This window comes from Chlorocebus sabaeus, chromosome 15 (assembly GCF_047675955.1).
Source record: "Chlorocebus sabaeus isolate Y175 chromosome 15, mChlSab1.0.hap1, whole genome shotgun sequence".
In the NCBI taxonomy this organism is placed as follows: Eukaryota; Metazoa; Chordata; class Mammalia; order Primates; family Cercopithecidae; genus Chlorocebus; species Chlorocebus sabaeus.
This window is the reverse complement of record NC_132918.1, coordinates 19566650-19834366: the sequence shown is the minus strand read 5'-3', so window position 1 is coordinate 19834366 and position 267717 is coordinate 19566650. Positions and strand designations below refer to the sequence as shown.

General features: G+C 39.8%; 4 protein-coding genes, 3 non-coding genes and 2 pseudogenes across 19 annotated transcripts; 7 read left to right on the top strand and 2 right to left on the bottom strand.

Annotated features, from left to right (window-relative positions):
- Positions 1–4037: 4037 nt before the first annotated feature.
- On the bottom strand, positions 4038–7277 carry FHL1 (four and a half LIM domains 1). Its single transcript, XM_073023471.1, is given in 2 exon segments — positions 4038–6198; positions 6201–7277. Coding segments are annotated over 2 exon segments (834 nt in total). The 5' UTR covers positions 6538–7277; the 3' UTR covers positions 4038–5701.
- An 18514-nt stretch (positions 7278–25791) lies between these two features.
- On the top strand, positions 25792–54869 carry SEC62 (SEC62 homolog, preprotein translocation factor). The gene is made up of 8 exons (XM_007972134.3): positions 25792–26037; positions 35301–35409; positions 36605–36710; positions 41819–42023; positions 42589–42681; positions 45939–45999; positions 48360–48479; positions 53016–54869. Exons 1-8 carry the CDS (start codon positions 26002–26004, stop codon positions 53483–53485), a joined length of 1200 nt encoding a protein of 399 aa, XP_007970325.2. The 5' UTR covers positions 25792–26001; the 3' UTR covers positions 53486–54869.
- A 49844-nt stretch (positions 54870–104713) lies between these two features.
- GPR160 (G protein-coupled receptor 160) lies at positions 104714–153515 on the top strand. 5 transcript variants are annotated; one of them, XM_073023468.1, is made up of 6 exons: positions 104714–104981; positions 105728–105856; positions 144578–144810; positions 147875–147998; positions 150749–150887; positions 152005–153515. In XM_073023468.1, the coding sequence occupies exon 6, from the start codon at positions 152077–152079 to the stop codon at positions 153091–153093; it is 1017 nt and encodes a 338-aa protein (XP_072879569.1). In that variant the 5' UTR covers positions 104714–104981; positions 105728–105856; positions 144578–144810; positions 147875–147998; positions 150749–150887; positions 152005–152076; the 3' UTR covers positions 153094–153515. The 5 variants fall into 5 exon arrangements, with proteins under 5 accessions (XP_072879569.1, XP_072879570.1, XP_072879571.1 ...); XM_007972131.3 differs by lacking the exon at positions 144578–144810 and having other exon boundaries at positions 104715–104981; positions 150745–150887; XM_073023467.1 differs by lacking the exon at positions 144578–144810 and having other exon boundaries at positions 104716–104981.
- LOC119620747 (U4 spliceosomal RNA) lies at positions 125568–125696 on the top strand (annotated as a pseudogene).
- Positions 130779–132226, top strand: LOC103221269 (N-lysine methyltransferase KMT5A pseudogene; annotated as a pseudogene).
- A 2020-nt stretch (positions 153516–155535) lies between the features above and the next one.
- Positions 155536–249373, bottom strand: PHC3 (polyhomeotic homolog 3). Of its 9 annotated transcripts, XR_492928.3 has the most exons (17): positions 249294–249373; positions 246345–246510; positions 240130–240285; positions 238944–239021; positions 217605–217763; positions 213988–214086; positions 204333–204579; positions 196561–197429; positions 196222–196269; positions 190487–190640; positions 185126–185376; positions 181343–181502; positions 174756–174870; positions 170745–170877; positions 170422–170653; positions 170120–170248; positions 165218–165324 (listed from the first exon to the last, which is right to left on the bottom strand). XR_492928.3 is itself a non-coding variant. In XM_007972121.3 (16 exons), exons 1-16 carry the CDS (start codon positions 249305–249307, stop codon positions 165170–165172), a joined length of 3036 nt encoding a protein of 1011 aa, XP_007970312.2. In that variant the 5' UTR covers positions 249308–249373; the 3' UTR covers positions 155536–165169. The 9 variants fall into 9 exon arrangements, 8 of the variants coding, with proteins under 8 accessions (XP_007970312.2, XP_007970313.2, XP_007970314.2 ...); XM_007972121.3 differs by lacking the exon at positions 170120–170248 and having other exon boundaries at positions 155536–165324; XM_007972122.3 differs by lacking the exon at positions 170120–170248 and having other exon boundaries at positions 155536–165324; positions 249279–249323.
- On the top strand, positions 211507–211577 carry TRNAG-GCC (transfer RNA glycine (anticodon GCC)). Its single transcript has one exon. It is a non-coding gene; the product is annotated as a tRNA-Gly (tRNA).
- Positions 218352–218458, top strand: LOC119620758 (U6 spliceosomal RNA). The gene has a single exon (XR_005237310.1). It is a non-coding gene; the product is annotated as a U6 spliceosomal RNA (small nuclear RNA).
- On the top strand, positions 228855–228916 carry LOC119620765 (U7 small nuclear RNA). The gene has a single exon (XR_005237316.1). It is a non-coding gene; the product is annotated as a U7 small nuclear RNA (small nuclear RNA).
- Positions 249374–267717: the final 18344 nt, after the last annotated feature.

Genomic DNA, 267717 nt, shown 5'->3' with positions numbered 1-267717 from the left:
CTCCCATATTTCAAAAATATGTCTTTTTTTTATAAGTTATTTAAGATGGCAATAAGCCAATGAATAATGAGTGGCAAGATTTTTACTAAAAATAACTTGAAAAATGCTTCACTTCCTCTTTCCCTCTTTTTATTCATCTGATCCTCAGTGTACCGAAGAACTGGTCATGTGACATTTCACCTGCTATACTACCCAGCATACAGAAGTTTCACAAAATGCCAGGTGTGAGTTACAGATGCTGTGGTGAGGAATAAAAAGAAATGCTTAGTATTTTTAGTGGCAAAGTGATAATGAGGTTCAATCACTATGATGACTTTTGAGTTTCATATTCCTGCTAAATAAGTCCACTGAGTTTGTAATTGATTGATTTGCACAGATATGTCTCAATGTTGCTCTAAGGAAAATGTTCTGATATGCCATCTTGGCATGTACTATCACCAGAAAAAACCACTGTGCTTAATTTTAGAACCATGCATTTAAAAAAGAACCAGAAGAACACATGCAAAGGAGGCCCTCCCCAGCTCTCGGTACTCTTCATTGGAAGAAAATAAAACTGAAATTGCTTGTCCCTACCAAGACTGCCTTCTTCCCAGATTAAAGACTCCTGGGTACCTTTTAACAAAAGGGACACTTTACAACAGATTATTTTGGAGGGTGAGGATTTTTATTTACATTATCATGTAGAAATAGTTTTTAACTTTTTCTCAAATGCCACTTTAGGCTTGAAGCGTACTCTGTACTCTTTATGAATAAGAAAGAAACAACAACAAAAACTTCTCTCATTGGAAAACCATCACAATAAAATTATGTTTGACAAATAGGGTACTATGACTTACAAAATATATTTAGACTGATTGAGTAAATATCCATACAATGGAGTACTATGCAGCTATTTCCTTTAGGGAAGTATTATAGCTATTAAGGAGAAATAATGGAATTTGAATATCACCATTATGCACCCCTAAAATGTAAGTAATCTAGGCAATAATCATAAATGACTGCTAACATCTCGAAAAGAGAAATAACCAGATATGTGCCATTTGATGGAAATCCATGAAACCCCATATGAATGAAAGTCTTACCAAAAAAAATTAACCTGAGTCTAAATAAACCTCTAGATCCAAAAACCAATTTACAGGAAATACAGGGAACAAAGGAACATGTTAAACATCACTGCAGTTATAAAAATAGTACAACTCCAAATTGTGGGAAACTATAGTAGAAATGACCTGATTTTCTCCAACAAATAAATGCAAGGACAAACAGAATGGGAAAAGGAAAACCTGTAGATTAAAAGAAAGATACTTGGCCAGCCACGGTGGCTCACGCCTGTAATCCCAGCACTTTGGGAGGCCAAGGTGGGCGCATCACAAGGTCAGGAGATCGAGACCGTCCTGGCTAGCACAGTGAAACCCTGTTTCTACTAAAAATACAAAAAAAAAAAAAAATTAGCCGAGCATGGTGGAGGGCGCTTGTAGTCCCAGCTGCTTGGGAGGCTGAGGCAGGAGAATGGCATGAGCCTGGGAGGTGGAGATTGCAGTGAGCCGAGATCTCGCCACTGCACTCTAGCCTGGGCGACACAGTGACACTCCGTCTCAAAACAAAAAATAAACTTAAGATTCAAATCATCCAGATGTAAAAGTTTTGGAAATAGTGGTGATGGTTGTACAAAATTTTGAATATAATTAATACCACCAACTTGTATGTTAAAATTACAAATTTTAAATACATTTTACTAAAATAAAATTTTTTGAATTCAAATCACCCAATATAATCATGAAACTTATTTAAATCCTTTTTCAAATACACTGTCACAAATGAAACAGGGAAATCTGAACACAATTTGGGATATTCAATGATATTAAAAATTACTGTTGTTTAAAATATAGTATTGTGGGCTTTTTAAAAAGACTTCTTATTTTTTAAAAATATATACTGAAATATGATAGTATTGTGGGCTTTTTTAAAAGACTTCTTATTTTTAAAAAATATATACTGAAATTTGTTGTGTCTGGGATTAGATTTGATTCTGCCTCCAACCTAATAAATTAGCCTGTTATTATTTTATGGAGACTGGCAAAACACATGAGCCTCTTGGGTCAGAGACAAAGAACTTTATTACTTGTGACACAGTAGGAGCATGAACATCAGCATAAGTGTATTGGTTCCTTTTGCCCCCAGGTGCTACATGAGCAATACAGAGGGACCCAGAGGCTACCTGCCCATACACTGGGTTTGTTGCACAGCTGAGGAACACAACTTGGGGAAACCACAAATTTTATAGCAAGCAATAAGCAAGCCTGCTCTTTGTTTGGGGGTGATGATGGGTGTGGAAGGAAGGATTATCTATTTTTTAAGGTTACCAGCTGCATAATCAACCTTGAGAAATGGTTCTGGTAAAAGAATAGTTAGGGCCTTGCAGTCTCTTGGTCCACCCAGCAAAATGTGTAGAAACAAAAAAGTCCCAAGAAAGAGTGTTTCTCCCAGTAATATCATGACAAGGATTTGCTTCCAAAAATCCATTGAGCAGGTAGGGTGTAGGTAGATCATTGGGACTATGGGTGAAATAAGTTCAGTCATAAGTTGATACTTATTGAAGCTGGGTTTTGACTACATGAGTTTCACTATTCTGTTCACTCTACTTTTGTATGTATTTGAGGTTTTCCATAATAAAAATTTTTAAAAATCTGTTTACTAAACAGCCAACGTATAGCTATAAGAGTTATAGAGTAAGTGTGGATACCAATGTTTAAAAAACAGTATAGGGCTGGGCACGGTGGCTCATGTCTGTAATCCCAGCTACTCAGGAGGCTGAGGCAGGAGAATAACTTGAACCTGGGAGGCAGAGGTTGCAGTGAGCCAAGATCATGCCACTGCACCCCAGACTGGGCAACACAGCAAGACTCTGTCTCAAAAACAAAACAAAACAAAACAACAGTATATTTTTAAATACATGAATTTTTTTAATTCCATTAAATTATTTCCATTAGTTATTTAAAATATATGGAATATTTTACTCTGCCCACTAATACTAAAAATGTATTATAGTTCAAGCAAATGCAGTTTCTCATTATGGTAAATATGTACACTGTTATTTTACTACAGATATATGAAAGATCTGTTTTATAGAGAGTTGCAGTCAATTTGCTGTACGTATCCAGCCTATCCTCTGGAAAGGGAATCCTCTACATAACACAAGGTCCAAGGTCTCCGATATGTCTGATAATAGCCACAGGATGTCATTGTGCAGGTGTGAGAAACTCATCTCCCTAATAAAGGAAATGGTTTACTTGACCATCATTGAATGCCATTTTGAAAAAATGTGAATGCTTTTAGATTTTTAAACTATATATACATTTTAAACTACGTTTCTAAAATAGTTCACCTTCCTCTTTGGCTCATTTCCTAATAGGTGACTTTATTTTGCTAGCTGGGGTTACAAAGTTTACTAAACTGATTGTTGAATTAAATAGCTATTTGTTTCATAGCACTAGAAGTTATTCTCATCAAGCAAAACAAAAGCATTAAACACCTGGTTACTGTAAAAAAAAAAAAAAATTTCTTCCCCTTTTTAATATACAGGCATACCTCACAGATATTTGAGGTTCAGTTCCAGACCACTGCAATCAAGGAATTTTCTGGTTTCCCAGTGCATATAACAGTTACGTTTATACTATACTGTAGTTTAAGTGTGCAATAGCATTATCTCTTTTAAAGTATACATACCTTAATTTTTAAATATTGCTAAAAACATGCTAACAAAGTGAGCATATGATATTGGGAAAATGGTGCCAATAGATTTACTCAACTCAGGGTTCCCACAAACCCTCCATTTGTAAGACATGCCATATCTGCAAAGCACAGTAAAATGAGGTATATCGATATGTTAGCTCTCAGTCCGTGGTAAGAGAGGAGAGACGCACACTATAATTCATAAGTCTTCTAATCATTTTCAAACTATTTTGGGGAAACATCATGGGGATACTAACTTTTTTACAGTATAAAAGTAAGTTAATCATTCTGTAGTTCCTAGACTCTTTTTTTAAATTCATGTGCTGCTTTATTTCCATAAGGATACACTGAAACATTAAACGATAATAGCTAATGACAGAATGTAGAAATGAGGCATCAGCTTCTCTAACCACTCCTACAAGAATGTTAGTACACATTGTCGTTACATGCTTACTTTTGATATTGTCTCATTATACTACATCGTAAAATAATGTAGAGTACAGTAAGTAGGTGATCCTGTATTTCAGGTAAGTGGCAGGGGGAAATCCGCATTTCTTCTTGAGGAAATTTCCTAGGAATCGCAATAGAAGGGACTTTGTGGTCCTCATCAACACATGAACAAAGAGCAGACAACTGCGTTACAAGGGATTCAACTCGCCACTGCTCTGTAATGTCATATCCGTGTTGATGAGAGCCCTGGCACCTGCTCAACTCCGCCTGTAGAGTTTCGCAGTACTTCCGTAGGATGAATTTCAACACTACAGGAACATCTGAAAGGGCTAAAATATTTTCATGCAGGCCAGGCACGGTGGCTCATACCTGTAATCCCAATATTTTGGGAGGCCTAGGTGGATGGATCACCTGAGGTCAGGAGTTCAAGACCAGCCTGACCAATATGTTGAAACCCCATCTCTATTAAAAATTCAAAAATTAGCCAGGTGTGGTGGCACGGCCCTGTAGTCCCAGCTACTCAGGAGGCTGAGACAGGAGAATTGCTTGAACCTGGGAGGTGAAGGTTGCAGTGAGCTGAGAATGTGCCACTGTACTGCAGCCTGGGCGACAGAGTGAGGCTCCATCTCAAAAAATAAAAATAAAAATAAAATAAAATAAACAGAATATTTTCATGGAAGTTTCCAAACCTATAAACTATTTTGCTATCAATTAAAACAAAAATATTCCTAATTAAAAACAATAAAAAGGACGGCAGGGTTAGTTTTGTTAAGTTTCCAGAAGTATTTGCTGTGACAATGTTCCTCTGAAACAGGTTCGTTTTCTCAGATCTGCCTACACTTCCCAAATCACCTGCATGTTCCATGCTTTATGGTAGGAACGCTCAGAAAACACGCCTCATGGGGAAATCAAACATTTGTACAGGGAAAGGTCAGTTTAGAATTACAGCTAAGTTCAAATGTTAATTTTCTGGAAGTGTATATTAGTCATTTGAAAGCACAAAAGAACAGAAGGAAGGTTAGAGTTTTGATGAGGAAGTTAAACCATGCACGTCAGTCAGTTCTTTTCCTGTTCACAGAAGAGGATGAGCAGCGAGATGATGCAGCCACTACAACTCTTGCATGTCGCATGACTACACGGTATGTCCCAGCTGAGTCGCAAGAGGCATCTCAGTGGGGGCTTTGTTTCATATGCTTCTTGCTTACATCACTAAGTGGCGAAATGACTAGCACTTTTCTGCTCTGTGAGAAACATGCAGAAGAGTCAGTCTGCCTACGTTTTCGGTTTTTAGTTGCAGCTGGACAGAAATTCACTTTGCTGCAGGGTTGGTTTTTGCTAAATCCTAATATGATCACTGTGTGCCCTTATTTGAGTAATACCGTCAAATGAGAGAAAAGACAGAAGGAGACCTTTAAGGAGGGGAAAGCCCACTCTTCCCCACTGATGGTATAGGGCAGAGAGTAAGGACACAAAGAACAAAATTCAAATTCCATTTTACAGGGCAGGAGCCCCTGTCAGTTTACAACTCTTTGGCACAGTCAGGGCAATATACTTGCTCCTTGTGGAAAACAAAGTGCTTGTTGGCCAGATTCATGGAGCATTTTTTGCAGTGGAAGCAGCAGTAGTGCCAGGATGGTCCTTCATAGGCCACCACACTGGAGCCTTTACCAAACCCAGTGATGGAGTGCTTGAATCCAGCCCACTTCTTGGCCACAAAGTTCTTGTAGCAATGCACGCAGTGTTACTGGTCCTCCACAGCAGTGAAACGCTGCCCAGCCGGCTTCTTAGAGCAGGTAACACACACAAAGCACTCAGCATGCCGGGGCTCATCCTGGTAAGTGACTCCCCGAGATGCGATGATGGCCTTGTTGCACTTCACGCAATACTTAGCAAACTTGGTCTCATGGCAAGTCACACAATAGAAGTCCTTCCCTTTAGGGAAGAAGCTTCCAGTCCCCATGACTTGCCTGCAGTTGCTACAGTCTTTGTGCAAGATGGTCCCCTTGTACTCCATTTTTGATCTCCTGCCACAAAGGGCTTGAAGCATCCCTTACACTTGGGAGAGTCCTCCTGAGTGGCGAACTTGTTGCACAGGATCTTGTTGTCCTTGGCCACAAAGGTCTCATTGGCCAAGGGGTGAAGGCATTTGGCACAGTGGAAGCTGGGGTCATGCCAGAAGCAGTTTTTATAGTGCACCTCCTTGGAGTCCACACAGATGGGCTTGCAGTATTCCATGCAGATGTTGGCACAGAACTTGTCAAAGCATTTCAGGCAGCAGTGGTAGTCACCCTTGTGCACATACTTTTTCCTCTGCAAAGGGTCCCTGCAGTAGAGACCGTCAAACTTCTCCACCATGGTGCCCACCTTATAGCTGAAGGGACCTCACATTGGATGTGTGACAAATAGGATGTATTTGGCAAGGGCTGGATATGGTTGAAAACAACTTCCAACGAGCTGCCTGGGGATGCTCACCAGCATAGCTGGCGGTGGCGGAGGTGGCAGTGGCTGCAGACTGCCTCCTCTTTTAATATATGCATTGTATTCATTCTCTTTTGAAGTATTCCACAGATTATCAGAATCAGTTCTTCAGTACGAGCTGTTCAACAATTCATTCACTCAGTAGATATTTACTAAGAATCTATGTGCCAGGCCTGGTGCTACAGGCTAAGGATAAAAGGAGAACACCACAGGCCCTACCTTTGCAGAGCTTATGATCCAGTAAATTTTGTTGATTAGAGCATTTATCATAAGCAGCAATATTCATGTGTGTGTGTGTGTGCGTGTGTGCATTCAGCTAACTCAAGTTTGAGGAAAAAAGGGTAAATACTAGATGACGCTCAAGGCTTTTATCAGCCCGTTCCCTGTAAGTCCCTTCTCAACATTCTAAGTTCTTTGTCATCTAAAAAGTATTCAGCAATCTCAGAGGTCCTTTTTGTGCTCCTTTTTTGGGAATAGCTAGGTTTCCACACAATTTTTCCCCCACAGGCGTACATAGAGAAATATCCTATTTCACTGCAGAAAGGGTGAGAAAGTTCCAGAAAAGGTAATAAAGCAGCTGTTAACAGAACCTAAAAACCCTACTTCTTAACTGTATATCTTTCTATCTGCCTCCTAAGAGTATGCCTTTGGAAACACAAAAAGAGAGTATGTCTCCCTTCTGGGGATCAGCAACGGATGTTCCAGCACTGGAGGCCTCCCTGCTCATAACCATATACGTCCTGCCATTGAACTGTTCTTAGAGAAAGTGCTCTTCACTGGGTACATGAAACCAATGTCAAAACCTAGCCTGTGCCACTAATGTGTGACACTGGGGGCTGTGGGCTACAAGGGACCCGTGCATCTGTGTCAGGAGAGAGAGGCCCCAAGCAAAGAAAAATGTGTAATGAAGTCTGTTTAACACAAAAGCTACCCAGGAAAATTCTCTCTAGAGCAAATGCCCAAAATTCCATCTGTAGCCTGACTAAAAGTACCTAGGAGAGAGAGTTGTGAAAGAGGAAGGAGAACAAAGAAGGAGAATCAAGGGAGCTGTGACCCTAACTTATGGTCCAGCTTCTATCACCTGTGACAACAAAGCTAGGAAAACCATGCTACCTACGGCCCTAAGACATCCATCTTTTAAACTGAGTCCAGTCACCAAAATGAAAAGCAATACTGACTCACCCCTCCACCCATGTCGTCCATTCTGGACCAGACCTTCTATCTCGGCTCACAGGAAAAGAGGGAAGCATTGATGTGTGTCAGGTGGAGGAGAAGGGACCATGCTTTGGACTCCCTCTTTCTAGTCACACCACAAGGGAAGATGCGTACCCTCAGGAGAGCACCTGGCAGATAGTCACCCACTTGGCTCCTGGTCCCTCCCCCTTTCCAGGCACTTTCTCCTGCTGAACCCATCTTGCAGTTTGCCTAAATTAGGGCTCTGAGTTCTGTCTTTCCCACACAAGCAAACTCACCCCAAAGAGTTTCGTCCAGTGGGACCATCATTCAACTCTTGGAAGTCTCACCAATCTCACTCTGTGGAAGGATATTTCTCCCTGTCGTAATGACCAGCTTGACAGCGGATGTATCTTCATCCCACGTCCTGCTTCTTGACTCCGAATCCCTTAGGCCATCACATTCTAAATTCAGAGTACCTCACTTCCTAAGCATTTCCTGTAACAGTAAGATATCCATACGTTAAGTTATTCAATTTTCCTACAATGATCATCTCAACCAATCTCCTACTCACTGCCCCAAGGTCTCTAGGAATTTATGCAAATGACATTGGCGGACAAGGTCATAATCTCCCCTTTCCTCAAGGGCACAGGCCTCTTCAGACACACACTAGGATATGCTGTCTGTGAGCTATATTTATAATATGGCATTGACATAGCCTTTCTCTTGCATCTGCACTCCATCCTGCTGCTTCTCTGGACTTATCTCAATCCTCAAATTCTCTGTTTTAAGCCTAAGTCTTGACTTCACACTGTTGCAAAGCTATTTCATTAATGTAACTGGACACATCACACAATATCTACAAGGCAATGTTTAGCCTTGTGTTATAAATCAGAAGCCTGTTTATGTTCTAAGGTAGACTCTGTCATTAGCTGCTTTGGATCATAGGCTAAAAACAACATTCAACTGCTCTCTGAACCCTGCAAAGTGTAAAAACTATATAGGCCAGGTTGATCACTTGCTAAAATGTCAACCTGTTCTTTGACATTTGTGTGAGTAATCCAACAGGTTCTATGCAGGAAGCACAGTATTTGCTAGAGTTATTTCAAATACAGTACAGCACTTTGCTTTGATAATAGAACTCAGCTTCAGTCTTCTTTCACCTGCAAAAACAGAGATTACAAGTGTTTACAGAAAGCACTAGCACAATTTGACAAATAACAAATGAGAACAGTTTCCTGATATTTTCAGGACTTCAATCACCATCCTGTAGTACAGCAATATTTTCTTTTCAGACATATATTTAGGTCCCCAAACACTGAATAAATAGAAATAGCTTCCTTCCAAACAGCAGAAAGAACATATGTGTGGTTTTTGTTTTTGTTTTTGTTTTTTTAGACAGGGTCTCACTCTATCACCCAGGCTGGAGTGCAGTGGCGCTCACTGCAACCTCCACCTCCTAGGCTCAAGCAATCCTCCCACCTCCCACCTCAGCCTCAAAAGTAGCTGGGACCACAGGCATGCACCACCATGGCCCAGGTAATTTTTGCATTTTTTGTGGAGGAGTCTCTCCATGTTACCCAGGCTGGTCTTGAACCCCTGGGCTCAAGCAATCCTCTTGCCTTGGTCTCCCAAATTTCTGGGATTATAGGGATGAGCAACTGCCCCCAGTCAAGAACTTTTATTTATGGTAGTTTTTTTCTTATGAATTAGGTGATGATTGAGTGGTTAATTGTGAATGAGATTGGAGTTACTGCCATAGCCTAACAATAGACTTAGAATCCTTTAATGTTGAGCTTTTCCTAAATGATCAGCTTAGCTGTTTGTGTTAACACCAGTGGTTTGTCACCAAAACCATTCATTTAATTGAGAAAGCAAATAAATAAATAAATATTCACAGCACAGGGATCTGAATGCATCAGCCAACATCTGATTGTATAAGTCATACAGACATAAGAGGGTTTATCAGCAAATCCGAAAGACAATTCTAAACAGGACTAAAAGGCAACATTCTTAGCCCTGGTAGTATATGGGGAAAAAAGTCTTTATTCCAGGATTTATGACAACTTTCATGCCAGAGGTATTTAAAAAAACATTATTTACCAGCCTTTATTTATACTGACCAACTCTTCAGGCAAATGACATCCATAATAAGTATTCTAAGTACTGCTTCCCTTACAGATAATTTTGCAAAGTGAATGGTCTAATCGGGTTACTTCTTATGATTACTGTCACTGAAATACTCAAATCGTAAATTAGGACTTTGTTTTTAAGAATTAGGATAAAGGATAAGAATAAGAGCTTTTTTCTGCTTAGCAGTCTAGAGAAAAAACACAAATATTTTTTAAGAAAAAAAGAATAAGAGCTTTTTTTAAAAAACCCTACATGTGTTAGTATATGAAAAAAAGTGACTAAATCTGGATGGATGCTATGAAATGCAATAATTTGTGTGAAAATTCACTTTCCATGAACATTAAAATCTTTTCTTTAAAAACAGTAGTTTGTTTTCGTTATCTTGGTTTCCTTGGACGGTGTATTAATTAGGATGTTCTAGAATGCAAATGACAAAATCCAATTCAAACTGACTTAAACCATAAAGGAAACATACTGGGTCTAGTAATTAAAAAGTCTAGATGTCTGGCTTCAGGCAAGAGTTAATCTAGAGATTCAAATGCTCTCACCAAGGATCCAGTTTTCTTTGTGCTGCCTTCCTTTGACTTCATCTTCAGGTTCTGTAGAAGTGGCTTTCGAGCAGCTTGAGATCCTTCTCTCAGGGTGCCAAAATGCCTGGTGCAGTCCAGACCTAACATTCTCAAAGCACACAGTAGAAAGGAAGAACATATGTCTCTTCTAATAGATTCAAAGTCCTGGGAATCACTCTGTCTCATTGACTCCTTTGGCTCTTGTGCCCGGTAACTGTGGCCAGGAGAGCTGAATACATGGATTGGTCCACCCGTGAAGCCTGAATTTTTAAGATCTTTTTACCCCGTAATCTTATTTTTCATTTATAATATCTCATTGTACCCTTTTTGGTTGTTATCCCCCTGAGATGAGCAACTATAACTTCTAAATTCCTTGCACTATTTCAAAGTGCTCAAAACAATGAATGCTCAATAAGTGGGACTGAGTGATTTAATAATTTAAGGTAATCACTCTGTTGTAATGATCATTATAGTCATTTCTTTATCAACTGTTTTTTAGTATACCAGGGTACTTTGTAAAAAATAAACGGTCACGCACCACTTAATGATATTTTAGTCAATGACAGACTGCATATGCGACGTTAGTCCCATAAAACTATAATACTGTACTTTTACTGTCCCTTTTCTATGTTTAGATGTGTTTAGATATACAAATACTGCTGTGTTACAACTGTCTACAGTACTTAGTTCAGTAACATAATATACAGGTTTGTGACCTGGGAGCAACAGGCTGTGGCACGTAGCCTAGGTGTGTAATAGGCCACACCTTCTAGGTCTGTGTCAGTATACTATGGTGTGCACCAATGACGTGTCACCCAAGAAGGCATTTCTCAGAACACATCCCTGTTGTTAAGCAATGCATGACTGTATTAGAATCACAGGATGATGAATGTTCTCCGTGGCCCCTCCAGATCCTCTCTTCACCCTCTCCATCATGCTCTGTGTCCAAGAGGCTAATTTCAATAGACTGTTCAAATGGCCTCCCTTCTCTCTAACTTCCACTCAAGTCAGCCAGTGGAACCACCAAGAGGAGTTTGAGGAGTGGGAGGAAACAGGGGAGGGAGTGTTGATTTCTTGGTCCCCTTCCTGCTTTCCCAGGCTGCTTTGCTCATGGAGGCCACAGTTCCTGTCAGGTAGCCCTCTCCTGAAGCTACAGCCACATCTCTTCCCAAGTTTTAGATGCTGGGAAACCAGTTTTTCCCTTTGTCCTTTCAGGCCTAGGGATGAGAAGGCTCCCTGATATTTGTAGTTCTCATGGGTTTCTCTTAATCCCTGTATCTGTGTGTGGTCCTTCACTATCTCCTCAGTTACGTCATTAAGTGTGCCATTTGTGTACTGCCAGGATCCTGACTTACATACATACACACTATTACAAAACCCAATTCAAACTGGCCTAAATCATAAGTGGAATTTATTGAATGATGTAACCAAAAAATACAGACATCTGATTTCAGGCCTCCCAAGGATCTAATCATCTTCCAAAGGTCCCACCTTTGAATATCATCCACTTGGGGGTTAAGTTTCAACTTTTGAATTTTGAAGGGACAAATATATTTAAATCTTAATGTGTCTTAGTCAATTTTTTAAATTAAAAATAAGTTTTTTAATTCTTTTTTTTTTTTTTGAAACAGAGTCTCGCTCTGTCACCTAGGTTGGAGTGCAGTGGCGTGATCTTGGCTCACTGCAAGCTCCACCTCCCGGGTTCATGCCATTCTCCTGCCTCAGCCTCCTGAGTAGCTGGGACTACAGGTGCCCGCCACCATGCTCGGCTAATTTTTTGTATTTTTTGTAGAGATGGAGTTTCACCGTGTTAGCCAGGATGGTCTCGATCTCCTGACCTGGTGATTCGCCCGCCTCGGCCTCCCAAAGTGCTGGGATTACAGGTGTGAGCCACCGTGCCCGGCCAAGTTTTTTAAATTCTAAAAGCAATGAATGTTCATTATACAGAATGTAGACATTTAAGATTAACCAAAAAAAAAAAAGGAGATGGGAAAGTGTAGCCTTTAATTCCACTGTGGTTAATATTTTGGTGTATATTCAATGCTCGCTCATTCCTCTCTCACCCCCTCTGGGATCTTATTGTAAATATTCTTTTAAGTATATTTGCACCTCAGAACGTAACACAGGTTCTACATGCATGAGTAAATGATATTCAGGAAAAAGATGAATGCTTGAATGTCCAAAACAGCTCTTTTGTCACATGCTACTAGAGATAATACAGCAACTGCTACACCATTCCGTTCCCTTGTGCCTGCCAAAGGAACACCATGTCAAGGACTTGTCTGAACCATCAAGAAACCATAATACTGTACTAAGTTCAAGGGAACACTCCTTAAAAGGAGAGGGACTTTACAAGCCCATTGGCAGGGCTTCACAAGTGAAGGAGCCCTTCACTAGGATCTAGAAAATCTAGATTTAAATTCCAACTGGGTCATTCTACTCATTTTACTTGTTTAATCCTCCATTTTCTAATATCTGAAATGAAGACATCAACTTATGATCTATAAGATCCCTAGCAGTTAATAGTCTATGACATATATCTCTATCTATCCAAACACAAACATATGTGTGTGTGTGTATGTGTATGTGTATGTGTGCGTATGTGGTGTATGTGAGTGTGTGTAGTAATGAAAAGAGGCAAGAACTATGCCTTAGGTGCTAGTATGACAAAATCTGAGTTTGTTTCCTTGTTTTCTAAAAAGCGAAAGTCTTATAGGAAATCCAGCCAATATATTTTTCATGCCTACACTTCCTGTGGCTAAGTTAGAAAAACTGAAAGCAGGAAACTCAACAAAGTACAAAAAAAAAAAAAAAAGATTTAAAAACACTCGTCTATGTGTGTGGCTTTTTTTAGCTCTCAGTGAGATTCTCAAATGATTGTTGTAATTCTATCTGAAGTTCCCTTTCTTGTTTCACGGCCTAATGCTCTGTTGTGTCATTTCCGAAACACTCCCCCATTTCCAAGGTTATGAGCAGAGAACAGCTCTTCACTCACTTGCGAACAAGTACTGTAAGAGAACTTAACAAATGAAGCAAAAGAAATCGTAATATCAAACCAGGTTGAGAAAGGAAAATGATAAGTGTCTGGAGGAAAGGGAGCATGAACTATCACCGCCTACCTTCCTTCCATCAAGCTCAGAGACGTTTTTAAACCTCACACCAATTCCTTGACAGCTTGTAAGAAATGAGATGTTTCCATTGTGATCTGAGTTATGCTGAGGTGCCTCTTCACTCTGCCTAAGCGGAAGGTAGGTTAAGCTTGGTAGAGGTGAACCACAGGGAGCCATGCTGGGAAAACTCTGCTCTGGGAAGTTTATCCATTCAAGTGCACCAAAGCTTTAGAACTCCCTACCCCTAGAATGTCTGCTTTTTCCAAATATTCAGAACACATTTGTTCATTCCCAATACAGGTGATGTGTACCCAATTCTTACCCATTTCCTCTGGCTTGGGACATGTTGCCCCTATGCAAGTGCCAGGCCTGGCTGCAAGTGTTGCCTTTGACTCTGCAGGTCCAGAGCAGTCCTGCTGTCTGAGCTTTCAATGTTGTGGCCACCAAATGGGTGTGTGGCCCTCCTGTTCCTGCAGTCAGTGGGGACTGGGGAGTAATTTCTGCTTCCACCTTGGCTGGCACAGGAGTCCTCTCATCTTCAGCCACTGTGGCTGCTGCTGTTGCATCGGGGTTTTTGTGTTTTTATTTTTTAATTTAAATTTTGTAGTTAAAAAAATTAGGGCATATGGTTACATGCATGGCTCAAGAAGGTATACAGTGAAAAACCTCTGTTCTGACTTTGTCCTCCTGCCACTAAATCCCTTTCTGTAACAAGCAAAAATGTACATATATTATTTTTAACCTCTTTTTTTATTGCAAATGTTAACATACTACATTGGAAATTTTTCACCTAAAATATCTGGAGATTATTTCACAACAGTACTTATAGGGCTTCCTCACTGTTTTAAAATGTTGTATGACACTCCATTATATGTACCTATCATGATTTATTTAACCAGTCTCATTTAGCCAGCTGACAGACTTTTTCAGACTCTTTCCAATCTCTCTATCATGTAAGGTGTATACAATTTCATTATGGGTACAGGCATATCTGTAGGACACATTCTTGCAAGTGGAATTTTGGGCCAATGGGCTTATGTAATTAAAATTTTCACAGATGTTGCAAAATTGCATTTTCTGGAGATTGCACCCATTTACACTCTTCCAGCAATATGAGTGCCTCACACTCATACTGGGCTTCAGTTTACTTACATAGGAACTTAACCTGCTTGAAGCCACTCCAGCCTAATGGTCTCCCAATTTAAAATTGTTTAACATAATATTAATATCTAAGCCTCAATAGTACCCTCCCTCCTACTTGCTTAACTGTATGTAAGAGATCCATTTTTTTTTAAATTATAATGAACAGAAATTTATTGGTTCACAGTTCTGGAGGCTGGGAAGTCCAAGGCCAAAGGGCTGTCATCTGGCAAGGGCCTTTTTTTTTGAGAGATCCAATGTTTAATAGTGTCCCTATTTCTGAAAATTTGCTAAAAACTTCAGGGATATTACATGTGCCTATGAGCCAGTCATTGTCATTATTTCCCATTCTGGTGAGCTGAACTAGGACTCCACAGCCTCTGCAGCAGGTGGTTCCATAGAAGTATCACTCAGCACTGAAACAACTCCTGAGCCCATGGCTATCCCCTGTCTACTGGTGGAGTGGAAACTCAACAATGCCTAGAGCTACATCTAGTGTCAATGAGCTACAGTCCTGCAGCTGTACTGGTAAAGCTGGAACTGAAATGTCCTTGAGGCTACAGACCCAAACAGTTGACCTTACAAAATGAAAAGGACAATACCCCATCTAGATTACACTCAGGTACAGCAGTACAGGGTCCTACAGTAAGGTTGTGTGGATCTAATGTATCAGACCATTTACTCTCACAGTTCCTTTAATTAATACGCTAAATGACTTTTGCCAAGGGTAATACTTACTGCTAGAAGTCTGTGTTGAGGTAAATTCTATAGCAACAACCTAGAATCTCCTTGCTGAGATTTTAGAGTCTGAAGCCCTTGCTCTATTTCTGGGTCTAACTTGCCAGGCTGGGGTCCTTCTTCTCTTACAGAGTGCTCCTTCCTCTTATGTCCCACACCGTTCTTTCCAAAACTCTTGCCCGCATGAGGACCACACTAGTCCATCAGACCATGTTTTATATGCTTTCACAGAATTCAAAGTATTTTTCTTGGAAAGCTGTTCACCCCTGGTATAAATCATTGGATGCCAACAGAACCATAGTAGATGGATGTTCCTTAGGTTCTCTCCACAAAACTACACAAGCTCTTTTCCAGACACTGCACCCCTATCCCATCCCTCACCCCCAAAATCATCTAGCTGCACAGTTATCACAAAAGGGAGCAGGTTTCATGGGGTGAGCTGGAAAGTGCAGTACACAAAAGTCACCATGTTGACTCTCACTCACAAACCACTTCTGATAGTCTCTAGAGGATCAGGCCAAATTGATAATTTAATAAGTAAATGAGTAAATAAACTCTTCCATACAGTAGTATCTCAATAAATGTAGAAGGAATGACAGAAATAGAAAATCACAATTTGGTAAACACCACAGTAATAATTATGTCAGGCACAGATAATTAATGAATGTTAAAATTAATAGACAAAAGTATAATGAAAAACAGAATATTTACATAGTTTCAAAGTATCCCCTCATAAGATGCATATTAATTTCAAAGGAAAGACAGTAACTTTACAGTAGTGAAACCTGCCAGATGCCATCTTAACTCAGTGATCGAAGTGCCTCATTACCAATGATGAGACACATCGACCACATTCCTCCTGACAAGACACACCAAGAAGGGTACAATGTCGCTTCTATGATATTCTTGACAAAATGTATAACCTGAATTAAATCATCAGGAAATATCAAACATAAATCAAAGAACATTCTGCAAAATAACTGGCCAGTACTCTTCAAAGAGTCAAAGTTATGAAAGAGAAAAACTAAGGAATTGTCTCTGATTAAAGCAGACCAAGGAACCATGAAAACGAAATGCAACTGGTGAGCTTGGACTGGATCCTGAACAGAAAAAGTCTACTAATGGGACAACTAACAAAATCCAAATAAGGTCTATAGATTACTTACTAAGTTCATTTCCTGTTTAAAAAATGGTACTATAGTTATATAATATAACATTTGTAGAAGCTAGGTAAAGAGTATGTGAAACTCCTTCATATTAGTTTTTGCAACTTTCTCAATAAGTCTGAAAGCATTTCAAAAGGACAAGTTGGGAAAAATAAAAATAAATTTTAAAAACTATGACAGCAAAATTCACTCATTACAATATTGGTTTGTAAAGAGTGTGAAAATACATATTAATTACAAAAATTATATTCATGCTTGAATTTAAAACTGGACAAGTAAACTTATTCTTTGATTAGTCAAATGTAGGCTTATTCAGGCATTTCTTAAAAGCACACTCTAAAATTTCAGCATTTATTTTATTATCAGAAGTTGAAGGTCAGTATAACAATTGTACATGAAAATATTTCAGTAATCCTGGTTTGCCCTTGCAATAATCTGAAGAGATCTCTGCTGGGGACTACTTCATTATGACAATCGAGCACCAAATACAGTGACCTTCAGATTGTCAATTCCTGGGTGAAAATGGATAGAAGGTTTTCTACTTGGCAGATGAAAAATCAAGACCCCCCAAATCCCTTTCCTTAAGAGGTATAGCTTAGTTAAGGAACCTATTATTATTTTATTATTATTATTATTTTTTTGCTGTTTGCCCTAAAATATACCAATATACCACTTTAAATATAGTGATTTCATTTACCAGGGGAAGGAAAAAACTTGTATAACCTAGAGGCAATATGTAGAATAAAAACAAAAAAAAAATGATAGAATAACTGGAGCCACAGGAAGCGGAACATCTTATATGTCACAGAATATTACAAAATGTTACAGTTTAGTAGTTTCTTATATAAATACTCAAGGAAAAATAACTGAATAACTAGTAGCCTTAATTTAGGGGTAGACTTATAATTACTACTTATAATAGCCTCTGCCAAATTATTTAAATATTTACCTGAAAGTTAAAATATCCAGGTTATAAGGTTTCCTGGCCTATTGTTCTTTTCATTTCAGACACATTCACATTATCAAACACCAGCTGAACAACAGCACACGAGCACAAGAGTTGTCAGAAAATCATCTGAGGCCAGTGTAAGAAGGAATAGGTTTGAGGACTTTTCTCCCAATCGGCAAGTGAGGTCCAGGTCTGGAAGTCCTGGTTTCCTTGGCCCTCATAACTTCTGTTCCCTGGATTCTGTGCTGAATCTTCCTTCTTGACCTTTGCCATCCCACTCCCCTTTCCATCTTCTGTTTTTGTTTTCAAGACAGGATCTCGCTATCATCCAGGCTGGAGTGCACTGGCACTATCATAGCTTGAACTCCTAGGCTCAACCAAGATTCTCCCACTTCAACCTCCCAAGAAGCTGGGATTACAAGCATGAGCCATCATGCCTGTCCATCTTAATAGATGGGCTTGCACAGAAACAAAGTCTGGGTATACTAACAACTTATGAGGTTTAGCTGCCTTTACTTGCCCAAGAGGTTTTCGTTTTGGAGATTTAGCTTTGCCAAATCATATACTTCCTCTCAAATAGCTGGATTGGAGATAGGTTGAGAGGTGGATGCTTACATGTCTCTGTTCTGAGATAAGTCTACACTTACAAGAAACTAGGCAAATGACTAATTCACAGAATCTCTCTTCTTTCACAGGGAAGGGCTTCCTCAACCAAATCTAGGGGAGCCTCTTGTCAAATTGGTTGTCTCTAAATTCCACAGAAGACTATATAGAAAATAGAGCCTTTGGGATATGATGAAGACTTCCCAGTAGAATTTTGTCTGCCTTATAAATACGTTTCCCTCACTTACTGAAGCTCCAGAGGATTAAGATTATGCCATTTTCATCATGTATTATTCACTCCATCAACATTTATTCACTCTGAGCCAGACCCTGGACTAGACATTGAGAACAGAAAACTAAAACATAGTACCTGCCCTTGAAAGGCTCACAGTCTGGCAGAAAGAAAAACAACAACTTATGATGTTAATTATATGTACTATAGCAGTGATTTTTACAAAATGTTGTAGGAGCCCAGAAAAAGGGTCAATTGAGTTTGCTGAAGAAATAAGTCAGAGAAGCTTCCATTGTGGGGGTAACATGTTAACCTGACCCTTGAAGGATAGGCCAGGTGGGAAGGAGAAGCAAAAAAAAAGAAAAAAAGAAAGAAGGAAAAGAAAAAAGAAAACAACGTAGGTGTGGAAGCATACATGGTGAGGTAGGGTAGTGACAGGAGAAGAGTGGTCTCACAGTGGTTCTTTAGGAAGGCGAAAAGGTAGGAGTGAAGTGGTTACCCTAAGAAAGAAGACAGTGATATTAGATATGGTCAACTGGCACACAGCAAAAAATGGAAAGCTAGTCTTCATTTCCCAGACTCCCTCAACTAGAGTTCCAGTTCTAATTAGATGCACTGGTAGAATATCAGGAGGACAAATGTGAAGAGGAGACCATCTTCCTGCTGCTGCTGCCCAGCAAGATCATGGAGATGGTTTTTCCACAGCATCACTCTAGCGTGCAGTCTTGATCTTTGTGAGAGCAGGAGGCAATGGCAGCAGTGCTGGCAAGAACTTTCTGATCCTGGCTTCCTGGCAATTGGATCACAGCTCTCCTAGGAGTCTACTGAACTCAGTGTTGTCATGGTGGCCTCCTGGCTCTCCAAAGGTAGAGATTCCCCCAGCAGGTTAGTCCTGTAGGGTCTGGCAGTTATTCAGGCAGGCCCAACATGGCACATGGTCCTTCACACTACCTTTTCTGTTCAAAATGACAAAATAATTACCATTTTAATTAAGAAGATGAAGTGACTGTTTTTATATATTCTTAGTCTAATATTAGCAAGTTAAAATTTGTTACACTTTTTCAAAACAGTGTTTGTGTTTATTTTTCAATGGTATATATAGTCTTATTTATGCCATTTATTTTTTTTCTTAAGAGACAAAGTTTTGCTTTGTCCCCCAGGCTGGAGTGCAGTGACACAAACACAGCTCACTGCAGCCTCGAACTCCTGGGGTCAAGCAATCCTCCCACCTCAGCCTCCCTGTAGCTGGGACTACAGGCACATGCCACCATGCCTGGCTAAATTTACGCCATTTCTTGAAAATATCAACTTATTTTAAAATATTAATTTACCTCTTAAATATTAGACTCATTGCATTTTATATTAGATCTATTTTAAATTTATTTTTTCTTTGTGATAACATTAAATCACTAACATTAACTACATATTCTAAAATGCTTTTATACAAACGACATCCAAAAAACATCTGTCCGTTATTTGCTCTAGTTCCCCAGAATTTTCCCTTTGATTTTGTCACATATATATGTTTAAAATGGACCCAGAGAAAGTATTATTTAGAACAAAAAAACTAAACCTATCAGCTCCCAGCTTGCATAAGTCTGATCAGTAGGAATACATTTCTATATTATCCCCTTCCATTTACTGAGATGGAAGTTCCCAGGAAACTGAATTTTTCAAGTTCCTACCTATTCATCAGTCCTCCAGAGAGAGATCTAGATTGGAGAATGCTTTGTTGAGTACAACATGGCAATGAATCTCTTTAATTTACAAAAACATGTCCAAAGGAATCCAATAGAGCGTAAAGAGCCCAATTTGTCTACTGTATAAAGCAAGGAAAGTTCTGAATTTCAGAGGCAACCCTAGGGAGTAGTAACAGCCCAGGGGCAAAGAGAAGAGATTCAGAAGGGTGGGCAGTATTCTAGAGTGAGTGAAGAAAAGTAGGCAGGTAGTCAGAAGCAGTGAGAAAGGACATGAGGAGGGCCTACAGGGATGGCCAAGGAACTCCTAAATATCAATACCTAATATTCCTTATTTAAGTTGTGGGCTCTATGTTATGGATTAAAGCATATAAATAGATAGGAAAGCTATCAGCATTCTAACATTAGAAGGAAGAGTAGAAGAGAAGAACCCAGCAAGAAAGATTGAGAAGAAAGGATTAGAGAGGTGGGATGAAAAGCAAAAGCCTGTGAGATGTTCTGGAGGGTGGGGAGAAGCAAGTGATCCCTCAGGTTCTTGGACTTAAATACCATCTATGCACTGATAACTGTAGGGGAAGAAAAACATTTCCCTATCCTGTTAGGTTCTACACCTGAGGCCTATGAATTAAACTGACAAAAGACAGATTAACAGAAGAAAAGCATACCAATTTTACTTGATGTTAATATTTTTACCATTCATGAAGGCTTCATGGAAAATAAGTGAAAAATCAAAGAAGTGGTTAGACTTTGGGGCTTACATGCCATCTTAACGAAGGATGATAAATTGAGGAGAAGTAACTAAAGAAAGAAAAGGCGGTTTGGGCTTATAGAGGTGGTAAACTGTGAGAAGGTAAAAATATAGGGGAAACTAATGGTAGATAAGGATTATAGTAAGGTTTCTTTGTGCAGACTCATCTTGGTGCTGTCTCCATTTCTGGTGATAAGGGGTGTTTTCCTTGTCTTGGTATGGGAGAAGAATGGGGACACCTTTGTGAGAATTTATGCTCTTTTAGGCAGATAAGGACAGAGAGCTCTTACTGTGTCTGATTTTCTCAATTGCCTTCAGATCAAAATTATCCTTATGCCAAAGTGGCATATTTGGGGGTGACATATTCTGATTCCATTCAACTCCCAAATTTATACCTCCAGCCAAGACTTCTCCCTGAACTCTACTTCTCATATAGTTGGCTGTGCAATCCACATTTCCTCTTGGATGTCCATTAGGCTTGTTCACATTAACACACCAAAAACCAAATTTCTATATTCTCATGCCAAACTTCTTTCACTCTTATGTTTCTCATTTTAGTAAGTTACAATTCCATTCTTCTGGTTGGTAAAACCAAAAATCTTGGAGTTATCCTTGATTCCTCTCTTTCCCTCATATTCAGAATCTCATTGCCTCTACCTTCAAAATATAACCATAATCTAAGACGTCCCACTGCCTCTACAGCAAACACCCAAGTCTAAGCCACCATCATCTCTCATCTGTTTGCCGCAATAACCTACTAAATCCCCACTTCTATCCCTGTATCTCCTCTCACAGTCTATTCACAACACAGCAATCAGGATCCTTTCCAAATAGAAGTCATTTTAAGTCATTCTTCTAACCCTAATCCATCGTGACACACCCTCTGAAGCCCTCATTTTATGGCCTACAAAACCCTATACAATCTAGCTCCATTTCCCTCTGATCTTATCCCCTACTCCCCTTCCTCTATTGAATCTGCTTCAGCTACTGACCTCCATACTATTTATTCCTCAAACACACCTGCACTCTCCCACCTCTGGACTTTTGTAAATGCCCTTCACTCCACTTTAAGTACGGTTTCCTAGGATACCCACTGGACTTGCTCCCTCTTCTTCTTCATGCCTTTTTTGGTCAAAGTGAATCTCCTCAAAAAGGACTGCCCTGACCATTTAAGTTACAATTACACCCTCCTTCCCACTGCAAGCAGTCCCTTTACCCTGCTTTGTTTCTCTCCTAAGGCTTTTAACATATAGTGGGCCCTCCCTATCCGAGGGTCCACATCTGCTAATTCAACCAACTGAAAATACTTGGGGAAAAAAACTAACAGAAAATAATAATACCACAATAAAACTAATACAAATTTTAAAGTTATATAGTATAAAAACTATTTACATAGCATTTACATTGTATTAGGTACTATAAATAATCTAGAGATGACCTAAAGTATACGGGAGAATGTGCATAGGTTATATGCAAATACTGTATCATTTTAGATGAAGAACTTAAGCATCTGCAGATTTAAGCATCAAAAATCTAGAACTAATCCTGATTTACTCACTGTCATTCACTGTTCCAGGTTTTTGACAGGGGTCCTGTAAGTAATCCCCAGCCGATACTGATGGATGACTGTACCATATAATCTGCTTTCTTGTGTTTTACAGTCTGTTCTCTTCTTCCCAAAGTATAAGCTCCACAAGGGCAGGATGTTTGCCTCCTGAACACTAGTATATCCTCAGTGTCTAGAACATGGACTGGCACATAATAAGCCCTCAAAAAACATTTGTTTAATAAATGAATAAATATAACTTATTTCCTCAAAAACCTCCAGTAAAGTCTCTTGTAACTAATAGTTTTGCTTTGGCAAAAGAAAACAGGGGCCAAGTGTGGTGGCTCGTGCCTGTAGTCACAGCACTTTGAGAGGCTGAGGCAGGCAGACCGCTTGAGCCCAGGAGTTAGAAACCAGCCTGGGCAACATGGAGAAACCTGTCTTTACAAAAAATTTAAAAATTTAGGTGGCCGTGTTGGCACGACTTGTGGTCCCAGCTATTCAGGAGGCTGAGGTGGGAGAATCCCTTGAACCCGGGAGGCGGAGGTTGCAGTGAGCCAAAATCACACCACTGCACTCCTACCTAGGCGACAGAGCAAGAAACTGTCTTCAGCAACAACAACAACAACAACAAAATACTCCTCGTTTGGGAGAGAAATAACAGTCAAATAATAAGAGTAAAATTGCAAATTCAAAACCAAGTTGGAACTAGAAGTGGCTAGGAGAAACTCCTTACTACCACCACCAATGATACAGATGGTGTGCTGGGAAGATGATTTGAGCTATTTTTATATAAATATTAAATGGAAAGGAGACCGAAAATTTGACCCAGAAATCTGAGGTTATATGTGTGAACATTAGCCATCCTTCATGCTGCTATACACAATGAGGAGTCATGGAAGGATTTTTAACAAGGGAATAGAAGGTCTGGAGTGTAAAGAGCATAGAAGTGAGGAGAACAATTAGGAGGCCACTGCAATACTAGTTCACATAGGTAATGATGAAGATTTGAACAAGGCAATGGCATTGAGAATGATGAGGGAGGGAAAATTTCCAAACATCTCAGCTGTAGAATCAACAGGATTGGTGACTGACTGGCAGAAAGGCATGGTTGGGATACATCCAAGGTTTCTAGCATTAGTATTTGAGTGAACAACAATGCAGTTATTTGGGTTTTATAATAAAAGAGGCAGGTTTTGCTGGGGAAATGGTGATTTTTAGTTGGACATCCAGTGGAAATATCCAGAAGAAATCTGGAATTAAACATGAATGCAATATTCTGGAATTAATCTGTAAACAGAATGCACAAATAGAAGAGACAAGAGGAAGGTGAACATATAAAAACGGTGGCCAGGAACATTTGAGAATTGGGTAAAAGGAGAGAAGCCAACGAGAAATCAGAAAGTTGATATACATGCCAAAGAAGGAAAAGAAGTAAAGAAGAACAGTCAACATTGTCAAATACTGAGTAAGATGCTAGCTGAGAGAAGGTAAAATAATTCTTACTGGATGGTGGAGGTAGAAACCAAATTGTTGTAGTCTTAAGGAGTGAATGACAGTGAGAACAAGAGGTCACTAAATTAAAGCTCTGCTGAAGAAAATAGTAAGGCAGTAACTTGAAGGTGAGTCATTGTCCATAAAGGATTTTTATTTCCCACCATAGTCCTAACCTAACGTTTGACATCTATCTAGTAGGCACTCAATACCTACCGAATGCAATAATATTTTCATTTATAGACCAGGTCTCCTATAAAATGGTCCAGTGTTCTCCACATAAAACAGCACAAAACAGATTGATCATTCTAGGTGGGTAGAGGGATTGAAGGAAATAAAGACATTTCATATTCTATATTATGTTTTGGGTTAATTGGCAAGAATAATTACTTCTTTCTCACCCCATCTCTGACTATACACACACCCAAATTATAGATTATAGAGGAGAAAGGAATTAAATGACTCCCTTGAGACCAGAACTGCATAGTCCAAAAGAAAAACATTTCAGCAATCTTACTTTATTAAAAAATTAGGCATCAAGATGCTGCAATTTGCCTTACTTACACATTTAATTGCTCTTAGGTTAGATATATAATATGGGAAACCTGGAAAAAATGTTTAATGGTATAATAAACGTTTACAACCTAACATTAAATGAAAAAAGCAGCTGCCATATTGCATATTATCTCAATTTGGGAAACACGAAAAAATATAAATACAAACACACATGCACACACACACAAAGTCGGAATAAATACTATAAGAAAATAAACTGAACGGTCACAGTGGCTCACGCCTATAGGAATCCAGTTACTCAGGAGACAGAGACAGGTGGATCGTTTGAGCCCAGGAGTTCAAGACCGGCCTGGTAAACATAAGGAAACTCCGTCTCCACAAAAAAAGGAAAAATTAGCCAGGTGTGGTGGTGCATGCCTGTAGTCCCAGCTACTCAGGAGGCTGAAGAGGGAGATCAGTTGAGAAGAGGAGTTTGGTGATGCAGTGAGCCGAGATTGAGCCACTGCACTCCAGCTTGGGCAATATAGAGCGAGACTCAGTCTCAAAAAAAAAAAAAAAAAAAAAAAAAAGACAAGAAAGAAAGAACATCTTTCTTTTCTGAATTTTCCCAATTTTCTACAATTAAAAACGCTTTAAAGATTTCCATAAAGTCAGTCATGGGAATTTCTATCTAAGCAGTTACCAGCAATTTAAGCTCCTTGTCTTTTGATCTAGGTGGCTCCAAAATAACAATAAAGGCTACAGTGATCGAAATTCACCAGACCTGAAATAGATTGCAGCCTTCTTCCTTCCCACCTTCTTAGAATCTTTGTCCTATTCATCTTCCTTACGCTTCCCTGGGTTCTCTTACTTCTGGATTCTAACGGTGAATTGTGAGAAGCAACGCGGAAAACGGAATGGAGACTCCAGCTTGTTTTAAACGAGCTGTATTACCCCGCATAGTGCAGGGGAAAAGATAATTGGCTCAGGTCTTGGCTCTGCCATCTACCACCTGTGGAGCCTTAGACAAGTCAGTTCATATTTCTGCCACTCAACGGTCTCGGTCGTGTCATCTTTTACCTGGAATGTCATGAAATATACAGTACACTGCAAGAACTGCCTCAGGTAAAGACTTCTAGGATTCGGTAAGTCTCAGTCGATCCCTCTGAGAAAGGCCGCACCCTAAACGCACAGACTCTGACTCTGAGGGGGTGGGGTCGGGGAATCTGTATTTTAATAGCTTCTCAGGTGATTCAGATGCTCAGTCAGGTTTGAGAAACCAGGTCTCTTCCCAGCCCTCCTGTTCTCTGATCCACTTCTCTGCTTCCCCCAGGTCCTAACGATTCTCCAGTTCCCGCACAACAGGAGCGGAGGGAAGAGTGCAGAGAAGGTACAGCCAAAGACCGCAGGCCCAGCCGGCCGGCCGACCTCCTCATTCCCCGGGCACCAGCCGGCGGGTTACATAACGGGCCTCGGGGCGCGCTCTCGCGAGGTTTCCACCGCCCCCTCCTCGTTCCACGTCAGAGGGAACCGGGCGGAGCGGCCAACATGGCGGAACGCAGGAGACACAAGAAGCGGATCCAGGTAGCAAAGCGGAGCTCTGGGCAGGGGGCTTCAGCACGATGGAAAGTGGAAGGAACGTGGAAAGCCCCCTAAAAGGGCGAGCGAAAGCAAGGGCGAGGTGGGGTGGGGTGGAGTTCCGCTGCGAGGCAGCTGGCTGCAGGCTGCGTCGTTGTGAGGGGCCTGGGGCGGGGGGGGGGGCGGTGTTGGCGACGGCGGAGACAGAGACAGAGGTGGTGGTGGAGCAGCAGGGTAAGGAGGGAGGCGCCGCGCTCGGAATCCGGCTGCGGGGGCGCGGCTGTGGGCTCGGAGTTCCTGTGGTCGCGCCGTCCCGGGCCTGACCTGGGAGGTCAGCCTCGTCCGGGGCGCAGACGTTGACCCTTCCCGGGGCTCCTCCCCTCCCTTCACCCCATCCTCTGGCCTTAGCTGTCCTGAAATTAAGGCCACGGTAATTGGGGTAGCAGGAGGCGGCGGACTGACCTAAAGCAGCTGGTCCTTTGTGCGCATAGATCGTAAGGGAGAATGATCTGGACTTGGTCAGCTGCCTCGGGGCCTAGGCAGCGATCTGCTCATCCAGATGTTAAGTTGCGTTGCCCTTCTTTCCCCTCAATATTCTTAACTTAATAGTCCACTTGAAGCTTGCCGGCTTTTTTCCAGGCGACATGGTGTAAACAACCACAACCTCGTTCGTGCTGCAACGAGCTGGTGGCGCCCAGAAACCCTTCACATGCCAGTGTGTCATCCTCGTAGTAACCTACATAACATCCCTGCCTCACTCCACATGCATGTCATTTGTGCATTTCTTCCTTGCGATTTTCCCTGGTTCTTGTTCTTTGCCAAGAGGATTAATTATGTAGAACATCTTGGACTCAGGATATTTATTAGTCGTCTCATCAGCTGATGTGCTGAGAAACCTTCATAAGGCCTCATAAATTGATCACATGTAGTAAATTGTTACTATAATCATAAATTGTTACACTCATCATTGCCTTTCTGTTCCTTACTATTTCATTGCTTAGAATGATTTTTTCTTTCTTCCATTTTATCCTGTCTTTTTTTTTTTTTTTCAAGTTTATCGATTTATTGGCCTACACTACAGGTGTTTTGAGCTATACAAGTTAAAATTCTTCTGGAAACTTTTTAAATGCTGTGAAAAAGACACACGTGATCAATAAATTTGGAATTTTGGAATTTGGCAGAAATAAAGTAGTTCTGAACAGGGTACGGAAGGGAATTAGAAAGAGGCAGATTTCAAGTTCAGACAGATCAGACTAGGTCTTAAGATCAGTAGAAGTTTCTAATTATACTGTTCTTAATCTTTCAAGAGTTAGTGTTATTCCTCTGACGTGGGCATACAATATTTTATTAGATTGTGTATTGAAATTGTCTGTCAGATTTGTACTTACAGAACTACTTAGATTTACACTTGACAGTACAATTTTATGCCCTTCAATACACATTGTTTTACAATTCCAGTTGCTTTTTAATATTGTTGTAAGGGTTATATAATTCACCTTTTGAATAGCTGCTCTTATTTTAGTTGTGATCTTATATTAAACAGAGGCTGTGGAGTATTGTGACAGTGGCAGAGAGCTCAAACTTGAGCCAGACTGCCTGTTTGTACCCCAGCTCCACCAATTATTGGCTGAGTAACTTTGAGCAAGTTAATTTTTACCTCACTTTCTGCATGTGTAAGAAGGGATATTTACCTCAAAAAAAAAAAAAAAAAGAAAAACTTTAAGGTTGCTGTGAAAATAATAGGTGAGTCAACTTATTTATTAAAAGTTATTAAAAGTATTCGGCACATAACCCCTTCCTTCTATTCTACTCCTTACCCAGGATGAAGGATTTAGATTGGATTGTTATTTTGTTTTTTGGTAAGTACTCTTTGATATACTGAAGAAAGATTAGCAACCCCCATTCAGTAAATAAACTGTTAGGTTGGGAGTTATGTAGAGTATAGCTATTTACTTTGTATTATTTGAGGATTAGTTATTAAAAACCTACTTGGCATACACAAAATTAAGTGACATTTATTTTTCTGTCCTTGAAATTTTCTACATGGCTGTGTAAAATGTTTGTGAGAGATCTTAGAGTACTGCTTTTATGCAGCCTAACACACTTGTCAAAATATACTAGCCTAGAAAATACCTCAGTTTTATCATTCCAGATAATCAGAAGCTCTGTAATCACTTGTGATAAAAAGATCAAATGTAATGAAAAGTTTAGAGTTTAACTTACAAAAAAGATCCTGTTGTGGAATTTTTAGGCAAAAAAGTCTATAATACCAGCTGAGTTTCTGTCATTTGTTGCTTGGCGTTTTATGTTCAGAAAGATGTTTACGTTTAGTGATTCAGTGATCTTTAATTGTAGTTTGCACATTGGGGAGAAATGTTTGATACAAACAGATAAGTTCAGGGTTAAAAAAAAAAAGTAGCTAATTTGCTTTTTCTGTGTAATTCAGTGTAATTTCAGAGTCTCGTGTCCCACTGAAGTTTCTAGCAAGAGGACTGTTGTCACATTTCCTTCTTGGACTCACATTACTGGTCACTGAAAACCAGAAGTGAGCTACATGTACTCATACAGTAACTACATATAGATGAACAATGTGCTGCTGCATACCAGTAGTTGATTTACAATCCTGGTATCAAGAAATTTTAGAGTTTAAAAGGATCTAGTAGGATTTGTTGGGAAGCCTTTTTCATGAATTCAGTCTTACATGAAAGCAGAGTGGTGATCCTACAGCTTACTGATCTTACCCAACACCCTCGTTTTTCAGATGAACTGAGGTCCAGTGAGGTTTTGTGACTTAATCCAGGATCATCAATCAAGATAGTAAAACCAGATTTAGACCAGGTCTTCTGATTCCCAACTGAATACTCTTTCCATGTCACAATAGATAAAAAATAAGTTGCTCTGAAATACTTTAATCCTGACTTCTTTATTATTGAACTGTACAACGTAAAGACTTAACATGACTTGTCCTTGCTAAAGAGAATCGTCCCATTCAGTATTCTGCTTATATGTAAAATATCCAGTTGAGTTTTGAGACATAAATGGCTAATTCTTAGAACTTTTATAACCCTCCATTAGTTATTTTTGTTGCACCCATCTATCTTCCTGGCAAGCAATAAAACCTTGACATATTATGGGCTTATGTGCTTAATTTCAGGACAGGGAAGAAAAGAGAAAATTTAGGACTATTATAGCCAGCTATACAGGTCTGATGTCTGACTCCGAATATTCTGAAGAGAAGGAACTCAGGAAGCCAATCCTAAATCAGAAAACTCCCCCCAAAGACTTAATGGAGTGTTTTGCAGTTTAGCAAACCCATTGCTAAGGAAAGAATACAATAGAAGGGAGTTGGAGCTATTACAGAAGGGTACTGCTGTTGTCTAGATACTCTTGTACAGCTTTATTTGTATAGCACACTGTGTTACTAATGATTAAGGTCCCCTCCAGCTTTCAGATTTTATTGTTAAACTACTATTTGCATTTTTCACAAATATTTTATGCTGCTTGAACCAAGCCTTTTTCTTTTTTGCTCAGTTTGTGGTTGACAGATCAGCTAAGCTAATTTTTTTTTTGAGATGGAATCTCACTATGTTGCCCAGGCTGGAGTGCAGTGGCCGGATCTCGGCTCACTGCAAGCTCCGCCTCCTGGGTTTACGCCATTCTCCTGCCTCAGCCTCCCGAGTTGCTGGGACTACAGGCGCCCGCCACCTCGCCTGGCTAGTTTTTTTGTATTTTTTTAGTAGAGACGGGGTTTACCGTGTTCACCAGGATGGTCTCGATCTCCTGACCTCGTGATCCACCCGTCTCGGCTTCCCAAAGTGCTGGGATTACAGGCTTGAGCCACCGCGCCTGGCCTGGGTGTAGTAACTTTTAAAAGTTCCTCTGTATCACAAATTCTGTAAGATTGATGCCCGTGGCATATTTACTCTTGATCTATTATTTTTTTCTCAAAAAGGTTAAATATTGACTAAAATAACTTAGAAATGGCAAACTCTATTTTATCATAGTATTTTAGTGTTGCTGTATTTTAAAGTAAAACATAGTATTTATTAAAGAATTTTATAAGAGTGTTCTAACCAAACTTCCAATTTAAATAATTTTGGATTTTAAGTTACAACACCTAATGTATTGGTATTGGGTGCAAAGAAGGGAAAAGCAGTCCAGCCTAAATTTATTGACTCTTAGCTTCCTCATTTTAAGACAGTTGTGTTCATTCATTGAACTAAGAAGTTCTCTCCATTCATTTGAAGATTGATGGGTTGGTTTCTCTTTATTAGCGGGTGCTACCATTCCCAAAAGGCCTTCACTTTGTTAGAAGCCTTCTAGGAAAGTTACAAAAATATTCTGTTTACATCAAAAGAAAAAGAGGGGAGGTACTGTGGTCCAACGTATAGACAGAAAGAAGGTAAAACTTTTGTACTCCCTTATGCTATATCAGGAGAACAGTGAAAGTGAAGACTCCATGCATGTTGGATGTGGTGGCTTGTGCTTGTAATCTCAACTATCTGTTCATGTTCTCATGGTACTCTTTTATCTTTTCTTTTCTTTTCTTTCTTTTTTTTTTTTTTTTTTTTAAAGAGACAAGGTCTCACTCTGGTACCCAGGCTGAAATGCAGTGATGGCATCATAGCTCACTAGAGACTCAAACTCCTGGGCTCAATGATCCTCTGGCTGCAGCCTCCCAACTAGCTGGGGCTACAGGTGTGCACCACCTCACCTAGCTAATTTTTTTAAAGTTTTTGTAGAGATGGAGTATCACTTTGTTACCCAGGCTGGTCTTTTTTTTTTTTTTTTTTTTTTTTTTTTTTTTTTTTTTTTGAAACAGAGTCTGGCTCTGTCGCCCAGGCTGGAGTGCAGTGGCCGGATCTCGGCTCACTGCAAGCTCCGCCTCCCAGGTTTACGCCATTCTCCTGCCTCAGCCTCCCCAGTAGCTGGGACTACAGGCACCCGCCAGGCTGGTCTTAAACTCCTGGTCTCAGGCAGCCCACCTCGGCTTCCCAAAGTGGTGGGGATTACAGGGATGAGCCGCTGAGCCCTGCCTCTCATGGTACTCTTCTACAGCAATTGGTCTTTCTGGCTTCAAAGCCCAAGCAATGGCACAAACTATATTGTTGCATTGAAGGCAGTCTACAATATGGATAAGTTGTTATAAGTTAATAAATTGCAATACTTTAAGAAAGTATCAATAAACAAGTTAATTCTGTGTCTAGCTGGGAGAGATTATCTAAGTCCGTGTTTTCTCTTCCTTTCATTGCCACTTGGTAGTGCCTTTACAAAGGACAGGATGCAGTTTTGGAAGAGTTTGGTGAACTTGAAATTAATTGTTAAAATGAGATTTTTAAATTTTGTGCATACATATCAGATTCCCTGTTGCGTAATATGTAATTCTCAATTTTTATGTATCCTAATATTTAATCAGATTTTACATGTGATGCCTCTATCAGCAGTAAGTAGATTAGTATATTTATGTCTATATTCAGGAATAGTATTATTGAGTGTTAGTATGAGTATATATGTATCATGCCTGAATTTGATATGGTCTTTCTCTACAATTACCTTCCTCCCCAATTTCCTCTGTTGATAAAGTTAGAAATCTGACATCTTTACCTAGCCATTTTATTTATCCTTTATCATTGAGTTCTATCTGTTCTACATTTGAAATGTTTCAAATATCTAAATTTCTTTCCCACTTATAATCTGGTATCACACCACAATTTACTTGGATATTACAGTCGTCTTCCATCCGTTTCCCTGCCTTATGCATTTTTTTCCAGTTCATCCTACACACAGCCACCAAATCATGTCTAAATCATTTTTCTAATTATGTCCTATTCAGAAACTACTAGTGGTCTTTCTCCTGCTTACAGAATAAAGTAGAAATTTCCCCACCTACCTTGATGACTCTTTATTCTACTTTTACACACTTAATCTCCCAATACTTCCTAGCTTTTCTCTACTACAGCCAATTTTGTGTCATTCTCAGCCACAATATTTATGGCTTTTCAATCAATTTACCCAAAACTGGTTCATCTTTCAAAATTTAGCTTCCTCTTCCAGTGTTCCTGTCCACATTGATAATCTCACTCCTACTTTGTGTGCTTTTACTTTGTTGCCAAGGCTGGAGTGCAGTGGCATGATCTTGGTTCACTGCAGCCTCAACCTCCCAGGGCTCAGATGGTCTTCCTACCTCAGCCTCCTGAGTAGCTGGAACGACACATGTGCACCACCTTTTTCTTTTTGTCTTTTCTTTTCTTTTCTTTTCTTTTTTTTTTTTTTTTTTTAGTAGGAAAGGAGTTTCACCATGTTGCCCAGGCTGGTCTCAAGCCTGGTCTTCTGGGCTCAAGCAGTCTGCCTGCCTCAGCCTCCCAAAGTACTGGGATTACAGGCATGAGCCACCCGACCCATCCTACTTTGTGTATTTCAAAAATATTTTTTCTGCCTCTCTTTTTGTGAAATAATAATTACTGCTTCTAATAGTTATGTAATGGAGTGTACATATCATGTCTTGCAAATCTTTGCTGTTAACTGTAGCATCCAAAGATGATAGGGTAAGTACTCTGTAAGTCTGAAAGAACAGGTCACGTTTATTCAGACTTCTCCCCCACAATTTTTAATCAAGCACCTCCCAGTAACAAATTATTTAATTAGATCAGCTTTAAGTTGACAACAGATGTATCAGATGAGGAAAAAAGTGAGCATGTGTGGTGTGATTATATAATAGAATTGGTTTTTATAAACCATTTATAGTATTATTTTCAACTTTTATGGTATTACTTTTTCAGATGTATGGATATATAGAATATTATTTACTAATTGAGGCTCTGCGAAGTGTAGTGTATTTTACAAACATAATTAAATATTACCATTTAATATACCTGATACCAACATATATTAATATATTTTAGTATGGTTTCAAAAATTTTAATGAGGAATTTTTGCCTTTTATTATATCAGAAAGTATATTTTGTAGTCCGACCTCAAATAAATCATTATGAATCTTGTAGATGTTCCTGAACTTGGAGTGTTAAATTTTTAATTTGCCATTTTTTAAGATTCTACTTTTTGGCTGGGTGTGGTGGCTCATGCCTGTAATCGTGGCACTTTGGGAGGCTGAGGCATGCAGATCACCTAGGTCAGGAATTCGAGACCAGCCTAGCCAACATGGTAAAATCCCATCTCTACAAAACATACAAAAAATTAGCCGGATATGGTGGTGGGCACCTGTAATCCCAGCTACTCAGGAGGCTGAGGCACGAGAATCACTTGAACCCAGGAGGTGGAAGTTGCAGTGAGCTGAGATAGCACCATTGTACTCCAGCCTGGGCGACACAGCAAGACTGTGTCTCAAAAAAAACCAAACAAACAAAAAAAAAGATTCTACTTTTTGTGATACATATTTTCATATATAAAAGTTTTAATTTCATAAATACTTGATTTTTACAGTAGTCTTCTTTTGGGTTGAGTGTTTTGGGCTTTTAATTTTTATTTCCACAAATAGCCCACAGCTGGTAGTTGCAGACTGTAGAAATTGTACACTGGTATGATCTTACACAGGTAATTGGCTACTGGAAGTAGAGGACTTGAGAAATACAAAGGAAGAAATGAGAGATGTAGCTGCCAGGAGACTCAGTAACCAAAACACAAACCTCCACTTCATCTAACACATTATTCCCTTTTGGGATAAAATTAAAGGTTTGTTGATTGTTCTTTATTTTCCTCAAACATAACTGAATTCAGACTTATCTTAACTTTGGAAAAACCTGACATAGATAAGTTGGATAGATTCTTTTTTCTATTTTGCATCATTAGATTTTTTTCGCTTGAAACAACTGTGTTTAGCATTAATTCTTGGCTTCTTAGATTCTTGCCAGATAATTTTTTACTATTATTTGGCATTTTATTCTTTAAAGAAGCAGACCTTCCTGAAATCATTCACATTTAGATTATATCTTGCTGGAAATATTGAATGTTCTGTGTATTGTGCTTAAGTGTGTAATTAAAGACAGTAATTAAGAACAGTGCATTTGTTTCAGTAGCTTACAGCAATAAGACAACTTTTGAAAGTTTATACATAAGATGTATACAAAGATAGACAGCCTTCATCGTCTTCAGTACGTGAGCAGGGAAAATAAGTTCACAGGAGGAATTGTCAAAGAATTTCAGAATGAAAGGGAATACAGGGACGATAGGGAATGAGAAACAATAAAGAAAATAATAGAAAATTTGGGAAAAGGTATAGAAGAAAGAAAGCAGAGAAAGACTAAAACGGCCTTTCCAAAACGACTCTTTGTCAGTGTACTTCTGTTAATCACTTCTTCAAATGAGATAGTAATATCTCTTTTTGCATTTTTTATTTTTGCTTCATCCGTACTGGAGAAGAGAATATGAGAAAGACAGTCCCAGGAGCGTCTAGTATCTGCAACCACAGTGGGAAAGCAAAGAGAATACAAATTGTCATTGTCTCAGTAGTTCTTATGGCTACCACACTGGGGCAGCTGTCATTGATTAATTTGAGAACTCCTCCTGCGATCTGTTGTCGGGGTACCTATCTTTGGCCGTTATTGTAACATTTATTTATGACATTTGTTTCTACTTACTTTGACATTTGGGTACTCACTGCTAGCAACTCTTATCTTTTTAATTACTGCCTTGTGGCTTATAAAAAGAGACTAGGCCAGCAGCAGTGGCTCATGCCTGTAATCCCAGCACTTTGGGACACCAAGGCCAGCAGATCACTTGAGGTCAGAAGTTCAAGACCACCCTGGCCAACATGGCGAAACCCTGTCACTACTAAAACTACAAAAATTAGCTGAGCATGGTGGCAGGCACCTGTAATCCCAGCTACTCAGGAGGCTGAGGCAGGAGAATCGCTTGAACTCAGGAGGCAGCGGTTGCAGTGAGCTTAGATTGCACCACTACACTCCAGCCTGGGTGACAGAGTGAGACTCCATCTCAAAAAAAAAAAAAAAAAAAGAATGAAAGTGAGCTGGTAAAAAGTAGTTACCATTGTGGAAAAAACAACTCAAATGCCTCATAGTCGAAGCCAAGAAGCAGAAAGGCTTTGCCTCTATCAACTTATATTTGAAAAATGTAGTTTCTTTAAATCTCCAGTTTGTGTTTTGAACACATTATCAGTTCTCCTCCAGGGAAAGCTTGAAAGCAAAGCCTGTGCTCCACTTGAAAAGATTCATAAAATAGATTTGTAAATTATTCTTCAGCGCATGGATTTCTCAAGTAAATGATTATACTAAATTCATATTCATATGTTGCAGGAAGTTGGTGAACCGTCTAAAGAAGAGAAGGCTGTGGCCAAGTATCTTCGATTCAACTGTCCAACAAAGTCCACCAATATGATGGGTCACCGGGTTGATTATTTTATTGGTAGGATTATATCAGTAAAATCGTATTAGTGTACATATCTTGTGAAGTTAACCTACGTTTGGGATATGTAGAAGTTTTAAAAGTGCTTTCCAAATGTGATTGTTCTGGTGATGGGCATATGGCAGTTGATTATTCTGTTCTTCCCTTTTATGATTGAAAATGTCTGTAATTAAAAAATAACGTTTTCTAATAGTTGTTGGAAATTTTTTTAAATAGGATTTATTTTCAGTGTTTTAAAATACTACCTTTTGTTTAGATAGTATGTGTACTTGGAACTAAGAGCTTTGGCTTTTTTCCCCCGAACAATGTCATTATAAGCTGATGTCATTTATAACACCAGAGCTTATAAGTAGGGGTTGAGTTTGCCTTTCTCATCAATTAAAAGTGAATTGCAGCTGGGTGTCGTGGCTCACACCTATAGTCCCAACACTTTGGGAAGCCAAGGCAAGAGACCAGCCTATGCAACACCGTGAGATCCTATCTCTACAAAAAAAATTAGATGAGTATGATGGCATGTGCCTCTGAAGTGAGAGGATGGCTTGAGCCCAGGAGTTAGAGGCTGCAGTTAACTATGATCCCACCACTGTACTCCAGCCTGGGTGACAGAGCAAGAACCTGTCTCTTAGAAGAAAAAAAAAACTAAATTGCCAGTAGAGAGGAAAATTCCTTTATCGTCTCTCTCTTTAGTGTTATTAATGATTTGACATTCATTACAACTTTAAAAAAGTAGATGTGCTAATCTCTTCAGATAGTATGTTTAGCTGTTTCTTGTGACAGCAGTAGATCGTTGACAGAGCTTCTTCCTCAGTGTATTAGAGTAAAACTTGACAATTTTTATTACTTGCAGGGAGCAGAGAATATTTTGGTTTATCTACATATGCCTGTGATTAATAAGAGTGATAGTTACATACAGATATTTTAAATTTTTTAATATTTCCCCATTAATTTATCTTGCTTTAGTTGGTATTTCTGAATGCCATTATTTCCCAACATTACTTCTAAAAGATACTTAATATATTTCACAAGTTGAGGTTTTGGGGAACTATTAATCATGGTCATGTTAGATTTAATTTTCTGTTGAGTTTGGTTTTCTTTTTTGTTGCCAGAGTGTTGAAATTTCACTTTGTAAAATATTATTTAGATAGACATAAATTCCCATGTATACTAAATTTAAAATAATGAATTTTTTCTTCAGCTTCAAAAGCAGTGGATTGTCTTTTGGATTCAAAGTGGGCAAAGGCCAAGAAAGGAGAGGAAGCTTTATTTACAACCAGGGAGTCTGTGGTTGACTACTGTAACAGGTACTGTTTATTTCTTAGTGAAGAGTAACATAATAATTTTAAATTTTCTTCGTAGTCCTGAAGCTCCTTACATCATTAAATGTAGTGATACTACAACATAACTCAAATACAGTTTTCACATGTAACCTGATTTCTTTGGTACCTCTGGAAATGTGTTTGGTATTACACTATTATACTTTTAACTGTATATAATTTTTATTTATGTTTTATTACTTTTATATATTTGTGAGCCCTACTGAAGGGTCAGCAACAAAAATCATATGCCAGTGCCTTCAGTAGAAAAGGAAGTTCGTTCTTTTGTAGAGCAAATTGGTTGGGGAGTCTTTTTTTCAAAACTTGCAGGAATTCCTATTAGCTGTGTTACCGCAATTTTTTTAGTGCCTGCACTCTGAGCCATAAGCCGCATACCCTTTCCTATTTGGTTCAGTGTTTGCTAATGTAGTATTTCTTCTAAAATCAAGGCAGCTGCAACATCTACCTTGTCTTTTTCTGAGAATTTCAAGATGAAATACAGCTAATTCAGTAATGTACATGTATTTTTCGTAATAGACTTTTTTCTGTTCCGAAAAAGCTTTTGATGGTGAGTGGTTTGCCTAAAAGATAAAGTCACCTTCCTTTTGGAAAGAAGTATGCTAGTTTTTCTTTCCATTTTTTTCTTTTTTTCTTGGTTTACTTAATACTAAACATTTTCTTAATATATGTTAACTAAATTTTGTTTTCAAAACACTAAAGCTTATCTTTGGGGATTTTAGATTATTTTATATGTACTAATATTTTATTTAATGGCACCTAAAGTATCAGCCACCTAAGAACCCTCTTAAAAACCACTATTTCACCACCTGGTTTCTTAAGCTGTCAAGTCAAAGAATTATTGAATATTTCTTAAAATTCTTAGTTGCCAAAGACTAGAGGTTACTAACCGACCTTTTAGAAACAATAGGTTTCGGCCGGGCGCAGTAGCTCACGCCTGTAATCCTAGCACTTTGGGAGACTGAGGCAGGCGGATCACAAGGTCAGGAGATGGAGACCATCCTGGCTAACACGGTGAAACCCTGTCTCTACTAAAAATACAAATACTGTCTCCTCCAACAAAATGAAGATGCATTTAATGGAGCTATTAGATCTGTAAGCCCAAATCTCTGAGTAGAGTGGCCAGTGTGATTCCACATTTTTTGGCTTTTTAGGAGCCTTGGTACCTTGTTATTTGAAAAGCTCAAAAGACCTGAGTACAGAGAGTGCCCAAAGATACTCGATTTTCATTGTATATGCTCTTCCCACTGACGTCAGATTGAGTCCTTTCTGCACTAAAATAAATGAGAGTAGCATAACTTTAAGGTCTCCAGAGCCACTTCTAATACAACCGTAGAGTCTTGTTGGCCAGTCCTCATGAGTTGCTGCCCAGTAGCAGACAAAATCACAAAGGGACTCTTGTCCAGTTTCTTTTTTTCTCTTTTTGGCATCCTCCAATACTGTCAGTTTTTCTGAAGCAGCTAAGTGGCATGAGGGAGTCTGAGGAAGAACAAAATAGGAAAATGTAGGATGATAAAACAATCTTTTCTAATGTGATCTATACCTTTTTATGGGCTATATCATGAATGAACTCATACATATTAGGTTAAGTCTCCACAAGACTTTGTATCGCTGACCCCCAATCCAGTTATGTCGTCCTCGGTCTTGTGCACATGCCACACTCATCTTCTCTTCTGGTCTTTCTCCTATCATAACTTGCCACTTTGCCTAAATGGTTCTCTTTCCTCTGTCCCATGTGCCTCTCAAAATCACAAACAAATTCCTCAAGTCCTTCCTCTACCATGTACTCTTCCCCCGGCCCTCCAGCCTTCATCAGCCTTTGTGTCTAAAGGTCTGAGTTTATCACATTAGTACCTCCCAGTTTGGCCCTTAACTATTTTAGAATTGCTACATATGTGTTATTTTTTTTTTTAAATCTCCTCCCAGCTAAATCTGAAAACAATTGTAAGACTGTTTTATACTTTATTGTAACTCCATAACAATTACCACAGTGTGAGCACTTAATAAAAACCCACCTTTGCCACATTGGTGAAAGTCCCCAACATGTCTGGCATTTAATAAATGTTTGTTAAATCTGAAAAAAGATGGAGGTGAGGGAAAAAAAATACAGAAGCAATTTTTAAAACTTTTTAGAGCTGTTTTAAAACCACTTAACAAATATTCTAGGCTCCAGGAATACAATCATGACTGTGACTTGGTCCCTACATCAGAACATACTCTGATCTGTTAGGGAAGATTTATAACTAATTACAATGCGGTGTGTTCTATAAGGAAGAGAGAGATGGTGAAACTACAAAGAATGAAATCACACAGAAAATGTTTTAAGTAAATTTTGAAACATAAATAGGTGATTACCCAACAAACAAGAGAATAAAGGAAATTCATTCCAAGCAAAGGGCATAGAACACACCGAGATAGGAAAGTTTGAGTAGTTCTGTAAAAATGTCAGAGAGCTTTATGTTAGTAATGTGTTCTGTACCATGTGTTTAAAGCCAAACGGAGGCTCTGATATTACACAAATGTTAATGTCAGTCTCACCTTTTGACCTAATTGTGAAATTATTTTCAACATAATTTAATTGAAAGTTAATAGTCTACTTTTCTTTCATGGGGGTGGGCAGCAGTGCGGGAAAGTTGACAGAAGCAGATGATCCTGCTGTTTCTGTTGCCTTCTGTATCTACTCATCAGGGAAAAGGCTTTTTTCTTTTTCTTTTTTTGAGACAGAGTCTTGCTCCGTCACCAGGCTGGAGTGCAGTGGCGCGATCTCGGCTCACTGCAAGCTCCGCCACCCAGGTTCACACCATTCTCCTGCTTCAGCCTCCTGAGTAGCTGGGACTACAGGCACCCACCACCACGCCCAGCCAATTTTTGTGTTTTTAGTAGAAATGGAGTTTCACCGTGTTAGCCAGGATGGGCTCGATCTCCTGACCTTGTGATCCACCCGCCTCAGCCTCCCAAAGTGCTGGGATTACAGGCGTGAGCCACCACGCCTGGCGGAAAAGGCTTTTTTCTACTAAAGTTGCATTGTTTGTTTTTAAAATTATTTCTTTATTAAGAATAATTTTTTTCCAATAAAGTAAATTTAAGAAAATGGGAAATGTTGCAAATGATTTAGAAGAAAATCCAAATTACTAATAATGTTGCTTCATAGATAGCCACATTACCATTTGAGAATATATACTTCAGGTACCTGTATGTGTACGCATGTACTCTTAATATATGGACATGTATATGAGCTGCATTATAAAATGCTGGTTTTTCAATTAACATATGATAAACAGGATGTATTTTTATTTTCATCTGTAGTGGTAATAAATGTTCCTGATAGGAAATCTGGAAATCACATAAGTGCACAAAGAAAAGTAGAATATATTTTCATTACAGATTTTTTGGTAAGACATTCTGAAGAAGAGTAAAAACTACAAGACTGCACTTCATTTTCAGATATCCCACTACTATTCTTAAATCCCACTTTGTACTCCTAAGTAGTTAATCATTAAGGTCTCATTTCAGATTCTTGTTTGTTTATATATGTATATGTATTCATAGCAGATATGATTAGTATTTTAGGGGGCACTTTGAACATTTGCACAATGATATTTGCAGAATTAAAAAATAGGTCTTCTGAATAAGTAGTATGGGTCAAATGAGGAAACCCAGAAATTAGCTTTGTGGAAGTGCTCATAGGCTGGACCTAATTGGGGAGCAGATGCAAGCCCATCCAGGCAGGTAAAACACAGGTGCTTCAGGGGACTGAACACAGTGACAAAAAGAAGTGGTTATCTGGGCAGGAAGAAAGCATCTAGTTAACAAGTGCTGCGATGTGCTGGAGCAGGCACCAGTGAGGTGTAAGTAGAAAGGTAGCTAGATAGTCACCATTAGCAGGCACCAGTGGTGGTGGTGAGACCTAGCTTCTAGATCGTATTGTGGTAGTTGTACATTATCAAAGCAGGAATGAAGAAACCAGTCAGGAATTCTGAAACTAGAACATGAGATTTGAAAAAGTGACTTTTAGATGACAAAAATAAGGGCAACCCAATTTCTTGAGTAGGATTATAAGGTTAAAGAGAAACTACCAAGCAAGGTTACCTTAGTTTGGGGTAAGATAAAAAATGAATAAAGCAAGGATCTCTCTCTCTCTTAAGAAGTTTACCGTCTAGTGAAGGAGCAAACAACTATAACAAATTACATAGTGAGTTAGAAGATAAGTGCTATGGATAGGGTAACAGGAAACGAGAGAATGGGAAGGTGGGCTTAGGTTTTAAACAGAGTAGTTGTGGTTGAGGGAAAATGAAGAAAGTGAGGGAATGAAACAAAAGGACATGCTTATTTGGGGGAAGAACATTCTAAGGAAAGGGAACAGCTAGTGTGAAGGCCCTAAGGTGAGAATATGAAATATAATAATAACTGCTAAAAAGAGAGAAGAACAATCTATTTAGAGAGAAAGTAGTGATATCAGGAATGCATCATGTTTTGCCAAATATATTGCACATTTTTCAATTTGATGCTGTGCAAGTCCTTTTCAGAGTCCAAAAATCTCATCTTAGTATATTTAATCATTACTTAATTGAAGATAATCATTACAGTGGCAGACTGAATTGTGAAGTACTTGGAGAAAAAAGAACACGAAGAGAGCTGAAAAGACATTATTTGGATCAATCAAATCATCACTTTTAATCTGTTAACATTTCTTAAACTGTTTATTTTCTCCATTCTTTATTATGTCAGCTCTTGCATTTGAGACTTAACATAAAGTGAAGCTGAGACTTGATTACTCTAAATGAACCCAGAAAGAGTCTTTATACGGATAATTTCAAATCTATAATCTCTTATAATTAAGTTACATCATTAAAAGTGAAAATTATATTGAATATCACTGAGTTTTGATAACTTTTATATAATTGTGAAGTTTTTTGATTTAGTGGTAGCGTTGACAACTTTTTCACGGGCATACTAGTTGTAATTTCTCTTATGTTTGCTAATTTATGTCTTCCTTTGCTTATTTTATTCAGGTCTTGATATTTTTGCTTTTTAGTCTATATATGGGGAGTGTAATGCCATACCTGTTTTTCCCAAAGGCTTTTAAAGAAGCAGTTTTTTCACCGGGCCCTAAAAGTAATGAAAATGAAATATGATAAAGACATAAAGAAAGAAAAAGATAAAGGAAAAGCTGAAAGTGGAAAAGAAGAGGATAAAAAGAGCAAGAAAGAAAATATAAAGGATGAGAAGACAAAAAAAGAAAAAGAGAAAAAAAAAGATGGTGAAAAGGAAGAACCCAAAAAGGTGAGTTAATCCAAAATTAAGTAAAAATTTAGGGCCGGGCGCGGTGGCTCAAGCCTGTAATCCCAGCACTTTGGGAGGCCGAGACGGGCGGATCATGAGGTCAGGAGATCGAGACCTTTCACCGGGGGCTAACCCGGTGAAACCCCGTCTCTACTAAAAAATACAAAAAACTAGCTGGGCGAGGTGGCGGGCGTCTGTAGTCCCAGCTACTCGGGAGGCTGAGGCAGGAGAATGGCATAAACCCGGGAGGCGGAGCTTGCAGTGAGCCGAGATCCGGCCACAGCACTCCAGCCTGGGCGACAGAGTGAGACTCCGTCTCAAAAAAAAAAAAAAAAAAAAAATTTAAAAATCATTATGTGCACATGATTACTACTGGCCTATGAACATATTTAAATATTATGCAATACCCACCTGAGATAACTATATTAGAGTTATTATAAATTCCATGGTTGAGAATTCTTATTTCTGTGTTACAAATAGTCAGTGAAAATTTTTTGACTGTATGAACGTCATTTCTTGCTTGCTTGTAAGTGTTATTTCTTCTATTCAACTTGTGTTTTCATAGGAAGAAACTCCAGGAACTCCTAAAAAGAAGGAAACTAAGAAAAAATTCAAACTTGAGCCACATGATGATCAAGTTTTTCTGGATGGAAATGAGGTGAGAGTAAGCCTATAACTAGAAGTTCAGTTTTCTATAGGAGTTTTTAGAAACATGTTTGATGCCTTCACTAATAAAAGGAAAAATTTTGAGAAATCTTATCATGTATTTAAATATATAAAAGCTACTCTATTTTTAAAAGTCAATAACTTCTCTGATTTAGATTTTTAAAAGTCAGATTTTACTGTGAGTGACAGGAAACCTGAAATAAAAGCATCTTTCTCTTTTTTTTTTTCTTTTTTTGAGACGGAGTCCCGCTCTGTCGCCCAGGCTGGAGTGCAGTGGCGCGATCTCGGCTCACTGCAAGCTCCGCCTCCCGGGTTCACACCATTCTCCTGCCTCAGCCTCCCGAGCAGCTGGGACTACAGGCGCCCGCCACCACGCCTGGCTAATTTTTTTTGTATTTTTAGTAGAGACGGGGTTTCACTGTATTAGCCAGGGTGGTCTCCTTCTCCTGACCTGGTGATCCGCCCACGTCAGCCTCCCAAAGTGCTGGGATTACAGGCGTGAGCCACCACGCCTGGCCGAAACCTGAAAGAGAAGCATCTTAATACAAAATAGATGCATATTTCTTTCTCATCAGTGAAATCTATAGGTAAGCTGTACAGATACGTCAGCTCCATGGTGGATCCCAGCTCTTCTTTTCTCCTCTGTCTGAGGCTTCTAGCTAAGGTTACCTCATGGTCCAAACTGCCAACCTTATATCTACATTGAAAAGAGGAAAGGAGGGTGAAGAATATGTCTCCTCTTTAAGGAGACCACTTTAAGTACACTGTCCAGAAAGCTGGCAATTTCATTTCTGCTTGAATTCCACTGACCAGAACATAGTCACATGGTCATGCATACGAGAAGTAAAATCTTGGAAATGCACTTTTTATACAGGGTGATTATTTGCCTAGCTAAAATGTACGGTTTCCATTATTATCAAAGAAAAAAAGAGCAGAATAGGAGATACGTACAAGTCTCTATCTCTTACAGAATGTAAGTCAGACACATCACTTGAGGGGCTTAAAATTTTTAACATTACTTGATGCTTTGTGCTTATCATTTGTAATGGAAGATTTGTATGGTGGTAGCCTTCCATAAAGACTGCTTAATTCAGTCACTTCACCAGTACATAAACATGAGTTATATACTGGGCATTTAACTGTTATGAATTTTAGGATATCCCTTCCTGCTATACCTATACAAAAGTAACATCTATAAAGTCGTGGCTCCTAGGGCTGTGTGTTTGAAATTCTTACTTGCATGAGACTATCTAGAGTGGGATTGTGGGGGAGGATTATATATTTATAATAAACTGTCCTCAGGTGACTCTGATGTGAAGAATCATTGTAATAGAAAACTGTAGGTCTTTCTTGGCCGGGCGTGGTGGCTCACGCCTGTAATCCCAGCACTCTGGGAGGCTGAGTCGGGCGGATCACGAGGTCAGGAGATTGAGACCATCCTGGCTCACACGGTGAAACCCCGTCTTTACTAAAAAATACAAAAAATTAGCCGGGTGTGGTGGCAGGCGCCTGTAGTCCCAGCTACTCAGGAGGCTGAGGCAGGAGAATGGCGTGAACCCAGGAGGTGGAGCTTGCAGTGAGCTGAGATTGCGCCACTGCACTCCGGCCTGGGCGACAGTGCGAGACTCCGTCTCAGGGGGAAAAAAAAAAAAAGAAAACCTTTGGTCTTTCTTAATGTGAAGGCTCAAATGCCCTCAGTTAAACATTGAGCATCAGCTATGTGCTAAACATTTTTATAGGCATTGGGAATAGCTTGATAAATAGGATAAAATCTCTTATGATCTAGCAAAGATACAGGCACTTAAACATGTCAGTATAGTACAGTGTGGTAAGCATGAATGGTGTGAGAGCACAAATTAGGAATAGTTAATTTAGTCAGGAAGGATAAGAAGGGTCTAAAGGACACTTGAGCTTAGATGACTGGCAGATTGCCAGGTGTACCAGGAAGGAGTTTAGGTCTATTGGGGAAGGAAGCAGCCTGAGCAAAAGCATGGGTGCTTGCTATCCTGAAAAGCCTAGATTTTATTCTGTAGAAAGTAGCATGCACTCCAAAACTTTTAAAGTTGTGAAATACCTTTTTTTAAAAAACACGTTTTTTTTAGAATGGAAACTGGCAGAAGTAATGTCTGTGGATGTGATTCCCAAGGAAGTGGGCAGAGTAAAATAAGAGGTTAAAGTGGAACCTCTGGTGTTACAGATCGAAGAACCAAGTTGGAAAGACAATAAAGAGTTCTGGTCAATATAGAAATAAGAGGGAAGAGTACTGTTATTTATAGAAACTAAGAAATAAAACTGAGTTTTGTGGATGAATGATCAAACGAGTTCCGATCTGAATGAAGTAAATTTCTGTTGTATAAAGTAATAGCCTGATAAAAGGAAGGAACCACTACGTCATAAGCTTTGAAGTAGTGGTTTCCAGCTTATGGGCCCTCCATGGAAGAGTGGGCAATGAAATTATTACAGTCATAGAAACTATGTTCACCAAGCATGATCTTTAATAATTGTTCTTTGTGTCTTATCAGGAGAGAAAAGGGTGGAGTTGAGAGATACTGGATCTGTGATAGGGCCTGGCTGGAATCTATCTTAACTGTGCTTTTATCCCAAACTGGTTCATCATTACATTAGGGACAAATTAAGGTTGACAGTTGCTGGTGTTTTGTTTGAATAAATAATGATTTGCACACATTAACAATTTTTTTCCCCCCAAGACAGAGTCTTGCTGTGTCGCCCAGGCTGGAGTGCAGTAGTGTGATCTCAGCTCACTGCAACCTCTGACTCCCGGGTTCAAGCAATTCTCCTGCCTCAGCCTCCCGAGTGGCTGGGATTACAAGCGTCCACCACCACACCTGGCTAATTTTTGTATTTTTAGTAGAGACAGGGTTTCACCATGTTGGCCAGGCTGGTCTCGAACTCCTGACCTCCAGTGATCCACCTGCCTTGGCCTCCATAGTGCTGGGATTATAGGCGTGAGCTACCAAGCCCGGCCAAACAAATTTTTAAATGTATGTAAGAACATACAAATTTACTTAAGTGCTTTATAGAATTTATAGTTTTCCTATAATCATTTTCTAGTGCCAGAAGAACCACTACTGCTGAAGGAAAGATCTTTGAAATGTATTACCTTAGAAAGTACTTCTCATACGTTAAGAGGTTGATGACTGCTTTAGGGGACCTAAAATGTAGAATTAAGCATTACTTTCTAATGTGACATTAGAACTTTTAAGCACTGAGGTTTCTTGATTCTTCTAGGTGTATGTATGGATCTATGACCCAGTTCACTTTAAAACATTTGTCATGGGATTAATTCTTGGTAAGTAGTGAGATGTTAGTAGCTTTAAAGTGCAATCTAAAATTTAGAAAATAATATGCAGATACTATAAAAGAAAATGTTCCTAAATTTAACATAAAATAGTTGTCATTTTAAAAATACTTTAAAGTCAGAAGGTAAATAATAAAGGAAAATATTTGAAACACATTAAAACAAAGATCTTTAAAAACTGATAGAAAAATGGTTAATAGTTAACAGATAAATACAGTGACCAGTCATCATGAGTGATACTTAATCACACTCATAATATATGCAAATTAAAGCTGTAGTGATTAAGAGGCTTGCAAACCTTGACTTTAAAGGTCTTAGAAAAAAATCATCACTCTCAGTTGATAGGTATGTCTATTGTTTTAGTTTTTGTGAAGGACAGTTTGTCAGTATCTCTGAAATTTTATATGTGTCTGCAATGACCCAGCAATTCTAGGAATTTATTCCATGGCTGTTCCCATACAGTTGCACGAAGTGTGTGCATTGACACATTATCTGTTTTTTTCCAAATCCTTTAGACTATACCTGAGTATAATCTAGCAAATATCTTTCAAATTTGAAATGCTGATACCATTTGACCTAATAAATTCCACTTTAAGGAATTTACCCTATGCCGTAATCACAGTTGCACAAATGTACATGTGCAAGGGTATTATACCTAGAATAGATAAAAAAAAGAAAGTTACAGAAGAGTAAGAATAATATAAGCTCATTTACTTATTTAGAAAAAAAAGTCTCTGTAACTAGTTAATTATATATAGGTAGTCCCTGGGAATACAGGTAAGCTTAATAGTACTTAACCTCTGGGAAGTGGAATAAGAATTAGATGAAGACTTAATTTTCTCTATACTTTTTGATTTGTTTGTTTGTGACAGGGTCTCATTCCTGTCACCCAGGCTGGAATGCAATGGCACAATCATGGCTCACTTCAGCCGGACTTGCTGGGGTCAAGTGATCCTCCCACATCAGTCTACTGAATAACTGGAACTATAGACACACTCCACCACACCCAGCTAATTTTTGTATTGTTTTTATAGAGATGGGGTTTCAACATGTTGTCCAGGCTGGTCTCGAACTCCTGGGCACTTGCCTCGTTGTCTCAGAGTGCTGGGATTACAGTTGATTTGTTTTTTTAACGGTGTATATTCCAGGAGGTTTTGTGGGGAAAGAATGATTTAACAAATAGAAAAAAAAAAGTAGGTAGTAGTTAAAATAAGCTTAGTCAATATGATATCATAGGATCCCATTCAAAATAACTCTTTTAGGCTGGGCTCAGTGGCTCACACCTGTAATCCTAACACTTTAGGAGGCCAAGGCAGGGAGATGGCTTGAATCCAAGAGTTTGAAACCAGCCTGGGCAACATGGCGAAACCTCGTTTCTACAAAAAATTAGCCAGGCGTGGTGGTTCACACCTGTAGTCCCAACTACTTAGAAGGCTGAGGTGAGAGGATCACCTAAGCTTGGGAGATCGAGGCTGTGGTGAACCAAGATCATGCCACTGTACTCCAGCCTGGGTGGCAGAGTAAGACCCTGTTTCAAAAAGCAAAATAACTCTTTTATACTAGAGTACTAGTCACTTTGCTAAATATTTTGCATACAATATATCATTTCATCCTCAACAACCTTTGAAAAATAGGAACAGACACTTATTAAATATAAGGTAACTTAGTCTCAAAGAGTTAAGTAACTTGCCCAAGGTTACATAGCTTATTAGTGATGGAGCTAGAATTTTAATCCTGGTCTTACTCTAAAGACCTAATAACCAGGCTTCTGATTTCTTATACTTACTTCTTGTGTCCTCACTTTACTTGCAAAAAAACTGGAGACACTTGTAAACAGTTTCCTTGAGTACCAAAAAACATCTGTAGCGGAATCACTTGGGGAATCTTTTTCAGTCTGTGGATGTCAGAGCTCCACCCCAGAAGCAGAATCTCCAGAGAGGGGTCTTGGGAATCATTTTTTGTTGCGTTTGTTGTTGTTTTGTTTCTTTTAGCTCCCTTACTCAGCAGGCAGATATCTTAATATTTTTTAAATAAGGTAGATATAGCTTGAAAATGGGAACAGTTGATAAATTAAGGAGGTAACAGTTTTGAATTTCTACATAGCACTTTTTTTCTAATTATATGTAATTTACACTAATAAAAACTCCTAGTTTAAGAACAGTATAAAATGTTAGGTTGAACAATATGAAATTCCTCATAATTGACCACTTTTTAACCTATAAAAATGGCAATTTTGTATTTCAATGTGTTTATGTTTCTCAGTTTTTCCCCCAGGGATATGTTTCTGTTATTGCAGCCATACCATTTAAGTTTTTATTCTAAAAGTTTAACTTTGTCATTTCTTGTTCCAGTGATTGCAGTAATAGCAGCCACCCTCTTTCCCCTTTGGCCAGCAGAAATGAGAGTAGGTGTTTATTACCTCAGTGTGGGTGCAGGCTGTTTTGTAGCCAGTATTCTTCTCCTTGCTGTTGGTAAGTATTGTTATCATAAAATTGACCTCAAGAAGGTTACTATTGAGCAGTTGGACTATAATTTGGAACTTCGGTAAAGCTTAAGAAAAATTAATGGAGGTAAATCAAGAAGTATATAGTCCTACATTCTGAGTCAAATCTCAAAACTCAGGCTTGATAAGATTTGTTCTGTCTGCAGAAAAAGGATTTAATACATCTTTAAATTTTTTTTTTAATTATTAAGATTTTTTATTGACAAATCATAATTTGCATTTATGGGGTACAATGTGATGTTTTGGTGTATGTATACAATGTGGAATGTTTAAATTCAAGCTAATATAACTAGCATATCTGTCACCTTTCTTGCCTATCATTTATTATGACACATTTGAAATTTACTTAGTTATTTTGAAATATACCATACATTATTATATCTTAATCTGCAAATAGATGTGCTTTAAAAATTAGTTATGGCAAAGGCTTTTAATATTTTTGCAATGGTAGATCTTTTATTAGACATAATACTTTCAGTAAAACATTTTTAAATTTTGACTTAGAACAAACGAAACACCCAAATAATCTATGCATATATTTAATAAATTATTCTAAACAATTGATTTACCATTTGGGGAAAAATCATTAATTCTCACCCAGGTACCAAAATATTAGATGCGATAAGGAGTTAATGTTTTAAAAATCAAATAGGAAAACCTAAGTAAATGAATTTTCCACAATTCTGGATGATTGGGGTCTTTCATAGTTGATTCGTTTAGAGGCAGTGTCTTGCTCTGTCACCCAGACTGAAGTGTGTTGATGAGATCATAGCTCACTGCAGCCTTGAATTCCTGGGCTCAAGCAATCCTCCTGCCTCAGCCTCCCAAGTAGCTAGGACTACTGGTGCATGCCATCATCCCTGGCTTTTTGTGGGGGAGATAGGGTATCACTCTGCCCAGGCTGGTCTCAAACTCCTGACTTCAACTGATCCTACAGCATTGGCCCCCCAAAGTGCTGGGATCATAAGATTATCACCACACCCAGCCATCTTTCATAGTTAAAAAGCAATATAGGGCTGGGCATGGTGGCTCACGCCTGTAATCCCAGCACTTTGGGAGGCCGAGGCAGGCGGATCACAAGGTCAGGAAATCGAGGCCATCCTGGCCAACATGGTGAAACCCCATCTCTACTAAAAATACAAAAATTAGCTGGGTTTGGTGGCATGAGCCTGTAATCCCAGTTACTTCGGAGGCTGAGGCAGGAGAATGGCTTGAACCCGGGAGGCGGAGATTGTAGTGAGCTGAGATACCACCACATCTGGCTAATTTTTTGTATTTTTAGTAGAGATGGGGTTTTACCATGTTGGCTAGGCTAGTCTCGAATTCCTGACCTCAGGTGATCTGCCCGTCTTGGCCTCCCAAAGTGTTGGGATTACAGGTGTGAGCCACTGTGCCCAGCGGCTTAGTAACCTCTAGCAGCAGAAAAATCCCCTCCTGCTTTTGCATGGAACACGGACACATTTGTAGGCCAAGAAATAATATCTAAGCCTGTTTGAATTTAGTGTCAGTGTAATACCTGCATCAAGAAGGAAAAGTCATAAACTTTGATCTGACATTAGACATAATAAAATTGGTGCTTTTTGCCTTTCAAATTCCTGAAATTTAGAAACTCCTTGGAAATTTTTAGCAAAGGTTTAGCTCCACTGAAAAGAACTACTCTACTTGCTTATTTTTAAATTAAACCAGTATTCACAATAATTTATGGTTATTATATAGTTTTGCTGTTTAAAATATTGTTTCTTCAGTAGTCTCTTTAAATAAATTTTCATTGTAAATATGCTATGGATTTAAATATTCATTATGAACCAAATAGTGTTCTGAATTATACCAGGAAACAAAACAACCTTTTATGTTGATTCTCTTAGAAAATGCAATTCCAAATATACTTTCAAATAATTAGATATTTCTTTTATATTATCTTTGAATATATATTATATATATATTTTATATATATTTTATTAATATATATTTATATCTATATTTATATATATGTTCATTTTTTGGAGACAGGGTCTTGCTCTGTTGCCCAGCGTAAAGTACCATGACAGAATCATAGCTCACTGTACCCTCAAACTCCTGGGCTCAAGCAGCCCTCCCACCTCAGCTTCCTGAGTAGCTGGGGCTGTAGGAGCATGTTGCCATGCCTAGCTGATTTTTTTTTTTAAGAGTCAGGGTCTTGAAATATTATGTATTGGTCACAATTTTATTTGGCGTTTCTTTGAATATGCATTGTTAATAATGCCATTTGAAATAAGACCTTTGACAGTTTTCTAAAATCTGTCACTTTTAGTGTAGGAATGTTATTATAGTACATGTCACAACTTCCCCATAATTCTTCCCTTTTCACTCTTGGTAATGTAGTGCCACATAGCGAAAAACTGTAAAACATGAGCATTCTGCCGTACCATTTGTATGTGATAATAAATTAGGTTTTATTTGTGCCATTTCTGTATTGCTTTTTCTTTGGTTTGATACAAGATTTCATATTATGAACCATCTGCCTTACAATCCTATAAAACCTATCATTGCATCATAATTGGAGAAAAAAATGTACAGCCTCCTTAAATTCATTATCTCTGTTTATCAGTGGAATTTATTCTTAAATCATAATTTTAAGCATATTTACCTTTTCCGTTTATACCACGAAAGATTCTAATATGTACAGGAGTCTTTCAGAATACTTATATTCTTGTGAAAATAAAAATAGCTATTTTTAAAAGTCAAGACAATTATAACAATTTTCTTCCATTTAATACAAAGCAAAATATGGAAGACACATAGATTAGCTTATTTCAGGCTTTATATGAAAATAGCGACAGAATTGTCTGAAGAAAACAAAAACCAAAAATCCTGTCATAATTGATTAGTCTGTAACAGTCACATAATCATCATGACCTTTTAAAAAACAGGAAAAATCACTTAGCTCTACATAATTGGTAAATTCAGAGAAAACTAAATATTGGGGTTTGTAATAACTCATTAGTGAAAATTTTAAAATTCAAATTCCATTTTTCTACAGTTTTTTCAAAATACAGTGTTATAAAATAAAAGAATAAACCTTATGTGTTTAAGTGATCTTGCTTTCTTTAACATTGTATTTTTCTTAATACTGAGAGGATTGGTCTTTAAGCAAAAATTAAATAATTTACCTAATCAATAAAACAAAAAGGTCAGGTTCAGTGGCTCACAACTGTGATCCCAACTACTCGGGAGGCTAAGGTGAGAGGATCACTTAAAGCCAGGAGTTCAAGACTGGCCTGGACAACGTATCAAGAACCTGTCTATGAAAGTAGATAGGTAGGTAGAGAGAGAGAGAGGGAGAAAAGACAGATGAGAGAGAGAAAGAGATTAGATAAATAGATGATAGGTACATACCTGTAATCCCAGCACTTTGGGAGTTTGAGTCCAGGAGTTCAAGACCAGACTGTGCAACATGGCAAGACCCCATCTCTACAGAAAATACAAAAATTAGCGGAGCCATGGTGGCATGTACCTGCTACTTGGAGGCTGAGGTGGGAGGATTGCTTGAGCCCAGGAGGTTGAGACTGCAGCGAGTCATGATTGCACCACTGCACTCCAGCCTGGGTGACAGGGCAAGACCTTGTCCTCATTAAATAAATAAGACAACAAGGATTAAAAGATGGAAACTTTTTAATACTGGGATTCCTTATCCAGGGCTAATTCATCCTTTAGGCATAGTAAACACATGCCTTGGACCAAGATTACATATGGGGTCCACAGAAATATTTTCATTTTTATTTCTTTTAAATCAGAAGTAGTAATGTATATACATGTATGTACTAGCAAACCTATATGGTATTTTATTCATGTTTATACAAATGTATAGAAAATAGTCATAAATGTATAGAAAATATAATTTTAATTTTTTTTGTGGAGTAAGTTTCTTACAAAGGCAAAAAGGCCTAGAGACTTGGAAAGTAGGATGTAGCCCTGCTTTTCCTTCTTAAAGGCTTCCTTCCTAAACACCTTTTCATCTCTTTATTTTATTCTTTTCCTACACCATGATCTTATGAATACTTAAATTCCCAACTGATTGCTATGTGTATTGAAGCATAATATCACAAAGTGCATAAATCAGAAGTGTATATCCAGGAAACAACACCCAGATGGAAAAAAGAAGTAATTTTTTTCGGAGTGACGTTATTGCATTGTGACCTCAAGTTCAGAGCAACATGCTGTGCCCCTAGAATACTGTGATAGCTGCTAAACTAGTCAGGAATTTTTTTGTTTTGTTTTCAAGCATGCAGTGGTGTAATTTGTAGCTCACTGCAGCCTCAAGCTGCTGGGCGCAAGTAATCCTCCCAAGTAGCTGGGATTAGAGGTTTAGCCACCATGCTCAGCACTAATCAGGATTTAAATATTCATATTTAAGGTGTATGAAATGTGCAGGTAATAAAACTGTTTTCCCAGCTTTTTATTAACAAATACTCCCTTCTGAGGCTACGTTTGAATTACTTAATTAGAGAAATTTTTCTCCCCACAGCTCGATGCATTCTATTTCTCATCATTTGGCTCATAACTGGAGGAAGGCACCACTTTTGGTTCTTGCCAAATCTGACTGCTGATGTGGGTTTCATTGACTCCTTCCGGCCTCTGTACACACATGAATACAAAGGACCAAAAGCAGACTTAAAGAAAGATGAAAAGTCTGAAACCAAAAAGCAACAGAAGTCCGACAGTGAGGAAAAGTCAGACAGTGAGAAAAAGGAAGATGAGGAGGGGAAAGTAGGACCAGGAAATCATGGAACAGAAGGCTCAGGGGGAGAACGGCATTCAGACACGGACAGTGACAGGAGGGAAGATGATCGATCCCAACACAGTAGTGGAAATGGAAATGATTTTGAAATGATAACAAAAGAGGAACTGGAACAGCAAACAGATGGGGATTGTGAAGAGGAGGAGGAAGAGGAAAATGATGGAGAAACACCTAAATCTTCACATGAAAAATCATAATCTGACTAATTTTGGGACTGAATGAATAAGTACAAAAGGTTGGATTTTCTATGTTGGCTGATTACCATATTGAACACATGGCATTTGTAGCATTCTTTAAATCTATTTACTGAAATATATTTGACATTCAAGCAGTTATATTCAGTCCTTCATTTTATAGAATATTGCCACTATTATTGGTACAGTTTAAAGCCATTAATATGTTTTATCCATTTGATAATTTTACAGTAAGTAAATCTCATTCATTTTGACAGTTATCAAAGATGTACTTTCCACAGTTAAATTTACATTAATGGCAATTTTTGATAATTTTATGGCTTTTTACTGTTAGACTAATCAAAAATAACTTTAAAAGGAACAAAGAAACTCCAACATTTCACATTATGCATAGTTATGTAGCCATTTCACAGTTTCTTTAAGATGCGTAAACTCATTGTTCTTGATAGTTCTTTTATTTTTCATTATAAAGTTACACCAGATTTAAGATTCTGAGTTAGCAGAATTCAAAACTATTTTGTGGAAACAAGCCAACTAGTAACAATGCAGCAACACTTCTGGTTTAGCTAAATTCTTTTTCCAATGTAGGAAATCCACACTGATTTGTACGTCTGACTCAGAGAAAGATGGTCGTCTCCAACAGAGAAAGTGAACAGCATTTGTTGGAAAGTGATGGCTCTCCCTCTTCCCTCCCCATTTCATTGTCGTAACGTAAAGTGTATTCTGTACATAATTTGCAAATAAAACATTTTATTTTAATTGTTACTTATTATTTAGATATTTCTCAACACTTAAATTCATAAAATTAAGACCATGTAAGGGTATGTTTTTAGAGAAATGGAAGTTTCAGTAACCCACAGAACATCTGTGATCTTTCTACAGCAGCTTTAGTTTTGTGCCAACATTCCATGTATTTTGAATATGAGCAAAAACTGATCTTTATTAAATAAGAGCAGACTTAAAGTAGCTTTGTACGCCTTAATGTTCATTTTGATTTATTTTAAATCTTTACATTCAGAAATGAGATACTGTATTATCAGACCAGGAGGCATTGCTGTGAAAGATAATTTCCTATTCTAAAATATCAAATTTAAAATAAAGATAATAAAACGTAAGAGAACTATTGGACTCTAGTTGCTTTAACTAGTTTTGCAGTTTGACTTTACGTCTTATACATCTTAGTTACAAGTCTTTGAAAACTCTTGTTTACTTATGAGCATAATCATTCCTTGGAGTTATACTTTTATAAACTAATAATGAATATTAAATGATTTTCCTTCAGTCACAGTGAGAGCATTTTGCTTTGTGGTTGAAATAGGTAGTGTATGTCAGTCTTTGCTTTAGTCTGTTTCTCATCTAAGTGTTTGAATTAAAGATGTTAAATTTTTCTAATTGTGGAAAATACGTTTTATGTATCATTGACACATTTTATTAAACATGGCTTGATTGCTTCTTTATAGTAGTCCCTGTAAGTGGACAGAAATGTGGCTATTTGATGTTAATGCAACTATGTCAAGGCTGCAATCACTTTAAGAGTTTTTTTTAGCAAATGTTCATTGATGAAGTGCCTGGGTATTTTCCCCTCCCATTTGCAGAGCTCTACTACTTCATTTCCACAGTAAGCATATTATATATATAATGTTCGCTTCTGGGTTTCTTTATCACCAGTAACATTGATACCTATTTTGGGATATAAACATGGTGTTTTTCAGAAATAAAAATTATTTCATTAACCTTTTCTATTACTGTGATAATACCCAGGCACTCAATGTTTATCCTGAAATTTTTTATAATACATGTACTTTGTCTAGTCTTAAAGACATTTGGAGCATGGCCAACAGGAAAGTCAGCTTCTTACTGATGTGTGTGGATTCTTACAGAATGTTAGTACAAATTTTTATAAATATTTGGTGATCCCTGGGGGGAAATACCATCCTTACTATGGTTAGAAAGTGAATTAGAAATTTCAGCTCAGTTTCTATTTTACTATTCAAGTTGTATACTTTAAACAAATACAAAAATCAAAAGGCTGCCTCTATTACAATCCTCAGTGGAATAGATGGCTATCTTTCTTGGCTAATATTAAATATTCTTGTATCAGAGCATGGAAAATTGTTTATAATTGTTAATAGAATGGTGGGGGTTTTTTTGGTTTTTTTTAAGAACTTCAGATTCGCTATGCTGCTGTAAGTAGAAGCATGAAGCTTTTTGATCATGTAGGGCTTATTGTAGAGGGTATCAATTGGCCTAACTAAGCAGGATTGGATTTACCAGAGGCTAAGTTCAGATAGTAAGAATAATGCATATGTGATTGTTCTTAAAGTCAATGTATTAAATAAGGTATTTTTCCTTTTCCCTCTTACTGGATTTTTAAATTTTCAAACCATATGGCCTAGATAATTTTAATTGAAATAATATAGATTTAGTTGAATACTATTCAGGAAGTAATACATTTTAATATATCACGTGGAAATTATGGAGCGGTGATGAATTTTGGTGTTTCCCCCCTCTTTCTGGTTTTACATCATGAGGATCAATTAGCTGCTGACAAGAAAAATCATCTTGTGTCTTTTGTAAATTGAATTTTTTTTTAATCTTTATTAGGAACTGGAAAACAGCAAGTATGGTTGATTCTCATTATTCAAGGTAGTTACGTTCTATAAAGTCACTGCGAACACTGAATTAGCAAATACAGAACCTAGGGGAAATACAAGGCTAGATTTCTGCAAACCACTGGTCACATTTTCATCAAGCAGTCAACATGTAAATGTCTGTTTAAAGACACCTTATTTAATATAGTCAATTCATTAACCTTGAAGTCATGACCAACAACACTGTAACTCATGCCTGAATGAAGCTTATCTGACACATAAGCTTCATAAGACACACAACAGCCTTTTTGCCCTTAGGAACAGCTTTTTGCCCTTAGCACTAGGCTTGGGGGCCGTTTTAAACAGTGAAATCAAAAAAAAGAACAGAAATGCAAAAACCATGGCATTAGAGTAAAAAGGACACATTTATAGTATGAAAGCTGGAACATGGCCTTGTTCAACCTCAGCTGAGGATATATGTACAGCAAGTTTTTGCTGTACCACAAAATTTTAGGTTAGGCAAATTCACAAATACGGAATCCACGAATAACAAGGATCAACTCTACTTAACTATATTTTAAAGCTGTGACATTTATCTACCTGGTTTATGTAATAGAATTTATTGCTGAATCATGCTCCAGTATTTGAGTGATGTTTTAAATATCCTATGTCTGAAAATAATTCCTCCTAATTGTGTAGTAATTTGCTTTTACTGTTTCAGCAGTATTTCAGGTCTTTGTTCATTCACTCGGTAATACTGAGCACTTACCATGTACCAGAATTTTACTAGGCACAACCATGAATAAAAATACAATTCTACCCTCTTGCACCATTAAATAGTGTGTTAAGTGCTATGGCAGCAAATTGCTACATATGCTGCATATCTCTTGTTTTCCCCTCCCGCTCCACTCTACTCTTGCCCCCAAAGCTGACCCGAATGGACCACAGCAGTGGGCTCCTATGCCTCCTGGCTTCTGAGTGGGTGTGGCCAAGGAGTGTCCTGGCCAGAGATCAGAGGATGGTAGGGTGCCTATTCTCAACTCTTCTCCTGGGGTTGGGGGGCTGCCTTAGCAGCCAAAGGTCACTTCTCCCAAACCCTTTCCCTGCTTTCCAGGTTGCCAGTCCCTGCACTCTTCCTTTCTGGCCAAGGATGATGTCTGTTCTGCTGCTACTAGCCTGGAGTTGCAGAAACTACTGTGCTTCCTCTATGGGTAGCCTATACCTATACTTTTGTAGTATCTCTTCATAATAATGTAAAGAACCATCTGTTTCTTACTGGAATCAAGACCCAATACCAAGGAGAAATTCCTAGGGAACAAAAATTCTAATGAGGAATTTACCTCTTTGTCAGATCCTTATCACCAAACATTAGAAAAGATCTCGTAACTTTATACAGCGTGTTGTAAGAGTGTTGATAACTAAAATCCTGTTCTAGTGGATGTCATGCAGATAACTACACAAGGAGATGATTTTAAATTTGCCTTCTTTGGCAAGCCCTTAAACCAATGGCTAAAGCAGTTAATTGTGTTTCTGAGTAGGTCCCAATGCATTTATTTCATTTGTCCAATTGAGCAGACAGACCCTTTGAGACTTTAATTTCATGGCTTTTCCAATCAGACAATATTTCAGTTTGAGAGAGGACATATTTTCTGAGGTTTATAGTTTTAGGATTGTCCAAAAGGCCTATGATCTCTTCTGTTTTTTTTTTGTTTTTTTTTTTTGTTTTTTTTTTTTTTTGAGACAGAGTCTCGCTCTGTCGCCCAGGCTGGAGTGCAGTGGCCGGATCTCTGCTCACTGCAAGCTCCGCCTCCCGGGTTCACGCCATTCTCCTGCCTCAGCCTCCCAAGTAGCTAACATGACAGAAAGAGGGAAAGATAAGTTAAATTTCAAGGGAGTCAGATCATCATACTTACTTCATTTTCAGTGATTTCCCAGATGACTTTAATTTTTTGTGTCATGACTCCTCAGAATAATGGGTTTTTTTGTTTTTGTTGTTATTGTCTTTTTGGTTTTTTTTTTTTCTTTCTTTTGAGATGGAGTCTCACTCACTGTGTCGCCCAGGCTAGAGTGCAGCGGCAAAATCTCGGCTCACTGCAACTTCCGCCTCCTGACGTTTAAGTGATCCTCCTGCCTCAGCCTCCCAAGTAGCTGGGATTATAGGCCCATGCCACCATACCCTGCTAATTTTTGTATTTTTAGTAGAGACAGGGTTTCGCCATGTTGGCCAGGCTGGTCTTGAACTCCTGACATCAGGTGATCCACCTGCCTCGACCTCCCAAAGTTCTGGGATTACAGGCATGAGCCACCATGCCCAGCCAGAATAATGTTTTTAATTGCAGAAAAGGAAATGCATGGGGTTACAAAGGAAACCAATTACATTGAAGTGTAAGCTACCAAAATAAGTTAATTTGTTATGTGGTAGTTATAGGTGTACGGTTAATAGCCCGATCTACGAGTGGATGTAATAACTGCTATGATGTTGAAGTAGCATAAAACACAGATCTCTGCACCAACTGTGATGTAACATGGAAATACCTGATTCCTGTTGACAAAGTCAGTTACTGCTAGTACAACTGTGGATTGCTGTCTGCACTTGTCATTGAAGGAAGAACTAAATTTTAGTTTTAGGCTAGTGAAATTAAAGTTAATTTTTCCCATCCAAGTTCATGTATCTTCTGAATTATATCCGTGAATCCCTTAGAGGTCTGTGGATTGTAGGTTAAGAACCCCTGCCCTAGCTAATCAGATCCACCAACGTTTCAAAAAGGACTATAACATATTCAAAGGCCAATGATACTTAGCATAATTCAATTTTAATATTATTCGCATTTCATGTCACAAATTTAGTAACTTACATGTGTTATGTGATGTTTTGTTTGGATAGATTATGTCTTACTCCTAAATAAAAAGTCAAGATTTTTGTAGCAACTTCTATTTATTTTATGTATTATTTTGAGATGGGGGTCTCCTCTGTCACTCAGGCTGGAGTACAGTGGTACGATCACGGCTCACTGCAGCCTTGACCTCCAGGGCTCAAGCGATCCTCCCACCTCAGCCTCCCAAGCAGCTGGGACTACAATTGCACACTACCATATCCAGTTAATTTTTATAATTTTCATAAAGATGGGGTCTCCCTATGTTGCCCATGTTGGCTTTGAACTCCTGGGCTCAAGTGATCCTCTTGCCTTGGCCTCCCAAAGTTGTGGATTATAGATGTGAACCGCCACATCCATCCTGAAGCATCTTTTAAATGGGAGAAGCAAAATAGGGTTGTAACAGCACAAATATTATCTTTCAGTCATTCAACAAACATTTGTGGAGTGATTACTATGTGCTAAGCATTGTGCAATCACAAAACTCAAAAAGCTAGTTTAGTAAGAGAGACAAGTATTCATGCAAATGGTGGCAATGGTGTTGTGTAATGTCAAGAGTATCTGTGACATGCTTATGAGATCACATACGTGAATACCCAGCCCAGATTAGGAAGGTCAGGAAAGGCAACCCATAGAAGTATCATGAGCTAGATCTTGAAGAATGAGTGGGTATTAGCCAAGTGAAGAATAGGAGAATTCTGGGCCAGTGCAGCAAGATATGCAAAATAAGACAACAGAGTGAGCATGGCATCCCCTGAAACTGAAACTAGTTAAGGTGCAGCTGGGAAAGAGAAGAGTCTAGAGAGGGATACAGGTGGCAAGTCATGTTTGACCAGAATCCCTTCCTTTAAGAAATACTCCTTTCCCTTCTGTGGTGCTCCTCATTCCATTCCACGGTGACTGGCCTCAAGGATGAGCACCCAGGTCACACCAGGCCAATTGAAGTCTTCTCATTTCCTCAGGGATCTTGAATTCTAAGGACCATGTGTACCTGAAGAAACCAATGGCTATGTTGCCTTCACATGAGTGGAGCCTGTCTAGAAATAGAACCAACATGAAAAAAACAGAACCAAGGGGTGGATCAGGAAGACAAGGCCTTAATGCCATCTTTGAACTCCTAGATCTAGCCTGACCTAAAGCCATTCCTGGGCTTTTCAGTTGCATGAGCCAACAGATTCCTCATTTTTTCTCAGTTATTTTGAAGGAGATTTCTGTCACTGGGAACTGAAAGATGACTGGATTGCACACAGTAAGTATGAACAGTGACACTAAAATACTTTTGGAGCAGATTGACTCAAAGCAGGAGAGTAACACATTCAGATTTGCATCTTAGACTACACTAATCACATAGAAAATGGCATGGCAAGCAGCAAGGCTTAGATATTCTCTGGATACTTCCAGTATTTCTCAGATTTACACATTCTAACCACAACTCCCCTCTTGTTAAAAACAATTTGTTTTTTTATTACAGAAAAATCGGAAACTTATAAGCAAAAATAACCAGAAAACTCACAAACCTACTATCTTAGTCCATTTTGTGTAGCTATAACAGAATACCACAGACTGAGTAATTTATAAAGAAAATAAACTGACCTGGCATGGTGGCTTATGCCTGTAATCCCACCACTTTAGGAGGTTGAGGCGGGCGGATCACCTGAGGTCAGGAGTTCGAGACCAGACTGGCTAACATGGCAAAACCCCATCTCTACTGAAAATACAAAAATTAGCTGGGTGTGGTGGTGTGCACCTGTAGTCCTAATTACTCAGGAGGCTGAGGCAGGAGAATTGCTTGAATCCAGGAGGCAGAGGTTGCAGTGAGCTGAGATCATGCCACTGCACTCCAGCCTGGGCAACAGAGTGAGATTCTGTCTCAACAAAGAAAAAAGCAGCAGCAGCAGCAGCTTATTTGACTTATGAGTTTGGAGGCTGAGAAGTCCAAGAGCATGGCACTGGGATCTAGTGAGGGCTTTCGTGCTGCATCCCATGGTGGAAGGCAGAATGGCAAGAGAAGATGAAAGCCAGTGAGCAAGAAGGGGCTGAACTGGCTTTTATAACAAGCCTACTCTCATGATAATAACAATGAATCTGTGAAGGCAGAGACCTTATGGCCTAATCACCTCTTAAAGGTGCCACCTCTTAATACCATCACAATGGCAATTAAATTTCAGCATGAGTTTTGAGGGGGACATCGAAACCATAGCACCTACCTCCAGAGACAACTACTGTTAAAACTCATATATACCCTTCTATAGCTCTTATATGTGTAACATGTATGTCTATGTTCACTGAGGTGAGGAGATAGTAAATAAATGAGATCATACCGTGTATACTTTATATTAAGAGTATTCAGAAATAAACGATCTGGAAAAAGAACATGTTGTGTGAAACCAAAGACACCATTTTTTCAGAAGAACAAATTATTGACCAGCTTATGATTTTAAATTGTATTTTTGCTCACCAACTTAAAGCTTCAGATTGTGATGTTATCCTTAGACTAAGTATATAGTAGGCCAGGTGCAGTGGCTCACACCTGTAATCCCAGCACTTTGGGAGGCCAAAGCGGGTGAATCACGAGGTCAGGAGATCAAGACCATCCTGGCTAACATGGTGAAACCCTGTCTCTAATAAAAATACAAAAAATTAGCCAGGTGTTGTGGTGGGCGCCTGTAGTCCCAGCTACTCAGGAGGCTGAGGCAGGAGAATGGTGGGAACCCGGGAAGCAGAGCTGGCAGTGAGCCAAGATCGTGCCACTGCACTCTAGCATGGCTGACAGGGCAAGACTCTGTCTCAAAAAAAAAAAAAAGACTAAGTATATAGTAAACGCATGCATGTTACAAAGTATTTCACATTACAGTGTTTTTAATGATCAACATTCGAGGGGATTAGAAGGAAGAATTTATTATTAACTTGCCATATCCTCAAATACATACACCTTTTACAATTATGGCACTTTGCACTGCAAAGAAAAAAACAAAGGGCAGTAACAAGTAAATTAGTACACAACAAGGCTCTTGAAAACAAGAGCAGTAACTGCAGAAACTGGTCTGTACTTACAGAGTCTGGACAATATCTGACAGACTGCACAGCTATAAAGAGTGGTTGGTTACAATACAAAGCAAAGCAAGTTCCATCTCTATCTCATCTCTCTAGTTGCATATACTCCACAGGGTTTAATTACAAAATCGAAACCCTATTCTTAATAACTTCTTTTCTCATTGTCCTTTAATAAAAGAACCATCAGAATTCTCCACTTTTCAATCGCATGTGCTGTCTTCTATCTCACCTTCCATCCCATCCCCAACTTAGTCTCCTTCCAAAGTACTGATTGCAAATTTCATTACTTAACAGACAGCATATGCGGCCGGGCGTGGTGGCTCATGCCTATAATCCCAGCACTTTGGGAAGCCAAGGCAAGCGGATCACGAGGTCAGGAGATCAAGACCATCCTGGCCAATATGGTGAAACCCTGTCTCTACTAAAAATACAAAAATTAGGCAGGCATGGAGTGGAGGTGCACACCTGTAGTCTCAGCTAGTCAGGAGGCTGAGGCAGGAGAATTGCTTAAACCCAGGAGGCAGAGGCTGCAGTGAGCCGAGATCATACCACTGCGCTCCAGTCTGGGCAACAGAGCAAGACTCCATCTAAAAATTAATAAAAAAAAAAAAAATGCAATATTCAGATGTCTCGTGCTTCCCTCTGCCTCCACCGAAAGTTTATTATTAACAGCACTGGTGGGAGCATGACATGTTGTTTGAACTGTTCCATCAATGCCAAGCCACGATTATACACGGTTAATATCCCTAGAGAAGGGAACCAACTCCTGGAAAATGAGCTCGAGTGTTCAGCCCCATTGCCACCTCACATTCTTTATTCCCCACTACACAGATTGAGAGGGGTGTGGTGATCAGACAGAGGAATGCCATTTGGACTCCCAGCACAGGCCATAGACTACTTTTCTCAAGAGGCAATGGCAGTTCTCTGTAACACTCAGGAGGCGAGTCATCTGAAGAATCTTAAAACTGGGAGACCTGCTCCACCATCCTTTCCTTATTTCATTCAACCAACATTTACTGAGCCTCGACTATGTGCTGAACAATGAAAATATAATGAGGAACCCATAGTCCCGGCTCAGAATCCAGGGAAGGAGCAAAGAAACCAGCAGCTGCCTGCACACGCACACGTTGCCGGAGGAGAGCCATCTTCTGCCCTAAAAGCTACCATCTCCACCATCTGAAAGTTTCCAGCCTGGTAGGGTTATGATAAGGCAAACAAACAAACAGATGCAAACAAAGTGCTGCAGGCTTTGACAAAGAGGTTTGATGGTGAAGGAGAGATTGCAGAGGCAAAAAGAGGCCAGCAATGAGCGAGCTCTTATCCCACGATGGAGGATTTTGCAGCAGTCATCACTCCTTAGTCTCTGTTTCCTTTTTATCACCACCACAAATGCTTCCCAGAACTGGGAATATTGCCCACCAGGAGTTTACAAATCCAAGTGAAAACTAACCACTAACTGATGGCGTAGAAAGGAAAGGAACAGGCCGCGCGTGGCAGCTCATGCCTGTAATCCCAGCACTTTGGAAGGCTGAGGCAGGCAGTCACCTGCGGTCAGGAGTTTGAGACCAGCCTGGCTAACATGGTGAAATTCCATCTCTACTAAAAATACAAAAATTAGCCGGGCGTGGTGGCAGGCACCTGTAATCCCAGCTATTTGGGAGGCTGAGACAGAAGAATCGCGGAGGCAGAGGTTGCAGTGAGCCGAGATCGTACCATTGCACTCCATCCTGGGCATAGGAGCAAGACTCTGTCTCAAAAAAAAAAAAAAAAAGAAGAAGAAAAGAAAGGAACAAAAGAATAACTCCTTGGGCCTCTGGTATAGAGGCTTCCAGCAGAGTCACAATATGTGGGACAATATCAAATAAGCATTCCATTTGTCACTAAAATATCTTGTGTTTACCATAAAGTGATACCTGCTTAAAATAAAACCCATCAGGATGCTCATTTTGTTCACCCTACCCCCACTTGCCACATTACAAAGAGGAAGCAACAAGACATTGTTCAATGCTGCTGAGAACAATCTCATTTCCTTCCTGTTCACTATCTTTTTTGATACAACGTGTAATTATGGGAATTTTTAAGAATTTTCAGCAAATGTCTTCTGTAAAACTTAGTCCCTTCTGTAGCAACATATGATCCCCCTGCAAATCAAGGTAGCTAGGAATTGTGCAGTGAAAGAGAGTGGTTTGCTTTAATGTTGTGTGCAACTAACTTCCTGTTGCCTTTTAAATGTTCTGCTGCTAGTACAGCATAATTGGATAACTAATAACAAATACACATGGTGCTGATTTTGTTTCATTAAAACATTTACGGAAGTTCATAGTTAAGTATCTGAAATACCTGATTGATTTTTGTTTTTCACCACAATCTTTTTATGGCATAACATATGCACAGCTAATATTTTAAAATAAAATGTAATATACCTAAAGAGAAGTGCACAAATCATAAGTATATGGTTTAATGAATTATCACAAAGTGTACACACCCATGTAACCATTAGACCAAGCAGCAGAACATCAGCTCCTAGAACCCCCCGCTCCCAGAATGGGGGGATCCTCTCAGCCACCTGACTCCTCACCTTCCACTTTTAACACCACGGGTTCGTTTTGCCTGTGTTTGAACTTCATGTAAACGGAATCATACTATGGAGTCTTTTGTGTTTGACTTTTCAATACTGTGAGATCCATAATGTATACAGGAGCAGTTCCTTCAGGATCCTTGTACAGATTATTAATCACATCCCAGATGGGAGAATGACCCACAACTGATGATTACGAGGTTTGCCACAGACTGGGACTCCAAGTACAACTCCATTTCTTCATCTCCCCACTCTAACACTGATGAACAGAGCCTCCGTTGTCTGCTGAGGGCAGGCTACTGGCTAGAAGAATAATTTCCAGAGAACCCCTTCTCACCATTGTAACTCAATCCCTACTAAGAATGTTGCTGTTCTCTTCCCTGTGAATCCACTAGTGAATGCCGAGCACCTCCTGTGCGAATCCTCCTGTGAGTGCCACGGGGAAAACAGTTCAGCCAGGAAGCAGCTCATATAATTCAAGGACACGATCTGATTAAGATGATAAGAGGGGTACGAGTTGCTTTGGGAATTTTAAAGTCAGAGGAAATCGCTTCATTCGAGGGATCAGAAACAGGCCTTTGAGGACCAGTGGGATTGACAGGCTAATCTGTGGGCACACTTCAGGCCAAGGCTACATCCTGAGTAAAAACAAACAAGCAAACCAAAAGAGACAACGGGGCATTGTGCGGAAAACATGAAGGGTCCTGGGTGGCTTAATCCTAGGGAATATTAGGGGTTGAGTCTAGAAACCCAGGTAAGGATCATATTATGGGAGATCTTAAATGTCAAGGGGAGGAAGAAATTTACTCCAGTGACTTTTTTCACTGGTTTCTGCCCTGCTCACCTCCCTTTCCAACAACTAACTTTTGTCCACTTTGCTTCTCTTAGGGGCCTTTCTCTCTCCCTTCGCTCCTTGTTTTTGTTTTAATTATTATTATTATACTTTAAGTTCTAGGGTACATGTGCACAACATGCAGGTTCGTTACATAGGTATACATGTGCCATGTTGGTGTGCTGCACTCATCAACTCATCATTTACATTAGGTATTTCCCCTAATGCTCTCCCTCCCGCAGCCCCCACCCCTGACAGGCCCCGGTGAGTGATATTCCCTGCCCTGTGTCCAAGTGTTCTGATATCACTCCTTGTTTTTTTAAGAATTCTTATTTTCCACTTCAATTTAACCCACTGCAAGCTGGTTCCTATACCCAACTTCTGAAATTACTCCTGCTGAGATCTCTGTACATCTCAGAGTTCTTGGTTGCAAAGAACTGAACCAGCTCTGGCTAGAGGAAGCAGAAATGGGATTTTCTAGGGAAGGGTGCACATGGCTCCCAAGATTGAAAGGAAGGCTGGAAAAGTAAGCTTAGAAAACAGAAAGGAACCAAGAAATATCCGGCAGCCCAGGACCAGTCACCAGAGCAAGCTACTTAGGTCTTCGTTGCTGTTGTATCCTCCCACCGCACCTTTGCCTTGACTGATCTGACTGCCCCAACTCTTTGCATCACTCTTTCAAGAGTCAAAGTCCTCCGTGGGAGCATCCTTCTGGCTGAGCTTGGATCCAGGGGTCTGGCTTCTCACTCAGAAAAAAAAGAAGCATTTACCCTCACCTCTCAAATTCTTAGTGAGAGGCAGAGTGAAATATTTGAATGAGTACAAACTCACCCAACTGCTGAGCCAAATAACCTCTTTTCAGCCTTTATCCCATTTTATCTCTGTATCATTCTTCACTATCAGCATCCAAGCCTTCACCTCTCACCTTCTTAAAATTGTCTCTTCCAAGCTTGGTGCGGTGGATCCCACCCTAATCCCAACACTTTGAGAGGCTGAGGCAGGAGAATTGCCTGGGCAACACAGTGAGACCCCCTCTCTACTAAAAATAATTTAAAAATTAACCTGGCATGGTGGCATACACCTGTAGTCTACTTTGGGAGGCTAAGGCAGAGCATAGCTTGAGTTCAGGAGGTCAAGGCTGCGGTGAGCCAGGATCCCGCCACTGCACTCCAGTCTGAGTGACAAAGGGACACCCTGTCTCAAAATAATAAAATAAAGTAAAATAAAATAAAATTCTTTCTTCTTCAGCATCCAGGACACGGCTTTTTTCCTGGTTCTTTTTTTTTTTTTTTTTTTTTTTTTTACTTCTGGCCACTCCTTCTTCTCTATTTGCTCTTGAAATTTTGAGTCTCCAAAACTCCTTCCTTGGTCCATGCTCGTTTGAAACACTCCCTCGGGTAATTACATTCATTTCCTTGGCTTCAAATGTGATCCTCAATCTTTTGCTCCAAACTTGACTTTCACTATGAGTCTCAGTCCCATGGGCACTTCAATATCAACATGTCCAAATGGAACTTTCATGGAACTTTAATCTCCCTCCCTGCAGGCCTGCTCCCCTTTCTGACCCCAAGTCACAGCTGACCCAGGTAGAAACTCAGTTATCCTGAGTCCCCATGCACATATATTAGTCACCAAATTATCTTCACTCTACCTCGAAATTATCCTTTACTTACTAAAGTATGTTAAAAGTCTCCTGACTCTACCATCTTGCTTCCCAATTAGCTTGGACGTTTATGATCTCAGGAGGAGAGTGGTCGTAGGAGGGGTTTAGATGGGGTGGATGCAGGAATAACTAGGATAAAGGATCCAAAGGTGGATTGTGGAGAGAGAAAGGATAGAGTTTAGGGTGATCCCAGGTTTCTGGCCTGAGCAACTAGATAGACCAAAAGAAAACTGTGAGACTTTAGAAGAGCATCTAGTTTGGTAGTTCAGTGTTGAACATGTTATGTTGAAATGGGACAACCAGATGGAAATGTCCAGCAGGCCATTGATACATATAATAATGTGAAGGTGGGAGAAAGAACAGAATTAGAGCCTCCAGTTGTGGAGTCATCAGATCAACCATCAGCTAGTGGATAGAATCATGAAAGTGGTTGATATTAACACGAAGGCCAAATAGAGAGGGAAGACTCTTGAGTCAAGGTTGGATTGTGGAGACATCATCATCTCAGAGCAGTGATGGAGGAGCCCATCAGGAGGGTGGAGGAAAAACTCCAAGAGGTGAAAGCTAAGCAGGGAAAGCAGTGAGACCAGCCAATGGAGAAAGAGTCAAGGATGAAGTTACTAACCCTGCAGTCAAATGCAGCAGGGATTGCATTGGGCTTTGCATATGGAGGTCAGTTTAGTGCTTGCAAGGGCAGTTTCATGAGAGGCTGGGGAAGAGCCAGATAGCAGCAAGGTCAAGAGTGAGTGAACAGGAAATGGTGAGATGTGAGTGCAATCTTGAAAAATGCCTGGCTGAGAGGGGAAAGAGTAACAACAGAAGTAACTGGAGGGATGGATGGCAGGATTAAAAGAGCCCCTTTCTCAAGGAGAGGAAAGACCTGAACTTGTTCATGGTGAGATTGAGAGCCTGAATGCACACAAGAAAGAGAAGCTGGAGAGAGAATCTGAAGACACATGGAAGAAATGGACTGTGTTTGACTGATGGAATTGAGGCAGACTGAGAAAATCAAGAGTCCTATTTGGGAACTTGCCAGCATCTGCATTTCAGAGGTTTTCAAGAGCTTCTTCTTTTTCTTTTCTTTCTATTTTAAAAGTTTAATTTTTTAAATTATATTCACATGATTCAAAAATAAAAAATTATAAAGGGCAAAACATTTCTTTCTTACCCTACATCTTCCCAGTTTCCCCTCCCACTTCACCCCCTTCCAGAGTTTCTTTTTTTTTTTTTTTTTGAGACGGAGTCTCACTCTGTCACCCAGGCTGGAGTGCAGTGGTGAGATCTCAGCTCACTGCAACCTTTGCCTCTGGGTTCAAGCGATTCTCCTGCCTCAGCCTCCCTAGTGGCTGGGATTATAGGCACCCACGACCATCCCCAGATAATTTTTGTATTTTTATTTATATTTATTTTTTAATTATTTATTTATTTTTATTTATTTATTTTTTGAGACGGAGTCTCGCTCTGTAGCCCAGGCTGGAGTGCAATGGCATGATCTCGGCTCATTGCAAGCTCCGTCTCCTGGGTTCATGCCTTTCTCCTGCCTCAGCCTCCCAAGTAGCTGGGACTACAGACGCCCGCCACCTCGTCTGGCTAATTTTTTGTATTTTTAGTAGAGACGGCGTTTCACCATTTTAGCCAGGATGGTCTTGATCTCCTGACCTCATGATCTGCCCACCTCGGCCTCCCAAAGTGCTGGGATTACAGGCGTGAGCCACCGCACCCAGCCAATTTTTGTATTTTTAATAGAGATGGGGTTTTGACATGTTGGCCAGGCTGGTCTCAAACTTCTAACCTCAGGCGATCCGCCTACCTTGGCCTCCCAAAGTGCTGGGATTACAGACATGAGCCACCATGCCCAGTTCAGAGTTTCTTTATGCATATATATTAAAGTATAAATATAGGTTCTTATTTTTACTCCCTTCCTTTCCCACTCCTCCCTTTTTAATCCAAAGACACATATTATATCCCCTTTCTGTAAGTTACTTTTTGTCACTTAACAGTATGTCTTGGAGAATCTTCCCACATCATTACATGGAGAGCTGCATGCTTACAAGCATTTTTCTAATGCTGGGGTCGTAAGTGCCTGAAGTTTATTACACATGTCTTTTCATTTCACCTGCTTGAATTGCATGCTATTTAACACCACAGTATTCAGGCATTTATTTATTTATTTATTTACTTATTTGAGACAGGGCCGTGTTCTGTCACCCAGGCTGCCATGCAGTGGCACCATGACGGATCACTGCAGCCTCGACCTCTGAGGCTCAAGTGATCCTCCCACCTCAGCCTCCCGAGTAGCTGGGACTACAGGCACAAAACACCATGCCCAGCTAATTATGTTTATTTTTCACAGAGACAGGGTCTCACTGTGTTGCCCAGGCTGGTCTTGTACTCCTGGCTTCAAGAGATCCTCCTACCTCCACCTCCCAAAATGCTCAGATTATAGGGATAAGCCACTGAGCTGGGGCTGGGCATTCCATTTTTGAGTGCAGCAGGGTTGACAATAATTATCTTGAAACACTGACCAGTTCGGGTCTTGTCTGATTCCAAATTAGCTATACGAATAACAAAGATGTAAACAAACATCAAAGATGATCGCTCCACATGAAGGCAGGTGCTGTCACATCTCAGGACAAATGCCCTGTTTGGAGGTAGAATGGAGAAAATGTAAAGGGATCTGTCTTTGGGTTAACAGCAGGAAATTAGCAGAACTTCAAAGCTGATAATAATCAGAAGCTTGGGAACTTGAGGGACTGTTCCCAAGATGGAACAGCAGATTCAGGTTTAGGCAATAGGAAAATGTCACTATCAGCTAAGAGCAACCGGAGAAGTGGACCTGCAGAAGTGGAGAGCTGAGGGAAATCAGAACAAATGTCTCAAATCTCTCTGACTCCCTTTAATTTTCAAAAACTGTAAATCAAAACAATAAGATGACTTGAAGTGATTGCCTGGAAATATAATAAGCAGAAGCATTAGCTGCCTTTACAGAAATGTTTGGGTGGAAAAAAATTAGTTGAATCAAATTTTGTGCTTTGAATAAATTTAAAGGATTATGCATCAATTTTAGCCTTTGTAAAAACAATGCTGAGTAACAAATCACTCACAATTCAGTGGCTTTTTAAAAATCCAAGCTCGGCCGGGCATGGTGGCTCACGCCTGTAATCCCAGCACTTTGGGAGGCCAAGGCAGGCAGATCAGTTGAGGTCAGAAATTCAAGACCAGCCTGGCCAACATGGTGAAAACTCATCTCTACTAAAAATACAAAAATTAGGCAGGCATGGTGGTGCACGCCTGTAATCTCAGCTACTTGGGAGGCTGAGGCAGAAGAATCGCTTGCACCTGGGAAGCAGAGCTTGCAGTGAGCCGAGATCTTGCCACCGCACCCCAGTCTGGACGACAGAGCAAGACTCTGTCTCAAAAATAAAAATAAAAAACTAAAAACTCAACCTAAACCTCCGATTTGGCAGTGAATTTTAGATACAACACCAAAAGCACAACCCACAAAAGGAAAAAATTGTTAAGTTGAACTTCTTTAACAGTAAAAGCTTATAACTAATCTCAGTGGCTCATGCCTATAATCCCAACGCTTGATCTTTCGGAAGCAAGAGAATCACTTGAGACCAGGAGTTCGGCACCAGCCTTGCCAACATAACAAGACCCAATCTCTACCAAAAAGCAAAAACAAACAAACAAAATACCCTTATGCCCTGCAAAAGAGTATGAAAACACAAGCCACAGACCAGGAGAAAATATTTGCTGAGCACCTCTTTGATAAAGGACTTGTATTTAAAATATACAAAGAACTCACAAGATTTAATGATAAGATATGAAACAACTCAATATAAAAATGGGCAAAAGAAATGAACAGATACATCAACAAAGAAGACACGCAGATGACCAAAAAAAAAAAATGAAAAGATGCTCTACATCATATATCATTAAGGAACTGCAAATTAAAACAGTGAGATACCACTACACACCTATTAGAATGGCCGAAATTACCTATGGCCATGCCACCCTGAACACTCCCCATCTTGCCTAGAATGGCCAAAATCCAAAGCACTGACAACACCACATCCTGGAGAGGCTGTGGAACAGCAGGAACTCTTATTTATTGCTAGTGGGGACACAAAATAGTACAGCCACTTTGGAAGACGGTTTGATGGCTTTTTGTTTTGAAAAAGGGTCTCACTGTTACCCAAGCTAAAGTGCAGTGGTGCGATCATGGCTTACTGTAGCCTCAACCTCCCAGGCTCAAGCAATTCTCCCACTCAGCCTCCTGAGTAGCTGGGACCACAGGTGTGCACCATCACACGTGGCTAATTTTTTTTAAGACAGAGTCTTACTCTGTTGTCCAGACTGGAGGGCAGTGGCACGATCTAGGCTCATTGCAACCTCCACCTCCCAGGCTCAAGCTATTCTCCTGCCTCAGCCTCCCGAGTAGCTGGGATTACAGGTGCGCACCACCACGCCTGGCTAATTTTTGTATTTTTAGTAGAGACGGGGTTTCACCATGTTGGCCACGCTGGTCTCAAACTCCTGACCTCTGGGGATCAGTCCACCTCAGCCTCCCAAAGTGCTGGGATTACATGAGTTAGCCACCGCTCCCAGCCACACCTGGCTAATCTTTAAAAAATTTTCTTGTGGAGAGAAGGTCTCCCTATGTTGCCCAGGCTGGTCTCAAACTCCTGGGTTCAAGCAATCCTCCCACCTTTGCTTCACAGAGTGCTAGGATTACAGGCGTGAGCCACCACAGTTTCTTAACAGATGGAAAAATGGATCCACACAAAGGAAAAAAGAGCGTCAAAAATGGCACTGGGGCCAGGTGCCATGGCTCACACCTGTAATCCCAGCACTCTGGGAGGCCAAGGTGGCCTTGGATCACCTGAGGTCAGAAGTTCAAGACCAGCCTGGCCAACACGATGAAACCCTGTCTCTAATAAAAATACAAAAAAATTAGCTAGGTATGGTGGTGCGTACCTATAATCCCAGCTACTCAGGAGGCTGAGGCAGAAGGATCACTTGAAACAGGGAGGCAGAGGTTGCAGTGAGCTGAGATCACACCATTGCACTCAAGTTTGGGCAACAGAGCAAGACTCTGTCTCCAAAGAAAAAAATGGCATCAATTTTCAACTTGTAATAGGGGATTTCCTGGTTCTCCCTTTCCAGAATATCTTTAAGGTTAAAATATTTTCGTAATAATACTGATGTTGCTGCCTTTTCACTCTCAATCTCTCACAAGCGCAAGTGGAGTTTTCCAGTGTGATAATCTGTTCCAATGGGAACAGATTGAATGCGGAGGCAGACATGAAAATCTAGCTCATCTCACAAACACTTTCTTTCTGAAATATAGTTATTTTTCATAAACATGTTATTTCTGTTAATGTGTCCTCTTTTATTGTTTCTAAAAATTTATGTTTTAATCTTTCTTTCTTTTCTTTTGAGACTAGTTCTCACTCTGTTGCTCAGGCTGGAGTACAGTGCATGATCATAGTTCACTCTAACTCGAACACCCGGGCTCGAGGGATTCTCCTGTCTCAGCTTCCTGAGTAGCCGGAACTACAGGCGTGTGCCCCCATGCTCAGTTAATTAAATTCTTCCTAGAAACAGGGTCTCGCTATGTGGCCCAGGCTGGTCTCAAACTCCTGGCCTCAAACAATCCTCCCACCTCAGCTTCCCAGAGCTCTGGGATTACAGTGTGACCCACTGCTCCTCTACCTGGCCTGTTTTAATTTGTTTCTTCTTTTTTTTTTTCTGAGACAGAGTCTTGCTCTGTCGCCCAGGCAGGAGTGCAGTGGCGCAATCTCGGCTCACCAAAACGTCCGCCTCCCTGGCCTAAGCTATTCTCCTGCCTCAGCCTCTCGAGTAGCTGGGATTACAGGCACGTGCCACCACACTAGGTTAAACTTTGTATTTTTAGTAGAGATGGGGTTTCATCATGTTGGTCAGGCTGGTCTCGAACTCTCCTGACCTCATGATCCACCCACCTCGGCCTCCCAAAGTGCTGGGATTACTAGCGTGAGCCACTGCGCTTGGCCGCCTGTTTTAATTTCTAATGCAGCAAATAATCCACACCAACAGGACTCTTTGGCATTCTCGATAATTTTTAATAGTAGTTGAAATGTCCTGAGACAAAAGGTGTGAGAGCTGTTGTTCTAGAGCAGCTGAACATTGAAAGTTCTTTCACGAAGGTGACTGCAAATAAGGAAGATTTGATGACACATAGAACCAGGTGGTAAAAATACAGGATGAGGGAAGGGTTTCAAAACGGAGGCAGAGTAGGATCAGAAAATCTGAGCTGGAGATTAGTACAAAAGGGAGGAGGGGCTAAATCTTTGATTGTCTCTGGGGTGTAGATCATTCACCTGTTCACTGTAGACTCATGCCTGACAAATATAATTGCCTGGCAACCTCGGCGATTAGCTGTTTGAGACACAGATATGATTGTAGATTATGGCTGCATGTAATAATACCTCTGAAATTGCATCTGGCACTTACGGATGCTGTCTAAATCCCTTGTTGCATCATTATTCGTGGTTGTCTTATGTATTCATCTTACTTATAAAGAAATTGCAAACTCATAGAAAAAAGTGTGTGGCTTTGGATTTAGGTAGCCCCGAATTAAAAATCCTGCCTAATGCTGGCTTCATCTGCTGTGTGAGAAGGTAACCCTTTCAAGCCCGCACTGCTGAAGGAAGCACCAGTGTCCTGGCAACACCTCCTGTGTCCTGACTTTGGCTTTGGTTCTCACAGTGTGGTTTCCTTTGTTCCTTCCCACCGTTTAAGCCTGATTCTCCAGCTTTTCCAGTAAGTCTTGGGGCCACTGAAACTTTTACAATAAATTCATTTTCTTTTTACAGCAAAGAATGAGGGTTCCAATTTCTCCACGTCCTCATGAACACGTTATTAACCATCTTTTAAATTATAGTCACACATTGCATAATACCATTTTAGTCAATGATGGACCTCACATATGATGGTGGTCCCACAAGATTATAATGGAGCTGAAAACTTCCTATTGCCTAGTGATGTCATAGCCATCATAATATGGCATAATACTCACGTGTTTGTGGGGATGCTGGTGTAAACAAACCTACTGTGCTCCCAGTCGTATAAAAAAGTGTAACACAGGCTGTGCGCTGTGGCTCACACCTGTAATCCCAGCACTTTGGGAGGCTGAGGCAGGTGGATCACCTGAGGTCAGGAGTTCGAGACCAGCCTGGCCAACATGGCAAAACCCCATCTCTACTAACCTGCAAAAATTAGCCTGGCATGGTGGTGGGCGCCTGTAATCCTAGTTATTCGGGAGGCTGAGGCAAGGAGAACTGCTTGAACCTAGGAGGCAGAGATTGCAGTGAGCCAAGATGGCGCCACTGCACTCCAAACTGGGCAACAGAGCGAGACTCCGTCTCAAAAAAAAAAAAAGTGTAACACATACAATTATGTACAGTACATAACACTTGATAATAAATGACTATGTTTCTGGTTTATGTATTTGCTATCCTATACTTTTTATCATTGTTTTAGACCCTACTCCCGCTACTTATATTTTTTTTAAATTAACTGTAGAACAGCCTCAGGCAGGTCCTGCAGGAGGTATTCCTGAAGAAGGCATTCTGATCATGGAGATGACAACGCCATGGATGTTTTTACCCCTAAAGACCTTCTGGCGGGGAAAGACATGGAGGTGGAAGACAGTGACACTGATGATCCCGGCCCTGGGTAGGCCTAGGCTAATGTGTGTGTTTGTGTCTTCGTTTTTAACAAAAAAACTTAAAAAGTTTAAAGAATTAAAAATAAAAAGAGAAAAAAGCTTACAGAATAAGGAAAATAGGCCGGGCACAGTGGCTCATGCCTGTAATCCCAGCACTTTGGGAAGCCAAGGCGGGCAGATCACAAGGTCAGGAGTTCGAGGCCAGCCTGACCAACACGGTGAAACCCTGTCTGTACTAAAAATACAAAAATTAGCCGGGCGTGGTTGGTGCATGTCTGTAATCCCAGCTACTCGGGAGGCTGAGGCAGGAGAATGGCTTGAACCTGGGAGGCAGAGGTTGTAGTGAACCAAGATCATGCTACCGCAACTCCAGTCTGGGTGACAGAGCAAGACTCCATCTCAAAAAAAAAAAAAAGAAAAAGAAAGAAAGAAATATTTTTGTACAGTAGTACAATGTCTTTGTGTTTTAAGCTCAGTGTTATTACGAGAGTCAAAAACGCTTAAAAATTTTTTAAGTTTATAAAATAAAAGCTACAGTAAGCTAAGGTTAATTCATTATTGAACAAAGAAAGATAGTTTTTTATAAATTTAGTATAGCCTAAATGTACAGTGTTTATAACGTCTACAGCAGTAGTGTACGGTGATGTCCTAGGCCTTCATATTCACTCACCTCTCACTCACTGATACCCACAGCAACTTCCAGTCCTGCAGGCTCCATTCATGGGAAGTGCCCATATAAGTGTACTATTTTTAACCTTTTATACCATATTTTTATTGTATCTCTTCTATGTTTAGATCCACAAATACTGACCATTGTGTTACAATTGCCTATGGTATTCAGTACAGTAACATGAGGTACAGGCTTCTAACCTAAGAGCAATAGGTTCTACCACATCGTGTAAGTGTGTAGTAGGTTACAGTAGGTTTGTGTAAGTGCACTTGATAATGTTCACAAGACAAAAATCACCGAATGACTCATTTCTCTCAATGTATCCCTGTCGTTAAGCGAAGCATCACGGTATAGTCATTCTAGTCAGGGTTGATTTCCACGTTTGCAACTAAGATAAGTGTGGCTAATCTCAAAATTAATTGAATAATAAACATTTCATGGAAAGCCCTCATAGATAATGCTTCAACTTTCAAGTTTAGGGATTACTTTTTACTTACATGAAGACAGAGCAACAAGAAGTCAGTACTGTATAAGCCCAGAAGGCAAGCACATTTGCCCATAAGCCACAGAGAACTTTCCACAGTTTTGGAAAGGATAGCTCCTAAAAATATCTGAGCCCAACTTCCAAGTGCCAACACTTGCAAATCTTTGCCTGAAGGCTCTCTCTGGTTCGGAAATCCTTGCACAAATCAGACCACAAGCTCCAGGGAATCAAATATATCCCAAGAGCATTCTTCAAACCAATGATGGTTAGAAGATGGTGGATAAATACTCCAGCTCCCTCCACCCCCAGGCAGGATAATTTTTAAAAAATATTTTGTCCCTCTTATTTTTATTAAGATATAATTCACATACCATAAACCTCACATTTTTAGGTGTACAATTCAGTGGGTTTTAGTATATTAACTAAAAATAGTTGTGCAACCATCACCACTGTTTAATTTCAGTTCATTTTCATCACTCCAAACAAAAAATTCTGTACTTATTAGCAGGAATTCCCCATTCCACCCTCCCACTACCCCCTAGCAAACGCTAATCTGTTTTCTGTCTCTATGGATTTGCTTATTCTGGAAATTTTATATAAAACATATTGTATGGAGTCATATAATATGTGGGCTTTTATGACTGGCTTCTGTCAATATAGTGTTTTCAAGATTCATTCATGTTGTACCATATATCAATAATCTATTTCTTTTTATAGATGAAATCTATTTCATTGCATGGATATACCACATTTTGTTTAACCACTCATCGGCTGACGGACACTTGGGTTTTTTTCCACCTTTGGCTATTCTGAATATGCTGCTGTGAATATTCATGTACGAGTTTTGTGTGAACATTTTTTTCAATTGTCTTGGGTATGTAATAACTGGGAGTGGAGTTCTGGGTCATAGGATAACTCTATGTTTAACCTTTTAAGAACTGGAAAACTGTTTTCCTAGGCAGCTATGCCAGTTTTCATTCATACCAGCAATGAATGAGAGTTCTAATTCCTTCACATTCTCACTAACATTTGTTATTATTGTCTTTTTAATTGTGGTTATCCTAGTGGGTGTGACATATCTCATTGTGCTTTCGATTTGCGTTTCCCTAATGATGAATGATGTTGAGCATCTTTTCTTTTTTTTTTTTTTTTTTTTTAATTTATTTATTATTATTAAACTTCAAGTTGTAGGGTACATGTGCACAATGTGCAGGTTTGCTACATATGTATACTTGTGCCATGTTGGTGTGCTGCACCCATCAACCCGTCATTTACATCAGGTATAACTCCCAATGCAATCCCTCCCCCCTCCCCCCTCCCCATGATAGGCCCCGGTGTGTGATGTTCCCCTTCCCGAGTCCAAGTGATCTCATTGTTCAGTTCCCACCTACGAGTGAGAACATGCGGTGTTTGGTTTTCTGTTCTTGTGATAGTTTGCTAAGAATGATGGTTTCCAGCTGCATCCATGTCCCTACAAAGGACACAAACTCATCCTTTTTTATGGCTGCATAGTATTCCATGGTGTATATGTGCCACATTTTCTTAATCCAATCTGTCACTGATGGACATTTGGGTTGATTCCAAGTCTTTGCTATTGTGAATAGTGCTGCAATAAACATACGTGTGCATGTGTCTTTATAGCAGCATAATTTATAATCCTTTGGGTATATACCTAGTAATGGGATGGCTGGGTCATATGGTACATCTAGTTCTAGATCCTTGAGGAATCGCCATACTGTTTTCCATAATGGTTGAACTAGTTTACAAACCCACCAACAGTGTAAAAGTGTTCCTATTTCTCCACATCCTCTCCAGCACCTGTTGTTTCCTGACTTTTGAATGATCGCCATTCTAACTGGTGTGAGATGGTATCTCATTGTGGTTTTGATTTGCATTTCTCTGATGGCCAGTGATGATGAGCATTTTTTCATGTGTCTGTTGGCTGTATGAATGTCTTCTTTTGAGAAATGTCTGTTCATCTCCTTTGCCCACTTTTTGATGGGGTTGTTTGTTTTTTTCTTGTAAATTTGTTTGAGTTCTTTGTAGGTTCTGGATATTAGCCCTTTGTCAGATGAGTAGATTGCAAAAATTTTCTCCCATTCTGTAGGTTGCCTGTTCACTCTGATGGTAGTTTCTTTTGCTGTGCAGAAGCTCTTTAGTTTAATGAGATCCCATTTGTCAATTTTGGCTTTTGCTGCCATTGCTTTTGGTGTTTTAGACATGAAGTCTTTGCCCATGCCTATGTCCTGAATGGTACTACCTAGGTTTTCCTCTAGGATTTTTATGGTATTAGGTCTAACATTTAAGTCTCTAATCCATCTTGAATTAATTTTCGTATAAGGAGTAAGGAAAGGATCCAGTTTCAGCTTTCTACTTATGGCTAGCCAATTTTCCCAGCACCATTTATTAAATAGGGAATCCTTTCCCCATTTCTTGTTTCTCTCAGGTTTGTCAAAGATCAGATGGCTGTAGATGTGTGGTATTATTTCTGAGGACTCTGTTCTGTTCCATTGGTCTATATCTCTGTTTTGGTACCAGTACCATGCTGTTTTGGTTACTGTAGCCTTGTAGTATAGTTTGAAGTCAGGTAGCGTGATGCCTCCAGCTTTGTTCTTTTGACTTAGGATTGTCTTGGAGATGCGGGCTCTTTTTTGGTTCCATATGAACTTTAAAGCAGTTTTTTCCAATTCTGTGAAGAAGCTCATTGGTAGCTTGATGGGGATGGCATTGAATCTATAAATTACCTTGGGCAGTATGGCCATTTTCACGATATTGATTCTTCCTATCCATGAGCATGGTATGTTCTTCCATTTGTTTGTGTCCTCTTTGATTTCACTGAGCAGTGGTTTGTAGTTCTCCTTGAAGAGGTCCTTTACATCCCTTGTAAGTTGGATTCCTAGGTATTTTATTCTCTTTGAAGCAATTGTGAATGGAAGTTCATTCCTGATTTGGCTCTCTGTTTGACTGTCACTGGTGTATAAGAATGCTTGTGATTTTTGCACATTAATTTTGTATCCTGAGACTTTGCTGAAGTTGCTTATCAGCTTAAGGAGATTTTGGGCTGAGACAATGGGGTTTTCTAAATATACAATCATGTCGTCTGCAAACAGGGACAATTTGACTTCTTCTTTTCCTAACTGAATCCCCTTGATTTCTTTCTCTTGCCTGATTGCCCTAGCCAGAACTTCCAACACTATGTTGAATAGGAGTGGTGAGAGAGGGCATCCCTGTCTTGTGCCAGTTTTCAAAGGGAATTTTTCCAGTTTTTGCCCATTCAGTATGATATTGGCTGTGGGTTTGTCATAAATAGCTCTTATGATTTTGAGGTACGTTCCATCAATACCGAATTTATTGAGCGTTTTTAGCATGAAGGGCTGTTGAATTTTGTCAAAAGCCTTTTCTGCATCTATTGAGATAATGATGTGGTTCTTGTCTTTGGTTCTGTTTATATGCTGGATTATGTTTATTGATTTGCGAATGTTGAACCAGCCTTGCATCCCAGGGATGAAGCCCACTTGATCATGGTGGATAAGCTTTTTGATGTGCTGCTGAATCCGGTTTGCCAGTATTTTATTGAGGATTTTTGCATCGATGTTCATCAGGGATATTGGTCTAAAATTCTCTTTTTTTGTTGTGTCTCTGCCAGGCTTTGGTATCAGGATGATGTTGGCCTCATAAAATGAGTTAGGGAGGATTCCCTCTTTTTCTATTGATTGGAATAGTTTCAGAAGGAATGGTACCAGCTCCTCCTTGTACCTCTGGTAGAATTTGGCTGTGAATCCATCTGGTCCTGGACTTTTTTTGGTTGGTAGGCTATTAATTATTGCCTCAATTTCAGAGCCTACTATTGGTCTATTCAGGGATTCAACTTCTTCCTGGTTTAGTCTTGGAAGAGTGTAAGTGTCCAGGAAATTATCCATTTCTTCTAGATTTTCCAGTTTATTTGCGTAGAGGTGTTTATAGTATTCTCTGATGGTAGTTTGTATTTCTGTGGGGTCGGTGGTGATATCCCCTTTATCATTTTTAATTGCGTCGATTTGATTCTTCTCTCTTTTCTTCTTTATTAGTCTTGCTAGTGGTCTGTCAATTTTGTTGATCTTTTCAAAAAACCAACTCCTGGATTCATTGATTTTTTAGAGGGTTTTTTGTGTCTCTATCTCCTTCAGTTCTGCTCTGATCTTAGTTATTTCTTGCCTTCTGCTAGCTTTCGAATGTGTTTGCTCTTGCTTCTCTAGTTCTTTTAATTGCGATGTTAGAGTGTCAATTTTAGATCTTTCCTGCTTTCTCTTGTGGGCATTTAGTGCTATAAATTTCCCTCTACACACTGCTTTAAATGTGTCCCAGAGATTCTGGTATGTTGTATCTTTGTTCTCATTGGTTTCAAAGAACATCTTTATTTCTGCCTTCATTTCGTTATGTACCCAGTAGTCATTCAGGAGCAGGTTGTTCAGTTTCCATGTAGTTGAGCGGTTTTGATTGAGTTTCTTAGTCCTGAGTTCTAATTTGATTGCACTGTGGTCTGAGAGACAGTTTGTTATAATTTCTGTTCTTGTACATTTGCTGAGGAGTGCTTTACTTCCAATTACATGGCCAATTTTGGAGTAAGTACGATGTGGTGCTGAGAAGAATGTATATTCTGTTGATTTGGGGTGGAGAGTTCTATAGATGTCTATTAGGTCTGCTTGCTGCAGAGATGAGTTCAATTCCTGGATATCCTTGTTAACTTTCTGTCTCGTTGATCTGTCTAATGTTGACAGTGGAGTGTTGAAGTCTCCCATTATTATTGTATGGGAGTCTAAGTCTCTTTGTAAGTCTCTAAGGACTTGCTTTATGAATCTGGGTGCTCCTGTATTGGGTGCATATATATTTAGGATAGTTAGCTCTTCCTGTTGAATTGATCCCTTTACCATTATGTAATGGCCTTCTTTGTCTCTTTTGATCTTTGATGGTTTAAAGTCTGTTTTATCAGAGACTAGTATTGCAACCCCCGCTTTTTTTTGTTCTCCATTTGCTTGGTAAATCTTCCTCCATCCCTTTATTTTGAGCCTATGTATGTCTCTGCGCGTGAGATGGGTCTCCTGAATACAGCAGACTGATGGGTCTTGACTCTTTATCCAGTTTGCCAGTCTGTGTCTTTTAATTGGAGCATTTAGTCCATTTACATTTAAGGTTAAGATTGTTATGTGTGAACTTGATCCTGCCATTATGATATTAACTGGTTATTTTGCTCGTTAGTTGATGCAGTTTCTTCCTAGCCTTGATGGTCTTTACATTTTGGCATGTTTTTGCAATGGCTGGTACCGGTTGTTCCTTTCCATGTTTAGTGCTTCCTTCAGGGTCTCTTGTAAGGCAGGCCTAGTGGTGACAAAATCCCTAAGCATTTGCTTATCTGTAAAGGATTTTATTTCTCCTTCACTTATGAAACTTAGTTTGGCTGGATATAAAATCCTGGGTTTAAAATTCTTTTCTTTAAGAATGTTGAATATTGGCCCCCACTCTCTTCTGGCTTGAAGAGTTTCTGCCGAGAGATCTGCTGTTAGTCTGATGGGCTTCCCTTTGTGGGTAACCCGACCTTTCTCTCTGGCTGCCCTTAAGATTTTTTCCTTCATTTCAACTTTGGTGAATCTGGCAATTATGTGTCTTGGAGTTGCTCTTCTCGAGGAGTATCTTTGTGGCGTTCTCTGTATTTCCTGGATTTGAATGTTGGCCTGCTCTACTAGGTTGGGGAAGTTCTCCTGGATGATATCCTGAAGAGTGTTTTCCAACTTGCTTCCATTTCCCCCCTCACTTTCAGGCACCCCAATCAGACGTAGATTTGGTCTTTTTACATAATCCCATACTTCTTGCAGGCTTTGTTCATTTCTTTTTCTTCTTTTTTCTTTTGGTTTCTCTTCTCGCTTCATTTCATTCATTTGATCCTCCATCGCTGACATTCTTTCTTCCAGTTGATCGAGTCGGTTACTGAAGCTTGTGCATTTGTCACGTATTTCTCGTGCCATGGTTTTCGTCTCTTTCATTTCGTTTGTGAGCTTCTCTGCATTAATTACTCTAGCCATCAATTCTTCCACTTTTTTTTCAAGATTTTTAGTTTCTTTGCGCTGGGTACGTAATTCCTCCTTTAGCTCTGAGAAATTTGATGGACTGAAGCCTTCTTCTCTCATCTCGTCGAAGTCATTCTCCGTCCAGCTTTGATCCGTTGCTGGCGATGAGCTGCGCTCCTTTGCCGGGGGAGATGCGCTCTTATTTTTTGAATTTCCAGCTTTTCTGCCCTGCTTTTTCCCCATCTTTGTGGTTTTATCTGCCTCTGGTCTTTGATGATGGTGATGTACTGATGGGGTTTTGGTGTAGGTGTCCTTCCTGTTTGATAGCTTTCCTTCTAACAGTCAGGATCCTCAGCTGTAGGTTATAGCTGTAGGAGATTGCTTGAGGTCCACTCCAGACCCTGTTTGCCTGGGTATCAGCAGCAGAGGCTGCAGAAGATAGAATATTTCTGAACAGCGAGTGTACCTGTCTGATTCTTGCTTTGGAAGCTTCCTCTCAGGGGTGTACTCCACCCTGTGAGGTGTGGGGTGTCAGACTGCCCCTAGTGGGGGATGTCTCCCAGTTAGGCTACTCAGGGGTCAGGGACCCACTTGAGCAGGGAGTCTGTCCCTTCTCAGATCTCAACCTCCGTGTTGGGAGATCCACTGCTCTCTTCAAAGCTGTCAGAGTCGTTTGCGTCTGCAGAGCTGCTGCGTTTGTTATTATTTACTGTGCCCTGTCCCCAGAGGTGGAGTCTACAGAGACAGGCAGGTTTCCTTGAGCTGCTGTGAGCTCCACCCAGTTCGAGCTTCCCAGCAGCTTTGTTTACCTACTTAAGCCTCAGCAATGGCGGGCGCCCCTCCCCCAGCCTCGCTGCTGCCTTGCTGGTAGATCACAGACTGCTGTGCTAGCAATGAGGGAGGCTCCGTGGGTGTGGGACCCTCCCGGCCAGGTGTGGGATATGATCTCCTGGTGTGCCGGTTTGCTTAAAGCGCAGTTTTGGGGTGGGAGTTACCCGATTTTCCAGGTGTTGTGTGTCTCAGTTCCCCTGGCTAGGAAAAGGGATTCCCTTCCCCCTTGCGCTTTCCAGGTGAGGCAATGCCTCGCCCTGCTTCAGCTCTCGCTGGTCGGGCTGCAGCAGCTGACCAGCACCGATCGTCTGGCACTCCCCAGTGAGATGAACCCAGTACCTCAGTTGAAAATGCAGAAATCACCGGTCTTCTGTGTCGCTCGCGCTGGGAGTTGGAGACTGGAGCTGTTCCTATTCGGCCATCTTGCTCCACCGAGCATCTTTTCTTGTACTTACTGGCCATCTGTGTATCTTCTTGGGAAAAATATCTATTCAAATCTTTACCCATTACTGTTGGGGTCTGTCTGGCAGGATAATTTTGAGTTGTACATTCTACACTGTCTGCCAGAGTTCTCCAGGGGGATTAGGATCTATTTGCTCACACTGGTGACTTGATTGATAACACATCCTTTATCCATGCTCTCCCTTCCACACTAGTTTGCTAAGACTGCTGTCACAAAGTAAAACAGACTAGGTGGCTTACACCACAGAAAGGTATTGTCTCACAGCTCTGGAAGTTGGAAGTGTGAGATTGAGACATCAGTAGAGTTGGCTTCTTCCGAGGGCTGGGAGGGAAGGAACTGTTCATGTCTCTCATCTAGCTTCTGGTAGCTGTTTTCTGGCAATCTACGTCATTCCTTAGCATAAGTAGGTAGAGTAGGAGGAATGATGTTTGCCAAAATTACATAGGTTGTGTAGGGATGCCATCTAAAATTCTGGATAAAAATTGGCCACTTCACTATTCACCTCCTCCAATGCCCACCACACTTACCTCTGACGAGTTAGAATTTTGGACTTCCCCAAACATTCCAAGCTCTCACATATCCTTATGGCTTTGCCCAGGCTATTTCTGGGCAACCATTCACAAATCTCATTCTTCCTTTAAGTTCCAGCTCAAATGTCACTCCTTATTTAAGTCATTCCCAAATGAGTCTAATCATAGTAAATTCCAGAACCTGTGTGGAAGCTATAAGTCCAGATAGGCTACCGCCACGTGAAGCCTGAGAATGAAGCCAACATGAAGAAGGACAGAGAAGAGAGATAGAGAGAAGCCAAGTTCTGAGGCATCATTTGAATTGAATCTCTGGATTAAACTACACCAACCCCTCCCGATCCCTTGATAGTTCTGTCACGTGCCACAGTATCATATGTCTTGATAGTTCAGTGTCAAGTATAGAGACAACAGGATTGCCTTAGGAACGTATTCTAAACTCATATAGAGTCTGCTTTTTTTTTTTTTTTTTTTTGAGATGGACTCTCGGGCTGGGTGTGGCTCATGCCTGTAATCCCAGCACTTTGGGAGGCCGAGGCAGGCAGATTACCTGAGGCTGGGAGTTCAAGACCAGCCTGACCAACATGGAGAAACCCTGTCTCTACTAAAAATACAAAATTAGCCAGGCATTGTGGTGCATGCCTATGATCCCAGCTACTTGGGAGGCTGAGGAAGGAGAATTACTTGAACCCGGGAGGCGAAGGTTGTGGTGAGCCGAGATCGCGCCATTGCACTCCAGCCTGGGCCACAAGAGCGAAACTCCACGTCAAAAAAAAAAAAAAAGACAAGATTCTCACTCTGTTGCCTAGGCTGGAGTGCAGTGGCACGATCTTGGCTCACCTCAACCTCTGTCTCCCGGGTTCAAGCAATTCTCCTGCCTCAGGCTCCCGAGTAACTGGGATCACAGGCACCTATCACCACGCCCAGTCAATATTTGTATTTTCAGTAGAGACGGGGTTTCACTATGTTGGCCAGACTGGTCTCGAGCTCCTGACCTCAGGCAATCTGCCTGCCTTGATCTCTCAAAGTGCTGGGATTACAGGCATGAGCCACTGCACCTGGCCACTTCCCATAGAGTCTGCTATGCCTTGGTTTGTAATGGCTTCATCATGTATCTAGCAAAAAAAAACTAAGGCAAGATTGTCTAAATTCTCTAGGTCAGTTTCCTATGGCTGCTGTGACAAATTTCTACTTGTGGCTTAAAACAACACAAATTTATCATCTTATAGTTCTGGAGGTCAGAAGGCTAAAATACATCTCACAGGGCTAAAATCAAGGTGTCAGCCAGGTCTATTTCTGGAGGCTCTAGTGGAGAATCTGTTTCCTTTCCTTTTCCAGATGCTAGAGGCTGCCATCTCCTCTGGCTCATGGCCCCCTTCCTCCATCTTCAAAACCAGTACAAGCATCAGTCCAGCTTCTGCTTCCATCCTCACATCTCCTCAGACTCTCCTGCCTCTCTCTTTCACTTATAAGGACTCCCGCCATTACAGTGACCTCATCTGGATAATCCAGGATATCTCCCCATCTCAAGATTCTTCACTTTTTTACATCTGCACAAATCCTTTTGCCAGGTAAGGTAACATATTCATAGGTTCTGGGTATTCAAAAGCATACATCTTTGGGAGGGGAAGCATTATTTGGCCTCTGCCTCTTCATAGATTTTATTTTTCTTGCTGTCTTACTTATTGTCACATTTAACCATTTCTAAAACTCTGGCATTCTTTCAATTAGTTATACCTTCCATCTTTCCTCCCTGCCTTTATTGGACAACCTCATCTGGCACCTACTATGGGCTAAGTGCTATGCAAGGTACTATAGGTATACAATTATGTATCCAGACTCTACCCTCAAGGTATTTACAGTCAGTACATTTCCTTGATGGCCCTGTTACTGGTCTTAATTAAAATGAGCTAACCTTTGGGAAAGGACATTGCAAATACTGCAGGTACAAAAGGTGGGAGAAAGCTAGCAACAAAGAGCGTGGTCCAGGATTTGAAGTCCAAAGTATGGATAGGACTGACTTTCTCTAAGTGGGTACTGACACTGTGAAGACCAGTCATACCCTCACCCAAAGGCTGTCACTGGTGGACTTGACCATCACCTCCAACCTCACTCCCCACCCCTGCAGGAAGTGCAGCTTTCTGCAAAACATTTGAGCCACCTTTTTTTGGCAAATTTCCCACAGATCAGTTTCAGGAAATGCTTGACAAAACACTTGGTCCCTAAAGAGTCTTATCTTTTAGAAGTACATACTGAAATATTTACGGATGAAATGATATGATGTCAGGGATTTGCTTCAGAACAGAATGCGTAGGAGGGAGTGGGTGGGGTATTGATGAAACAAGACTGACCATGAGTTAATAATTGTTGAAGCTGGGTAATGGAACACAGGGGTTTATTATACTATTCTAGTTAGTTTTTTTTTTTTTTTTTCTTGGCATGTTTAAAATTTTCCATAATAAAAAAAAGTTGGCTGGGCACGGTGGCTCACACCTGTAATCCCAACACTTTGGGAGGCCGAGGCGGGTGGATCACCTGAGGTCAGGAGTTCGAGACCAGCCTGACCAACACGGTGAAACCCTATCTCTACTAAAAATACAAAAATAAGCCGGGCATGGTGGCTCATGCCTGTAGTGCCAGCTACTTGGTAGGCTGAGGCACGAGAATCACCTGAACCTGGGAGGTGGAGTTTGCAGTGAGCCGAAATCATGCCACTGCACCCCAACCTGGGCAACAGAGTGAGACTCCATCTCAAAAAAAATAAGTAAATAAAAAATAAAATTAAAAATTTTAAAGTTAAGGAGGAAAATTTCGTCACTACATTTTATCTTAGGTCACTACATTTTACCTATGTAATTGACATAAACTTATCATTTGAATATATTTTACTGTCTAAATATTTGCCTGTATTTTTAAAATAAATAAGTGCAGGAATATAAATATTTGACAAAGCAGTTCTCTTCTACAACCACTTGAATCACAGCAGGGAAGAGAAAGTGCTAGATATCTTGCCTGTGGCTAGCCTTGGAACAATAATAGTCCTGTCCTCAAAGAAGAACACATGAAACTCTCAAACTTCATTCCAGTAATTGGACTTAAAGGGTTAAACATACCATATGAGGAAAGATAGTTTAACTTGATTAAGAGATAACTGTGGCTCTTTATGATGGAAATGGTGAATTGGCTTGACCCATCTCAGATTTTCATGTATTAACTTCCAGGTAGCATATTAGGATTAGCTTGGGATCATGAAACTATGGTTTTCAGCCTCAGTACGAATCTGAGAAAAACAACTGAAATGGATAGAATTTTCTTTGAAACTTCTTTATCTACATTTTCCGTACTTGTGTAGGGGAAAGACAACAAGCATTAGAGCCAAAAATTGGACTTGACTTCCATCTCAGTCCTCAGGCAGGTTCCATAACCTCCCCAAACTCGTTTCCTCATCTATAAAATATAAAATAATATCTACTTTGCATGGATGCTGTGAGGGTTATGGGTAATGTATATAAAATGCCTCTCCCATCACAGACAACTGATGAGAGCTTAGTGTATTTATAATTGCATGTTCCTCTTTTCCGCCCCCCCACATCTCCCAAACAGTGCTTAGCACACAGTAAGAATCCAAAAATGTTTGCTGAATTAAATTAAACCTTAGATGGTAGATAGATGGAGTTAGTGGGAGGAAGTGTTAAGACTATACCAGGCTCAGCCGGGCGCGGTGGCTCATGCCTGTAATCCCAGCACATTGGGAGGCCAAAGCAGATGGATCACCTGAGGTGAGGAGTTCAAGACCAGCCTGGCCAACATAGTGAAACCCCACCTCTACTAAAAATACAAAAATTAGCCGGGCATGGTGCACACCTGTAATCCCAACTATTCAGGAGGCTGAGGCAGGAGAATGAATCACTTGAACCCAGGAGGTGGAGGCTGTAGTGAGCTGAGATTGTGCCACTGCACTCCAGCCTGGGCGACAGAGCAAGACACTGTCTCCAAAAAAAAAAAAAAAAAAAAAAAGGCTATACCAAAATCCGCCCCGTGGCACATCACTTGTTCACATGAGAGCTTCATCTCCCACTTCCTGTCCCTCACATCTAATCACCAAGTTCTATTCAAGCTCCCAGCATCACTAGAATCTACTCACTTCCCTTAGATCCTGCTGCCACCTTAGTTCAAAACTCCATCTTCTCTCTCACCTGGTCTACAGCAAAGGCTGGCCCCTCATAGTCTGTTCTCGCCCCTCTACAGTCCTTTCTCTTCACTGTAGGTGGAGGGATTTTTTTCCTTTTTTTAATTATGAAAAATTTAAAACATTCACAAAAATTGACAATATAATGAATATCCATGTACCCATCACCCAGCTTCATTCAATTATCAATGAATGACCAATTTTGCTTCACATATACCCCACCCACTCTCTCCAGTGTTCTTGGATTATTGGAAGCAAATTCCAGAAGCCATCGCTTTTGGAAGGGGAGTCTTTTCATGGATTCAGAATAAAATTCAAAATCCTTCACATGGCTTGCCAGGTCCTTGATCTCTGCTGACTTCTCCAACTACGGATTCTAGCTTGCTATTCCCCAGACCCAGACCCAGGCAAGCCAGCCTTCCCTCAGTTCCTTCACCATTCATGTTGCTTCTTTCTGTTCCTGCGGCCTTCAGGCTGCTTTCAAAGCCCAGAAAGCCTGTTATCATCTTCTTTCACCCTGTTTGCTGGACTTTAGCTGCTCATGTCTTTGCTATCCCTCTGAATATCACCTTCTCAAGAGGCCCCCGGCTCAGGCTAGGTGTCCCCTTGCTTGCTCTCTTGGCACCTTCTGCTTCTCCTGAAATTATTAATACATAATTTTGTAGTTAGTCATGTAAAGCTGCCGTCCCTGTTAAAAATGAGCTTTATGGCATAGGAACCATGTCTGTTTTGTACCCCGCTGAGGCACCCAGTACACAGCTCCACACCTTCTTTATAGGAGGCACCTAATAAATATTTGTTGAATGACGTCCCCAAGAAAGGTAAATACAAAAGCCACATGCATTTCACATTATAAATTGCTTACATACTGAGACCAGTGTCTTAAACCTTTTATAACCGCAAGAACAATGCCCAGGCCTTTAATTTTAGGTGTATTTTGTTACAGTCAACATGACTTTTTAAAAAGATTCTGAGCTGCATATTATGCTAGACACTGAAGGTTCAAAGATAAATAATACATTGTCAAATGACAAAAATTACAACAAACTTAGTTTAAATATCTCAATTGACTTTATGTGAGATTCTGTAATTGGGCAACACTCCATTCCATAAAATAGAGTAAGTGTTCCGAAGAGCTGAGCAGATGATGTTGGCTTTATAGACAAAGAAAGGTGGAAGAAAGCACAAGCAAAGAATGAAAATTGCATTGATCCTTTCAAAGCCACTTTTCTTGTAAGGTGGGGCAGGAAGCCAGAATAATTCGAAAAATAACTGATTAGTTAATATTAGGTTACTTCAGGCTACTTCTGTTGTACAAAGGTTAAAGCAAAGATTTAACCAGGCCTGTATGAGAAACTGGCTGTTATCTCTCTCTCCTGATTTCTCAGAAGGTCAGACAACAACCTAGTTTGGATTTGGTGATGTGGAACTTTATCAAAGGTAACTCTATTCTGATTTTTAGTCTGGTCTTTTGGAGCCTAGTGCAGAAACTTAGTCCAAAACTATAGCCCCCTGTAATTTTTATTTAACTACACAGATCCTGCCCTCAGGAGTTGCATCTAGAAATAAAGACGGCCATTTAATGATTCGAAAATTGATCATTTCTCATACTATATGTAGAAGGCAGAATATTTCATTAGCTAGGAAATCAATAAAGTGTCAAACAACTAGAAATAAGCAAAAATTTGCCATAAAACAACAGCTAACATTTACTGGGTCCTTCTTTTCGGCCAAGTATAGTGAAAGCATTTTTCACATATGATTTCATTGAATTCTTACAACACCCTTTGAGACTTACCTTATGCTTCCTATTTCACAGATGGAAAAAATCTACCAACATGTCAAAAATGTAGGCAACACTTTCTAAGTTACCCAGGAGTTTAAACCAGGGAGTCTGACCCCGAGGGTATACTCTTACCCTCTATGCTGGGGTTAACAAGCAATCTTCAAGTACTGCTGCAAGAAAAAAATAAAACAAAGGACACTTTTTAATTAATCAGTGCTTCCCACTTCATGACCTGGTTTCATAGTTATGTGTGTACACTTTCATAGGAAAACAGCAGATGTTGTGAAACCTGTTACTGATAAGGCTAGGTTCCTATGGGCCCAAGGCACTACCCATTGAATTTGGACTTTGTACCAAATATTTCCTATAGAGAGAAATAAGCTAGAAATTCTCAAGGTGTGAAGCTACTGCCTACCTTGAACCTAGCCTGTCTTCTTGGCCAAACTGAAAGCTCTGCATTGTTTTCTTCTTGTGCAGTACACCTTGTCGGCTTACCTCCTACAGATGGGATCTAGCCAAGAGGAAATTCGTTATATTTTAAAACAGATAAATTGTTCAGATGAGTTACATGCTTGGAACTTAAACCATGACAAAAAAATTCTGTATTAATTATGCATATTTGGGAGTTTGTTTTTAACTTTTAATTAAGGGAAATTTCCATCATATGCAAAAATAGACCACGTAGTATAATCAACCCCCATGTACTCTTCAACCTGCTTCACACACACTTTTTTGTGGATCCATATTGCCTCCTCTGTCTTAACTAAGCCATTGCTGGATGAAAAGAAACCCTAGAGCAGCATTGTTTAATGTGAACCAGATATGTAATTTTACCTTTTCTAGTTGCCACATTTGAAAAGTAAGAAGAAACAAGTGAAATCAACTGTAACAGTACATTTTATTTAACCTAATATATTAAAAATATTATTCCAGTACTATCAACATAAAAATTATTATTGAGATATTTTATATTCTTTCTTATGTAATAAGTCTTTTAAATGCAGTGTACATTTTGCGGTTACAGCATATTACAGTCTGGACGGGCTTAATATTTTAAGGGCTTAGTAGCCATATGTGATATAAGTTAAATATACTAGTTTGTGATTAGTGGCTACCATATTGAACAGAACAGCCCTAAAGCGCCTAGGATAAGAGAGAGAGGACTAAACTCTGATGTTTCTCTTGTCCAAATTCCTATCTAAAGGGCTTGGGGAGTCATGCCCTACAAACCATAAATTCTCATCAGATGGGGTTTATTTAACCCTGTATATTGTGACTTACTTTCCAATCTGACTCTGGCATGACAAGGAAGAAAATCAAAATATTTTACCCCAAAACATGTTTCTCTGCCATATCTTGAAATGGCCCTGAAAAGCCATCCCTTATGGGAAAAATCCACATTCTGTAGAGAATCCCCTTTCTCCTTTGTTTTCCTTCTTTGTTTTCCAGATCCAGGAGATAATCAACTAAGAGCCAGGTACCCTTTTAGGTCCAATATGAAACAGTTTACAACCTGCTCTCTCTGTAGTCTGCTAAGTCGGTCTCCACAACCCTTTATCTTAACCTAAGCATTTCTTTTCTATTGATCCCAGGTCTTCAGATAAACTCAACCGTCAACCAGAAAATGTTTCAATTTACCTACAGCCTGGAAGCCCCACCGCTTTGAATTGTCCCAATTTTCCAAACCAAACCAATGTGTTTCTTAAGTGTATTCTATTGATGTTCATACTTCCCTAAAATATATAAAACCAGGCTGTACCCCCACCACCTTAGGCACATGTTCTCAGGACCTCCTGAGACCTGTGTCGCAGGCCACAGCCACTCATATTTGGCTCAGAATAAATCTCTTAGAATATTTTACAGAGTTTGACTCTTTTCATCGATAGGAGTAAACAGCTATTTTGCAATTTACCCGAAAATAATGCTACTAAAGGTTTCTGGCAAAAGTTGAAGTACAGTGCATACATACTGGGCTTCTCCATGAAATCTCCAACAAAAGAAGACCAACAACAATAATTAAAAAGTTAGTCAGGAGGCTGAGGCAGGAGAATTGCTTGAACCCGGGAGGTGGAGGTTGCAGTGAGCCAAGATCGCACCAGTGCACTTCGGCATGGACGACAGAGCGAGACTCCGTCTCAAAAAAAAAAAAAAAAAAAAAAAAAAAAGTTAGACAAGTGCTTCTACAAAAAAGGAAATAACTATTAATGCAACCTCCAAGCCCCAGACTATGATGATATGTGGCTTTCCAGATCTTGAGCAAGGTTATAGTGAGTAGAAAGTATGTTAGCAGTTCCTGAGAGGTTACAATAAGTTGTAAACTCTAGACACAGTGGCTCTAGACACTCAATACCTGGTTCTGCTATTTACAAGCTGTGTGACTTGAGCAAGTTATTCAGTTTCTCTGTGCCTCACGTTCCTCATCTATAAAAATGAGCATCATAAATTCTGGGATAGTTTTCAGGACTGAATGAGAAATACATGTAAAACATGTTAGAACCATGCTTGGCCCATGTTAACCTTTCATAAATGATCACTATTCAAAACAAAAACAAAACAAACCCAACAGCAACAGAATTGTGGGGAGACCCACAGGAAAATGAGAACTGAGGATGAGGAAGGTGGGGCTGATGATACAATTGAATTCATCAGTAATTTTTCTCTGTGCTCTGGATTCTAACTTAACAAAGGTTCTTGGAGACAGGAGTAAGAAGAGAGAAGAAATCAAAACTGGCTTTGCTGGTGCTGACCAACCCATTAAGCAGAGTTAAACATAAAATCCTTAGACAAAACATCTCTCATCTAGGACTTTTTTTTTTTTTTTTTTGCGACAGAGTTTCACTCTTGTTGCACAGGCCGGAGTACAATGGCACGATCTCGGCTCACTGCAACCTCTGCCTCCTAGGTTCAAGCGATTCTCCTGCCTCAGCCTCCCAAGTGGCTGGGATTACAGACATGAGCCATGACGCCCAGCTAATTTTTGTATTTTTTTTTGAGACGGAGTCTCACTCTGTCGCCCACGCTGGAGTGCAGTGGCATGATCTCGGCTCACTGCAAGCTCCGCCTCCTGGGTTCACGCCATCCTCCTGCCTCAGCCTCCCGAGTAGCTGGGACTACAGGCGTCCGCCACCACGCCCGGCTAATTTTTTGTATTTTTAGCAGAGATGGTGTTTCACCGTGTTAGCCAGAATGGTGTTGATCTCCTGACCTTGTGATCCACCTGCCTCGGACTCCCAAAGTGCTAGGATTACAGGCGTGAGCCACCACGCCCAGCCAATTTTTGTATTTTTTAGTAGAAACAGGGTTTCACCATGTTGGTCAAGCTGGTCTCAAACTCCTGACCTCAAGCTATCCACCTGCCTTGGCCTCCCAGAGTGCTGGGATTACAGGCGTGAGCCACCGCACCTGGCCTATTATCTAGGAATCTTTATAGTTGTCTACAACAACATCCTACCTGGGCAGCTTGCTCAACTGGAAAGAAATCGTCCCACTAAAAATAAAAAAGACAACATAACTTGGGGAGAGTGTTCTAAGGCAACATTTTCATTCTGAAGTTGTCAGCTACTCCAGCTCAATAAACTAACCCTCTCCAAACTGTTTTTCAACAAAAGAGCAAAAGAACCAGATACAGGCCGGGCGCGGTGGCTCAAGCCTGTAATCCCAGCACTTTGGGAGGCCGAGACGGGTGGATCACGAGGTCAGGAGATCGAGACCATCCTGGCTAACACGGTGAAACCCCGTCTCTACTAAAAAATACAAAAAAATAGCCGGGCGTGGTGGCGGGCGCCTGTAGTCCCAGCTACTCGGGAGGCTGAGGCAGGAGAATGGCGTAAACCCGGGAGGCGGAGCTTGCTGTGAGCTGAGATCCGGCCACTGCACTCCAGCCTGGGCGACAGAGCAAGACTCCGTCTCAAAAAAAAAAAAAAAAAGAACCAGATACAATTGTTTGCATGTAGATAGGAGTTAAACACAGGAAAAAAATGCAATTTAAGTTGTATGCATAGTACAATTTTAAAAAGTGACAGATACAGAAGAATATTTAAGAAAAAGATTTAACTCTCAAAGAATTTAAAAGAAACCTATAAAATCTTTGCCAAAGGGGCTATGAGCGGTGGCTCACGCTGTAACCCCAACACCTTGGGCGGCTGAGGTGGGTGGATCACTTGAGGTCAGGAGTTCAAAACCAGCCTGGCCAACATGGTGAAACCCTGTCTCTACTAAAAACACACACAAAAAATTATCTGGGTGTGGTGGCACATGCCTGTAATCTCAGCTACTCAGGAGGCTAAGGCAGGAGAATAGCTTGAACCTGGGAGGTGGAGGTTGCAGTGAGCCGAGATCACGTCCCTGCACTCCAGCCTAGGCAACAGAGCAAGACCCTGTCTCAAAAAAAAAAAAAAAAAGATTCCTTGCCAAAGAGCTTCAGGAGGAAATATGAGAGATCAGAGAGGAAGATGAAGTAACTGGCTTCAGTAAGGAAAAAAATGATACATAACATTAAAGTTATTTTGGAAATGAAAAATCACAATAGAAGCAGTAAGAAGCATAGATATGCTGAAAAAAGAATCCATGACATGGAAGATAGGGTTAAGAAAACATAGAGGGCAGAGATAAAAGAAAAGACAGTGGTTATCCATAATATGGAAGAACAATATATTAGATTATAATAGAATAATATATAATATAGATAGATATGAGAAAAACAGTACTCAGGAAATATGGCACTGATCAACCCTTTTTGGAAAAGTTACTTGCAAAATCTAGACAATCAAGAGACAGTCCAAGATAAAGAATTCAAGAATGGAAAAGACTTTGCTTTAATGGATTGTTAGTGATTACTGACTCTATTTAAATATCAAGAAGTTACCGGAAAGGGGTCCTGATCCAGACTCCTAAAGGGTTCCCGGATCTCAGGAAGAAAGAATTTGGGGTTAGTCCACAGAGTAAAGAGAAAGTAAGTTTACTGGAGAAGTAAAGATACAAAATAATGGCTATTCCATAGACAGAGCAGCCCTAAGGGCTGCTGGCTGGCTATTTTTATGGTTATCTCTTGATTATATGCTGAACAAGTGGTGGATTATTCACGAACTTTCCAGGAAAGGGGCAGGCAATTCCCGAAACTGAGGGTCCCTCCCACTTTCAGACCATATGGGGTAGCTTCTGGACATTGCCATGGCATTTGTAAACTGTCATGGCATTGTTGGGAGTGTCTTTTAGCAGGCAAATGTATTATAATTTATGTATAATGAGCAGTGGGGATGATCAAATGTCGCTTTCATCACCATCTTGGTTTTCATGGGTTTTGGCCATCTTCTTTACCGCATCCTGTTATCCTGTTGAGATACAGGTTGTTACTACTTGTATCTTGTGACTTCCTGTCTCATCCTGTGACTATGAATGCCTGATCTTGTGGGAATGCAGCCCAGTGGTCTCAGTCTCATTTTACCCAGCCCCTATTCAAGCTGGAGTTGCTCTAGTTTGAACTCCCCTGACAAAACTGAGGTAAACCATAGCAAGAATTATAAACTGCAGAGCAGAATGAGTTGCACGGTCAACATTGTCAATGTAAACACAATCAGGTAGTCTAGGACGGCATGCCAGGCCTTTGGGCCAACAGTCACTAACAGTGGGGCCTTCACCAGAGCAACCACCAAAGCATGGCTCAACATTGCTCCCCTCTGCAGAGGCAAGCCTGGCTCTCTCTTTCTTCCAGAGATTCTGTGAGCTTCCTTGTTAAAAAGAATTTTTCTGCAGATTCTGTTTTTCTGTGGATACTGTTGTTTGTCATTAAGACTCTGACTGATAAACCACTCAAATGAAATTTAAGAAAGAGGCCAGGCACAGTGGTTCATGCCTGTAAGCCCAGCATTTACGGACGCTGAGGTGGGAGAATTGCTTGAGGCTAGGAGTTTGAGACCAGCCTGGCCAATACAGTGAGATCCCATCTTTAAAAAAAAAATTAAGAAAGATGTATGTGGTCAAAGTATTAAGTGTATGGATGCTTATACACAGTTGGTAGGAATGTTGTCCCAACCTTTGAAAGGGCAATTTCTATCAATTAAAATATTAAACATGAATCTCGGTGACCCAGAAATTCTACTTCTAAAGGAAATTATCTTACATATTTAAAGTCATTTTAATCTGTTCAACAAGTATGTATTAAACACTGTGCTACAGGCTGGATAACCTGCAATAAGCAAAACAAGCAAAAATTCTACCTTCATGAGGCTCACATTCTGGATGGAAGAGTGGAGGGCAGACAGACAGTGAGGAAAGTAAAACATAAGAGACAGTATGTTAGAAGATGAGAAGTGCTATTTGGAAGGGGAAAGCCAGGAAGGGATCTAGGAGGTATGAGGCACTTTTTAATTTGAGATCAGTGGTCAGGGAAGACTCATGGAGGTTGGAGATTAAGTAACATCATATTTGAAAGAAGAGAATTCCAAAAAGAAGAAACAGCAAGTGCAAAGGCCCTAAGGCAAAAGCCTACTGAACATATTAGAACAATTGCCAAGGAAACTAGTGTGGCTGGAGAAGAGTGAAGATTGGAGTATGGAAGGAGATGGTTCAGAGAATAATGGCACTGGGGGTAGACGGTGTAGCTTTGTCAGTCATTATAAGGACTTTGGTTTTTAACTTTGAATGAGTGGGAAGCAATTAATTTTTAATGCTATTGTTGTTTGAGACAGAGTCTCATTCTGTCACCCAGGCTGGAGTGCAGTGACACACTTCATGGCTCACTGCAGCCTCAACCTCCTGGGTTCAAGCAATCCTCCCACCTCAGCTTCCCAAGTAGCTGAGTCTACAGGCATGTACCACTTTGCCCGGCTAATTTTTATATTTTTTGTAGAGACAGGGTTTTGCCATGTGGCTCTTCTTGAACTCCTGGGCTCAAGTGATCCACCCTCCTCAGCCTCCCAAAGTGCTGAGATTACAAGTTTGAGCTACTGAGCCCAGTCACATTGAAAGCCTTTAAGCAGAGAGAAAAGAGAGAAATATTAACATATTAAAATGTGCTGCATTTGCAAATGGGTTGAAGAAAGGCAAGGCGAACACAGAAGGCATTTAGGAGGCTATTCCAGTTATCCAGTCAAGAGATGGATGGTGACTTGGACCGGGGGGGAAAACAGTGGAGTGGGGATAAGTGGCTAGATTACATGAAGAGGCAAAAGTGCAGAGACAAACATGTTCAAGAGATATTGTTTATAATTGAGATAAGCTAGACATAACCTAAATATCCAATAATAGAAGACAGGTTAAATATAGTATGATACATCCATTTTTTTTTATTACTGAAAAGCTTCTGTAGTGATTGAAAGCATGGGTTGACTTTTAAATTAAAAAGCCAAGTGAATAATATTAATTTTTAATGTTACTCAACTTCAGCAAAAGCATGTTTCTGGACCATTAAAATATCTTGTTTGGCAATTAAAAATACAAACCTAGAAGCATTGACATTAAAGTTTCTTATTTCAAAAAGAACTATGAGGGGCCAGGCACAGCAGCTCATACCTGAGGCAGGTGGATCACCTGAGGTGAAGAGTTCAAGACCAGCCTGGCCAACAAGGCGAAACCCCATCTTTACTAAAAATACAAAAAAATTAGCTGGGCATGGCGGCGGGCGCCTGTAATCTCAGCTTATTGGGAAGCTGAGGCAGGAGAATTGCTTGAACCCGGGAAGCAGAGGTTGCAGTGAGCCAAGATCATGCCACTGCACTCCATCCTGGGTGACAAAACGAGACTCCATCTCAAAAAAAAACCAATCAAACCAAACCAAAACAAAACAAAAAAACAAGAGTTATGAGCCAAATAGAAATACGCACCTATACCTCTGAAACTAGCGTACCAGTAATAATTCATTACTAGACATAACAAAGCATGTACTTCTATTCTTTTCCTTTGAAACATTTTTGATAGAGCAGATATAGTTTAGGAAACGCAGAAACAAGATGCGAGTCAAATAGTGGTTTTTAACGAAACTTTTAGATTGAGTTTGCTGTGACGAAGCATCTAATATCTGAATAGGCAAAAAGATTTGGCTAAGAGGTGAAACCAGGACATGAATATGAGATTCAGAACCTACAAATAGGTCAGGGAACAATTTGGTGGAGGCTGGAAACTGGTAGATAAGAATTATCTCAATGATTCTTTATTAATCACTTGCCAAATGCCAGGCTTTATTTCTTGTTTCTACAACGTCTAATTTTAGAATACATACCTTAATTCCACAAACTTGCCCATTAGTCATTGGCTAGTATAAACGGAAGGTCTGAAACTCGAGCTTGAGTTGTCTTATGCCGAAACATACCCTTTTCCTGCTCTAATGCCCTGTATTAAGTAAGGTTGGCTAGATTGACTCTTAAGGTTGTTAACTGAAAAAAAATCACACGATTTATAAATTTAGAAAAGGACTTTTTTTTTTTTTTTTTTTTTTTAAGGATTACAGCCTTCAAGGTGACCATCATGCAGGCTGGGAAGCATGCCTCCTGCCAAGACCAGAGACAGGCACTTTGAAGGAGGGATTAGGGTAGGAGCTTTATGCTGAAAGAGTTGGCTACACAAACATATTCAACAGGTTACAGGAGGAGCTATGAATATTCATGGTAGTCCCGATGCATGCATACTGAACAAACATACATACAACATATGTTCACTCTAGAGCGGAGACTTAACACTTAAATGTATTACAGTTCGGACACACACATCAAAATGTCTTTTCAGGATACAAAAAAGAGCACGACTTCTGTAAACCAGCCAGAACCAGTCCATGGTCAGTGTCTTATCAAGAGAAAGTTACTGAAATCAGTCTCTTGTGCAGTCAAAGTTGTGGTTTTATGCCTGATGGGACAGGAGCTCAGGGTCAATTAGCATCTGAGGGAGCTGCAAATTGTTTTAATATTGCTTATCTCAAGGTCAGTGCTTGTTTAGCTGCTACAGAAAAAGAAAATCCTTATAATTGTGAACCCCAAAAATCTGAGACAGGTCTCAGTTAATTTAGAAAGCTTACTTTGCCAAGACTGAGGATGCGTGCCCATAACATGGACTCAGGAGGTCCTCACCACATGTGCCCTAGGGGGTCAGAGCAGTTTGGTTTTATACTAAGGGAGGTGACCACCCCTCATATTGTCTTATGCCCAATTTCTGCCTCCAAAGAAAGAAGAAGTAAAAACTAAAATGCAGAAATTAAATCCACAGGCAGACAGCTTGGCGCCGTACCCTGGGCCTGGTAGTTAAAGACTGACCCCTGACCCAATTGGTTATGTTATCTATAGATTACAGACATTGTATAGAAATGCACTGTGAAAATCCCTATCCTGTTTTGTTCTGATCTAACTACCAGTGCATGCAGCCCCCAGTCACCTACCCCCTGCTTGCTTAATTGATCACGACCCTCTCACGCGCACCCCCTTAGAGCTGTAAGCCCTTAAAAGGGACAGGTATTACTCACTCAGGGAGCTCGGCTCTTGAGACAGGAGTCTTGCCGATGACCCCGGCCAAAACTCCTTTCTTCTTTAACTCGGTGTCTGAGGAGTTTTGTCTGCAGCTGGTCCTGCTACAATACCTTTTAGGAAGACATGAGACGACGTCAATCAACACATGCAAGATGAACTTTGGTTCGGTCTGGAAAGGTAGGACAACTTGAAGCAGGGAGGAGGCTTCCTGGTCATAGGTAGAGAATAAATAAATGATTGCATTCTTTTGAGTTTCTGATTAGCCTCTGATTAGCCTCTGATTAGCCTCTTCCATTTATACTAGCCAATAACTAATGGGTGACTCTGAATAGAATGGGAGGCAGGTTTGCCCTAAGCAGTTCCCAGCTGGACTTTTCCCTTTAGTTTAGTGATCTGGGGGTCCCAAGATATTTTCCTTTCACATAATATAGTTAGAACATAGGCCTATGTCCTGTTTATAATTTGGTATCTTATTGCCACAAAGAGTCTATTCTGTCAGCCTTATGATCTCTATTTTAACATTAATGCTGGTCAGTTGTGTCTAAACCATAAAAGAGAGGGGTAGAACGAGATGTGGTTGACCTCCCATCTTGTCATGGCCAGGAACTCAGTTTAAGGTTTTTCTGGTCAAGCCTGTAATCCCAGCACTTTGGGAGGCCGAGACGGGCGGATCACGAGGTCAGGAGATCGAGACCATCCTGGCTAACACGGTGAAACCCCGTCTCTACTAAAAATACAAAAAACTAGCCGGGCGAGGTGGCGGGCGCCTGTAGTCCCAGCTACTCCGGAGGCTGAGGCAGGAGAATGGCGTAAACCCGGGAGGCGGAGCTTGCAGTGAGCTGAGATCCGGCCACTGCAGTCCAGCCCGGGCTACAGAGCAAGACTCCGTCTCAAAAAAAAAAAAAAAAAAAGGTTTTTCTGGGGTCCCCTTGGCCAAGAGAGGTTTATTTCAGTCGGTGGGGGGCTTAGGATTTTATTTTTAGTTGACAAGGCTTTTCTTTGGGAAGAATAGTATATCTAGTGGGATAATATTCAATTCCATAGAACAAACCTTGAACTTAAGTAAGGGGGTTGCTTTTCTCAGGTAGTTAGACATCTGGAGCTAGATACAGGGTGGGTGCGGCTCCACCTTTATTGTGGGTTGCCCCAGAGTCTAAGACTACTGCTCCGCCTCCTGCCTCAGGGTAACCTCACAGCAATCTCAAAGCAGGAAGAAAACAGGAGGCTGAGAAAAGGGGTGGTACCTGCAACGGGAAAGCAAAAACCTTCCCAGGACTTGCCAGCTGACGTCCTCCTATAGCTCAATGGCCAGAATTATGTCGTGTGACCATTTCCTCCTACATCTCATTGGCCAGAACCATGTCATGTGATCACCCCTGCGATGACCTCTGCGAAGGTGGGCATCTTAGCTTGGCACATTGCCTCCCTGAACAAAATCTGGGTTCTCTTAGAAGTTAAGAAGGCGAGAATGGATTTGAGGAGGCAGTTAGCAGTGTCCCGTAAAGAACTGATGGATCAGGGATGTTGGGAGAGGAGAAGCCGCCTCAGAAGTACTACTGGACTCTGGATTTCTAGGAAAAAATGCATCCACTGTCGATGCATTTTGCCACAAGGAGGCAGGGAAAGATAGTGTTTGTTCCAAGAAGCTCTGGACTTAGCTCAGTTCTATTACTGTCCCTTAATGGCAGGGATACATTCTGAGAAATGTGTCTTTAGGCAATTTCATTTTGTGGACATAGAGTGTACTTACACAAACTTAGATGGTAGAGCCTACTACACACCTAAGTTGTACGGTATAGCCTATTGCTCCTTGTACAGCCTGTGACTGTACTGAATACTGTAGGCAACTGTACTGAATACTGCAGACAACGGTAAGAATTTACGTCTCTCAACATAGAAAAGGCACAGTAAAAATACAACATAAAAGATTAAAATGCTATACCCGTACAGAGCATCTACTATGAACGGAGCTTGCAGGGCTGGAAGCTGCTGTGGGTGAGTGCATTCAAAGGCCTAGGATATTACTGTCCACTACCGCAGACTTCATAAACACTACATTTAGGCTACACTAAATTTATTTTTTAAGTTCTTTCTTCAATAATAAGTGAATCTGGGCTTACTGTAACTTTTTTACTTTGTAAACTTTACATTTTTAAAAACTTTTTGACTCTCTTGTAATAATAACGCCTTAAAACACAAATACGTTGCAGCTGTACAAAAATATTTTCTTCTATTCTTATTCTATAAGCTTATTTTTCCCATTTTGAAAATGTATTTATTTACCTTTTAAACTTTTTTTCTTAAAAACGAAGATGCAGGCCTACACAGGGTCAGGATCATCAAGATATCACTAGGTGATAGGAATTTCTCAGCTCCATTCTAACCTTGTGAGGCCACTGTTGTAGATGTGGTCCATTGTTAACCAGAACGTCATTGCAGCACATGACTTTATTACAGAAGAAGGAAAGACTGGACAGTGGGGAGCAACCAAGGTCTCTGTCTGCCACACTTCCTCCACCAGCCCTTGAGACAGAGTTCCCCTCAGGAGGAGTCTAGTGTGCGGACCCAAGTACACATCATCTACAGACAGAGGGACTTCAGGGTAGTTGTTGACACGGGCTTAGGAAATGGTGGGAGAGTGGCAGGCACTTGGGGATGTTGAAAGTATTTGAAGATAAATCCAGCCTCCCAGATCTGCCTGGAGAGAGGCATTGACAGGGTAGCCTGGCTGCTCAGAGCTACCTTATCCCAGCCTTGTCACTAGCAAGATATCTCTCCTTCCTGGGTCTCATTTTCCCCTCCTTTTTTTTTCTTTTTTCTTTTTTTTTTTTTTTTTTGAGACAGAATCTCACTCTTGTCGCCCAGACTGGAGTGCAGTGGTGTGATCTCGGTTCACTGCAACCTCCGCCTCTTGGGTTCAAGCGATTTTCTTGCCTCAGCCTCCTGAGTAGCTGGGATTACAGGCACCTGCCACCATGCCTGGCTAATTTTTGTATTTTTAGTAGAGACTGGGTTTTACCATGTTGGCCAGGCTGGCCTTGAACTTCTGACCTCAGGCAGTCCGCCCACCTCAGCCTCCCAAAGTGCTGGGATTACAGGTGTGAGCCACCGCGCCCAGCTCTCATTTTCCTCTTCTATAAAGGAGAGTAATAACCCTACCTTGTAGGGTTGGTGTGAGGCTCATTTGAAGTGATATATGTCCAGCTCCTGTTCTATACTATCCACTCCATAGACGATGGTTATTTTTGTTATGAGTATGATTTGGCCCCCATGCCCTCTGCTCTAACTTAACTCCCATCTTCTCCCTGTCAGGTATACTGACCCACTTGCCATTCCCTTATTAGAACATGCACTCTCTGCCTGGCTTTCCACTTCTCACTTTGCACACGGTGGAATCTTGGCAGAAGCACCTCACATCCTGGTGAACCTGGTAGTCCCCTGTGATTCAGTTGGCCTCTGCACTTCTCCAGGAAATTCTCTCTGTCACTCCAGGCTGGGTGAAGCTGCTCCTCAGTTTCCCTAGCAACCCACAATTATATCAGCGTTCTTATTGCACCCTTAGGCAATTACTGGGTTCCTTCCAAGGCTAGTCCAGACTCTCAGTGTATAAACCACCCTTGACATAATTAATTCTATCTTAGGAAAACCCTCCATTTTATATTTCATAGGCACTTTGCTAACAAGGATAAGATGTTTTGCTTAATGAACAGGTTTTAAACAAGAACACAAACAAGCACACTCATCCACTATCAGTTCTCACCAGAGGACCCTCTGACTGTAAAAGAGCCAAGCCTTCAGCTTGTCTGTCTTCACTAACACCATCTTGCAGTCACTCGTGATAAGAACTCAGAAGTTGCCACCAAAAGCTCTGCCACATCAAAGACTCTTCCTTGCAAGACCACCAGGCCCAGACCAGGACTCCCTATGTCTTCTTCACTCCCTTCGGATTGGTTCATTCACCCTTTCGCCTATCTCTTTTTTCTCTTGATGTTAAATATTACTTTGTTTGTTGTGGAATGTTTAATCTACAACATTCGTATAGTGATTAAGTATACTAGTATGTATGGTTTGCAATATTTACTGACTTATGGAGTGGCTTGAACCTATGTGCTCTGACTACAGAGTGAGCAGGAAGGACTAAGGAGAATTGTCTCCTTGGGAACTCCATCTAGCTTCTGGATTTTGTGATTGAAATAGCATAAAAAAAAAAAAAAAAAGACTGACATTGTGGAGAGATACAAACGTGTATGGACCTGGTCATCTCTAATCTTGAACTGCTATGACACTCAGAGAGTTTGAGAGGCCCAGAACACTCCCCTTGTTCAAGGCTCTGCATGAAGAGAAGGAAGAAATTATGCAATATTTTATTTATTTATTTTTTCAGATGAAGCCTCTCTCTGTTGCCCGGGCTGGAGTGCAATGGCGTGATCTTGCTGCAACCTCTGCCTCCTTTGTTCAAGCCATTCTCCTGCCTCAGCCTCACAAGTAGCTGGGACTACAGGCATGTGCCATCATGCCTGGCTAATTTTTGTATTTTTAGTAGAGATGGGGTTTCACCATGTTGGCCAGGCTGGTCTCGAACTCTTGACCTCAAGTGATCCACCCGCCTCAATCTCCCAAAGTGCTGGGATTACAGGCTTGAGCTACTGAGCCAGCCTAATTGTTCAATATTTTAAATGTTTAAATGACCAGCAAGTCATAGGTGCTCAACAAATACTTGTTGAATGACAACAAATTAGCACTGTTGACACAAAAAGGGCAATGCAATGTATGTGCTATTTAATATTTGCAGATTTTTATTTAAAAATCTGAATTCACAGTACACTGCAGGTGGTTGCTTAGAAGCATACAAGTTTCAAGTTCTGTCACCCTGTGTATACTTTTTTTTTTTTTTTTTGAGACGGAGTCTCGCTCTTGCTGCCCAGGCTGGAGTGCAATGGTGCGGTCTTAGCTCACCTCAACCTCTGCCTCCCGGGTTCAAGCGATTCTCATGCCCCAGGCTCCCGAATAGCTGGGATTACAGGTGCGTGCCACCACTCCCGGCTGATTTTTGTATTTTTAGTAGAGATGGGGACCAACGTGGACCATGTCGGCCAGGCTGGTCTCGAAATCCTGACCTCAAGTGATCCGCCCATCTTGGCCTTCCAAAGTGCTAGGATTATAGGCATGAGCCATCGCCTGGCCACCCTGTGTATCTGGAGACAACTGCCAAGTCTAAATTTGCAGAGGTAAGGGAAGGAGAAGTTTTGACCCAGTGGCCCCCGCTCGCCCTGCCTGCTGGGGAGATGGGGAGCTCCTAGGACAGGAGCTGGGTCCTCAAGACGTGGCACGAGGAAGGGGGTCGCATTAAGCCCCCAGCGGCTCCCGCACTGCGCACCCCTGGGGGTCCCTCTGCCAGCCTCAACCCAGCCCCCTCCTAGCCGGCGGGCGGTGGCAGTCTCCGTGATATCTTTCCGTCCAGCCGGCAGGCGGCGCCCTCCGGCCCTTGTTTCGTCGGGCCCGGACGGGGCGTGCGCGCTCAAAGGTTGCCCGGCTCTGTCGCCCGCATTTCCTGGCCTGGAGCCGGCTGAGCCACAGCGGGGTCGCAGCGGGGTCCCGGGGCCGTGCTCCCCCGCCCCTCCCGGGAGCGCGCGGGGTGGGGCTGGACCAGGCCAGCGCGCTGGGCCCTCGCCCCTCCCTCGGGCAGTCACCTGGGCACGGGCGCCGCAGGTGCCGGGCCCTCAACCTTGCGGAGCCGACACCATCGATCCTCGGGTGAGTGCGGACGCGGGTGGAGGGCGCCCAGCGCTCTCGCAACCGGCGTCCCAGCCGCCGGGCGGCCAACTGTCCCCGCGCCGCTCCCGGCCTCCCTGGCCGGGCGCTCAGGGCGTCTGGGAGGGGAAGGAATTTCCTTTGCAGGAACTCAGGGGTTGGGGGTTCTCTGCTACTTAAGAGATCCAGGAGTAGGGCGCGGACGCCCGAGCCTCCCACCTTCGGGATGGGGATTACAGAGGAGCCTTAGCAACTGAGGTCCGTCGTGGGTTTGAGGGCATGGGGTCCGGGGAATGGGCGTGTCCCACACCCAGAGACTCGCCACCCTCTCTCCAGGGGAGATGCTTTTTGAGCATGACAAACCCAGCAAGGTTACAGAAGTGGGTGTATGCAACTCTTCGCTCTTTCCTGGCGCCCAGAGGTGAATAGTCACACACACACACACACACACACACACACAGTCACACACACAGTCACACACACACACACACACACACACACACGCGCGCGCATTCATTGGGGCCAACTTTGCGTCCCCTCCCCTGGCCTCGGGCGTTGGGGACTGAGCCCCCGCCCGCGCAGGCCACTGGGATTAAGCCCCAGGGCCTTGCCCGGCTGTTTGTTTTTCGAGGCCTTTGCGTCCCGGTAGGTTCCTGGATGACCATCCTGGCTGGCTCAAAATTCCCTCTAGATTACCTGCGTCCACCCCCGAGAACCCAGCGGCTGAAACTCCTTTCTCATCTCCGCAGGTGGCCTCGAGGTGGTGGCAGGGCCGCCCCCTGCAGTCCGGAGGCGAACGCACTTACCCGACCTCCGGAGGCAGGTTCGGCTGGGAGGAACCGCTCCGGCTTCGTCCTACACTTGCGCAAATGTCTCCGGTAAGGGGAAGTGTTGCTTAAATCCCAGAGATAACCCCCGTCGAGAAGCATAGCAAGACATATGAACGAGTGTTTAGCTCTCAGTATTGTTATTGCTTCGAGTGAAATGGTTTCGTGTGTACTTTGTGCATTTATATATAAATATAAACATATATGTATACATTTGACAAGCTCTAAGACCGGCACTTACTTGTGATATCTCCAGAACAGAGTTATTATAGTTATTTGGAAATTGTCAGTGGGAATCAGCCTGGCTGGTATGAGAATTACAGGGAGGAGGACCTTGTGTGCAATTTCAAAACGATTTAAGAGACATTCGGTGGCAATACAAGGTGCGGACGTTGGTTGGATCCTGATTTGATGAATGTTTTTTAAAATGGAGATGATGGCTGAGTGCGGTGGCTCACACCTGTAATCCCAGCACTTTGGGAGGCCGAAGTGGGTGGATCATCTGAGGTCAGGAGTTCGAGACCAGCCTGGCCAACATGGTGAAACCCTTCTCTACTAAAAATACAAAAATTAGCAGGGTGTGGTGGCACGCGCCTGTAATCCCAGCTACTCGGGAAGGCTGAGGTAGGAGAATCACTTCAACGCCGAAGGCAGAGATTGCAGTAAGCCGAGATCGTGCCACTGCACTCCAGCCTGGGAGGCAGAGCGAGACTCCGTCTCAAAATAAATAAATAAACAAGGAGACGATGAAGGAAATTTCTACTGATTATTTAATAGTATCAAGGAAATTATAATAGTTCTGTTTAGTTACTTTTGGTAATGGTATCATGACTAAGGCTTTAAAAATCCCTGTAGAGACACACACTGAAGTTGAAATACTACTTTAGGATTTGCTTCAGAATTATTCAGTTTTAGATGCTAGCAGAGAAGTGAGGGGAACAAGATGAGAGGAGATTGTTCATGGATTGTTAATAGTTGAAGCTGGAGAGAACACATGGACACAGGGAGGGGAACATCATGCCAGGGGGGGAGGGCCTGTTGGAGGATGGGGGCAAAGGAGAGGGAGAGTATTAGGACAAATACCTAATGCATGTAGGGCTTAAAACCTAGATGACGGGTTGATAGGTGCAGCAAACCCCCATGGCACATGTATATGTGTATACCTATTAACAAACCTACACGTTCAGCACATGTATCCCAGAACTTAAAGTAAAACAGAAATAAAAATAGTTGAAGCTGGATGATGGTTATGGAAGTCCTTACACTATTTCAGTATTTGTGTGTGTTTGGCATTTTCCTTTAAACAGAACACCACCACCTGTGGAGCTTTTTTGCATAAGGTAGGTTTGGTATTGCAGCTGAGTTTAGATGCGAGGTCTTCCACAGTCCCTTTTTTGTAAATTGGGTGTCAAGGCCGCTTCTCCAGACTCGGTCATAAAAAGTTTTTTTCTCCCTACTGGAGGTGCTGATTTATTTTGCTCAGAAGGCAGAGGGTGTTTGCTGAGTGTGACAAAGCTGAGCGGATCAAGTTGATGCAGGTGGAGGCTAGGTCAGCTTTTTTTATACAAAGGGCATTAGCAAGCCTGGGGGTTCATTGCCTCCAGTCGGGCGGATTGTATAAAGTGTGTTAGCAGTTTTGCCTAATTGCCCAAATCCCTTCCAAGTTATGCTCATCAAAAAACAGAGTTCAGAGTAGTGAACACACATGTCTGTTTACACTTAGGATTTATGTACACTTCTGGAAGCACTGTATGCATCAATAAAACGTGTACATGATAAAAACAAAGCACAAAATGAGTGGAGGGCTGCTTGTTGCTGTGTTGTGTTGCCTGTTTCATCGTTACCTTGTTTGCTTTAGGGATCATGACATGTAAATATTTAGCAAAGCACTGACTCCTAAAAGTTCTGCATGGCGTTTAACACATTTTTTTCAAGAACCATGCTTGTAGGAGGGTAAGGAAGGAGTAATAGCTATATCTTCATCAGGCTTGCTCTAAATTTTTTTTCTCCAGATTTAGCCTATAATTTCTACTCATTCTGTCATGCTTGGTCAGTAATTTGGAAAAGTGGTGATTCTGACAGGGAGCTGTTGAAGTTAATAGAGGGAGGAAGGGGAGGTATATTCCCGAAAGGCAAATCCACATTTTTTAGTAGCTTCAGTATAACTGAATGGAATGCCTTTGGATTTAAGGATAAAACAAGTCAAAGAGATGAGATCTGGGACAGTTAAAAGTTGAAGTGTTCAGTGAATCTCCTCAGCCTAGACCTTGCTCGTGTAGATTCACTAATCTAAAGGATGTAAAGATGTTTTAAGATTCAGTTGAGGAATGCTGAAGCATGTCCTAATTTCACTGCTGTGATGGGAAAATAATGAGACAACCAACAAAAATCCCCTTATAGTAGGGGGAAATACCACAGTGAATTAATCATGGTACTTAAATGAAGTGAAATTGTTTGGTTTGTGGCTCTGTTTTCTTGGTATGAATAAAAGAAGTGTACAACTGTCACGTAACTTCATTTTATACCTCAGTTTCCTCTCTAGTTCCCTAAAAGAGCATGGAAAGAGAAAAGAAACTTGCCAGGCCCTTTAGTGACCAAACTAATGTTTACTCTCCTCTGTAGGAGGGTGGTAGATTTGGACTCTGGAGAGTTGATTGCTAATAGCTATTTTAAGGACTTACCACAAATGTGACACTATTTCGCCCTGATTCGCATTATTAAGGATATAAATGCATTAGAAAAGCAAATTGCTCCCCTGTTGGGCTAGAAATGATAGGAAAGGGTGTTGGCAATCTAGTCAACGGTATTCTTCTAGATTCATAAGCACTTAGCTTTCATGTACAGCACCTCATCCCATCCTGTGAGGCGGAGCAGTGGTGATAGAGGGTAATTTTGGTTTTTAACAGATGGGAACATTGAAATATAAGGAAGTCAGCCTGGGCAACATAGTGAGACCTTTACTCCACAAAATAAAAATAAATAAATAAAAATTAGCCAGATATGGTGGTACACACCTGTAGTCCCAGTTACTCAGGAGGCTGAGGTGGGAGGATTGTGTGAGTCTGGGAGGTCGAGGCTGCAGTGAGCCGTGATCACACCACTGTACTCCAGCCTGGGTGACAGAGCAAGATATTGCCTCGAAAAAGAAATCTAAAGAAGATTGCTTTAAATCACTTCTTTAGGGAGATAGGGAAGGAAATTTAACGTTGATCAAGAGTTCATTGGCTAAAAAAAAGAGTTCATGGGCTGGGTGTGGTGGCTCACACCTGTAATCCCAGCCCTTTGGGAGGCTGAGGGGAGGAAGGTTTGCTTGTGGCCAAGAGTTCAAGACCAGCCTAGGCAACATAGTGAGACCCCCATCTCTACAAAAAATAATAATAATAATAATAATAAAATTGGCCAGTGTGGTGGCTGAGGTGGGAGGATGGCTTGAGCCCAGCAGTTCCAGGCTGTAATAAGCTATGTTTGCACCATTGCACGCCAGCCTGGACAACAGGGCAAGACTCTCTTAAAAAAAAAAAAAAAAAGAATTCATGGTAGTCTTCACACAGGTTTTTGGTTTTTGTTTTGTTTTAAGACAGAGTTTTCGCTCTGTTGCCCAGGCTGGAGTGCAATGGTATGATCTCGGCTCACTGCCACCTCCACCTCCTGGGTTCAAGCAATTCTCCTGCCTCAGCCTCCCGGGTAGCTGGGATTACAGGTGCCAGCCACCATGCCTGGCTAATTTTTGTATCGTTAGTAGAGACGAGGTTTCACCATGTTGGCCAGGCTGGTCTCGAAGTCTTGACCTCAGGTGATCCACCCACCTCAGTCTCCCAAAGTGCTGGGATTACAGGTATGAGCCACCATGCCCGGCCCACACGTTTTTAATTCTGACAGATGCCTCTAGGTTGGGTATTATCAGCCCATTCTGCAAATGGAAGTTGAGGCTAGAGGTTAATAGTTTTTGCCTGAGGTCTTGTAGCTAGTAAAGGTAGAGCTAAGATGGAAACTCAGCTCCGTCAGATTTGACAGTTTATATTATTTCTGGCAGTTTCACAATACCTTGAGCAGGAAGCAGAGCAACATGCCCAAGAATTGGGTAGTCTAGGCAAACTGTCTTCTTACCACACCCTACTGTCCTGGTGACAGGCGGGAGGCATGGCTCACATCTGACCAACACATGTTCTGTCGGGCCAGCATGGAGCTTAAAAAAATCACTGAGTCAGTGTTGAAAATTGGGAAATGTCAAATATTCTGCCCTAACGATTCCCAAAGGCAATACTAGAGCAGCTGCCTCTTTAAGGAAGTGTAGTACAGACCAGTCCCCTCAGCCCCCAGCAATCCCTAAAGTAGTCCCCAGCCCTGAGATTGCACTTTTTTTTTTTTTATGGTAAGAAATCTTTCTATGTGTGTGTTTCTACCCCAAATGGAATAACAAAATATAGGTTGAGAGGCTCTTGTTGCAAAAAAAAATGGGAAAGACACTTTGGGAGGCCGAGGTGTGGGGATCACCTGAGGTCGGGAGTTCGAGACCAGCCTGACCAACGTGGAGAAACCCCATCTCTACTAAAAATACAAAATTAGCCTGACGTGGTGGCATATGCCACTTGGGAGGCTGAGGCTGGAGAATCACTTGAACTCAGGGAGCGGAGGTTGCAGTCAGCCGAGATTGCGCCATTGCACTCCAGCCTGGGGAACAAGAGTGAAACTCCATCTCAAAAAAAGAAAAGAAAAGAAAAGAAAAATGGGAAAGATCATATTCCCTTGAGGAAATGAGAGTCTTGTATTTAGTTCCAGTGCTTCTCTGTCAGACAAATACAAGTTGTGTTGTCATTTTTCTCCCATGCTGTCTATTTTTCTCACAAGGAACTTGTTTGCTACCCCCTGCGGTTTGACAAGAATGGAGGAGGTGTGGGCAGGCCTCAGTAGGGAAAAGGAATGGCTCCAAACTCCCACACCATTGGGTCTTTGTGAGTAGGCAGGTGGGTCTTGTACACCTTGGGGGTTCCCCAGGGTGTCCTGCCAGGATAGGGCACAAAAAAGCCCTTTAACCCTTCCCCTTTAAACAGCCTGACTCTGGGACCCATGTGGATCCTGAGGTTGTGTGTCAGCTCTCTGTAGCTGCTTTGAACTGGACCCCAGCCACTCTGAGGGGTTCCTAGGACTTGCAAAGGGCCCCTCTCCCCCATCCTTCTCTGCCCACCACTCTCCTGCTGATGACAAGTCCACTTCTACACGCTGCTTAGACACAGCACCCCCAGAAGGCTCTACAGGGATGAGGAGCTGAGGCGCCCGCATAGTGCAGCCTTCAAGGGGTTTCTGTGGCGGAAGTCCAAGGGTGGCTTAATTTCCTTGCCTTCAAACTTTCGGTTAAGGGTCATGGGGCAAACTCTCGCCTCTGTGAATAGCTGGAGTTTCATGACCGTTGAAGTTTCTCTTTAGATCTTTGTTTCCTTCCCCTGAGTTCTGCATTTTCTTCCCCTGTGTGTGTGCTGTGGAGGAGAACGAAAAGAGGAAATGGCACAAGAGTGAACCTTGTTGGGTGGCTTTGAGGAAATCTGAGGTGCTGTTGTGGGCCTTTGTCACTCGAGTTGTCAGTCTAGGTGTGTGTGTAAACGGACACAGAATAAACAAAGGCTCCAAGTGGAACAACTTGTTTTGGCCAAAAGAAGTGAGTTCAGACCGGGCGTGGTGGCTCACACCTGTAATCTCAGCACTTTGGGAGGCTGAGGTGGGTGGATCATGAGGTCAGGAAATGTAGACCATCCTGGCTAACACAGTGAAACCCTGTCTCTACTAAAAATACCAAAAAAAAAAAAAAAAAAAAATTAGCCAGACGTGGTGGCGCTCACCTGTAGTCCCAGCTACTTGGGAGGCTGAAGCAGAAGAATCGCTTGAACGGGGAGGCGGAGGTTGCAGTGAGCTGAGATCATGCCACTGCACTCCAGCCTGGGCGACAGAGCGAGATTCTGTCTCAAAAAAAAAAAAAGAGAGAGAGAGAGAAAGAAAAAGTAAGTTCAGAGGCCCACAAGTTTTATGAATGCCGAACCCGCTGCTTGAGGGGATCCTTTCTGGATAACTCTGGAATCAGGTTTGTCGGTGTGTGTTCCCTCAGGTGACGATGAACCCCCCATGTCAAGGAAGAGTGGGGTAATTGGTTATTAGCCAGAGCCAACAGGGAGAGGCCGAGCAGTCTGAGTATGGACTCAGCCAGATCCCTGGGTTTCATTTCTGGTTCTTCCGCCACCTGTGTGACCTCATTTTTTAAAACCTCTTTGTCCCTCAGTTTCCCCTGTGTAAGCTAGGAGTAATAACAGTACCTACGTCCTAGGGCTGCGAGGATTCACCGGCACGTCAAGTGCTTGTAGCAGTGCCTGGCATGGAGCAGGATGGACTGTGGGTTAGCTATTATTGTTGTTGTTGTTGTTAGAGCCCTGCTTCCTTTACTTTCAGTTTTACTGGGGAGAATTTCCCCCACATAATGTTAGAAGAAAGACCACAGGGAAGAAATGCATCTGAGCTCTGACCTCTGTTCGTGGAGTGAGCCATGGGCTGCGCATCTGGGTTGCCACGTGGCCGTAGGGAAATGTTCTCCATGACGAATGCTAACAGGGTGTTTGGTGCAGCAGCAGCTTTGGAATTGGTGAGAACTGGGCCACAGCTTGTGGCTTTGAACCAAGGCTTTGGCTTTGTTGTTCGGGGATTAAAATCTCCTTTTTTAATCTGTGACTGACTGTGGAAAGGAGTTGGAATCCCCTAGCATTCGCGTGGATACAAACTCCACTCCCTTACGAGAGAGCGGACTGGTGTTAGCTGCGACACAGGAGTCCCAGCCTCGGCTGTGCCACTGCCTGGCAGGGGTTTAAGGCTAGGTCTTCTGGGCAGCCAGTGCCTCTTCTGTCACCTGGGAATAAGCATATCTAATAGGAATGTTGTGAGGGGCTAACAACATTTTATGAAATCCTGACAGAGGAATTCATATTGTACAGTGAAGTACAATGCCTGACTTGCACCTTAGTAGTAAAATCACAGAACGGATACATTCATTGAGAGGCTTACTCTTTAACTTGGAAAAATAATATAGATGCTGTTAACTAGTGTTTATTTAATATTTTGTAGTTCTTAAAAGGACCATCTGGTTTGATCTTTAAACTAGCAATGCAGGTTTCTGTTTGTTTACATTTGTTTCTATTGCCTTTTGGCTGCCTGTCAGGAGAGGTACAGAAGTGAACCCAGGTTCAGGCCAGAAATGAGAACATGGAATGGCCTTCATTTTACTTTATCAGAGAGGTAACATGAGTTCTGATTCTTTATGCCCATAAGTAATTCTGAGGAGGGAGCCCTTTAGAGATTGATAGCTAAGGTGTTCCTGGGAAGCTGAAGGCATCCATGGTGTCCAGAGAAGCTGAATGGAGGGCCAGTGATTCCCCTCCAAGCAGCAGGGCAGAGGTCCCCCCTGTTGATAGCCCTTGCCCAGTCCCCTCCAGCAGGGACAGGTGGGAAGAAGACAGGCAGTAGGCTTTGGATTCTCCCTCCTGCCCCAGGTGCAGACCCAAAGCTTCAGAGTCCATTCTACCTTCACCTAACCCTTCGTCCTTCTCCTGCGCTCCAGCCGGGTGTTCCGGTGAGAAGTATATACCCACTACACCCTCACCGCATCCTCAGTGGATGGGCCCCCAGCCTGCACTCTCCTGCTCAACCCCTGCGAGGTTTTCCCTTCTTCCCATGGCCTCTGCGGCTTTCCATTGCTGCCCTTGCCTCCTGATCCTGCCTGCCTTCAACTTTACTGTATTCTGAAAGGTTTAAAGGGAGGAGTCTTTTATGACCCGCAATCCAAGGATCTGAAGGCATTGATATTTGGGTATATTTCCTTTCTATTTTGTTTTACTTTGGTTTTTTAGAAATTTAAAAAATTTTAACATTTTATAAACAATTCATTTTATGTTAGAATTTTAACATAGTTGCCATACTATGATTACAGTTTATCATTATGATGATATCAAAAAGATACCTGCATGCATATGTTAATCATAGCACAATTCACAATTGCAAAGATATGGAATCAACCTAAGTGTCCATCAACCAATGAGTGGATAAAGAAAATGTGATATATATACACACACATCACATATACACACACACACACCATGGAATACTAGTCAGCTATAAAAAGAACAAAATAATGTCTTTTGCAGCAACTTGGATGGAACTGAAGGCCATTATTCTTTTTTTTTTTTGAGATGGAGTCTTGCTCAGTCACCCAGGTTGGAATGCAGTGGCCCAATGTCGGCTCACTGTAACCTCCACCTCCCAAGCGATTCTCCTGCCTCAGCCTCCCGAGTAGCTGGGATTGCAGGCACCCGCCATCATGTCCAGATAATTTTTGTAGAGCAGGGTTTCACCATGTTGGCCAGGCTGGTCTCGATCTCCTGACCTCAGGTGATCCATCCGCCTCGGCCTCCCAAAGTACTGGGATTACAGGTGTGAGCTACCACGCCCATGAAGGCCATTATTCTAAGTGAAGTAACTCAGGAATCGAAAACGAAATGCCGTATGTTCTCACTTATAAGTAAGTGGAAGCTAAGCTATGGGTACACAGAGGCATACAGAGTGATATAATGCACTATGGAGACTCAGAAGGGGAGGATGGGAAGGGGATGAGGGATGAAAAACAACCTATTAGGTACAATGTACACTACCTGGGTGATGAGTACTCTAAAATCCTAGACTTTACCACTATACAGTTCATCTATGTAACAAACCCACTTGTACACCTAAAGCTATTAAAATTTTTTTTAAATAAAAATATCATTGTATTCCCCTATGTCTGTATAAATATTTTTAATGACTGCATGCTGTTTTAGTCTTTTTTAGCCATTCTCTTAAAATATTAGAGAACTAAGTCGTTGCTCATTTTGTGATGTTGTACATCATTCCAGTTTGAATGCACATAAACCTTGGAGCCCATTTCACATTATTTGAGATGGATTCCTATAAAAATAATTACTGAGTCAAAGGTTTTCAACATGGAAAGTTTTCTTTCTTATCACAAAAGCAACAAATTTGTATTGTGGAAGATACAGGACAGTGTAAAAAGTAAACCTGTACCTCTATTCTCACCAACCAGTTGCTGTTCGTGTAATCGGGTTCTACCCCTCCAGGATACGTGTCCTCTTCAGGCTTGCTCCATCCGTGGCGTGGCCTGTGCGCTGGCAGCATGGCATCACCTGGGAGCTTGTTAGAAATGCAAAATCTCAGGCTCGCCCCAGACATATTGAATCAGAATCTGTCTTTTAACAAGATCCATATTCAAGTTTCAGAAGTCTTAGTCCCCGAGGCCACCACCTTACCAGTTATGGTGGGCTGGCATTAATTACCTCTGATCTGTGAATATACATACAATTTTTCCTATTTCCCTGATATTAGGATGTACCACTGTGTCTATTTCCTACATTTTTCCTATTTCCATACATTTTTCCTATTTCCCTGATATTGGGATGTACCACTGGTTTGCATCCTCGTATCTCCCTTAACGTAAGACCATCTAAGGACAACAGCAGGCTCCCCTCAGTAACACCGGTTCAGGGATCAGCAGTATCCCATCTCATCCCCCTGTGAGAAGCCCTGCTACACACAGCTTTATCTTGCATCTGTCATTTAACATAATACCATCAGCATTTTCCTGTTACTTAGTTTTTCTCTCGATAATAACAAATTTTATCTTTCATGGCTGCAGGTGGTAGTCCATCTTATGACTGTCTCATAATTCATTTGACTCATTCCCTAATGTTAGAAATTAAGTTGTTTTGGTTCTTTTGGAGACAGGGGAGGGTGTACTGTGGGCTATTACAAGTATGCCGAATTTACGCAGTAATTATTTCCTTCAACCCAGATTATTTTCTTATGATGAATTACCAGAGTGCAGACACTGGGTCAAAAGGCATGAACATTTTAAACCCTCCTTAAATGCCCCAGGAGTATAGGAAGTGCCCTGACATTGTGCCCTCCCAGACACTGGGTAGTGTGGTCTGTAGACAGCTCCAGGGAGCAGGGTCATGCCTCATTCGCATCACACCTCCAGGGCTGGTGTAGAGCCAACTCTGAGGGTCACTCTAAGGGGACCTAGGGGAATGGAAAGGAAGTGACAGAAGGATGGGCAAGCTGCCCATGGTGGTGGTGCTCCTTTCCTCCTGGCCTGAGTCCTCTGTCACAGTAGATGTCACGGACCAGGCAGCAGCCTTCCTCAGGGTGTGTCCACAAAGTTTAGCCTTTCCTCCTGGCGCCCATCTTCCAGTGGCTTGGGAGCTGGAGCCGGCGGTGGAGGCCTGAAATGACTACTCGGTGAGTCTGGAACGTGCTGGACCTGATTGCTGCCAAGCTTGTTTTTGCTTCATGAGTCTGAGACTGTTAGGTTCTCTAATACTTCTTTCCTCTCACCAGCAGACCAAGAACCTGATATTAAGTAAACTTTATTCTGAAAGGTACACTCAAGCAATTTCTTTTTTTTTTTTTTTGAGACTGAATTTCACTCTTGTTGACCAGGCTGGAATGCAATGGTGTGTTCTCGGCTCAATGCAACCTCCCACCTCTCAGGTTTAAGTGATTCTCCTGCCTCAGCCTCCCAAGTAGCTGGGATTACAGGTGCCTGCCACCACACCCACCTAATTTTCTTCCTCTTCGTCTTTTTTGTTGTTGTTGTTGTTGTTGAGATGGAGTTTCTCTTGTAGCCAGGCTGGAGTGCAATGGCGCGATCTCAGCTCACCACAACCTTCACCTCCCAGGTTCAAGTGATTCTCCTGCCTTGGCCTCCTGAGTAACTGGGATTACAGGCACCTGCCACCATGCTCGGCTAATTTTTTTTTTTTTTTTTTTTTTTCAAAACGGAGTTTTGCTCTTGTTGCCCAGGCTGGAGTACAATGGCGCGATCTTGTCTCACCATAACCTTCACCTGCCAGGTTCAAGTGATTCTCCTACCTCAGCCTCCCAAGTAGCTGGTATTACAGGCATGCACCACCATGTCCACCTAATTTTTTTGTATTTTTAGTAGAGGTGGGGTTTCTCCATATTGGTCAGGCTGGTCTTGAACTCCCGACCTCAGGCAATCCACCTGCCTCAGCTTCCCAAAGTGCTGGGATTACAGGCGCGAGCCACAGTGCCCGGTTGACAATTAAATTTTTAAAAATTGAAACATCAGTATTGTATATGTGATTAAGTCATAATTTGAACTTTGATGCCTGGAATACATTTTTCATCCTCCTTAAAAGTTTTTGGAGTAAATAAGTGAATTAATATATAATGAGTTTGATTCTGTTGCATTATTTACGTATGTTAAATGTATTTTTGTTTGTATCATGACATAATTAAAACATTTTAAAATGAGTATCAAACTCTTAGCCATTTATATTAACTATTTGACATGGGCAACAGAAACGCACACTGCTGTACCTCCTGAAAATTCATGTGATTAATCGATGCTGAATTTTTCCAGTAGTATGTCTTTTGGGGGCCATTTTTAAGTATTTAAAAATTTTCGAGGTACATACAGTAAAATGCACAGATCTTAAGTGTTTAGTTTTGATAAATGTATGCACCTATGTAAACAACATTCCTGTCAAGACACAGAACATTTTCATGCTTCAGGCAGTTCTCTCATGCTACTTTGCAATCAGTCCAGAGGCACTTGCTGTTCTGATTTCCAGCACCATAAATGAGCATTGTCTGTTCTTCAACTTCATATAAATGGATTGTGATATATAGTAGACAAACAAAAGTGGCTGCTTTTGTTCAACACAATGCTTTTGAGATTTATACATGCGTGACTCTGTAATTCTTTATTGGTAACTAATATTACATTCTTTGAATATACTCTAATTTAGCCATTCTCCTTTGATGATCGCTTGGGTTGTTTCCAGTTTTGGGCTATTGTGAATAAAGCTGCCATGGCTGAGCATGGCAGCTCACACCTGTCATAGCAGCACTTTGGGAAGTCAAGGTGGGAAGATCACTTGAGTCCAGGATTTCGAGACCAGCCTGGGCAACATAGCAAGATTCTGTACCATAAAAAAAAAAAATTGTTATTAGCTGGGTATCATGGCAGGCATCTGTAATCCCAGCTGCTAGGGAGGCTGAGGCATGAGAATTACATGAACCTGGGAGGCAGAGGTTGCAGTAAGCTGAGATCGTGCCACTGCACTCCAGCCTGGGCGAAACAGCGAGACCCTGTCTCAAAAAAAAAAAAAAATTGTTAAAAAAAATAGCTGCTATGAATATTCTTGTATAAGTCTTTTTTAAAAAACAGCTTTATTGAGGTATAATTTATATGCCATAAAACCTACTCATTATGTACAATTCTATGGTTTTTAGTCATTTATAGGTTTGTGCAGCCATCACCATAACCCAGTTTTTGACTTTTTGTCACCCCCAAATTTCTCTCTGCCAGTATACAATCAGTTCCCACCTCTAGCCCCAGACAACCATTGAACTTCTGTCTCTTGCCTTGTCTGGGAAATTTCAAATTTGAGGAATCTTGGATTATATAGTTTTTTGTGTCAGGCATCTCTCACTTAGCACAACATTTTTGAGGTTCATCCGTGTTGCAGCATGGATCAGTAGCTTGCTGCTTTGTATTGTTGAATAGCATACAGTTTTATAAATATACTACATTTTATGTATCCACTCAGCAGTTGATGAACATTTGAATTGTTCCCAGGGCTTGGCTGTTAGGAATAATGATGCTATGAACGAGGTAATGTTGCTATCTACAAGTGTTAATATAGACCTTATTTACATTTCTCTTGAGTAGATTTGTATGGGTATAATTGTGGAGTCATGTGGTAAGTTTATGTTTAACTTTTTAAGAAACTGCCAAACTATTTTCCAAAAGCGGCTGTACAGTGTTAGAGTCCCACTAACAGTGTTTGAGGGTTCTCTACATTCTTGCTGACATTTGAAATTGTTACTCGTCCTTATTATAGATATTCCAAAGGGTATATAATGGTGTCTCATTGCAGTTTTAATTTGCATTTCCCTAATGACTAATGATGTTGAGTTCCTTTTCATGTGCTTATTAGTTACTTGTATGTCTTCTTTTTTATTGGATATTTGATCTATATTGATATTGTTAGAGATATATATCATCTTCGACGACATGTCTAGTTACATCTTTTGCCCCCTTTTTTTTTTGAGATGGAGTCTGGCTCTATGGCCCAGGTTGGAGTGCAGTGGCGCGACCTCAGCTCACTGCAACCTCCGCCTCCTGGACTCACGCCATTCTCCTGCCTTAGCCTCCCGAGCAGCTGGGACTACAGGCGCCCATCACCACGCTCAGCTAGTTTTTTTTGTATTTTTAGTAGAGACGAGGTTTCACCGTGTTCGCCAGGATGGTCTCGATCTCCTGACCTCGTGATCCCCCCGCCTCGGCCTCCCAAAGTGCTGCCCCATTTTTAAATTGGGTTATTTCTCACCACCCTCTTACTGAGGTTCAAGAATTTTAAGATATATATCTAGATGCAAATTCTGTATAAAATATATGGTTTGGGGCTGGGCACAGTGGCTCACACCTGTAATCCCAGCACTTTGGGAGGCCGAGGCCAGCAGATCACCTGAGGTCAGGAGTTCAAGATCAGCCTGGCCAACATGGCGAAACCCCGTCTCTACTAAAAATACAAAAATTAGGTGGGCGTGATGGCATGCGCCTGTAATTGCAGCTACTCTGGAGGCTGAGGCAGAAGAATTGCCTACTCCGGAGGGTGAGGCAGAAGAAGAACCTGGGAGGTGGAGGTTGCAGTGAGCCAGGATCGCACCACTGCACTCCAGCTTGGGAGACAGGGCGAAACTCTGTCTCAAAAAATAAAAAAATGAAAAACAAATATATAGTTTGAAAATATTTTCCCCAAACCCATGACATTTTCCCTAATGGTGCCTTTTAAAGAAAAAAAAAGTTTTAAATTTTGATGAAGCCTAAGTTGTTGATTTCTTTTATGGTTTGTGTTTTTAATCTCATATCTAATAAATACTTGCCGAACCTTATACAAGTCTTGTGGACATGTTTTGTTTTGTTTTTGAGATGGAGTCTCACTCTGTCACCCAGGCTGGAGTGTAATGGCACATTCTCGGCTCACTGCAACCTCCACCTCCCAGGCTCCAGTGAATCCCCTGCCTCAGCCTCCTAAGTAGCTGGGATTACAGGTGCACGCCACCATGCTCGGCTAATTTTTGTATTTTTGGGAGAGACATGGTTTCACAATGTTGACCAGGCTGATCTTGAACTCCTGACCTCAAGTGATCCGCCCACCTTGGCCTCCCAAAGTGTTGGGATTACAGGCGTGAGCCTCTACGCCTGGCCAACATGTTTTAATTACTCCTAGGTAAATATCTAGTAGTAGAAGTACTGGATCATAGGATAAGGGTATGTTGAAATGCCACACTATTTTCCAAGGGGATATACCATTTTACACCTCAAACAGCAGTGTATGAGAGTTCTCGTTACTCTACATCTTTTCCAATATTTGGTATTGTTGGTCTTTCTGATTTTAGTCATTCTGATGAAATTGTATGTCATTGTCATTTTAATTAGCTTTATCCTGATAACTAATGATGTTGAGTACCTTTTTGTGTGCTATTGACCATTTGTACATATTCTTTCTGGAATGTCTTTTCAAGTGTTTTGCCCATTTTTGTTTGAGTAGTTTGACTTTTTGCTATTCATTTGTAGGCACTCTTTATATATGTAGTCTGGTAGTCTGGGCACAAGTCTTTTGTTAGATATATGTGTTGTAAGCATTTTCTCCCAGTCTGTTATTGCCTTTTCATTTTCTTATGATGAACAGAAGAATCTAATTTTAATGACTTAACTTTATCAATTTTTTTTCTTTTATATTTGGTGCTTTTTGTGTTTTGTTTGAGAATTCTTTGCTCCAAGGTTGCAAACATATTCTCCTTTGTTTTCCTTGTAGAGTCTTACATTTTATAGTTAGGCCTGTGATCTCGCCTGAGTTAATTTGTGTTAATGGTCTGAAGTGGGGTTAAGGTCCTTTTTTTTTTTTTCATACGGTTATCCAGTTAGTCCAGCACAATGTTTTGAAAAGACTTTCCTTTCCTGCATTGAATTGCATTGGTACTTTCTTATAAATCAAGTGGACTGGTTTGAACTCTCTTCTGTCAACCTGTTTGTTCTTAAGCTCATTGTCTTGAGTTCTGTAATTTATAAGTCTTGAAATCAGGTAGTGTAAGTTGTCCAACTTTGTTTTTGACTATTCTGACCCTCTTTGTGTTTTCATATACATTTTAGCATCAGCTTGTCAATATCTTTAAAAAAGAAAAAGGCCTGGATTTTGATCAGAACTACATTGAATCAACTAATCTGGGGACGATGACATGTTAATAATATTAATCTTCTTATCCATGAACATGGCATATCTCTATTAAGGTCTTTAGTTTTCTTTGGCAGTGTTGTAGCTTTTAGCATTGACATTTTGTAAAAATTTATAAATTTATAAAAATTTATTCTTATTTTATGTTTTTGAGTCTATTGGAAATGATGTATTTTCCTTCATTTTTCAGTTTTGTTGCTATATATACCAATGTGGTTTTAAAAATTGACCTGTGGTCTTACTAAATTCATTTATTAATTCCAGTAGGTTTTTTGTAAGTACCTTAGGATTATCAATATACATAAATGTCATCTACAAATAGTTTTATCTTATCCTTTCTAATCTGTATGCCTTTCTTTTATCTTCTTGCCTTACTGAATGGGCTAGGCTATCCTAAAATGTTGAGTAGAAGTGGTAAGGGCAGATATCCTTACCTTGTTTCCAATTTTAGGGGTAAAATGGTCAGTCTTTCACACTTAAGTATAATCACAGCTATAGATTTTTCACAGATGTTCCTTATCAGGTTGAGGAAACCATCAGTTTCCTACTTTGCTGAGAGGTTTTTATCATGAATGGTTGTTGAATTTTGTCCAAAGATTTTTCTGCATCTCTCAAGATGGCCATATGCTTGTTTTCTGTATTTGGTAATGTGAATATATTTATTTGTCATCTGTTGGCACTTTCTCCTCACCTCAAATTAGGGAAAAGACCACAGTTACCCATTTTTTTTTTTTTTAAATTACTCAGCTTTAACACTTGAATATCTTGGCATTGTTCATGGAATATAGGTTCAAGAACATGATTTAGACAGTTTGAATCAGGCAATTTCCATAAAATATTTTATAAACTAAAAAGCAACGTGTGTGTGTGTGTGTAGAGTTATTTGGTTTGAGAGCCCTGCCTGCCTAACAAACTTATTTTAAACTCTCATCATTAGTCTCATGCTTAAAAAAAAAAAAAAGTCTCATTTTTTTTTTTTTTTTTTGAGACGGAGTCTCGCTCTGTCACCCAGGCTGGAGTGCAGTGGCCGGATCTCAGCTCACTGCAAGTTCCGCCTCCCGGGTTTACGCCATTCTCCTGCCTCAGCCTCCCGAGTAGCTGGGACTACAGGTGCCCGCCACCTCACCCGGCTAGTTTTTTTGTATTTTTTAGTAGAGACGGGGTTTCACCGTATTAGCCAGGATAGTCTCGATCTCCTGACCTGGTGATCCGCCCGTCTCGGCCTCCCAAAGTGCTGGGATTACAGGCTTGAGCCACCGTGCCCGGCCAAAAAAGTCTCATTTAAGTAGAGACTTGAGGCGGTTGAGGGAGCAAGCTACGTGAGTGTAAGAAAGAAGACCATCCCAGGCAGAATGGCCTTCTGAGACACAAGTTCAAAGGCCCTGAGGTCCCAGAGGTATCCAGAAAACTGTCTCTTCAAAATTGCTTTTGCCCGACATTGAAGCAGACAGCAGGGGCTAAGAAAACATCATCACCTTCTGGCAGAATAGAAGGACTGAGCTGCTCAGGTCAAATCATTGTGGTAAAATACACCTAAAATTTACCATCTTTACCATTTTTAAGTGTACAGGTCAGTGGCATTAAGTTCATTCACATTGTTGTGCAACTGATACTACTATCTATGCATCTTCAGAACTTTTTCATCCTGTGCTGAAAACCTGCACCCATTAAACAGTAACTCCTCATTCTCCCCTTCTCCTAGCTCCTGGCTACTATTTACTTTTCGTCTATGAATTTGATTACTCTGGGTACCTCATATATATGGAATCATATGATATTTATCATTTTCTGTCTACTTATTCACTTAGTATAATGTCTTGGGGTTCATCCACCTTTAGCATGTATCAGAATTTCTTTTTTTTTTTTTTTTTTTGAGATGAAGTCTTGCTCTCTCACCCAGGGTGGAACGCAGTGGTCTGATCTCGGCTCACTGCAACCTCTGCCTCCCAAATTCAAGGGATTCTCCTGCCTCAGCCTCCCTAGTAGCTGGGATTACCGGCATCTGCCACCATGCCCAGCTATTTTTTGTATTTTTAGTAGAGACAGGGTTTTGCCATGTTGGCCAGCTGGTCTCAAACTCCTGACCACAGATGATATGTCCACCTTGGCCTCCCAAAGTGTTGGGATTACAGGCGTGAGCCACCATGCCCGGCCAGGATTTCATTTCCTTTTAAGACTGAATAATATTCTACTGTATGGCTATAAAGTCAATCTTAGGAAATGTGTATGTTATATTTCTGAATCCTGAGAGAATGGAAACAAAACAGGTAGAATGGTAGTGGGGCAAGCTGGCATAGGTCTGGGATACTGTTATCAAAGACTTATAGGAGTACTGGACCCTGGCTGATTGGGCAGGCTACCCCTGACAGTGTGATGGTGAAAAAAGGGTCTCCCTTAGGTGGTTGGTCTGGTTCAGTTTCTCAGCAATGATGAATAACCATGGTTTCAGAAAGCATGAGCAACATGGTTTCAGAAAGCATGAAGAATGTCATAACCTCTCTGGTGGTTGAGTCATACAAGGAGCCACATTCAGAAGCCAGGGATGGAGAGTGGGGTCTCAGGGACTATTGAGCACAGATTTCTGATGGCTACTTTCCAGATCATTGTATGCTTAAGCCCTTTATTTTGCTTAAGAAAGCAAGCTAAAGGACATGATAGTCATTGAGAACCAGGAGGCAATCTCTAGTTCAGATGTTCTTTTAAAAACTCTTTTTAGGCTGGGCACAGTGGCTCACACCTATAATCCCAGCACTTTGGGAGGCCGAGGCAGGCGGATCATGAGGTCAGGAGATCGAGACGATCCTGGCTAACACGGTGAAACCCCGTCTCTCCTAAAAAATACAAAAAAATTAGCCAGGCGTGGTGGTGGGCGCCTGTAGTCCCAGCTACTAGGGAGGCTGAGGCAGGAGAATGGCGTGAACCCGGGAGGCGGAGCTTGCAGTGAGCTGAGATCACACCACTGCACTCCAGCCTGGGTGACAGAGCGAGACTCCATCTCAAAAAGAAAAACAAAAAAAAACAAAAAAGCCCACTATTTTTAAACCTCTTCTGTAAGCATGTTTGCTCAGCAGTCAGCCCATAAGTATCTAAATAACTTCTGTTCTTATAATCCTTTATCGCTCTTATTAATCCCATTCCCATATTTGTTGACTTTTTAGATATATTTCTATTTATTGATATTGTTCTTAAAACTCAGTACCTGGATGAGTAGTACAAGGTATGCAACTCCTTTCTCCTTAATTCTGAACCTTATACTTGTATTAATTATCTGTTTCCATCAAAATGATGACGAGGTGAATATATGTGTAGAATTTGCAGTCAATAAAATACAGTCACATTGTCAGGGAAGGTTATGTGAAAATATGCATCACCAGAATACTAATTTATAAGCAAACATAAGGCATTGAGTAAAAATTCATGGTAGCTTTATAGAAAAATGAATCGTGTCAGTGTAACCTGATTTGTTTTCAAGAACATTTTAAGGATCTGGAGGAAGCAAGAGACATAGTCTTCACTTTCTCATGCTATTGATTTCATTATGAATGACATAATCAACAGCAACCCGGGGAAACAGATCAGCTCACGTGATACCACAGTTAGATGGTGAGAAGGTGACACAGAGACATCATCAAGGACATGGTTCCAGTGCGGGATAAGTCATTTAACCTTTTAGAGGTCAGTCTGGGAACTGTTCTGTTTAATCAGTTTTAATCCATAACTGGTGGCATATTAGTATGTTTGTGAGAAATACTAGAGACAGAAGTCAAAATAACCTATATTAATGGGGTACAGCATTTATGAAATACTGGATAAAATCAAATGAAGGTGAATTAATTTTGTAAGTAAGAGGTTCAAATTGGAGAATGATTGACTTCGTGCCTATTTTTGGCAGAAAAAGCCCATGGGCTGTGGTGAATCACAAGGTGGTTGAACCATCACAGTAACTATAATGTGGGTATATGCAGAATACCACATTTCATACATCAGTGCTCTAGTTAATACTTGTATGAGACTGAAAGCAGGCAAATGATACAGTGAAGTCATTTCGTAACTGGCAATACCAAGACTTCTGAGAACTATGGTTAGCTTGAGTGCATACTATGTGTGTGTGGCATTAAGTACATTCACTATGTAAAGAGGGCCTTACAAAATGTATACAGGAGCTGCAGGAGAGCAAAACAATTATTTAAGTTGAGACATCTGGTCAAGATGGCACAGGGGTTCAGGCTCCAAACACCTAGCAAAGGTAGTTATAATATAAAAAGGGTAACCAAATAAGTATAACTGGGCTAGGGTCATTCTAGTTACCTAGAACGTAAGTTGAAATACAAAGGGGTAAGCAGGCTCAAGCTGCAGGCTTCTCCAGCAGAGGCAACCAGGAACTCAGTATTTTTAGAATAAGGGGATATAGCTTTGTGCAATGGCCATTTCATAGCCAGTGAAGTTTATCTGAGACACTTCCTAATGGAAAACTTTTCTCAGTACCCTGCCATGGTGAAATATGGTTGGCACTGGCAATTTTTGAGACTCTGTGGAGGCTGACCTTAAAACTAAAAACATTAAAAAAAAAGAGAAGATGGGGATGTAAAAGTATCCACATGAGCTGAGACCAAGGAGTTGGAGCCAAGCTCCAGGGAATGTAAATTGGGAGAATAACCAAGTTTCTCCCATACCTCTAAGAAACACTGGCTACACTGAAATCAGAGATCGCAGTGCCCTCCCTCCCAAACCAAAGAAAGAAGGCTGGAAAAGATGGATTACCTGAAAGGAATGGGCTTCTGGAAGTTTCAGAGACAAAGACGCAGCTTCAGAACCAGAAGCTGAGCCATGCTGCTTTCTTGGCCCAGGGCCTGGATCCGCAGTGTCGCTGATACCGCAGCTGAGCAGGAACACCAAGTGGCATTTTGAGACCTGGTTTGGAAGAAGTCCTGAGAGGCCAGGTGGAGGGACTGAAAGCTGTCTGGGAAGAGAGAGAGTGGGGAAAGATACAGCAATCGAAAACTCCTACTCAAAGTAAGCTTGCAAAGCAAAAGTTTAAAATACATGAAGACATAGACGCAGAGTTCAAAATTTGTTCAAGCAAGGCACGAATTTACTAAAAGTGAAATTAGCAGTTGAAATTCCTGGAAATGACAATAAAATAAGTATGTTTAGAATTCTTAAGATGAATGAAGTCTTGCAGTAGATAAAAATTATGAAGTAGAAGCAAGGGGGAGAGATAGGAAAAAGAACCAGTTAGAACAGTTTTGTATTAAGTAAAATGGGCTAAAATGCTTTAAAAAGATCAAAAATGCGATGGGTCAAATCCAGTACGAACTTACTTCTCTTGTGTAGCAGGCCTGGGTGGGTATTTCAGGCCACTAGGTGGCTGTCCCCTCAGGGACCCAGCTGACGGCACCTACATGGGTTTCAGAATTGCTCTGCTTTCCCAGAGGAAGTGGGTGGTGGGGAATAAGCTAGGCCAGAAATGGTCTCCCTCGTGTCTGCACACGCCCCACCGGCCATACCTAATTGCTGGGGAGCCTGGGAAATAGAGGTCAGCCACGTGCCTGGGAAAAAGAAGGGAAGATAAAATGGAGAATAAGTTTCTGCCATACCTCTAAGAAACAGTGATGAGAAACAATAGATTTCTCATCAGCAATAGAACTGAAAACACAAGAGAATATTATCTTCAACTTAGAATTCAATACCAGTTAAACCGTCATTCAAAAATGGTGATCAGCAGTCCCTATGAAAGAAAAATTGGCAATATCTAACAAAATTATATAAGCATTCACCCTTTGACCTAATGGCCCCACTTCTAGTAATTATTCCAGAGGAAACACCTTCACAAAATAACTAAGAATATGTACAGAAGGTTGTTCATCGCTACAATATTTGCAGATAGAACAAATTTGGAAACAACCTATATGTCCACTAATAGAACTCTGGCTGAATAAACTATAGTATATCTACATAATACAGCCATAAAAACAATTTTTGAAAAATTAAAAAGGAAGATAGCGGTTAACAAAGATGAAGTGCTTTCTAGGATGTTTTAAAGGGTAATAAAGAGTCACAAAAAGTATATCTAATGTGCTACCTTGTATTTAAGATGGAAAGGGAAATAACCACACATGTACACACACACACACACACACACACACACACTTATTTTTGTAGAAAGATGCACAGGAACCATAAACCAGAAATAAATGATAGGGGGTGGGTGGATATTGGTGGAGGAAATAAGTATGGAAATGAGACTTTTCTGAGCGTACCTTTTTTATATAGTTTTGATTTTGAACCGTGTAAATATTTTATATATTCAATTATATAAAATTAAAATGAAATAAAAATAATGAAAGCAAAGGAAATCCTGTCATTGAATGTACAAAGATAAACTAATAATCAAAACACTATATCAAATTGATTACATAGATACAAAGAAAAGAATTCAGATAACTTTTTAGCAGAGTACTCAGACTATACAAGCTTAGTGGAATATAGTCAAGGGACAAAAAATATGGAAAAATGTTAGGCTTTATTTACATGGTTAATTGTTGGCAATGCTATCAGTGTAGTAACTCTGAAACTACTTAATATGTATTGTAGTTTGAATCAATATACTAATGTCATTGGGACCAGGTTCTTTTTTGTTGTTAATTTCTTCATTGAAATTCTACATTCAGTCACAGGAGTTGGAGTCGGCTTCCTGCTGGGACCCTTCCTGATCCTTTAAGTTAATCTCTAATTTGCTATTAATGTTGCTTCCTGCCCTTTTATTTTCTTCAGCTTTTAAGTTCAGGGGTACATGTGCAGGATGTGGAGGTTTGTTACACAGGGAAACAAGTGCCATGGTGGTTTGCTGTATAGATCATCCCATCACCTAGGTATTAAGCCCAGCATCCATTAGCTGTTCTTCCTGATGCTTTTCCTCTCTCCACTCCCCACTCTAGCAGGCCCAAGTGTGTGGTGGTCCCCACCATATGTCCATGTGGGAACCAGACGCTTTCAAGTATGTATTTCACTATTTCACAAACACTGAAATAAGGTGAGGAAAATCCTGTGATGGTAGCTTTGCTTTGGAGGTATCAGTGTGCCACCCAGATTCTAGTTTCAAAATACCATATTTTACTAAAAAAACAGGGCTCCATGAAAAAAATGACCCCCAGAAGTACAACGTGCCAAAGCAGTCACGTGCTCAGCAACTGGGAAGGTAAATGATATATATGGGAGCCAGCCTAAAGGAACCCTGCCTGACAAGATGATTTGGAAAATTTTAAGCCTTCAAAAGAAGAATGATGGCAGCGAATTATAACGCATTTAATAAAAATAAATCAGGCCGGGCACAGTGGCTCAAGCCTGTAATCCCAGCACTTTGGGAGGCCGAGACAGGCGGATCACGAGGTCAGGAGATCGAGACCATCCTGGCTAACACGGTGAAACCCCGTCTCTACTAAAAAATACAAAAAACTAGCCGGGCGAGGTGGCGGGTGCCTGTAGTCCCAGCTACACGGGAGGCTGAGGCAGGAGAATGGCGTAAACCCGGGAGGCGGAGCTTGCAGTGAGCTGAGATCCAGCCACTGCACTCCAGCCTGGGCGACAGACCGAGACTCCAAGACTCCGTCTCAAAAAAAAAAAAAAAAATCAATGAATCTATAATGTATTTCTAGAAACAACTGCCAGCTCATGAAAGCCAAATGAATCTTAGAATTAGAAAATTACTATTTTACAACTCCCAGTGTGTGATTAATTAATTCAGGCAAGGATGATAAACGGACGCTAAAACTATCAGGTGAAACTTTGTTATGGAACAGATTAGTCTAATAGTCTCAAAATATTAATTACAAAGGGAAAAGGTCCTCTATAATAGGAAAATGGACGAGGCAAGTTGGCTCATGCCTGTTAATCCCACCACTTTGGGAGGCGTAGGAAGGATAATTGCTTGAGGCTAGGAGTTCAAGACCGGTCTGGGCAACAGCAAGACCCCATCTCTATAAAACAATATTAAAAAAAAAAAATTAACTGGGCATGGTTGTACACACCTCTATAGTCCTAGCTACTCAGCAGGCTGAGGTGGGAAGATCACTTGAGCCCAGGAGTTCCAGGTTACAGTGAGCTATGACTGTACTACTGCACTCCAGCTTCAGCAACACAGTGAGACCCTGTCTCAAAATAATACTAATAAGAAAAAGAAATATGGCAAACACCTCCTTAATCAAGTGACCTAACTTCACATGACCAGTAATGAGATATGACATAATGGGATGTATCATCTAGATAGTTTTCTTGCCAGAAATGTTTAATATTGAGAAAACAATTAGACAAATCGAGATTATGTGATATTTTACAAGATAACTGACCTGGACTCTTCAAAAATATGAGTATTGCTGGGCATGGTGGCTCATGCTTTGTAATCCCAGCACTTTGGGAGGCCCAGGGGGGTGGATTGCTTGAGGTCAGGAGTTCGAGACCAGCCTGACAACATAGTGAAACCCCAACTCTACTAATAATACAAAAATTAGCCAGGCATGGTGGCGGGCACCTGTAATCCCAACTATTGGGAGGCTGAGGCAGGAGAATCGCTTGAACCTGGGAGGCGGAGGTTGCAGTGAGTCTAGATGGCGCCACTGCACTCCAGCCTGGGTGACAGAGTGAGACTCTGTCTCAAAAAAAAAGAAAAAAAAAGTCAGTATCATGAAAGATCATCAACAACAACAACACATTATCCAAAATTAAAAGAGACTAACAAGACATGACAAATATGTGATCCTTGATTGGATTTTGTATTTTAAAAAAAAAACTCTAACAACATTGGGACAGTTTTAATATGGACAGTGTATTAGATACTATACCATTTAATTTAATTTCATTAAATTAATATTTATGGGACAGCTTTTAATTAATGGGACAGTTTTAATATGGACTATGTACTAAATACTATATAATTTCATAGATAAAATGATGATATTATAGTTATAAAAATGGCTATCCAATTATAAGATAAGTCATCATAGGAAAAGTTTGAAAATATAAGAGATAAAGTCTTGTAAGACCACACTAAGATAACCATCGTTAACACTTTGGTATATTTCCATCTAATCTACATATATTTAAACAAAATTGAATTGTACTCTACATGGGTTTTATGTTCCTTCTACTTGTTCCATATTATAATTATTGGCAAGTCTCCATTAAATAGTCCTCAAAGATATTCTTTTAAATGGTTATATACTATCTCTGTCCATTTTCATATTTTTAAATTTCAAGGCCATGTTTGGTGCCTCCTGCCTGGAATCCCAGCACTTTGGGAGGTGGAGGTAGGAGCATCGCTTGAGGCCGGGAGTTTGAGACCAGTCTGGGCAACATACGGAGACATCGTCTCTACGATTTTAGAATAAATAAAAATAAATAAATTCCAATTTTTTATTTTATGAGGTTTAGTTTACGATATTTTATTCAATCAACCTGCCATCCATTTTAAGACATCATTATTTTATGTGTCACTAAAAAGAAAATGATCCTGAGGTGGGTGCGGCAGGAGGGGGACGTCGGCTCCCACTACAGCCCTCCAAACAGCTCTGCGCCGTGAGCGCCCCTCCCCCACATCCCTGGGGTGCCCCTCTCCAGGCAGGAAGATGTCCAAGCCCCATGCGGCAGAGGCAGCAGCGGGGTGACAGTGACGGCCCCGGGCCTGCAGATAGTGGAGCAGAGGGGTCCAGGGAGGTGCTGCACCGACGTTGGGGAGAATGTATGTCGTGGCAATCAAACATCTTTTCCTACGCGAGCCTAACAAATACTCTGGAATGCGTTCCAGCCTTCAAGAGGAGAACTCCGTTACACGTCACAAAGTCAAATGCCAGGGGAAGCCATTAGCTGGAATCCACAGGAAACAAACGCAACATGGAGCACGAAGCCCAAGCACAGAAGATCAAAGACGCCAGGAGAGGACCCCTCACAGCTTTTCCAAACCAAAAATGTGAAGCAGCAGAACTTCCAAACCCTCCGGCATCGTCTTGTGATTCCACCAATGCAGCTGTAGCCAAGCAAGCCTTGAAATAGCCCATCAAGGGTAAACAGGCCCCTGAAAAAAAAGCTCAAGGAAAAACTGCAAACTCACGGATTTCTACCTTGTCTCAAGGAGCTCCAGAAAGAGCAAAGCGGAGCTGCAGTTTGAAGAAAGGGAAAGAATAGATGAATTGATTGAAAGCAGGTAGGAAAGAAGGAGTGAAGACTGACCTCATCGATGACAAAGGCTGAGTGCAAACACCAGAGGCAGCTCTCGCGTGGCGCCTTTGTGGTAGAAAAGCACGGGAGCCTCACGGAGATCACCGACACCACGGGACCCCTCCACGGTGGATCTCCGTGGATCTCTGCAGTAGCTGAGATCACGCCACTGCACTCCATCCTGGGAGGCAGAGCGAGACTCCAGCTCAAATTAAGTAGATGACTGCCTGAATGAATGAATGAACGAATGAATGAATGAATGTTACAGGTTTCCAAGGTGGGCTGAAACAGATGGCTTTATATTACCAAAACTTTTACATTCTAGTTGTTTTTGTGCTTTTTTCTTTTTTCTTTCTTTTTTTTTTTAATACAAGTTGAACGTTTTGTGCTTCCCATGCATGCAGTCAAAAACTCAGCATAGGCCGGGCGCGGTGGCTCACGCCTGTAATCCCAGCACTTTGGGAGGCCGAGGTGGGTGGATCACGAGGTCCGGAGATCGAGACCATCCTGGCGAACACGGTGAAACCCCGTCTCTACTAAAAAAATACAAAAAAATTAGCTGGGCGTGGTGGTGGGCACCTGTAGTCCCAGCTACTCGGGAGGCTGAGGCAGGAGAATGGCATGAACCCGGGAAGCGGAGCTTACAGTGAGCCAAGATCGAGCCACTGCACTCCAGCCTGGGCGACAGAGCGAGACTCTGTCTCAAAAAACAAAAAACAAAAACAAAACAAAACAAAAAAAACTCAGTCCTGTAATCCCAGCACTTTGGGAGGCCAAGGCAGGCGGATCACTTGAGGTCAGGAGATTGAGACCAGCCTGGCCAACATGGTGAAACCCTGTCTCTACTAAAAATACAAAATTAGCCGGGCGTGGTGGTGCATGCCTGTAATCCCAGCTACTGGGGAAGCTGAGGCAGGAGAATTGCTTGAACCCGGGAGGTGGAGGCTGCAGTGAGCTGAGATCCTGCTGTTGCACTCCAGCCTGGGTGACAGAGTGAGACAGTGTCTCAAAAACAAACAACAACAACAACAACAACAACAACAAAAAGCTCAGCACAGGATTACAGCCAAACGTGAACTAGGAAGCCAGGTGAGTCTCCTCTCTCCAGTGGAAGAGCTGGGATGTGTCCCCCACACCCGCGACGAGGTATGAGGAAGACGCTGTCTCCCAAAGGCTTGGACGGGATGGCTCCAAGCTCTTGTTGGAGATGTTAGGATGGCTCCTAACATCTGGACAGGCGCTCTTTGAAGTGTATGAATGTATTTTTAAAAGGTTTGGCAGTAAACTTGTCTTCAGCGTGCTTTCTCGAAAGCTTACTGAGCCCGTGGCCCTGAGCACGGGCCGGCATAGATTTCCTCTTCCACCCACTGCCTCTTTTCTGGGCACCTGGAAGCATCAAGGTGTGAAGTCAAACCAGACCTGTATGAGAGGCTTGCCTTCCCTGCCGGGCAGAATTTCCTGAAACTGGGCTACTTCTTTGTAGAAATGTGAATGCTGAAAATATTAAAAAATAATAATTGAAAAAACCACAGGAAACAACTTGCATGTACATAGGTCTTGAAGTGAGTGAAGTGGCTGTTTTCTCTTTGGGGGTGGGCATTGCTTTTGTTTTTGTAGAAGAGATTGAGATGATACTCTATTCTAATCAAAATTGGAGATTTGTAGTGGGACCAGAAATTACGTACCTAACACTCCTGCCAGTTTTCTCCGCGTCCTGCTGGGTTGAAAGTTCCAGAGCTGCTGTCAAGGCCCCGTGTTTGTCAGACACCCGCGCCTCCTGTGAGATCGCAGCCATGAGCTGGGGGTGAGTCCACAAGCCCACATCCCCCAGCCGGAACTATGCACCCAGGTGTGCGGGCAGTGCCGAGCCCCCCCAGGAATCCAGGATAAGGCCAAGGTTTTCACCAGGATTGTCAAGGCTGGAGTGCGACCCTCCCTACACGGGACCCATTCTTTTTTTGGGGGGGGGGGTTGGGGTTGGGCAGAGTCTTACTCTGTCACCCAGGCTAGTATAGTGGCATAGTCTTGGCTCACTGCAATCTCCACCTCCCAGGTTCAAGCGATTCTTCTGCCTCAGCCTCCTGCTGGGACTACAGGCGCGCGCCGCCATGCCTGGCTAATTTTTTGTATTTTTAGTAGAGACGGGGTTTTACCATGTTGACCAGGCTGGTCTCGAACTCCTGACCTCGTGATCCGCCTGCCTTGGCCTCCCAAAGTGCTGGGATTACAGGCATGAGCCACCGCGCCCAGCTACACAGGACCCATTTTTACTGAATGAGACTTGGGAGTCGTGACCTGGTGTCTCCTGCCCACCCTGGTCCCAGGTAAATCTGAATGGAAGCAGGTATGAGAGTCTGTCCTCACCTTCGATTCCCCCACCCCACCCTGGGCCTCACAACAGTGCTACCTAAGAAAGTCTCTTCCCCCAGTCACCTGCTAACCTGGTGAATGGTCAGCCGAAGAGGATCCGACGGGAGTGTAAATGTGAGATAGTATCTTGGTTGTACCTGTTTGTGGTTTAGCTTTGTATTTAAACAAATAAGGAAATAAACTTGAGAATTATTTGTCATCATAAAGTTGAAACAAAATTATTTAAAAAAATAAAATTTTACTTTAAAATAAAATAGCTAATGAATGTCGTACATTACAATTATATTTCCTTTCTAAACAACTTTTTTGTTTTCCTTTGAATTGTCTGTCTGCTTTGTTTTCTTATCACTAATTCAACCACAGATGCTTCTCTATTGTGTAAATCTTTTGGTATGTTCAAAGATACTTGGAATTTCTGGCCTCCTGGAGAAATTTCTCCCATAGCGATGTGCCCTACTCTAATTTAGATTGTGCACTCTAGATCTGATGCCTAGATAATCTTCACCAACCTCGGAATCCTCGCATTGTACTATACATGGTTTTTCTTCTCTTTTAATGCATCCCATTTCCTGCACTGCATGTATTTCTCTCCTAGTTTATTATTCCTCATTCTGATGACGTATACCTTTCTTTCATTGGCTTCCTCAGAACTTCATGTGAGTAAAATAGTTTTGAGTATGTGGCTTCATTTTATACCTACACTTAATTGACCATTTAGTTTAGCGTAGAATTCTTTGTTGGAAATTTTCTTTCATTAAATATTGAAAAGCTTTTTAAAGTAAACTAAATACTTAAATTGTTTGTATAGTTGAGAATTGTACCAATTTATAGACAACTTGTTTTTTTTCCTTAGTGTGTGTAATTTTTTGAATATTTAATACATTCACATGTTTAGGAGAATGTTCATAGTAGGGAAAAAAAATGTACTGAAGTCTTCATCTCATTCATGACCCCATCTGCAAAGTTCCTACCCCTGTAACCACTGTCTTTAACTTTTTTTTTAAGAGATGGGGTCTTGCCCTGTTGCCCAGACTGTACTCAAACTGCTGGGTTCAAGCAATCCTCCTGCCTCAGCCTCCTGAGTAACTGGCATATAGGCAGGCATACGTGCCCAATGCTAACTTTTTAAGTGTCCTTCCAGGGTTTCTTCATGTATATGTAGAAGATTACTTGACGCTATTTTCTTTTTTTTTTTTTTTTTTTTTTTTGAAACGGAGTCTCGCTTTGTCGCCCAGGCTGGAGTCCAGTGGCGCTATCTTGGCTCACTGCAAGCTCTGCCTCCCGGGTTCAAGCTATTCGCCTGCCTCAGCCTCCCGAGTAGTTGGGACTACAGGCACCCGCCACCACGCCCAGCTAATTTTTTGTATTTTTAGTAGAGACGGGGTTTCACCATGTTAGCCAGGATAGTCTTGATTTCCTGACCTCGTGATCCACCTGCCTCAGCCTCCCAAAATGCTGGGATTACAGGAGTGAACCACTGCGCCTGGCCATTTCCCCCCTTTTAAAATGCAAATTGTAGCGTATTTCTTGCTGTATGCTGTGTCTTGCTTTTCCCCTTAACGATGTATCTTGGAGACATGTCCATATCACTACATGGAGAGTTCTTGATTTTTAAAAGAGAGCTGCATAGTATTGCACTGGATAGATGTGCCATAATCTACTTAATGGTTCCGTATTGATGGACATTTAAGTTTAAATAAGTTGTTTAAGTTATAATGTAGTTTCCAGTCTTTTGTTATTTTAAACAATGCCTCCGTGAATACTCTTATAAACACTTACCTTTTGCACACATGCAGGTAAATCTATAGGATAAATTCTTAGGAGAGGAGTTTTTGGCTCACAGGACATATATGTACGTTTATAATTTTGATAAATATTGCCAGGTTGCCTTTTGCAGGAGTTGCTCCGGTTGTATTCTTCAGCCCCACCAGTGGTTACGATACCTGTTTATTCCAAAGCCTCACTAGAGATACTGTGTGGACAAATTTTGGGGTTTTGCCTATCGTTTATGAGGTAAACAGTGTAGCTTAAATTTCTATTTTTTCTTTTATACTTTTTAATTAATTTTTTGAGAGTCTTCCTCTGTTGCCCAGGCTGGAGTGCAGTGGTGCAATCATACTCACTGCAGCCTCAACATCCTGGGCTCAATAAATCCTCCCGCCTCAGCCTCCCAAGTAGCTGGGACTACAGGTATAGGCCACTATGCCCGGCTAAGTTTTGTGTTTTTAGTAGAGAAGGGGTTTTACCATGTTTCCCAGGCTGTTCTTGAACTCCTGGACTCTGCTTCAGCCTCCCAAAGTGCTGGAATTACAGGTGTGAGCTGTCGTGCCAGGTCTGTTTTTCTGAGTGATGCTGATCCTTCTTTCATATGTTTAACAGCCTGTTTATCTTCTTTTGTGAATTATCTCTTCAAATCCTTTGTTCATTTTACTATTTCAATATTGATATTTTCATCTTTTTCTTGTTTGATTTCCAAGAGCTCTTTCTAAATTAGATTAATATTTTATCATTTTTTTTCCTCTAGTTTTCTTTTGATTTTGCCTATGGTTTTTATGCAAAGTGCTATTTTTATTTAGTTGAATTTATCAGTCCCTTAGAATTGAAGGCATCTCTGGCTTCCAGTGTTTCCAAGAACCCTGACCCTATTCCTATGTCACCACCTCTCAGGTAAAGAGCAGGAACTTGGCTCCAGTACGCCCCTTCCATGTGACCTCTCCAATCACAGTCCCTCGCTTCCCCCAAAATCACTTCACTTTTATAGTAATCAGTCACTTCTTTGCATTTACAAGTTTTACCACCCAAATGCATATCTTTAGAGACTCCAATTAGTCTTACCTTAAAAAAAAGTTTTCTGGGATGTGTTTTTTACTCTCTAGTTTACTTCTCCATTTTTCCCCTTTGTTTTTCTCTTAAAGAACTGGACTCCTTGACCAATAGGGTTTTCCACAGGGTGAGTCTTGCTCATTGCATGCTCATCATTCAGCTCAGTATATCCCTCAATCCTCTATTTCTTGTAAACTGGCAGCTGAATTCAGAGATTTAATGAAACTCAGGTTTGCCATATAGGAGGCACAAAATATCGGGTTGTTTCTCCTGTTAAAATGATGGTAGCTACAGGTGCTAAAATGTCTACGTGGGTGGTGGGTTGGGGAGAAGTTGTTGTAAGATGGTGGAATTCTAAGATCTAAATTTTATTTTTCATTTATAAGTTGAAGCACCCTTTATTTTTATTTATTTATTTTTTGAAACGGAGACTTGCTCCGTCACCTGTCTGGAGTGCAGTGGTGCCATCTTGGCTCACTGCAACCTCAGCCTCCTGAGTAGCTGGTATTACAGGCATGCACCACCATGCCCAGTTAATTATTTTTCTTTTTTGTATTTTTAGTAGAGATTGGATTTTTTCATATTGGCCAGACTGGTCTCGAACTTCCGACCTCAAGTGGTCCACCCACTTTGGCCTCCCAAAGTGCTGGGATTACAGGCTTGAACCACCGTGCTTGGCCCATTAATTGCCTTTTCTTCTTTGAGTTCTTCCCCTCCAGTTTGCTCTCTTTCTGTGATTCCTGTTATTCAGAATTTGCACCTGTTGGATTGGTCCTCCGTGTTTCTTAACTGCTTCTCTTTTTGTTTCACTTTTTCTAGGAAATTTCCTAAACTTTATTTTCCAACTCTCTGTTCACCTTACTACTTCTGCCATCGTATTTTATTTTCCAAGAGCCCTTTTTTGTTTTCTGTTGATTTCTGGCTACATAAATTATACTTCCAATGAACAGTGCCTTCTTTAAACAAATGCTCCTTCTCATAACTCCACTAACATAACAGTAAATTAAGTTTTACCAAATTCTAAAATGAATAAGAAAACCTCATTGTGATACTGAGGAACACTAGAGAACCTAGTGTCTAGTTTTTAAACTGGTAAGTACTGGCCAAGAAGCCTGTCTCCTGCCGTTCCTGTACTAACTGTACCACTTGGTGACAGAATAGTAAATAGCCTCCTCTTCTTGTATGGATGCAATATTTTCTCCCTGAAAACAGTGAGTTTTTAAATAACTTTCTTCTATCTAGCATTGTGCCTGTTTCCTCCAAGTTGTCTTTTTTCTGCTTGTGGATTTGTTCAACTTTTAATACTAGAGATTTTCTTTGAATATCTGAGGATCTTTGGATGTCCAGTCATACTTATAACTAGGGCAATATCTAGGATGTTTCTTCAGGGAGGATTCAATGTAGTATCTTTAGATATTTCTTCCTGGGCCGATGCCTAGAGAGAGCTGTTTGGGTCTTTATATCTTGTAATAATAGTATTCCTGAAATCCAACTGGAAAAAGAAGGCTGGAGAGGTCTCAACTTGCGCTATGTATATTTTTATGCAGTCTCCTGTTTTCAGTATGATGCCCCTCTAATCCTCAACTGTGCCCACCGTCCAAAGATTGTTTTACCTTCCCCAGAGGGGAAAACCTCATTCTTATTCTATAGTTGGAGAGGGAGTCATTTGTTGCACTGAGTCAGGGAAGAGATCTGGGGATCTAACTGCTTATTATTTCATTTGCAATGAATCCATCTGTTTTTATCCCCATCTTTGCATCCCTTTCTGAAGACATCTGGGTCAGCCACTCTTGAGATTTTTGAGGGTCCTGAGGTATAAATTGGATTGCCACTCTGCTTTCTCCACTGCTGGCTTCAGTGTATGTCCAGTATATGTGATTTACCTGAGGATTTTATTAAAACTGCAGATTGGTTCCATAGATCTGAGCTGGAGCCTGAGGGTCTATGTGAATAGTAGTCTCCTAGGTGATGCTTGGAGCACCCTTTGTGTAGGTGGGGCTCAGTCATTTACCATCTGTCTGTTCATTTTTTAGCCTCTGAAATTTTGTCCTTGGAGATTTATACATTTTTTTAAAAGTTACGAAAATTTTCAAACATACGTACAAATAGTTAGAATAACCATTAACCAGTGGTCGATCCTGCCTCATCTACACTTTCATCCACTCGGCCCCCAGCACACCCACTGCATTATGTTGAAGCAAATCCCAGACATATCCCCTAGACAAGCAAATCCCAATCTGTAAATATTTTAGTATTTATTTAAAACAATAGTGACATTTAAATATAAACACACATATTAATTTGTTAGGGCTGCCATAACAAACCACCACAGACTGGGTGGCTGAAACGACAGCTCTGGGGGCTGGAAGTGTGAGATTGAGGTTCCCAGGGGTGGTTTCTCCTGGGGCCTTTTGCAGCCTGTAGATGGCTGTCTTCTCCCCGTGCCCTCCCACAGCCTTTTCTCTGTGCACCAGCATCTCTAGTATCTTGTGTGTGCGTCCAAATTACCTCTTCAAAGGTTCTATCTCCAAATATAGTCACATTCAGAGGTACTGGGAATTAAGGGCTTCAACATATGAATTTGGGGGGATAGAACTCAGCCCATCACACCATAATTTCCCATTGTCTTATATATGTAATTCTTTGTTGCCATGAATTCAGATAAATTCTACATTTGCACTTAGTTGATATATCCTAAGTCTCTTAATTTTTTGGATTGTTGTTGAAACAATTTATTGAAGTAACAAATTGTAATCCTATAGAGCATACCATCATGTGGATTTTCTTTACTGCATCCTGTGGGGTCATTAAACAAGTTCTTTTGTCATCTTTCTTGAAATCAGTAGTTGAATCTACAGGTTTGATCGGGTTCTAATTTTTTGGCAAGCCCACTTTGTAGATAGCAGGGTACTCTTCCGTTTCCAACTTTGGGTATTAGTATTGTTGATGATGTTTGGCTGCCTCCATTTAGTACATCAGAGGTGGCAAACTGGGCAGTTTCCAAATTTTATCATTCCTTATTCACTCATATTAGCTAGAGTACTTCCAAAGAATGTAAACATCCCCTCACTTACTATTCTGTCACCAGGTGGCCCAGTTAGTACAGAAACGGCAGGAGAAAGACTTCTTGGCCAGTGCTTACCAGTTTGAAAACTAGACACTAGGTTCTCTAGCGTTCCTCAGTATCACAATGAGGTTTTCTTACTCATTTTAGAATTCGGTAAAACTTAATTTACTGTTATGTTAGTGGAGTTATGAGAAGGAGCATTTGTTTAAAGAAGGCACTGTTCATTGGAAGTTACAATTTATGTAGCCAATTTCCCACTGTTGGAGATTTACATTAATTCCAGGTTTTTACTTTTATATCTAATTCTGTGAGATGAATATTCTTTAAAAATAAGTTAAAACACTCATTTTTAGTGTATAGTTTGAATTTTGAAAAATGTATATACTTGGACTCCAATCCGAACATAGAACATTTTATCTCTACAGAACGTTGCCTGGTTCACCTTTGCCCCAGCCTGGCTTCAGATTTCTACCGATGGTCTCTCCGGCCATAGGGATTCATTTTTCTGTTTTGAATCCCATGTAATTGGAACCACACACTCTATACCCTTTTTTGCTAGGCTTTATTTTGTTCGGCAGCGATATGGTTTAGATATGTGTCCCCTCCAAGTCTCATGTTAAAATGTGCTCTCCCATGTTGGAGATGGGGCCTGTTAGGACTTTTCTGGCTCATGGGGGCAGATCCCTCATGAACGGCTTGGTGCCGTCCCCTTGGTGGTAAGCGAACTCGCCCTCTGAGTTCACGCAAGAGCTGGTCATTTAAAAGCATGTGGGGCCTCCCCCTTCTCTCTGGCTCCTACTCTCGCCATGTGAGATGCCTGTTCCCCTTTTGCCTTCCGCCATGGTTGTAACTTCCTGAGGCCTCACCAGAAGCCAAGCAGATGCCAGCACCATGCTTCCTGTGTAGCCTGCAGAACTGTGAGCCAATTCAACCTCTTTATAGGTCAGGCACAGTGACTCACGCCTGTAATCCCAGCACTTTGGGAGGCTGAGGTGGGTGGATCACTTGAGGTCAGGAGTTCAAGACCAGCCTGGCCAACATAGCAAAACCCTATCTCTACTAAAAATACAAAAATAATTAGCTGGGTATGGTGGTGCGTGCCTGTGGTCCCAGTTACTCGGGAGGCTGAGGTAGGAGAATCGCACAAATCCAGAAGGCAGAGGTTGCAGTGAGCTGAGATCGCGCCACTGCCCTCCAGCCTGGGCAACAGAGCAAGACTCTGTCTCACAAAAAAAAAATACCGCTTTATAAATTAATTACCCAGCCTCAGGTATTTCCTTATAGCAAGAGCAGAATGGCCTAACATAGCATGTTTTTGAGGCTTTTCCCTGTGTGGAGCATATATTAATTTTTATTGCTGAGAAGTATTCTGTTGTCTAGATATACTACAATTTGTTTATCCATTTTCCTGTGGATGAATATTTGGGATATTTCCACTCTGGGGCCATTGGTGAATAAAGCTCCTACATATATTTGTATACAAGCCTTTTTTTTTTTTTTTTTTTTGAGGTGGGGTCTCACTCTGTCACTCAGGCTGGGGTGCAGTGGCATGATCATGGCTCATTGCAACCTCTGCCTCCCGGGTTCAAGCGATACGCCTTCCTCAGCCTCCCAAGTAGCTGGGACTACAGGTGTCTGCCACCATGCCCAGCTGATTTTTGTATTTTTAGTAGATACGGGGTTTCACCAAGTTGGCCAGGCTGGTCTCGAACTCCTGACCTGAAGTGATCCACCTGTCTCGGCCTTCCAATGTGCTGGGATTCCAGGCATGAACCAGCGTGCCTAGCCTCTACTGACAATTGAATTTCAGACTTCTGGCCTCCTGAATGTGAGAGATTAAATTTCTGTTGTTTTAAGTTGTGTTAGTCTGTTTTGTGTCATTATAAAGGAATACCTGAGACTGGGTAATTTATAAAGAAAAGAGGTTTATTTGGCTCCTGGTTCTGTAGACTGTACAGGAAGCAGGGCACGAGCATTTGTTTCTGTTGAGGCCTCAGGAAGCTTCCAGTCATGGTGGAAGGCAAAGGGGGAGCAGGCGTGTCACATGGTGAGACAGGGAGCAACAGGAAGAGGGGGAAGTCCCAGACTCTTTTTAACCAGTCAGCTCTCTCGTGAACAAATAAGAGTGAGGACTTACTCATTACTGTGGGGAGGGCACCAAGCCATTCATGAGGGATCCACCCCCATAAGCCAAACACCTCCCACTAGGCCCCACCTTCAGCCTTGGAGATCATATTTTAACATGAGATTTGAAGGGGACAGAAGTCCAAATAATATCATGAGCCATTCACTTTAAATTTACCACCAGTCAACTGGGCACGGTAGCTCATGCTTGTAATCCCAGCAATTTAGGAGGCCAAGGCAGGAGGAATGCTTGAAGCCAGGAGTTTGAGACCAACCTGGACAACAAAATGAGACCCCATCTCTACAAATAAAAATTTTTTAAAACAGCCCAGCATGATGGCACGAACCTGTGGTCCCAGCTACTTGGGAGGTGGAGGCAGGAGCATTACTTGAGCCTAGGAGTTCAGGTTTACAGTGAGCTTTGATTGCACCATAGTACTCCAGCCTGGGCAACAGAGAAAGATTCTGTCTCTTAGAAAAAAAATATATATATATTTTTTGCCTATTATAATTTGTTATGGCAGCTCTAGGAAGCTAATATATCTATCCAGGATTGCAAACAATTTCTTCTAGAAATTTTAGTTTTACTTATACATTTAGTCATATGAATCTTTTTTTAGTTTACTGTTGTGTATGGTGTAAGGTAAGAGTGAAAGTTCATTTTCCCCCATATGGATATCCGCTTTCAGCACCATGAGATTGATCTTGGTTTTTCATAGAGACTTCTTATCTAGATGGTTGAGGACGTGTCCTTCTGTTGTTTGTTTTTATCATATTAGATTTTGTTAAATGCTGTATCTGCATCTCTTCAGGTGATCTTATAGTCTTTCTCCTTTATTCTGTTAATGTGGTGAGTTACATTGATTGACTTTCTAATGTTAAAATAAGTTTCCACTGACCATGATGTATTGATGGATTCAAGTTGCTGATAATTTGTTAACAATTTCAGCTTCCTTGTTCATGAGGGATGCTGATCTATATTCGTTTTCTTGAAATGTCTTTGGTATCAAGGTATTTCTACTCCTTGTGAATTGAGCTGGGAGGTACTCTTTAAGTTTGGTATTTTTTCCCTAGATGCTTGATAGAATCCGTCAATGAAGACATCTGAGCCTCTGAGCCTATATTTTCTTTGTGGGTAGGTTTTAAATACATAATCAGTTTCTTTAATAGAGATTTTTTTTGAAGATGGAATCTCACTCTGTCACTTAGGCTGGAGTGCAGTAGCACAATCTCGGCTCACTGCAAGCTCCGCCTCCTGGGTGCAAGCAATTCTCCTGCCTCAGTCTCCGGAGCAGCAGGGTTTACAGGCCGAGCCACTATGCCTGGCTAATTTTTGTATTTTTAGTAGAGACAGGGATTTCACCATATTGGCCAGGCTGTTCTCGAACTCCTGACCTCAGGTGATCTGCTGGCGTCAGCCTCCCAAAATGCTGGGATTACAGGCGTGAGCCACCGCACCCGGCCAGTTTCTTTAATAGAGATATTTAGGGATCTTTTGGATGGAGGTTCAGTAGTATCTTTCCAGAAATTTGTTTGTTTCATCATATAGATTTATTGGAATAAAGATGTTCAAAATAGTTCCTTATCCTTTTAATGTTTCTAGGTATTCACTTTCCTAATTTTGGCAATTTCTTTCTTAATTTGGCTAGAGATTTATTAATTTTATTGGTTCTTTTTTTCCCTAAAGAACCAGTTTTGTATCATTGATTTTCTTTCTGTGGTTTTGGGGTTGTTGTCATTGTTTTGATTGATTTGCTTATTTATTTATTTATTTGAGACAGGGTCTTCCCCTGTCCCCCAGGCTGGAGTGCAGTGGCAGAGTCTCGGCTCACCACAACCTCCACCTCCTGGGCTCAAGCAATCCTCCCACCTCAGCCTCGCAAGTAGCTAGGACCACAGGTGGCCACCACCACACCCAGCTAAGTTTTGTATTTTTTGATAGAGACGAGGTTTTGCCATGTTGCCCAGGCTGTTCTCAAACTCCTGGGATCAAGTGATCCTCCTGCCTCGGCCTCTCAAAGTGCTGGGATTATAGGCATGAGCCACCATGCCCAGCCTTATTTTTTTTCTGTTTTCATTTCATTGATTTCTGCTCTTTTTTTGTATCTTCCCTTTAACCTACTTTGGGTTTAGTTCACTTTTTTAAGTAAACTTAAAAATTTAAGTTTAGGTTATTGAATTGAGCCCTTCTTTTTGAAAACAGGCATATAAGAATATCAGAAGAGGGCCGGGCACAGTGGCTCACACCTGTAATCCCAGCACTTTGGGAGGCCAAGGTGGGCAGATCACTTTAAGTCAGGAGTTTGAGACCAGCCTGGCCAACGTGATGGAAACCCCATCTCTACTAAGAATAACAAAAATCAGCCAGGCATGGTGGTGTGTGCCTGAAATCCCTGCTACTTGGCAGGCTGAAGCAGGAGAAGCACTTGAGCCTAAGAGGCAGAGGTTACAGTGAGGTGGGACTGTGCCATTGCACTCTGGCCTGGCCAACAAAAGCGAAACTCCAACTCAAACAAAACAAAACAAAAAGAATATCAGAAGAAAAAAACTCAAAAGTATAATGACTTTTACAAATATATTACAAATTAAAATTGAATTTTGAGTTTTACCGATATTCTTACATTTGTATTGTGTCTTTTCAAAGGTATTTTTTCTACTGTAGCTTTTTTTTTCTGATAATATAAATAATACATCCTGTTAAAAAAATTTCAAAGGATATAGAGAATAATAAGGTATGGCATTAGTCAGGATAGGCCAAATCCCATTGACTTAATGCAATAAAGGTTTATTTCTTGCTCATACTATACACCCATTGTGAATCGCCAGGGGCTTTGCTTCACACGATCACTCAAGGACCCAGATTGACAGAGGCTCCACCATCTTGTAATGTGCCATCTGGAATGCATTGCCTCCCCCGCTCCCCAGCCCACGACAGGGAAGACAACACTGAAGGGCAACTCATCTGCAATGAAATGTTTTGGCCTGGTAGCCCATTAACTGTAGGGATCAAAGAACAAAAACCCTCCATGGGCAGAAGCAGAGACGAAGCAGGCCTGTGGGTGAGCACTAATTCTACACTGAAGGAGAATAATAAAAATCACCTGTCCCCTACCCTGAGATAACCCCTGCTTGCTGTCTTCTGCCTGGCCTCACTGGCGTTCCTTATCACCAACCTTATGTTTGGGTTGGTGGGAATTACTCCTGCTTCTGGCAGATCACTGATAATTCTTGGTTGTGTTCTACCTTTGTGCCTCTTTTATCAGATTTTATCAGTGTATAAATAAGACAGGAAAAGACAAATCAAGGATCTCTCACTAGTTGTCTTAATAAGGAAATTTCATATTTCTTTTTAAAACTTTGCTTTAGAATATCTCTGGAAATATACACAAATAACTGGTATAGTGGTTGTGTCTAGGGAGGGGAACTGGCTAGACAACGCTGGGCAGAGTGGGGGTGTTGGAGGATTGGGTGGGACAGGTAACTTTCACTGTAATACACATCTGTCACCCAATTTTTGTATCAAGTAAATTATATCACCTATTTTTAAAAATAAGTAAAATAAAAACATTTCTATATTTTCTTACTTACTGAATATAACTGTACTGTGCAAATGAATGAATGCAAAACATTATCAGAGTTGAGTGACATTTTATTTTTTTCCACTGAATTTGGATACATGTCAAGCAAAGACCACATTTCAAATACAAACTCTTCAAAGTTTATATTTACCTTTTGGAGGGACAAAATTTCATTATCCACATGGATAGTCAAGTCACAATCCTATGGATATCAGTAATCAATACAGTTGCTGTTATTTGAATGTTGCTTTTTTATTTTTTATTTTCTTAAATTAGTATTATTTTTTTGAGACAACTCTGTCTCACTCTGTTGCTCAGGCTACAGTGTAGTGATGCAATCTCAGCTCACTGCAACCTCCCCGTCCCGGGTACCCCTGAAAGAGGGAACAATAATGTTAATTACCCACAGATTGTGTTTGCTCCACGCTTTCAGCATTATGTCTATACTGAATAAAAGCAAGCAGCTCCAGCTGTTTGAGGCTGCTTTCTTTTTGGCCATTAGTGCCAGCCAGCCCCCTAGCTGCTGTTACACTGCATGTCTGTGTCTGAGTACTCCTTTCATCCGTTGCTTGGCCAGGGTCTGTGGGACAGACCCAACAGCTGGTGCCCTGTGTGAAGAACGCTGCAATGGATTGTGATGGAACCCTCGAAAACAAAGGTGAAGAGACTGCAGTAAGCAAGTAATTGGAATTGGAGCCCTCTTGGGATTTCCAAGTTCCAGGGAATTTTCAAGCTAAGGTTTCATCATGGGACAACACTTATTTGCTCAACAGAAACAGCATACAAAAGTATTGAAACAACTGCTTAAAGCTAGTGGAGCCTCGGTTTCAGAGGCTCAATTAAGGGACCTAATGCAAACTTGTTTTCCATAACCCATAGTTCCCAGAAGGCACGTTAGACTTAGAGCTCCGGGAGCAAGTGGGAAGAAATCTTAAATGACAATCATGCATAAGGGCAACGGGGTCCCAGTAACATCTTTTAACATTATGGGCCTTAGTTAGGGCTGCTTTGACCCCACTCTACACAGAAGAGCCTAAAAAGGGAAGGGAGGAAGAACCGTCATCTACCCTACTGCCGCCTTCTCCTCACTCAGTCCCACCGTTACCGGGTAAAGGTGCCACGGAGGAGACAGATTTTCCCTGAGCCCCCTTCCCCAATAAATTGGAAAAAGGACAAGGGATATACTACAGTTATGGGACCCTGTCTTAAGCAGCATTAGAAGGGGAGCTCTTGGTCTGCCTGGTAATGCAAGATCAACAAGGCAATCGGGTACATGAACCCATTACTTTCAACACTTATAAAGAGATAAGAAAAACCATTAGAGAAAATGGAGCCACTAGCCCATTTATGAAAGGATTAACTGAGGCCATAGCAGACAACTTCTGTATGACCCCATGGGACTGGTCAGTGCTAGCTAAAACAACTTGAGAGGCCAGTCAATACCTCCTCTAGAGGGCAGAATTTGATGAATTATGTGCCACAAACCCCTTTATGCAAAGCCAGACACAACACGAGCTGTAACTGCTGCGCTTGTCAAACCTGTTGCTGCACACATCTGTACTCTTCAACAAAACCTGATGCAAAAAAACAAAAGGGAGAGATGTAGATCAGTCAGAGTGGTGGGAGAAACTGTAGGGAAAGGAGCAGGCCTTCTGGAAGGTTGGAAGGCTCTGTATAGCTTTGGGGGAGAATAAGCTGAAGGCAGCTGTTTTCTGACCTTGAGGCAGAGGGCAAGGAGTAGGTACAAGGACGTGTAGTGGGATTTATCTTAAATAGGCTTTTTCACTTGTGTGGTCCAGAAACCGACCTTTGCTCATCCACACGCATGACTGCTCCCTGGAAGGGGGAATAATAATGTGAATTACCCACAGATTATGTTTGCTCCAGGTTTTCGGCATTATGTCTGTACTGAATAAAAGCAAGCAGCTCCAGCTGTTCGAGGCTGCTCTCTTCTTTGGCCACTAATGCTGGGCAGCCCCCTAGCTGCTGTTACACTGCATATCTGTGTCTGAGTACTCCTTTCATCTGTTGTTCGGCCAGGGTCTGCACGACAGACCCGGCATAGATGAGAATTCAGCTGTCTGCTATTAAACCAGACATTAAAGCAAGTTGTGAAATGTGAAACAATGTCACTGTGCTCACTAAATTATTGTTTGGTAAAATATAGTAATTTTTTACCATATTATTTAAACAACATTTAAAAAATGTTATTGATGTTAACATGCAACAAGGGTCAAAGGGTCCTGCAACCAAACACTTTGAGGACAGCTGCGTTATCCTGTGGCTGAAAACTATAAAGTAAGATTCCTTTAAGTAAATGTGGTATATGCATCAATCTCTTCATTTTTGATGTGCTTTCAGTACAAGTATCCCCTTTCTTCCTTTTGCAAGAAAGAAACTAAGAATGTAAGCAGTTAGTTACTGGCTTCAGTCCCACAAAAAAAAGCTACAATTTTTCTAAGCAGTGATCTGGAACCACTTTAACTGGACTCTTGCTATTAAGATAGCTCTTAATGTTTCGTTTTCTTTTCTATCTTTCACACAGAGCTTACTCACATAGCATTTTGGTATATCAAAGTGAAATGCAAGGAACCAAAAATAACATAACTGAAGGCAGTAAAAGCAAAATTAAATAGGAAGATCATCAGTCAAAGACGACCCACTGGAGAGTAAGTATGCAAGTTGTTAAGAATTAATTGGGTTACAAAGGGAAAAACAGAGATTGGGTCAGTGAAAGGAAATCATGGTTTGTTTCCCTGAGGCCCTGCTAATACCTCCAAACTGGGCCAGATCGTAAAGCAAGATACCTTGAAAAGGACTTTCGCATTAACTTTTCAGGTTGCATGTGAGTTGATTCACAAGTAGTTTAAAGAATCATGCAGGAAAAGGACCACATCTTGTAAATCTCTGAGTCCCTATATTTACTGTGAACATTTTTCTAGGGAAAATTCAGGTAGCTTATCAAAGGATTTCTGACTTTTCCAGGGAGTTGTTTTAAAAACAAAATATTGGAATTTTGAACACTTATAGTGGTTTATGGGGTAATTGGGGTAGAGTATATAAAATTGGTCTCATCTAAGAAAGCTCTGATTGGTTTCCATGATCGTGGTATTCAGGAACTATTGTAAATTGGCCAAAATCTTGTTTTCCAGTTTCTTCCTTTCGCTTTTTATTGCCTCAAGTTGCCTGTCTTCCCTGCTCTTATTCTTCTTCTAGCTTTATGATTCTCTTACATATTCCATGTCGAACTTGTCTTCTTTATTCCAGTCATCTTCTGAAAAGGTTCTTGGTTCCTGCGTTGGGTGGCTGTAACTGATTCTCTTCCTCCTCGGTGGACCTTCCTTATCCCCTAGGAGACACAAGGGTCCTCCTCCAGGTTCTCCTCCTCCCTGCTTTTGTCATCTTCCAGGTGCCTCCACAGGTCAGAGTCAGTGATGAAACAGGAACTTGGAAATCATCCCTTGGATGTTGCCTACCTAGCTTTTCTTTTCTTTTTGCGACAGTCTCAATCTGGCACCCAGGCTGGAATGTAGTGGCGTGATCTTAGCTCACCACAGCCTCGACCTCCTGGGCTTAGGTGATCCTCCCGCCTCTGCCTCCCAAGTAGCTGGAACTATAGGTCCCACCATCATACCCAACTAATTTTTGTATTTTTTGTAGAGACTAGGTTTCACCATGTTGCCTAGGCTGGTCTTGAACCTCTGAGCTCAAGTGATCTACCCACTTTGGCCTCCCCAAAGTGCTAGGATTACAGGCATGAGCCATGACCCCCAGCCTGACTTGGCTTTCCTTACTTTAGAATAGGAGTTATAAAAGTTAAAATTATGTGAGACAGATGATTCTATTCTTTTATCCTAAAGTTACATTTCTGAAAAATGAGTCTTTATAAATATGAATCCACACGATTTCCTCACCCTCATTTTAAACCAACATTGGTTGTTTAAAACTAAGCCTTTTTTGTTTCCATTTTTGGCACAAGGGGGACTTCCTACGGTCTTACTCATCTTGGCTTCTTTATCCAAGCAACACCACTTACAAGACCAATGGCATTTGTTAAGTCGGCAGCTACGTTTCTCTGCCCTTGTATATCAAATCTGGAATGCAACTTTTTTGGATAGGATCAAATTAAACTGTACTATGTTTAAATACAGGGGAAAAAAACTTGAGTGTGGGAAGTACTTGTTTGATTAGGTCTTTTATAGTTATGAAAATAGATTTTGTATTATAATTGCCTTTACACATACACACGTTTCTATAAGTAGATTCATTATTTGTATACCTTAATAAGTTATCTTATGACCGATTTATGGCCATGAGAGTAATGGTTCAATCTGTCGACAAAACTGTCATCAAAACTCTCTCACAGTGATTTTTTTATTTTTATTTTAGGTTCAGGGGTACAGGTGCAGGTTTGTTTTATAGGTAAACTCATATCATGGTGGTTTTTTGCACAGATTATTTTGTCACCCAGGTACTAAGTCTAGTACCTAATAGTTATTTTTTTCTGCTCCTCTCCCTCCTCCCATTCTCCACCCTGAAGTCGACCCCAGTGTCTGTCGTTCCCTTCTTTGTGTCCATCAGTTCTCATCATTTAGCTCCCACTTGTAAGTGAAAACATGTGGTATTTGGTTTTCTGTTCCTGCGTTAGTTTGCTAAGGATGATGGCCTCCAGCACCATCCATGTTCCTGTGAAAGATATGATCTCCTTTCTTATGCTGCATAGTATTCCATGGTATATATGTACTACATTTTCTTTATCCAATCTGTCACTAATGGGCATTTGGATTGATTCCATGTTTTCACTATTGTCACACTAATTTCTTTACCTTCAGACAAAATTATTTAATCATCAGTGACCTATTTTTAGGCAAATTTAACTTTTTCAGTTTTCAGACTCAGTACTCCATTTTTTTCCTTACAGTTTGGGAAACAAAGTATAACACTACTGTATTGATGACTTGATATGTACCTTTTTAGCCCTTTTCTATGCATGTATAATTTCTTACATGACATGTTGCTGCATAATTTTGTAACCTGCATTTCATTTAACATACTGTGGAAATTTATCATGATGTTTTTTTAACATGTACCAAATTCACAAGGCTTAAAATTTAACAAATGAAGGTAGAGTGAAAACTATGAAAACCAAGTCTTCCTCCTATCCTGAGAAACATTTTTAATGGCTGCATATCATAAAGATGACCATATCCCTGGGTGAGCCTCCCTAATCCAAAATCTGAAATCTGAAATGCTCTAAAATCCAAAACTTTCTGAGCACTGACCTGATGCTCAAATGAAAGTGTGGGTTTCTGGATTAGGGATGCATTCAAAATTCAAAACACTTTTGGTCCTAAGCATTTCTGACAAGGGATAGTCAACCTGTGTTTTGTTTCTTTCTTGTTTTTTTTCTTTGAGACAGGGTCTTGCTCTGTCACCCAGGCTTGGAGTGCAGTGGCACAATTGCGGCTCACTGCAGCCTTGACCTCCCAGGCTCAAGCGATCCTCTCACCTCAGCTTCTCCAGTGGCTGGAACCACAGGTGTGCATCACCATGCCCAGGTAATATATATATATATATTTTGGTAGAGGGAGCTCCGTATATTGCTCAGGTTGGTCTCCAACACCTGGGCTCAAGCCATCTTCCTGTCTTGGCCTCCGAAAATGCTGGGATTTCAGGCAAGAGCCCCACTACACCAGCCAACCTGTGTGGTTTTGAACCCATCTCCAGTTTTTGACATTTGTGGTTGGGTTTGTTGTTCTTGTCATTTTTTTTTTTTTCCTATTTATAAATACTGTGATTGAATAGTATTATAGAAGTAAGTTTGGGTCAACTCTGTTTTTTTTTTTTAAGGATGTGTTTCTTGAATCTCCTTCCTTTCCTTCCAATCCTTTCCTGATTTCTTCTTCTGACTTCTTTCATCATCTCTTTTTCCTGCTTCCAAATGCATGTATTACTGAAGCCTCAACTCCTGTTCCTTTGCCTTTACCTACCGCTTCCTGATGTTCTCATGTATCTATACTCAGTCCCTATTCCTTCCCTCTATTATCTTGTCTCTCCACATGCCATTAACTGAAAGATCACATCCAGAAGATAAACACTTCTCTTTCTTTCCTTTACCTATGTTTCCACTATTTTTAGCTGAAACCACCTGTTTTCAGAGATTCAGGAAAAGATTCAATCTGAAGGATCCTGCAGCTAAAAACTTTGAAAACTGTGTTAAGGGGTCCCATAAGCATAGCTTCTAAACTTCACTGACAAAAGGGACTGGGGTCATGCAGTCTGGAGTCAGAGTGAGGTGGGATTAAAAGCTCTATGTAGTTGTTTTGCATATTGCTATCAAGCTTCTATTTTAGGCATGAGTTTTGGCCCTGGTAGATAAAACCATTTCTCTAAGTTATTAAAACCTGTACTTATATATAGAAGTTAGTAATTTATATTTAACATTTTGGTTTAAAAATCTTTTGGTTTAAAGTTCTGGACCATCTGGGTCTCAAAAAAATGACCAAAGTGTACACATTAATTTTTATGTTCTGTATTATATGACATATAATTCTTATTCATATATTTAATTATTTGGGGAAATGACTGAATTAGGCTTTTAGGAATAGTGGTGCTTGCTTTGTAAAGTTTCAAAATAGGTAACATTAAGGTTTTCTTTTCACTTTTTTTTTGCAGGGACGGAAAATAAAGGAAGCAGTGTTTTATCATGTGTATTTCAGCAGGTCTTCTTGAAATTTAAGTAAAAATATGACTGCCCTCTCTTCAGAGAACTGCTCTTTTCAGTACCAGTTACGTCAAACCAACCAGCCCCTAGATGTTAACTGTCTACTGTTCTTGATCATACTTGGGAAAATATTATTAAATATCTTTACACTAGGAATGAGAAGAAAAAACACCTGTCAAAATTTTATGGAATATTTTTGCATTTCACTAGCATTCATTGATCTTTTACTTTTGGTAAACATTTCCATTATATTGTATTTCAGGGATTTTGTACTTTTAAGCATTAGGTTTACTAAATACCACATCTGCCTATTTACTCAAATTATTTCCTTTACTTATGGCTTTTTGCATTATCCAGTTTTCCTGATAGCTTGTATAGATTATTGCCTCAATTTCTCTAAAACAACCAAGCTTTCATTTAAGTGTCAAAAATTATTTTATTTCTTTACAGTAATTTTGATTTGGATTTCAGTCCTTGCTTATGTTTTGGGAGACCCAGCCATCTACCAAAGCCTGAAGGCACAGAATGCTGCTTCTCACCACTGTCCTTTCTATGTCAGCATTCAGACTTACTGGCTGTCATTTTTCATGGTGATGATTTTATTTGTAGCTTTCATAACCTCTTGGGAAGAAGTTACTACTTTGGTACAGGCTGTCAGGATAACTTCCTATATGAATGAAACTATCTTATATTTTCCTTTTTCATCCCACTCCAGTTATACTGTGAGATCAAAAAAAATATTCTTATCCAAGCTCATTGTCTGTTTTCTCAGTACCTGGTTACCATTTGTACTACTTCAGGTAATCATTCTTTTACTTAAAGTTCAGGTTCCAGCATATATTGAGATGAATATTCCCTGGTTGTACTTTGTCAATAGTTTTCTTATTGCTACAGTGTATTGGTTTAATTGTCACAAGCTTAATTTAAGAGACATTGGATTACCTTTGGATCCATTTGTCAACTGGAAGTGCTGCTTCATTCCACTTACAATTCCTAATCTTGAGCAAATTGAAAAGCCTATATCAATAATGATTTGTTAATGTTAATTAAAAGTTATGACTATAGTAAGATCATAATTTTACAAACAGAAAGAACTCAGGACATATTAAAAAATAAACTGAACTAAAGCTTTTGCCCCTTAACTTTGATACTGTTCACAATGTGTCTTTTGGGGCTATGATACTATTTATTAAATAGTGTTTTATTTTAAAAACAAAATAATTCCAAGAAGTTTTTATAGTTGTTCAGGGACAGTATATTACAAATATTATTTTGTTATTAACACAGAAAGTGAAATGAGTTAACATTTGGCCATACTGATGTTTGTGTTACCCAAAAAAACTACTGGATGCAAACTGTTATGTAAATCTGAGATTTCACTGACAACTTTAAGATACCAACCAAAACATTTTTATTAAATGTTCAAATGAAAGCAAGAAAATAAAAATTGTTCTTAAAATGATTTGGTATAAAGTTCAGTGTAAGAGGAAGATTAGTTTATTTTAAATGTAGCTAATTTTAAAAAGTATCTCTCTGTTCTTAATGCAAATATTCCTGGAAGAAGAGAGTTTTGGTTGCTCACCTTATGGAACTGGAAGTAATGACTAGGTCCCTTTCCATGATTCAGCAGATTCGTTTTCATATTATAACTTGTATGTCACATACTTGCATGTCACATCATAATGACATTAGCAATGTATCACACGTAAAAGCAGAGTTTTTCATCCTCAGCACTCTTGACATTTGGGGTTGGTTAATTTTCTGTTGGGGGGCAGTTTAGCAGCATCCCTGCTCTCTGCCCGCTGATTGGTGGCACCTCCATGCCCAGTAGAAACAATAAAAAATGTCTCTAGACATTGCCAAACCTCCCCCGGTGGATGGGCAGAGTTGCTTCATTGGAGTAAAATATGAGTGGCAGAATAATCTTATGTTACTTTAGGAACTAAGCTACATAGGTATTTTTATCACCCATTTATAAATACTATATTGCATAAATCTAAACTTAGCTTTTCCTGAATTGGTGGCTTTTGATTTTTTTTTTTTATATTTATAGTAAGATATATTTTTTAACATCATGACCCATAGACATGTATGTATTATGTTTACATGTCATAACAATACTTACCCTTACATATCATGCAAATACGTTTTTTAGTGTCATTTTTTAAATGCTGGTTTTGATCCACTAAATTGAGTTCATGATCCACAAATGTATTACTTTCCATTATTTGAAAAAATGTCCTAAAACAAGTGCTATGGAACACTAATAATGGCAAAGAGATTTAAGAAATGTGTCCTGTGTGCCAGGTACCATCTTAAGTGTTTTACATGCAGCAACTGATTTAATCCTCACAGCAACTCTGACAGGAACTATTATCTATCCCCTTCTTACAGATGAGGAAATTTAAACAATGGAAGTAAGAAACTCACTATGATACAACTAGACACTGGGGAAGCTGGGATGCAAACCCAGAATTCTGGTCCAGAGTTCTTGCTCTTTACCACTATATTACACTGCCTTTCATTGGTGCCACTGACTGTTCTCAAAAAGAATGGTTTGTTTCAGAGTCAAATGTGAAGAATGTTGTTTCTTAATTATTTTTCACTTGAAAATGTACAATGCCCATGAACATGTTAAGGCTTTACAGTGCTATAATGAAGAAGAAACCCATTTACTTGAGCACAGAAGTCTCTTTAATTAGCTAATTAATTAACCATCTATAAAGACAAGTTGGGAAATGCTCCTGGGCACTCAGTCAGGAATTCTTTGAGTAGCAGGTAATACAAACTCAACCTGAGCCATTCTAAGAACAAGCTGGATATTGGAAAGACAACTCGGTAAACTACTAGGAGAATCTCTCTTCAGTTGTTGGTTTCCATTTTGTGTCCACAAAGTGGGTGTTCTGGCTGCCAGCAGCTCAGGGCTTTCATAATTCCAACTTAAAGCATCTCCTAACTTCAAATATATAGTCCCAGGGAATGACTGTTCAACCTGACTTCAATCATATGTCCACCTCTCTATGATCAGGTCTGTTAACGGAAGACATGGTAGGGAACAGAAATAACCCCTATAATAGATGCTACAATGTTAAAAAAAAAATAGAGAAAGTAGGAATAAAAATCACATTATTCTATAAAAACCAAATGCATATAGAGAGCCAACTATATCGAAAGTTTAGGACAAATAATCCTATGTTCAAGAGAACATCAGGGTGTGTTTAAACAGTTTAAAACATTAAAACCCGGCCCTCTTTCCTTCTCTGTGTTACTTTTTCCTCTAAATATATTGCCTTCTAGTTGGCCAAATATGGGACTGAAATATGTTTAAATATATTGAAATTAATCAGTAAAGACTTAAACTCTTTGCAGATTTTAAATCAGGAGATTTTAAAACCATTTCAAACCTCACTAAGCTTTTTGTTTAACACAGGATTCCCCATGTCTCACAAGCTTAAAGAAAAAAAATTATTCAATAGACCAGCCAAATGGAAGAGGCTTTTATTTGTAAAGAAATGAACTTACAACTGGTCTACAATATATTATTATAATATAAACAATATAAATAAATGATCCTGTAGGCCCACTAATCTTCCATCCAGACCCACACGAAGCAATGTTACAACAATATTCTATATGAAAATGTGCAGGTAACAAAGGTGCAATTACAAGCAAGTTAAGCAGCAGAGTATAAGGTGCTTTAATTTAATAGTTAATGTTGCCATCAACAAACATTTAAATGCTCAATTTACTTCACTGAATACAGACACAACAAATATGAAAATCTAAATTCATACACATGCTACTTAATATGAAAGTGCTTTCTCTTTTTTAAAAAAATACACCAAATGGACACTTTTTACATAGATCAAATGTGCTCTTACAATGCAAAATTAACCTTCATTTTCAGGTTATACATTTTAAAACTGTAGCTATCAACACCAATCTAGGAACTCTAATGCTAAGAGTGCTAAAAACTTTCATTTCTTGTAAGGAGGACTCTAATACAATATCCAATGTAAAGAATACATCTATATATAATCTTAACATTTGTTTTCTGTAAAGATAAAAAATGTTTTCTTTCCCCTTGGTGATCTTTGTTCATCCTGGGTGGATCATCTTTTGAGGTTTTAATAATACGAAAGTCCTATTTTAGAACAATGGGAGGAACCAAAAGGAGGAATTACAAACTTGGTTAACATGTGCTTGAAGCATCCAAAAAACACCAGTTTATCACAATTGGTCTTTGCTAAAATTAACAACAAAATGTTAATAAGGAAGAAGACAAAAAGTACTAATTTAATAAAAGGCTTGAAATGCCTGCCACCATTGTCAGTATCCATCTATCCAACCTTCATTTACTACAAGCATAATACTACTTTGAGGATAATTTTTGGAACTTATTTGGACTTTTTCCCCTATAGGAAAAACAAAGACCAAGTTTTTGAAGGAGAGGACTGGGAATCTAGTTTAAATGTATACATCCAAAATTATATCATCTTTGCACATTCAGTTGACTTTTTGAAATTTAAGAATACATATACAAAAAGTATTTATGTAATACACATTTTAACAGCATAAAATATTTGAAAAATTAGTTATACTTTAAAAATTAAAACACTTGAAAAGTATTTTTTAAACTAGTACCATGGAATAATTTTTTGAAACCCAGATTATCTGGCTACTTAGATGATAGTCTTCCCGTTTTCAATTAAGTGTTAAAGATTCTAATATAGATTCTAACCCAACATTTTATTTGGATATTTCCTGCTTTAAAAAGCTGCAACAGGCTAGGCGCAGTGGCTCATGCCTATAATCCCAGCACTTTGGGAGGTTGAGACGGGCGGATCACTTGAGGTCAGGGGTTTGAGTCCAGCCTGGCTAACATGGTGAAACCCCATCTCTACTAAAAATACAAAAAACTAGCCAGGTGTAGTGGCGCATGCCTGTAATCCCAGCTACTTGGGAGGCCAAAGTGGGAGAATCGCTTGAACCTGGGAAGGTGGAGGTTGCATTGAGCTGAGATCGCACCACTGCACTCCAGCCTGGGTGACAGAGTGAGACTCTGTCTCAAAACAAACAAACAAAAAGCCACAAGAATGATAAACTATTTTTAATAGATATTTTCATTCTATATCTTTATGGAGAATGTTAGTATCAACTGATGTTGACATGTAAAGCTGTGTCAATAGGAAGTACAATGTGATTCACAGCATCCCAGAGTGACAAGGAAGGGACCTTAACCCAATAAATGATTCTCCCATTCAATGTTTATCCCCCAAATACTTACCAATTCAAGCATGGAACTGTTCCATGTTTACCCGTTCTGCATTTTAAAGGATGCCCTTTGTATGTGCTTTCTAGAATATTACTGCTGCTTATGTATCTTTAAAAGGTGGATATTTGTAATAGCTTAAAATACAGTAACATTTATTTTGCGTCATCTTTCTTAATTTAAAAACAAAAAATAAATGAACAAGTCTGTTCCAGTGATCTCCTTTGAGATATTTCAGTTTTAGAAAGTTGCTACACTGTCAGGCGTGGTGGCTCATGCCTGTAATCCCAGCACTTAGGGAGGCCAAGGTGGGTGGATCACTTGAGGTCAGGAGTTCGAGACCAGCCTGGCCAACATGGTGAAACCCCATCTCTACTAAAAATACAAAAATTAGCCGGGTGTCGTGGCGAGCACCTGTAATCCCAGCTACTCGGAAGGCAGAGGCAAGACAATCGCTTGAATCTGGACGAGGTTGCAGTGAGCTGAGATCATACCACTGCACTCCAGCCTGGGCGACAGAGCGACCCTGTCTCAAAAAAAAAAAAAAAGGTTGCTACACTGTCAATACTGGGTAAAAAGCTCTTATATCAACAACAGCTTTTTTTTGTTCTGCCACATGCCTTGTATAGCAACAACTCTGGAACAGATTCAAGTGTTAAAATAATGCCGTGAAATATGGGCTGTCTCAACCTGTAAGTCCTTAATGTTAAGTCTCCTAAATTTTGTAACTTAATCAGGTATAGGGCCAACTGATGTTTAGTATGTGAAATGTGTTATAAAAATTATGATATGATTCACTCAGACCCCTTAGATGTCATCTAGCCTAACCCTTTACCCAATACATAAAAATACTCCCTCCCAGTTCCAAGTTTATTAAGATTCCCTCTCAGTCAGTTTATTAAGTAGTAATGATTATGTTCATATTTATTTAAGCCACAATGAATTTTGGGGGGAAGATTTTACTTATTACTAGTTCCTCATGTCATGATCACCACACACTGCACATATAAGTGTTCAAATGGTTTGCTAAATGCATATAAGTACATGAATGACAATATTCATATGTGTTCATATATTCAGTGGTTAACCAATAAGGAGCATTTAGGAAAATGTCCTCATTTGCTTGTTACGTATGAATTTTCTATTTTAATCCTTAGGAGAACAAAGACTGTAGGTGACCCAAGAAATGGATGCTAAACCGAACCCCTAAAAAGGGAAAGAGAATGAAGTAGGAGCAACCCCATTACATGGCCTAGAATCATAGTTTTAGAGCTGGGAGGTACCTCAAAGATGAATTAAACCAAAATTAACCTTTGAGTAGTACAGGGACCATATTGCATATCTGGAAGCTGTTAAAAAAGCTGAGTAATTGCCCAACATGTCACACACAGCTAACCCACTGACATAAAACCCCAGTATCCAGACCAGTGTGTTAATCCTCATTCATCATCATCTTAATTCATCTATTATTTACTACTGAAATAGATTATTTACTGATTATTTAATGCTACCCAAAACAAAAAAATACCTTTAAGGGAAGCATTCTAAATAAAGATTTAAATACTAGACTCTTCTGGTTTACTTGAAGCAAGACTAAAAAATTCTTTCTAAAACAGGTTGATGTTTAACTTCACTGATGACTAAACACCCCACCACTCTCATGAACACCAACTTTTTCACCATCGTCAGTTAAAGCTCCACAAATCTTGGATTTAACACTGATAATATTCCATGAAATGTAACTTTTAGGTCAATAAATGATGGTGACTATCAATCCTTAAGATGATTCCTGGAGTAAATTTAAACAGGTGCTCTAAAAGAACTTACTACCTTACTCTTATATTTAATTAAAACCTTGCTATGTTAGTATAACAGTGTTTTTAAATTATATTGGTTTTCTCCAAATTGAAATTCATTACTCTGCTTCTTTTAAACAACATGTTTTGTTTTCTTTCTATGGATTCATACTGAACACCACCAGTATCACTGAGAGGACCAGTACTTGTAAAAAGCAGTAGAAAAAAAATATTTTTCAAAAGTAGAAAGCTAGCTAGAACCTCATTATGTTGTACCTCTTCTCTAACATTTCAGATTAAAATTGTCATCTTTAAATAAGATTAAATGTCAACAAACTGTAAAAGGGAAAAAATAAAACATCTGGAAAACATTTCCCAAATGTTCCCATAAACATGACACTTGGAAGGGGTGTGTGCATGTGTCTGAGTAGAAAAGCTGGTCTTCAGAGCTGAAAAGGAGGGCAGAGATTCCCCTTAATGTATGTTTTCTAAATTGAAAGTTTAGAAAAAGCCATATTCTCTGGAATGTGATGGTAATAATTATATTTGTATTAATGCTTTACAACTTTTTTTTTTTTTTTTTTAAAAAAGCTTTCTCATAGTACAATTTGAAAATGGATTAGGTTCTAAAAACTAATATGTAAAACTTGGAAAATTCTTAAAAATTTAGGAAATTCTTTTTCCAAAGAAGGTAATCTAAACTTTTTTTATTTGAAGAAAGCTTATGTAACTACTGTGAACAAAACTATATAAGGATACATTTTATGAACTTCTAAAAAAAGAGGACCTATCTTCCCAAAGAATTTTTTGTTTTGTTTTGCTTTTTTGAGACGGTGTCTTGCTCTGTCACCCAGGCTGGAGTGCGGGGGTACGATCTCAGCTCACTGCAACCTCTGCCACCTGGGTTCAAGCAATTCTCCTGTCTCAGCCTCCCAAGTAGCTGGGATTACAGGTGCACGCCACCACACCCAGCTAATTTTTGTGTTTTTAGTAGAGATGGGGTTTCATCATATTGGTCAGGCTGGTCTCGAACTCCTGACCTCAGGTGATCTACCCGCCTCAGCCTCCCAACGTGCTGGGATTACAGGTGTGAGCCACCATGCCCAGCCCCAAATAATTTTTTTTTAAGATATACAGCTTAACAAGTTGAAATTTTAGTAAGATTGCATATTTACTTTTCCTAATACTGTATTTGTGCTTATCTAAACTGGATCACAATCTTTGAGATGAAATTAAATGCTCTAAGTAGATTTATAAAATACCAATATTGATGAATGTGGGTAAACAGTTCATTTCATGATCCACACTGCTGTGAACCAAAGCAGCAGAGGTAGGCTTGTGTTTACTGAAATCCAGACTAGGAAAGAGAAACCTATAGCTTTTCTTTTCCCAATTCTTAGACTGAGATACAACCTAACAAATAAAATACTATCTTAAAATGCCTCTTTATAACAATCTACAGAGGTGATTCAACTGTGGTATCTGAAAATGGAAACTCTCTGTAATGCTGGCAACTCAATTACAACAACCTTTGAATTTTTGACAAATATTCTCCAACTATAATAAAAGGTTGTCAAATTTTCGGAAATCAAAAATCACTAACTTATATATCATTGGAACTATTAATATCCATGCTCCTAAGCATGGAGACAGTGGGTATAGAGAGTGAAAGAATGAGTCAGATTACAGGTAAATCTTGACATACAAAAACTATAGCCTACTTATAACTGGCATCTAACAATTAAAATGTATTATTTTGAACTATGGATGTAGGCCATATCTATCCTAAATAACTTCTATCCTCTTGGGTCTGGAATGCTTTGTTCCTCCTACTTGTCGCCTCCTCTACTTCCCTATCCTTCCCCCTAGAAAACCTTCCTTAGGGCCCAGCTAGTTACGTATGTAGTACACAAGAAACAGACTGAGCAATCATTTTGCATAGATGGGCCAGTTTCCGCTGCCCAAAGGTTGCTCTGGAACATGACTGTCAGGTATCAGAAAGTCCTGCCCCAGCTGCCTCCCGCCTCCCTTCATCAAGTTAGCCCCAATACAAAATCCTCGCTAAAGATTTTGAGACAAAGATCTAAGAAATAAGTTTTCATGCAGTTTTCTTTGAGCTAGAGGCCTTAGAGAGGTAGTGAGATGAGGCCCTTTCATGCCATTAGCTAATGCTCAATGCCAGTAGGCTGCATGTGTTCCTGCAATTCATCAAGGTGAGAATCTTTAAACCACAAACTATAACCAGGCTGTTCTGGTTGGAAATATATCTTTAAAACATTTTAACAGTATGTCCAGTCAGTTTCATCCACTGGATATGGCTGTCAGGTCAGCATCACTCACATACATCTATAATAATGTATTCTTTCAAAAATCGTTTATACACATTTAATATAGGCATATAGCCTAAGACTATATTGCCTCCCTACCATACTTGTGCCATTGTGGAACCAAAAGCCTGAAGATGGACATAATGTACTTTAAGACATTTAACTGAACAAGTCAGTGGGAGACAGGGCACTATGTAACACATTTCAATTCAATCTAAGACTTGTAATTGTGAATAGATGTCTCATTATAATTTTATACTTGATATATGAAGATAAGCTATGTCAAAAATTATTTAAAGGCATGATCACAATAATACTTGTTTCACAGTTCTAAGTATTTTGATACACCAGGAAACAAAAATCAACTGGGATCCCTAATGAAAGGAAATTATTTATTCTAAGTAAAACATGAATATTCACTTCAAAAGTGCAGAAATGTACTCAGTGTTGAAGCAGGCTAAGCTAACAAGGATGATGGCCTCCTCCTCTGACCCTTCCCATGCTCAAGCTTCTGCATTACCATTTCTTTCCTCCCATTCCACCTTGTCTACTCCTGGGTGACTGCTCTTACACCACACCTTTTTTAAAAGTTCTGTTTAGAGCATTCAACAGCAAAGTAACAGTACCATCAGGGCAATAATATGCTACTTAAAAAATGACAGGATTTGGAACACTCTATCTCATACTATATTGACTATTCAAAGCTGCATAGCTGTGTCTTACACATGCCTACACAAGGCTTGATGAATATTAATGTCATATAAAAAATAGTTTTCACAAATCAGCTCTCTTAGTTGTTTAACTTCCCTAGGAACACAAGGCTTAAAGCAAAATTTCAAACTTAACGGTTTTGTATCCCAATGGGACAAAGAGTGCAACACTTTAAGGAAGTCAGAAAATGCAAACTTAGGTAGCAAAAGTAGGAAGAACCTTCATGTTCCCTGTTTGTCATTACCTCTCCCCAGTTAAAATCCTAAAACTATTAGTAGTAGTATGAAAGGATATGAAAACAATTATACTCCCCACCTATATCATACTGAAACTGTGCTTTAAAGCTCAGGAGAGAGGTGGATGCTCAGTGTTGTCTATATATCCATTATACATAGATGAAGCTTTGAAATTAAGATGATTAACTCATCTTGGAAGAAACAGCTGTACCAATGTGATAGCAAACAAGCCATTTTTAAATAAAAACTCACTTGAAAAAAGCAAGTGCATCTTCTGGGTATGTTCTGAGTGGGGACAACAGAGATCTATCTGGACTAGATTTAAGATTATAAGGTATTCTCCAATAGAAAACCCTCCTGTAAGCCCCTCCTGAATACTTTTAAGACAGCAGTAGGCACAGGGGCTTTCAATAAGTACAGAATGGCTGCTAGTAGGAAAGCAAATAAATAAAAGGAGAGCCTACAACACAGTTCAAAATTGATACCTTAAAGGCCATAGTAATATAGTTATGGGAGGTAATCATTATTGCTGGAGGAGTCTATCCCCAAATAATAAACTTTGTATTAACTGTGGATAATCTATGAGAAGTTTTAATTCCAGGCAAGATTTTCCATTGCACCTCCCTCCCTCATACTGTGAGCCGTCTCTTACTAATGCTTAGCCTGTATTGTGTTCTGAAATTCCAAGAAGAGGGGAAAAGTCAAGCATATGACAATTCTGTCATGATGATTAACTACTAATAAATGAAAACCGATTATAGAGTACCTAGCTTTCCTTGAAACTTTAATCCAATGATTAAAAATGTGATATAAAGAAATATGTAACATAGACTACAAGCTATTGTAGGTCTGGAACATGAGCCTTATATTATATTACATATTCTAATCCTACATGTAACTATCAGTAAACATCTTTTTTTAAAACATTACTACACAAAGAATTCCACAAAGCATACATTCAAACAAGAGGCATCTAAAGATTAAAAAAATTACCCGCTGTATTTTTGTATAAAAATAATCAACATTCTCTAATGTACACAAAGCCAAAAGATAAATATCTGTGATGTCTTCAGTGACATCTTTAGTCTTCTACTAGCTCAACACAATCTTTTTGAAAAGAGCAGTGAAAATGACTGAAACTCATGGACTCTTTATTTTCCCCTCCTTACTCGACTTCTGCCAAATATCTGTGTATGTTCCTTCAATTACTAAAATATCTCAATCGTGGTAATATAAGAAAAGAGTAAAACAAAACATTCATCATCTCAAATAAAATTTTTGATGTCCAGGACTATAAAGCTTTCAGGGCTTCCACAAACAATTTTGTTTTAGTGTCATAATTCTATAGAACACTGTTCAGTAAAAGGTTTTGCTTTAAATTTTTTTCCTCAAACATGTACATACAAAATTATATCTGGTGATTTAAGAGAAATCACTTGGTAAGTGCTTTGCAGGAAGCATGCAAACGTTTGCTAAAGGAAGTAGGAATGTACATTCTAGCTAGTCCCAGCATGTTCAACATTAGAAAAAAATCCAAAGAGCAACCACATATCTGCTACAAACTATTTTCTTGCCAGAAAAGGCTATGCACTAGTTCATAGGTATAATCATATTATGCCTTCATCATTGCAGAGGAGCACAGAGGTATGAAAGATAATCAGAATGAATTAGTACTTTCTGAGAGTTAAATTATTTGCATGTTAGTCCTTATTTTATAGGACAATTTGTAGATCTTTTTTTCTTTTTCTAGTATGATTAAACTAGAAAAAATTATTCAGCAGAATATGAATGTTATGTGAATAATACTTTCATCATATATATTTAGTATGCTCCATCTTTTAAAAGTATTCCTTTGGGTGAAAACAGTATTTATCACTCCTTCTATATCAGAGTTTCTCAACCTTGGCAGTACCGACATTTTTGAACCGATAATTCTTGATAGTGGAGGGGTGCTGTCCTGTGCATTATAAGATATTTAGAAACATCTCTGGCTTCTACCTACTAGATACCAGTAGCAACCCTCCCCTAAACCCAGCCCCAAGCTGTGACAACCAAAATGTCTCAGCATTGCCAAATGTTCCCTGGCGATCAAAACTGACCTCCACTGAGAACCACTGCTCCAAATAAATGTACAAAAACTGAGAGGAAAACTTTCTCAGTCAAACCAAATTCTTGGTCAAGTTTGGAATAGGAACTAACTCTTCTCACTTCCAGATCAGTATTGTTCATACTAGAACACAATTCCTTTTTTATAGGTAAAGCATATGTCTAAAAGACATATTTTTTAAAATGTACACTGATTTCATATGATTCTGTCACTGGACTACTAAGTTATTCCATAACATACCTCTCATGACAACCTTTAGAAAACTAATAGGGTAGAAAAAAATGTATAAGAAAATCGAATCAAAAGAGGAGAAATGTAAATCATTAAATTACTTTTAAAAGGATTCTTTATATTAATGATAAACATCACCTTTAAAAAAATTATCTAGTGTAACACATTTCTTTGAAAAATATCATGGCCCTCTATAACAAGTCTTTCAATGTTTCATGTAACCTGTAAAATTAATTTTACCAATGTTTGTTAATTATGAAAATGTATGATGAATTATTATACCTGTAGAAGAAATGTCAGTATTTGATGTGGAAATCCCAATGTGCTTGGCTATCCACTACAGTAAGTGTCATATTCTAGACCAAGTTAGGCCTTTACCTTACAAGTTTGTGTGAGAAGAGTAAAACTGCTGTTTTATCAAGGTTTCATGTTCCTGTTAAGATTCCTTCAGAGAGTTGATGCGTGCACAGATCTTCAGGGCTGGGCCTAGCTTGATATTCATTGCACTCATGAGATGGTCTTCTTTTAGCAAGAGAAGGGCCTGTCCATCAATCTCCTGTGCTCTGAATTCATCTGCAATATCCTGGCAGCCTGGAATTTGACCAGAGAACGGAAGTTAGAATTAAATATACAACAATTAGACATTACTCCTAACAGTCACAGTTATGCTCTCACTGGGTCTGAGAATCTGAAATACAGGCTGAGAAACAAATGAAATTTATTTATGGTAGTCTTGAGTTCACTCTTGAAGAATAGAGTATTTGCATTCTGAAAATAAGAATTAATTCAAACTCCAGGTAAAGCAATTTGCTTGGAATTCTTGCTCTAAAATAATGTTATAGAAATAATTCATAAGAGGTAAAAATGTACAAAGTCTAGATATAATACTTCCTTCACAAAAAGGACTATGGTGTTACCTCAAAGCATGCCACATAACAGGTTTAGGTTAACTAGTTATACCTCATGAACTTATCTCTGTATAATACATCCTTCACATACAGGTAAAGAGGAAACAAAAATATAATGTTTTGCCATTTAAATAACAACCTAGAAATATTTTCTTAAGTAAGTACCACTTGTAACCTTCACTTGACAAGTACATTTAAAATATTTTTCTTGTTCACTCAGGACAGATCAAATCTCTCAATATTGTATTACCAATCTATTGCAATGCTGCTGAAATGTATTAGACTGCTTGACTTGTAACTTCAACTGCAAATCTTAGTATCACTGGGCTTGTCTCCACTTTTGTTAAGAAAACAATTCTTATTGAAATTATGAGCTTGCTGGTGAATTTCCTGCCATATAACCAATATTTTAGCTCTCAGTCTAAACCAGGTGCTTTAGCAGGTAACAATGCTAGTATCTACCTGAAACTCACATGTTTTTACTGTCTACCAAATTTTCAATTCTGGATTACTCAACAAACTTACCCATTAAGGGTAAAGAAACCAATAGGAAAGGTAATGAATTAAGCAGCTGAGACCAGAGAGAATACAAAAATATGGAAGCTTTCTTGAGAGACAGTAAAATTTTAAGATGAATTTAAGAATACACATAAAAACTGACAGCTTAAGTTTTTCTATTTTATTCAAATCAGCATTCTAAGGGAAAACACAAAGAAAAAGATAATGAAAAATGAAAATAGTTACATTACACTTTTGGATGCCACAATTTCGCTAGTTCAATTATCCTTTCTACTTGCAAATGTATCATCCTCTTGTTTATGTAAGATTATGTCTTACAACCCAGCACAAAGCACAAAGCATTATAGGTACTGAATACATAATATTTGTCAATAAGGACTGAATTAGTAAATATACAATAAACAAAAATATAATCTGCTACAGAAGAGCTATCTGTAAGAGCAATACAAACATTTTTTCCTGTGTACAGCTGTGTGTCCATTTTTTCTCTTGCTTTTTTCTCATGTCCTGTTAGTTGTATCTTTACCGTTTCCTATATAACAACTAGCTTTTCAATTTCTATTTTAATAATTTCTCAGACTTTGAAAAATTCATTTCAATATCCTCTATAAAATTTTTATGTTTTTGCCCATTTATCTTATAAAAGAAACTATAGTTGAAATGGGATTACTCACCATAGAAAAGCCCCTTTTCTTTTCCCAGAGGTAGCTCAACAAAACTGGGCAGACAAAACTGACTAATCTTGCATCTAGTTGTGACTTCATCCTTCTTTTTATGAAAGAACTAATGTTCTTCTCTCTTCAGTCTTACTTACAAGAACACAGGAAAGAAAAGAAGAGAGAGAAAGATAGGGTGGGACTTACTTAGATTCAGAAAACAGGAGCAATGAGAAGTAATGAGAACTATAAGAGCTACATTTGGGAATAGAAACAAGGAGTTCTCCATGAGGAAAATATGTAGCACATTCCTGTTCCTCCGTATTGTGAGATTCCTCCTCACATATCCTCTTGTAGGTGGACAGTAAATGTATTAGTAAAATAATAAAGAACAAAAAGTGTTTTGGGAATTAGCATGATCAAATAGGAATGCATTTTAGATCACAACTTTCTTAAGCTCACCACAAAAAAAGAGTAGTTACATCAGTATAGAAATAAAAAAATAAAGTGACTTAGAAAAATTGGAAGCAAGTATGCTTCCAGAAACTCATTACAGAAAAATATATTTTAAAAACAATTTTAAGCGCTCAAGGTATACTGAGATAAAGTTCTGAGTTTCTGACATTAACATCTACTTTGGTAAAATGCCTGGATCCCAGGGATGTGTACAAAACAAACACCAACTGACACTGAGCTAGCCAGTCAGCTGAGCTAGCTCCACCTCACCAGAAGCAAGTGCAGTGCAGCTGTCAGCACAGGCAAGGACTTCTGCACATGGGTCCCAACTGACCTTGCAAGGGTCTGGCATCACTTCTCCAGCTAAACTCAAAACAAAACACCCTGCACAAAAACTGACCACAGTAAGGTTGGTGAAAACGTATCACGTGCCACTCAATACTACAGAATAAACAAGTCCCAATACTGATATTACAAAAACCAGTAAATAGTCATGTTTTCAAAAATGATTCCTAGTTTATATGCCTATAGAAAAATCAAATCTACTGTGGATTCACACTTCAATAAATAGAGGACAAACTGATCTCTGCAAAAGGCAGTTCACCATAGCAAGGAAGGGTTAAAGAAGATAACCTGCAGTAAATTGAAAATAAGAATTGTTCCCGTAGATAACTTTTTAATGCAGAAAAAATTAGAAGGCAGTAATTTTTCATTCTGATAACAGCTCTGAGATTCTGGTCTACTGCATACAAGCTCTAACATAGTCTGAACAGGATGGTTAACAAGATGATATACAAAGAGAAGAGAAAACTGGAGGAGTAAATATAAATGCCCTGATTAAAGAGGGAAGGAAGCCTATCTCAACTGGAAAGAAACAAAATACAAAAGAGATTACAAAATTTACAAGTTTGTTCATTCTATGAGAAAAGCTTGGGAGTAGACTACTCAGGGAAAACAAACAGCACTGAATGAGAGCTAAAAAAAAAAAAAAGCTCAAAACGATATTTACAAAGTCCAGAGAAGCAGAAAGAAATGATCATTAAGGCATTTTCTGGTATGAGATTACCTTAAACTATAGGCATTACGCAGAGAAAACTTTGAGAAAGGTGATATAACTAATCACACAAATAAGCTTATTATTTGGCCTGTCAAAGCAGTTTGGAAACACTCCCATTTCGTAAGTAAAGAGAAGAGTCATATTAACCAGACTCTAAAACAGTAATAAGCAATTCTAAATTATATAATAGCTGTGTCCTTTTTATGACATATAATGTTTTCTAAATACCTAGCAACAAAATTAAGTGTCTAGATGAGCTCTGTAAGACAAGCATTTTAGGTTATAAGAAATATTAAGTTTTATGTTTTTTTGTTTAACTCAAATGAAGCAAGAATGAGACAAAGGAATTTGCCTTCATTCTAGTAAAGTAGCCACATGGCAAATGGATGCTGGGGAAAATTAGCTGAAATAAAAAAAAGAAGTGAAAGAAGAATCAGCAGTATCTATTATTTGTTAATTATTTGGGCAACTACTTTCCTCAGGATATAAACCAATTCTCTTCTACAAAGGAAAAGAAAAACTTCCCCCAAATGAAAAATCAGGCTCACAAACAGATCATGTGGCCCACTTGGAAGAGTGAGACTACTTCTGAAGATGACAGAACCAAAGCCCAGCCCCAGGCATCCATATAGATTCCAAAGTTAATTCTCAAGATAGCTATACTGGTCAAAAACTAAAATTGGTTTCCTTAGTTACTAAAACCACAACCAATAAAGACTCAGTATCTTCTAAATACATCCAGTTTAAAACAGATTCTAAATCCACATGGTCAGCAATTAATTCACACCTAAGTTTTTGTGGGCACATACACATTTAAAAATCTTCCCATAGAGTATCTCCACTTTAAACAATTCCATCTTTCTTTAGAAGTGGCCATATTTTTTTTAAACTTAGCATTTCTAAAACAAGCTATTGATAAACTAATTTACCAAAATCTCACAGAATTCTGTATATGAAGTAAAGTGGGTGACAGATTCTTTATCATTTCTAAGTATATTTTCTTGTAGAGCATGTTAGCTCTAAGTATGCTTCTAAGACCTTAGCTGCCATCAGAGAAAGACTAATTAGCAACATAGCTAATTAATTAGCTTATTAAACTGTAAAAAGTTAGTAGACAAGTTCAAACAGAATGTATCCTTCTAGAAAGCTTGTATCAAGAGAAATGATATGATTCATAATAAAACCAAAAGGAAATAAATTTTTTGTTTTAGTCTCCTCATTTTCCATATGCATAAGGCCAAAGTGAATGACAAGATTTACTGATTTAAAAATATATATATATACATATATATATAGTCTTAACATATATAACTAGTGTGGGTCTCATCATGAGCAAAGGTGCAGCTGTCTTTAGTAGCCAGCCCCTTGGAGAAAGTGGGTATAAAAGATTATTGTCGTTTTAAGGAAAAAAGATAGAGACTTAAGGTGATGGAAAGAGTATCAAAATGAGAGAACAGGAAAACATAAATAAGAAAGTTACCCTCAATATTAGAATGAATACAACTGAATTTCAGCTCTCTATTTGAAAAATAAAATTTCAGAAAGGCTCTTGATGTTTATTTATTGAAAAGAAAGAACGTACCTTCTTTTAAAAGAACTAGCTTGATTTTTTTCAAAGAAACCAAATTTTTAACATATTTTAAAAGGTTCTGATTAGCTTTCAAAAATGTAAAAAAAAAAGTCTCTCTTACTTCATTTTTAAAAAGGTTAAATTAGGAAATAAGGAGGAATAGAATAGAAAAATAGAAGAGCAGAAAGGAAGAAGTGTCTGATTCAATCTCTCTACTGACCTCTCGAGAGAAATCAGACTGAAGAGAAGAAAGCACCTTTAATATCTTCACCGGCTGAGGTGTCACAGCAGAAGCAGGACTAGTCAGTTTTTATCGACTTGGGGGGGTATGAGAAAATACCCAGTAGTGCTGAGGGAATAAGCAAGAGGAAACAGATCATATTTCAATAACAAATGCCATTTAATTTATACATACACACAGTACTTCTCTAGCCCTTTTGTGAAAAAGGTGTGGATGTTTCTAACATTGCTGTGTGTGAATGCACAAGAAAAATATTAAGGCCAAAGTGATGAATTACATACCAGGCAAAGAATGTATGAAGGCCCAGACATCATCAACTGTCCATATAGATGGCTCTGTTTGTGCAACTGGTAGCAAGTCACTGTTCTCAGGCATTTTCCGAATTCTCACATCCCGAAGCTCACGTTCTCTTTCCCGCTCACTCTGCCTGCGTAGACGAGTTGTCATAGCAGAGGGCACAGAATCTTCATGAGAAGCCAAGTCTTCTTCTGTAGATGGATAAGTAATTGGAAGCTGGAAAATGTAGTACAAGCAAAATACAGCATTGCACTTTCCTTGCATTTCTGAAAAGGGTATTTTACATTGAAGCAAGGTTTATACAGACCTGCCTAAGCATATGTTCTCTTGCTGCCCCATCAGGGCCACTTGGACGACGGCCACGATGCCCAAGACTTTGATTATCAGGCTTACGATTCCAACGACTAAGTGCAAATTTTTTAGAACAGCTAACATTGTACCTAAGAAATTCAAGTAAGAAAAAATATTTAATGATATATGGGACAATCCATTTAGTATTTAATTGTGACTTTAAAGTGCAACTGTGAATACATCATTAATGAATGTAAGACCTTGTAAAATAACTATACTGTTCAATGGATTTACTTATGCTAAAGGTCAAAAAACAGGCTCTATCATAATATATCTCTCAGTATAATACTGGACAACTACAATAAAGTATTGTGTTTTTTCCTGATTACAGCATGACAGTGGGAAACTTCCTGCAAAACACAGAGGATAATCAATTTTCACAGCAGCAAAAATAAAAAAGGAAGCTTCCAAAAGAAAAAGTTATGTAGTATCTAAATGTTTATTCAAACTGATTTTTCTAAGTAATAACTTCCAAAGAGACATTAATTTTTAAAAGTTTAATATACTAGGGAGAGGATCTCAAGCAGCTAACAAAAGATTTTTCAAATATTATTAAATCAAAGAATGAAAATGTAAAGTGGAGACTTTAAAGTTATACAAGGAATTCATTGCTCTCACTATTCAGAAAATTTCGAAGTACATAACTCTTTAAAGAAAGATTTTCTTTTATCAAAATAGACCGCCTAATATTTTTGAACATAGACCTTTATAAGACATGATGACAGCTTAAAAGAATCCTATGTCTTTTAATGGATCCTAAAGCCCTGGAACGAGGACTGGCAAACTTTTTCTATGAAGGACCAGATAGTAAATATTTTAAGTTTCACGGGCCATACAAGTTTCTGTCACAACTACCCACCTCTGCCATTATAGTGTGAAAGCAGCCATTGAAAATATTGGGCCAGGCACGGTGGCTCACACCTGTAATCCCAGCACTTTGGGAGGCCAAGGTGGGTGGATTACTTGAGCTCCAGAGTTCAAGACCAATAAATGGCAAGACCAGTTTAAGGCCAACACGGTGAAAACCCATCTCTACCAAAAATACAAAAACTAGCCAGGTGTGCCTGCACACACCTGTAGTCCCAGCTACTTAGAAGGCTAAGGTGGGTGGATGGCTTGAGCCCAGGAGGCCAAGGTTGTAGTGACCTGTGATAGCGCCACTGCACCCAGCATAGGTGACAGAGCCAGACCCTAACTCAAAACAACAAAACTAAATTTAAAAAATAAAAAATAAATAGAAAATATTGAACAAGCATGGTTGTGTTCTAGTAAAACTTTCAGTAACAGTAACAATAAAATTTGAATTCCACATAATTTTCATGTATCACAAAATATTATTTTGATTTTTTTTTTCCCAACAAACTAAAAATTTCAAAATCATCCTTAGCTCACGAGTCCATACAAAAAAATGAACAATGGGAAAGACTTGGCCTGGGTGAGTTTGCCAAACTTTCCCCCTAGAAAGAAGAGTGAGAAGAAATGATCTAAGAAACAAATTTCTGAAAAGCTATGCAAAGGCTAGGAAAAATATATGCAGTTTCATTTTTACATATATGAAACTGCCTTTGTAACTTATTTTCAAAAATCTGTTTTGTAGAGATGGGGGTCTCACTATGTTGCCCAGGCTGGTCTCAAACTCCTGGGCTCAAGCAATCTTCCCACCTCAGCCTCCCAAAGTGCTGGGATTACAGGCATGTGGCACCACACCCAGCCTTCAAAATTCTTTTGCTCCAAGAAAGTTACAAGAATAAATCCCAATTAACTTTGCTATTGCTAACTATTCTAGAACCAATATGCTGACACCACAACAAATTCTCCTCACCTACATTTTATAAAGATATCAAGAGGTGGAAATAAAAAGTACTATGATAATGAATATGCTATTTTTCCCATAAAAATATAAGCATCTTGATAGCCAATTCATTTTACCCTAAAACAATTCAAGATCCTGCTGTGTTCATAATGTGCTCATTTGTGGGCTCAGCAATGTAGGTTTCTGATTTCCATTTATATCAACTGACAAAATTTCTTTATCCGTTAAGAAAAGCAGAAAAGAGAGGCTAGCTTTATACTTGATATTTTGTCCCTAAATATTTAGCTTTCTAAGACAGCTAGGCAGACATGTAAATGGCAATGGTTCTTCCCCGACCTAATCTACCCTCTCTCATCCACATTTCCCTATGTTAGGGCCCCTACCTTGCTAAAGAGGTTCATTGAATGGATACTAATGTGACAACTCAGCATTCATCTCTGAGAGAAGACTGATGGCAGCATTAAGTGTCCTCAAATATTTTTAAATAGTTAAGAAGTTTAAAATATTCTGAAAGGGAGTCCTTTCCCCAAGTTTTCAGAGTTTTTAAATCACTCAGAATCAGATAACCATTGTTCTTTCTTGTAGTATATGCAAACTAGAAAATTCAAGTTTAAATATGAGTTACATAATTTGATTATTGGTTTATCAGTAACATCAAAGCATACCTGAAAAACAGACTGACAACCAAAACAATGAACCCAATTTTGGAGGAAAACACTTCTATTATTTAAGTTTTACTAAGTATATTTTGGAAATAACCCATACGAAATAAGATGTTCAAGTAAGAAATTCCCTTGATGTATATAATTATATTAATTTTTACATGAGGTTAAAGTTATTTATTTTTTATGGATGCATAATAGATGTACATAGTTTTAGGGTATGTGTGATAATTTAATACATTCATATAATCAGAAAAATCAAATCAGTGTGCTTGGGATATTCACACCTTAAACATCTGTCTTTTTTTCATGCTAGAACCATTTCAATTCTTCTCTTCTACCTATTTTGAAATACAGTACAAGCTATAGTCATCCTATTGAAGATCTTAAATCCTTTGAGAGAATAATTATCTTTTTGAACACAGAACCAATTTCAAAATAGTGTGCATACACTTCAACTTTAGTGGTAAGTATCTGTATTACTAGGATTTATTATTAGAATTAGGGTGGGGTTCTTTCTTAACATAAACCAAACTTGGGAATTATACGATTAATGAAGAGACTAAACATTTATTTTGTTATTAATACTAATTATCAGCCAGGCGTGGTGGCTCACACATGTAATCCCAGCACTTTGGAAGGCCGAGGCAGGCGGATCACCTGAGGTTAGGAATTTGAGGCCAGCCTGGCGAACATGGTGAAACCCCATCTCTACTAAAAATACAAAAATTAGCTGGGCATGGTGGCAGGTGCCTGTAATCCCAGCTACTCAGGAGGCTGAGCCAGGAGAATCTCTTGAAGCCAGGTGGTGGAGGTTGCAGTGAGCTGAGATTACACCACTGTACTCCAGCCTGGGCCACAGAGTGAGATGCTGTATTTAAAAAAAAAAAAAAAAAAAAAAAAAAAACACTACTTATCTATAATAATGACTATTGAAAATACTAATTCAGAAAAGACAAGTATTTTGCTGTCTGATAATGTTAACAATGTGGGGAATTTACACTATAACTGTCCCATTAGAAATCTAAAATAAATAGAATATGATTCAAACAAATGAAAACATTTTAAAACAACACAAAGTAAATCAAAGTATTTCAATAATGATAAAACAGCTGATAAAACAAATACTGTTTTTGACACACTTTAAGGACTAGTAATATATAATATCCTGATCATTTCATTGGAGGGATTCTCCTAAATATATTCTTACCATCAGGAGATTACTACTTTAATATTAGATTATACTGTACAATTGATTTTAAGTATTATGAATATGCAATTTTTGCAAAGAAAAATCTAATAACTAAATACTAAGTGGCTCCAGATACTGCCTATTTGCATTATTCTTCTATATAATAATATCTAGGTTTCTTCTATGATATTACATATTAAAATATCTACAGTTATCCTTGATAAGCTATTCAAGGGTTTTTTGGTTTTGTTGCAATGGCTATTTATCTGTCCTTTGGGAAATTCAAGAGCACAGAAATACCTTTTGGCACATGACATAGTGCAGAATCGTTTTGACCGCAAAAATTCATTAGCGTATCCCATTTTCCCACAGAATTCACACTTGAGCAACTCACTGTCCATTTCTTCTAATGTCTCTAAAAAAGAAGGAAACAAAGGAAAAAAAGGTTCCAAAAATTTAATTATGCAAATTTTCTTTTAGTCTGTACTTTGGATACTGCTAGGAAACCAATGGCCCTTTAACTTTTCAATCCACAGCCATTCTCGCGGGGCAAAAGCCTTCAAAACACAACCACTGCTACTAATTCCCTCTTGCTTCTGCATAAAAATTATAAGGAATTTCTTTCTATATAAATAAGCATAACATTTTAAAAGGTTCACCTTGCTTACAATCCATCTAAAATGTACAAAAAATTTTATAAACACTGGGAGAGCAATGAAAGTGAATAACATAGGCACTACCCTCCAGAAGGAACACTTTCAAAAAGCTGAGTGTGGGATATGAATTTTGATAAATTGCACTGTGGAGATACATAGCAGGGAACTCTTAATTCTAACTGGAGAGAATAAAGGCGGCTTCAAAAGGTGAAATTTTGATATGTCTGATTTTACAGGAGCATGTAAAATAATTAACTCTCTTGAAGATCTGCAGTATATGATAAAACATATAGAGATGTATATACAGGAGGCTGAGGCAGAAGAATCGTTTGAGACAAGGAGTTTGAGACCAGTGTGGGCAGCAAAGCAAGACCCCATCTCATTCACACATATATACACATACGTAAAATTCTTTAAAAATATGCATATATCTAATTATAAAACAGCTCCTTTTAGTTATATTGCATTAAAATAAAAATAACTAGGCTTAAAAATCACAGTTTCATAATTTCCAATCACTGATGCTTTTTTTCATCATGCTTTTTTTCAACTTAATGGGTGCTCCCTATTAACTTAGAATGTCCTTCTTCCACCCTACATATGTAACCATTTTCAGGCAATAACACAGAGCACAAAGAACCTTCCATCCTAAATTCTGGGGTACTCAGCAGGAGTCACCCATAAGCAAACAACTTAATCTTCATGAACCACAATTTTCTCATCTGTAAAATGGGGTTTATAATACATTTCCCAAAGAATTGAAGTGACAATTATATGTGTGCCCAAAAGGTAGTAGGCATTAAAAGTGATAGTTCCATATCCTAATTTCCACGTAAGAACTAAAAGGGTAGTATGACATGTAATAAGCGCTCAAGAAATACTTTAGTAAAATTTGTTAAATTTTTAAATCAACCACATTTTGCCATTTTCCTGTATCATCATAATTCCTTTGCCAAGTCATATAAAAAATGCAACAAAAGCATTTTACTAAAAGCATTTTACTTTTACTAACCAAACCTTTTAGCTGTGAACTCCATATGTGTGCTCTATGTTACTCATTTAATAAAGACTGAGATAAATACAGGGATTCAGAAATGCAGACATGGGTGGCATGTATTCAGTAGGCTCCGGTACTTACATTATCCCAGTTTTACTGGGGAAGCAGATCGCAAAGTGCTAAATTAAGTGAAGTAGCAAGAACTACTAAAAAACAAACTGTGAATTAATATTTGACATTGGTGGGGCATCCAAATACATTATCCTGAATAATGAAATCATGACTGACAAGTGACCAGTTTAAGGAAATTCTCAGGACTACCTTCACAAGCAAAAGTCATCAATTTAGTAGCAATGAGGAAGAAACAGTCTGAAAACAAGTAAATTAAAAATTGCTCCTTCCAATGACCTTCCAACGGCCCAGTCAGGAAATCCACCAACACATTCCCGAGACCTGACAACGTAATTCCCAGAGGTACTGTTTTTTTTTTGTCATGCTTATAATCTGATCTTATTATAATCTGATCTGATTGAAAAGCCTGTAGGGAGACAGAACTTCTCACTCGACCACCACTGCCATTAGTTCCAGCCCTGAAAGAGTCCATTCCTCAAGGTTATTCCAGGAACAGGATATGCTAGCTAAAAGCTTTGTTTCAAAGATCTTCTGTTAATTAACATACAACACCTGATAATAAATTAGAATACTTAATGAAGGAGGAGAAAATACCAAACAGAAATGGTTTACAGTTAATCCAACAAAAATAAGAGTATCAGTTTTATTTCTCATAAAGAAGTGAGAGACATTAACAGATTCAAAAATTCTTGTTCTAATGTTCAGTCATATTTTTAACAAATTTGGTAATATTACCAAGGTCACTCTTTTACATTTATGAATTTAAAAACTGCCAAAAAATTTTTTAAGAACTGCTGATTTAGCTAATAAAAATGGGAATTCTATGGCAGAGACAACTGGTAATTCTCCAGCATCCACTCTTTGCTTTTCTCCCATAGTAACAAAACCCTACGAACATAGCCACCCAGATTAAAAACAAGTTTCTGCCCTATGTGTGGCTGATTTGTAACCAATGGCATATGACTGTAAATGCTCACAAATTCCAGGTGGTGCTCCTTCCCCCCATCTCATTGGTTAGAATGTGATCATGAAGATCAGTCATCTTGGAAATAAAAGCAACATTCTATGGATGACAGAGACATAAGACCCTGGAGCTTGAGTGCCCAGTACTAAGGAACTATCACATAAGCCCTGGACTGCTGATCTTTGGGTTATGTCAGAGAAAATTAAATTCTTATCTTCTTTAATAATATTATTCTGGATGTCTACTGAAGTGGCCAAACCTGCTTCCTAATCTAGATCCCCCATTTTGTGGCATGAGGGGAAGTTATTTTTTATTTCCCCCAAAGACCTGAAATCACATGAGGACAGCAGCAAAAAGAGGCAATGAGATGGAAATCATAATCAGTGTGATGATATATCAAGGAAGACCATAAGCTACTTTGATGAATCACAATCTACTGGTTGCAGACTCTCGTTATAGAACCAGCCTAAAGAGGACCACAGTTTATCCTTTATATGCTTACCATGAGGTTTTTTATGTTGAAACTATATGTACCACTAAAAGCAAAGCCACTAAATAAGTGACCTCACCATTTTACACTACAGTACTTCCTATAAACACTTAAGTACATAGTAATAGAAACATGAAAATTATAAAATTACCTTGGGAAATTAAATTAGAAAGTATTTAAAATTTTAGCACGTTTTATATAAATATTTCTCCTGTATGAAATATATTATCTCTACATCTTCCTTTCCTTACTCTGATATCATATCCTGCTGAACTACCCACTTGCCTTGAGAACATCAGTCCTTTCCTTCCTCTTCCCACCATGACTATATGTGTCAATTACATGCAAAACTTATACATACATTCTACAGATGGCCAACAAAGTTTCCAAAAACACTCCTTTATTCATATCACCTGCCTAAAAATCTTCAGTAACCATCCGCCCAGCTTCAAACCATCCACCTAACTTCAAACTTGCTTTCTAATATCCAAGGTTCTCCAGAAACTGACTCTGCCAGTCATACTTTCCACTACTCCTCTAATCCAATCCTTTACTCTTCACTGCCCTCTCTTAAAGTTACCTAGCACTTACACATTCTTCATGCACTTACTCTTAGTGTTCTAATCTGAAATGTTCTTGTTGTTTATCTTAAATCTATGCATTAAATCTACGACCCAGCTCACATCTCATTTTTATTGGAAACCCACCACACTGGGAATAATCTTAGCCAGTTTTAAAGTTCTAAATTCTTCCTGTCTATATAATTCAGTGTAAATATACCATCTGTAGCTCCTTCATTACCTTTCTGTATGGAGATCCCCTAGATCCCTAGTTCCAAACTACATGAAAAGCTCATGGAGGGAAAGGGGATTGTATTTTACTTCTTTATGTATGTAAAGAATATATACATACATACATATATCTCTCATGTTCTAGAATAGTCTAACGTGTACTACATGTCCATTATATTATAAACTAAGGATCATACTGCATGTGGTAAAGTTTCCTAAGCAGATTTCCATGTTCTTCCTATTGTGTACACGGGGGGACACATTATAAATACTTTTTAGCCTAGAACTTTCATTTATATACATATTGTAGATATAGGCCAAGAAAAAAAGAATACCTGCACAGTTTTTCATTACTTTTCACTTCACATGAGAAATGTTCTCAGATAAAATAGTATGTGTAATTAAAAGACAGTATTTGAGAATTAAATGAAATTCATAAAAACAAAAGGCACAATACAGACCTTATTTGGATCCTGATTTAACTAAATAACTATAAAAGGACTTAAAAAATTAGGGAAATATGAATATGGGCCAGGTATTATATAACACCAACGAATTATTATTTTGTTATGTGTGATATGGCATTATAAGCAAATGTGTATTATTTTGAGAGATACACACTGATACATGTACCAGTGACTACAATTTTCTTTAAAACAGAAAAGAAAAGAAAAGAGAAGAAAGAGAAAAGAGGCAAGGGGGAAGGGGAAGGAAGAAGAACAGAGAAGAGAGGAGAGGGGAGGGGAGGGGAGAGAAGACAGTGGGGGTTAGGAATGGAGGAAGGAAAACAAAATGAATGATGAAGCTAATGTTGCAAAATAATGTTGAAATTGGGTGATAATGTTGAGTCTGGGTGACTGGGGATTTATTATACAATTCTAATGAATGTTTTAGTTTTCATGGTTAACATTCTTTCAAATTAACACAAATCAAACTGAACTCAAGTAGTAAAAATCAAATTTTAAACTAGTATACTCTTCGCTGTTCAAATAAGAAGTAAAACGGTGATTAATATGTTGCAACAGTTTATAAAGAACCAACAAGGTCAAAGGTGTCATCCTTTAAGTTAGAAAATCTGTGGTCAAAGACATACCTAGTTTGCTTACCAACATGCTATATTGCTTGATTTAGCGAAGTAAAGGCACATAGTATAGGCTCAATAAATATTTGTAAAGTGAATAAATTAATTTTAATGAAATATACTATTACACTGATGATAATTACTTAAGACACAAGTGTTAATTCACTACTACAAGGCCTTGACTATTCTAAATGCTACTGCATTAAATTGAACTCTAACACCTGAAGGGTCATGATCAAAATTAAGAGGAATAGTCTCATGAAGATGCTCCTGTAGAATATGGCAATTCAGAAATCTCACCCCAAAAAACAGTAAAAACTTAGCTGCTTTTAAATAGCAAATTCAAAGTATAAAATATCATTTTCATTTTTTTTGTTTGCTTTCCTTCAGTCATTTTGGATACCACTTGGACTTCTATTCATTTTATTTTATTTTATTTTATTTTATTTATGTTTTGAGACAGAGTCTTGCTCTGTCACCAGACTGGAGTTCAGTGGCACAATTTCAGCTCACTGCAACCTCCGACTCCCTGGTTCAAGCGATTCTCCTGCCTCAGTCTCCAAAGTAGCTGGGATTACAGGCGCACGCCACCACGTCCAGCTAATAAATATATATATTTTTATATATTAAAACATATATATTTATATATCTATATATAAACATATATTTATATATAAATTTTATATATAATAATATATTTATATATATGTTTATATATAGATATATAAACATATATATAAATATATTATTATATATTAAAATATATATTATATAATATATGTTTATATATTACATATTAAAATATATTTTATACATATATATTTTAGTGGAGATGGGGTTTCACCATGTTGGCCAAGATGGTCTTGATCTCCTGACCTTGTGATCCGCCCGCCTCAGCCTCCCAAAGTGCTGGGATTACAGACATGAGCCACCGTGCCTGGCCTATTTTTTTTTTTTTTTTGAGATGGTGTCTTGCTTTGTCACCCAGACTGGAGTGCAGCAGCGCAATCTCAGCTCACTGCAACCTCTGCCGCCGGGATTCAAGCAATCCTCCTGCCTCAGCCTTCCAAGTAGCTGGTATTACAGGTGCATGCCACTACACCTGGCTAATTTTTGTATTTTTAGTAGAGACAGCATTTCACCATGTTGGTCAGGCTGGTCTCAAACTCCTAACCTCAAGTGATCTGCCTGCCTCAGTCTCCCAAAGTGTTGGGATTACAGGCATGAGCCACCGTCCCTGGCCTTATTTCATTCTTTATTAGAATAAAGTCTAAATAAAAAAGGAGTTTCCTCACTGAACAAATGTAATCGCCTCTTGAAATGAAGAGTATATACTTAATATAATTACAATATCCACCTGATGTCAAACATCAGAATGCTCTGAAACAAAACAACCCAGAGGCTCTAAAATTTTAAGCAAACTCAGTAAAATACTCATTTGTTACTTAAGTCTGCTTTAAAAAAGAAAGAAAATTGATTGTATTGATACTAAAATTCTGAGTTGCCTTCTCTCACATATGATGGAACTTTTCCCACCTACACTCCTTCAAAAGTCAAATTGACATTGCAGAAATTAGCACTAATCTTGCTATTTTGGCTATGTGACCATTGAGAGTCTGATTAGCTTTCTCATTATTTTAGTCAAATGGTGCATTATATGAGAATAAAAGTTGAATACTTCCAGTGAAATTCTGTACAGAATAAAAATCTACATCCTGTTTTAAGCAGTAAAAGTCAAAGTTAAATTAAAGGGTGTCTTAAGTGAAACCCACAAACCTTCAGCAATCATATCTTCCATCTCTGTGTCAGATGAATTATCTGCGTGTTTTGTATTATTCTGTAGCTCTGGCTGAACACACACTGAATTTATTGCCTGATTATCCAAAAGAGGCCGTTTTTTCACAGGTTGTTCTATTAGCAAAGATGAACGACTCACCTTTAAAAAAGGAGAAACAAAAAAATGAAACAACCTCTAAAAAGACATTCAGAAATAACTTGGTTTTAAAAACTCTTGAAATGAAACCTATTTATGATAATTTACTAGTTCAACTCATCAGATCCATTTATTAAGTGCTTTATTCCTTGGGAAAAGGTGACGCAGTCTGGATGTGAATGGTTTATTTCTGGTCACCAGCAGTACAGCTGCTTCAAAGTCTCTGTTAAATGGAACCTGCTGTCTGAGTTTAGGCAAGTAGTTTTTGGAAAAAAAAATCTTAAAATTCAGCAATTCCTTATCTTCAGAATTAATACTAATCATCCAGTTATCCTGCACTGTGAATATTTTGGTAGCTCACTCCAACACTGAAAAACAAAGGCAGTAACTGTCAGTATATTTAGGAGTTGGGTTTTTTTTTTTTAAACTTTAAAAAGTCTACTCAAGCAATTCTCTCTCAAGTTCTTTTGGGAGACTAATTTTTTTCTTCATAAATCTAAGCTTTTCTTTTTCTTTCTTTCTTTTTTTTGGAAACAGAGTTTTGCTCTTGTTGCAATGGTGCGATCTTGGCTCACCACAACCTCCACCACCCAGGTTCAAGCGATTCTCCTATCTCGGCCTCCAAAGCAGCTGGGTTTAAAGACATGTGCCACCACCCCTGGCTTATTTTGTATTTTTAGTAGAGACAGGGTTTTTCCATGTTGGTCAGGCTGATCTCAAACTCCCAACCTCAGGTGATCCGCCTGCCTCAGCCTCCCAAAGTGCTGGGATTACAGGCGTGAGCCACCGTGCCCAGCCAATTTTAGTGTTTTCCATATGAATGCAAGACAAAGAAAAGATCATCAGTAAATTTTGATTTGCCAGTATCCTCAACTAATTAAGATTTTTCATGCACAAAGCTTCTAAGAAAACTAAAATTCAAAGTGTTTAGGTGATTTGTTTACAAAAATAGAATGAGGACTAGATTTCAAGTCTTCTGAATCCTAGTTTAGCAACTTAATCCACTATAATCACAAAGGAAATGGAAAATCTTCAAATATTAACAAATTAACATCAAAATATTCACTTATATTCAGTATACTTGGTTAACTCAGGAATACTACTTATTTTAGAAATATTTTCAACAAAAACAACTCAGACCAAATATATTCATTGATTCATTGGTGAGCCCTCAGCTAATTTAAAAAACAGAATGACTAGAACATCTTATTCCTCAAGAATGCTGGTTAAATCTCCAATATCTGCCACATATGGGGAACAACAGCTTACTGGATAGAAATTTTTACATTTAACCTTAGAGTATAATCACTCACAAACTTTTAAAAAATTTTGTTCATGTCAGTTAGATATTTAATGTGCCTCAAGTGAAATTAAAATTCATTAAAGTTATTGCTTAAAGAAAAACTCATATTCAATGCTACTAAGGGCATACACTTCTCACGGATGAATAAATTTAAATCATTTTTCCAAAAAATAATTCAGCAATTCATATCAAGTCTTATGAATATCTATGTAATAACTCTATTTCTAAAAATTCATACTAAGAAACTTATTTAAAATGCCTATGATTTACATACAGATATTCCTTTCAGAACTATTTGAACAGTGAAAAAATGGAAACCTAATGTCCAACATAATGGAAAGATTACATGGATGTTCATAAAGTGAAATTTTATGTAACCTTTCAAAATGTTTCCAATACTATTAATAATATGAGAAAATACTCAAATTTCCTCAGTGAAAGAACTGTATGTACAATAATAATCTTGACTGTATGTATATATAACATCTATACATTATATATACAAACACATATACATTAATACCGCAATACGTATATGTGTATATATACCACATATGTATTGTGGTATATATGTACATATACATACTGTGGTATTAATGTGTACTGTGGTATATATACACATAAACATATTGTGGTATTAATCGGGATCATTTGCCCTGTACATTTCCCAAATTTTCCATTTAGAACATGTATTAGTTTTGTAACGTGAAAAACAAAAGTTATGGCTCTCACTAGTGGTAACAGATAACAATGGCTATGGCTATGAAGTGCCAAGTACCATAGGGAATAATTTATGCACATTTAGTTCTCTCGACAACCATAAGAGCAGAGCACCATTTCCATCTGACGAATAAGCAAACTAAAGATCAGAAAGTTTGAATGACTTAACAAAAGTTACAGAGTCAGTATGGAACAGACGGGAAAAAAGACTGTTCCTCCATCCACTGTATGAGAATTGTTACAGGAAATCCAAGTTTGACCCACACACATACACAGAGGAAACTGAACACAAAAACAACTGACTGGGTAGCTATCTACCATAATGCAAGACTTTCACCCATGAATCTGAAAATCCAGATGACTCAAAATGCCTTCAAAAAATTTTTCATATTTTTTATATCTGCCTGTCTTTGATATATTTTCCAAGGAAAAATGTTTATCTCTAGATATTAGCATACAACTTATATACAGCTTAGCCTCAAGTTGTAAGACCTGTAGTGATAGAGCACCTTCATTCTGAGTGGAACATTTTAAAGCATTTGAAAAATATGATTGAAGGCTAAAATTTAGGAATAAGGAGAAAATATATTGGCTAATTACAAACCATCAATAGGGTAACTTCAGCTGTAACTTCAGATGATTTAAAATAATACACTTTATGGCCAGGTGCAGTGGGTCACGCCTGTAATCCCAGCACTTTGGGAGGCTGAGGCAGTAGATCACTTGAGGCCAGGAGTTTGAGACCAGCCTCGTCAACATGGTGAAAGCCCCTCTTCTGTACCAAAAATACAAAAACTGGCCAGGCATGGTGGTGCATGCCTGTAGTCCCAGCTACTCACGTAGCTAAGGCATGAGAATCACCTGAACCCGGGAGGCGGAGGTTGCAGTGAACTGAGATAGTGCCACTGCACTCCAGCCTGGGTGTCAGAGAGAGACTCTGTCTCAAAAACATAAATAAATAAAAAAAAATAAAAATAGTAGTACACTTCAGCTGTCGTTTCAATTCCCTTAAAAGGAAAAAATAGGCTGAGCGCCACGCCACGGCTCACACCTGTAATCCCAGCATTTTGGGACCTCAGGAGTTCAAAACCAGCCTGGGCAACATAGCAAGACCTTGTCTCTACAAAAAAATACAAAAATTAGTGGGGCACGGTAGAACACACCTGTAGTCTCAGCTACTCAGGTGGCTGAGGTGGAAGAATCAATTGAGACCCAGGGGTCAAGGTAACAGTGAGTCATTATCATACCACTGCACTCTAGCCTAGGCAACAGAGCAAGATCCTGTCTAAAAAAAAAAAAAAAAGAAAGAAAAAATAGAAAAGTTTATTTCACTGGATAAACTTCCAACAACCTTTCTCTAAAAATTATAAAAATGTGTCCTGAAATTTTTTTCCCTTAGTTGATGCATCTAAACTTAGCTGGCATAAAATTCTACATAAACATTTGGAAATAAAGGAAGTAGAAAGAGAGATAAATGCTAGATTAAAATGGACAACTTTCTTGAAATAAAATTACAAGTTTTTTATTAGAGAACAGTAATATATCATTTTTAAAATAATGTTATATAAATTATAAACACACACAAAATATGCTTGCTACTTACAGGAAATGGCTCCAATCCTTCCTGAATCACAAAGCCTTCAATAACATGGGTTAGGATCTGCGGTTTCACAATAGCCTGTGGAGGTTTGTTCTCTATAGTGGGAATGCTACTATGCATAGATGTACTGTTACTCCTTGTGGTGGCAGCTGGAAGTAACAATGGAGGTGGTTGAACAGAAACATGTGAGGGATCTGATGGAGATTTAATTACTGAAGCACTGACTGATGCCACAGCAGGTAATTCCACTTGCTCTGAAAAAAAACAAAAAGTCATTTAAAAATTTTTTTAGCATTTTGCCCAAGCAAATGAAAGAGAATTCAAGAATAAATAATAACAACAATAGTTAATATCTGATACTTTCAAAAACTGTTCTAAGAACCTTAAGACCTCATTTAATCTGTATAATAATCTTCTGAGGTAGAAGCTACTATTATTTCCACTTTATAGAAGAGGGTAACTTGCTCAAAGTTATTCAAACCTTTGTTTAGCAAATTGGGCCAGGCACAATGGCTCACGCTTGTAATGCCAGGACTTTGAGAGGCCGAGGTGGGTGGATCACCTGAGGTCAGGAGTTTGACACTAGCCTGGCCAACATGGTGAAACCCCATTTCTACCCAAAAAAAAAAAAATCAGCAGGGCATGGTAGTGCATGCCTGTAATCCCAGCTACTTGGGAGGCCGAGACAGGAGAATCGCTTGAACCCAGCTGTAATCCCAGTTACTTGGGAGGCGGAGGCTGCAGTGAGCCAAGACTATGCCACTGCACTCCAGCCTAGGCGATAAGAGTTGAAACTCTGTCTCAAAAAAAAAAAAAATTGTTCTCATGAGACATGAAACTGTTTCAAGATATAAACTTACGAATAATTTATACTAAAATGGTTGCTTGGTTTTGTTTTGATGTTTTTTAATTTTAAGCTATTAAATCCCCTATGTTCCTATTTATATATTCCAAAGGGTATAGGTGGGCCAGTGGAGTACTTTGAAAGTATGCTTAAATGAAATGGGGTCATGAAATCCACAGAATAAGTAGATTTATTTATTTGTATTTTTTTGGGAGACTGGCTACATATGGCCCAAGCTAGAGTCCAACAGCATGATCAAGGCTCACTGCAGCCTCAACCTCCCAGGCTCAGGTGATTCTCCTACCTCTTGAGTAGCTGGGACCACAGGTGTGTGCCACCATGCCTGGATAATTTTTTTTTTTCTTTGAGACGGAGTCTCGCTGTATCTGGTGTGCAGTGGCACGATCTCGGCTCACTGCAAGCTCCGCCTCCCGGGTTCACACCATTCTCCTGCCTCAGCCTCCAGAGTAGCTGGGACTACAGGCGCCCGCCACCATGCCTGGCTAATTTTTTGTATTTTCAGTAGAGACGGGGTTTCACCATGTTAGCCAGGATGGTCTCTATCTCCCAGACCTTGTGATCCGCCTGCCTCGGCCTCCCAAAGTGCTGGGATTACAGGCGTGAGCCACTCACTGCACCTTGCTGCCTGGATAATTTTTTTTCAAATGTTTTTTGTAGAGATGGTGTCTCATTTTGTTGCCCAGCTGGTCTGTAACTCCTAGACTCAAGTGATCCTCCTGCCTCAGCCTGTCAAAGTGCTGAGATTACAGGTATAAGCCACCATGCCCAGCCTTCACAGCAGTTATATCCATAAATCAATCTAGTTTCGCCAAATAATCCACCAAAACAAACTGTACTGGAAAACCTGTTTAAAGTCACACAAAGTCACACAATCTATAAAAAGCAAAAGAAAAAAAAAAAAGAAAGAAAAAATCAGCAGAAAATGTTAATTTGCCAATTTCTAGGAACAAATACACAATTGTACAAATGTGTTATCAAACTGAAGAACTTCACAAAAATCCTATCTCATATACCAACTCTTCACATGTACTTCCAGGAGGGGACAAAGGATGAAAGATTAAAAATTCTGAAGTAGGAATGAAAGGTACTTTTCTATAGAATGGAAAAAACAAATCTATGAAGAACTGAAACCTAAACTAAAATTTTAATGTCCCTTACAGATTTAGAGATAAGAGATACTTTACTTCTAAAATATAAAGCTGCATTAAGTATAATTTGGTATGTTCAAGAAATAAAGTTTGCTGTATGTTCTAATTAATATCCAGATTATATGCATAAATGTACCAAACTTACAGTCCTAAATTTTGTTCAAAATAGAGCTGTAAATTATTTTGAAGATAGTAATAGCTATTTACATAAGTTGTAAAAATCGAAAACATGAGAAACATTCATGTATTATAATAGAAAAGAAACACAATTCTTATGTCCTCTAGATTTAAGAGAAGTATGAGAGAAAACCCAAGTTCTAACTGATAAGATTTTGCCACAAATCTGTCTATTCTCAGTATCACTTACTGAACAAGAGATGTGAGATTTTTCTTTTTGTATAGATGCTTTTTACTTTCAAAGCATTTTAAAGATTTATAACAACTGAATCCCAGATGGAAACAAGTCTATTTCTGCAAGTTAGTTTATTTCAAGATTTGGTAACAGTTACTGTAAAAAAATCATCCTGTGCTTTAGTTCACCCTCAAATATTACAGAAGAGTAATAAGTATGAGGTAAATTATAGGAAGATTCAAGTCTACATTGTACTTTGACAATTTAGCCAGAGAGATGTGCTTGTCAGGATCTCAGACTACATTCCTGAGGAAAATATGGAAAGATACTCGTGTTCCAATATTTCAGAAATGTTTAAACTTCCTTCAAGTACTATTAGTAATGCTTATTTTGTAATTAAATCACAACTAAAATGTAAGTTTACTATTCAATAAAACTGACATTTATTTTTTTTAACTCTCATCTCATGACAGATTAGCAATAAAACTTACATCTCTGCCTTTAAATCAAAACTCCAGGAAATCTGCAGCAACATAAAACCGTTTCAGTGTAAATCACAAAGATTTGATACTAAAAACTTTCTTAAGTCTTTTGAGGTATTACTTTGAATAAAAAGGCAATAATAGACCAGGTGCAGTGGCTCATGTCTGTAATCCCAGCACTTTGAGAGGCCAGTGGGTGGATCGCCTGAGGTCGAGAGTTCGAGACCCACCTGGCCAACATGGTGAAACCCTGTGTCTACTAAAATACAAAAATTAGCCAGACGCCTGTAATCCCAGCTACTCGGAACGCTGAGGCAGAAGAATCACTTGAACCCAGGAGGCAGAAGCTGCAGTGAGCCGAGATCGTGCCACTGCACTCCAGCCTGAGCGACAGAGCCAGACTCTGTCTCAAAGAAAAAAAAAAAAAAAGGCAGTAATATAAAACTCACCTTAAATATTTTATATAAGTTTATTGACTAAATGTTTTCTACTTTTCAGGAGGGGGAAAAGTTAAAAGAAAATTAAATTTCCCCTTTTAGGCTCTCTAGAGATTTGCGATAGTAATGAGGGAATAGAAGCTCGAGAGAAAAGAAGGGAAGGGGATATGGCACGCTAAAGAAAGCAGAGGGCAAGGGTTGCCTGGACAGCAGACAGGGACAGTGTCCCATAACAGTTTGTTTCCATGCCTGTTGTAGTAGTCCGTCTTAACTGAAAATGATCATGAGGGCAATGTACGTATTCAATAGAACAGAATACGTACAACAAAGCCAGAACCAAGATCAGTATTATTCAGATCAGGCATCAGCAAACTTTCCATAAACGGTCATATGGTTTCTACAACTACTTAACTTTGTGGTTAGTAAAAAGCAGCCACAATATCTGAACAAATGAGCATGTGGCTATGTTTCACAGAACTCTATTTATGGACAATGAAATCTGAATTTTACATATATTTTCATGACACGAACGATTACTCTTCGTTTGATTATTTTCAACCATTCAGAAATGTAAAAGCCATCATTAGCTTGGACCATACAAAAATAAGCAGCAAGCCACGCATGGTGGAGAGCACCTGTACTACCAGCTATTCAGGACGCTGAGGCAGGATTACATGAGCTCAGCAGTTAAGAGGCCAGTCTGGGCAACAAAGTAAGACCCTGTCTCTTAAAAAAAAAGAGAAAGAAAACAGGCAGCAGAAAAGATCTGAACAGTGAGCAGTGTGCCAACCTCTAATCCTAACATTCATAAATATTAAAAAATAACATGAAACACTTATGTTTAGTAAAATACGTAGGATACACAGTAGCTTTGTGAGGAGGCACATACAGGAGATTTGTTTGAACTCATAAACAGCACTGAAATAGTGAATAAGACTTTGAATGGTTAAGCACAAGAACTTTTTTTTAAGAGACAATTTTTTTTTGTAGCTCCGTTGTACAGGCTGAACTTGAACTCCAGGGCTCAAGTGATGCTCCTACCTCAGCCTCCAACGAAGCTGGGACTCCAGGCATGCACCAACAAGCCCAGGTAAGAATTTTTTTAATTCATGTCTTACAAATTCTTGTAAGAATTTAGTGAGGTTTAAATTAAGTACTATAAATACTAAAGAACACTTTTGAAAGCACTTAGTCTGAATCACAAACAATTGTGAGGAATATCACATACGGCTTAGAATATTTCATGATTTTTGGAAAGTATAATTTAAATCTTTTGAAAGAATTTTTATTTATTCTAATTTTTAGACTAGAAATAGCCTGATACATGAATGTGAATGAGCATATGAAACATGTCTGCACAAACCACTGAAAATATAGAAGCCTGAAATGATAGGTTTTCATTTGGACTGAACAATTTGTAAGTTATTGAGCTTCCCTGCTATTAAAGAATTTTCCAGGCTGGGCATGGTAGCTCACACCTGTAATCCCAGCACTTTGGGAAGCCGAGGCAAGAGGATCACTTGTACCCAGGAGTTTGAGACAAGCCTGGGCAACAGGATGAGATCCTATCTCTACAAAAATTAAAAATTAGCCAAGTGTGCTGGAAGGTTCCTGTAGACCCAGCCATTTGGAAGCTGGGGCAGAAGAATCACTTGAGCCCAGGAGACAGGGGTTGCAGTGAGCTATGCTTGAGCCTGGATGACAGAGTGAGACCCTGTCTCAAAAAAAAAAATCTTAAACTCAAATCTGTATTTTGTTACAATTAACTACCATAACAAATTCGTTTAGTATCACCTCTAGTGAAGAAACAGGCTGGGGGCAATGGCTCGCACCTGTAATCCCGACACTTTGCAAGGCCAAGGCAGGAGAATCGCTAAAGGCCAGTAGTTCAAGACCAGCTTAAGCAACATAGTAAGACCTCATCTCTACAAAAAATAAAAAATGAGCCAGGTGTAATGGTGTGTACCTGTAGTTCCAGCTACAAAAAGAGGGGAAAGGAGGAGAGGGAAAAAAATCAACTTTTCCTATTATTAACATTTATCAAATGGAAAAATTCCCACAAATGTTGGTATTTTCTCACCTAACAAAGGATGTTCAGAAGTCAAATCTTCTCCTCTCCCCACAGTTATAGCCGCTGGAGACAAAGTGGGTGGTGGTGGGGTTCTATCCATCCGGACACATTCATCTGACTCTTCTGGCATTTCTTCCTCACACACATCTTCTACCTGATAAACCTGCAATGACAAACCACACTGCCTTAAAATGTTTCCAAAACTAAATTTAATCAAGTGTTCTTAATTTCAGAAAACTAAATTCTATGTGTATTAAATTTAAAAACAAGGCAAAAATGACTACTGACAGGCTGAAAGGAAAACTTTAAAATTGCTCAAATGAAGTTTTTCATATTTCTTGATAATATTTGACTGAAAGCAAGCTGTGAATCAGTATCTACACCAAGAATCACTAAGGTTTCAAAAAAGGATAGTCAAGTCTGAACATATTTTTAATTTTGATAATTAAAAAATACAAATAAAATAACGATTTTGGGAATTCAACTGTTTTTGTTAGCTTCTAACTGTCATGACTCCAAACAGATACTAACATTTTTCACAGGCACACTAAGTAAATCCCCACAATGACACATTATATTAGGACATGTAGGATTCTATCCCAGGCTCTTCCTTATTATTATGTAATTTAAAGATTAAATCATAAAAAGTAACATCTGAGAATCTACAAAAATGATATGCAATTACATCTCTCCTTTTCCGTTCTACTCAACAATCTAATGACTCTTTATACAGTAATATGCAAACAGAAAATATCTTTCCTTGAAATACACACACATACACACACACACACACAGCCTAAGCTCTTTGACACCTTATTTTTTCACTCTTTTTATAATGTTCCATACTTATGGGAGAAAGTTTTTAAGTCTATAACTTAACCACCTTGTTATCCAATTGTATAAGATTATACTTAAGAAGGAAAATGGAGCCAGGTGCAGTGGCTCATGCCTGCAATCCAGCACTTTGGGAGGCCGAGGTAGGTGGATCACTGGAGGTCAGGAGTTCCACACCAGCCTGGTCAACATGGTGAAACCCTGTGTCTACTAAAAAAAAATACAAAAAGTAGCCAGACATGGTGGCAGGTGCCTGTAGTTCCAGCTACTTGGGAGGCTGAATCAAGAGAATCACTTGAACCTGGGAGACAGAGGTTGCAGTGAGCCAAGATCAGGCCACTGCACTCCAGCCTGGGTGACAGAGTGAGACTCCATCTCAAAAAAAAGAAAAAGGAAAATGGAATTGAAAGCAACCTGAGAAGGAGCTATGTAAGTAGAAATACTTTTTTTTTTTTTGACGGAGTCTCGCCCTGTTGCCAGGCTGGAGCGCAGTGGTGCGAACTCAGCTCACTGCAATCTCTGCCTCACGGGTTCATGTGATTCTCCTGCCTCAGCCACATGCCACCACGCCCAGCTAATTTTTTGTACTTTTTAGTAGAGACGGGGTTTCACCAGGTTGGCCATGATGGTCTTGATCTCTTGACCTCGTGATCTGCCCAGCTTGGCCTCCCAAAATGCTGGGATTACAGGCGTGAGCCACCGCGCCAGGCCAATACCTTATTATTAATGTTTCCATTTCAAAGAATACTTCTAGAGATTGACATGGGTATTTTAATTTATCATTTATTATTTACTTAACCATTATTTATGAAAAATGATTACTAAAAACAAAGCCATGAGTTAATTTCCCTTCTTTTACCTATAAAGTTTATTACTTAAGTTTACAAAAATTACGAGTTTTTAAAATCTTATTTAACCAAACTGACTACTCTTCCCGTTAAAAAAATGTTTTTTGAGAAAGGGTCTCACTCTGCTGCCCAGGCTGGAGAGCAGTGGCTCCATCATGGCTCACTCAGCCTTGACCTCCAGGCTCAGCTTCCTGAATAGCTGGGACCACAGATGTTCACTAACACACCCAGCTAATTGTAAAATGTTTTTTTGTAGAGATGAGGTCTCACCATGTTGCCCAGGCTGGTCTCAAACTCCTGGGCTCAAGTGATCCTCCTGCCTTGGCCTCTCAAAGTGCTGGGATTACAGGCATGAGCCACCGCACACCTAGCCCCATAAATGTTAACAAACAAACAAAAAAACTTTCAACATTCACAAGAAACCTTTCAGTGACATCTAATATTGTGTGCATTTTTAATCAAACAATTTAAAAAGTTTGATGTTTTAAGGTATATAAAATTGTATATAAAAGTGATCAGGATTTCTGAAACCAAAAAACCCATGTGTTGTAAAAGGGACAATCAAGCTTCATCTATAAGGATATAACAATAAGTTATAAAGGTAACAATAGATGACAGTCAAAACTAAACTAAAATAAAATAAATAATCTTTCCAAGGCTCCACTAAGAATAAAACATCTTCTTTTGTCTTTTGTACAACTTTAAAATTCTACTGTTACTGGATAATTTTATATCAAATATAATATTATACCAAATATAAAATTCAGAACCATGATCTGAATCAGCTACAAAGTAGGCAACATTTTTTAAAGTTATTTGCTCACAACCCTGCACCTGGAAACTAAGACAGATTAGATTCTGTGCCTCATGCCTGAATCTCAAAAGTGAAAGCAGTCATTTGTTATTGCTCAGAGCAATAATTATACCTGCTACATCTGTTCATGATGACAACGGTTTTTTAAATGATGATAGCGTCCAATATAGGTAAAATCATTCTAAAAAGCGTCTGGGCATTAAGAAAAAAAATCTAGTCCCCAAGGGTAAGTGCTGTCACAGTGAAAACTTTAATTTGCCTTAGTGTTAGAAATGATTCGGAGATAATTAAACAAATATGGTTTTATCAACCAGCTCAATTTTATCTATGTAGCATTCCTTCAGTATAATAGATAGTACTTTTCTTCCCAAGAACATGATCTTTGCTTAAAATGCTGAAACTCTCCTTAATCCTAATGCAGTTACATGTTATTCAAACATCTGCTAGAGCATCTTTTAAGAAATCAAAGCTTGATCATATATAGAATTCTGATTTTTAAAAACAATAGAAGAATTTAAAGGATGAAAAGAGCCATAACACAAATAGCATATTTTGAAATAATCCACCAAATACTGTAAAATACTTTCCACTCATTATACTTAAAGCTAACTATACGTACTTCCAGAACTCTCATATAAAGACGAAATAAGTGCATGAACAAAAGAAGTAGGCAAAAACAAATCTGTCACAGACATCTGGCACAATCAGCATTAACAAATCTAAATGCAACAACTAAAATGTTGAAAAAAGCAAAGTATAGGTTTTGCTCACTTACAAGATCATTAGGAAACTGCACATCACAATTACTGTTTAGCTCGTAACTATAACTATTCTAAAAATAACAAAGACTGCCAAACTTACCTCAATAAAGTCCAATATTCCCATCTGTTTCCCTTTCCTAAATAAACTGAGGAATATTTGTTTATTAGTTCTAAATTATCTACCCTCAACATATTTATATCCAAATGTCAATAAAAAACTTTAATTCTTTAAAGTATCTTAAAAAACATACTGATTTTACTTTGAAAATTCACCCTGATCTTTCAAATTTCCACATCTCTTAAAAAATACAACTTTCTACCTTTAAGTATTTGAAACAACCAGAAAAATATAAACTGGGAAGAAATGTGTTTTAATGGAAAAAATAACACATTTGGTCAAAGGTAATAAAAAAATAGAAGTTAAATAAATTATTAAAGAGTTATGTTACCCAAAGAAAAAGGTTAAAAAATATTTAGAAAGGTAACCTGGAAATATTCATAGCAAGCATAATAACCATATCAGTGATAGCAGAGAAAGTTATTAATATCATTTTTTAAACTTCCAAAAATGTTTTAAGGTAGAAGTGCAGGAGGCAAGAAAATATTTTTGGCTTTAGTTTTTAAAGTATTATGTTCCAAATATATATATATATTTCTCTTTCTCTCTCTCTTTCTTTTTTTCTGAGACAGAGTCTCACTCTGTCACCCAACCTCGAGTGCAGTGGTAAGATCTCGGCTCACTGAAACCTCTGCCTTGCAGGTTCAAGCCATTCTTGTGCCTCAGTCTCCCAAGCAGCTGGGATTACAGGCATTTGCCACCATGCCCAGCTAATTTTTGTATTTTTGGTAGAGATGGGGTTTCTCTATGTTGGCCAGGCTGGTCTTGAACTCCTGACCTCAGGTGATCCACCTGCCTTGGCCTCCCAAAGTGCTGGGATTACAGGTGTGAGGCACCACACCCAGCCTTATATTTCTATCCCAAATTTGCTCCTCCATAGCTTCCCCTAATATAAAAAATTTAAAAAATACAAGGACTATAAAGAAGTATTTTTTACTTGGTTTTTTTTTTTTTTTTTTTTTTAATTGTATTTTTTTCTTGTCTATTATGCCCTGTCTGGAAACTGCCTTACTTTTTACTGGTTAAAAACCAAATCACTGAACTAGGTAGTGAGAAAGTAATTTAAATTAAAAATTTTTTGAAGGTGCTGTACACTTCCCAAACTCCTGTTTTTGTTACAATATCCATAGTAAACTCCAAAAATCTATTGAAAGAAAATATAGACATGATAACTGAATGACAAACTTTAAAAAAAATTTTCTTTCCCTTTTTTTGAGACAAAGTTTTGCTCAGTTACCCAGGCCACAATCTCAGCCCACTGCAACCTCCACCTCCCAGGTTCAAGTGATTCTCCTGCCTCAGCACCCCGAGTAGCTGGGATTACAGGCATGGCCACCACTCCTGGGTAATTTTTTTATTTTTTTGTGTAGACAGGGTTTCGTCTTGTCGACGGGGTCTCGAAGGCTGGTCTCGAATTCCTGAGCTCAGGTGATCAGCCCACCTCAGCCTCCCAAAGTGCTAGGGTTATAGGCGCGAGCCACCACACCCAGTCAAGTTCTAATTTTAATAAAAATTCACAGAAAGAAGAATTCAATCTCTTTGTGCCTATTAAGATCAGTCAGAATGACAAGAATACAAAAATCTATACATTTGTTTCGTGAGAACCAAAATGCTTTCCATTAAAGAACACTGAGGATAATCCAAGTATGAAAAAGAAAAAACAAGTATTAATAATAAAAAATACTTTGAAACTCCTTTCTGGGCTAGTATTTATTAGCTTTTAGGTGACAAAATCTCTTGGATGAGGTGTAATACAAAACCTCCCTTTAGGAAGATTCTTCTCCTCAGTTACAAATTATGAATCTGACCCTTCTGACTAAACAATTAGAGACCTTATTTTAGTTTTATAAATCTTAAAATGTCTTTTAGAGAATGTTTAAAGAAAAGTATTTTTCAAGATAATTTTCCTTTCTAGGCAACAAGTAATTGTTTTTAGAGGTTATTCTTAAAAATTCCACTACAATCTCAATTATTCAAAACTTTTACTCCTCTAAATGGATTTTTTCATCCTCAGTATTAAATTTATCCACCAAGATTTTTTGAGCTTTTTAAGTGAGAAATATTTTAAGGACATATCTTCTCTCAGTGGAAATAAAAAACCATTAAGTTTAATAATTCTATAAGATGGTCTACAGTTAAATTTTTGGCAAAGCTGGACTCTCTCCTAGAATAAATTTTTTAATAAAATTTCAACTACAAAGGATAGTTTTGCCAAAAAACTACATCATATAAGCATACCTCCAACTTGAAACAAAATCCCGTAAAGGCCCAGGACTTCAGGATGCATAAAACTAAAAGGATTAGGCTAGATAAACCACACGTTTTGAGAACATACAAGCCAACAGAAGGGATCTATGAAGGATAATCACCTTAAGAGAAAAAACTTTGTGCAGATGACACTGGTTCAAATGCATTCCCTTGGGGAAAAAAAATCAACTCTGTAAAGATAGCAGATGGATTTGTTTAAATAGTAATAAAATTAACGAGGGACTTTAATTACCATCACAAATTATAAAGCATGCAACCATACTAAACAAACAATGGCATTTTTTTTGCCCATACAGCATGTTTGTCAGAATACTGACACATGGAAATTTCAAGCTTTTTTAGTTCATAGGCATTTAGATCTTGCAATAAAACATAGTGTGGGAAAAAATCGTTTTTACTTTCAGTTCAGCAAGAAAGTCAAAGAGCTTCCAAGGGCTTACCACTGGAGGATCAACAGGTGCTGGTGGTTGCACTTGTAGGTTTACCGCAACCGTCTGTGGAGGAGGAAGAGTCTGAAATGGCAACTGGACCAAAGCTTCTGCAGCTGGAAGCTCCTCTTCTGACACCAAAGCATTCTGCACCAAAACCTGGCCCTGGGACAGAATTTCAGGCTGCACTTGTAAAGACTGCATAGACTGCAAGGGCAGTGGTGGAATCTGAGCTGGAGGAGATGTCGACATCTGTGGAGGACTTGCAATTGGAATTGGAGAGGACTGCAGGGATGAATATTGCTGGTGTGATGGAGAGACAATCTGCTGGCCTGGGGATACCAAGGCAGACTGCTGAACTGGGCCAATGTGTACAACAGGGGAAGTTGGAAGTGGAAGATGGGATGGAAGATTCAACTGTGCTGTAGGTTGTACCTGATTAGCAGTGGACTGCTGCAAATTTGGCCCTGGCTGGAGAGCTGATGACACAAGAGGGTGTGGCTGAATAAGTGCTTGTGGATGAATAATTATAGTAGGAGACTGACTTGGTGAATGAGGTGGTGGAGGAGACACCACTACAGACTGCTGTGCTGACTGTGACTGATTAGGAGACACTGTTAAAGGAGGCGGATGACTCTGAATCGGTGAACAATGCTGTGACTGGGCATTACTGGGAGCTGGAGGAAGCCCATGGTTCTGGAGTGGTATACAGTGCTGGGATGGGGGTGGGTCTTGAGCTGAATTCTGAAGTGTGATTGGCTGAATTTGCTGCTGCTGCTGTTGTAATATCAGCTGATGATGGGAAACTTTGGAAGGTGGTGAATGAAGAGGAATCTGCTGATGTTTTATTAGAGAATGAGGCTGAATTGGAGAATATGAAGCTGTGAGAGAAAAAAATGACAATTAGTATTGATTTCAAAAATACAGAAATTTGTAAATAACTCTAAAGGAAAAAGTGTTCATATCAGAAGGTCATAATCATCAGAATTCTATTACAAGTTTTCCAGACAAGAGTAATTTGAAAAAAAAAAAAATTTTTTTTTTTTTTTTTGAGACAGAGTCTTGCTATTGTCACCCAGGCTGGGGAGCAGTGGCACAATCTCAGTTCACTGCAACCCTCCACCTCCCTGGTTCAAGCGATTCTCCTGTCTCTGCCTCCCGAGTAGCTGGGATTACAGGCACCCACGACCACGCCCGGTTAACTTCTGTATTTTTAGTAGAGACGGATTTCACCACGTTGGCCAGGATGGTCTTGAAACCTGACCTCAAGTGATCTGCCCAACTCAGCCTCCCAAAGCGCTGGGATTACAAGCGTAAGCCACCACGCCTGGCCTGAATATTTAATGACAAACAGGTTTTCCTTGGAAAACTTTAAAATATCATAAAATATACTGTATTGTGATAAGTTCTAAAAGAAAACTGCCTAACACTTAATAATCTGAATCTGTACATAGTTTGTTCTTATTATATTTTATAGGTCACCTGAATATCTGCATTAACTTTTAGCAAAGTTTATACACTTGAATTTTTTCTTTGCGGGAAAAGAGGAGTATCATCATAGAACAAGTATAACATATATAAAGATAACTTCAAAATCATAAAAAGGCTACAATAAAATTCATAAAATAAAGATCTCATCCTTTCTAATCCATATCTAAACTTGCTTCCAACTAATAGGGTAATTACTTATAAAGCTTTCCAAATGAGTTTCCATTTTTGAGCTGAGATGAGGGTATATCATTTGACCCAGGAAGAGAAAATGTTTTGTATAATAATTTAATATGATTAAGCAAAAGATGTGTAAATCCTGTAGCACAGTTAAATAATCACTATAACTAAGAACTGAAACTCAGGGGCCATTCTAAATCTAGGAAAACACTAGTTTTGCTTGCAGAGAATGAGACAATCAGAAGCCCATGCTACCTAAATAAGGGATTTTGTTAACCTTTTTCCCTCACCAAAAAAACCCTTCAATGACTGATGTGACAGTATGAGGTTTTCTCCACAAAGAAGCCACTCTCAACAGGAATAAATATATGTAAGAATTAGCACAATCAAACGGTAGGGAGCCCCCCATCATTATGCCTTTTCTGCAAACTGGTGACACATGTTTATAGAAAGGGAGATGCTGGTGAAATCCTCCCTAAGAATGGAAACTGAGTTCACAAGAAGATAAATTGAAACAATTGCTTAATGTTAATATCAGGTAAAAATTACACAAATTTAACACAGATTTAAAGACAGGGCAATTTTTTTTCCTAACCTTGGAATATTAGGAGAAAGACTATATTATACCTTACATCTATTTTTGTGTTCAACCACATTTGTAACAACAACTTTATAAAAACTTTCCATAACTTTTTAAAAAACATTTTTATATTTGGTTATTATTTAAAATTTTTGGAATCCTTTAAAGAAATTAACATCTGATTAACATCCAAAAAAGAGGCATTTAGAAAGTCCAATAAATATCCACTAATTGTTTAAATAAAATTAAAAAAAGGAAATCAAATCAACAAAATAATTTTCATATAATATCTAGGGCTAGTACTTTACACTAAGACTGAAAATTTTATGTCAGCCCTTTAAAACTGTGTTGATACAGACTATGCTATACAGTATTCAAAAAGGGTGAATTAACTAAATCTTGGATTTCTATAAAGTGCCCTTCATCCAAGGGACTCAAAGTGCTTTCACATGTCTCTCATTCATACTTACAAAATGCCTGTGGTATAGGTGGGTATTATTATTTCCCTCCTACAGATAAGTAAATAGATTTTTTTGCAAGTGTAAGAGCAAAGGCCCACTTCAATTCAATTTTGTAAGTAAAGTTTTAAGTTAAATTTACCATACTCTTGAAGTACTATGGATATTATATCTACTAGAATAACAATTCTGGCTGGGCACGATGGCTCATGCCCATAATCCCAGCGCTCTGGGAGGCCGAAGCAGGAGGATCACCTGAGGTCAGGAGTTCAAGACCAGACTAGCTAACTTGGTGAAACCCCATCTCTACTAAAAATACAAAAATTAGCCAGGCGTGGTAACACATGCCTGTAAAACCAGCTACTACTCAGGAGGCTGAGGTGGGAGAATTGCTTGAACTCAGGAGGCGAAAGTTGCAGTGAGCAAAGATCGCGCCATTGCAACTCCAGCATGGGCAACAGAGGGAGATGCCGTCCCAAAAAAAAAAAAAAAAGAGTAACAATTCTTTCTATGCTCTGGTAAGTAAGCAATCTTTTTATATCCTAGAGCTGTGACAATCCAATAGATTAGCAATCTATCCTTTCATCTAAATTACATTTTTCTTGGATCAGAAATCAAAGTGTGTTTATATTAGTCCATAAGTCCAACCGATAAGCACATATATTACAGAATAATTATGTGGCTATGTGAAGCAATACCTCTATCAAAGACAACACCTAGTGCTCTGAAAAAAAACTCCTATCATGTTGGTTAATTTCTCTAATTTTAATAAACATCTTATTGTTAGGGTGGCTTTGTAGTCAGAGAATTAATGGCTGACATCATCTCTCACATATATATAATTCTATTATTTAAGTAACATGTACTGGCCAGGCGCAGTGGCTCACGCCTGTAATCCCAGCCCTTTGGGAGGCCAAAGCGGGGGGATCACGAGGTCAGGAGATCAAGACCATGGTGAAACCCTGTTTCTACTAAAAATACAAAAAATTAGCCAGGCACAGTGGCGGGTGCCTGTAGTCCCAGCTACTTGGGAGGCTGAGAGGTAGGAGAATGGCGTGAACCCAGGAGGCCGAGCTTGCAGTGAGCCGAGATTGTGCCACTGCACTCCAGCCTGGGAGACAGTGCTAGACTCCATCTCAAAAAAAAAAAAAAGTAACACATACTATTTCATTCAGTACAGCAATCCCATGAAAGTGACAGGGTACTATAACAATCCAACATATTACAGATGAAGAAACTGTAAGTAGTTAAGTGACTTGCCTGAAATCATCTGGCTATTAAGGACAGCATTAGGTCTAAAAGAACCTATGACCCTAACTGAGTCTAGGGCCCTGTTATGGACTCAGTGTGGGACAAAATTCATATGCTGAAGCCCTAACTCCCATTGTGTATTTGTAGATGGGGCCCCTAAGGAAATAACGAAGGTTAAATGAGGTCATTGGGTGGGGCCCCGACATGACATGGTTTGTGCCCTTTTAAGAAAAGACATCAGAGAGCTTCTGCTCTCTTCACCCACCACACACTCAAGAAAAGGCCAGGTGAGGACATCTGCAAGCCAGGAAGTGAGCCCTCACCAGAAACTGAACATTGCCAGACCTTGATCTTGGGCTTTCCAGCCTCCAGGACTGTAAGAAAATTAATTTCTGCTCTTCAAGCCATGGTCTATAGTATTTTGTTAGGGCAGCTGGAGCAGATTAATTAATACAGGACCTTCTCACTACACAATGAATTAATGTCTACAAAAAACAGTATATATTTTTCCAATTAAACTAGTTTCATAAAATCTCTAAAAACTGTGATTAAAAAAAAACTTCAGCTCTAATACAGTTCATATTTCCAGACATTTAAAGTTTGACCTTATTTTATATATTAAAAATAGAATTTACTAAGTATCAAGTGGAAACTCCACCTTCAAAAAGAAATGATAAAGAAAACCAAGTTACTTTAGCACCCTAAAAATACATATCACAATATCCATGTACACTATGATAATTATTAGACTACACTACATTAGAATACAAGTAGATTGTTTTACATTTAAAATGACTTGAAGGAACATTTTTGTTATTGAGGACAAATAATCAATTTAGAATCTCTCAAAATATCTCAGCTTCAGATTAACTTTTTTTTTTTTTTTTTAAAGACTTGAGTCTCGCTCTGTTGCCAGGCTGGAATGCAGTGGTGCGATCTCGGCTCACTGCAACCTCCGCCTCCTAGGTTCAAGTGATTCTCCTGCCTCAGTCTCCTGAGTAGCTGGAATTACAAGCGCACACCACCATGCCTGGCTAATTTTTGTATTTTTAGTAGAGACATGGTTTCACCATGTTGGCTAGGATGGTCTTGATCTTTTGACCTTGTGATCTGCCCGCCTCAGCCTCCTAAAGTGCTGGGATTATAGGCGTGAGCCACTGCACCAGGCCGATATTAACTTCTTGCCAATAAAAGCAGAAAAACTAAAAATGTGAAAAATATAGCTATAGCCTTAATAGAAGATATGAATGGCTTTGAATAACTGCAGTGTAAGGCTTAAGAAACTTTTAAGTAGTTTAGGATTTTCTGAGTCGTTTTGTTTCCAATCAACAACATCACGGAAAATTGGAGTTTGGGTAATACACGTAAGATCTGAATTTGGAATTAAAAGTGACCTGAGACTCTGGTGGTTTTGGCTTACTGGTTTCCTCCATACTTACACAAGATATTGACCACCAGAGGAACGCAAACTACAAGCATATTATCACACTATTAATGAAAGAGGGAATAAGCTGCAATTCAGAACTAGGTATTGAGAGTTAAGGGGGACTGAAAAATCCAAAACTAGATCTCCTTGCTTGAACTAACCCTGAAACAGTTCCCAGCTTTCTCTGAAAGTAACATTCTCTTTGGAAAGAAATTAACCTACCCTTCATTATAATTTATCAAAACTTCAGGAATCACTAGAAATTGTCCCTGAGCAGTCATTCTAAGCACCATGGGTCACCACTGCTCCACACTGACTGTCAAAACTGGCCGGATGCTGGTTTGAGGCTGAGAATAGTAGTGTAAAAACAGTAGTGTAAAAACCCAGCTTTTATGCCATACAGAGAGCAGCGCCTAGCACACAGAGGTTTAAAAAAAAAAAAAAAGTGTCTAATTATACTATGAATATATTTATTACTTTATACATTATATCAAAGCCTACTTACATAAGATTCACATTTAACAATTCTAAGCATAGTGATACCTAATTAGTACCAATCAGAAAGACTGCAATAATTCCTAAAATACAAGTGGGGAAAAAAAATGAACTATTAATCCAACAAATATGTACCTCCCACCTAATATAGGTAAGTACATACAAGGTACAACTTAGTGCTGTCAAGATACAAAGATGAAAAGGTGAATCTAAAAAGGGATTAAAGAGTTAATGTAAAGTACTAACAGTGCCTCACACATACATAAATGCTCAATATTATTATCCTACCCTCAAGGAGCTTACTATCTAGCAGAGAAGCTAAGATCAGTATACAAATAACTATAAAAGAAAAAGAACCAGAAGGGACCATACAAGTTCAGAGTGAGGAGAAATTTCTAACTAGGGTCATCAGACAATTCCACAGTTTTGAGATTCAGTGATGTAGATAATGCTGGCAACATTAACACAGGAAACATGAGAAGTGAAATAGGTTTAAGTGGAATATTTTACACTTAACACCTAAGTGTAAAACAAGTCTTTAAAAAGTAAAGCAGCGTTATAAAAGGACAGAAAAAAGATGCTTCCCCAATGTGGTTGCCGGAACAAAGGAAGTTTTTTTTTTTTTGAGACAGAGTCTTGCTCTGTCACCTAGGCTGGTATGCAGTGATGCAATCTTGGCTCACTGCAACCTCTGCCTTCTAGGTTCAAGCAACTCTCATACCTCAGCCTCCCAAGTAGCTGGGACTATAGGTGCACACCACCATGCCCCGCTAATTTTTATATTTTTAGTAAAGCTGGGGTTTTTATATTTTTTTATTTTTAGTAAAGATGGGGTTTCACGATGTTGGCCAGGCTGGTCTCAAACTCCTGACCTCAAGTGATCCACCATCTCAGCCTCCCAAAGTGTTGGGATTACAGGCATGAGCCACTGCACCCGGCCAGAATTTTTTTTTTTTTAATGAAACATTTATAAGGTGTCTAGCCCAGTGCAACACACATACACATACACACACACATACTCAAATAAGCTACAGTTATAGTGATTTAGAAAAACATGCAGATACATTAAGAATAAGGGAGACCTAATTATGGTTGAGAAACAAAGGAAACGGTCTAGTATGAGAAGATAAAAGATGCTCTAACAATTAAGTACTAAAGAAGGTTTAAAATAAAAAGGTAGGATCAACAACAGGGGCAAATGGTGCTAAGTTTAAGAATACATGTAACTCTTTATCTTATTAAAAGTAAAGAAAGTTCAATCCTGAGAAATTCTGAGATGAACAGAGAGGCAGCAAGGTCACTCTAAATGGCCCCCACATTTTCAGTATGAGAACCACGAGGCAAGATTATCTGGATAAAGTAAAGGATGCACAGGTTGAATTCAAAGCTTGAGAAGAAAGACAATGACTCAGTTCATTGCCTGAGATGATCCTCTCAGAGATGAAATCAAAGACAGAAAAACCCAACAACATAAGGAAAATAATTATGCATAGTTCTGTGTTTCAAAGTGACAAATTTCTCCCACTGATAACAACTTTAAACAAAATAGTATACTGCTTTTTTATAAGCTTTTAAAAATTATCCCACTGAAGTATATTAAATAAACTACAGGCAAATCTTTTTTTAAAGCTAAAAGGTTTTATCAATATAAGGAGAGACCAGCACTTAAAGATGTTAATCAAATGTTATTTGATTTTTAAAAACCTATTACATTGTTACAATTTATTTTATCTGTTGGGCTTTTTTGTCTCTCTTCAGGCTACACATTAAGATTAAATTTATAAAATTCACATTCTAAAATGTTTTAAAGGTGTCACTCCTGTTCAAGTAATGAACATCCTTTGTTTTGCTCTGTCTGCTAAGAAAATGAATAATACAACTATTTTCAACGAAAGTTTTATCCCACCTGGTGCTATTAACTGGTGAATACTCGATGTCCGGGTGACAGCTGTGCTTCGTGATTCCAGACTTGGGCTTTCTCCTTTCTTATTACTTTCTGGAGAAGGATCTCGTTGGCTGATTTTAGAACTGGTCACTGTTGTTTTGTTATGACAAATTGTCAATGACTGAGTTTGACTAGTGCTTTTTGGTGGACCATTCTGTGAGCTAGATAATACACCCAACTTCTGGCTGCGTAATGTTAAATTCTGAACCTAAGAACCACATAACAGAAAATCAGGATGAAAACAGATGGTTTTAATTGATATGGACATCATTACCATTATGACAATACTGACAACACACTTATATTATGCTCTTCATACAAAAAGCTCCGAGCACTTCAAAGAACTGATTAATCCTTAAGGAAAGAAGAGTTATTATTCTAAATAATCACATCTTAAATATTAAGTGGCAATTTTTTAAAAGACATTAAGAGAAAGGAAAGAGGGGGGAGTAAGGGAGGAAGAGAGGGAAGATGAAAGGGGGAGGGAAGGAGGAGGAGGAGAAGGGAGAGAAGGGAAGGATCATAAAGAACTAGATAAAAGCAGTATGTATATACATATAAACAGTGTGTGTATTATACATGTATGAACTATGAATATGAGGAAATTACTCTGCAACATACTGCATTTAAAAGTTACCAGTTCCAGCTATAGAGATTAAGGGGACATTGACCTTGTAAGAAAATTAATTCATCAAATCATCTGCCCCATTGTGAAAATTATGAAAAGCATTTTCAAGAAACTCTTTTAATTTAGTAAAATTTTGGTGGTGTTGTTATTGAACATTCACTGCCTTTGAAAACTACATCTCATGAACTGAAAAGACTGTGTGCATGATCCTGAAATGGCTTTCTGTGGTGGCTCCTGCTACACTCAGGGCTATTTGAAACATACTGCCAGTCTGGATGGTAGCAAAGATTATTCCAATTACTCTCAGCTGAGATTTATAATTTCCAAACAGCAAGAAGCAAGACAGAAAAATGCTTCTCCAAAAGTTGCTGAACTTCATGTCTATCTAGAATGCATGTACCAAATATATGTAGGCTAGCACTGGCCCTGGGAGAGAAACTGAGATAAAAGAGACTCCAAAGTGACAAAGCAAATGATACACTGCTGCTTTATAAAATGTTCTTCAGTTTCATGTGTTTTCTGTCTCTACATCATTAACTGATGCTCAAAAGCTATACTTTCTTCCAGCACTTTGGGAAGCCAAGGCGGGCAGATCACCTGAGGTAAAGAGTTCAAGACCAGCCTGGCCAACATGGTGAAACCACATCTCTACTAAAAATACAAAATCAGCCAGTAATGGGGGCACACATCTGTAGCCCCAGCTACTCAGAAGGCTGAGGCAGGAAAATCACTTGAACCCAGGAGGCAGAGGTTGCAGTGAGCCAGGTGGCACCACCGCACTCCAGCCTGGGCAACAGAGTGAGACTCTTGTCTCCAAAACAAGTTGTCCTTTCTCAGGCTGGGCGTGGGGCCTCACACCTGTAATCCCAGCATTTTGGGAGGCCGACGTGGGTGGATCACTTCAGGTCAGGAGTTTGAGACCAGCCTCGCCAACACAGGGAACCCGTCTCTACTAAAAATATACAAATTAGCCAGGTAAGGTGGCGCATGCCCGTAATCCCAGCTACTCAGGAGGCTGAGGCATGAACTGCTTGAGCCTGGGAGGTGGAAGTTGCAGTGAGCCAAGATAATGCGCCATTGCCCCCCAAGTCTGGGTGACAGAGCAAGAGACCGTCTCAAAGAAAAAAAAAAAGAAAAAAGAAAGCTATACTTCAGGCCAAAGTTTTCATCAGTTCTATTCTAAGCTACTCAAAGAATTTTTTAACTGAAACCATATGGGCCGGGCGCGGTGGCTCAAGCCTGTAATCCCAGCACATTGGGAGGCCGAGACCGGTGGATCACGAGGTCAGGAGATCGAGACCATCCTGGCTAAAACGGCAAAACCCCGTCTCTACTAAAAATACAAAAAACTAGCCGGGTGAGTTGGCGGGCGCCTGTAATCCCAGCTACTCGGGAGGCTGAGGCAGGAGAATGGCATGAACCCAGGAGGCGGAGCTTGCAGTGAGCTGAGATCTGGCCACTGCACTCCAGCCTGGGCGACAGAGCAAGACTCCGTCTCAAAAAAAAAAAAAAAAAAAAAAAAAAAAAAAAAAGAAACCATATGGAGGGTCTTATCTGATTTTTCTCATATTTCATACCAATGTAAACATAAATGGATAATAACCACTGTATTATTAAAGTTTAATGCAAAAACAAAATATACTGGCTGGGCACAGTGGCTCACGCCTGTAATCCCAGCACTTTGGGAGGCTGAGGCAGGCAGATCACAAGGTCAAGACCAGTCTGGCCTATTTGGTGAAACACCGTCTCTACTAAAAATACAAAAATTAGCCGGGTGTGGTGGCAGGTGCCTGTAGTCCCAGCAACCCAGGAGGCTGAGGCAGGAGAACTGCTTGAAACCCGGAGGCAAGGGTGCAGTGAGCTGAGATCACACCACTGTACTCAAGCCTGGGCAACAGAGTGAGACACTGTCTCAAAAAAAAAAAAAAAAAAGAAGAAATATTAGAATCCAGATTTCTCAGATTGCCACTCAAAGCCCTCCACAACCTAGGCCAAAACCCACTTCAAACCCCCAGTTTCTATTCCTCCAGCCCACAGTTCTCATATTTCACCCAAACTGTTCTGCTCACTATTCTCCAAATAAACCTTCCACTTCCTTCATTTGGCGCTCTTATTTAAGCACCTCCTGCCTAAATGCCATCTTTTCTCAAAGCTGTCTTTTGAAGCCAAACCCATTCTTCTAAGCCCAGTAAAATCCCTCTTACCCTACCTAAGAAACATGCCCAAAGTCCCTGGTTAGAAAAGGTTTCTTCCTCCCTTCTGGAACAACTTTCCCATAGCATTTGGGTCATTACTGGCCTACTGAACTGACAAATATCTAACTTGATTTAGAATTACTAAATGTATGTCTGTGAAATACTGAGACTCGCTAGTAGACTCTCATCTCAACATTCATTTTTATACTCCCTGCAGCTCGGTGCTGCAGACTTAACAGAAACTTCACAAGTCTGAGGTATTCTCCTATGTACGATTTTGAAATACATATTACATGGCTAATTTTTTGGTAAGCACTTAGTTAGTTCTCTTCATCGTGTTCTTATGCTAACATTAAAATCTGTTCATGTTTACCAAAAACATCTCAACAAGTATCTAGAAGAGGCACATTAAAATCTTCCAGGAAGCAAGAGAAAGATAATATAAAATTTAACATTTGCCACAAGTGATCTATAAAGTAGACTGCAGAGTAATGATAACCAAAGGATAATAATCTGAAAAACTGGAAAGCATTCCCTCAAATGAAAAGTATATTCACAGTAAACGAGGATTTGACACAATGAACCCTGAAACCTGCAGCATATCCATTTCTATAGAATAATACACTTTGTGTTTTTAATTTTCCTTATGTTTTCTGGAATTCTAAAAGAAAATGTGTATATACTTACATACACTACGTTGTATATATATTTATGTGAACACATATATTTTAGAATATAGCTAAAATATCTATGATCATTTTGACTTAAATATTGACATGGTTTAAATAAATTCCAAACATGAAAGCTACACTGCCTAAATATATTACAAAGTTAACTTAGCTGCTAGTGGAAAGATCACATACACAGATTTCCTTGACAGAGCTTCCCTTTTGAAAGAAAACCCATCCTTTCTAAGAAGAAGAATATTAGGGCACTCTGATGTCCCACATTCATTTCATCTGAACCTTTCCTTTAATCAAGTTACGAAAACTTTCTGACTTTTTAAAAAGTCTGCATTTTGCATGAGTTATTTTTGCTAATTTCACATCTCACATTGTTATAGAGGACTTCCCTGCCAAAATACCCTCACATCAATTATTTAACTGGAATCTAACAAATACTATGGCAATTATCATAGTATCCCTAAGAGTGAGGGTCACATTGCTGACAGTAGAGCTGAGTTTTTAGCTTTTAAATCCAAAGGGCTGTTTTTTTCCTCAATTCTAAGAGTATTCCCCAGTAAGCCTATCTGGGGAATAAAGAACAGCCCTTCGGATTTACTGGGTCAGATTTATTTTTCTTTTTTCCTTTTTTTTTTTTGAGACAGAGTCTAACTCAGGCTAGAGGGCAGTGGTTCAATCTCAGCTCACTGCAACCTCCACCTCCTGGGTTCAAGCAATTCTCCTGCCTCAGCCTCCTGAGTAGCTAGGACTACAGGCCTGTGCCACCATGTCCGGCTAATTTTTGTATTTTTAGTAGAGATGGGGTTTCGCCATGTTGGCCAGGCTCATCTTGAACTTCTGGCCTCAAGCGATCCACCCGCCTCCGCCTCCCAAAGTGTTGGGATTACATGTGTGAGCCACTCTGCCAGCCTCTGGGTCAGATTTCTTACTCATCTCTTTTTTTTTTTTTTTTTGAGACAGAGGCTTGCTCTGTCACCCACGCAGCAGTGTAGTGGTGCGATCTTGGCTCACTGCAACCTCCACCTCTCAGGTGCAAGCAATTCTCCTGCCTCAGCCTTGTGAGTTAGCCAGGCTGTTTACAGATACCTACCATCACACCTAGCTAATTTTTGTATTTTTAGTAGAGACGTGATTTCACCATGTTGGCCAGGCTAGTCTCACACTCCTGACCTCAAGTGATCTGCCTGCCTTGGCCTCCCAAAGTGCTGGGATTACAGGCGTGAGCCACCATGCCCAGTTCATCTCTTAACACACTCTACCCTATAACACCTTTCCAAAAATCTGTTTTTGTGTCGGTGTGCCAGGTGGAGAGAAGGAATGGAGCATTTAACATAGTAAATAGAAGTGAGATATTCCAAATTCCTCATTTTTTACACTATGGTATAAAAATGTTTAGTACTAAGGACAAATCAACTGTTGAACTGACTTCTATAGCTTAAAGAGTATTAAAATACAACTTCAGATTTGGTATTTCACAACTATAAATAAAATTTTTAACTGCAAATATAATTTTAAAACTCAAGAAAGTTATGCAGAAATTTTCCAAAACTAATAGTCTTGAACTTGAGGAAAGTTATCACTGGAGTGCATAAGTGTGAGCATCACCTACCAATGCCAGCCTCACTCACTGCCATTTAAAAAGTACAGAGAAGAGAAACAATATCCATAGAGAAATTCCTAAAGTTCAATCCATTCCTCCAGCCCCTCAAAAATCTATCCTTGAATTAAGTCCAATCACAGAGGCTCATACCTAGAACACATCAATCTGGACCCCAAAGGCCACTTTTATAAATTATTTTGACTATTCACATTAAACATACCCTTAAATATGAAGTAAGATGTTTTCTTCATGTGTACGAGCAAGACAAATTGTGCTCCTCAGAACACGTTAAAATCAGCTGTGTTTTCCTAAGCAGGTCGTTTGTTTGTTTTACCTTGGAAACTATAAATTCTTTTTTTTTTTTTTTTTTTTTTGAGACAGGGTCTCACTTTATCACCCAGTCTGGAATGCAGTGGCTCGATCTTGGCTCACTGCAGCCTCAACCTCCTGGGCTCAAGCAATCCTTCTACCTCAGTCCCCCAAGTAGCTGGGACTATAGACCTGCACCACCACACCCTGCAAATTTTTTCTATAGATGGGGTTTTGCCATGTTGACCAGGCTGGTCTTGAACTCCTGAGCTCAAGCAATCCGCCGGCCTCTGCCTCCCAAAGAGCTAGGATTACAGGTGTGAGCCACCTTGCCTGGCCTATAAATTCTTTAAGCGGTTGCTTTTCTCCCTTCATTATTAGTTACCTGAAAGTTAAGAACCAACTTTGTGACTCATCTTCAGACAATGCATAACAAAAATAGTAATTAGTAGCTTGTGGTATCTTATTATGTGGCAGGCACTACGTTAAGTACTTTATTGTTTCATTTATTCCTTATAACAACTCTGAGCTGCAAGCAACAGCTCCGAGAGTAGAGCTGAGTTGTTTTAAGGAGTAAATGAAACAATTCAGTAAATGAAACATTTAGTAAATGCTGTCAGACACTTCTATTTTAATTTACTAACATATTTAATCCTCATAGCAACCTTATAAAATACATAATAAATGTTATTTTATTTTATATAATTGAAACTGAGGTGAGAGGTTAAGGACTTGTAACAATAAAATGGTACAGCAAGTATTTGAACCCAGAGATTCTGGCTCCAAAGTTCGTATTATAAACACTATGCTATCCTATGAATCTGGCCAAAACCAATCTGGCTGGCAAACATTGCTGAAGTCAGAATTTGAACCCAAGTCTTCCCATCCCCGACTTCTGCAAAAAAAAAAAAAAGTACTACTTACTGAGTGCCTGTAATGTTCTATACACTAAAGATATATATTACTCATCCTTTTTCCCTACAAATATGAATGAATATTAAAGATGTCTGGCAACTTGTACAAGTCATACGATAAATGACTGAAGTAGGAGCTTAAGTCCATACAGAACTTCATACATGTAAACTGAGCAGCAACTTCACTCCTAGCTCCATGCCACTTTCCTAGTTTTGTGTCTTTTTTCTTACATGGTTCCAATTTACTTTCTAATGTTTTATTGTACGCATCTTATAAATGAATTAAAATCTTAGTTGGAACAAAGTCAAATACAAATGAAAAAATAAAATTTAAAATGTTCTGGAAGTTGACGATGGTCTAGCTCTATTAGGTTTCATAAAACCAAAAGAAAAGAAAAGAAGATCATTATTTCAGGCTGGCACAGTGGCTCATGCCTGTACTCCCAGAAGTCTGGGAGGCTGAGGTAGGCAGATCACTTGAGCTCAGGAGTTCAGGACCAACCTGGGCAATATGGCGAAACCCTGCCTCTACAAAAAAAAATAAAAAGACTAGCCAAGCGTGGGAGCACACCTGTAATCCCAGCTACTCAGGAGGCTGAGGTGGGAGGATGGCTTGAGCCCAGGGAGGTCGAGGCTACAAAGAGCCATGATTGAGCCACTGCACTCCAGCCTGGGTGACAGAGTGAGACCCTATCTCAAAAATTAAATAAATAACTAAATAAATCAATCAGTTAATTTAAAAAGATCATTACTTCAACAAATTCATTCCAGAAACATAAAAGTTTAGAGTTGAAAACCTTATCAGTGCATGGGTAGTTCAGTGGTAGAATTCTCGCCTGCCACGCGGGAGGCCCAGGTTTGATTTCCGGTCCATGCAGCACGCCCTCCCATTTAGACCGGGCACGGTGGCTCAAGCCTGTAATCCCAGCACTTTGGGAGGCCGAGACGGGCAGATCACAAGGTCAGGAGATCGAGACCATCCTGGCTAACACGGTGAAACCCCATCTCTACTAAAAAAATACAAAACTAGCTGGGCGTGGTGGCGGGCGCCTGTAGTCCCAGCTACTTGGGAGGCTGAGGCAGGAGAATGGCGTAAACCCGGGAGGTGGAGCTTGCAGTGAGCTGAGATCCGGCCACTGCACTCCAGCCTGGGCGACAGAGCGAGACTCCGTCTCAAAAAAAAAAAAAAAAAAAAAAACAGAAAAACCTTAACAATATGCAAAAAAAAAGTCCAATAAAGTTAAGAAACTGTAGAGAATCACTGGGCAAGATAGGAGAAACCTGAAATTAACTGACCATCATCTTTATAAATTAATACATGAAAATCAGCCTTTATTTGTAAATGCATATACAGAGGTTTTATCAAAAATACCAAGGAATATTATTATCTCATTTTTTATTTTTTACCATTAGATTGAGAACTATTATATTATAAATAAGAAGCCAATGATGACCCTAAAATATCCATTTCTGCCACATGCAGTCTAAAATATTCATTATGAAGAATACCAGAATACAGCAATATCATGCAAAGTAACATTCTAACTCAAATTGTTTTCATTTAAAATGTATTCATTCTAATTCATTCTTATCAAATTTACTGAGGTGTAACTTACATACAATAAAACAAAACAATGAGTTTTGACATATGTATATACCATATAATTACTACCCCAAGATACAGAACATCCCCTTAACCATGAAAGTTCACTCATGCCCGTTCCCAATCAATCTCCCCCTACTTTTTACCCCAGATACCACTTATCTGATTGTTTTTCACTTTGCCTGTTCTAGAATTTCATATAATGGAATCATAGAGTATGTATTCCTTATACCAAGGTTATTTTGCTAACCATCATGTTTTTAAGATTCATCAGTATTTCTGAGCAGTATTCCACTGTAAGAATATATTGAGGCTGGGCGTGGTGGCTCATGCCTGTAATCCCAGCACTTTGGGAGGCTGAGGCGGGCAAATCACCTGAGGTCAGGAGTTCACGACCAGCCTGGCATGGTGAAACCCTGTTTCTATTTAAAAAAAAAAAAAAGAAAAAAGAAAAAAAAATTAGCCGGGTGTAGTAGCACGCGCCTGTAATCCCAGCTACTTGGGAGACTGAGGCAGGAGAATCACTTGAACCCAGGAGGTGGAGGTTGCAGTGAGCTAAGATCGCGCCACTGCACTCCAGCTTGGTCAACAACAGCAAAATTCTGTCTCAAAAAAAAAAAAAAAAGAATATATCAAAATTTGTTTATCCACTCAGCAGTTAAAGGACATTTGGTTGTTTCCACTTTGGGGCTATTCTGAGTACTGCTGCTATAAATATTCGTTTGCATGTCTTTATATGTTTTCACGTCTCTCAGGGTAAACATAAGGAGTAGAACTGCTGAGTCACATGCTACATGTATGTTTCACTTCATGAGGAACTGCCAAAGTCTTTTCCAACATGTGGCTATACCATTTTACCCTCTCACCAGCAATGTATGAGAATCTGGATGTTCCACATTCTCACCAATATATAGTATTAGCAGTCTTCTTCGTGTCAGCCATTCTTGTGAGTGTATGGTGATACTGTGGTTTTGATTTGCATTTCTGTAATGATGAATCTCACTGTGTCACCCAGACTGGAATCCAGTGGCACTATCATAGTTCCCTGCAGCCTCAATCTCCCAGGCTTGAGCAATTCTCCTGCCTCAGCTTCCTGAAAAGCTGGAATTACAGCTGCACAGCACCACACCTAGCTAAATTTTTTTATTTTTAGTAAAGACCGGGTCTTGCTATTTTGCCCAGGCTGGTCTTTAATGCCTGAGCTCAAGCAATCTTCCTACCTGGGCCTCCAAAAAGTGCTGGGATTAAAGGCATGAGCCACTGCACCCGACCAATTTTTAAAATTTTAAATTTGTCTAGTTTAATTCACTTTCAAACTTAAAATCCTTCTTGACTTAGTTATTACATAAGGAATACCGCAAAGCAATCTAAGCAAAAGAATATATCTCACATGAGAAATAAATCTGCTTTATGATAAAACTAAACATAGAATGTCATTAACAAAAAGTCTCATTAACCTTGACCAACCAACGTCAAATAACCTAAATATCTGTGTTTAATGGTATTATAATTTTAACAGAAAAAACATTTTCTTGAAGTTCTCATTATATTTTATTAAATTTCAATCTGAAATGCATGACAAAGAGCACTGAAACCATCAGAAAGTTAAACACAAAAGGAATGCTTAACTTTAACCTGAAGATCCAGATCTCAAGTAACACATTATGAAGCTAGACAAGCTCACCTGAGTAGCTGCAGACTGACAGGAAGATGACGATGACGACGAGACAACAGGAATGTCAGACTGTACAGCAGCCACAGTGGTAGCGGGTGTGAAAATCAGCTGTACAGACAGAAAACCAAAAAAATACCCTAAGACAAAAGAACATGTCCCACACACAATGTGTAGCAGGCAAGAGAGACTGAAATTTGTGACAGAAAGACAATGCAGTTTAGGATTATCTCCTCAGCAAAAGGTTTTACATGACAAAGAGAAGTTTCTGATAATAAGAAAACTCAAAAAACATCATAAACATTTTTGAAACAGCTCATGATTCTGATGAGTGCAAAAAAAAGCAGTACTCAAAAAAGAAAATATATTTTGGTGATATGAAATTCTCAGACCAAATTGTGTCTCAAATAAGCTATTATAGTTAAATTTTTCCTAGCTCAAAACTACTGTGGCAGGATTCCTAAAATGGAAAGTTAAAGTAAACAACTACAGTCACTATTTTGGAACACAAATTAAATTTCAGTGAGAAACAAAAAGAAATACCAAAAAAGCCTTTTCAGTCCTCTTTATCATAAGGATAACGATGCCACATACTACACTCCAATATTTCACTCTGCTACAAAGGATCTATAGGGCAAATCCAGGTTGCCCTTTCATTTTAAAACTATTTGTAAAGAAACATTCATTCTATGGCCTGGCGCGGTGGCTCACGCCTGTAATCCCAGCACTTTGGAAAGGCCAACGCAGGTGGATCACTGGAGGTCAGGAGTTCAAGACAGCCTGGCCAACACGGTGAAACTCCATCTCTACTAAAAATACAAAAATTAGCCGGGTGTGCCTGTAATCCCAGCTATTCGAGAGGCTGAGGCAGGAGAACCACTTGAACTCAGGAGGTGGAGGTTGCAGTCAGCTGAGATCATACCACTGAACTCCAGCCCGGGTGACAGAGCAAGATCCATCTCAAAAAAAAAAAAAAAAAAAAAAGAAATATTCATTTTAAAAGTAAACGCCACACCTTTCAAAATTCAACAACAAAAGAGCCTGCAAAAAAAGCTTCACATCAAAAAACAAACAGACATTTAATATTTTTACTTATCACCTTCCTTTCTTTTCTTTTTTTTTTTTTTTTTTTTTGGTGAGACGGAGTCCCTGTCACCCAGGCTGGAATGTAGTCATGTGATCTTGGTTCACTGCAACCTCTCCCTCCCGGGTTCAAGCGATTCTCCTGCCTCAGCTTTCCGAGTAGCTGGGATTACAGGCATACACCACAACGCCAGGCTAATTTTTGTACTATTAGTAGAGACGGGGTTTCACCATGGTGGCCAGGCTGGTCTCAAACTCCTGACCTCAAGTGATCCGCCCACCTCAGCCTCCCAAAGTGCTAGGATTACAGGCGTGAGCCACTGTGCCCGGCTCAATTTTTTTCAATATTCAAACAAATGCCATTAATTTCTTTTTTCTTTTTTTTTTTGAGATGGAGTTTTACTCTTGTTGCCCAGACTGGAGTGCAATGGCGCAATCTCGGCTCACCACAACCTCCGCCTTCCAGGTTCAAGTGATTCTCCTGCCTCAGCCTCCCGAGTGACTGGGATTACAGGTATGAGCCACCATGCATGGCTAATTTTTTGTATTTTTAATAGAGACAGGGTTTCTCCACGTTGGTCAGGCTGGTTTCGAACTCCCAATCTTAGTGATCTGCCCGCCTCGGCCTCCCAAAGTGTTGGGATTACAGGCATGAGCCACCACGCCCAGCCAAATGCCATTAATTTCTAAGGCAATACAATCCACTTAGAGATCAATCAATTCAATTTAGTAAATTTGACACTTGTTTCAAAGAACGTGTAAATACTTTATTTAAAAATTGTATAAATTATTCCGTTCCTCTTGCTATCTAAGTTAAAATGTTCAACCAAACAAGGACCAAAAACAATTAGAAAAATTAAATGACCAATTAAGTGACCTTTTAAACTTCAGTTCTTTAGTACACTAAATTTAAGTAAATTCAACGACAAAGTAAAATGAGGCCTCCATATCTATGGAGGGCTCTGTAGTTCGTCATTCAACTGTAGATCAAAGCAATATTCATTAAAAAAAAAAAAAAAGACAGCTGCATCTGTATTGAACATGTAAAAACTTTTCTCTTGCCATTATTCCCTAAACAATGTAAGTTATTTAAATGGTGTTTACATTATACTAAGTATTATACGTAAAGATGATTTAAAGTATATGGGAGGACATGCATGGGTTATATGCAAATACTATGACTTGAGCATCCTCAGATTTGAGTATTTTAGGGGACAGAGAGGGTGGGACCTGGCAACAATCCACCACAGACACCGAGGGACAAATGGCATAACTTCCCTGAACAGGTAATTTCCAGTACCAAGACCCTGAAAGGACTAAACCTAAAAAGAAGATATTCAATTTAGTTTGACCCGTATGAAACCGCTGATTTTAGAGTTCAAAAAGAGTCAAATAGCGACCATCTCAAATGGTTCAACCTAATTTTAAAGCACAGAATTAGTTAAATGATTGGAAACTGCAATTTTAGATAAAAAACTGAAGATCCAAGCCAGGTGTGGTGGTTCACGTCTGTAATCCCAGCACTCTGGGAGGTGAGGCAGGTGGATCACGAGGTCGGCAGTTTGAGACCAGCCTGGCCAAGATGGTGAAACCCCGTCTCTACTAAAAATACAAAAATTAGCAGGGCGCGGTGGCAGGCACCTGTAACCCCAGCTACTCAGGAGGCAGAGGTTGCAGTGAGGAGACATCATGCCACTGCACTCTAGCCTGGGCGACAGAGTGAGACTCTGCCTCAAAAAACAATAACAACAACAAAAAAAAACTGGAGATCCAGGTAAATATTCAGTCCACTGGACAAAAAAGAATATAAATATATTAGGGACAATGCATTTGTCTAGCTTCTTTAAAGACATCAAATAAAATACATGTCAACCAATTTCTACATTCCTTAAAGAAGCTCAACAATTAAATTAGGAAATCAGTAGATACCCAAATACAGAATAACCAAATTAACATTCCTATATTCATAAAAGATCAAAATGAACTCAAGAACACAAATAACCTTGCAGAACTTGAGATGGGAATAACCAAAGTTAAGAATTATCTGGGAAACTATCTGGAACTCCAATATAGAATTCAGAAAATCCTAGGATACAAATTCTAACTTTAACAACGAAGTTTTTTTAACATTTCTATTTCACTAAATCTAAGTTGTCAAAAATAGGCAATGATTTCATGGACCACTGTAAGTACCAAGATGCCATCAGTTATAAAATGCATCCCAATTTCAGAGATGTTAAAATATGAAAAAAAGGTTTCCGATGAATTTGATATTAAAAAATAATCACTCTTATGCTACTGAATCTCTATTAGCTTCGCAACGTGATAATTACTATTTGATACCAAGAAGATTTATTAATTAAAAGTAGAATCTTTCATGACATAATGTACAAGAGCTGATGGCACGCCCGCATGCACACACACACACACACACACAATTAAACATTTCTTAAATATTAAAAATACCTCTTATTGCATCAAATCAAGAAACATTTTGATCTCTCAAGTCCTTAAACACTGAAAAAATTTGGTAGCTCATATCTTACCATTTGAGCTCGGAGATACATTTGAGCTTGGCTTGCCGTTAGGGTAGGGGAAGTACTCCCTAGTAACATAGTCTGTTGGGTAATACTGCCGCTGGTAGAACTGGAAGCCTGGGAACGGCTTATTAACTGTGCAGGTGTAGGAGAAGTGGAGAGGTTGATCTAAGGAAGAAAACATATTAGGTCATAGGCTTCCATTTCTTGCTCCATGTTACTGAATTTCACACCGAGCTGCAGTCAGGCAATCAAACTGTGGCTAAGGAACCCAAAGGAGAAGCCTTTATCTTTGACAGACCCCCTCAACTCTTTGGGCAATTATTTGCACATGTGCAAACAATGGCATGGATTGGTTAGTAATCAGGGCAATTTGTATTTTAGATGGAGTTTCCCTCTTGTTGCCCAGGCTGGAGTGCAATTGTGCGATTTTGGTTCACCACAACCTCCACCTCCGGGGTTCAAGTGATTCTCCTGCCTCAGGCTCCCAAGTAGTTGGGATTGCAGGCATGCGCCAGCCACCATGCCTGGCTAATTTTGTATTTTTACTAGAGACAGGGTTTCTCCATGTTGGTCAGGCTGGTCTCGAACTCCCGACCTCAGGTTATCCACCCGCCTCAGCCTCCCAAAGTGCTAGGATTACAGGCGTGAGCCACCGCACCCAGCTACAATTTTTAAGGATAGCTACAATGTGTTTCAATAAGATTTCTAGCATCTTAAAATATCATTTCCACTACCTCCTAAAAATTAGGGCCAGTGCTCACTTCCGCAGCATAAACACTAAAATTGGAACAACATAGAGAAAATTAGCATGGCTCCTGCCCAAAAATAACATACAAATTCATGAAGCTTTCCATTAGTTTTAATAGAGGATTTTGTATGTTCTCAACACTAAGAAACGATCAATGTTTGAGGCGATGAATATGCCAGTTACTCCGATTTGATCACTATACACGGAATACACCTATTCAAGTATCACCCTGTATCCCATAAATATACATAGTTATTATGTGTCAATTAAAAATAAAAAATAGAGCTAATGTTTCATTTTAATATTCCACATAACTTAAAATATCCTAATCAACAGTTTATTTTGTCACATTCTGAGGAGTTTGTGAACAAAAATTAAAACACAGATAATCCATTCACATATATAAAGACATACATGTAACACATAACTAGTGTAAAGCTGTAACTCAAAAGCAAGCAGAAGAAAATACAATTGCTACTACCTCAAATAGATGGAAAAATCCTGAATATTGGCTACAAAATTAAATTATAAACACTAAAGTTTAAAACCTCTGTTAAAGAATAAACTAGTGCATTATTGGCCAGGCGTGGTGGCTACACCTGTAATCCCAGCACTTTGGGAGGCCAAGGCGGGTGGATCATGAGGTCAGGAGATCGAGACCATCCTGCCTAACAAGGCGAAACCCCGCCTCTACTTAAAAAAAAAATTTTTTTTAATTAGCCAAGCGTGGTGGTGGGCATCTGTAGTCCCAGCTACTCGGGAGGCTGAGGCAGGAGAACGGCGTGAACCCAGGAGGTGGAGCTTGCAGTGAGCTGAGATTGTGCCACGGCACTCCAGCCTGGGTGACAGAGCGATATTCCATCTAAAAAAAAAAAAAAACCAAAAAACCAATGACCTAGTGCATTGTTAACCTCTAGAAGGATACATAAGAAACTGGTAACCAGTTGTATCTATAAAGAGACATTGGGCTGGGGTAGCTAGGGTAACAGGGAAAAGAAAAAGCATACTCTTTTTTTAATCTAACTTTAGACCACATACATATATTACCCATTTTAAAAATAAATAATATTTTTGGCAAGGAGCGGTGGCTCAAGCCTATAATCCCAGCACTTTGGGAGGCTGAAGTGGACAGATCATGAGGTCAGGAGTTTGAGACCAGCCTGACCAATGTGGTGAAATCCCATCTCTACTAAAAATACAAAAATTAGCCAGGCGTGATGGCACGTGCCTGTAACCCCAGCTACTCAGGTGGCTGAGGCAAGAGAATCACTTGAACCCAGGAGGCAGAGGTTGCAGTGACCCAAAATTACATCATTGCACTCCAGCCTGGGCGACAGAGTGAGACTGTCTCAAATAGTAGTAGTAGTAGTAGTAGTAATAATAATAATAATATTTTTAAAGAGAGAATAATATAATACAACCCCAAATCATTTTTGTGGAACAAAGCAGCGAATACAATTAATAATAATAATAATAATAATATTTTTAAAGAGAGAATAATATAATACAACCCCAAATCATTTTTGTGGAACAAAGCAGCGAATACAATTAATAAATATTTTATTCGAAAAAAGAAATTTTATTGGACTTCTTATTCAAGCAACAAGGCAGACTGGACTAATACATCCATGTGACCAAACAGTATCACTGAAATGCTAGATCAACATGAAAAATTAGAATATACAGCTGAACTCCAAAAGGGAGAGAAAAGCTGGGAGAGGGAAATTCTTGGTGACAGAAAGGAAGAAACTCAAAGCCACAGACGTCACCTCAGCTGACACCAAGGCAGTCTATAATAAGGGTATATTGGGCCTATAGAGCCAGAAGATCCACCTTTGTGCTTATTTCAGGGGAGGGCTACAAGTCAAATCCCTATTTTGAGCCAAAATCCTAAAAAGAGCTGCCCAATATGTAAAAAGGAGCTGGAAAAGCTCCATCCATACATTCTGAGAAACAGCAAAGCAGCTTGCATTTGCTCTGCTCCTAGTGGAGGCAGGGAAAGAAGGCTTACACTAGGTAGGGCTATGGAATCCACATCCATATTCCCTGTATGGTTCTATAACCCAGCCCGAGACATTAACATCTGAACTAACCCAGGACACTTGTTAAACTGAATGGTAACTGGAGGAAGCTGAGTGAAGTCTATATAGGAGGACCTCTCTGTACTACTTTTGCAACTTCCTATGATTTATAGGAATTTAATTTATAATTATTTAAAAATAAAAGTTTAAAAAACTATATAGTAGGCACATGAGAGCTGGTTGTCTAAGTCTCTAAATGTATATATATCACATATTATTTTAATACAATATTTAAAGGTATAATTCAATGCATAAATACCACTAATACAATACAGAATTATTCTATAATTTGTTTTGTTTTGTTTCTTGAGACGGAGTCTCGCTCTGTCGCCCAGGCTGGAGTGCACTGGCGCGATTTCGGCTCACTGTAACCTCCACCTCCTGGGTTCACGCCATTCTCCTGCCTCAGTATCCCAAGTAGCTGGGACTACAGGCACCCGCCACCACGCCCGGCTAATTTTTTTTTTTTTTTTTTTTTTTTTTTTTGTATTTTTAGTAGAGACAGGGTTTCACCGTGTTAGGCAGGACGGTCTCAATCTCCTGACCTCATGATCCATCCGCCTCGGCCTTCCAAAGTGCTGGGATTACAAGCGTGAGCTACCGCACCCAGCCTATTTTGTAATTTGGATCCTACTCCTAACACATCACTGAAACCACCTTAACAATAGTCACCAACATCTAACTGACAAATTCAGTGGATTCTTTTCAGACCATTCCCTCTCAGTCTTCTTTACCAGCTCTTCTTTTGGACCCACTCCCAAAATGTTAATGCTCTGTTTTTGACACTTTTCTTCTTTTTTTTTGAGACAGGGTCTCCCTCTGTCACCCAGGCTGGGGTGCAGTGGAGTGATCATGGCTCACTGCAGCCCCAACTTCCTGGACTCAGATGATCCTCCCACCTCAGCCTCCTGAGTAGCTGGGACTACAGGCATGCATCGCAACACCCAGCTAATCTTTGTATTTTTTGTAGAGACAGGGTTTCATCATGTTGCCCAAGCTTGTCTCAAACTCCTGGGCTCAAGGGATACCCCCAACTCAGTCTCCCAAAGTGCTGGGATTACCAGCATGAGCCACCGCACCAGGCCACACTTTTCTTCTTGAATTCCTAGATTATTGTATCTACTTACATGGTTTCAAACAATTCAATCCTGATAACTCTTGATTCTTAACTACAACCCCTTTTTTGAAGTTCCAGATCCAAATACCTACAGAACACATCTTTCTGGGTATCTATTACCAGCTCAAACTTGGCATGCTCAAGCAGCAAACTAATTATTTATTCCTTTTAAAATAGCTTCTCCTCAAATGGCACTGGCATTTTCTAAAATTCTCCAAGACATAGTATCTGAAAGTCATCCTGATGCTTCCCTCTCCTTTACCACACACACAAAATCAGCCCCGTGTCTTGTTTCTAATACACCTTTTTGTCTCCTAATTTCCATTTCGATTTTTCATCACTTAGTTTGAGACTTTGGGCCCATGTCATTTCCGGCTTGATTACTTTAATATCTGCAAACTGATAGCTCTTACTGGAATCTTGTCCCCTTCTACTTGCCAGATAATCTTTCCCTGATTTTATTAATTACCCATTTAAGAATCTTCTGGATAAAGTTAAACCTTCCCTGACAACCTCTCTAGCATCATCTCCTCCCACTCCACACACAACCTTCCCATTACCTGTAGCAAAGTATTTGTAATATCACGATCTCAGTCCTCTATGGCACTGGCGATAATATTCCTGACTAGATTGAGCATCCTTGCCACCCCTATGCCCCAGCCCATCTGCAGCTACATAGTGAACAACTCGTTCTCAAAACTCACCTGCTCTAATAAGCTTTTTCAGGCATTCCCATATCCCAAAGCAGAACTGACTATTCCCCCTCTTTTTTGCCTAATTGTTACCATCCATATATTTTGGCATATATTTCGGCATATATTTCTATCTCATCCTTCTAAATAATAATTTCTTTAAGGGTGGGGGCCATGTGTTATTCATCTTCATATATCCAGTATCTACGAAATGTCTTTATTCAATAAGTTTATTAAGTTAATTAATGTCATGTTGTTTTAAGGCATATTTCATATTTTAAGGCATATTCATGCAATATTTAATTAAGCTTTGCTCCAGAGATTAAATCACCAACAGGGAAAAACTGGACCTAAGTTTTTCTGACTCGTGTATTTTGGCATCTGGGGTACTTCTGCAATATCCTGATAACTCCCTAATTCATCTCTGCAGTAATAATACGCCTTGGAACTTTTTTTTCAGTTGGTGATTCTTTCGAAAAACAGTAAGAAAGAAATGTACTCTTGGTAAGGATATTTACACATTCTTTACAGAAAAATGTAATAAAAGTCTTCTTAAAAAAATAATTGGCTGATAGCTAACAAGCCTGACAGTGCTTTTTAGGGAAGTAGAGCACAAAGTACAAACAGAATGCTTTTATTTTTCTTAAAAAAGAAAAGAGGAAGAAAACTAGCAACCCCCTGACCACCTGTATTCTACTCTAAGTTGTGAGATCAAAGAACAAGTGTTGTGTCTACTTTTAAGTTCCATATAACAAGTAGTATTTCAAAAGCAACTATCTACTAACACCCAGCTCATGAAGGCCAACAGATCAGTAGCCACCTCTGCAAGAAGTCCATCTCCCTAGCTAGCCTAACTAAAAAACTGCCCTTCCTTTCCACAACTAATAAGGCTCTCCTTTTTCCTATGTTGCTCTGCTGACCTAAACCAGATGTCCTTACCAATTTCCATTATTTTCTGTCAGTTCCATCCCAACACTCCTAATTCCCTTTCACTGAAGACCCTTATCAATCCTGTCACTTCATATCTCAAGTCACACTCCACAAAGAAACTCACTCACTGAGTCTGATTACTGCAAGCTGTCTTCCCACTGACACTAATTCTAAGAGTCACCAGAAAAAAACAAGTCTGCCAGAAAAAGCCACTTAACTCCCAACCACCTGTTAGTGTCCTCGAAAGGAGTTTCCAATGAATTACTACCTATAGCCAAAGTCCATTTGAGAGCTGTTTCTACCGTTTGACTGATCAGAATCCATCAGGTATACCTTAAATAGAGACATACGTCACATTAAAAGAATGATGTATCTGTATTCAGTGGCATTAAAAGATTTTTATGTCCACCGCTGAGTAAAAACGCAGCAAAATAACATGTAGAGCATCATTCATATAGTTACATACAAATGTATGTGTGTGTGTATATGTATCACAAACGTGAAAAACATGTTAAGAAAGATGGCCAGGCACAGTGGCTCATGCCTGTAATCCCAGCACTTTGGGAAGCTGAGACAGGTGGATAGCTTGAGCTCAGGAGTTCGAGACCAGCCTGGTCAACATGGTGAAAACCTGTATCTACCAAAAACACAAAAACTTAGCCAGGCATTGTGGCGCACACCTGTAGTCCCAGCTACTCAGGAGGCTGAGCTGGGAGGATCGCCTGAGCCTGGGAGGCAGAGGTTGCAGTGTGCTGAGATTGCAGCACTGCACTCTAGCCTGGGTGACAGAGTGAGACCCTGTCTCAAAAAAAAAAAGTTAAGAAAAATGACTGCATTGGATGTACACACAATAATACATACTCACCACACGATATATGACTAGACTCAATATAGAAACACACACACCCATGCACCACTAACTGTGAGAACAGTCACCAAAATGTCAAAGGTATATAATGCCTTCTAGGAGTAAAATTCAGGATTAATTTTTTTAAAGTTTTTAACTTTTCTAGGTAGGTATTAATTTTAGAATCAGAGAGGAAACGCTATTTTGCTCTTTAATATTTACCTTAGTATATTAATTTGCTTTTATCATGTTAAAGCAGCTTATAAACGGTATTGCCTCATTATTTAGTGGGAACTGCTATGTGGTACTTCAAATATTAGTAGTGTAAAATACTATATGGAAATTTTATTTTTATTTTATTTTTTTAAGAAAAGAGATGGGGTCTATGTAGTTCAGGCTGGTCTCAAACTTCTGGGCTCAAGTGATTCTCCCATCTTGGCCTCCCAAAGTGCTGGGATTACAGGCGTGAGCCACCATACCTGGCCCTGTATGGAATTTTTTTTTTCTTGAGATGGAGTCTTGCTCTGCTGCCCAGACTGGAGTGCAGTGGCACAATCTCGGCTAACTGCAACCTCCGCCTCCTGGGTTCAAGTGCTTCTCCTGCCTCAGCCTCCTGAGTATCTGTGACCACAGCGCCCACCATGACGCGTGGCTAATTTTTGTATTCTTAGTAGAGACGGGGTTTCGCCATGTTGGCCAGGTCTCAAAATCCTGATCTGAAGTGATCGGCCCGCCTCGGCCTCCCAAAGTGTTGGGATTACAGGCCTGAGCTACTGTGCCCGGTCTTTTAAGTAGTAATAGCTGTCCATGAAGAATTTTCTTTTTAAGAGACTACATGTTTTTTTCCTGAGACAGAGTCTTGCTCTGTCGCCCAGGCTGGAGTACAGTGGCGCCATCTTGGCTCACTGCAACCTCCACCTCCCGGGTTCAAGCGATTCTCCTGCCTCAGCCTCCTGAGTAGCTGGGATTACAGGCACTTGCCACCAGGCCCAGCTAATTTTTGTATTTTTAATAGAGACGGGGTTTCACCATGTTGGTCAGGCTGGTCTCGAACTCCTGACTTCGCGATCCCCCCACCTTGGCCTCCCAAAATGCTGGGATTACAGGCGTGAGCCACAGTACCCAGGTGAGACAGCAAGTTTTTAATAAATCAAAGAAATAAAATACCTATCCTATTTATTTTAGAAAAACATTACTTCTACTTTCTGCAATACGAGCTGGTGAAAATAAAACAAACATAAAAAAACCTCAGTCTCCCAATGTTTCCAGATTTTGACATCCTAGAAAGAAAAGTTACAATGTCAAAACAATTAAAATATTCAAAATAATTTAAAATGTCCACCAACAGGGATGGTTATATAAAATAAAATCCATTCACACTGTGCAACCCCACACAGCAGCTTAAGTGAGATTGATCTCTGTCGGCAAACATAAAAAGATCTCAAGACACACTGTTAAGGGAAAAAAACAAAATGCAGAATACCTGTGTTTACAATGTGTAAAAAAGAGCGCTAAATGCATATATGCACACTTCTCTATGACATATATGTCCATAATACATAGGATAAGATCTGGAGGGACATAGAACCAACTAAGAAGATGACTGAAAGGGAAAGGAGGCTTTAGGGAACTTAATATCTTTTTTACTTTTTCTGTACTGTTGGAATATTTTACAAAAATGCAGTAAAGCTGCTTGTGACCATACAAATATTCAGGCTACAGTTTTATCTCACACTAGTATTAGGTTTTGGAAAAGGCTTCTACACCCAACCACTTAAAATTATATTTTAAAGAATCCTTAAAAACAAGGAGTTTTGAAGTCTAAAAAAAAAAAAAACCCTGAAAGAGATAATAAAGGATGAGGACACTAGCAGAACACTGAGAATGACTGATTATAAGCAAATAATTTTCTCTCAGGTAAATTTACATCCCATATATAACATAAATATATCAAATGGATTCTGATATGTGGCTGATGTGATTTGGACATTGTTTGAGAAAACTGAACAGTTTTAAGGTTCTTGATCTAAAAACAATCTCACTGACCCACTGAATATGCCCTTAGGAAATTTTTAAGAAGAAAATAACTAAAAATGTATACAAATATATATAATAAAATAGTCAGTATAGGTTTACTTATATTAGCAAAAACATGGAAAAATTAAAACCACCAGCAAGAGAAAAGTAGTTTTTAAAAATGGTAGAACATTATACACTCATTAAAAATCATATTTACAACCAATAAATAAAGAAGATAATAAAGAAACAAACCATTTGCTTATCCCTCCTACTAAATCCCATTAAAATAGCAATTAATACAGTAAAAAAGGATTGAGGAAACAGACACATCCAGACTATCAGACATTCCATAAGGTAAGTTGACCTGAGCTCTTCAAATGTCACGAAAGAAAAAAAAGACAGGAAGCCTTTTTTATATTAAAAGGAAAAAAGAGTCTTCAATGCAGTATGTGATCCTTTAAAATTAAATACTCAATGGGGGCCAGATATCGTTAGCCTAGATCGCGCCACTGCACTCTAGCCTGGGTGATAGAGGCTCTATCTCAACAAAAAATTGAGGCAGGCGAAACACGAGGTCACAAGTTTGAGACCAGCCTGCCAACATGGTGAAACCCTGTCTCCACCAAAAATACAAAAAATTAGGTGGGCACAGTGGCGGGCGCCTGTAATCCCAGCTACTTGGGAGGCTGAGGCAGGAGAATCGCTTGAACCTGGGTGGCAGAGGTTGCAGTGAGCCAAGACCATGCCACTGCGCTCAAGTCCAGGCGACAGAGTAAGACTCCATCTCAAAAAAAAAGAAAAAAGAAAAAGAAAAAAAAATCTGATAGGCCAGGCACGGTGCCTCACACCTGTAATCCCAGCACTCTGGGAGCCTGAAACAGGTGGATCACTTGAGCTCAGGAGTTTGAGACCCACCTGGGCAACATGGCGACACCTTGACACTACCGAAAATACAAAAATGAGTCAGGTGTGGTGGCGTACGACTAAAATCTCAGCTACTTGAGGGACTAAGCAGGGAGGATCAATTGAGCCTGGGAGGTGGCAGTTGCAATGAGCCATATTAGCACCACTGCACTCCAGCACGGACAACAAAGTGAGAACCTGTCTTGAAAAAAAAAAAAAGAAAAGTGAAAATAAAAGTAAAATAAAATCTGACAAATAGCATAACAGAGATCCAAAGAATTTTATCCATAACAGAAGAACAGAATATTAGTTTGAAAGAACAATGAGAAAACAAGAAAATGCTCTGAGAAATTAGAAATATAGTGGCTGAACTAAAAATTTTTTTTAAAAAGTCAAAGAAAGAGCTAAAAGAAAAAGTTGAGGAAATATCCCACACACACACAAAAAGACAGTAAGTGAAAAGGTAAACAAGATAAAGGATCAATCCAGAAAGGTCAACATTCAACCAAGAGCTCCAGAAAGAGAGAACAGAGAAAACAGAAAATTAATTTCTCATGGATTTGTTTAGTTTCACATATATGATCATTAAAGAACAAAATTAACTTCTTGTAAATTTGTTTAGTTTCACATACATGATCATTAAAAACCTAGTTTCACACTGAGAGGCCCCAACAGGTGTCCTACACAATGACATCTAGACATATTCCCATGAAACTACAAAATAAAAAACTTAAGCAAACAGGCAAATCTCAAAGATTCTGGAAAGGAAGAACAGGCAGTTACCCCAGAAGAATGATAATGAAACTAACAACAGCCTTTTCTTCAGCAATACTAAAATTTTGAAAAAAATAATATTTGCTTTCAAATTTCCTGAGAAAAATTATTTTCAATATAGAATTCATGTAAAGATAATTATAAAAAAGAAGAGGTAATTTTCAGGCCCACAAAGATTTAGTTTTTCTTCCACATAGCCTTTAAAAGAAAGTTATAAGATACTCCAGCAAAACAAAATTCTTATCATACTGTCCTTTGACTATTTACTTGTCTGTATCCTCGTTATACTCTAAAACCTTTGTTCACTTTCAATCCTTGGCACCTGACAAGTAGGCACTCAATAAAAAAGTACTGGCATAGATTGTCCTCAGGAATGTGGAAGACTAACACAGAACCCCACGTAGTAATGAATCTCTGAATCTAACCTCTCCTGTTTCAGGATCATGATCTCACGGTGAGACCTCTTCTCTGCAAACTCTACCTGTTTTAAAAGTTTAGCATTCCTCAGCTACTGTAATACAATCCCCAAAGATCTCTTTTCTGTTAACTCCTATGACATTTATCACTTGATTATATACTATTATATTATGTACTGTTTGATATATCTAAGCATAGTTCTTCAAATGCATACTCCCTGAGGGAAGAAACTTTGACTTACATATACCACCAGAGCAAGTAGCACGATGTTGGACAATAGATATATTTGCTGTAACGGGCAACCAAAGAATCTCATTACAGGGGTCAGGATTAGAAACTCTTCTATAACCCAATCTCAGGCAATTAGAATATATCCTAAAATAATTATCTGCATTGCAATAATCAAGAATTAACATTAGGTCGGCACGGTGGCTCACACCTGTAATCCCAGCACTTTGGGAGGCCAAAACGGGCAGATCACCTGAGGTCAGGAGTTCGAGACCAGCCTGGGCAACATAGTGAAACCCCGTCTCTACTGAAAATACTTAAAAAAACTAGCTGGGTGTGGTGGTGGGTAACCTGTAATCCCAGTTACTCAGGAGGCTGAGGCAGGAAATTGCTTGAACCCAGGAAGCACATGTTCTAGTGAGCCAAGATCATGCCACTGCACTACAGCCTGGGTGACAGAGTGAGAGAGTCTCAAAAAACAAAAAAAGAGTTAACATTAATAGTGTTACAGTGCTTTTAGAATTTATCTAGCAGGCTTTCTGCTTTTTGCTGGAAAGCCCATAAAAAAAAAACATGCAAAAAGAACATTAATATCATTGCATATTCTAGCTGATACTTATTACCTACCATACATCTTTCAACAAGTATTTATTAAGTACCTACTATGTGATGGGCATGTGTATTTTTATAACACATATAAACTAAGAAACCCTCACATAATCCTAGATTAACATCTAAACATGAAAAAGTTCTCAAACTTTTTTCTTATTAATAAACACAGTCTTATTCAGAACCTGAGATTCAAACAGATCACAGAACTGCTCTGGCTGGCTAAAGCTTACATAAGATAAGGCCCAGACCCCAGTCTGTCATGTCAGTCTATGGAGGCTGCCATAATAAAATACCACACACTGGGTCACTTAAACCAGAGGTCCCCAAACTTTTTGGCACCAGGGATTGGTTTCATGGAAGACAATTTTTCCACAGACAGGGTGGGGAAAATGGGTTTTGGGATGAAACTGTTCCATCTCAGATCATCAGGCATTAGATTTTCAAACCTAGATCCCTCACATGTGCAGTTCACAATAGGGTTCACGCTCCTATGAGAATCTAATGCTGCCGCTGATCTGACAGAAGGCGGAGTTCAGGCGATAATACTTGCTCACCCACCACTCACCACCTGCTGTGAGGCCCAGTTCCTGACAGGCCACAAAGTAGTACCGGTCCATGGCCTGACCCCTGACTTAAAACAACAGGAATTTATTTTGCACACTTTCAGAGGCTGGGAAGTCCAAAATTAAGGTGCCCACAGATTGTTTCTGGTGTGGGCTCTCCTCCTGGCTTGCAGACTGCCACCTTCTCACTGTGTTCTCACATAGCAGAGAAATTGCTAATGTCTCTTCTTCTTTTATAAGAAACCAATTCTATCAGATCAGGGCTCCACTTTTATGACTTCCTTTAACTTATATCACATCCCTAAAGGTCCTATCTCTAATACAGTCCGAGTTAGGTTTCAACATATGAATATGGGGGACATAATTCAGTCCACAGCATCATTTCCTGAACTTTCTCTATGATACAGATCCAAGGATATCTGGATAAAAAGACTAAAACCATTTAATTAGACGATTTAATTTTACAGAAAATTGGCAGGCAGGGAGGTTAAATGACTTGGTTAAGTCACATTAACAGTCAGTCACAGAATTTAAGATTAGAACCCAAGTCCCTCATCTCCTCCATTCTACCCAACTTTCTCTCACCACACCATGAACAGTAGTGAAGTCATCAAGTACTCGTGTGACATGAACACTCAAGGAGCTGCATGAGACATCATTAATCATGAAACCTCCCACATGAACTCCAAACTCACATAACCAATGCCTACTCAATACTACAGGTGGGTGTCTAATACACATCATAAACTTAACATGTCCAAAATCAAACTCCTAATTTTCTTCTCCAATATCTCCTTTAGCTCCCAATCTTTCCAGATGCTTCAGCCAAAATACTATGGAGTCACCCTTGACTCCTCATATCTTTTATTCAATGCATCAGCGTATCTTGTGTTAGCTCTCCTTTCAAAACATATCCAAACTTCTATAATTAAATGTTAAAAAAAATTCAAAATCTGGCTAACCACTTTTCACCACCTCTAATATCAACATCATGATCCAAACTGCCAATATCTTTCCATTTGAATTATTACAAGAACATTTAACTCCATGCTTCTATCTTCTGCCCCTAGAACCTACTCTCAAAAACCAATTTGAGATCATGTCACTTCCATACCAGAACAGTTCTCCAATAGTTTCCCAACTCATACTTACTAAAATCCAAAGGTCTTATAATTTCCTCATGATTAGGATTACAATTACCTCTCTGATGTCAACTCTAAACCACACTCCCACTCTCTCACTCCACTCCAGCCACACTGTCCTCCTTTCTGTTCCCTGTGCATATCTGCCCTCCCCACCATCCTTAAAAAGGCCACCTTTATTAACAAGGCTTTCCCTGACCATCCATAATTAAAATGGCATATTCCCTCAGCCCATTCCCCTTCCTTGCTTTATTTTTCTCTTTCACTTACCATCGTCTGACATACTATGTACTTGTTTAATGTTCATCTATCCCTAGCTCCATGAGGAAAGAGATTTGTTTGTTGTGGTACTGTATCCTCAGCACCTAGAAGAGGATTTGGCAAATATTAAATGCTCAGTAAATATCTGATGACTGAATGAGTGAATGCATGAATGAATAAAGTCATAAAACTGGGCTTCAAAAGCTCATCTTGTCTAGCATCATAATTAGAAAGCCATAAATAAAAAAACAATTTTTTTCCCTTTCTGACAGAATAGTACAGTGAGTTGAAGTCAAAATATCAGGGATTAATGTAGTTATAGGGCCAAATGCAACAAGGAAAGAGAATGACATATACATAGCCCTTAAGTCACTCAGAGACTTATGATTGTAGTTTTCAGCCACATAATCCTTTACAGCTGAAAATGACCAAATATTTAGTAAAGTGTGTGTGTGCATGCGCGCACATGTGTCTGATAGCACTGCCCTCACATGAAAACAAACAAAATTAACTATAAGCCTATTTATATTTATGTATAGAAATGCATAGTCAGCTGGGCATGGTGGCTCACACCCGTAATCCCAGAACTTTGGGAGGCTGAAGCAGGCAGATCACCTGAGGTCAGGAGTTCAAGACCAGCCTGGCCAACATGGTGAAACCCTGTCTCTACAAAAAATACAAAAATTAGCCAGGCTTGGTGGCGGGCACCTGTAATCCCAGCTATTCAGGAGGTTGAAGCACAAGAACCTCTTGAATCCAGGAAGTGGAGGTTGCAGTGAGTTGAGATCGTGCCACTGCACTCCAGCCTGGGTGACAGCGCAAGACTCCATCAAAAAAAAAAAAAAAGGGAGGGAGGGAAGGCAGGCAGGCAGGCAGGTATAGCAATAATATAGGAAAGCAGGCCAGGCACAGTGGCTCACACCTACAATCCCAGCATTTTGGGAGGCTGAGGCAGGACTGCTTGAGGCCAGGAGTTCAAGACCAGCCAGAGGAACACGGTGAGATCCCTTCTCTATTAAAAAAACAAACAAAAATAGCTGGGTGTGGAGGCATGCACCCGTAGTCCCAACTACTCAGTAGGCTGAGGCAGGAGAATTGCTTGAGAATTTGAGGCTGCAGTGAGCTACGATCATGCCACTGTACTCCGGCTGGGGCAATAGAGTGAGATAGTATCTCCTAATCAAACAAAAAAAAAAAAAGTAAAAAATAAAACATATAGGAAAGCTTTAAACAAAACTTTGTCAGAGACAATGGGATTACTGAAGGCAGGTAGTCACTTTTACTCTATACATTTGTGTTATCTATTCCTTAGGCAAAAATAGTTTGTTCAATTTTATTTACACAATATAAAAATTAACAAAATAAAGCTCTTCAACCTCCTTCCTCAGAGATGACCACTAATAACAGTTTGTTGTGTACCATTACAGATCTTCTGCTTGCATAATCAAATGAACACATGCAAATAACTTTTAAAAAATAAGTTAAATGACAAGAATTCTGCTTCCAAAAAAATGGAGTAGACATACTTTTCCCTATTCCTCCTGCCAAGAACAACTAAAAACTCTTATGTTACATATAAAATAAACCTAAGAAGACCCCAAAAGGTAGAGGAAAAAATACACAGACTGGCTAGAGACCTCAGGATCGAGTACACAACATGGCAATGAATTCTCTGGGTTTTCATTTTACCTCTTATAACCCACACTTGGAGGGTGGAAATGAAGAAGTCAATAACCCAGAAACACCACAGGCACAAACAAAAATCCCCAACAAAAGCCTGCTTTTTTTAACCAAAGGACCAGGAAAGGGACAGTCTTGCAACACAGAAAAGTTTTAGACAATAATCACTCTACTCCAACCAAACACTACAGAAAAAAACTGTGACCCCACCCATGTCTGCAAAGAACTTGATTTTCCAACTCCCTCAACCCCTCCAACAGGTTCATGTCAGAGAAGGCCATATAGAGAACAGGACTTTCATCCTAGCCAGGTGATAATAAACCACCACCACACCCATGCACCCTGCAGTCTCAGTGGAGACCATGTGGGGAGAGTAAAAGGTACTCTCATTCCTTCTAGCCAGAGAGGCTTCAGTAAAGGCCTAGTGAGGAGCCAGAACTCCCACCCCAGCTTAGCAATTAAGAGGAACATCCCCCCTTCAAGTGTCAATGGAGGCTAACTGGGGAATCTGTACTTGTACCCCCTGTATTTCATGCCATATGGGGACTCACACTTGCACCCTCATACTGCATGAAGAAGGCAGCACACTCTCCCACTGAGAAACAGCCAAAATAAAAAGGTCAAATAGGATCGCTAGTCACATAACATAATACTAAAAACATCCAAGTTTCAATAAAAAATCACTCATCACATCTAGAACCAGGAAAACCTCAAAATGAATGAAAAAGACAATCAATAGAAGCCAATACCTAGATAACAAACATATCAGAATTACATGATGAAGGCTGGGCATAGTGGCTCACACCTGTAATCCCAGCACTTCGGGATGCTGATCACCTGAGGTCAGGAGTTTAAGACTGGCCTGGCCAAAATGGAGAAACCCCGTCTCTACTAAAAATAAAAAAATTAGCCGGGCATGGTGGTAAACGCCTGTAATTCCAGCTACTTGGGAGGGTGAGGCATGAGAACTGCTTGAACCCAGGAGGTGGAGGTTACAGTGAGCCAAGATCATGCCACTGTACTCCAGCCTGAGTGACAGAGTGAGACCTTGTCTCAAAAAAAAAAAAAAAAAAAAAAAAAAAAAAGAATTATATGACAAAGCAGCCATCATAAAAATGCTTCAAAGAAGTCAGGCCCAGTAGCATGCATCTGTAGTTCCAGCTACTTAGGAAGCCAAGACAGGAGGATCACCTGAGCCCAGGTGTTGGAGGCCAGCCTGGATAACATAGTGAGACTCCCATCTCTTAAAAAAAAATAATGGTTCAAATAAGCAACAACGAGCATACCTAAAACAAATTTTAAAAAAAAGGAAAGAAAAAGGTCTCCCTAAAGAAACAGAAGACATAAAGAAGAACCAAATAATAATTTTATATTTTTATTTTTTGAGATGGAATCTCACTCCACCACCCAGGATGGAGTGCAGTGGCGTGATTTCGGCTCATTGCAACCTCTGCCTCCCGGGTTCAAGCGATTCTCTTGCCTCAGCCTCCCAAGTAGCTGGAATTACAGGCACATGCCACCACGGCCGGCTTATTTTTGTATTTTTAATAGAGATAGGGTTTCACACATTGGCCAGGCTGGTCTCGAACTCCTGACCTCAAGTGATCTGCCTGCCTCAGCCTCCCAAAAAGCTGGGATTACAGGCATGAGCCACTGCGCCTGGCCCCAATTAATTTTAGACTGCAAATACAATAACCAAAATAAATAAGTTAAACAAGCTTACACAATGCATTCTTGCTTTTTACACTCAATACATAATGAAAATCCAAGTCTCTCTGTAGACAAATATACAGTACTTTTTAGTAGCTATAGTATTCTACCGTAGGAATTAACTATCATTTATTTAACTAATTCTCAATTAATGGGCATTTATATTATTTATAATTTTTCACTATTATATATCATGCATATGGGCATAATTATCTAGGCCATTTTTAATTATGTCACAAAGTGAGAGTGCTATTATGAAAGGATACGCACAGATTCTTTTGGCTTTTTTTGAAACAGGGTCTCATACTGTTGCCCAGGCTAGAGTGCAGTGGCACAATTATAGCTCACTGTAGCCTCAAACTCCTAGGTTCAAGCAATCCTCCTGCCTCAGTCTCTTGAGCAGCTGGGACTACAGGCACACGCCACCACACCTGGCTAATTTTTTTTTATTAGATGGGGTCTATGTTGCCCAGGCTGGTCTCAAGCTGCTAGACTCAAGTGATCCCCCCACCTCAGCCTCCCAAAGCACTAGGATTACAAGCATTAGCCAACATTCTCAGCAAGGGCATATACGTTTTAAAGTTTAACACACACTGCGAAATAACCCTCCAAAAGAGTTGCACCAAACTATATTCCCACTAATAGTGTATGAGTATACCTACTTTTTCACATTCTTGCCAACAATAGGTATTGTGTAAACGTTTTTCCTTGTTTTCTAGTTTGACAGATGAAAACAGTACTTCATTGTTATTTGTACATATATTTCTATTTTTTTAGACAGGGTTTGCTCTATCACCCAGGCTGAAGTGCAGTGGTGCCATCTCAGCTCACGGCAGCCTTGACTTCCTGGGCTCAAGTAAGCCTCCCACCTCAGCCTCCAAAGCAGCTGGAACTACAGGCGCTTACCACAACATCCAGCTAATTTTATGTTACTGTATTTTGCTTGTGGAGATGGGGTATCATCTGCCTGCCTTGGGCTCCCAAAGTGCTGGGATTACAGGCATAAGCCAACATGCCCAGCCTTTTTACATACATTTATTACTGATATGTTAAATATATTTTCATGTGTTTAGAAGTCAAAACATAGCCGTGCACAGTAGCTCATGCCTGTAATCCCAGCACTTTAGGAGGCCTAGGCGGGCAGATCACTTCAGGTCAGGAGTTCGAGAACAGCCTGGCCAACATGGCAAAACCCCGTCTCTGCTTAAAATACAAAAATTAGCCAGGCACAGTGGCGTATGCCTGTAGTCCCAGCTGCTTGGGAGGCTGAGGCAGAAGAATCGCTTGAACCCAAGAGGAGGAGGTTGCAATGAGCCAAGATTGCACCACTGCACTCCAGCCCGGGAGACAGAGCAACGCTCCATCTCAAAAAAAACAACAACAACAACAACAAAAAAGTCTTTCTTTTAAAAATTACCAACTAAGGTCTTCTGTGAATTCTCACTGTTTATCTTACTAATATAACAGTCTTTGGTATTTTAGAAATATTATCAGCCAGGTGTAGTGGCTCATGCCTATACCACATAATCCCAGCACTTTGTGACCTGTGGTTGGAGGATCACTTGAGCTCAGGAGTTCGAGACTAGTCTGACTGGGGAACACAGCGAGACCTCATCTCTAGTAAAAATTTTAAAACTTAGCCAGGCGTAGTGGTGTACGCCTGTAGTCCCAGCTACTCAGCAGTCTGAGGTAGAAGGATCACTTGAGCCTGGGAGATGGAGGTGGTAGTGAGTTACGATTGTGCCACTGCACTCCAGCCTCAGAGGAAGACTCTGTCTCAAAAAAAGAAAAGAAAAAAACGCTAAAATTCTGTCTTCCTTTTTGAAAAAAAATTAAAGTGAAAAAGAGAAGAAATATTACCCATTTATGCAAACATATTTTCTCCCATTTTGTTTTCACTTTGCTTATGCTGTTTTTTTGGTAGCAGTAAAATTTTTAGTTGGTTTAACTTCCATTTTAAAATTTAACTAAATATTTGCCCCATTGAAGTTGAAATACTTAAGACATAAACCTAAAGGCCCAGTCCAAATTAGTTTCAAAGCCAAACAATCATAAAATCACCCCTCCACTACTGACAATTATTTAGAATTAGTCATGATTCTAATTAAAGAAAAGAATGCAGGTACCCACTAGTTCCCTATACATTCAATTAACAATAGTCTACTCTCCAAACCACATATAGATGGAGTATCTGTTATATGAAATCTTTGGGACCAGAAGTGTTTCGGATTTTCTTTGTTTTGGTTTTTCAGATTTTTGGAAAGATACAAAGTGGTTCAGCATGCCAAAATTAAAAATCCAAAATCCAAAATGTTCCAATGGACACTCCCCCTTTGAGTTATGTTGGTGTGCAAAAATTTCAGATTTTAGAGCATTTCAGGTTTTCACATTAGGAACAGTCGGTAGGTACACAGTTCCCCCAGGTGGTATGATTGGACTTTTGACTTGATTTTTTAAATAATATTCCATTTCCCCATTGGGATCCCAATTCTACTCTAAGCCCCAACTACCCAGTTGGTTATTTGACAGCCCTTTTTTCTTCTGGAGAATGGACCCTTTCCCATGGCTTCACTGTTATCTGGAAACCTAACTCAAAATACCCAAAACTCTGAAAACTACTAGTCTGCTACCTGATGGCTCATTATCATCACCACTTGAGATTTCTACTACCACGCTCCACCCCCTTTTTGGATATTGATCTAAACTTACTAAGTTACCTTGGGCATTATAATTTTTACTGCTAGTCAAATTACGTGAGCAGAAGCTCACAAAGGATACTAAATAAAGCAAATGTAATGTTTTATTCCTTTATTTTACTGGGAATCTGTTCTTCCTACTTATCTTCTCCCACCAGCCATTTACAGCTTTTGGCATACTTCATGGTATAATACTGCTGGTTTATGACAAGTATCATTAACAATGTCATACATATAAGCACAACCACTAGAATTCTAACTTCTGTGAATGTCACATACGTAAAGCCGTAATGAAAGAAAACAGTTTAAAAAGATACCTTTTAATAACATGAAGAAAAAAAAAATCAAAATAACATATCTATACAAATATATCCTATCATTATTCCAGTATTTTGCAGAATAAAGAATTTGTCTATATAATTCCCTTCAGGAGCCCACAAAATGTTTATCACTCCTTTCCCACTACCATTGTATTAATTAAAGACACCTGATGTCAATGACCAAACTACAGTATTAATGCTTAGAGCTAGGCTACATTACTTAACTTTTTCATTTTCTTTAACATCTTCAAGTCATAGGTAACTTTTTAATCTAATCTTGTTCCTACTCCAGGACATTCCCATGAAAAAAAAAAAAAAAAAAAAAACAACTATATGCTGACCACAGCATGTATTTAGCAAAGACCATACACTTAGCTGAAGAAATACAGCACAATTTCGCCTTCAATTCCTTAACAAACTACAAACCATATTGTATGGGAGCCAATTTTATGAAGTATCAAAGTATTACCATTCTGGACCAGGAAAAAGTATCTAGAAAGAACATTACTAGGTTTTCAAGTAAAGGCAATTTGCTCCCCACCAGGAGACACCTTTAGTTGTCACACTAGAGGAAGGAGAAAGACCACAAGCTGCTGGTATCTAGTAGCTAGGGGTGCTGCTAAACATCCTATAATGTACACAATAGCCCCCGAAAACAAAGAATTATCTGGCTCATAATGTCCACAGTGATGAGGTTGGGAAACCTGGGACAAATGATGAAATGTGAATATGAACTACGTTGTATCCATGTTATATTTCCTGAATTTAATAATTTTTCCGTGGCTTCACAGAACAATAGCCTTGTTCTTAGGAAATACACATCAAAGTATTTAGGAATTTGGATTTAGGAATAAAGGAACATGTCTCAACTTACAAATGACTCAGAAAAAAATATGTACACATGTAGTGGGAAAGAATGAATGATAAAGTAATGGGGCAATATGCTAATAATTGATTAATCTGAGTAGAGTATATACAGAAATTTTTTAATTATTCTTGCAGTTTAAAATTATACCAAAATTAAAGCTAAACAAGTATTATCATGCCCATAAATTTATTTTACCTGGGAAACTTTGCACAATTTCCCAATATATTTGTGCAATATAGCAAATCCGCTTTCTTTTACTCCTTTCTCAAAATAAATTCCCCTATCTCGAATGGATACTTGCAAATTGAACCCAAATAACTCACGTAAGCTGAAAGTATAATTTCTAAAATGTGAATGGCACAAAGTTAGAAATGCTTAGATGTCTACCAAGGACATGACATTCTATTGTATATCACAGTAAATTCATGGCCAATATCTCTGCATTGTGTATTTCAGGCTTTCAATACACACTGAAAACTGAAACCACTTAAGATCTGAACATGATCAATGCAAAAAGATATACAAGAAATAATACAAAAGTATTTTTAAGACTCAGATTTTCATAAGTTTAACATTAGTTATGAATTCTTGAATTTTATCATTCCTATTTCTGGGCAATTGTTACTTCAAACAGCATGCAACAAATTATAATAACGGCTTCATAAATAACAAGTTTACTTTTGGAAAACAATTCTTTAAAATTTTAAATTCAGGAAAAAAAAATTTAGGGAACTTACAGACGTTTGGGACATACTTGACTGTTGTGTGACACTTCCTGTGGGAGATGTAGAAGGTCTTCCACTGGACAAACTTGCCTAAAATAGTAAGACTTTTATAATACATCGGTAAAAACCTAAAGTTAAGAACTTTCTGGTACCATGATAACACAAAACCACAACAATAAATGTTAAAAGACCTATGCATGAAACAATTTTACAGTCAACATGGCTTAAGCTTTGGTTAAACAGATTTTTTAAATAAGAAAAAGCTGAATGGTGAAAACAGGGGATCCAAAGACTAGTCTTATTTTTATTAACTACTTTATTGTCAGTTTCACTTTACGTGTCTCTGTCATCTTTAAAGTGGAATCACTACTCCAGAGTTATGAAAAAGAAATTAGAGCTACAGCAAGTGCCAGTGGGTTTCAGTTTCCTAACTTGTATCACGAACATGTTATTTAAAATTACACTACTAAGAAGAAGCAACAGCTGAGAATCTGTTGGTAACAGAAATAAACCTTTTTCAGGTTCAGTCAACTGAGATCCTTCTCCGGTGAGGGCATTTAAGATTAAATCTTAACAGCTTTATTTAAATAGTACAATAGTAACAAAAATATTTTTAAAAAACAAGCATTTAATAATGAAATCCTGTTATCAGTGGAAATAATATGATTGGATTTTAGAAAGATGGATATACATATCTTTGTACAGATAATTTCTGGAGAAGTATGTATTAAATTGTTACAGTGGCCACCTTTGAAGAATGGGAAACAGTGGTAGGCAGGGGAAAAGAACAGTTTTACTTTATCTCTTATAAACAATTTAATATCGTTTGATTTTTTAATGAGTATAATTACCTACATAATTTTTTAAATCTTATTTTTAGTAAAAATACAATTTATGTAAGCCTAAGTACTCACTGTTGTACCTAGAACTATATACATATAACAAAGCCACTAGTAGCAGTTCTCCAGTCTGGATAAAAAGTACTGAGACAAAAGCTAGCAACAGAGTAACATAAAAAACATAGCCCCTTTTTCTCAATAACTTCTATTTGGCAACCTATTAATATATTTCCTTCAGGAAAAATAACCACAGGACATCTGAGAACTCTGAAATAATACCCAATGTATTTATTTTCAGTAACTACTTACAGAAAACAGAAACTTTGGTCTCATAAACTCTTAATTTGTTTTAGTCTTACCTGAACGGCAGCAAGGCTCTGAAGCTGGGAGCTGCTTAAATGCTGCTGCTGAAGAGCTGCAGTATGCAGCATTAAGTGCTGCTGTTGGGCTGCATACATTTGCTGAAGGTACTGAGCAGCTGAGCTGGGAGGCCGATGCAACGCCTGTTGAATTACCTGTGATAAGTCAATTGAACCAATGTCAAACCATAATCTCAACCTTTATCTTAATCAGAAAATGAAAATATAAAAAAGTAGCAGTTTAAAATTTCACTGTTTTAATACATAATATCATCAAGCTTATTAACATATCTCTTTCCTAGTTACATATCACTAGAAACCACTAACTTGTACACATCAAAACTACCCAGTGGGCTGGAAGCAGTGGTGCAAGCCTGTAATTCTAGCACTTTGGGAGGCCGAGGTGGGCGGATCACAAGGTCAGGAGTTCAAGACCATCCTTGCTAACATGGTGAAACCCCTCTCTACCAAAAACACAAAAAATTAGCCAGGCGTAGTGACACACGACTGTAGTCTCAGCTACTCGGGAGGCTGAGGCAGGAGAATTGCTTGAACCCAGGAGGCAAAGGCTGCAGTGAGTGGAGATCATGCAACTGCACTCCAACCTGGGCGACACAGCGAGACTTCGTCTCAAAAAAAAACAACAACAACAACAACAAAACCCAGTGGACAATTCACAAAAGACAGGCCAACTAAGCATTTCAAAAGATTTTCGATCTCACCAGTAGTCAAAAACTTACAAATTAAAACATGATACTATTTTCCAACTTTCAGATGGATAAAGATTTAAAAGACTATTACTACTACCTGGGGAAGCCAATACTCCCATACTGCTAGTAATAATTTAAGTTGGTATAACCTTTTTGGATAAAACTTGGTAGAATTCAGGGCTTGGGTGTGGAGAGAAATACCTTTACCATGCAGTCATTACAAATAGTAATGTAGATCAGTGCTGTCCTATACAGTAGCCACTAGTCACATGTGCCTACTGAGCACTTAAAATGTGGCCAGTGCAACTAAAGAATTGAATTAATTTTAAATTGAATTTTAATTAATTTTAATTTTAATGTAAATGTAACTTGTGGTAACCACCGACCACTATAGTGCACATTGCTGATACTGATCTATATTTACTAACAAACAAAAATCAGTGGGTTACAAAATAGTATATAGAGTAAGATACCATTTTTATATTAAAATATTTGAAAGAATCAGGCCAGGCACAGTGGCTCACACCTGTAATCCAGCACTCTCGGAGGCCGAGGCGGGTGGATCATGAGGTCAGGAGATCAAGACCATCCTGGCTAACATGGTAAAACCCTGTCTCTACTAAAATTACAAAAAATCAGCAGGATGTGGTGGTGGGCGCCTGTAGTCCCAGCTACCCGGGAGGCTGAGGCAGGAGAAAGGCGTGAATCCGGGAGACAGAGCTTGCAGTGAGCCAAGATAGCTCCACTGCACTCCAGCCTGGGCGAAAAAGTGAGATTCCATCTCAAAACTATATATATATTTGAAAGAATCCACAGGAAAACTTTCAAAAACCACTGATGAGTAGCTAGAGGTGATTTTTAGCTTCTAGTTCATACTTTTCTATAAATGTCTGAAAATCTTACAATGAGTAGGTATTATTAATAATCATATAAGATTACAAAGCAGCTGGGCACGTTGGTTCGTGCCTGTAATCTCACCACTTGGGGAGGCCAAGGCACGCTGATCACCTAAGGTCAAGAGTTCAAGACTTGCCTGGCCAACACAGCGAAACCCTGTCTCTACTAAAAATACAAAAATTGGCCAGGCATGGTGGCATGTGCTGTAATCCCAGATACTGGGGAGGCTCAGGTGGGAGAACTGCTTGAACCAAGGAGGTGGAGGGTGCAGTGACCAGAGATCATGCCACTGCACTCCAGCCTAGATGACAGAGCAAGACCCCATCTCAAAAAAATGAAATAAAATAAAATTTAAAAAATTATAAAGCTATTTCTTCTTTAGAAAATTACTGAATAATTTTAAAAAATTTTAAATGTCAAATACCTTGTTTTGCTTCAACATTGAATAAAACTATTCTTACTTTAAAAATTCCTTAAAAAGTGTTAATTACTGTGAATATTTATTAGTAAAATGTAAAATCTGAGCCTGAAACTTCATAAATATAGAAGTACTCTAGTAAAATCAGAGAAAACTCCTACACTTGTCCAAAAGGTTAAGTCAGAATAAGTCAATCCTATACAACCAAATCCAAAAGTCACTGTGCTCACTGTGACTCAAACAGCACAGAACCGTAATCGCAGCATCAAACCAGTCTTCAAAGAGCTAAGGGAATAAGTGCCATAATCCTATAGCTTCAGGGTCTCTCAGGACATCTTGAACCATAATACCATGAATCCTTTTATCTAAATTTCAAGAAAGCATATTTCTGTGTGTTATTGTTTATTTTCATGTGTTAATATCTCATCTCTCCAACTATAGACTGCTATGTCTGATACAAATTTCTGTCACAAAATCAATGGGAGCTTTTGACCCCTACCTGCAGGCAACTATAGGCCAGCATTAAGTGATTCAGTATTATAACAACATACCTTTTTTAGTCAGATCAATCTCTATTTGTTCTTCTAATTCCGTAACAAAATTCTAAAATCACCGGACAATATCCAGAAAAAACTTCTAAAATCAAACTAAAATAACAATCTATTTAATACATACTTTTGTCAGAGTATACTCATTTTTTCTGTTGTCAGCACAGTCTTTCCCTACTATTCAATGCTCAACTTATAGCAATGAGTAAATAAAAGTTATAGATACAGCACATTGTTCTTATTTATTATAAATTCTTATTCACCCAAGGAGGGTGAAGAGAATTCCCAGGACTGAAAACGAAAGCTGGAAAATTAAAGAATTACTTAAGTAGTTCCATAAATATTGATTGATTGCATTTTGGAAGCAGCAATTCTATGGTCTCATAAGAACCAGAGTTAGTGCTATTTATGAGATATATCTACATCTATCTATTAATTTTATCTTTCTATTAATTTTTTATTAATCTATGCAGCTTAATTGAAAACTAGAGGACAAAGTAGTATATTAAGCTATCATATCAGTCAGGCGTGGCGGCTCATCCCAGCACTTTGGGAGGCCAAGGCAGGAGGATAGCTTAAAGAAAGAAGGTCAAGACCAGCCTGGGCAACACAGTGAGATCCTGTCTCTACAAAATAAAAAATTAGCCAAGCATAGTGGCATGTGCCTGTAGTCTCGACTACTCAGGAGGCTGAAGCAGGAGGATCACTTGAGCCCAGGGGGTTGTGAGCTGTGATCATGCCACTGGACTCCAGTGTGGGCAACAGAGAGAGAGAGGAAAAAAAAAAAGGGCCGGGCGCGGTGGCTCACGCCTATAATCCCAGAACTTGGGGAGACTGAGGCAGGCGGATTATCAGGTCAGGAGATAGAGACCATCCTGGATAACATGGTGAAACCCCGTCTCTACTAAAAATATAAAGAATTAGCTGGGCACGATAGCACATGCCTGTAGTCCCAGCTACTCGGGAGGCTGAGGCAGGAGAATCACTTGGACTGGGGAGGTGGAGGTTGCTGTGAGCCGAGATCATGCCACTGCACTCCAGCCTGGGCTACAGGGCGAGACTCAGCCTCAAAAAAAAAAAAATCTACATCCTTTTCCCTACATCCCTTACCTCAGCGAAAGGTAAAAAGCATTAAAACCCCACTCTGCATGCAAGTTTTAATTTCTGGTGAACCGGCTGGTTCCACTCCACAGTTACTTATGAAAATTAAATCCTAAACCATAAAATAGTTAAATAGACATTATACTGCGGTATCCACCATGGAAACATGGAGCAGAGGAAGGACTATATTGCAAGCAGTTGTTTTCAGGGTAGATGCAATTACCCTGATTCTACCAAAAGAAAGCAGGTATAATAGAAAAAATAAGAATTCAGAGTGATTAAGGGCACAAAGGCTGAAGTCTGAGAACTAGCTAGGTGAGTTTGGGAAAGTTATTTAGCCAATTTAAAACATTTATTTTCCCATCAGTAAAATGGAGATAATAATAATAGCTCCTTCATAGAGGGATGGTAACTATTAATGGAGGTAATTCATGTAACATTTATCAAATGTTTGGCACGTAGTAATTATTCAATAAGTATCAGCTATTACTATCTACTGGAAACCTATAATGTGCCTTACACAGTTCTAGATACTTCATTTAATCTCAAAGATACTTCATTTAATCCTCAGAGTAACTAATGAAATAGGTAGTCTCACCCTCATTTTAGTTTTCCGAGGCTCAAGGGGATTATGTCTCATGCCCAAGGCTATATAACTCCTAAAGATAATGAAAACGGAATTCAAACAAAGCATAATAGAGTTGAAGGTCCATGCCATTTTTATATAATACCATATTGCCCCAACCTCCATTATCATAAATGTTAACTAAGTAAACTTTACTTTCTCAACTAAGTGACTTCCTAGTTCAATATTCCCTTCCCCCTCTGCTCCTAAGGGATTTAGAATGGATCCTCCTGCTTACGGGTCTTAGGCCACCTGGGTTTAAAATGAACTTCATAACATATCTACACACCTTAACAGATCTCCTTAAGTCTATATTTTGAGTTCCAATATAAAATAGATAAACCTACAGCCATTCTGCATGTTGGGGCTCTAGGTTGAGTGTCTTCACATTGCAGCAGCACCCTAGAGACTTTCCCCTTATAATTTTCTTTACACAAAATCTTATAAACTATACACTGACAAACGTAAGCCCTCTCAATACTATATATACGTGTGTGTATATATATATATATAAATTTTTTTTTTTTTGAGACTGTGTCTCGCTCTGTCGCCCATGCGGGAGTACAGTGGCGCAATCTTGGCTCACTGCAAGCTCCGCCTCCCGGGTTCATGCCATTCTCCCGCCTAAGCCTCCCACGTAGCTGGGACTATAGGCGCCCGCCACCACGTCTGGCTAATTTTTTGTATTTTTAGTAGAGACGAGGTTTCACCGTGTTAGCCAGGATGGTCTCGATCTCCTGACCTCGTGATCCACGTGCCTCAGCCTCCCAAAGTGCTGGGATTACAGGCATGAGCCACTGCACTCGGCTTTTTTTTTTTTTTTTTTTTTTTTTTTGAGATGAAGTCTCACTCTTTTTGCCCAGGCTGGAGTGCAGCGGTGCACTTGGCTCACTGCAACCTCTGCCTCCAGGGTTCAAGTGATTCTTCTGCCTCAGCCTCCCAAGTAGTGGAATTACAGGTATGCACTACCATGCCTGGCTAATTTTTGTGTTCTTAGTAGAGACGGGATTTCACCATGTTGGCAAGGCTGTTCTCAAACACCTGAACTCAAGTGATCTGCCAGCCTTGGTCTCCCAAAGTGCTGAGATTACAGATTTGAGCCACCACACCTCGCCTTTTTTTTTTTTTTTTTTTTGGAGACAGGGTCTCACTCTGTCACCTAGACTAGAGTACAGTGGTGTGATCACAGTTCACTGCAGCCTCGACCTCCTGGGCTCAAGCAATTCCCCCACATCAGCCTCCTGAGTAGCTCGGACCACTGGCGCACACCACCATGCCCTGCTAATTTTTGTATTTTCTGTAGAGATGGGGTTTTAACATGTTGTCCCAGCTGGTCTCCGACTCCTGAGCTCAAGCTATCTGCCTGCCTTGGCCTCCCGAAGTGTTGGGATTATAGGTGTGAGCCACCACACCTGGCCAATAGAATGATTATTAATTAACTTTGTTGGCTGTTGTTGTGGTTGAATGTGTCCCCCAATTAAGTATGTGTTGGAAACTTAATCTCCAATGCAACAGTGTTAAGAAGTGGGACCCCTGAGGGGTGATTCGGCCATAAGGACTCCGCCCACATGAATAGATTAAAGGATATTTTAAAAGAGCTTGAGGCTGCAAATTTGTTATCTTGCTCTCTAGTCTTCCACCATGGAATGAGGCAACAAGAGAGCCCTCGTGAGATGCCAGCACCTTCATAATGGACTTCCCAGCTTCCAGAAACGTGAGAAGTAAGTTTCCTTTCTTTACAATTACCCAGTCTTGGTATTCTGCTATAGCAACACAAAACGGTTTGAGACAGTTGACTCAAACATTAGTAATTCTAACTGTACATTTGAGAATATGAAACAATACATAAATCCGGCTTAAGCAAAAAGTAATATGACATTTAAGTCTTAGACTACCCATCACTACAGCTGAAATACCTGTACAGCATGTCGGTCTGAACCACTGTAGACAGAGATCTGTGGCTGCTGCATTCGAGAGGAGGAAGTGGTGATGGTGGTGGTGGTGGTACTGCTGGTTGTTGTTGACACAGAAGATGTTCCCGGGTTTGGTTCACTATCCATAGCTGTACTATGATCCTTAAATCTGGCAGGTCACACAAAGGGTTTGTATTGGTAAAAGCATTATCTTATGAGCTTTAAAGAATATTCATTCCAAAGAAATAATCAGCAGTAATCTAAACTGCTAGGAACGCCCTCATAAAAGACAGCACACAGTCCCTGTAAGCACTTAGAAGGGAAAAATAATTCACATATATGGAGCATATTTAATAGTTAATACCTACTACATTTGAATTCAAATGATTCAGAATATGTAACTCAGATAAAGCATAGCCAAAAGTTTATCTTTGCATTACCGAAAGATTTGTTTTAAACCAAAACAGGCGATGAAAGAATACCAAACTACCTAGGAAAATAAAAATTTAAGCAGTATCAGAGTATTTTAAAACACTTCTTTACATTCTTTTGATTACACTAATTATAAACTAAAGTCATTCTTACCTATACATTAGAACAGAATGCCTAAGGACTCATGTTAACTAGCTTAGTTTAGTTTACCATATATACTTTGCTTAAAAAATAAGTTCTTTTTAAACAATGTTAAAAAGTAATTTTTTTTAACTCACACTGGCTTTTCCCCAATCAGTCTACAACACTGTCCTTACTACTTCTAATGACTGAGTTATACTTATTAGCAGGTTGCTGTAAGAACACAGAGAAGCAGCTAACAGCAACTTCCCATATCCTTACAAAATCTTTCTCACAAAGAATTACTCCAGATTTTGAAAACATAAATTATGTCCCTTCCTCATGAATGGACAGTAAAGTACACTTTTATACCAGACTTTCTGATCTTTTCCCTCCAATACTATAATCTTACTTGTTGTACAAAATTCCACTAAATACGGAATCTGTATTTGAATAAATTCAAACATTTTAAGTCAATTCTAAGGACCTCCATATTGTTAGAAACCAGAACAGCAGTAGTTTTTGTCGGGTCAGAAATGTACCTCGAAGGTGAAAAGCACACAAGAGATTATACTGGTTTTATCTTCCTTTTTTTTAAGGTCTTTTCTTCTGAGAAACTAAATCCCACCCACCCCACATTAGCAGTACTGACAAGAATGTAACAAGAACACTTTCTATTCCACAAAAAAACAAATGAATTTGGCACTAATTGGTACACATACACTAGTCCCATAGCGTTGCTTTTTTAAGTACAAATTTTCTTTGTTCTATATTACGTATGTAAACAGTATTTATATTCTCTGAGGAACCAAATGTAGAAAAAAACGAACAACAAAAAAAAACATTTAATAAGAGGGAAAGTGGGGGCCTTGAGTGGCGGTTTGCACCTGTCATCCTACCACTTTGGGGGAGGACTGCTTGAGCTGAGGAGTTCAAAGCCAGCCCGGGCGACATAGGGAAACTCTGTCTCTACAAATGAAAAATAAAAAATTAGCCAGGCCTGATGGCACAGGCCTGCGGTCCCAGCAACTTGGGAGGCTAAGGTGGGAAAATCGCTTGAGCCCAGGAGGTCCATGCTGCAGCGAGCTATGGTCACGCCACTGCACTCCAGCCTGGGAGACAGAGTGAAAGACGCTGTCACAAATAAAGAAAAAGAAAATAAGAGGAAAAGTGAAAAGAAAACCATCAGGAAGAAAGCTGACTCCTCACTTACTTTTCGGATTAGTAAATAATTCATACATCTTTATGCTTCTGGTTTGGTTTTTTTTTTCCAAACTGCCTTCCAATCAAATCACAGCATCATATAGTAACTGTTCAACATTATACAGTATTAGTGGTAGATAAGGTAAACTTTTTACCAAACTGCTGCCTGTCATACTACTACCGTATAGTGTACCAGTGACATGCAAAAGGTGAGCTTAAGTTCTGGTCTTTTTAAAGTGTTAATCTGCTCAACCATGCCCTCCAATCCAAACAGTATGGTAAACAGTTCTAACTACGAACCAAAAATGGTCACAGAGAATCCAAATTCTAGGCGTAAGTCTAAACATCGGTGAGTGGAACTGGCCAAACCATCGCACTGCATTTTGAGGCCTGGCACAACAGAACAATTTTGGAAACTCCACCGTCTAGGCATACTAATACCTGCAAAATACAGCCAGCAGTTCTGGTGCACAAGAGGCCTACCCAGGAAACAGTAAGTTCTGGAGTCGTTAACTAAGCATAACGTCACACCGACACACAAGAATGTGGCCTGCTTGTGAGGCAGCAACGCTGGCAGCCAGAGACTCGAGGGAAAGATCTTTCTTTCAGGGTGTTTTCAGCCTCACGAGACTTGCAAGCAGCCCCCGCCGCTCTCAGGCCCACGCTGGGACAACTCCTGCAGGCCTCCGGCACGAGGGCTGTGGGCAGCCCCGCGTCTCGGGTTCTCCCGCTGAGGAGAAGTGGGGTGGTGCCGAGGCGGGAAAGAGAGGAAGGCGAAGGAGGCCTGGCAGTGGCCGCCCTGCCCTACGCAGCCTCCGCGGGCCCCTGCGCAGGCAGCTGTAACAAGGCTGCCCGCCGGGCCCACTTGCAGAAATGACAGCGCCTGAGGAGCCCACCCGGGCTCGTTCCCCGGAAAGCCCCAGCTCCCGGAGTCCCAACGGTGACCCTGCGCGCAAGGCCGAGCAGATCCGGGACCTGACGGCGGAAGGGCGCTCCTGCCTGCAGGGTAACTGAACCCTAGAGTTCGCCTTCGTCCCCCGACACGGGCCTAGCAGGCTCCTCCACGATAAGACGGGTGTCGAGTCTCTCTTTCCCCACACTGCCCGCGAAAGAGCCCTGAGCTTTCCCCTGGGGGAACGTGTCGCTGCCCCAACTCGCCCCCCTAGTTACGACATCAGTCACCATCTAGTCACTCACTCCGCTTCCGCCATCTTCTCTCCTCCATCACTAACACGGGTTGCGCATGCGCCCCCCTGGAGGCGGCGGGCGGGGAGGGGAGGGGCGGGGTCGGCTCAGCCCCGGGAGCCCGAGGTCACGTGGGGTCCTCAGCTTCCAATCGCCCCCGCCCACCTCAGGAATTGCTCTCTCTGGAAAGTGACCAGGTTTCCCCAACTTAGATACTAGTGTCTGCTTTCCAACCTCTCGCTTTCTCTCGTCCAAAGATCTTCCTCTTGGGGAGGGATCTGTAATAAAGATATAAAAAGTTATCTTAGATTGTTAAATTTAAAATTTAAAGAATACGGGCGCGGTGGCTCACCTGTAATCCCAGCACTCTGGGAGGTTGAGGAGGGTCTCTTGAAGCGAGGAGTTCAAGTTTGAGCCCTGGCAACAAAGTGAGACCCTGACTCTACCAAAAAAAAAACCCAACAACAACAATAATAATAATAATAAAAATTTTGAAGAATATCTAAAATATACCAAAGTCTATGCAAACTGCAGAGTGGTTTCAAAGAAAATACCCACTAGGATTGGAAGCTGAGGTCTCAGAGGGAAAGGACATTCAGGGCTGGCTGCAGGGCTTGTTGCCTGGGAGCTTTGGAGTTTGGGGGTCCCAACAAGCAGTGCCTCTCTCCAGCTGAAAGATAGTGTTCAGATGCCAGTGAATGAGTGACTACCCTAGGCATATCATTCATGGCTTCAATATGAATTTGCTGAAAGCTTAGTAGGAACTGCAAACTTGAATACCACAAGTAACAAGCAGAAACAGCCACCAGTTTGCTGGTGTGGTCTGCTAAATGCCAACAACTCAGGTGTGTGAGACAAGCACATAAAGATGAGTAAAATAACACATTTCAATATAAATACGAAATAGTAAAGATGAGTCCTTGTCTTCCAAGAAGTAGCAGAGTGGGTTTTATGGACATTTGCATACAATATAATAAGTGTTCTGAAGGTGGGGACAATGGCTCACCCTCATAATCCCAGCACTTTGGGAAGTGAAGTCGGGGGGATTGCTTGAGCCTGGGAGTTTGAGACCAGCCTGGGCAACATGGGGAAACCCCATCTCTACAAAAACTACAAATATTAGCCGGATGTCATGGTGTGCACCTGTGGTCCCAGCTACTCAGGAGGCTAAGGAAAAAGTGTTCTGAAACAGATTTAGTAAGTGCTTTGGAAACTTTAAAGTTCAAGGTGTATAATAAATCTTTACCACCCTTTACAGAAAAAAAAAAAAAGCATATGAACCATAGACAATGTCTCTTTTTGCATTTTGTGAGATGATGGAGTCACAATAATTTCAAGAACTGAAAATGAAGTATTGATACAAATCCATCCTGAAGTGTAATATGGTCTAATGAAAAGTATACTTAATCTTAGAAATCCTGTATTCCAGGATGTGCCTAAGGAAGGGAAAAGAACATTTCCTTTCTATGTAAGCTTAAATTGTCCCTTTGCCTGCTTTTCCCATCTGGTAACATCTTTTTTACCTTGTCTTCCTAATAGCAAGCAGTACTATCTACTACTACTTCTAGAATTCATTGAGAAAGTCTTTTTTTAAAAGCCCCTGTAGGCCAGGCGCAGAGGCTCACTCCTGTTATCCCAGCAATTTGGGGGGCCGAGGCAGGCGGATAACCTGAGGTCAGCAGTTCAAGACCAGCCTGGCCAACATGGTGAAACTCCATCTCTACTAAAAATACAAGAATTAGCTGGGTGTAGTGGCACCCGTCTATAATCCCAGCTATTCCAGAGGCTGAGGCAGGAGAATCACCTGAACCTGGGAGATGGAGGTTACGGGGAGATAGTGCCACTTCATTACAGCCTGGGAAACAGAGTGAGACTCCATTTCAAAAGAAAATAAAAAGTCCTTGTAGATGCTTTAAAATATTACTGCTTTTTCTTTCATTCTGACTTGCTCATAGATCATTGTTATTAAACTTTTTTTTTTTTAATTGAGACACAGTCTCGCTCTGTCATCCAGGCTGGAGTGCAATGACATGATCTCGGCTCACCACAACCTCCACCTCCCAGGTTCCAGCGATTCTCATGCCTCAGCCTTCCGAGTAGCTGGGATTACAGGCATGCACCACCACGCCCGGCAAACTTTTTTTATATTTTTGGTAGAGACAGGGTTTCACCATGTTGGCCAGGCTGGTCTCGAACTCCTGACGTCAGGTGATCCACCAGCCTCGGCCTCCCAAAGTGCTGGGATTACAGGCGTGAGCCACTGCACCAAGCCTTTTATTAAACTTCCAAGAATCGGCCAGGCGCGGTGGCTCACGCCTGTAATCCCAGCACTTTGGGAGGCCGAGGCGGGTGGATCATAAGATGTCAGGAGTTCGAGATCAGCCTGGCCAACATGGTGAAACCCCGTCTCTACAAAAAATACAAAAATTAGCCCAGCGGTAGTGGTGTGTGTCTGTTATCCCAGCTACTCTGGAGGCTGAGGCATGAGGATTGCTTGAACCCGGGAAACGGAGGTTGTGGTGAGCGGGGATGGTGCCACTGCACTCCAACCTGGCGACAAAGCGAGACTCCGTCTAAAAAAAAAAAACAAAAAAGAAAACCATAACAGAAAAACCACAAAACTTTAAAGAATCAACTATACATTGGTATTGCTAAAACTATTTTGTTCAGAGAAATAAAAGTGAAGAAAGCACAATCTTAGGCCTAAACATGGAAAATGCATAAATCAAAGATGTATTTGGGATACATAGGCCAAAATTGTTCTTTTTTATCCCACTTTCGCTTGAACATCTAGGTCCTATATCCCTAGTGTTACCTCGTACAGATTGCCTTTAAAAATGAGAATATAGGCCGGGCGTGGTGGCTCAAGCCTGTAATCCCAGCACTTTGGGAGGCGGAGACGGGTGGATCACGAGGTCAGGAGATCGAGACCATCCTGGCTAACACGGTGAAACCCCGTCTCTACTAAAAAATACAAAAAAACTAGCTGGGCGAGGTGGCGGGTGCCTGTAGTCCCAGCTACTCGGGAGGCTGAGGCAGGAGAATGGCGTAAACCCGGGAGGCGGAGCTTGCAGTGAGCTGAGATCCGGCCACTGCACTCCAGCCTGGGCGACAGACCGAGACTCCCTCTTCAAAAAAAAAAAAAAAAATGAGAATATAGGCTGGGCACGGTGGCTCACGCCTATAATCCCAGCACTTAGGGAGGCCGAGACGGGCAGATCACAAGGTCGGGAGATTGAGACCATCCTGGCCAACATGGTGAAACCTCTCTCTACTAAAAATACAAAAAAAATTAGCCGGGCGTAGTGGCGGGCACCTGTAGTCCCAGCTACTCGGGAGTCTGAGGCAGGAGAATGGCGTGGACCCAAGAGGCAGAGCTTGCAGTGACCCGAGATCATGCCACTGCACTCCAGCCCAGGCAACTGAGCGAGACTCTTGTCTCAAAAAAAAAAAAAAAAAAAGAGAGAATATATGTCCAGGCACGGTGGCTCATGCCTGTAATCCCAGCACTTTGGGAGGCCAAGATGGGCAGATCGCCTGAGGTTGGGAGTTCGAGACCAGCCTGGCTAGCATGGTGAAACCTGGTCTCTACTAAAAATACAAAAATTAGCCAGGCGTGGTGACAGGCACCTGTAATCCCAGCTACTTGGGAAGCTGAGGCAGAAGAATTGCTTGAACCCAGGAGGCAGAGGTTGCAGTGAGCTGAGATCACGCCATTGCACTCCAGCCTGGGCAACAGAGTGAGACTCCATCTAAAAAAAATGGGGGGAGTGGGGTGGGGGGAGTATATGTTGGGTAAAATCAGAATAGTATTGTTTTTAGAAACATTTCAATGCTCAATACTTATTATAACAGCTAACACTTGTATTGCCTTTTATAAAGTGCAAAGGATTTCCATAAAACTCATTTGTTGATCTTCACAATAACTCTGTGATACAGTTATCATGATTTCCATTTAGCATGGAAGTATAGTGAGGTTCAAGGTAATTAAGTGCCTCGGGTGACTGCTAACGTGTACCAGAAGTGGAGTTCTAATTTAAGGTTGCCATCTCCAAAGCCAAGTTTTGTTCACTACATCATTCAGCAAACCACTATGCAAAACATTAAAGGGGACAAAGTATGATGAAAAACTACTCTCAAGAAACTTACCGGCCAGGCACGATGGCTTATGCCTGTAATCCCAGCACTTTGGGAGGCAGAGGCAGGCGGATCACCTGAGGTCAGGAGATTTAAGACCGGCCTGGCCAACATGGTGAAACCCTATCTCTACAAAAATACGAAAATTGGTTGGGCACGATGGTCCAATCACAGCTACTCAGGAGGCTGAGGCAGGAGAATCACTTGAACCCGGGAGGCGGAGGTTGCAGTGAACTGAGATCGCGCCATTGCACTGTTGCCTGGGTGACCAAGCGAGACTCTGTCTCCAAAAAAAAAAAAAAAAAGAAGCAGCTTATCAATTGTCTGATCAAACAGAAAGTATTTTACCTCGATTATTTCCTAGGGAAAAAAAATGTCTATGGTATGCTATGCTAGCAGGTTGGACTTTCTCAATTTTTGCAGGAACCATTACCTTGGAAAAGTACAAAGATCCTATTTTATTTTAGAAAAACCCCTCTAGCTTTGTGAAGGATGGATTGGAGGAAAGTGTAACTGGGGAGAGGATCAGTTGGGAAACTGTGCATTAATCCTTATAGAAATAATAAGGGTTAGGGGAAGGAGAGGGAGGGCTAAATTAAACTTTTAGTTCCTTAGTGGCACAGTCACATTTCAGGTATTCAATAGGTACAAACGGCTATTGGCTACCATATTGGACAGTACAGATGTAGAACATTTCCATCATCACAGATAGTTCTACTGGACAGCACTGGCCTGGTCTGTTGATCAGGGGTTGCCAAACAACAGCCCACAGACTAAGTCTAGACTGTAACTTGTTTTTGTACTGCCTGCAAGCTAAGAATGGATTTTTACATTCTTTAATAATTGAAAAAAAATCAAAAGAATCATATGCTGTGACACGTGAAATTTATGGATTTCAGTGTCCATAAATAAAGTATTATTGGAACACAGCCACACTAATACCTTTATGTATTATCTGTGGCTGCTTTTATGCTACAAGGGCAGAGTTGAATAGCTGTGACAGACACCATGATGGTCCACAAAGCGTAGTATGTGTACTATCTAGCCTTTTTTTGTTTTGTTTTGTTTTGTTTTGAGACCAACCAAGTCTCACTCTGTTGCCCAGGCTGGAGTGCAGTGGCACTATCTCAGCTCACTGCAACCTCTACCTCCTGGGTTCAAGTGATTCTCCTGCCTCAGCTTCCCAAGTAGCTGGGAATACAGGTGTGAGCCACCACGCCTGGCTAACTTTTGTATCTTTTGTACAGACAGGGTTTCACCATGTTGTCCAGGCTGGTCTCAAACTCAAACTCCTGACCTCAGGTGATCCGCCCACCTCGGCCTCCCAAAGTGCTGAGATTACAGGCATAAGCCACTGCGCATGGCCCTATCTAGCCTTTACAGAAAAAGTTTGCTGGTTATTCTACATCATTGACCACCCTGCACTGGGTTCTTTCAGAGTACTTAATAGAGCACACACACTGTCGATGCCTCAGTTGGACCACGATTGCTCTCATAGGATATAATGTGATGAGACAAAAAGTCCAGCAGACTTAGATCTAAATGCTGGGCTCACTCCTTTACCAAATGAGCCATGTCCAGCAAGTAATTTAATTGGTTCGAGTTTCTTGGGGTTTTTCTGGTTTTGGTTTTTGTTTTTGTTTGAGACAGAGTCTCACTCCATTTCTTAGGCTGGAATGGTGTTGCAATCTCAGCTCACTGCAACTTCTGCCTCCTGGGTTCAAGATATTCTCCTGTCTCAGCCCCCCGAGTAGTGGAGACTACAGGTGCCTGCCACCATGCCCGACTAATTTTTGTGTTTTTAGTAGATATGGGGTTTCACCTTGTCGGTCAGGCTGGTCTCCAACTCCTGACCTCAGGTGATCTATCCGCCTTGGCCTCCCAAAGAACTGGGATTACAGACGTAAGCCACCAGGCCTGGCCCAAGTTTTATTTTATAATGTGAAGAAAAAAGGGGATGATAATACCTCACAAGATTGTTGTAAAGTCTAAAAAAGTCTAAAGTCTAAAAAAGTCTTCTCTTTCTTTTTTCATTTAATTCTTTTTAGAGACAATCTTGCTATGTTGCCCAGGCTGGCTGGAGTGCAGTGGCTTCTCACAGGTATGAACATAGCTCATTGTAGCCTTGAATTCCTGGGGCTCAAGTGATCTTCCTGCTTCAGCCTCCCGAACAGCGGGAACTATAGGCACTCACTACCATGCACCTATTTTTTTTTTTTTAAACTATTTATCAAGGTCCTCCTTCATCTAGATTTGCTCAATAAATATAATTGAATATGCATAATAATCAATCAGTTTTAAGTGCTTGTTGAGAGGATGAAGACTTGAATATTTGGTTGAATAAGACAAAATTTCAGTATAGCCTGTAAATTTGAATGACACATAGATAGACTTGCTTTCTCTTTAATACTCTAAAATCAAATACTTTTTTTTTTTTGAGACAGAGTCTCACTCTGTCACCCAGGCTGGAGTGCAGTGGCCCAATCTGGATCTTGGCCTCGGCTCACTGCAAGCTCCACCTCCCAGGTTGAAGCAATTCTTGTACCTCAGCCTCCCGAGTAGTTGGGATTACAGGCGCACACCATCACACCTGGCTATTTTTTTGTATTTGTAGTAGAGATGGGGTTTCACCATATTGACCAGGCTGGTCTCAAACTCCTGACCTCAAGCCATCTACCTGCCTCAGCCTCCCACAGTGCTGGGATTGCAGGCGTGAGCCACCATGCCTGGCTCCAAATACTTTTACTAAACCAATTTTTTTCCTTTTTTTTTTTTTTTTTTTTTTTTTTGAGATAGAGTCTCATTCTGTCACCCAGGCTGGAGTGCAGTGGTGTGATCTTGGCTCACTGCAATCTCCGCCTCCTGGATTCAGGCAATTCTTGTGCCTTAGCCTCCCAAGTAGCTAGGGTTACAGGCTCACACCACCACGCCCGGCTAATTTTTTGTGTTTTTAGTAGAGATAGAGTTTCACTATGTTGGCCAGGCTGATCTTGAGCTCCTGACCTCAGGTGATCTGCCTGCCTCAGCCTCCCAAAGTGCTGGGATTACAGGCATGAGCCACCACGCCCGGACATAAAAGCAAATTTTATTGAAACTGTCTTGCTACCTCTCACCTACTTTTGCAGTAGATCATTATGTTAATCATATGCTTGGCTGGGCACAGTGGCTCATGCCTGTAATCCCAGCACTTTGGGAGGCCGACATGGGCAGATTACCTGAGGTCAGGAGTTTGAGACCAGCCTGGCCAAACGTGGTGAAACCCTGTCTCTGCTAAAAATACAAAAAATTAGCCGGGCGTAGTGGTGCACCTCTGTAATCCCACCTACTAGGATTACTAGGGAGGCTGAGGCAGGAGAATCACTTGAACCCGAGAGGTAGAGGTTGCAGTGAGCCGAGATCGCGCCATTGCACTCCAGCTTGGGCAACAAGTGTGAAACTCGAAACTGTCTCAAAAAAAATCATATGCTTACCGGTCTTACTTTCCCTTATATACAAGTGGGCGGCACTGTACACAGTTGGCTGTATCTCCCTTGGTGCTGAAGAGTGAAGAGTGGAAACAGAGCATTAGAGTTGGAAGGGACTTTCAAATTGATGTGACCCATACTGAGGAAGAATCCTTGGCAAAAGCAGAATCTGAACTCTGACCTCCTATTCTCTCATTCCAGAATTTTTTGCTTGGTGCCACAAGGCCTCACTACAGGTGCGTAGATGCTCAATAAACACTTGAAGATGCTGTACACTCTCGTTTCCGTTGTGCTTTTACGCTTAGTTTCTGCTCAGCCTTGTGGCAGCTTAGAAGCACTGTTGTAAAGCAGGGCTTTCGAATCACACAAACTAAGACTTGAATCCTGGCTCTACCATGCACCAGCTCTGTGACCTCTTACAATCCTATCAGCTCCATCTTCAAAATATAACCGCATCTCTGGTCACAGCACTGTGAACATGCACAAATTCCTCAAAACACATATCAAATCTGACATTTTTTTACCACCTCCACCATTATCAGCCTAAGTCAAGACACAATTTCTTTCCTGGACCACAGCAACAGGCTTCTGACAGGTCACCAGGCCTCTGTTCTTGTTCCTCTACAGTCTATTCTGCGTACAGTACCTTCAGGAAGAAATGTAAACCAGAGTGTCACTGTTCTCTCAAATCCCCCAGTGGCTTCGTGTCTCACCAATATGGCCCTGAGTGATTTTCCCTTGCTCTGTTGGCTGCAGCCACACTGGCCTCCTTATTTCCCCTGTTAGCACTTGCTACTTCCCCAGCCAGGGATGCCTTTCACACTGACTTCACTTCCTCATTCCATCCAGACCTCTGTTCAAACATCTCCTCAGAGAGCACTCCTTGGCCACCCAACCTAATATGGCCCTCTCATCACTTTTCTTCCCTTATCCCGCTAACTTTTCTTCATAGCACTTCATTGCAACAGACATTATATACATACATACTTGTTTATTTATTTACTATTCCCACCAACCTCCAGGTTGTAAGCTCCACATTTTGCTCACTGTGCTATTCCTAGTTCTTAATACCTTAAGTGCTGAAAAATCATGCATTTAATGAATGAAACTCCTTAACCTCTCTAATCCCCACTTTGCTAATCTAAAAAATGAGAATAATATTTACCACAAAGTTATCGTGAAATTAAATAAAAAATGAAATGATGTATATAAATAGAACATCAAAAATGCTCAATAAGTGTAGCTGTTATTGTTCACTTTTTGTTTTACCACATATTATTATGCTAAACTAAAGCAAAGTAATCCTTCTATCCTATTTCCAAAGGACATATTCTTTAATTATGAGGCAATCCCTACTTTTGAAAGTTAGTTAGCTTTATACATTTCTTTAATTTGCATATGCTGTATTTTGAAATATTTGGCTTCTGTAACTGATTTTTGCTTGTATGCTTCTAATGTATTAAAACAAAAATTTTGGCCAGGCACGGTGGCTCACGCCTATAATCCCAGCACTTTGGGAGGTTGAGGCGGGTGGATCACGAGATCAGGAGTTTGAAACCAGTCTGGTCAACAGAGCGAAACCCCATATCTACTAAAAATACAAAAAATTAGCCAGGTGTGGTGGTGTGTGCCTGTAATCCAGCTACTCGGGAGGCTGAGGCAGGAGAATCATGTGAACCTGGGAGGCAGAGGTTGCAGTGAGCCAAGATCACGCCATTGCACTCCAGCCGGACGACAGTGCGAGACCCTACCTCAAAAATAAATAAATAAATAAAAATTTTTGGCCAGGTGAAGTGACTCACAATAGTCCCAGCTACTCAAAAGGCTGAGGTGGGGGGATCATTTGAACACAGACATCCAAGGTTATAGTGAGCCATGATCGTGCCATTGCATTCAAGCCCAGGTGAAAGAGCAAGACCCTACTCTCTCAAAAATAAGTAAATAAATATTAAAAATAAAAAGCTTTATATCAGTGTCATGTCAAATCTTTTTTTTTTTAACTCGTTTTGTTGGCCTCCAAAAGTGCTGGCATTACAAATGTAAGCCATCACACCCAGCCCAGAGAAAGCATTCTAAAGAGCTGTTATTGTCGTAATTGTAGAAATGTTCAAGGACCTCAGCAGAAACCTTACAAACCAGAAGGGATTGGGATCCTATCTTCAGCTTCCTTAAACTGAGTAACAGTCAGCCAAGAATTATTCTTTTTTTTTTTTTTTTTTTTGAGACGGAGTCTCACTCTGTTGCCCAGGCTGGAGTGCAGTGGCCGGATCTCAGCTCACTGCAAGTTCTGCCTCCCGGGTTTACGTCATTCTCCTGCCTCAGCCTCCCGAGTAGCTGGGACTACAGGCGCCCGCTACATCGCCCGGCTAGTTTTTTTGTATTTTTTAGTAGAGACGGGGTTTCACCGTGTTAGCCAGGATGGTCTCGATCTCCTGACCTCGTGATCCGCCCGCCTGGGCCTCCCAAAGTGCTGGGATTACAGGCTTGAGCCACCGCGCCCGGCCAAGAATTATTCTTATTTTTTTTTTTAGACAGAGTCTCACTCTGTCACCCAGGCTGGAGTGCAGTGGCACGATCTCAGTTCACTGCAACATCTGCCTCCTGGGTTCAAGTGATTCTCTTGCCTCAACCTCAAAAGTAGATGGGATTACAGGCATGTGCCACCATGCCCTGCTAATTTCGTAGTTTTAGTAGAGGTGGGATTTCACTATGTTGGCCAGACTGGTCTCGAACTCCTGACCTCATGATCCACCCACCTCGACCTCCCAAAGTGTTGGGATTACAGGCGTGAGTCACCATGCCCAGCAAGAATTTTTTTTTTTTTTTTTTGAGACAGAATCTCACTGTCTCCCAGGCTGGAGTGCAGTGGCGCAATCTTGGCTCACTGCAAGCTCCACCTCCTGGGTTCATGCCATTCTCCTGCCTCAGCCTCCCAAGTAGCTGGGACTACAGACGCCCGCCACCATGCCTGGCTAATTTTTTGTATTTTTAGTAGAGACGGGGTTTCACCGTGTTAGCCAGGATGGTCTCAATCTCCTGACCTTGTGATCCGCCCACCTCGGCCTCCCAAAGTGCTGGGATTACAGGCGTGAGCCACCGTGCCCAGCCCGAATTTTTTTTTTTTTAAAGACAAGGTCTCACTCTCTTGCCCAGGCTGGAGTGGAATGGCAGGATCATGGCTCACTGAAACCTCAACCTCCCCGGGCTCAAGTGATCCTCCCACCTCAGTGCACCCCACCACACGTGGCTAATTTTTGTATTTTTTGTACACATGGGGCTTCGCCATGCTGCCCAGGCTGGTCTTGAACTCCTGAACTCAAGCCATCTCCCTTCTTGGCCTCCCAAAGTGCTAGGATTTATAGGCATGAGCTACCATGCCCAACCTAGCCAACGATTTTGTATGTAGCAAAACTAAGTTTCATAAATAAAGGAGAAATAAAATCATTTTCAGACAAACAAGTATTTAGGGAATTTGTCACCACCAGACCAGCACAACAAGAAGTGCTAAAAGCAGTTCTAAATCCCAAAACAAAAGACCGACATGCACTAGAGTAGAACCTCTTGATGGCATGAAACTCATGGGACATATAAAACAATAACACAATGAATAAAACAAAGTAGGTAACAAATAACATGATGACTGGAACAGTACCTCACATTTTTTTTTTCCTTTTTTTTTTTTTTGAGATGGAGTCTCGCTCTGTCGCAAGACTGGAGTACATTGGCACAATCTCAGCTCACTGCAACCTCCGACTCCTCGGTTCAAGCAATTTTCTGCCTCAGCCTCCCGACTAGCTGGGATTACAGGCGCCTGCCACCATGCCCAGATAATTTTTGTATTTTTAGTGGAGACGGGGTTTCAACATGTTGGCCAGGATGGTCTCAATCTCTTGACTGCGTGATTTGCCCACCTCAGCCTCCCAAAGTGCTGGGATTACAGGTGTGGCCTTTTTGGGTTTTTTTGTTTGTTTGTTTGTTTTTTGGTGGGGGGTGAGGAGACAGGGTCTTGCTCTGTTACCTGGGCTGGAGTGCAGTGGCACAATCTCGGCTCACTGTAACCTCCACCTCCTGGGCTCAAGTGGGCTTCCTACCTCAGCCTCCTGAATAGCTGGGACTATAGGTGTGCACCATAACACTCAGCTAATTTTGTGTGGGGGTGTGTGTGTATTTTTTGTAGAGATGGGGTTTCACCATGTTGTCAGGCTGCTCTCGAACTCCTGGGCTCAAGCAGTTCTCCCACCTCGGCTTCCCAAAGTGCTAGAATTATAGGTGTGAGCCATCACCACGCCCAGCCTCAAATCTCAATATTAATGTTGAATGTAAACAGCCTAAATGCTTCACTTAAAAGATACAGATTGGCAGAATGGGTTTAAAAATTGCAAACCAAACATCTGCTGTCTTCAAGGGACTTACATAACACATAAAGAGTCATATAAACTCAAGGTAAAGGAGTGGATAAAGATATTCCATGCAAATGGAAACCCAAAGCAAGCAGGAGTAGCTATTCTTCTATCAGATAAGACAGACTTTAGAGCAACAACAGCCAGGTATAGCAGTTCACACCTGCAATCTCAGCCCTTTGGGAGGCTGAGGCAGGAGGATCCCTTGAACTCAGGAGTTCAAGACTAGCCTAGGCAACACAGCAAGACCCTGTCTCTATGAAAAAATTTAAAAATTAGCCGGGTGTGGTGGTGCGTGCCTGCAATCCCAGCTACCAAGGAGGCTGAAGTGGGACAATCACGTGTGCATGGTAGGTTCAGGCTACAAGTAAGCGTGATCATCCCACCGTACTCCAGCCTGAGCAATAAAGCTAGACCCTGTCTCAATAAATAAATAAGTAAACAGCAACAACAATTAAAAAAGACAAAGAAGATAATTATATAATGATAAAAGGATCAATCCAACAAGAAGATATTACAATCCTAAATTCATATGTACCGACACTGGAGCTCTAAGATTCATAAAACATTTACTACTAGACCTAAGAAATGAGATAGACAGCAACACAATATAGTAGGGCATTTCAACACTCCACTCATGGTATTAGACAGATCATTGAGACAGAAGGTCAACAAAGAAAAAAATGGACTTAAAACTACGTTCTAGAACAAATGGACCCAACAGATATTTACAGAACATTCTACCAGAGAACTGCAGGATAAACATTCTTCTCTTCAGCACGTGGAACATTTTCCAAGACAGATCATATGATAGGCCACAAAATAAGTCTCAGTAAATTTTTAAAAATTGAAATTATATCAAGTATCTTCTCAGACCACAGTGGAATAAAACTAGAAATCAACCACAAAAGGAGCCCTCAAAACTACACAAATATATGGAAATTAAACAATCTGCTCCTGAATGATTTTTGGGTTAACAATAAAATCAAGATGGCATTTAAAAAATTCTCTGAGGTTAGTGATAATAGTGATACTAAGTTATCAAAACCTCTGGGTTAAGCAAGCACTAAATGCCTGCATCAAAAAGTCTGAAAGATCACAAATCGATAACCTAATGTCACACCTCAAGGAGCTGGAGAAACAAGAACAAATTAAACCCAAAGCTTGCGGAAGAAAAGAAATAACAAAGATCAGAGCAGAAATTGAAACAAAAATAAACAACACAAAACATCAATGAAACAAAAATCTGGTTCTTTGAAAAGATAAACAACATTTATAAACCATTAGCTAGATCAATCAAGAAAAGAAGACAGAAAGCCGGATGCGGTGGCTCAGGCTTGTAATCCCAGCACTTTGGGAGGCCAAGGCAGACGGATCACGAGGTCAGGAGATTGAGACCATCCTGGCTGACACAGTGAAATTCCGTCTCTACTAAAAATACAAAAAAATTAGCAGGGCGTGGTGTCAGGCTCCTGTAGTCCCAGCTACTCTGGAGGCTGAGGCTGGAGAATGGCGTGAACCTGGGAAGCGGAGCTTGCAGTGAGCCGAGATCTCGCCACTGCACTCCAGCCTGGGCGACAGAGTGAGGCTCTGTCTCAAAAAAAAAAAGAAAAAAAGAAAAAAAAAAAAGAAAAAAAAACAAGGAAAAGAAGAGAGAAGATTCAAATAAACTCAATTGGAAATGAAACCAAAGACATGACAACTGATGCCACAGAAACAGGAAAGATCATTCTGGACTACTATGAACACCTCTATACACAAACTAGAAAATCTAGAGGAACTAGATACATTCCTGGAAACATACAACCCTTCTAGATTAAATCACGAAGGAACAGAAACCCTGAACAGATCAATAACAAGCAGGGAGATTGAATCAGTAATTTAAAAATTGCTGGCCGGGTGCAGTGGCTCACGCCTGTAATCCCAGCACTTTGGGAGGCCAAGGTGGGTGGATCGCCCAAGCTCAAGAGTTTGAGAACAAACTGGGCAACATGGCGAAACCCCATCTCTACCAAAAATACAAAAAATTAGCCAGGCTTACTGGCACATGTCTGTGGTCCCAGCTACTTGGGAGGCTGAAATGGGAGGATTGGTTGAGCCTGGAAGGTGGAGGTTGAAGTGAGCCGAGATCATGCCACTGCACTCCAACCTGGGTGACAGTGAGACCCCATACCTCTTCCCACAAAAAAAAAATTGCCAGCAACAACAAAAAGCCCAGGGCTAGATGGATTCATGGCGAATTCTACCAGACATTGGCGAATTCTACCAGACATTCAAAGTAGAACTGGTGCCGATCCTACTGAAACCATTCCAAAAGACTGAGAAAGAGGGAAACTTCCCTAACTCATTATATGAAGCCTATATCACTCTGATACCAAAACTAGGAAAGGACATAACAACAAAAAAAGAAACCCTTAAGACCAATACCCTTGATGAACATAGAACATAGATGCAAAAATCCTCAACAAAATACTAACTAATGGAATCCAACAGCACATCAAAAAAATACGCCATAATAAAGGGGGTTTCATCCCAGGGATGCAGGTTTAGTTTAACATATGCAAGTCAATAAATGTGATACATCACATCAACAGAATTAAAAACAAAAGCTATATGATGATTTCAATAGATGCAGAAAAACCATTCAATGTAATCCAGTATTGTTTTATGATAAAAACCCTCAAGAAAGTAGGCATACAAGGGACTTATCTCAAAATGATAAAAGCCATATATGACAAATCCACAGCCAACGTAATACTGAATGGGGAAAAGTTGAAAGTATTCCCTGCTGAGAACTGGAATAAGACAAGGATGCCTACTTTCACCACTTCTACTCAACGTAATACTGGAAGTTCCAGCCAGGACAATCAGACAATAGAAAGAAATAAAGGGGATCCAAATTGGAAAAGAGGAAGTCAAACTATTGCTATTTGCTGATGATATGATTGTATACCTAGAAAACCCTAAAGCCTCCTCCAAAAGACTCCTAGATTTGATAAACGAATTCAGTAAAGTCTCAGGTTACAAAATCAATATACACAAATCAACATACCAACAACGACCAAGCCAAGAGTCAAATCATTAACTCAATCCCTCCTACAACAGCTGCAAAAAAATAAAATACCTAGGAATACGCTTACTTAACCAAGGAAGTGAAAGATCTCTACAAAGAGAACTACAAAGCACTGCAGAAAGAAATCACAGATGACACAAACAAATGGCTTACAGAGTCTTTGTTTTTTTACTCAAAAACATCTTCCAACTTTCCTCTGCTTCCAACTGCCTTCATACTTCAGTCATTGAATTTCTCGTAAGCTAGGGCTTTTTGCTGCTCTGCCTTTATGCTAACCATCAGTTCCACTTAAAACAGCAATAAGAAGAGACTGAGAGGGCCATGCGCGGTGGCTCATGCCTGTGATCCCAGCACCTTGGGAGGCCAAGGCGGGCAGATCACCTGAGGTCAGAAGTTGAGATCAGCCTGGCCAATGTGGCGAAAACCCATCTCTACCAAGAAAAACAAAACTTAGCCAGGCATGGTGGCAGGTGCCTGTAGTCCCAGCTACTCGGGAGGCTGAGGCAGAAGAATCGCTTGAACCTGGGAGGCTGAGGTTGCAGTGAACCTGAGATCACACCACTGCACTCCAGCCTGGGGAAGCGAGTGAGACTCCGTCTCAAAAAAAAAAAAAGATGGAGGGGAGAAAGAGAAAGTTACATTTGTCGAACATGTATTGGATGCTCCACATACAATATCCCATCTAACTTGCACAGCAATTACATGAAGTAAGTATACTAGCCACCCCTTATCAAAGGTTTCCCTTTCAGCAGTTTCAGTTACCTACAGTCAACCACAGTCCAAAAATATTAAATGGAAAATGGCAGAAATTCATACATTGCCCACCATTCTGAGTAGTGTGATGAAATCTCATGCTATCCTGTTCTGACCCACCCAGAAAGTGAATCATCCCTTTGTCCAGCATATCCACTCTGCCCTCACTACCTCCCTGTGAGTCACTTGCCATCTGGGTTAGACAGGCTGTTGAGGTCCCTCAATGCTTGTGTTTCAAGTTGCTCTTATTTTACTTAATAATGGTCCTAAAGCACAATGGTAGTGATGATGGCAATTCAGATATGCCAAAGAGACGGCGTAAAACGCTTTCCTTAAGTGAAAAGGTGGAAGTTCTTGACCTAATAAGGAAAAACACAATCATATGCTGAGGTTGCTAAGATCTATGGTAAGAATGAATCTTCTATCTGTAAAATTGTGTAGAAGGAAAAAGAAATTCACGCATAGTATATACATGGTACTATCTGCAGTTTCAGGGATCCACTGAGGGTCTTGGAAACCCCCTCAGCTAAGGGGGGACTACTATATTTTTATCCTCTATTTTGCTGATGAGGAGAGTCATATTAGTGGGATTAAGTAACCTGTCCAAGGTCACACAGCTAGTAAGTGGCAAGACTAGCTTACTAGTGGCAAGTCTAAACACAGCCTTTTCTGTATGCTGACTCTCTCTCTACCCACTGTCTTCATCTGGCATTATTGCTCAGATTCTACTCATCACTTTCTTATCTCAGCCTTTGCAACTTCTCTCATTTGGAGTTAGCTGCTCCCATAGTAATCCATCTATACTTATCTAATAATGCCAGGTGGTTTTTTTAATTGAGATATAATTCACATAACACATAATTATGTGTTCACATAACATAAAATTCATTTGCTTAAAGTGTACAACCCAGTGGTTTTTTGTATATTTACTTTGTGTGCAACCATCATCACTAATTCCAGAACATTTCCATCACCCCAAAAGTAACCCTATGCCCATGATGCAGTGTTCTCTATTTCACCTTTCCTGCCACCCCTAGCAACTATAATCTGCTTCTGTCTCTATGCAGTTGCCTATTCTGGACATTTAATATAAATGAAAAAATACATTACATAGCCTTTTGTATCTAGCTTCTTTCATTCGGTTTAATGTTTTTGAGGTCGGGCACATGGTAATGTTTCAGTACTTTCTTCCTTTTAATAGCTGAATGTTATTCCATTGTGTGGATATAACACATTTTGTTTATCCATTCATCATTTGATGAACATTTGTTTTTTTCTGCTCTTTATTTATTTATTTTTTATTGAGATGGAGTCTCACTCTGTTGCCCAGGCGGGAGTGCAGTGGCACAATCTCAGCTCACTGAAACCTCTGCCTCCCGTGTTCAAGTGATCCTCTCACCTCAGACTCTGAAGTAGCGGGAGTTACAGGAGTGTACCACCATGCCCGGCTAATTTTTGTATTTTTAGTAGAGACAGGGTTTCACCATGTTGGCCAGGCTGGTCTCAAACTCCTGACTGCAGGTAATCTGCCCGCCTCGGCCTCCCAAAGTGCTGGGATTACAGGCGTGAGCCACTGCACCTGGTCTTTTTCTGCTTTTTAGCTATTATAAAACCTGTGCGGCCAGGCCCAGTGGCTAACACCTGTAATCCCAGCACTTTGGGAGGCCGAGGTGGGCAGATTACCTGAGGTCGGGAGTTCAAGACCAGCCTGGCCAACATGGAGAAACCTTGTCTCTACTAAAAATACAAAACACTAGCCGGGTGTGGTGGTGCACTCCTGTAATCCCCACTACTCGGGAGGCTGAGGCAGGAGAATCAATTCAACCTGGGACGTGGAGGTTGCAGTGAGCCGAGATCACGCCATTGCACCCCAGCCTGGGCAACAAGAGTGAAACTCCATCTCAAAAACAACAACAACAACAACAAAAACCTGTGCACAGCTTTTTGTACAGACATGTTTTTAACTTTCTTGGAGATATACTTAGGAGTATATCTCATTCTTATGGTAACTCTATGTTTAACATCTTGAGAAACTGTCAAACTGTGTTCCAAAGCAACTGTATGACATCATATTCCCACCAGTAATATATGACAGTTCCAATTTCTGCATACCAGGCAACATTTGTTATTGATCATCTTCCCATTACCACCCCAGGTTTACTGAGGTATGTATAATTAACAAATAAATATGCATCTTTTGAGTACAGCCCAGCCTAACAGGTAGGAAGTAGTATCTCATTATGATTTTTATTTACATCTCCCTGATGACTAACATTTTCTTTGCTCATTTGCATGTCTTCTTTGGAGAAATGTTTGTTCAAATCTTTTAACCACAATGAGAAATTATTTGTCTTTTTCATTGTTTTATAGTCAGAGATGTATACTTTGGATCGTAGTGCCTTATTAGACACATGATTTCCAAATGTTTTCTCTCATTCTGTGGGATGACTTTTCACTTTCACCATGCTGTTCTTTGAAGTACTAGTATTTTAAATTTTGAAGTCCAATTTACCTATTTTTTTCTTTTTTTTATTTGTGCTTTAAGTGTTATGTCTAAGAAACCATTGCCTAATTCTAAGTCACAAAGATTTTCTACTATGTTTTCTTCT

Excerpts from the sequence above, each read along its gene's own strand:
- SEC62 (XM_007972134.3), top strand. The coding sequence starts at position 26,002 with ATGGCGGAACGCAGGAGACACAAGAAGCGGATCCAG. Across the intron at positions 36,711-41,818 it reads GTGGTTGACTACTGTAACAG|GCTTTTAAAGAAGCAGTTTT; the intron begins GTACTGTTTATT and ends TTTTTCCCAAAG. Across the intron at positions 48,480-53,015 it reads TATTCTTCTCCTTGCTGTTG|CTCGATGCATTCTATTTCTC; the intron begins GTAAGTATTGTT and ends TTCTCCCCACAG.
- GPR160 (XM_073023469.1), top strand. The coding sequence starts at position 152,077 with ATGACTGCCCTCTCTTCAGAGAACTGCTCTTTTCAGTACCAGTTACGT.
- PHC3 (XM_007972121.3), bottom strand. Across the intron at positions 239,022-240,129 it reads AGAGCCTTGCTGCCGTTCAG|GCAAGTTTGTCCAGTGGAAG; the intron begins GTAAGACTAAAA and ends TTACTATTTTAG. Across the intron at positions 165,325-170,421 it reads CTTCATACATTCTTTGCCTG|GCTGCCAGGATATTGCAGAT; the intron begins GTATGTAATTCA and ends GTCAAATTCCAG.